This window comes from Eulemur rufifrons, chromosome 1 (genome assembly GCF_041146395.1).
Source record: "Eulemur rufifrons isolate Redbay chromosome 1, OSU_ERuf_1, whole genome shotgun sequence".
In the NCBI taxonomy this organism is placed as follows: Eukaryota; Metazoa; Chordata; class Mammalia; order Primates; family Lemuridae; genus Eulemur; species Eulemur rufifrons.
Genome location: NC_090983.1, coordinates 52,725,902 through 53,014,259, shown reverse-complemented (window position 1 = coordinate 53,014,259; position 288,358 = coordinate 52,725,902). Strand labels below are relative to the sequence as shown.

The 288,358-nt window shown below is 38.2% G+C and overlaps 5 protein-coding genes, 2 non-coding genes and 2 pseudogenes across 8 annotated transcripts in view; 4 read left to right on the top strand and 5 right to left on the bottom strand.

Moving 5' to 3' along the window:
• OLA1 (Obg like ATPase 1) overlaps positions 1–55,872 on the bottom strand; it is a 173,073-nt gene extending 117,201 nt beyond the window's left edge. Inside the window, exons 1-4 of the mRNA XM_069470764.1 lie at positions 55,746–55,872; positions 54,370–54,470; positions 40,615–40,758; positions 32,248–32,375 (exon numbers count right to left, since the gene is read on the bottom strand). Coding sequence (XP_069326865.1) covers positions 32,248–32,375; positions 40,615–40,758; positions 54,370–54,470 — 373 coding nt within the window. The 5' untranslated portion in view covers positions 55,746–55,872. The remainder of the gene's footprint in view (positions 1–32,247; positions 32,376–40,614; positions 40,759–54,369; positions 54,471–55,745) is intronic.
• LOC138387689 (U6 spliceosomal RNA) lies at positions 38,544–38,650 on the top strand. The gene has a single exon (XR_011233948.1). It is a non-coding gene; the product is annotated as a U6 spliceosomal RNA (small nuclear RNA).
• A 7,959-nt stretch (positions 55,873–63,831) lies between the features above and the next one.
• Positions 63,832–64,366, bottom strand: LOC138387333 (microtubule-associated proteins 1A/1B light chain 3B pseudogene; annotated as a pseudogene).
• Positions 64,367–113,788: 49,422 nt separating this feature from the next.
• SP9 (Sp9 transcription factor) lies at positions 113,789–117,348 on the top strand. The gene is made up of 2 exons (XM_069470751.1): positions 113,789–113,949; positions 114,954–117,348. Exons 1-2 carry the CDS (start codon positions 113,929–113,931, stop codon positions 116,394–116,396), a joined length of 1,464 nt encoding a protein of 487 aa, XP_069326852.1. The 5' UTR covers positions 113,789–113,928; the 3' UTR covers positions 116,397–117,348.
• Positions 117,349–126,484: 9,136 nt separating this feature from the next.
• Positions 126,485–165,207, bottom strand: CIR1 (corepressor interacting with RBPJ, CIR1). Its single transcript, XM_069470736.1, has 10 exons — positions 165,046–165,207; positions 159,589–159,683; positions 154,928–155,001; positions 154,260–154,270; positions 154,106–154,170; positions 152,963–153,011; positions 151,767–151,884; positions 129,908–130,014; positions 128,947–129,032; positions 126,485–127,640 (listed from the first exon to the last, which is right to left on the bottom strand). The coding sequence occupies exons 1-10, from the start codon at positions 165,115–165,117 to the stop codon at positions 126,923–126,925; spliced, it is 1,395 nt and encodes a 464-aa protein (XP_069326837.1). The 5' UTR covers positions 165,118–165,207; the 3' UTR covers positions 126,485–126,922.
• Positions 165,208–165,260: 53 nt separating this feature from the next.
• On the top strand, positions 165,261–186,386 carry SCRN3 (secernin 3). Of its 2 annotated transcripts, none has more exons than XM_069470720.1 (8): positions 165,261–165,293; positions 167,609–167,778; positions 169,265–169,446; positions 170,022–170,221; positions 172,679–172,891; positions 181,418–181,580; positions 182,542–182,710; positions 185,902–186,386. In XM_069470720.1, exons 2-8 carry the CDS (start codon positions 167,620–167,622, stop codon positions 186,070–186,072), a joined length of 1,257 nt encoding a protein of 418 aa, XP_069326821.1. In that variant the 5' UTR covers positions 165,261–165,293; positions 167,609–167,619; the 3' UTR covers positions 186,073–186,386. The 2 variants fall into 2 exon arrangements, with proteins under 2 accessions (XP_069326821.1, XP_069326812.1); XM_069470711.1 differs by having other exon boundaries at positions 165,266–165,309.
• Positions 186,387–192,262: 5,876 nt separating this feature from the next.
• Positions 192,263–232,491, bottom strand: GPR155 (G protein-coupled receptor 155). Its single transcript, XM_069470697.1, has 16 exons — positions 232,322–232,491; positions 227,934–228,430; positions 220,173–220,572; positions 218,227–218,392; positions 216,814–216,969; positions 215,111–215,194; positions 214,355–214,472; positions 210,787–210,871; positions 210,601–210,691; positions 209,370–209,580; positions 203,708–203,812; positions 201,145–201,281; positions 199,842–199,937; positions 197,480–197,544; positions 196,069–196,206; positions 192,263–193,280 (listed from the first exon to the last, which is right to left on the bottom strand). The coding sequence occupies exons 2-16, from the start codon at positions 228,397–228,399 to the stop codon at positions 192,980–192,982; spliced, it is 2,619 nt and encodes an 872-aa protein (XP_069326798.1). The 5' UTR covers positions 228,400–228,430; positions 232,322–232,491; the 3' UTR covers positions 192,263–192,979.
• A 1,354-nt stretch (positions 232,492–233,845) lies between these two features.
• On the top strand, positions 233,846–234,558 carry LOC138385057 (thyroid transcription factor 1-associated protein 26 pseudogene; annotated as a pseudogene).
• Positions 234,559–256,327: 21,769 nt separating this feature from the next.
• Positions 256,328–256,434, bottom strand: LOC138387719 (U6 spliceosomal RNA). The gene has a single exon (XR_011233956.1). It is a non-coding gene; the product is annotated as a U6 spliceosomal RNA (small nuclear RNA).
• Positions 256,435–288,358: the final 31,924 nt, after the last annotated feature.

The following is a 288,358-nucleotide window of genomic DNA, read 5'->3' as shown; positions in this document are numbered from 1 at the left end:
GACCAATGAGTAAAAAAAAAAAAAAAGAAAAAAAAAAGAGTCATTCAAAGTACAAGATAGACAAGAGATTCTAATGTAATAGAGTACATAATACTCCTTGCTATCGTTGCCGATTTCACATTCCAATTAATTTTTAAGCCACTTTTGTCAAATTTTGATGTAGTGTCAAGGAAAAATACCCACAATTATCTGAAAGGTTATTGAAATACTCCTCTCTCTCCAACCACATATCTGTGTAAGACCAGATTTTCTTCACATGCCTCAAATCAAAACAACATATTGCAATAGATTAAATGTATAGCAGATATGGGAATCCAGCTGGCTGTCTTCCATTATGCCAAATATTAATGAGATGTACAAAAATATTTTAAAAAATCTCACTTTCTCATTAAATATTTTTGTTTTAGAAAATATAATTATCTTTCAAAAAAATTTATTATGTAAACATATAATGGGTTTATCACTGTTATTTTAAAATAAATTAATAAGTCTTTTTTTGAGTCTTAGTTTTAATTTTTAATATGATAAATATTGGCTGATATTTATCTATATAAACACAAGGCTTCGGAAGCCCTTAATAATTTCAAGAGTAAAAGTCTTAAGACCAAAAAGTTCGAGAACTTTTGCTTTGAGGTTGTTAATCCCAATTCCTTTCAAGATATATTTCTACCTTGCCATAGAGGGGCAGGTGGCTGAAGAGTTGAATTCTTTTTTATAAAAATATATTTCTCTATGGGCTATAAAGAGGGATAGTTGAGTGAAAAAGATTGTAGCAGTTAGAAAAAGGAACCATGGGCCAGGCATGGTGGCTCACACCTGTAATCCTAGCACTCTGGGAGGCCCAGGTGGGAAGATCGCTTGAGCTCAGGAGTTTGAGACCAGCCTGAGCAAGAGCAAGACCCCCGTCTCTACTAAAAATAGAAAGAAATTATACGGACAGCTAAAAATATATAGAGAAAAATTAGCTGGGCATGGTGGCTCATGCCTGTAGTCCCAGCTACTCGGGAGGCTGAGGCAGTAGGATTGCTTGAGCCCAGGAGTTTGAGGTTGAGCCAACTAAAATAGAAAAATTAGCCAGGCATGGTGGTGCATGCCTGTAGTCCCAGCTACTCAGGAGGCTGAGGCAGGAGGGTCACTTGAGCCCAGGAGTTTGAGGTTGCTGTGAGCTAAGCTGACACCACAACACTCTAGCTCAGGCAACAGCAACACTCTGTCTCAAAAAAAAAAAAAAGAAAAGAAAAAGGAACCATGGCTCCTTTGACACTGGCTACTTCCAGATGGGGAGGATATGGAAAAGATAAACCTGAAACACCCTTCATGTCATACCAGAAAGCAAGAAAGCCTCCAAAGACCACCAGTGTGGCATCAAAGGTGCTCAGGAGTCAACTTAAATTATTTACCCAGGAATGACTTGAATATCAATAAGGATAATAACTGAAATGCACAGACACATAACAAACATTAAAATCCACAAGCCTATAAGGATTCAAAAAGTATCATTATCCAATTTTGGAGGATGCTAATGAATTAATAACTTTATTCTAGGAAAACGTCAATAAAGTCCCATTTTTATATCCTACCCACATCCCCGAGAGGGGAAAAGGCATAAAAACAGTAAAGCATCTCAATGGAATCTTCATTTGGAAAAAATAAACTCTTGTAACCCTTAAATACAACTTTTAAAATTCCAGATAAAATACTAATATATTGATGCTCATTAACAGTAAGTATCCATTTTCTAAAGTAAGCTGTATTTCTCTTACCATACATAAATTGCCTTCAAAGAAACCTATACTAAACATCTATTTTTAAGAATCAAACAAAATTACAACTTCTCGAACTAAAGATGACCTCTCTTGTTCTCTGAACTCTATCCCTAGAACTGTTTTTCAATATCAAAGTCTTATCATGAGCATTTTAGATTCAAAAAGAGAATGTAAAGATTTTCTTGAGGTTATAAGGCGAGACTAAAGGCTTAAAGCATATGATCATGAGTATTATAGTCAATTAACTAAAAATGCACACAACATATAATGAGAGGTAGAAGTTAAATGTATTGGTTTTAGATCAAAGAGCCTAGATTCAACTCCCAATTCTGCCATTTACTAACTTCAGCAAGTTGCTTAACTTCTCTCATTATCTCTTTCGTACATAAAATGGGAAGCATAGTACATAATCCTTGTGAATCTTGCAAAAGATTCAAGAGGTAACAGATGTAGTAATAAAGCCTTTATTATACTGTCTATAACATATTAGTCCTCAATAAATAGGCTTCTGGTTATAGTACACTGTTTCTATTAATGTCATGTAAAAGGAAAGTAAAGAGATGATAAGAAGATGTTGGGTTAAACAGTTGCTTTCTCCAACTATGTTAAGGGATATCATTATCAGTCTAGTCAAGGTTAGCTTCTATTTTGCATTTAGCCAGTATAAGGCAATTATGAAGAATGACATGGAAATATAGGGCCAGGTACAGTGGCTCAAGCCTGTAATCTCAGCACTTTGGGAGGCCAAGGTTCAGGAGTTCAAGGCTACAGACAGCTATAATCACACCACTGCACTCCAGCCTAGGCAACAGAGTGAGACCCTGTCTCAAAAAAAAAAAAAAGTTACACACAGATTTTTGACTGAGCAGGTCAGTGTTTCTAACCCTTGCATTGTTCCAGGGTCAACTGTACAGATATTGTACATATTTTCACAGAAACCAGGTGTAAGTATACTATCTGAAATGACATTAACTTTGTCACCTTTTCTATATTTCATAATAAAATATTACCCAACAAGTCATTTAGTGAAGAAAACATAGTGATGTTCACAACATAATGATCTTTCTATGTATACTCAGTATAAACCTTCTATTTGCAAGTAAAATAGGACAGTCTCCTAATGCTTCTCAAATCAAATGAAGTAAACTTTTAAATTCTCACCCATGAATTACAATGTTAGCAAAGAAAGGCTAATGAAAAGAACCAAAAGAGATTATAACAAAGAGAGATTAAAATTAAAACTATAGCCTGGTCTTAATTTGTATCAAATACAACTCATAAAGATTAACTGAAAATATCCTGCCAGTTACACCAAACCAGGTAAAACCATTACACTATTAAATCTCAGGGCATTTTCTCCCAACAACTTTCTAGCTACCAGTTTTAGGAACAGTTCTATTCTTAGGGCTTCGCCAGCTGTTTCCATATGATGGTTCCCCAGCTCCTCCACTGTACTCTTGGATACAATAAATAGTTACCATGTTATTTTATTTCATTTAGATATATACACTTTAAGTTGTTTGCTATGTACATTGTACAATTTTACATTTACAGTTGATTTAATAGAGTACAGCAATTTCTACAAAAAGCAAATTCAAAAAATCCTTTTGGAAATCAACATGGCATTGTGTAGCAAGAGCTACTAAGAGAGCAATGTATCCTTTGATTCATTAATTTCTTTCCAATAAATATTTTGTTAGGAAATAATTCAATAAAGGCAAAAAGATGCATGGATAAAGTCACTCACTGAAGAGTTATCTATAATGGCAAAATAACTGAAAACATGCAGCTGTCCAATATTTAGAGAATGACAAACTATAGACTACTAATACAATGAAATATTATTCCATCAAATGTGTTATTAATATTAAAGCTATTCTAAAACAAGAAAAATGTTTTATGATACGATATTAATAAAAATACCTTTACAAAATAAACATAGAGTAGCAGGAAAGAGATGGATTTTGTTAAAAATCTTGATTCTGCCACTTAGTAGCTCTGTAATTTTGGACAAGTTTTTTAAACTCCTTGAGACTTGGTTTCCTCATCTTTTAAACAGAGTAATAATATTTAATTCACAGGTGCCTAGGAGAACCAAATGATATCACTATAAAGGTACTGGCCCCCTAACTCAATGCATTCTCCTTCCCCTGCCCATTACTCAGTTGATTCCCTTCATATTACCGCTACCATGAGTATATAAACAGCAGTTGTACCTAAAATGGTATTAGAGTGAAAAGACTATGGCTCTACATTTAAAATTATAACCTACTACAAATTTTTTTATGGGTTATATTTTCCTCACTTCTTTAGAAGTAAGACATCAACCCCTGGTGTAACTATAACCCCTAAAATACTAATAACACTGTTTTAATTACTTAAAAAAATCATATTCAAAGTAATTTCAATTTAGAGTTCTTTCCCAAACAAAATTTTTGCCCACAATACACAAATGAGAATTCAGCCTATATATACAAAAATGGGGGGAAAAAACCAAGTTAGGAAAATGAATGGAGTACATGCAGTCCCTTGTACTTTGACACCTTACACTTTACTAATATTTGAACAGGAAATTTAGTTGGGGGATGAGTAAGAATACTATTACCAAAAAGCTACAAAATAATGTACGTATACCCCTTAATATTTTTAAATAAAATAATGTATGTATAATCCCTAACTTTAGATCTATTCATCTGGCAACCTGGAATGCAAGAGAAGAAATTCACAACTGAACTGAACAGAAGGTAGATACAGTTGTCCCTTTCATCTCAGGGACCCTGGAAGAGAAACAAGACCATTTCCCCCTGACCCAAGCCCTTACCTGTGAAAGGTGCAAAATATCTGAAGCTCTGGTAGTTCAATGGGCTCTTCCTGAGGTCCTATGGCAAGGGCTGAGTCAGTCAAGGCTAGGACAGCCAGGTAAGCCTCTTTCTTCCCTCTCACAGAGTGAGCAAGGACAGCAGAGACAAGAGTTGAGATGGAAGGAAAAGATGGGCCAGGCAAGGGGACATCATGGTCCTAAACAAGCAAATTCCAGGCTCATGGCCTGGTTAAGGGAACACCCTGACCTCACCAATATATAGAAAAGAAAACTTTTAATTCTAAAGGACCAGGGCTGCTACACAGCCTATAGCACTTAGAGCCTTAACAGCCCTGCCTTTCCTTCAACTGCCAGAGCCAGCAAGTGGCACTCTCAAGCCAGAAGCTCAAAACTGTAAGTCACTGATGTAGGAAAACGACATATGGCATGCAATGGGTGGTTTATGAGTATCAATGTAAAATTTGCAAAAGGACAGATTATAAAGAAATTGAAGGCCAGGAGCGGTGGCTCACACCTGTAATCCTAGCACTCTGGGAGGCCAAGGTGGGCAGATCGTTTGAGCTCGGGAGTTCGAGACCAGCCTGAGCAAGAGTGAGACCCCATCTCTACTAAAAATAGAAAGAAATTAGCTGGACAACTAAAAATATATGTTAAAAAAAAAAATTGGCCGGGCGCAGTGGCTCACGCCTATAATCCTAACACTCTGGGAGGCTGAGGTGGGAGGATTGCTCAAGGTCAGGAGTTTGAGACCAGCCTGAGCAAGAGCGAGACCCCGTCTCTACTAAAAAATAGAAAGAAATTATTTGGACAACTAAGAATATTTATAGAAAAAAAGTAGCTGGGCATAGTGGCACATGCCCGTAGTCCCAAATACTAGGGAGGCTGAGGCAGGAGGATTGCTTGAGCCCAGGAGTTTGAGGTTGCTGTGAGCTAGGCTGATGCCACGGCACTCTAGTCCGGGCAACAGAGTGACACTCTGTCTCAGAAAAAAAAATAAAGAAATTGAAGACTCCCTGTAATAAACCACAAGCATTCATCTGATTTCATTCATGCAAGTATAACAATGAATGCACTGGTTTTCAAAACCAACCCAGTCTCAATACTCAACATTTTTAACTTATAATGACAGTGTTCTGACAATTAAGCAAAATGAAGTTCAAAACCTGGTGCTAAGTTGGACACAGTGGCACACACTTGTAGTCCCAGCTACTTGTGAGACTGAGGTGGGAAGATCATTAGAGCCCAGGAGTTCAAGGCCAGCCTGGGCAACATAGCAGGACCCCATCTTTTAAAAAATAAAACATTTTTTAAAAAACCAAAACCTCATGCTTAAAGATCAAGAGACTCTCCAGGACCTTAGAATTTGCCCTCATATCCCTGAGTAATTTCAACTCAGTGATATAAGAGTTTTGAAAAGAACTCATACAGTTAGTTGGCTATTTTGGGCAGAGGACAGGAAACAAAACCTCTAAAACATGTCATATCAGAAAAGACATTCAAGAAAAAAAGAATGCTTCAATGCCTAGATATAAGATCACCATGCCAGCCTGAGCAAGAGCGAGACCCCACCTCTACTAAAAATAGAAAGAAATTATATGGACAGCTAAAAATATATATAGAAAAAATTAGCCGGGCATGGTGGCGCATGCCTGTAGTCCCAGCTACTCGGGAGGCTGAGACAGGAGGATCGCTTGAGCTCAGGAGTTTGAGGTTGCTGTGAGCTAGGCTGACGCCACGGCACTCACTCTAGCCTGGGCAACAGAGTGAGACTCTGTCTCAAAGAAAAAAAAAAAAAAAAGAAAAAAGATCACCATGAATATAAGGATATGCTCAAGCAATTAAATTGTAAATAGCTAGTAGATTAAATAGCTGCATACAATATTACGATGCAAAGTAGAAAAAACTGTTTCCAACTGTGGCAATATTTTCCACAGTAAATAGAAGTTGGTTATTAGAATGCATTGTATATGTAGATGAGAACCACTGCATAATTACGTAACCCATTGAAAGTGTACTAAAGAAACAAAGAAAACATATGTTTTGGGGCCCGATTGTTTACTGCAATCCAGTACTAGATTAATTTAATAAATACTGCTGAGAAAGAAAATTACAGGACCCAAGGAAAAAACTCCATTATTTTAGGATACAATCAAAGACAGCTTTATATTGGCAATTTGTGTCTAGGCAAAAATGTGTGACTCATTTAAAACTTTTAAATGATGTGCTTATGGGGAGGGGGGAAGGTGGGCTCCTGAAAACAGTAATTTATGTTCATGGTAATTAAAGGTGATTTACAAGACATATAAACAACACCTAACTTAACCTTGGGGGGGAGATATTAAATGAAGGCATTTTTACCTTCTCATTTAGCAGTTCAATAAAGTTGTAGTGCCTTGAGGGCTACAATTCCATATAAACTAAAAAGGCAACTTAAAAACTATTTTTTCCATCAGTGCCACCTTCATCTCTTTTTAGCCAAACACCGGCAACAAAACTAAAGGAGCTCTTTGGAATCTTATTGTTAAAGCTCTAACTAATAAGCAATTTAGACATATAAATTCAAACAGATACAGAGGGACAGTAATATAAAACAGAAAGAAGACACATCTGTCACTAATAACAAAAGATGAAAGGATAAGGGCTTTTTTTCCTAGCCAAAAATTCTAACCATTTGCACAGAAATCATCTATATAGATTGATCTTAGTTGTAGCTCCATAAGAACGTGTCTGACCAGCTTAAGATTGGGTAAAGGTCAAGAAAGAAGTGAAATCAGTTGAGCTTAAAATCATATTTGGGGAGAAGTGGGAAGAGAGAAGGAAGTACTTCCTAAGAATTGTAAACTGTAAAGATCTTTCAAAATAAAAAGAAGTGACATCAAAATTAGTACAGCTAGCAGTTATTCCAAAAACTGATATGCTCTACTTATTAGACTTTTCTTTTTAGGAAAATAAACATTGACAAGTAAAATCAAATAGAACTAAATTATGGGCTAAAAAGACTTAAGTTTAACATTACAAATACCATTATGAGAGACAACAAAGTTGACCCTTGAACACCATGGTTTGAACTGTGCAGGTCCACTTAGTGAGCTTTTTTTCAGGCAGACATGGCTCAAAAACACACTATTAGCCAGATACAAAACCCATGTACATGGAGGGCCAACTTTTCCTGTACACAAATTCCACAGGGCCAACTGCAGGCCTTGAGTATGCCTGGATTTGGGTATACACGGGCAGTCCTATAACCAATTCCCCACATACACCAGGGAACAAATATAATGTATTTCTATGTTCCCAAACTGGCATGCTTTATTTAGGTTTGCAAAGGACATTAAGAATCATAAATACAGTTAACCCCTGACCGATGCCATCCATGAATTTATAAAAACAGCAAAAAATGGGTGTTATTTCTGGGAGAAGGATGAGTAGAAAACAACAAAATGGTCAGCCATAATCACTTGGCATCATTGAAATTAATGAGCCAGCAAAATTACAAGTAAATATTATGTCATATATCTTCAAGATTGTGTGAAAATAATCCAAACCATTAGAAAAGGTCAAGGACCTACTATAAAGTCTGTATTTCTACTGTCCCTCAACTTCTTTGCCCCCAAAAGGGAAAGAAACATGAATTTTCCTCACTGGCTTTCAAACTGGCTGAAAAAAACATACCTGTCTAACCAGCTATACAACACACAATGTAGCAATTATCTTTGCTATTCATGACTCTCCTCCTTCCACCTCAAAAAGATATAGGGGCCAGGAGGGGTGGGTGGCTCACACCTATAATCCCAGCACTTTGAGAGGCTGAGGCAGGAGGATGGCTTGAGGCCAGGAGTTTGAGACAGGCTTGGACGACATAGTGAGACCCTATCTCTATAAAACAACTTAAAAATTAGCCAGGAGTGGTGGTGCACATCTGTAGTCCCAGCTACTTGAAAGGCTGAGGCAAGAAGATTGCTTGAGCTCAGGCATTGGAGGTTACAGTGAGCTGTGATCGGGCCACACTGCACTCCAGCCTGGGCAACAGAGAGAGAGAGAGATCTGTCTCTTTAAAAAAAAAAAAAAAAAAAAAAAAAAGAATATAGGGCTTGGTGTGTCCAAGTTTCAAAACTAAATCCAGTGTTAAAGCTCTATTATGGTCACCCATATCAATTTACCATATGATAGGAGCAAAGCAGTATATAATAGCCAAGTACTAAATTTAAAAAGCAGAAAGTAGATTATACATTCCTCTCCTCTTATTCAAAGCTTTTCCACCAAATCTGATGTTCACAAGTGTTAACTATCAGCATAAGGTTTGCTTTGTTCATGCTGTATCTGTACTCCCTTCTCTATACACATTCATCATAACCCCCCCACACACAACTTCTTATCTATTCCCTTAGCCAGGTTCTTTTCTCAGAGCTTTGGAAGATTAGGACAATAGCTTTAATGTCTCAGAATATCAAATAAATGAGCAATACATAAAAACTGCAGTGAAATTAGTAAAAACACTACCATCAACTCTATACTCAAGTCTAACTCATTCAAGCCTGTCCCTTCCTTTCCATTCTGAGGCCTCTAACCTGGACTGTTAATACAATGTTTTCACTGATCACCCATCCTACAGTATTCTTCCAGTCTAATACAATTATATTTCCTCAAATTCCTATGAGGCTATGTACTTTCCTGCATGAAAATCATTAATACATCCTATTACTTATAAAAATAAGTCTGTATTTTTCTCTTGGTATCTATATAACCTGACCCAGACTATCTCTAGAACTTCTATCCCTTTTTTGATATTCTGTATCACTAATCTTATATACCATTCATTTAGCACTTACTACATGCTGTTTTTCGTATGCTGGATCTAGATAATTTCCAATTTCCTTTCTAAGCATATGAAAGGGCACAAGAATCCTGGGCCAGGCTAGGTTTCCTGGGTACACACAGTGGGCAAGTTAGGCTAGCTGCCAAATCAAGGGGCAGCAAGAAACATCAACTCCAAAGGAACAGGGAGAGATTAAAAACTCATTCTGAAGTAGAGGCAGACAATCTAGGTTCGGGCGGATGGTGGGGAATGGATGAAAACCTACCTAATGGGTACAATGAACACTATTTGGGTGATGGGCACACTTATAACCCTGACTCAAGATTTACAAAAGCAATCCATGTAACCAAAAATATTTGTACCCATGCAATATCTTGAAATTAAAATTAATTAATTAAATAATTTTTAAAAAGAAGTTGAGGTAAACGAGACTCCCTATTGGTAGCTGGGTACAAGTGGATCTTGGAATCTAAGGGAAAAAAAAAACAATGCTGGTTTACTGTCCCATCCCAGCTGACCAGAGTAAGGTTTTAAAAAGGGAAGATTCTGGGATTTTTCTAAATGGAGAAATAAATTGATGTGATTAGAAATTGATACATTTTTAAACTAGTAATTCCACTTGGGGTCTCTCCTTCAGAACTATTCATACATATTTGAAAAGGTTTCTGTTCACTTCAGAATTGTTCATAAATTACTCAGATGACCATTTATAAGGAAATATTAACCAATGATATATCCATATAATAGAATCTACATAGCTGCTGAAAAACAGAAAAGGAAAGATGAACAAAATAAAGGTAAAACTAAATCATCAATGAAGTATGTATAGTAGGATCACTCCATTTGTGGAAGAAAATTATTTATAACAATAATTTACATTGAGATACATTTAGAGAATAAAAGTAAATTTGGAGGCATATGCTCCAAAACTACTGACATTGGGTGTCTTTGGAATGTAGGATTTCACTATCTGCATTGTCTCTATCACATTTTAATTACTGAAAATGAATGTAGTACAATATATATGTGCTACACATGTAATCAGAAGAAAACATATACGCTTTCTGATTTTATTTTTTTTATTTATTTTTTATTTTTCTCACTGATTGTCCCTGTGCATGCTTTCTGATTTTAAAAACAAGGAAAAGCAGTTACTTCTGGAGAATGGAAACAGAGGCAAACATGAAATTTTATTGTAAACCTTAATTATTTCCTATTTTGTTTAAAATAAGCATATGTGATTTCAAATTTTTATATAATAACATAAAATATAATTTTTTTATGTAATAGCATCTGTTTAGTCATTTATAATCAAAAGGAGTGTGAAACTGATAAAAGCAAAAAAACTCATAAGGTATGAGGGAAAGGGGTGTAAACACATAATTAAATTACAATTTTACAGTAATATGGAATGACCCTCATTTTTCCTAAAGCACAAGATTTTGTGCCTAAATTGCATATAATTCAATGTATTACAAGGGAATGCTTTTTATTATCAAGTAGATGACTACTGATTACATCTCAAACAACAGTGGGCTGGCATGACTAGCAAGGGTTTCCCTTTGCTTTGACAAATCAACAAAAGAACTTTGTTTAGGTGATTCTGCACTGTGCATATTAAAATAACTGGTATAGAGATAATGAAATTGCTAAGAATCTATTTAAAAATGTTGTGCTTTTTTCCCTATCATTCTTACACTTGAAAAAGAAAAGGCCAGATGAAATGAAATACTGAATTCTGAATGATGTTCCCTCCATCTTTGCATCTTTCAAAGCCCAGCTTAGGTTAAGTGGCCACTTCCTGGCTTCACCTGGCAGTGGATAGATAAGGGCCCCTCAGGCCGGGCGCGGTGGCTCACACCTGTAATCCTAGCACTCTGGGAGGCCGAGGTGGGCGGATCGTTTGAGCTCAGGAGTTCGAGACCAGCCTGAGCAAGAGTGAGACCCCATCTCTACTAAAAATAGAAAGAAATTATATGGACAGCTAAAAATATATATAGAAAAAATTAGCCGGGCATGGTGGTGCATGCCTGTAGTCCCAGCTACTCGGGAGGCTGAGACAGGAGGATCCCTTGAGCTCAGGAGTTTGAGGTTGCTGTGAGCTAGGCTGACGCCACGGCACTCACTCTAGCCTGGGCAACAGAGTGAGACTCTGTCTCAAAAAAAAAAAAAAAAAAAAAAAAAAAAGACAAGGGCCCCTCATGATCCTGGGGTGGAAGGAGGAAGCTAGATAATATCCCCTCACCAGTAATACACAGAATAGGGAAGAGATAGGTACACACAAAGAAATTAGTTTGTTATGAGGACAAAGAGGTATAAGGGCACCCCTCCCTTCCCCTCAGCCTTCCCCCCTTTTCCCAATACACACACACACACACACACACACACATACATGCACACACACACACGGTCACTACACTGAGATTTCTTGGAAGTATCACTTTATGGCAGAACAGAGCATACAAACATAATACTATGGGAACAATCAATGAAGCAACTTCTCTAACAGAACCCACTAATTTAGTTATCTGAAAGTAAACACCTTAACCAAATCATCATTGCTAGAACCATCATGATTAGCCTAGCTTAAAAAAAAAAAAAAAAAAATTTTTTTTTTTTTTTTTTTTTTTTGGTCACAGTCTTACTCTGTTGTCCAGGCTTGAGTACAGTGGCATCATCATAGCTCGCTGCAACCTCAAACTCCTGGGCTCAAGGGATCCTCCTGCCTCAACCTCCCAAGTAGCTCGGACTTCAGGCCCACACCACCACATCTGGCTATTTTTTTTTTCTTTTTTGTAGAGCTTTTTTCTGAGCTCTTCCTCAGGCTGGTCTCCAACTCCTGACCTCAAGCAATCCTCCCACCTCAGCTTCCCAAAATGCTAAGATTACAGGCATGAGCCACTGCACCTGGCCCTAAAAACAAACATTTTAGAAATAGATTATTGATTAACTCCTGATATCACAACATTCTAAGCCAAAGTCATACCCTCATTCTCTCATTGTTTTAATGCAGAACTCTTGAGAATTTTATTTGAATCATTCAGGCATATCTAAAACTGGTATTTAAAACGTAGAGAATTCCTAATGTTTCAAAAATGAATAATACATATTCACTTTTTTAAAAGCCAACAGTCTAAAATAAAAAATTAAAGTCAACCATCTCTCCCTATATCCCAATTCTATTCTCCAGAAAGCTATCAATGACTTCATGTATCTTTTTCTAATTTTTTTCTATACATATAGTACAGACCTGGACTATCCAGTTCTGTAGCCAGTACCATATGATGTTAAGTACTTGAAATGTGGTTAGTCCAAATGGAGATTTGCTCTAAATATTAAAATACATACCAGATTTCAAACACATACTCCCTAAAAAGTGAAATACCTCAATTCTTCATATTGACATGTTGAAATAATATTTTGACTACATCAAATATATTATTAAAATTAATTTTGCCTGTTTTCCCTTTTTAAATGTGTCTATCAGAAATTTTAAATTACATATGTAGCTCACATTTACAGATTATATTTCTATTGGTCAGCACTGGTACAAAGGCTAACAGTGCAGATTCTAGAGTCAGACTTGCCTTACTGAGTACTGCTCCCAACTAAAGTCATGCCTCACTTAACAATGGGGATACATTCTGAGAAATGAGTCCCTATCTGATTTAGTCATTGTACAAACACCATGGAGTGTACTTACACAAACCTAGATGACATACGGTATAGCCTATTGCTCTTAGCCTATAAACCTGGACAGCATGTGACTGTACTGAATACTGTAGGCAACTGTAACACAACGGTAGGTATTTGTATATCTAAACATAGAAAAGGTAACGTAAAAATACAATATAAAAGATAAAAAATGGTACACCTATATAGGGTACTTACCCTTAATGGAGCTTGCAGGACTGGAAGTTGCTCTGAGTTGAGTCATGTGTGAATGTGAAGGCTAAGGACATTACTGTACACAACTATGGACTGTATAAATCCTGTACACTTAGGCTACACTAAGTCTATATTGAAAATTTTTCTTTCTTCAATAATAAATTAAATACTATGCAATATATACATGTACCAGAATTCAACTTATACCCCCTAATTCTATTAAAAAAATTTTAAACGGAAAAATAGAGAGATATGTAAAATTTTTAACCTTAGCTTACTGTAACTTTATACATTTTTTATTTTTTTTAACTTTTCCAATCTTTTGTAGTAATACTTATCTTAAAACACAAGTACATTGTATAGCTGTACAAAAATATTGTCAGTCTTTATATCCTTAGTCTATAAGATTTTTTCCTTCTTTTTTTTTCTTTTGGAGACAGAGTCTCACTCTGTCACCCCAGCTACAGTACAGCACTGTCATCATAGCTTGGTGCAACCTCAAACTCCTGGGCTCAAGTAATCCTCCTGCCTAAGCCTCCCGAATAGCTGGGACTACAGGCATGTGCCAGGACGCCCAGCTAATTTTTCTATTTTTAGTGGAGATGGGGTCTCACTCTTACTTAGGCTGGTCTCAAACTCCTGAGCTCAAGCGATTCTCCTGCCTCAGCCTCCCAGAGTGCTAGGATTACAGGCATAAGCCTGTAAAACAAATTTTTTTAAACTTCTTTGTTAAAAACTAAGGCACAAACACATACATTAGCCTAAGCCTACATAGGGTCAGGATCATCAACATCATTGTCTTCCTCCTCCACATCCTGTCCCACTGGAAGGTCTTCAGGGGCAATAATACACATGGAGCTGTCATCTCTTATGATAGCAATGCCTTCTTCTGGAATGCCTCTTGATGGAACTGCCTGAGATTGTTTTACAGTTAACTTTTCTTAAGCAGAAAGAGTATACTCTAAAATAACAATAAAAAGTACAGAAATTGAAATTCACACAAAAAGTTCAAAATAAGTCCAGAAGCTGAAAATTTAACTATGACAAGCAAATAGAATTCAGGAAAAAAGATAGTATATCCCCTATTCCCACCACCATCACCACCACCATCACACACATGCACATACCAACTTAGCTGAAAATAATGAAATTACATTTGAAATTTTGTATCTACAACTATAATTTTATTATTAAATTATATGCTTTATAATTAATAGTTCTATATATCAGAACTTCCTATATGTGTTTCTAAATTGGGAAGAAAACTGTCCCATAGCTCAGAAAGCAGAACTCTTGTTTCTAGTCTACAAGGTGATATCTCTAAGTACCTGTTGAGAAACTTCAACAAGTTTTATCTATAAATAACTTGACAGGTACAGTGATACTGCCAAAGGTGCTTCCTTCAAATAACACAAAAAATGCCTTAGTTTCCTGTTGAAATGTAACTTCAAAACTTCTAATGTCAGCTTTAAAAAACTAAGGATTCAGTTAAATCAATAGCCTCTTCATGTTCAAAGCTTTAAAAAAAATCTAACAATAGGAAGTTATATCACTTCCAAAAACTGGAAGTCACACTGGGTCACCAAACCCTTAAAAAAAAATTAATCATTTTTATAAATAAGACACCTATTTGCAGAGAAGTTACTGCATGTATGAATTCAAAAAGAATTTGCTTCCTATAGTACAGTTGCTGTTTCCCTATCCTGTATTTAATCTTTGGCAAGCAGAATTCCGTATATTGGAGATGAAAGAAAAACCCATCTTTAAGTCCTTTCCCTTCTTCATGAAGTCTCTCAAATTTACTTTTTCCCTCACATACCATTCACAGTTTTCTGAAATCCAGCCCGTATTACTTTCTTCATGAACTACTACAAAAACCTCCTGGCTGTTTTTTCTGCCCCAGACTTCTTCCCATTCAAATTCATTCAGAGTATGTTAATATATAATTGCTTCTAGCCCCTACAACTTTGTTAACTAAGGTATAAAATCCTGAATATCAGCTTCAAAGTGGACAAAATCCAAATTTCTGACTTAACAAAATCATAAATTATCAATACCAATATATACAATAATAGAGATGAATCTCACAGACATTATGTTGAAAGAAAGGAGACACCAAAGAATACAGAATATAACATTACATTTATTTGAAATTTAAGAATAAACAAAATTAACTGACGATGATGATACAAATCAGAATTACCCTGGGAAGGGAGAAAGAAATGTTCTATATCTTGATCTACGTGGTGGTTACACAATGTATACTTGTGTACAAATGTATTCAGATGTACACTTCAGATTTGTGCATTTTATGCACCTCACTAATATATTTTATATCTCAATAAAAAAAGGAAAATAAATTAGAAGAAAACCATTGTGAATCTTTACCTGATCTTAGGGAGGATAAAAACTTTCTAAGTACAAAAGTAGTAGAAGAAATCAAAGAAAAAGACTGATAAAAATATTTTCAACAAAGACGACACATATCATTAATATGTACCCAAGCACCTGTATTGCATAAAGAAACTCTAGAACAAGGATCAGCAAACTAAGGCTTGTGGCCTATTTTTGTATGACCCTAGAACTAAGAATTTTTTTTACATTATTAAAGTATTACAAACACACACACACACACACACACACCCCCCCATGCAACAAAGTATTTACCATCTGACTCATTAAAAAAAGGATTTCCCAATGCTTGCTCTAGAAAAAAAACACAAAAAACTAAAACTAATAAATACCATCAAGGCAAAACAGAGGAATCAGAACGTGGGCAGGAACAAGATTTCTCAATGTATGCCCCAATGTTATATCACTTTTCTTTTTGAACCCATGTTATCTATTCCAAGGTATGACCTATCTAAAATTATTCAAAAATAAAAATTTTAAATTTAGTACCCCCATGGAGATAGAGGGGGAAGTTTGGATGTATCTGATAGAATTCTAAATGTATCTATACTCTTCCGCCTAGCAATTCCACTTCTAGGCATACCTGTTAGACAAATACCCAGACATGTACAAAAAGAGGCCTGCAGAAGAATATTATATTAACGACATTGCCTGTAATTTTTTTAAAAGTCCAAAATAAATGCACATAAATAGGAAGCAGTTCAATAAACTAGGGAACTTCCATATTATGGACAATGATGTAGTAGTTAAAAAACAATGAAGCATAAAACAAGCTAGTCACAAAAAGACAAACATTACATGATTCCACTTATATGAGGTACCTAGAATAGTCAAATTCATAAAGATGGATCATAGAATGGTGGCAGCCAGGAGCTGAGGGAAGGAGGGAACGGGGATTCAGAGTTTAATAGGTAGAGAGTATCAGTTTGGGATAATGAAAAAGTTCTGTAATGATGGTTGCACAACAATGTGAATGTACGTAATGCCAATGAATTCTACACTTAAAAATTATTAAAGCAGTAAATTTCATGTTACCACAATTTTTTTAAATTTAAAAAATGAAAAGAAAGCTGAAATGTAAAACCCACAGTCACCAAAAAATCCCAATAATGCAACATTAAAAACAATAAAGTAGTCTAAATGCACTGACATAGAAGGATTTCTTATTTAAACTTCAAAATAATTCTGTAAGGTAGTACAGCATTACTCTCTCCATTTTACATAAGAAAAACTGAGGTTCAGAGACACAGTATTACTTTTGCACAGTTACATAGCTAGCAAATGGGAACTGATATTCACACTCAGGTTTAATTCCAAAACTCATACTTATTCCACTCTACTCTAAACACCAAACTGAAAATGCAGAAAAATAAGATAGTTATGTTAACATGATTTTGACTTTTTCCTTTCATTATTATCTTTACTGTCATTTAAACAGTAACTAATTTACTAATTAAGGGACCATTTTAAAAAACACATCCTGAGTATCATCCACTTGCATTTCTGCTTCAAAGTGAATAAAGGTTTAGGTAATTTTTTTTAATCTTAAAAAGCTGCCTCAGCTCATATAAATAACTATCCTGATGAGGAAATATGGACAATTAGTTTCAAAAGATTTAAAAAAACAAATAGACATGGTATTTAGCTGTTTTAATCTGATGTTCCTAACAATAAAATCTTCCATAAAAGTAATACATATTAAGTGTAATGGATATTTTGTTTTCAAAAGCAGTTAATTCATTAAATAATTTTTAGAATATTAATTTCTAATGTTTTATTAAACTCCAGAACAGTTATTTTTCTTACTTAAGGGCACAGTTGAGGAAAAAAAAAAAAACCACCAACAAAATAAAAGAAAATTCAGAAAATTCAATAAAGAATTTCTATTCTATAGTTAATAATACACAACTAGCAACATACAGACATAACTATATCTATTATGAGTTTTTTATATAAAATTATAGGTACCATTTATGCCAAAAATAAGAGGAAATTTCCACTTTTTAAGGAGTTTCTCAGTTTTAAATCATACAAACCACTAAAAAATGCTCTGTGCGGTTCAAATATACCTGAAAGGCTGGTATCTAAAAAACAACACATCTAGTCCAAGAAATAATTTCTGTAGAATTTCAAACATTCAAGATACTGATAATTAAGTGGGAGAAACATTTATAACATCACCAACATGTAAAAAGTTTAACACTGATACCAAAGAATATATATATACATATATATGTTCTAATATATATATGAGATATAAGAGGGCTATCTAGAAAGTATCCAGCCATGAATACAATGGATACAATGGATACATGGACGCAATGGCTGGATACTTTCTGGACAGCCCTACACACACACACACACACACACACACACACATATATATCTCTCAGATAAATAACTAACCAACTGCTTTTAGATTTTTAAGCACCACAGTCCCAGAAACATCTAAAAAGGCAGACCTAAATTCAAATCATAGCTCTGATGCTTAACAGTTATGTAAATCACAGTCTAATTTTCTAGCCTCTTTTTTCTTTTTTTTTTTTAACCATAAAATCCTGGGTTCTATCTAGCCTCTTTAAGCCTCAGTTTTCTCATCTTTAAAACAGGTATATCCCCTCTCCTCGTATTATTATCAATTAAGTATGCATTACATCACATCATGCCATATCATGTCAAGTCACCAATCATTACATGGTAGCTCCCTACACCTCCAAAAGAAGTTACCATCTAAAGGATTAAGTGCTGCTATGGACACTGACAGGACCTCAGCTGCTGATCATTTCTTTGCCATTTATTCCCTTCATAAATCAACATAAAAATACTTAAGAGAGAACAATATGTACATATATTTGATGTAGTCTCTCTCTCTCCTTTCTGACATATCTGTTTTATATTCTTTGTTTGCAAAAAGCATCTAAGAGTTTCCGTGTATAACTGACATCCAAGTTAACACAAATGTGTTTCTCTCTAAATAAAGCCATCCCTTACCCTTTAGGGATCTGCAAAATAGGTAATTTTCCACTGCTCTTTTAGAATATAACCTGGATATCATACAAAAGTGATCTAGAACTGATAACCTTCAGTGTAATTTTATTTAGACAAGGGTTTTTCAAACTGGGACCACAAACAAAGTCTCAAGAGGTCTCAAGATTAATGAAAAATTGTGTGACTAAAAAAAGAGAAAAGATAAAGTCCTTTAAATGGCCTATCAAAAAAAAAAAAAAGAAAAAATTTCTCTATCGCACTAACTGTCAGCACAGATTAGTGGACTAATCCAGCTTAAAGCAAGGACTCTAACCAGAGCTGGAGTTTAAAACCTGGTTCTGCCTCTTAGTAAACCATGTAATCTTGGGCAACTACCTCTCTAGTCTTTGGAGTCTTCATTTACAAAGTGAGAATAGCAGAGGCCAGGCGTGGTGGCTCACACCTGTAACCCTCGCACTTTGGGAGGCCGAGGCGGGAGGATCGTTTGAGCTCAAGAGTTCGAGACCAGCCTGAGCAATAGCAAGACCTCATATCTACTAAAAATAGAAAGAAATTAGCTGGACAACTAAAAAACATATATATAAAAAATTAGCCGGGCATGTGGCACATGCCTGTAGTCCCAGCTACTCGGGAGGCTGAGGCAGGAGGATTGCTTGAGCCCAGGAGTTTGAGGTTGCTGTGAGCTCGGCTGATGCCACAGCACTCTAGCTCGGGCAACAGAGTGAGACTCTGTCTCAAAAAAAAAAAAAAAAAAAAAAAACAAAGTGAGAATAACAGTACCTACCCTCACAGGGTTATTAAGAAGAATGAGTTAATATTTAGAAAAGGCTTAGGATATCTTATTTTTGTTAAAATAAAAATAAATTATTTTTATAAAATAAGAATTTTAATTCTCAAATTGTGATCCACAAATTCTCAGAGATAATACTTGTTCTTTTCCCACAATTTCAATTATCACCTTTTATCCTTTCATGGAATGATATTATATATAAAATATATAAGAACATACAGGGTAAGGTTTCTGTGTTGAAGCTAGTTAGCCTCTGATATTTATTTCCCACCTAAAGTTTATCTTCTTTGATGTCATAAACAGCTACTCATAAAAATAACTGAATTACACACAAGTATTTTTGTGGGGAAGCTAGAAAAGGTTAAATTCAATTGAAATCTAGTTTTTGTGACATTCTTTCTGTCAGTATTGAATATTCATTCAAGCAACACAAGCATAAGAGCATAAGGAAAAGAAATCCTTCAAAGTCAACTATTAGTATGTTTTAATAGTTTGAAAAAGAGCAGATCATACAAAGAGGCATGAAACCTAAAAATATATGTAAATTTTTTTTAGGTTTTTTTTTTTTTTTTTATTCATGTATCTAACATGCTGCAAATTCACAGTACAATGAATACCACTTCATTTTTAGGCATAAAACAACTGTGAGGTATTCTGGAAACACACCTTTGCTGACTAAAACTATGAACTTCAAGCTTTTAACAAATCTACTTTCATGTAAACTCTACAATGGCACCAAGTACAGCATACCAACTATGCCCCCCTTTTCTGCCCCTCACTCACATTCCACAAGCTATCATGCTCATATTCACTCAGCTGCTGAAACAACTGATTCAGATTTTTTTCTACCCTCAATGACACATTCAAATCAGGTATTATGTCTTAGATATACAGTCGTCCCACCTTATCCGAAGTTTCAGTTACACATAGTCAACTTCCACCCAAAAATATTACATGGAAAATTCCAGAAATAAGCAATTCATAAGTTTTAAATTGTATACACCATTCTAGGTACCACCTTGTCCAGGATCTGAATCATCCCTTTGTCCAGCAGATCCACACCATAGATGCTATCTGCCCATTAGCCAGTTAGTAATAGTCTTGGTTATTTATTAACTGTCATGGTATCACAGTGCTTGTGTTCAGGTAACCACTATTTTGCTTAATAATGGCCCCAAAGCACAGGAGTAGGGATTCTGGCAATTTGGATATGCCAAAGAGAAGCTATAAAATGCTTTAAGTGAAAAGGCAAAAGTTCTCAACTTGATAAGCAATGAAAAAAACCTATATGCTGAGGTTGCTAAGAGCCACAATAAGAACAAATCTATCCGTAAAATTATGATGAAGTAAAAAGAAATTCCTATTAGTTTTGCTGTCACACCTCAGACTGCACAAGTTACAGCCACAATGTGTGATTAAGTGCTTAGTTAAGCTGGAAAAGGCATCAAGGTTGTGGGTGGAAGACATGAACAGAAACATGTTCTTACTGATGGCAATTGAGCTTGGTACTATTGTCTGGGGTTCCGGCATCCACTGGGGTTCTTGGAACATCCCCCACAGATAAGGGAAGACTATCATATTCAACTGTCTTGGCATGAAAATGCAACTGAAAAGACAATAACAGGGCTTTCATAAAGTAATGTGGCTAAAATTTGCCAAAATTTGTCAATAAATTTTGAAATAGTTATTCTTCCTTGAAGTTTACCTTAAAATTCTCTACATGAAGAGCCTTGCTTGTTTAAATGTCACTTATTTTTTTAAATTACCTACATTAATGTGTCATCTCTAATATATTATGTTTTGGTTCCCTCACCTGGTAATTTATGTATTAATTTATAAAAAACCTTATTCCTACCTCAAGTTTTCCCCACCCGCTCCATCTCACATTTTCTGGAAAATCTGAACTCTTCAAGTCAACCTTAAGCCATTAAAAAACTCTATTTAAAAAGGTTTTATTTTAGTCAGCATGAATTAATAAAAATTTTCAAGTTAAGAGCATTTTTACAAAATATAAAGGTACTTGATCGCAAAACTTAACCCAAGCAGAGTCTATATTACATTTACCAAAGGTATACAACATGTTTTCCCCACCAATAGACCTGACAGAAAATCTCATATTCTACTATTTTTAATTATTAATATGAGTTTTTAAAGACCCAGTAATTTCTTTGGTGAAAACAGATAAAACAAACTGGAAAAGGTACATTCTAAATGCAAGAGAGGGATAGGAAATCTAAAAAATAATAAAACCATCAAAATCCTTTACAGACTTTCTACTTGATGGACTTATGAAACCCTATGTATTTCATTGAGCAATACAAATAACTGGAAACAAAATATTCTACCTGGATAGGTACTTAGAGAAGCATGCAAACATTGTAATTTAACCAAAATCCCCCCAAATTCTGCTCCATGGGGCTGTGGCACAGGTATCAAGAATAAAAACTAATTTAATCCTTAGAATATCAGCCTCTCATTTCCATGCATTGTCACAGTTTTATCCAAAACACTTACTTCTTCCCAGACATTTGACAACAGAGTTGGAGTTAAGGCTATGGTTTGATAAAGAGTGTGGCAGAAAGGAGTGCTGTCACACAAAGTTGGCTTAATTATAAGCACTACCACCTCTTGGGCAAATCATTTTACCTCTCTAAGCTTTGGTTTTCTCATCTGAAAATGAAGATAGTAGTAAGGCCTATACACCTCACTGGGCTCTTAATGATGATCAAGACCTAACAATCTGAAAACTAAGCAAGATACACTAGTTGTTTGGTCAGATAGGCATCTTGAAGGTCTAGAGCATTTGTATCTTAACCTACGATCCTGCCTCTCAAATTGGAGACTGCATGCTGCTAGAAATACAGAAGAAAGTAAACCATGGGATTCCAAAAACTTTTCCTTGAAGTGAAATGTTAGGAAGTGTACTATGTACCAAAAGCCTTCACGTTCCTCATCCTTTACAGTTAGGGCTCTTGGGTAGAGAAGTTTGACAAACATAGGAATCTCATCATTTTTGTAACATTCTGTATTTTCCAGGTATTTTATATGTTTTAAAAGTAGGCAGCTCTGCCCATTAATTCAAGACTTAGTCCAGCTGAAGACAAAATTTTGCAAAGAATTTTTAAAAGGTGCTGGGCAGCTAACACCTGTAATCCCAGCACTTTGGGAGGCCAAGGCTGGAGGATCACTTGAGCCCAGGAGTTCGAAGCCAGGCAGAGCAACATTGCGAGACCCTGTTTCTACAAAAAAAATTTTAAAAACTAGCTGGGCATGGTGGCGCATGCCTGTAGTCCTAGCTGGTTGGGAGACTGAGGCAGGAGGATTGCTTGAGTTCAAGGTAACAGTGAGCTATGATTGCACCACTGCACTCCAGCCTGAGTGACAGGGGGAGACCCTGTGTCTTAAAAAAAAATTAAGAAGTTTAAAAAGGTAAACTCTCAAAGAAAACAAGGGCAGTATTTCCAAAAACACCCAGAGTGAAAATAACATTTTGGTGTTTGAAGACACCTAAAAGATGCTTAAAAAAATGGAATTAAAAAGTGTAATTGACAGGTATGGTGGCTCATGCTTATAATCCCAGCACTTAGGACTTTAGGGGCCAAGGCAGGAGAATTGCTTAAAGCCAGGAGTTAGAGACCAGCCAGGGCAACATAACAAGACCCTATCTCATAGAGAGACTCTGTCTCTACCAAAAAAAATTTTAAAATAAGCTGAAAATGGTGGCATGCACCTGTAGTCCCAGCTACTTGGAAGGCTGAGGCACGAAAATCACTTAACTCCAGGAGTTTGAGGTTGCAGTGAGCTATGATGATGCCACTGCACCCTAGCCAGGGCAACAGAGTAGCACTCTGCCTTCAAAAAAAAAAAATTTTGCCCAACAAATTTACTAACAAATTTGCCAATAAATAATATTATTTAATATTACAGTTGATCCTTAACATGAGTTTGAACTGCAGGTCCACTTATACACAGATTCTTTTCAATAAATATCTTGGAAAATTTTTTGGAGATTTGCAACAATTTGAAAAAACTCGTACATGAATCACATAGCCTAGAAATATCAAAAAATTAGGAAAAATGTATGTCATGAATGCATAAAATATATGTAGATACTAGTCTATTTTATCATTTGCTACCACAAAATATACATAAATCTGCTATAAAAAGTTAAAATTTATCAAAACTTACATACTTCAGACAATACATTCAAAGTTGAGAGAAATAAACATATGTAAAGATGCAGTATTAAATCACAACTGCATAAAATTAACTGTAGCACATACTATACTATATAGTAATTTCATAACTGCATAAAATTAGCTGTAGTACATGCTGTACTAATACACTATAATAATTTCAAAGCCACCTCCTATTGCTGTTATGGTGAGCTGAGGTGTTACAAGTATCCGCTTAAAACACCCTGAGAGGCCGGGCGCGGTGGCTCACGCCTGTAATCCTAGCACTCTGGGAGGCCGAGGTGGGCGGATCGTTTGAGCTCAGGAGTTTGAGACCAGCCTGAGCAAGAGCGAGACCCCCATCTCTACTAAAAAAATAGAAAGAAATTATATGGACAGCTAAAAATATATATAGAAAAAATTAGCCGGGCATGGTGGCGCATGCCTGTAGTCCCAGCTACTCGGGAGGCTGAGGCAGGAGGATCGCTTGAGCCCAGGAGTTTGAGGTTGCTGTGAGCTAGGCTGACACCACGGCACTCACTCTAGCCTGGGCAACAGAGTGAGACTCTGTCTCAAAAAAAAAAAAAAAAAAAAAAACACCCTGAGATGCTAATCATCTGCGCAAGAGCAGTTCATCCCTCTGGTAAATTGTGTATCACAGTAAAAACTGCTCTCTCTCTCTCTCAGTTCCTGTGTATTCTTCATAATGTTCAGTGCAATATCCTAAATTTTGAATAACACCATGGGACCCATACCAAGTGCCACTAATGATGCTGGAAGTGTTCCCAAGAATCGGAAAAAAGTCATGACATTATCAAGAAAAAGTTGAATTGCTTGATATATGCTGTAGATTGAGGTCTACAGCTGTGGTTGCCCACCATTCAGACAAACAACTGATTTTGTAAATAGATGAAATAAACTTATGGCATCAATAAATACCGTACCGTACTATAAATGCATTTTCTCTTCCTTACAATTTTCTTAATAACATTTTATTTTTTCTAGCTTACTTTATTGTAACAATACAGTATAGTATACAGAAAACATAAAAAATATGAGTTAATTGACTGTTTATGTTATCGGTAAGGCTCCCAGTCAACAGCAGACTGTTAGAAGCTAAGTTTGGGGACAGTCAAAAGTTATATGCAGATTTTCAACTGTGTGGGGGGTTGGCAACCCTAACCCCTGTGCAGTTCAAGGGTCAAATGTATTTTGGAATCAAGTTTAAAGAATCTTTAGCTGAGAAGATTCTGCACTTACCAGACTGACATATGACAGACAAATAATTTCATTGTAATTGCACCAAAACCAAAGTTCTTAACAAAATCTTAAGAATCAAAAATATCAGATTTAATTTTTATTTTTAAACCAACACAAATAGCTGCACCAACTTCTAATTATTATCTCGAAATACAACATCATCTCCAATGCTTACATCACTGAAACAATCAAGGTAAACAGAGAGTACAATCAAAACTCCCTTAGGAGGAAAAGTATAAGAAAAGTTGCTCTTTTTAAATTTTCCAGGTTTTTTTGCTTTATGGGGATGAAACTGACATATAATAAGATATACAAAAAAGTGCATAACTAGATGTATACATGTCTTGACATATGTATATACTTGTGAAACCATCACCACAATCAAGATCATGAACATATCTATCACCCAACAGTTTCCTCATGGGCCTTTATAAATCCCTCTCTCTGCCCCTCCCCCAGGCAACCATGATCTGCTAATTAATATGTATTTTCTAAAATCTTATATAAATAGAATCATAGTATATACTCTTCTTTTAGACTGTCTTCTGCCACTCAGCATAATTATGTTGACATTTATCCATGTTGTTGTATGTAGAAAAAAACTTCAATGCTGCATCTACCTGCTACATAAAATTAGTCCACAATTTGCTGCAAACTGGGTTTATATACAAGATGAGTATCTTCCATTACCTACACGTGAGTTTCACCTAGACAGCAGATTATTAGGTCATTATTGAATCAACTTTTTTTTAAAGACAGGATATTACTATCCCCATAGAGAGTACAGTGACTATTCACATGCATGATCATAGCACAGTATAGCCTCGAACTCAGCTCAAGCAATTCTCCTGCCTCAGCTTCCCAGGTAGCTGGGATTACAGACGCATGCCACCATCCTCAGTTAATCTTTCTATTTTATGTAGAAACAAGGTCTCACTCTTGCTCACGCTAGTCTCAAACTCCTGGCCTTAAGCAATCCTCCCACCATTACTTTCCAAAGTGCTGGGATTACAGGTGTGAGCCACCTCGCCCAGCCAAGAGTTTTCACATTTTTAAGTGTCAAAATAAGAACTTTTACCTCAGCAACACTTGTTTAGTGAAAGATAAATTCCTATTTATATACCTGAATCTACAGCTATGAGTTTGTATACAGTAACTAATTTTAAAAATACACTTTAAGAAACAAGTACAACTCCAGATCTGCACACATGTAAATAAGAAGATAATCCTTCATTATTTCTACCATCTTGAATGTCCTTATTAGTATACTTTGCAAACAAGAAAACTGTTGAAAATAAAACGTTAAAGAGTACTCTTAATGACTAATGGGGGGAGGGATCTGAAATTCCTATACATTAGGCAGCACATGGGGGTGTAGGGGCATGCTTTTTGGAGGGTAAGCAAACTAAGCAATGTATATAGATTCTTTTACAAAAAATGTATTCTGACAGTTCCTAAGGCAGTAGGCTCCTTTCTATCACAAGGCCTTGAAAAAGCCAATTACTCTTTTTTTTTTCCAGCATATTATAGGGGTACAAAAGTTTAGGCTACATATATTGCCCTTGCCCCCCTGCTCCCGAATCAGAGCTTCAAGTGTGTCCATCCCCTAGAAGGTGCGCATCGCGCTCATTATGTATGTATACACCCATCCCTTCCCCACTCCTACATCTGCCCAACACCCGATTAATGTTATTCCTAAATGTGCTCTTAGGTGATGATCAGTGAAACCAATTTGATGGTGAGTACATGTGGTACTTATTTTTCCATTCTTGGGATACTTCACTTAGGAGAATGGATTCCAGCTCTATCCAGGAAAATGCAAGAGGTGCTATATCACCATTATTTCTTATAGCTGAGTAATACTCCATGGTATACATATACCACATTTTATTAATCTACTCATGTATTAATGGGCACTTGGGTTGTTTCCACATCTTTGCAATTATGAATTGTGCTGCTATAAACATTCGAGTGCAGATGACTTTTTTATAGAATGTCTTTTGTTCTTTTGGGTAGATGCCCAATAATGAGATTGCTGGATCAAATGGTAGGTCTACTTGTATCTGTTTAAGGTATCTCCATATTGCTTTCCACAGGGGTTGCATTAATTTGCAGTCCCACCAGCAGTGTATGAGTGTTCCTATCTCTCCGCATCCACACCAACATTTATTGTTATGGGACTTGTTGATAAAGGCCATTCTCACTGGAGATAAGTGATATCTCATTGTGGTTTTGATTTGCATTTCCCTGATGACTAGAGATGTTGAGCATTTTTTCATATGTTTGTTGGCCATTCTTCTGTCTTCTTTTGAAAAATTTCTATTCATGTCCTTTGCCCACTTTTTGATAGGGTTGTTTGATTTTTTCTTGCTGATTTTCCTGAGTTCTAAATAGATTCTAGTTATCAGTCCTTTATCGGATGTGTAGCATGCAAAAATTTTTTCCCATTCTGTAGGTTGTCTGTTTGCTCTCATGACAGTTTCTTCGGTTGTGCAGAAGCTTTTTATTTCATCAGGTCCCCTTATTTTTGTTGTTGCTGTGATTGCCTGTGAGGTCTTCTTGATAAATTTTTTGCCTAGACCAATGTCTATAAGAGTTTTTCCTACATTTTCTTCTAGAATTCTAATAGTTTCACACCTTAGGTTTAAGTCTGTTATCCACTGTGATTTGATTTTTGTGACAGGTGAAAGGTGCAGATCTTGTTTCAGTCTTCTACATGTGGCTATCCAGTTTTCCCAGCACCATTTAGTGAATAAGGAATCTTTTCCCCAGAGTATGTTTTTGTCTGCTTTGTCAAAGATTAGATGGCTATATGAGGATGGTTTTATATCTGGATTCTCAGTTCTGTTCCACTGGTCTGTGTCCCTGTTCTTGTGCCAATACCAAGTTGTTTTAATAACCACAGCCTTGTAGTATAGTTTGAAGTCTGGTAAATTAATACTTCCCATTTTGTTCTTATTGCCTAAAATTGCTTTTGCTAAATGGGGTCTTCTCTGGTTCCATATAAAGCATAAAATTATTTTTTCTATATCTGTGAAAAATGATGTTGGTAATTTAATAGGGATTGCATTGAATCTGTAGATCACTTTGAGTAGTATAGACATTTTAACAATGTTGATTCTTTCGATCCACGAGCATGGTTTGGTTTTCCACCAGTTTATGTGCTCTGCTTTCTCTTTCCTTAATGTTTCATAGTTCTCCCTGTAGAGGTCTTTTACCTCCTTAGTTAAATATATTCCTAGGTACTTTATTTTCTTTGTTGCTATTGTGAAGAGTATTGAGTCTTTGATTTGGTTCTCAGTTTGACTGTTATTGGCATAGATGAATGCCTCTGACTTGTATGTATTGATTTTGTATCCTGAGACTTTACTGAATTATTTATCAATTCCAGGAGTCTCTTGGTTGAATTCTTGGGGTTTTCTAGATATAATATCATATCATCAGCAAAGAGTGAGAGTTTGATCTCTTCTGTCCCCATCTGGACACCCTTGATTCTCCTGTCTTGCCTGATTGCTCTTGCAAGCACTTCCAGCACTATGTTGAATAGCAGTGGGGACAGTGGGCAACCTTGTCTGGTTCCAGTTCCAAGTGGGAAGGCTTTCAATTTTTCCCCATTCAGTATGATGTTGGCTTAATAATCAATTACTCTTAATAATCAATCTTTCCTTTCCTCCTTTTACTAACTTAGCTCTCACTTAACTTTTACCTCTCAGGATAGCCATCACCTCCTCCAGGTAACATCACTCTCAGAAACATATTTTCTTTTTTGTACACAATTGGAAAAGGACATCTAATATCTATGTGACCATTTTATTCAATGTCTGTGTCCTCCACTGAATTATATATAAGCTTATGAGGGCAAGGGTCATATCTGCTTGTACTCACCATTACATCCCTCAAATCTAGCCAACTTACATGAGGTACTGCATAAATAAGTATCTAAAGATTTAAAGCCAAAGCAAATCCATCAAAATAAATATTTGCATTTTAAACAAGTATAAATTTTTGAAACAATGTATATATCTCTAATAACCAATGGAAACAAATAAAAAGTTCACTTTTAAAAATTAATCAAATGATATTTTACATATTTCTCATAACCAATGGAAGCAAATAAAGAAAAAAGTTCATTTTAAAAAATTAATCAAATTAATTGAGAGAAACACAGCATTAATAAATTAAAATTCAATAATAAACCAAAACTTCCCATTAACAATTTTTTCTGTCCCCTAACTTTTAGAAGTTCTAAGAGAAAGCTAAAAGTGCCCTAAATGCTAACATATGTCATCACCCTCTTTACTCTCCCTTTCCTTAACAGTTTTAAACCACCTGTCTAAAAGAAAAACAGAGAAATTAAAAGATATAAACATATAAAATAGATTATACCTTACTCAACAAAATAAGAAATGATGATGTTAAGAACTAAAACAAGTTTCAAAAATACGGTAATGGGCAAATGCATGAACAATTTACCAGAAAATTTCGAGGGGAAAAAAACCACTCAGATCTGACAATGTAATTACACATTTATTAATGTAATTACACAATGTCTATTTCCATCACAAGACCACAAGCTCCATTAAAGCAGAGAATGTATCAGATTCTTACATCCCCAGCACCCAAAACAGAAAGCATTTATTATTCATTTAATTAATGAACAGTAAATAACAAGTGAGCTGCATTTCTGGTCACTTTAAGATATTTAAAGAAAATAATCTTCAAATGAAAAGCAATATGAAAGATAACATTTTATTTTCCACTCATATTTAATAATCTAATTGTTGAAGACTGAAATGTCATAATTTGAAATTTTAAAATTCTTAATTTTCATAGCTTCAAAGTAATCACCTTATCTTTCTAATCCCTACAAGTCTTTCTCTGAATATAATTCTATGAACGCTTTTTAAAATTCTAGTTATAAACATATCATCCTGTGTTCTTTGGACTTATACAATAATATACACCATATTTCATTAATTCTAAGATGCATATTTTCACACTGACATCTCTGAAATCAATTGCTATAAGAAAGCATATAGTATCCAGCTTAACTGGATTTTTTTTCCTTTCTTAACGATGGTGTCATTAGTCTGAATAAAATACAGTAAAGTATGTATGCTCCTCACCAAATTCATTTTTCCCCCCAAGGGTTAGAAAAACATAGCAGATGAATATTACATAAGAAACAATAAAACCAAAGACACTTTTATTACTAAAGCATTTATTAATGGTTTTGGGCCATCACCAGGGCCTCACTGTCACCCTAAACTGCTCCAGCTCTGAAATTCCAAGTCAAATATCCCTCCCTAACCACACAGCCCCCTTATGCCCAGCATACCTGTTCTAAAACCTCATCAGGAAATCAGATCCGTGAGTCTTTCATTTTTCAATCCTCCCCTATTTTCTATCCTACTCTATTTTATGCTCTTTTCCACTCATCAGTTCACACATTCTCACACTCAAATCTTCAGTTCTACTGCTCCCCATCCTTCTTCCACATTTGCCCTATCAATCCCACTTTCTGACAAACATCTATCCAGATGTCCCAGGTAAAAAAAATTCAATATATTTTCTCAAACTGAATTAATCATCTCTCTCTCAATACTTGCTGCTCCTTCTGTATTTAACATCTCAGTGAATGGCATCATGATTCAATCAATTGACCCAGTCCAGAAACCTAGGAATCTACTCTCTACTTGCAATCCTCACATTAGTCACAAAAACCAGAGGAAAGACAAACCTTCAGGAAGAGAGGTTCTCGCCAATGTACAGGCTTTAGGTTAACACTTCTCTACATAATTGAACCCCAAAGTCCCTACACAACTTCGTTCTTTGTTTATACCACAACCCTCTCAGAAGGTCTCTCCATACCTTTACCCAAAGTGAAGTTACCCAGATCAATGATTCTTAAATTATCTGTGGTAGGTTTTTGTAAAATACAATAGAAATTAGTTACCAGGCAAATGAATTTTTTTTAAAAAGACATACAAAAAATACTAGCACAATATTTTTATTATTTAGTTCCCATTAGTCAGTCGGATTGCTATAAAATTTTCTAAATGCTCACTCTCAATTGTTCTAGTTATCTAGTTGAGAACCAGTAACAAAAGCACTGAACCAGACCAGCCACAGTGGTTCACACCTGTAATCCTAGCACTCTGGGAGGCCGAGGCAGGAGGATCTTTTGAGCCCAGGCCCTTGAACCTAGGAGTTGGAGGTTGCAGTGAGTTATGATGATTCCACTGCACTCTAGCCAGGGTGACACAGCAAGACTCTGTCCCCCCCCCCAAAAAAAAAAAAAAAAAAAAAGGCACTGAACCAGACCACAGGTGGCCCCCAAGTCTAACTTGTTTTCATTATTTGCATTAATTTGCTCATTATAATACTATAACCATTAAGTGCAATCTTGACCTGAGCCTTAAACTAAACCTTCCCATTTTGCAGAGAATTACTATGTTATTGGCTCATTTCTGTAGTCAAAAGAACCCAAACCACTGCACAGTTCTACCTATTTTCTCTCTTTGCTCTATATCCTTCTCTCCATAAGAACTAGCTGATCTAGAGAGAACACAGTGGCACACACCTATAATCCCAGCTATTCCGTAGGCCAAGGCAAGAGGATTGCTTAAGGACAGGATTTTGAGACCATCCTGGGCAACAAAGCAAGAGAGGCCCATCTCTTAAAAAAAAAAAAATGAAAAAAATTAGCTGGGCATGGTGGCAGGTGCCTATACTCCCGCTGAGCTATGATCATGCTACTGCATTCCAGCCTCAGCAACAGAGGGGCACCCCATCTCTAAAAAATAAATAAAAATTTTAAAAAACAAAATGAATAAAAATTTTTTTAAAAAAGAACCAACTGATCTATAATTTCTCCCTAATCTTTTCATCTCTAATAGATAACCTGGATGACTTTCTCTCCTATGACATCATTAGAATCCCCTTCTCTATCAATTCTGCCTTCTTAACACGTAGAAAAACAAGAATGCAGAAAAGTTCTACAAATTAAGAAAATTTCAAAATGCTTTACAATCAACAAAATTAGTTCCACACAGAAACACTTTTCCATTGCTCTACTCCAGAAAAGGAGATAAAATTTAATTAGAATATAATAACAGCACAGCATATACTTGCTAAGGAATAAGCCTTTACATATGGAGATAATACTAAGTAACATTAAAGTCACAAATTTACAGACAAACCCACCATTCATCTGGTAAAGCGAAAGCAATCTTCCATCTAATCAGTCATTTCTAATTTTACTTCCACAATAATGGAAAGAAAACACCGATATTAATAAAATCAATGATTAAATAAACAACTGCACTTACGTGTTAGATGAAAGATCCCATCACAGGCACTAATATGAGATAAAAAAGCATTTCCCAGGCCCTGCCCATTGTGAGCTCCTTTCACAAGGCCAGCAATATCCACTACATTTAGAAAGGCAGGAATTTTACTGAAAAACAAAAGATGGTTTTATTATAAAATACTACTAAGAATCTGTTTATTAACCAAATGAATTCTCCAAACATTTTATATAATTAATTACTTCCTTTTTAGAACAACATTTATAACAAGATTTGTTAAATGGATACCCCCCACAAAAAATTAAGAAAGAACCTTTTTTTAAAAAAACAAACAAACAGGGTCTTGTTCTGTCACCCAGACTGGATGGAGTGGAGTGGTACAATCATAGCTCACTGCAGCCTCCAACTCCTGGGCTCAAGCTATCCTCCCACCTCAGCATCCCGCTGGGACCACCAGGACATACCACCACGCCTAGCTTTTTTTTCCCCATAGAGACGGGGTCTCACTATGTTGACCTGACTGGCTTGAACTCCTGGCTTCAAGGCAATCCTCCTGTCCCAGCCTCCCAAAGTGCTAGGATTACAGGCAAAAACCACCAAACCCAGCCTAAGAAATAACCTGTTACTAATAATAAACTAGGACTTTCTTACCTGGGAAAATGGAGGAGAAAACTGAGGCAGAATAGAAATATTTATTGTCTCTGAGATTAAAACTCATATCATTAATGGTACTATAAAGTTCTACTGACACATGCACACACACAAAAGCAATAGAGAATGTTTAAAGAGTATACTGAGGTAATCACCACAAAATGAACCAACTTACTTTGTGCCAGGCACTAGACTAAATTCTTTATACATGTTATCTCATTTCAAAGTTCAAAACAAACTCTAAAAAGTAGAGGCTATTTATTAAACCCACTTTATAGGTAAGGAGATTGTGCCTTACAGGAGTTAAGAAACCTACTGCATACGGGATCACTCAGCTAGTAGTGACAAAGCTAGAATTCAAACACCGGCTGTCAGGGTTTGCATTTAATCACCATATAGGTTATATAGCAAAAAAAAAATGCATGTAATGATGAGAACCAATTATCAGCATAGTAATAACCTAGTTGTTAATAACCACAACCAAGTTAGACATATATATATAAAATAAACTTTGCTTGTTAAGTAAAGGCACAACTTAGAACTAACACAACTTAGAAACCAAGTTAGGAAAATCAGTCCACCATGTAAAAATGGAGATTTAAGAATACAAGCAAATAAAAGTTACTTTCAATGCCATGTGACAAAGATATATGATATAATCTTACATCCCCTGTCAATTTTCAAGAGCATTCATTTTTCAGAATGTCAATTTCACTACCCAATAAAATACAACATAAAAGTTCCACAAAAGATGTCTCTGTTATCTACATGGAAAATGAGTCCTTTCAAAATAATTGTTCTATGAACAAGTATTATAGGTATGATCAGAAATTAATTGATTATTGTTACTACCAAATCCACTGAAAACATATAAACGCAGTTTGTTGTTGTTGGATACTGTGACTGCCTCCCCAGCATCCACTGCCCCTTCTCTTAGTACCTATGCTGATTTTCATTTGGGTCACCATACCTCCCCAGCGTAGCCCAGAGCTTTGGAGAAGCTTGCTCTACCCCTAACTCTAGAAGCAGGGCATATGGATTGGGCCTGAACTAAGCAGTTTAATCTCATCCCTAGGCACAATCAATAATTCTAGCATCTTCACCTTCCCTTATTTGCCTCAAAAGACTTAGAGAGAGGTCAGACGTGGTGGTATGTGCTGATCGATAGTCCCTGTAATCCCAGCCATTCAGGAGGCTGAGGCAGGAGGATTGCTTGGGCCCACAAGTTCAAGTCCAGGCTGAGTAACACAGTGGGACCCCCATCTCTTAAAAGAAAAGACTTGAAGATAAGTTTGCTGAAGGGGGTGAAGGAGGGTCTTAAATAGAAGCTCAACAGTCTTTTGAGAGAACTTCTAAAAGCAATCCCTTCTTTCACTCTGAACATGGATGACAGAGTAAACATTTGCGAGAGATGAGAAAGGATACAATTCCATCCTATGACCACAAGGGGAAAACAAACAGATAAAGAAAGTAAAGGGAAGAAGGGGAAGAAGCCAGGTCCTTCGTGATACCACTGAGCTAAACATCATGCTACCTGTTACTAACTCAGTAAATCAATTTTTTAAGTCAATGTTAAGTGCAACCAAACTCATCTTAAATGATATAATTTCTAACAACTAAAACTCCTCATGATAAATATGAAGTACAGGAGCACATGTATACAGTAGAAAAGCACTTAATTTGAAGTGACAATCCTTGGGTTCTATTCCTGGTTGACATTAACTATACGTGTGACCATGAACAAATAAATCATTTCCTCTTTCTAGGTTTCAAGTTTTTGTTTTTGTTTTTTTGTTGTTGGTTTAATGAGGAAACTAGACAGGAAGTTCTCCAGCTCTGAAATTGTTTTCTAAGGAAAATGAGTTTCTTAATTCTTGATTTAAGGCCAGAATAAAGGTTTAAACTATTAATATAATATCTAAAAAATAAAAACTTGAGCCTTAATTCAAGGATTTCTGATGTATTATACCAATCATTTCATGATTATTTGAGCAAAATGTTTAGACCTTATGAAACTCTCTTGAGACTAAAATAATGTTAAAAATATTTTTAATCACTATACTGTAATAAATACAGAATACCAAAAACATTTATAAATTTTTCTTCAATAGAAACAGACTGAATTATTTTTCTAAGTTCTTTTATCAAAAAAAAAAAATGAGGACCTGCTATATAACAGAGAAATTTAGGGTAGCATGAAAAAAACATGATAAATTGTCAATTTTCCTTTTTTATTTGCTTGAGCACAAAGAAGCCAAACTTAAGTTATAAAAAAAATGAAAGGCTGGGCATGGTGGCTCACACCTGTAATCCTAGCACTTTGGAAGGCCAAGGCAGGAGTATTGCTTGAGGCCAGAAGTTCAAGACCGGCCTGAGCAAGAACAAGACCCCATCTCTACAAAAAATTTTTAAAAAGTTAGCCAGGTGTGGTGGCACATGCCTATGGTCCCAGCTACTTGGAAGGCTGAGGCAGGAGGATTGCTTGAGCCCAGGAACTTGAGGTAGCAGTGAGCTATGATGACAGCACTGCAGTCTAGCCTGGATGACACAGTGAGACCTATCTCAAAAAAAAAAAAAAAAGAAGACGATGATGATAGAGTTCCCATTCAATCTTGCTATTTCCATAAAGGCATTTAATCAATGCTTTTCCTAGCAAAGGAAAAGCAAGGAATATTTTCAGAAATTAATTCCATCACTGCCTAAAATTTCAACAAATTTGAAGTCCAAGAGCTTTACTGTTGTTCTCTTTATGCCTCTGAAAAATTTCAGTAATGTTCCATGACCACAGTCCAGCGGTGGCAAGGGCCCACACAAACAGGGAGTTGAGTGGGGAGAGAAGGCACCATGACAGCAGCGAGGGCTGCTGTATAAGGAAGGCATATGGGCAGGAGAGCAGCCCACGGGTAGCTGCAGCCCAAGCCAGGAGGGTGTCCAAATCAGGCAGCAACCTGGTGGGGTCAAGAGATTGACCAGATAGTCAATCTATGTGATTGAGCAAAAGAGTAAATATGTTGAGGAAAACAAGAGCTAGGCTTCTCCATGTTGGAGAATAGAGGGACAAACATGGAAAGAGAGAAAGCTACAATAAACTTTACAGCGTTAGACTGAAATTGGAGGTGAACTCATGGTCTTTAATATAGATACGCAAACAAATATAGATATATGTGTATAAATGTATATATAAATACATGTACATCCATATACATTTATTTCCCATTGAGAGGGCATACGAACAGTGACACTACAGTAGCAACAAGTACAACTATACCCAGACTTTCTGTTTCTGAATAACATTCTTTTGGCCAGGCACAATGGCTCACACCTCCAATCCCAACACTTTGGGAGATGGGGCAGGAGGATCACTCCAGGCCAGGAGTCCAAGAGCAGCCTAGGCAACACAGCAAGACCTCATCTCAACAAAAAATTTAAAAAAAAAAATTTGGCTGGCCATGGAGGCACATGCCTGTATTCCTAGCTACTCATGAGGCTGAGGCAGAAGGATCATTAGAGCCCAGGATTTTGAGGTTGCAGTAAGCTATGACCACCCCACTGCACTCCAGCCTGGGCAGCAGAGCAAGACCCTGTCTCTAAAAGTAAGTAAATAAATAAGTAAGGCCGGGCGCGGTGGCTCACGCCTGTAATCCTAGCACTCTGGGAGGCCGAGGTGGGCGGATCGTTTGAGCTCAGGAGTTCCAGACCAGCCTGAGCAAGAGCGAGACCCCATCTCTACTAAAAATAGAAAGAAATTATATGGACAGCTAAAAATATATATAGAAAAAATTAGCCGGGCATAGTGGTGCATGCCTGTAGTCCCAGCTACTCGGGAGGCTGAGGCAGGAGGATCGCTTGAGCCCAGGAGTTTGAGGTTGCTGTGAGCTAGGCTGACGCCACGGCACTCACTCTAGCCTGGGCAACAGAGTGAGACTTTGTCTCAAAAATAAATAAATAAATAAATAACATTCTCCTCTAAAAGGAACCTGGGCTCTTTGCAGAAATGGCTAACTCTAAGATTGAGGCAGGGAAAATATAAGATGAGCCTGGGAACATCTTGTTGCACAAGAAGCAAGGAAACAGTCAAAGAATTACTAGTACTGGTCAAAAAAAAGGAGCCAGCATGAAAATAAATAATGCTACTAACAACTTGTAATTCTGTGAGTAAAACCATGAGCCATAATGATATAAATATATAAATGAACAAATAAACAGGGGATAAGCAAAAGTGCTACCCTATAGTAGAATGCCAATCAATAAAACTACAAATAATGATGGAATTAGAAAATTACCATTTGATACCTTATGATCTCACTCCTATGTGGAATCTTAAAAAGTTGATCTCATAGAGGTAGAGAGAACAGTGGTTACCAGAGGCTGGGAAGAAAAGGGGGGAGGGGATGGAATGGGGAGAGACTAGTCAACAGGTATAAAGTTATTGTTTGATAGAAGGAGTAAGTTTTAGCGTATGTTTGCATGTAGTTAACAATATTGTATTGTATATTTCAAAATAACTATAGAGGGGATTTTGAGTGTTCTCACCACAACTAAATGGTAAATGTCTGTGGTGATGGATATACTAAATACCCTAATTTGATCATTACACAACATATACATGTATCAAAACATCACACTGTACCCCATAAATATGTACAATTAGTATGTATCAATTTAAAATAAAACTAAAAAAAAAAAAATCACCATTTGGAAATAATCATCTTAATAATTGATTCAGGAAAGCCGGGCGTGATGGCTCACGCCTGTAATCCTAGCACTCTGGGAGGCCGAGGCAGGAGGATCGCTTGAGGTCAGGAGTTAAGCCCAGCCTAAGCAAGACCAAGACCCCGTCTCTACAAAAAATAGATAAATTACCCAGGCATAGTGGCATGGGTCTGCAGTCCCAGCTACTCAGGAGGCTGAGGCAAGAGAATCACTTGAGCCCAGGAGTTTGAAGCTGCAGTAAGCCACGCCACTCCACTCTAGCCAGGGCAACAAGAGTGAGACTCTGTCTCAAAAAAAAAAATAATTTGATTCAAGAAAGAATAAAATGCTATATTAGTTGGGTAAAGGTCTGATGAGGAAAAAGATATTTATATAGATTTAAAATAGGCATTATTTATTAATTAATAAGCACAACATAATTATTAATTAACTTTACAGTAGAGAAACCCAGCACAAAGTGATCAAATTATTTTCACCAATAATGAGACAAATCAACATTGCGTTCCTTCAGATATAATGTACGGAACATAGCTTCACTTCTGTGTTACACCAAAAATGCTTGAATCATGAGGTATGAGAAGAACCCAAACAGAGAGACAGTCTACAAAACGATTAGCTTACACTCCTCAAAAATGACAAAGTCATGAAAAACAGGGAGACTAAGAAATTATTTCAGATTGAAGATGACTAAAGATATAAGATGGTAATATTGGATCAATGTTAACGTCCTGATTTTAATAGTTTACTATCATCACATAGGAGAGTGTTTTTGTATTTAGTAAATACAAACTGATAAATTGAAGTGCAATGTGGTATCATGGCTGTAACTTATTTTCACAGGTTCAGAGAATGTGGGTAAACATAGGTATGTAAGCACTCTGTATAATTTTGCTGCTTTTATATAAATTTGAAATAATTTAAAAATAAAAACTTTTTAAAAGGACGCTGAAGTCGTGCTCGCTTCGGCAGCACATATACTAAAATTGGAACGATACAGAGAAGATTAGCATGGCCCCTGCGCAAGGATGACACGCAAATTCGTGAAGCGTTCCATATTTTTTGGGGAAAAAAAATATGAAACTATTGTTTTTAACTTGCACTGTTCACTTAATAATTTATCATGAATATTTCCCATATTATTTCATATCATTGTACAAGAAATAATGTATACATTATGAGGACATACTGTATCTAACAAGATATACTGTTAGACTCTTTGATTCTGTAAAATTAAATAAAAAAAAAAAAAAGAAGAAAAAAAAAAAAGAAAATGAAAAGGACGCTGAAGTCACCTTGAGGAGCCAATTTAAGGGATATAATTTGAGCATCAAATTAATGGTTATGACAGATTAAAACCTTGAGTAACACTGACATAAACAAATATATGAATGAATAGATGAAGATGAGAAGGTTTTCTCTGCAGTACAATGCTAACAAATGAAGGAGGAATAATGGAATTACAAAACCACCATGTGAGAATCGCCATAGTAATAATTAATTCATCAAAAAAATCAGGCCGGGCGCGGTGGCTCACACCTGTAATCCTAGCACTCTGGGAGGCCGAGGTGGGCGGATCGTTTGAGCTCAGGAGTTCGAGACCAGCCTGAGCAAGAGTGAGATCCCCCGTCTCTACTAAAAATAGAAAGAAATTATACGGACAGCTAAAATATATATAGAAAAAATTAGCCGGGCATGGTGGTGCATGCCTGTAGTCCCAGCTACTCGGGAGGCTGAGACAGGAGGATCGCTCGAGCTCAGGAGTTTGAGGTTGCTGTGAGCTAGGCTGATGCCACGGCACTCACTCTAGCCTGGGCAACAGAGTGAGACTCTGTCTCAAAAAAAAAAAAAAATCAATGGATGCTACAACTACTAGATGAAAGTGGAAAAAGTGAATGAATTCAGTATATATTTTATAGTTAGAACTCACAGGAATTGCTGATAGACTAGATGTGGGGCAGAGTGGAGTAAAGGGAGAGAAGAATCAAGGAAAAATCTTTGACGCTGACCTAAGCAACTGAGGCAATGATAGTGCTATTTATTGAATTATGAAAGTCTGGAGAAAGAACAAATTTGGTACAAGGTGAACTCGAGAGGTCCATTTGGGGGAGATGTCAAGTCTAAGGCCCCTATTCAGACATCCAAGTGTCAATATCAAGTAGGCAGTTAGAGATTTAAGTCTGGAGTTCTGCAGAGCTCGGGGCTAAAGACAGAAACTTGGAATTTATCCGCACATTCAAAATGGTGAAAAACTAGTAACAAACTAAATTCTCAATAATAGGGAAATGGTAAATAAACTGTGGGAAATTTATATAATACCGTACCAAATATAAGCAATATATTAGAAATTATTTAAATTTATATTTTTTAATCTTGAAAGATATTAATAATACTCCAAGTAAAGCAAGTATCCTACTTATGTAAGAAAGTGTGTACACATTCAGGGGAAATAAAGTATTTACAACTATTATATCAAGGTAGAGGAAGAGAGGAAGTAGAGGTGATTTTTCACTCCTTTCATTATACATTTGTTGTCTGAACTTCCTACACTGAACCTCTATTACCTTATTTTTTCCCTAATAAAAGTTTTACTTATTTTTCCTAATTAAATATACAATACATACTTATTGTAAAAAAATTCAAACACCAAAGAGGAATGTAAGAATAATGTAAAAATCACTGTAAAATCCCACTACCCAGAGATAATCATCAATTAGTTTGTGATCTTCATTTCACATATTTTCCTATGCATATACACACATACAATTTTACATGAATGAGATCATATAATACAAATTATTGTTGTGCTTAATACTCTCTAGGAAAAAATAACTGCAAAATTAACAACTAGAAATATCCTTCCTCTCCCTTCTTCTTACTCTGTATTACTTTTATAATCACCCAAAACAATAATGCTACACGAATTTTGAAAGAAAAACCCTTCTACACAACTTTAAACACATCACTATATATTTACTCAGTCTATACAGGGTCACCAAATAAAAAATAGTATAAAGTATTTCTTACCTTGCTGGTTTGTGGTACTGGCAAAGAAAGTCAAATCTTTCATCTGGCACAGGTACTCTGCTCTCATTAGGATCAATAGTGCAGAAGGGGAAGTTTTCTGCTGAAGCCTGACTATTGGTTAACACATTAAAGAAGGTAGATTTCCTAAAATGAATAAAAGCAATTTCAATCAATTTCAACGAAGAAAAATTTATCTCACTCTAATTTCAATCCTCAAATAAGATCCATGAGGAATATAAAACCAATCTGGGAAGCAGGGAGGTGGGGGTGTGAGGGTAGACACAGAGGAAGAATACATTTTCACTAACAAAAAGGAATTAAATTTACAACAACATAGCTCATGATTTATATTAGGTTACGTTCCTATTCCAGTCTATTTGGAACTTTGGAAAAGCATGTTCCCAAAGATTCTTTGTTATAAATGATAACATGTTATAACAAAAAATCTATTTTTTCATAAACAGTCTGGCCCTCCCAGTATCAATTCACCTATATCTAACATAACCTTCTCCACCATGAAATGTAGAAGGTGTATATCTAGTTATGTCAATCACTTCCTAAATATTCTGAACTGAGGAACAGACGTTACATGTCTGATAGGAAATGAGAGTCGTTGGAGCTCAGACTCCCTTCTAGTTGTTAGGATATAAGGATTACTGGTACATCTAGAACTGTGAATTATGAAAGTCAAAATGTGAATTTTTTTGAAGGTATGACTTAAATGAAGGAAAAAATCTATTAATATGGAATAAATTGGTCACTAATTTTCTAATTATCTGGTTATCAGGTAATATGTGCTCAGATAATGTCAACGCATAACACCAGCCATATTTTTTAAAATATGATAATTACAGTGCCAAAAATCATAAACCAAAATCCAAAGCAAAATGGGATTTTTTAAAGGCTTGCTGATTTGTTTTGTGCTACTTTTCAATTCAATCACTAATAAAGACAGTAGAGAATGCACTATAGTGACTTTTCCTTGTTCCAAATATAGGATACATGAGGAATTTAAAATGGAAATTATCATCATCTTTTTTTTAACTAGAGAAACTGAGGAAGTAGCTATGGATTACCTGGTAACTGTGAGACTGGTGCTTGCTAACTCTGACTAGATAAGATTATGTAAAAATGTTTGCATGTGGACCAAATCTGATAACAAATGAAGCTCAAACAGTATAATGGTTGTGTTGGCATGGTAAGATTATGAATGATTATTTCTCTCTTTTCCAAACACTTTTTATGGTAAAAATATCTATTCAGATGAGATTTAAGTAGCCTATATTCATCAGGCTCATTTGATTAAACTTTTAAATTAAAGAACCAATCTCTCTCTTTTTTGAAAAAAATTCTGAGAACCCTATAAAAGAGTGATGAACAAAAGGCAACATCATTTAAGTACCACTGGTGAGAAGGATGTTTTAGCAATAAGATACCCACCTACAGGTCTTTAAAATATTGTTCTTTTTTTTTATTTAAGATTTTTTTTTATTTCAGCATATTACGGGGGTACAAAAGTTTAGGTTATGTATATTGCCCATGTCCCGCCCCCAAGTCAGAGCTTCAAGCATGTCCATTCCCCAGACAGTACGCATCGCACTCATTATGTAGGTATATACCCATTCCCTCCCCCCCACATCTGCCCAACACCCAATTGGTATAAAATATTGTTCTTATATCACATTCAGACTAAACATTTTAGGGTCAAATAGAAATGTTTGCTAAAACAGCCATGTAAATCATTACTGGTTACTTAGAGCATCACTAGTCAAATCAGTAGTTTTCAAATGCCCCTATTACAGAATCAGTTGAGGATAAAGGCATGTATTATCAGACCTCTTTCCAGATCTATTGATGTAGGTTCCTGTAGTTTAAAAATATCTCATGTGATGCAAATTTAAAGTCAGGTTTTGGAGACACTGGGCTAGATTCAGACTCAGCTAACCACCCATGGAATAATGATGGCTAGCGTAGAATGTATACTTGCAATCCCTAAGAGCCTAATAACAATCCCAAAATTCCAGGAATAATAATTAAGAGGAAATCACTGGTTTCCATAGGGCTGGCTTTTAATTTCAATCCTGTTAAGATAAATGTCACAACACTTAATTTAAAATAATCTGTATGTTTATTTTTATTTATTTATTTTTTTTTTGAGACAGAGTCTCACCCTGTTGCCCGGGCTAAAGTGCCATGGCGTCAGCCTAGCTCACAGCAACCTCAAACTGCTGGGCTTAAGCGATCCTACTGCCTCAGCCTCCCGCGTAGCTGGGACTACAGGCATGCGCCACCATGCCCGGCTAATTTTTCTATATATATTTTTAGCTGCCCATATAGTTTTCTTTCTATTTTTAGTAGAGACCGGGTCTCACTCTTGCTCAGGCTGGTCTCGAACTCCTGAGCTCAAACGATCCACCGGCCTCGGCCTCCCAGCGTGCTAGGATTACAGGCGTGAGCCACCGTGCCCGGTCTAATCTGTATGTTTATAAAGGTAAAGTCCATCTATTTCCAAAAAGAGTGTGAAGCTTAATACAATGTAAAACATTAACACATACTAGAGTTGATAATTTTTAAAAAGCGAATTCACATTCAGACTATGACTTTAAATAACATGTCCATTTAAAATGACCAGGACTTCTTGAAGAAATAGCTAGTTTTGGGTCTGGGACCAAAAAAAATACAAGACAAGTCTGAAACAACTTTTCCCAAGGGAAAACAAGGATGGTATTAAAGGCCATAGAGTCCTGTCAAAAGCACTCTGGAGCCTATTTGAATAGCCTCACTGGCCAATTTATAGGCAATACAGAGGACAGAACATATTCAATGACACCACGGGATACAATCAACAAAACCCACACTTTGGAAGATTCTATAAGACTAACAACCAGATTTCTTCAGCAAGTCAATTGGGTGGGGTGGGGGGTTACTTCTGCTTCTGGGTGAGATGCAAAAGCTAACCGCAGACCAGCAATCCCACCTGGACCTAGAAAACCCATATAAAATGCAAAATACAGAAATCACCTGTTTGTAGGAGCTGGGATTCTGGAAATGTAAAAAAACCTGGAAGAAGTATTAGTATTTTGATCTCTATGGCCCCCTGGGGACATGTGTACATTCTGGGCAAAGGGAGGAGGCAAGAATCCAGGCTTTACACCCATGGAAAGCTGATGCTGAAGGAGAGAGAAACCAGCAAAGCATTTGGAGGAGACCTGGAGAATCTCAAGCACACCACCAGTTTTCCTCACGGGATATTTCCCTTAGGAGGCAAAACTACAAAAGTGTGCTCAAGTAATTGTTAACACAGATTGATCCACTCTCCATACCTCTTCCCTTCTCCATAAAAAAATAAATAAAAAATAAAAAGTGATAGTTAAGTTGCCAAGAGAGTCCATGAGTTCTCATTTATCTAAAATGTAATGAAAATACTATATACCTGCAATGAAAATATTACAAAATAGTGTTGCAATAAAACTACTTAAACCAAAATTGAAATACGTTAATTTAAACATTTATAGAACACTTGGGCATAACATCATGAGGCCAAAATAAAGCGCTATTGCATTTTTGTATGCCATAATTAAAACACTGCTTATTGCTATTACCACAATCAATTGCAATTCTACTATAAAAAGGCCATGGGCAGTTTACAAAGTTTTTTCCAAATTTAGGGCTATTACCAAGTATAGTATTTTTGATTGTCTACCTGGACAAAAGTAAATATGTTTTATAATAAAAAAAAAAAGTTTCCCTTAAAACATATCACATGGTAAAAAACAGCAAAAGAAAGTTCCATTATTTCTTAAGCAGAAAAAAACTCCTTCATACATTCAAGCCAAACTTGGAAGACAAATCTCCATTTTCACAGACTGTCTCATTTTAGATGGATTTTAAATTTCATAAAGCCAAAATCATCTGTATCTTCCAATAGCTTTGTGAGTATAAAAAAGTAAAAAGAAATAAGGAAGAAGGAAAACAAAAAATTTCTAAGGATTATTATTATAGGCTTCACTATTATAGGCAACTTAAGACATTTTGATCTATTCAAATCTATGAAAGAATAGCCTTGCAAAAGCAAAGAATTTGAGAGTTTTGGCCTAAGCCTGAAGTGTTAAAGCCCATGGGCTTTTTATGAAATGAGAATTTTTTACACACACACACACACACACACACACCCCCCTTGAGGTTACTATTAAATCTTGAAAGTAAGAGAAAGATTCAAAGTTGTAGGAATTTCTCTCATGCAAGAACGGGTCTACATAAATTATTTCAGCAATGATAGCATTAAAAGAAAAAAAACAGTGGCTATACTTAACGTATGCCCCTTCTACTTACGACCTAAACACTATTTTGGAAATTACACATTTTACTATGTCAAGTAAATCTGACTGAATAAGAAGTTTTATGTAAAACCTTATGCAAAATATTAATAGCAATATGTATTGGGAAGTCAGGATACCAATGCAAACTCCCACAACATTCTGAATTAACCATTTAAACAATATACATCCAAAACATGAGGAAAAAGTAAAAAGCCCTTTCAAAATGTTTTGAATTTAGTTTATAACTAAATTGTTAAAAGGATCTACCTGATACAGAAATAAATAGCATTGCATGTGTATACATGGGTGAGTATAACTACATATATTCCCTAACTCTGTCAGATAAGAGGACCTAAAAACAGTAACATCCCAGCAGCAATGATCATACCTAGAGAAATGTCTATTCAAAGAAGATACACTAATGGCCAAAATGCACATGAAAAGATGATCAACATTACAAATCATTAGAGAATTGCAAACCAAAACCACAATGTGATATCACACATCTAATACACATATTAGGATGGTCACTATCAAAAAAAAAAAAACAGAAAATAAGCGTTGGTGAGGGTGCGAAGAAATTGGAACCCTGTGTATTGCTGATAGAAAGTAGAATGGTACAGACATTATGGAAAACAATATGAGGTTCCTCAAAAAAAAAAAAAAAAATTTTAAAGGTAGAACTACCATATGATCCAGCAATCTCACTTCTGGGTATACAGTCAAAAGAATTGAAAGGACGATTTCAAAGAGATATTTGTACACCTATGTTCATTGCTTCATTATTCACAATAGCCAAGAGATAGAAGCAAATGTTCACTAGCAGAAGAATGGATATTATTCAATGGAATGGATATTATACAATGGAATACTATTCAGCCCTTAAAAAGGAGATCTTGTCACATGCTACAACACAGATAAACTTTAAGGACACTACGCTGAGTGAAATAAGCTGGGAAGGAGAAATGGCAGTGAGTACAGAAGTTTAGATGTGCAAGATGAAAAAGTTCTAGAGATATGTTACACAACAATGTGAATACAGTTAACACGTACTGAACAGTACACTAAGAATGGTAAAGAGGGTAAATTTTATATTATGCATTTCTTACCACAATTCCCCCCTCCCAAAAAAAGCCCATAGCCTGAGAAAACATCAAACTCAGATTGAAAGATATAATACAAAACACCTCAGCAGTAATCTTCAAAAATAAACTTTTTTGAGGTCATGAAAGATAAAACACTCAAAAACTATTACCGATTGGAGACGAGACAAGAGGACTAAATGCAACATGGCATTCCATATTGGGAAAGAAAAAGGACATTAGTGGGAAAACTGGTGAAATCCAAATAAGATCTATAGTTTTGTTACTAATAAAAAAAGTAAATATAACTGACCCTCAAACAACGTGGGGTTGAACTGCAAGCGTCCACTTATACACAGACTTTCTTCCTTTTTTTTGAGACAGAGTCTCACTCTGTTGCCTGGGCTAGAGTGAGTGCCGTGGCGTCATCCTAGTTCACAGCAACCTCAAACTCCTGGACTCAAGCAATCCTTCTGCCTCAGCCTCCCGAGTGTATCTGGGACTACAGGCATGTGCCACCATGCCCAGCTAATTTTTTCTATATATATTTTTAGCTGTCCATATAATTTCTTTCTATTTTTAGTAGAGACGTGGGGTCTCACTCTTGCTCAGGCTGGTCTCGAACTCCTGAGCTCAAACAATCCGCCCGCCTCGGCCTCCCAGAGTGCTAGGATTACAGGCGTGAGCCACCGCGCCTGGCCTAAGACTTTTTCAATAACAGTTATACTGAATGTGCCTGCCTGTCCTACGTCCCCTTCCAGCTCTGCCACCCATGAGACAGTTAAGACTAACCCCTCCTCTTCCTCAGCCTACTCCACATGAAGATGACAAAAATGAAGACCTTTATCATGATCCACTTCCATTTAATGAATAGTAAATATATTTTCTTGTCATGATTTTCTTAATAACATTTTATTTTCTCTAGCTTACCTAAGAATATAGTACAAAATACATACAACATACAAAATACAGGTTAATCGACGACTGTTATGTTATTGATAAGGCTTCCAGTCAACAGTAGGCTATTAGCAGTTAAGTTTGGGGGGAGTCAAAAATTATACGTGGATTTTCGGCTGCATGAGGGGTCAGCATTCCTAACCCCCGCATTATTCAATGGTCAATTCGAAATTAATAAGCAAAAAAAATCTATCTGAAATTATGTGGTGATGCAGCAATAAAGGCTAGAATTCTCAAAAAGAAACTTAATAATAAAAATGAATAGACTTAAAAGAAAATGCATTTATCTATCAAGTACTTGCAAGGAACACAATGAGTACTAAATAACAGAAAAAAGTAAATAGGAAAGCAGATAAGAAAAACAAATAAACTAAGCTCTACAATTACTCCCAGCTTACTGCCTAATGATGGATTTAAAAGCCACTAGAAGAAGGAACCAACACAATCCAGTAGTCATGCCAAGTTGAGGACACTGAGATAAGAGTTAGGATCAAGGCAACCAGCCAGAATTTACAGGAGAGTGTACCAGAAAGTCAGGAGCTGCAGAGGGTCCCCTCAAGAATATGGATGAGTAATGATTTGTGCATGAGTAAGTTCAATCTCCACAAGGCCAAAGAAAGAACCACCCAAAAGTAGCAGGATGAACGATTCTCAGGGCTCACACAGAGATACTTTACATTCCAATCTATTAGCCAAGGTGCAGATCTTGTAATATAAGGGAATTTGGATAGTCCTCAAAAGGGTCACATCTTAGTACTAGGGCTAACACAACACCAGAACAAAAAAATTGTTTAAACCCATCATAAGAAAACATAATAGGAAGCCTCAAGACAATTAAGATGATACACAAGTAACTACATGCCATACCAAGGTCCAACACTCTTTAAAGGAATACAACAAAATTCAGCACTCAACATAAAATCTACAGTGTCTGGAATCCAATAAAAATTATAAGGCACTCAAAAAAGCAGGAAAATATAGGTCAAAATCAGGATAAAAGTCAATAAATACAAACAAACCCAAGTAATGACCAAGACGATGAAATTAGCATAAAAGAACCTTAAAATAAATGTTATAAATCTTTTTTAAATTTTCTGAAGGATATGAAAGGAAATATAAAGATAATAAAGAGGGAAATGAAAGACATGAAAAATATCCACAGACAAGTATTGTATGAAAAATACAATATCTGAAATAAAATGAAATGGAAATGAAAATACACTGCATATAATTAACAGCAGATTGTACACTGCAAAGAAAAAATATTGAAGACGGAGCAATAGAAACTATCCAAACGAAGCATAGAGAGGAAAAAAGATTGGAGAAGGAAATAATCAGAGCTTCAGCAGGATGCTATCTATTAATACATACATTTACATTCATGCATACCTTAACAATGGGGCTACAATGTGAGAAATGAGTCCTTAGACAATTTTGTCATTGTGTGAACATCACAGGGTATACCTCCACAAACCTAGATGGCATAGCCTACTACACACCTAGGCTACATGGTATAACTTATTGCTCCTAGGCTACAAACCTGTAGAGCAGGTTCCCATACTGAATCCTGTAGGCAATTGTAACACAATGGTAGGTACTTGCACATCTAAACATATCTAAACATAGAAAAGGTATAGTAAAAATAGAGTTTAAAAAATGGTACACCTGTATAGAACATTTACCATGAATGGAGGTTACAGGATTGGAAGATGCTCTGGATGAGTTAATGAGTGAATGCGAAGGCCTAGCACATTATTGTACACTACTATAGACTTTATAAACACTATACACTCAAGCTATACTAAATTTATTTTTTTTAATTTATACTTTCTTCAATAATACATTAATAGCATGCTGTAACTTTTTTACTTTATGAACTATTTCTTTTTTTTAATTTTTTGATTCTTTTGTAATAATACTTAGCTTAAAACACAAATACATTGTACAGCTATACAAAAATATTTTCTCTCTTTATAATTGTATTCTATAAACTTTGGTCCATTTTTTATTTATTTTTTTTTTTTACATTCTAAACTTTTTTGTTAAAAACTAAGACACAAGGCCAGGCACGGTGGCTCACACCTGTAATCCTAGCACTCTGGGAGGCTGAGGCGGGCAGATCGTTTGAGCTCAGGAGTTCAAGACCAGCCTTAGCAAGAGTGAGACCCCATCTCTACTAAAAATAGAAAGAAATTATATGGACAACTAAAAATATATATAGAAAAAATTAGCCAGGCATGGTGGCAAATGCCTATAGTCCCAACTACTCAGGAGGTTGAGGCAGGAGGATTGCCTGAGCCTAAGCATTTGAGGTTGCAGTGAGTTATGGTGATGTCACTGCACTCCAGCCTGGATGACAGAGCAAGACACTATCTCAAAATAAACAAACAAAAAAACAATGTTTAGAAAGATGAGATAGCCAAACAATGAAAAAAAAAGAAGATGCAATAAGCACATGAAAAGATGCTCAGTATCATTAGCCATCAAGAAAACACGAACCAAAAATGTCACACCTTGACTATAATCAAAAAGATCATAACAAGTGGGCGAGCATGTGGATTAGCTGGAACCCACATACACTGCTGGTGGGAATGTAAAATAGTACAATCACTCTGGAAAATAGTTTGGCAGTTTCTCAAATAAGTATAAAGAAATGAAAAAATACGTCTACCCAAAAATTTGTGTATTCTAAAGCTGAGGCAGAGAGAGTATAAATAAGCCTGAAACACACTGTGTTACCAGAAAGGAGAAAGTCTCGAAAAATAAAAGAGACATGTCAAACGAATATGAGTGAACATGAAGGCTCCTAATAACCAAATCTGGGCAATTTCAGCAACAAAATAAATAATAACAGTAATGGATTATAACCAACAAAAGAAAATGAGAATCTATACTGACAAAAATAATCAAATATTATACATGAATAAATGGGAGAGCACTTCTTTACAATTCTATACAATAGAATTTCCATTGCTCCTATAAATGTAGAAGAAACAAGGGAAATTTTTTAATCACCATTTGGTAAATACCACAATAATAACTCTTTCAAGCAAGATTCATTAGTACACGCCAAAATTAGGAGGCTCCCTCTCTCTCTCGTTCTCTCTGTCTTGCCCACTCTCTCATCATGTGGTATCTGCACCCACCCACTCCCCTTCTCCTTCTGCCATGAGTGGAAGCAGACTGAAACCCTCGCCAGAAGCAGATGCTGGCACCATGCTTCTTATACAGCCTGCAGAACCGTGAGCCAAATAAACCTCTTTATAAATTACCTGGCCTGAGGTATTCCTTAATAGCAACACAAACAAAGACACTAATGCACAGAATTGTAAAAAATAATAAATTGTTGTTTTAAACCATGAACCTTAGGAGTGGTTTACTATACAACAACAGATACCTAAAACAATGATGGCAATTATCTGGTGATTTTTTTTTTTTTTTTTTTGCATTTCCTACAACCTTTTCCCTCCGCAATAGTAAATATCTTTTACAGACTCTGTGACTTGGTTTCTGTCAAATTGGGAGAAGGCAAGCCATAGGAACACCGAAAACACATTCCCAGAATCATCAGCTAAGCAAGACAATTACTCCCCTGGGGCAGTTCCTGAGTGTTTGAACAGAGTATACTAGCTGTCCCCAACATCTAATCTCCCCTTCTTTCAGTGTAATAGAATTATCAACTGACATACAGCCATCAATAAGTACTGCCTTTCCTAGTCTTCCTTACAACTAAATTCTGGACAAAGGGATGTCAGCAGAAGCATAACATAGTAGTTTAGAGGGAAAAGAGACTACTGGCCAAGTTTGGCCTTTTGACCCTGTGGATACCAGCTGCCTGGAATTCACAACACTTTAGACTGTGCCTACGGACTGCATGCTCAGGTTCCTGACAACTTCACGAAGCAGATCCACCATATGAATCCATAGTGCAAAATGCACACTTTCACACTTCTACATAAAAAAGAAACTTCCATTTAAGCCAAGGTTATCTGGGGTTTTCTGACCTTGTTCTGTTGCCCAAACTAGAGTGCAGTGGTGCGATCATGGCTCACTGCAGCCTCCAACTCCTGAGTTCAGGCGATCCCAAGTAGCTGAGACTACACGTGCATGCCAATATGCCTGGCTAATTTTTAAATTTTTTGTAGGGACAGGGTCTCCCTATGTTGCCCAGGCTGGTCTCAAGCTCCTAACCTCAAGTGATCCTCCCACCTCAGCCTCCTAGAGTGCTGGGATTACAGGTTGAGCCACATCAGTCAGCCTGACACTCTTAACTGAACCTAACTCCCTCTAATGCAGTGGTAGCAAGAAGAAGAGCTGTCCTTGACAGAAGTAAAGAAGTCTAGAATGCTATATCAAAATTAGTTTCCTCCAACAGCCTCTAAGCCTCACACAGACAATACACTGGTCCAAGAGGAGCTAATCTATAAGGGATACTCAGGTAAGAAAAAGCAGTACAGAACTAGAAATCAAATCTCCATAATTTTTTTTTTTTTTAAGACAGAGTCTCACTCTACTGTCCAGGCTAGAATGCTATGTCGTCAGCCTAGCTCACAGCAACCTCAAACTCCCGGGCTCAAGGGATCCTCCTGCCTCAGCCTCCCAGAGTGCTAGGATTACAGTTGTGAGCCACTGCACCCAGCCACCATATTCTTTCCATATTCCTTCTACTTCACTAAAACATTTCTCCTTATCTTTAAATCTACAAACAGCCATCAAAGGGGAAATATTTATCCTATTCTCAAATAATACTGAATACCTACCTACACTATGTTCCTAACACCAGTCTAGGCACTAGAAATATACCAGTAATTAAGAACACCACAATCCCATTCTAATTAAGGGGAATGTCAAACAGCTTATTAAATTAGATAAAATATATATAAAGTATTCAGAATAGTGATTGACATACAGTAAGTAAGTAAATATCAGATTAGCTATAAATATTACCTATAAGTTTCTAGACAATCAGCCTAATATCTGATTATCTAAAAAGCAACTCTTTTCTTCACTCAGCTAAAAATCAAGAGATTCTTTAGATGGTTCCTGTAACTGAATATCCTTATTTCTGATCAGCAGGCCATCCTTTAGAGAACTGCTCCCTCCCCAATCTATTTCTTGTAGACCTACCCAGAGGGAAACACGTCCAGTCAGATTTCCTTACTCAGGAATGTGAATCACAGGAGAGGCAGCCAGAGATGAGAAACACCCAAAAGTTTAGGAGTGCACGTGGCTGAGCTCCACACAGAACCATTTCTGCCAGCATCACCCTGGCTCCCGTCCCTCCTGAGACCTGGCCGTTCAGCTCCTCTTCCAATTCTATCCTTCCAATAAACTGTTTTTGCTTGCTTAAAATAGCTAGAATTTGTGTTGCTTACAAAGAACCCTACTTAATATAGTTAGGTAAAATAAGATCATTCTACAAAAAGAAGCCTTCACAACCAAACACAATTGCCAAAATTCATCTAAAATGAGTGAAGTTTACTGTTTGTAAAGTATACCTCAATGAAACTGGAGGGGGTAGTATCTGATTTAAAAGCATAAACAGCACATTTATACTAGATAACAAAATATTTTTAAGTTATTTTCATGTACACTGATTTTATTATATTCTATGACTAAAAAGCTTCTATAGTCATCCCTGTACCTGTGGGGGATTGGTTCCAGGATCCCTGAGGATACCAAAATCCGTGGATGCTCAAGCCCCTTATATACAGTAGTGTAGTATAAAATTAATACTTAATGCAATGTAAATGATAGGCAAATATCTGTATATTTGCCTGTATTGCCTGTATTATACTGTATTGTTTTTCATTTGTACTATTTTTTATTGTTGTATTGCTGTGTTTTATTGGTTTTTTCTGAATATTTTTGATCAAAGATTGGCTGAATCTGAGAATGCAGAACCGCGGATATGGAGGGCTGCCTATACATACAGGAAACGCTTAATATGGCCCGTTTTAAAGTGGTCCCATTTAAAGTCAAGTTGCACTGACTGCAGCAATTCTAGAATAAAAATATATATCTAAAAACTATGTCTTCTTTACTAGTGCAATAAAGCTCACAACATATATGATGATATATAATGAAACCCTGCTTTCAAGTTTATTGATAGCACCCTACAGTACCTTTGATTATTTGTTTTGCTTATATTTCCACTCCCTATTTAGACTTACTGTGCAAGCAGACTATAACACAGCAGGAAACCCCTTCAAAATGCAAACCTCTCCAACTCTAGAAAAAGACTGAAATTAGGGTAGCCACACTTGTTCATGTTTTACACTACAAGAATTTAAGAAGTGCCTTACTTGGTCACACCATGCTGCATTCACTGAGGAATGTCTATGATAGGGGCTCCAAGAACACAGGGAAGACCACGGTTGTCCGACTTGCCACTAATCTAAAAGCCCAAAGCACATTCCAAAATACCCTCAGTCACCTTCACAAATCCATATTTGATTTGTTACCCATTAGTATACCCTAATCACTTTGGAGACACTTCATATTTTAAGGTTTGTGAAAGGTACTATAATAGAAGGATAAATAATGAAAAAAGCAAGCCAGGCAAAGTGTAATCCCAGCTACTTGGGAGGCTGAGGTGAGAGGATAGCTTCAGGCCAGGAGTAGGAGACCAGCCTGGGAAACATAGCAAGACCTTGTCTCTAAAAAAAAATAATAAGAAAAATTAGCCAAGTATAGTGGCACAAGCCTATAGTCCTAGCTACTAAGGAGGCTGAGGCAAAAGGATCATTTGAGCCCAGCAGTTCGAGGCTGCAGTGAGCTGTAATCACACCATTACACTCCACCCTGAGTAACAGAGCAAGAGCCCATCTCAAAAAAAAAAAAAAATTAAAATTAAAGTGAAAATGAAAAAAGCCGACTTAGTATATTTATGTATGTATAGATGTGTATGATAAAGCTCTCATATATTTCCTATCACTCTCTTATTTGTAAATACATGATTCACTTTAATTTTAAAAGCATTACAAAACTCAGATTTTTGTTCTCACAACTTTCAGATTTAGATACTTTATAACCGTAACCATTTTATCTACCAAGTTCCAATATTAAGTTCAAAACTGTCACCTCATTCTCCAAGTAAAATTCACCCTAGTCTCCCAAGAATCTAATCAAACTTATAATGGGGCTTTTAAAATTATTTCCTAAAGTATCCGATGCATGGCCTCTAGTAGCCAACCTAGGCAGGTACCACACATAGCCAGCCAGCACTGACATCAATAAAATATATCTAAACTAAAGCCTAATTTTGCAACATTAATATTCCAGCTGCTTGGCCTCTTTTCTTCAACTTAAATTTTAATTAACTCATGAGTTCCCATTTCTAGAATAAGACCCAAAATATTTACAAAATGAAAATAAAAGCCCCAATGTTCACCTACCCAACATTTGGCAATCCAACAATACCAATTTTCAGAGAGGTTCCAAATCTTCCAATGATTGGGGGTGGTTTAATTCCATCACCTCCTTTTTTGGGGGGCATCTGAAATATCAAAACAAACATATGAACAAAACTTTTTACTATCCCCATAGAGCAAAAGCACATTTCATCACATAAAATATAGAATAAAGGATTAAGAATAAAACATATTGCATAAATCAATCCAAAACTAACACAGAACTAAATCTACTTTATTTTTTAACAACAACAAAAAATAGTTCTGTAACCATAATTGATTCTGATGATTGTCAAAGCAGTCACTCCTTAAAAGTCTCATAAAGATTGATATAAAAGTATGTGGTACCAGGAATCAAAGACAAAATTTAGCTACCAATTTTCCATCCAGATTACTCACAAAACACTCTGTTTCTTAACTTGACATATGGTTATATGAATGAAAGGTTTTGGAAGCAGGTAGAAAGATGAGAGTCAAAGAAAATGCATTCTAGAGCCACCAGCAACCAAACCATTCCTCTATAACCTGAAACCCAATCCTCCCCATTCATCCGCAAGCGCTCTTTCACATGGATGAATATACATCAGGTATTGGGGTCCTTCCAACCAAGTCCCTTCCACCTTTGGCACTGCAGGCTCATCAGTCCTCATAAACATTAATCTCCAAAATCTACACCTTGGTTACTTCTAATCGTAAATGAACCCATTGAATCTTTTTATTTATAAGTTGAAACTTTCTCTGTGCCTTGCCAGTTCTGGCTCCAAATTTGTCCGTGCAGAATGAATCCCACTCTACTACTGCAAACTGAAATCATGAGGACTGTTAACCCCACGTCTTAGAAGCTGGGAACCAAACTGTCCCTGTCTTCTGGCTGTAAGTTGTACCTCCTGGAGCCACGCTGGGGCCCTGCTCCTGAAGTAATATTCCAACCTCTGATCTCTGACCCCAAGAGCCAAGGATTTCCCTTGTCTGGGTCTTGACACCTGTTCCCAGCCAAACCTCAGGCCTCCAAAGAACAGCTGCAAGAGCAGAGCCTGTCCAGTCCTCTGGCCTACCGAGGGGTGGCCGGCCGCCCAGACAACGCGGGCCCCCAGGCAACATCTTGCCCCTCTGGACTGGGCCACTGGCAGTCCCGGGCTCAGGAGAAGGCTTTCCCCAGAGCTTGCCGGAGTGAGGCTGGGCTGCTCTCGGGACTCGCGGCCTAGTCCTGAGCGCCTCATTCATCTACACACCCCACGCCACCCGCCGCCTTCGCCCCATCCTGGTCACCGGGCCAGGGCCTCGCGCTCGCCTCAGAGCAAGGGGCCCGAGCGCCGAAGATTCGGCGGAGAGTGCGCCCGCGGGCTCCCTGAGGGCCTCACCGTGCTCAGGGTGGGCGATGACACAGGGTCCCAGCGGCAACGAGAAACGGGTCTCCTGCCGGCAGTCGGAGACAGGGAGGAAGGAGGAGAGAGCGCAGGCCCGGCCCCTCTCCCAAGCTGCACGCACTACGGCGGCGGCGGCGGAACGGGCGGGCCGGGCGCTGGGCGGCACCTGCGCGCAGGCCGCGCGCCCCGCCCGCGCGCCCCGCCCCGCCCGCGCGCCCTGCCCATTGGCCCGGCAGGCCGGGGGAGGCGGGAGCAGGGTGGGAGGAGCCGCGCGGCCACCGGCCAGGGGGAGTCCGCAAGGCTCTAGCCGGGCCGTCCCGGCAGTGCGCGTCTTCCGCCTTCCCAGCACGTGGGGCTTCTGGGCCCCACATCTCCGCTTGGGTCTGGTTGCGCGCCCGCGTTGTCTACCCACGCTCGATCACGCGCCTGCAGGCTCACACTTCACCCACTGGACCTCGAAGCACCCTTGGCCCTGACCTCCCGCCCGGAGATCGGGGTCGCCTGAGATCGGGCGAACCGCCACACCAGCCCCTGCGGACCGCCTGGCCACCAGCCTGGCTCCGCGTGCACCACGGCCCCTGGCCGCCATCCTTTTTCCTATAACTTTCTACGGTCTGTCCAGACGATGTAAAGCTGGTACACCTTGTTGAAGGAAAAAAGGGTGAAGGGAAGCTTATGATCTAAGAATTCCTTCCTCATCTTATAGTTGAATCGTCTCACACTGGCACTGCGTTTAATAGAGCCAATCTGCCCCCTTTTTCCTCTTGGTGGTTAAGAGCAGGGGCCTTTGAAATTTGGGAAACAGTTTCCAATCTGGACTCCACCACTCATTAACTGTGTGACCCTGGACAAATTAACTTCTCTGGGCTTCCATTTCCTCTTGAGTAAAGTGAGGCTATTGAGACCCACCTTAGGAGGTTATTGTGAGGATAAAATGAGATAATGTGCGTAAAGCTTGCAACAACAGGACCTGGCACATATAGGAAAGGCTCATAAATAGTAGCTATTGTTAATATTAGGGTTTTATCCCATCTCACCCATAACACCATGAGCTCCACTGTAGAAGGAGTTCTTTCACTTAAGTCCTGGCCTTCAGTTGGCAAATAGTTGTTGCAATGAATGTAATAATAGCTGTCCAACGCTTGTGACACTTGAAGCTTCTTTCAAAGAGACTAGTTGCTAATAAAGAAAAGGGTGTAAATTGGTTACTGTCCCCATTTTACAGATGAGAGAACAATATCAGAAAGATAAATTAATTTGGATGAAGTCACACAATTAGTAAATGACAGAAGCCGGATTTCAAAGCCCAGTGTAACTGAAAAATCTGTTCCCTTTCAACCAGAATTCTTTCAAATAGGCACTCTCTATAAACAGCAACTGAGCCACTATTTATAATAAGATTGCATTAAGGATTTCCTTAGCCCTATGACAGTAACCTACTGAGGTAAATTAAAGACCTTTCTCTGTAATTTTGGAAATTCTCAAGAACACAGGCAACTTGATTTGGTTTCAGTTTTGTATTATTTTTCTTAATATCATTCATAAATATGCACTATTTATACTCTGTCAATTTTTTTTTTTTTTTTTTTGAAACAGAGTGTCACTGTTGCCCCTCGTAGAGTGCCGTGGCATCATCATAGCTCACTGCAACCTCAAACTCCTGGGCTCAAGTGACCCCCCTGCCTCAGCCTCCCAAGTAAGCTGAAAAAACAGGCATGCTCCACGCCGCCCAGCTAATTTTTCCATTTTTTGTAGAGACTGGGTCTTGAACTCCTTAGCTCAAGCAGTCCTTCTGCCTCGGCCTCCTGGAGTGCAAGCATTACAGGTGTGAGCCACTGCACCCAGCCAATACTCTCAATTTAGTACCCTTGTCACCAAAACCATGTATTTATAAAATAGTTATCTGGGTGCACTTTAGCTACAAAAAAAGAATGCTAACTAGCCCACATTGTGTGGCCACCATCAATATAATGCTCATGAATAGCTCAACAAAGTAATTTCTGAATCGTTTACTGCTGTTTTCGTAGTGAAGTTCTATACTTGGGTTCACATTGCTGCTTGTGGAAACTGAAAGGAACCATTACTTAAAAAGCTCAAGAATCTCAAAGAGCCCTTTCTGTCCAGCAACCAACCACTCCAATACTAATTGAAAACATTCCTCAATCATGGAGTAGTAGAATCATCTTCAACTTACCACTGTCCTTTGGCCAAATCTAGCTACTTCAATCTCAGTATCTTTCAGATCTACCCATTCCCTTACATTCACACCATCAAGTCATTGAGTCAATTACCTATTTCTGTTTGTAACTACATCTTTCTTACCAACATTGACCACTTTAAAGTACCTTGGCAAAGCAGGCCACACAAATCTCAGTGAGGCAGGCAGAGTTTCAAGGGTGGTCAATTGCTGCTACTAACACTTGCCTGATGACAGTGATAACATTTCCTGTTATCTATTTCCTGACTCACAGTCACTGGGGAGTCAATTTGTATTCACAAGAAAGATCTGATTGGCCCAGTTTAGGTAAAGTTCTATGAAGGGTCCAATCAGCCAATGGTTAGGTTGGTAGGGATCACATACTCAAAACATCCCTATGAAAGACCTCTCCCTACCAATGAAACAGGCAGTTCTCGGAGAAGACCCTAGTGGATATCTATTATTCTGCATGCTAAAGGAACACTCAGTGAAACAAACAGGATATTGAGAGTTAACACTAATGGCAAGCCTAATAAGGGGACTTTGAATAGAGGAAAACTTGTCCTTGAGCCTTATGCGCAAAGAGAAATCTGTTTACTACCTGTTGGGTGCAGTGATTAAGTGAAGCCTAGAGGAAAGAATCAGAAGCAGTCTAAAATGAAAATTGAGTAAAAGATTTCTGTCAGAGGGGGAATGAGAATAGACTATCAGTTCAGGTCAACATAAGGTTGCCACTGAGGAAAGATCAATGAAATGGAAAAAAATAGCCCCTATTTTCACTGTGCTATCATTAGCAGATTTTTCTTTCATTCTTAGGCTTCAGCCAATGACCAGGGATCAAATGAGGTGAACTAAGGTCACAAAGGATATAGAGAGTGGTTTGGGTCAATAATTCATCCCCCAATACAGAGCAGCTTAGTTGGAAATTCAGATTTACTGATCCTGTTCAGAAAGCTAAGGGACAGGAGACAGCAAGAGTATACAGAGAGGGCAGGGAGGAAAGGAGGAAAATAGGAGCAGCAACATGTTCACCATGCGCTTGCAGGGCTTAACTACACCTGTGGACCAGCTCTGTCCACATCTGTTAGAGGCATAACAGAAAACAAAATAATTGTAATAACTACACTGAAAGGGAAATTGAATCCTGATAATTAACATTACAGGGGAAGGGGACAGCTTGCAAAAAAATAACTACCCTGGAGTTATTAAGTAGCATTTTTCTATTATCTGTGTCAGATATTTTTCTCTTTCTACACTAAGCTTACTGTCATATACAGTGTCCAGAAAATAGTCCCATGTGTTTAGAATATCCTATTCATATTTTTGCTGGTGTCGTTCACATAAAATTATGTTCTTGAGCACTTACTTCATCCCAGGCAGTGCTCTAGGCTTTGGAGCAGTAAAGAATAAGATAAATATGGTCCTTGTCCCCAAGGAGCTTACAATCTACTGGGGTGGGCAAGTAATTACACAAATAACTATATAAGAACCTGGTAAAATATATAGAAGGATACCTAAGTACTTTAACTACAATTTGAAAGGTTAAAATAAACCACTTTGATTTTCACTTATTTCTAGGACTTCTGATATTATATATCAGGCAGTGCTTAAAAGTTACATACTATTTCCCCAGAGGCAACATAAAAAAGCATATGCTAACCCAGAAGATCAAATATATTGCCTGCATATTAGCTAACTGATGCTTTCAGCTATAAGTAACAGATTCTGAGTCTATGAAAATTTATTCTGTATAACAAAGTACACAGAGGGAGAACTTCAGGGCTGATAGATTCAATAGCTCAACACTGTTTGTAAGAATCCTGATTCTTTCTATGTCATGGCTCTGTCTTCACTGGGCTTCCTCTGGTTTCATCCTCAGGCTAACAGCAAGAAGACTGTTGTAGCAGTTCTAGCAACACAACCAGAAATGACAGTATGGGACAGGGTGTGGGGCGCAGAGAGAGGAACCATCTCTCCAGTAGCTCTCTCTTAGAAAAAAGAAACATGTTTCAGAGCCCTCTAGCTGACTTCTTCCATTTCTCTGGGCAAAACTGGATCTCATGCCTATACCTGGACCAAACACTGGCAGGGAAAATAGGGTTACACTTAGATCATTTAGTCCATCCTTGGGGCTAGAGGAGAAGTGAACTTCCTCTGAAGCACATGGCTGTGTGAGATATGGATAGATGACAGAGCAAAATGAGGGTATAAGAAAAGGACGCCAACAGTGTCCATCACACTTCCTGAACCATTTTTTCAAGATAGAACCTTGAGCAGAGTATGGTAATTCTGAAAGATGTAGTGGCATTGGTGGTCACCTAATGTAATGTATAAAAATTGGAATGTAATAAATGTTGGCACACCTAGTTTGGGGGGGGAACACTGAACACTTGATGGTGTTATAAAATGAGAGCATGTGAAAATAATATTTTTATTAATTTTTACAAGACACTGAAAATTCCCATAATGGAAAGGAAGGTTGCTTACCAAAATATGTCACAAGGGTCCCATCAGTTGAACTGGAAATTGGGGAATCTTATGCATGAGCCTAGGTCACCAAACTCATGGCCTCTCAATTTAACATCAGCTCAGCATAATATTTCATCTTCATTACAGTTTTGAACCTGTGTTGCTCATTTCAAAGAATATTTGTACTATCAGAATAGGCTAGATAATAGTATACTACTATCTAGACAACCAGAATTTGAGGAGCTTAAGTACTTTTCTTATATTAAGACCCCTGGAGATCTGCTAGCTCTCGACCAGTTGGCTCAGCACTTTTAGGCTGCTTCAGTCTCAAAACACTTCCATATCAAAGCTCTCTTACCCCAAAGTAGCATTTCATTGGCCAAGTTAAGTCACATGGCCACATCTAATTTCAAGAGCCTGGGAATCTTCCTTGTACCCAAAAGTAGAGGAGAATTAGGTATTGATAAATAGTGATAATGCCTAACACAGTATTCATGCACATATAGATTCTGTGAAGAACTTTCTTTGTAAATCAATTTGGTATTATAGTACAGAGTATCCGTTATCCAAAATGCTTGTGACCCAAAGTGTTTTGGGTCACAGATTTTGGGTTTGTTTTGGGTCACAGATTTTGGGTTTGGTCACAGTATTTTGGGCTTCAGATTTTGAATTTTTTTCAGATTTTGGAATATTTGCATATACATAATGATATACCTTGGGGATAGGGCCCAAGTCTAAACACAAAATTCATGTTTTATATACACCTTTTACACATAGCCTGAAGATAATTTTGTACTCTCTATCTTTCTCTCTCTCTCTCTCTCTCTCTCTATATATATATATATACATAGATAGATAGATTTTTTTTTTTTAAGAGAGACAAGGTCTCACTCTGTCACCCAGGCTGGAATGCAGTGGCATGATCATAGCTCACTATAGCCTCTAACTCCTGGGCTCAAGCCATCCCCCTGCCTCAGCCTCCTGAGTAGCTAGGACTACAGACAAGTGTCATCACACCCAGCTATTTTTTAAATTTTTTATAGAAATAGGGTCTTACTATATTGCCCAGGCTGGTCTTAAACTCCTGGGCTCACATGATCCTCCTGACTTAGCCTTCCAAAGTGCTGAGATTACAGTCATGAGCCACCACACCCAGCCTTTATACAATATTTTTAATAATTTTGTGCATGAAACAAAGTTTGTGTACATTGAACTCTCATAAAGCAAAGGTGTCACTATCTCAACCACCCATGTGAACAATCTATGGTTGTTTGCATCACCATCATTCCTGACTCTGAATTTATATGCTACTGATAAGCAATCATTTTCCTACACTTATTCACACATAAGTATTTAACAGTAAAAATATGACATACCATTAATACAGTGGGAAAAAAAATGTGTTCAGGGAAACTGGGCAGCACAGTAACATCACCAGAATGCCTGCATCTGCTGTTAACAGCAACAGCAAATGGTGGCTTGCAGTCTCCACTTACATTTTCACTGTGATGTATCACATGTAGTCAGGTGTGGAATTTTCCACTTGTGGCATCATATCAGCACTCAAAAAATTTCAAATGTTCTCAACACAAAGAAATTATAAATGTTTGAGGTGATGGATATCCCAGTTACCCTGATTTGATCGTTGTATGCATGTATCAAAATATCCAATGTACCCCGTAAGTATCTGCAAATATTATGCATCCATAAAAAAAGAAGAAGAAAATAGTTTCAGATTTTGGAGCATTTTGGATTTCAGGTTTTCTGATTAGGGATGCTTAAACTGTATATGAAATACTATAGTCAAGTCTGCCCTACGAGAATTCTTAGAAGTCATAACTGATGTTACTTTGGTGGTAACTATCATCCCATGGCCCCTTCACTCTAAGAAGGATTTATTTTCCTCACTGAGCTCAGGGGGTAGGCCTAGGCCTTCCTGTTTATAGCACATGAACCCTTCAGCCACAGTAGATTGGACTAGGGGCACATGAAAACCTCACCCAAGCTGGGCAAATCAAGATTCTTTTTCTCTCTAGAAGCTAGACTTAGAACATAGCAATAAAAAATATCAGCTACTTAAAGGAGAACATAGAATTGGGGCTATGTCAGACAATTTCTTGACAGGAACAAAGAGAACTATCCTAAAAAAGAGAGAAAAATGAAACACGAAGGCAGGAAGAGGGATAGGTAATCAACCCTATATATGGTCCTGCGGAAATTGAGAGAGGAGAGAATAATCACAAGTTCTGAGTTTCCAGTTTAAAAACCTAGGCATCTTATAACCCTGTATATTTCTGACCTTGGGACTCTGGGAGTAACCCCTGTATGCTACCAAGAACTTCCATTTTCTGTTTAAATGGATTTGCAGTGGGTTTCTATTTCCTGTAGCCAAACAATTGTTTCAATGGCCAAAGCAAACAAGAATTTATACTCTCCTGAAAACTGAATGTATGTTGGAGACACATTGGTCCAATGTCTTTCTTACCTGTAATTTTAAATTAATATAAGACATTGTTTCCCAGAATGTGTTCTGTGGAACAATGAATGGTACTCCCAAATTGCTCTGGGAAATAAGGAATCCAGGATCAGGTAAGTTTAGGAAGTGCTGCATGCCCCCTTTGGAAGATTAATATATATTAGTATATTTAAGGTTTTGAGAAATTTTGCATAAAAGGACTCTCTTTAACTGTCTTTAAACCAGCATTACCAAATGCGTATATAGTTTTTGACATAATATACATTTAAATTTCTTGGAACATGTGCTCTGTGGAGAACAACTCTGAAAGTTGCTATTATAGTGGTTTAGGGGGAGTACTTTTGTTGCAGTAAAAACACAAAACTATTGGAGAATGCTCTCTTCCCTTGCCTTTTCAACAACTGGCAAACAATAAAAGGATTACAAAAGAAAAAAAAGTGTCAACCCTAAGGAAAGCATTGCTCCCATCAGAAGTCTGACTATCGAGATGAAATTAAGAATTGGAATTAAAAGTCTTACGCTGTATTTTACTCTGGATGAGAAAATGCAATTTGAATTGGAGTAAAAGATCTCCAAAGAATGAGATGAAACTTGTAGCTTTTCTTGAGCGACCCTGACAAATTCAGAATCTCCCTCTAGAAGTTCTTTTTTTTTTTTTTGTAACTTAGAATGCAAAGTATTTTATTTTAAACTTCTAAGATTTGAAGACAAGATAGCCTAGCTTAAGTGAGATAGTTTTCCAAAGCTGAATGTCCTCACTTGGAGCTCAGTTTTTTCTGTCTGAAATACAAAAACAACTTCCCAAAACTCCAGGAGGTGGGAATGCTACTGTTTTGATGATCTGTGATTAGATGAACTGATCAATCTCAGTTGGTAACGTCCCTTTTTTTCCTTGGTAAGGGTTTAAAAGGTTCTAGAATCGATGCATTTTTCTGGTCTTACACTGCCAATTTCATTTCATACGTCTCCTGGGAGGCATATACCATGTACAGGACCCCATTTTCATCCTTCTCGCTCTCCTGCACCTCGGAGATGGGCGTGGAGACGCTCACCATGCTGTGTCGGTTCACCAGCAGGAAGAAGGCTTGATTACCTCTGAGCTGTAAGTGCGCCTTCTAATTATCTTGATGAGTTCACTCATGTTGCCATGATCAGGTACGAGAAACTTGGTTTTATCCAGGATAGGAAGCTGCTTCTCACCTTTGTATAGTTCTGTTATCACCGGGATTTGGGTAGGATGCTGCTCTCAGATAATCGAACATCTTCTACCCTTGGTTCGAAGTTGCAGCGCTGGTTGAAGGTCTCCTCCGACTGCTTGTGCTTGGCTGCCGGACAGGTTAGCGGAGCGGAGGTTTCCAGAGGTTCTGGGAGACCGCAGAGGCTCCGACTCCAGCGACAGCGACTTCCCTTCCTCCAGAAACTCTTTAGGATGCCCTGACAGCCAGTAGGAAAACCCCTGATTACAATAGCCATTTTTTATATTACCTCTGTACCCTGTATAATTTAGAAGGACTTAAAAGATTGCTTAGTACATTGACTACCTGACCAACTGAAGTAATAAATAAGAGCTCAGTTTGGTGCTCCTTTCACTGTGGAGTTGACTTACACAAAATGACCTAAGAATGAAGAGAAGCAGCAGAACTGTACTAGCAATCATCTTCAAGATAGAACAAATTTTTCTATTTATGTTTGTCTTAAAAGGTTTTTAGGTTGAGAGAAGGATGATGATTATTAAACCCCTGTTGTGGACCCGACACTGTGCTAGCCACTTTACATTTGGGACCTAATTTACTGCTCAGGATAACTCTCTGTAAGTAGGTACTATTGCAACCTTTTTACAGCTAAGGATACCAAGTCTGTAAATAGTTAGGCAATTTATTACAGTTTTTAGTAACTTTTAGGCTGCATAAAACCAGTTCCATCTGACTTCAGAGTTCTCATATTTTCTATTTAAACATGCTTTTCCCACAGTAGCGAAAGGATGTTTCATACATAGTAAACAATGCAGTCTGGCTAACAATAGAGATGAAGAAAGAAGTGACTATACACCTGTTAGAATGGCCAAAATCCAGAACACTGAAAACACCAAATCATGGCAAGGATGAGGAACATCAGGAGGTCTCGCTCATTGCTGCTGTGAATGCCACTTTGAAAGGCAGTTTGGCAGTTTCTTACAAAACTGAACATACTCTTGCCATGCAAGCCAGCAATTGTGCTCCTTAGTATTTACCCAAAAAAGGTGAAAATTTATATTCACACAAAAACCTGCACGTGGATATTTATAGCAGCTTTATTCATAATTGCCAAAACCTGGAAGCAACCAATATGTCCTTCAGTGGGTGACTGGATAAATTCTAGTATATCCAGACAATGGAATATTATTCAGGGCTAAAAAGAAATGAGCCATCAAGCCATGGAAAGACATGGAGGAACCTTAAATGCATATTACTAAGTGAAAGAAAACAATCTGAAAAGTCTATATACTGCATTATTTCAACTATATGACATTCTGGGAAAGGCAAAACTATGGAGTCGATGAACAGATCAGTGGTTTCCAGAGTTGGGGGGAGGAAGGAATGAACAAGCAGAGCACAGAGGATTTTTTAGGGCAGTGAAACTACTCTGTATGATGCTATAATGGTGAATACATGTTATTATACACCTGTCCCAACCCATAGAATGTACAACAAGAGTGAATCCTAACGTAAACTATGGACTTTGGTTGATAATGATGTGTCAATGTAAGTTCATCACTGGTAACAAATGTACCACTCCAGTGGAGGACGTTGATAATGGGGAGGCTATACATGTGTAGGGCAAGGGATATATGGGAAATCTCTGTACCTTCCTCTCAATTTTGCTATGAAATTAAAACCACTCTAAAAAATAAAGTCTAACCAGTAAGACTATTAACTTCTAAAAATAAAAAATAAAGTCTATTTTTTAAAAAGAAGTGAGTGTGTGTGTGTGTGTGTGTGTGCGCGCGCGCGCGCGCATGTGTGCTTTTTACCAAAGCAAAAGATTAATTCAATTTCATGTAAAGAAAAAATTTGACCTCAAAGGGAATTTCTGGCTAGGATTTCTTTTTCTAATCATGACTATTTCAGTTCAGTAAATATGACTATTAACAGTGTTGGAAGACATATTCAATATATCACTAGGCTTTGGTATTCAAGAACAAACAGAACCTTGAAACATTAAGGCTTCAATGTTCATGACATGACCAGGATTATCTAAATTGAGGCAATGATTAAAATGTTTTGTCAGGGAACAGTTTATTTGAGGATCCTGGATGAATTGCTGTGAAATCATTGGTGAACTATTAAATGATGCATATAAGTAGGAAGATGAGGTCCCAGGGCTGATTTTTCCCATTTCTTCTGTCTTTTAACCTCAATTCTCATTGCAGCTTAAAGAAAACTATTTTCTAATGATGCTTATAAAATAAAACAAAGAACATTGCCTGACAAAATACCAAAAAGATTGTTCTAAAACAAATGAACTTAACTGTATATCAAATTGACAACATAACCATACAAAGAACAGAACTATTTTTAGCTTTTTTAGAACATAAGATGTTGACTATGTATTCTTAGAAATATGTATTCTAAGGACAAAAGGCAAATTTTGAATTTTTTAATAGTCTAATTGTTAGTAAAAAAATATCACTTTGAAACTTTTATGGATAATATAAAGCAAATGATTATGCTAATGTGTTAAGATCCAAAACTTTCTGTGTAAGAGAGAAAAGATACAAATAGGAAAACAAGTCTGGGTGAGGTGGCTCACATCTGTAATCCTAATACTTTGGGAGGCCAAAGTGGGAGTTTGAGACTAGTCTGAGCAGGAATGAGATTCCCATGTTTAAAAAAAAAATAGAAAAATTAGCCAGGTGTGGTGATATGAGCCTGTAGTCCCAGCTACTCAGGAGGCTGAGGCAAGAGGATTGCCTAAGCCCAGAATTTTGAGGTTGTAGTGAGCTATGATGAGGCCACTGCACTCCAGCATGGGCAACAGAGCAAGACTCTGTCTCAGAAAAAAAAAAGAAGAAGTAAGAGCCTCATAATCTTTTATTTCCTGAAAAAGCTTAGATGCAGTGGCAACCTAGTAGCAATGAACAGCCAGACACCCAGATTACACAGTAGTCCCTCCTCATTCATGGTTTCGCTTTTCAAGGTTTCAGTTACCCATGGCCAACCACAGTCCCAAAATATTAAATGAAAAATTCCAGAAATAATTCGTAAATTTTAAATTGTGTACTGTCATAAACAGCATGATGAACTCTCAAGCCAGCCTGTCTCACTTGCGATGGGAATCATCCCTTTGACAAGTGTATCCATACCCTGTATGCTACCTGCCTGTTGTCATTGATATCGTCAGCTCCTAACATCCAACCATCGACATCGTCATGGCTGCATGATCCAGGATCACCCAAAGCAGACAATCCTCATTCTCATCTATCATCAGAAGGTCTATAGTAGTCTAACAGAATGTCACAATGCCTGTGCCATTCATGTCATCACATAAGCATTTTATAATCTCACATCATCAAAAGAGGTATTGTACAGTACAATAAGATTTTTGTTTTTAGAATTTTTTGGTTTTGTTTTTGTTTTGTTGTAGAGACGGGGCCTTACTATTGTCATTGCCAAGGCTGATCTTGAACTCCTGGCCTCAAGCAATCCTCCCGCCTTGGCCTCCCAAAGTGCTAGGATTATAGATAGGCATGAGCCACCTTGCCTGGCCCCAATAAGATATTTTGAAAGAGAGAGAGAGACCACATTCACATAACTTTTATTATATTACCTTGTTACATTTGTTCTATTAGTTATTGTTAATATGCACTATTTCTAATTTATAAACTAAACTTTACCATAAGTTATGTATGTATAGGAAAAAACATAGTATATATAGGTAGGGTTCAGTACTATCTTTAGCTTCAGGCATCCACTGGGAGTCTTGGAATGTATCCCCCACAGATAATGGGAGACTAGTGTACCATTTTTAAGATAGCCGATTCCAGGTCTAGGACAGAAAATGTACAGAATGAGCCTGAGATATCTTGTACTTAACAGCAAGGAAGTTATCAAAGACTGCTGGAGTCATATCAAAATGACACAAAAGTCAAATTTCTCTGGAACTTCCTCTGGCCAAATATAGAAAAATTTAAACATCCAAAAGAAAAATGACTGCAACTGATTGAAATATATTGGATGTATAACATAAAATCCATGAGTTAATAATGATATGAAAAAGAGAAAGAGGCCAGTGCAGTGTAATCCTAGCACTCTGGGGGGCCAAGGTGGGAGGATTGCTTGAGCCCAGGAGTTCCAGACTAGCCTGAGCAACAGCAAGATCCTCATCTCTACAAAAAAAAAATTAAAATAGAAAAATTAGCCAGATGTAGTGGTGTGCACCTGTAGGCCCAGCCTACTCAGGAGGCTGAGGCAGAAGGATCACTTGAGCCCAGGAGTTTGAGGTTACAGTGAGCTATGATGACGCCATTGCACTCAAGCCTCGGCAACAGAAGAAGACCATGTCTCAAAAAAAAAAAAAAAAAAAAAAAAGAAAAGAAAAGAAAAGGCAGAGAAAGGAAGCTAATTGATTAATTTTTTAAAAAGTCACAGGTTACCATTAGAAGTAGCTAGGGCATTGTATTCATGTTCTTGGGCTGCCCTAAGAAAGTAACACAGACTAGGTGGCTTAAACAATAGAAATTTATTTTCTCACAATTCTGGAGGCTAGAAGTCTGAGATCAAGTTCTCAACAGGGTTGGTTTCTTCTGATGCCTCCGTCCTTGGCTTATAGAAGGCCATCTTCTCCTGTGTCTTCATATGGTCTTCCCTGCGTACCTGGCTGTGTCCAAATTTCCTTTTCTTATAAGGACATGGTTTACATTGGATTAAGGTCCACCCTAATTACCTAACTTTAATTTAATTACCTCTTTCAAAACCCTCTCCAAATATAGGTACTGGGGGTTAGAACTTTGTCATGTGAATTTGGGGGACACAATTCATAAGGACAAGCACCAAGTACCTCCTTTGAAAATTAGAAATTAAAGGATAAGAAAAAAGAATTTATCCTACCTGTCTTGTACAAACAGTATTTTAGAATCACTAAATGGCCCTAATTGAAAAAGATAAATCTAGTCAATAAATACAAAAGGAATGATAGATTTAGAAAACCATGATTGTGTGGCTTAGGCAGTGCTCATCAGTGGATGATAAAACTGTTATCAGAAAGGTTGATAGTTCACTGAGCAATGTAAAGATTAAGCTGTTACCCCTTAAATCCACCAATTTTTTTAATAAGGTTGGTACCAATAAATCTACCAATTTAGCATCACTAAAAGTGGGGCAACCAGACATTATATGCCTCCTGATGTGATGAGATATGAAGTATTGCCAAAGTGTTTTTGAGATAATCAGAAAATTTTGATGATTATCAGTTAGATGATACCAAGGAAGTATGGTTAACTTCTAAGTGTGATAATAAGTGAAAAGAAAGTCCTGGCTGGGTACAGTGGCTCATGCCTATAATCCTAGCACTTTGGGAGGATGAGGCAGGAGGATTGCTTGAGCCCAAGAGTTCGAGACCAGCCTGCGCAACTTATTGAGACCTCATCTCTACAAAAAAATGGGTGGTGGCAGAGGCCCAGCTACTCAGGAAGTTGAGGCAGGAGAAGCTCTTGAGCTCAGGTGTTTGAAGTTACAGTGAGCTGTGATGGCACCACTGCACTCCAGCCTGGGCAACAGAGTGAGACGGTCTCTAAAAAGCAAAACAAAACAAAAAAAACAGAGAAAAATGTGACTTGTAATTTTAAAGAGTACTACTCAAGAAACTTTGTTTATGTTATTAAGAATGAGCAAATCTTTATTTTATATACAATGTTAATTACATACATAGCCAAATCCTTGCTTTCTCATAGTCTCAATAGACTTTTATTGAACTTAATTTCTTCTTTTAGCATGTATTATTCAAATAACAGAATGATGTTTGTTGCTTCCTGTTCCATAAGAAATGGCCCATGTTTGAAGTTGAATAGTTCTCTCGGCTTCCTTCTTGCCCAGAGGGCATTAAGACTCAGAGGCCTCTTTAGGTTTTGAACTATCTCTGTCCCTTCAGTCCATGTTTATATAATTCTTTTAAAAAATAAACTAGCCATAGGGGAATTAACTTGCAGGAAATGTTTTATTTCTATGCAGCATGCCCTATGTGTCAAATAGAGCTTATTTTAATTTCTAGAAAACAGAACCAATAAGATGGATGGTGATATAGATAGAGATGATATAGATATACATATAGATATAGATAGAAGAGATTTATTATAAGGAATTGGCCCACATGATCATAGAGGCTGAGAAGTCCCACAATCTGGCCTCTGCAACCTGGAGACCAGGGATGGTATAAGTCCCACTCCAGAGTAGGCGAAGACTGATGTCCTAGGTCAAGCATTCAGGTACAGAGAATGAATTCCCCCTTCCTCAATGGATTGCATAATGCTCACTCACTTGGGGAGGGCAACCTGCTGCTGTATCCAGGCCCCCAATACAATGCAAATGCTAATCTCATCCAGAAACACCCTCGCAGACACAACCAGAAATAGTGTGTAATCTGGGCACTGCCTGTGCCAGCCAAATTGACATATAAAATTAATCATCACACTTGGCATACTGTTTTCAAGAGTCACCCATGTTTAGCATGTATCAATACTTCATTTCTTTTTATTGACAAATGATATTGGATTATATGGATATATCACATTTTATTTATTCATTCATCATTTGATAGACAATTGGGTTGTTTTCACTTTTTGGCAATTATAAATAATGCTGTGAATATTTATTTACAGTTTTATTCTCTTCAAAGATTTCTACAGACTTTCCTAAATACGGTTAAAGTTTTTATATTTAGTTTGGTTCTGTTTTTTACTTTTTACTTCAAGATTGTAGACATTATTTTAGAAAAGAAAGCTGTCTAAAGGAAAACTGGTTTCTGGAGGGAGAAATTAGGGCTATAATGAATACTTAGATGAAATGTAGAGTGTGAAGTTAGAAATTACAGGTCCACTCTACTAATCAAACTCATAACCCCAGGAGGATGACAAGAACATAAAAGAGAATTCAAGCTGTTTTTCAGGGGCAGGGGGGATTTATATAACAAAACTTAAATAAAAGTTCTCTTGTTTCAAGATTTATAGGAAGTATAAACCAAATAAAATTGCCTTATTATGAAGATTTGGGCAAAGAATTCTTTTCTAGCTAGTTATTTAACATAGCAAGAGGAAGAGTGCTTACTTCCCCTGTCCTGTTTCTTGTTTTCAGGGTGTTTTTGTTTTTACATATAATTAATAATCCCCAGATGTACTCGCTTTTCAGAGCTCTATCTTCTCACTTTCATCTTCCTTAGGGAACAGAGGTTTCCAATATTTCCCTAAATTCAAAGTTGAAAAGGACTAAACAATAGAGCTACGTTGACAGAACATTTAGGAAGTGTTTCCTTTAGGTCTAATATAAATCTGTCCTGTGCAACCTCAGCACATATCTCCTCTCTTCTCGTACTGACTCTCAGACCTTGCCACTACCTGAAACTGCTCTTCTTCTGAAATCTTTCATCAGAAACCCCATTTTTTCACCACCACACTCTAAGCTTCTTCATCCCACAAGTCTTTCCTGTCATGAAATCTGCTCTTTAGCCTCATCCCTACCCCTAGTGTCTTAGCTTTTCAGACTTTTAGCCCTTTCCTGGCTCCTTTCCTTCCTGTCCACACCTGGATCTCAAATCGTCAGCTACCCTCTCACCAGCCGCCTCAATTCCCTCAGCCTGAGGCTTTGGCGTCCTCTATCCTGCCAGCCACCCTAACACAAAACAACGCAGTTCAATTTCTCTGCGCCAGGACTACTGTCGTCTGGCCTCTTGACGCGCTTAGGAGAGCCTTAACTCGCTGGAGCACCGGTGTGGCTCAGATAGCGTTTCACTCCCTTTCTATTCACAGTGACTGCTCGAAACATTTACCACTCTCCTCAGGTCTCAGACAGTACCCACCACACTCTCCGCAGAAGCAAAACAAAAGCAACAAAATAGAGGTCACCGGGCAGGGATTCCTTTAATTCTCTCTCATCTACAAACGTACCTGAATCTTTCTTCCTCCTCTCTTCACTGGTCTCTTTCTCCGGGGCTTTTGTGCCCCTTCTGCTTCCTTCAGGACCTTAGTCTGTCAGCTTCCTGATTTATGGCCTCAGGTTCCTCCACACCATCTAGTCCCTTACAATCTCTACATAACAGCCCAAAAACCTTCCCCTTCCAGCTTAGCTGGTCTCTCTGGATTCACCTGTAACTTCCTAATTAGTTTCCCTGCCTTCAAACACTTTCCCGTCCCTACGCTGCAGACAGAGCATTCAAAAATACAAATTTGGTTGTGCCATTTCCATAATTTAAAACTTCCCATGGCTCCTCCTAGTCTCCAGGATAAAATCCAAACTCCTTAGCTGGGTAGATAAGCCCCTTCATCTTATGAGTCCCATCTACCTGTCCGCCCCCATCTCCCTGCACTCTCCAAGGAGCACATTACGTTTTTCCTATAGCAAACACTCAGTGACCATCGTGTACTTTCATGTCTTCAGGCATCCGCCTAGAATGCTCTCTGTTATGAGCCAAATTGTGTCCCCTCAAAATTCTTATGTTGAAGTCCTAACTCCCCAGTACCTCAGAATGTAACTGTATTTGGAGATAGGGCCCTTTAAGAGATAGTTAAGGTAAAATGAGGTCCTATCAGTGGGCTCTAAGCCAATATGACTGGTCCTTATAAGAAGAGGTGATTAGGACACAGAGAGACACAGAAGGAAGAGCATGTGAAGACAGGGAGAAGAAGGTCATCTACAAGCTAAGGACAGAGGCCTCAGAAGAAACCAACCCTGCTGACACCTTGATCTTGGACTCCTAATTTCCAGAATTGTGAGGAAAAATTTCTGTTGTTTAAGCCACCCAGTCTGTGGCATGTGATTCCAGCAGCCCTAGCAAACTAATACATTCCCCATGCACTCCTCCAGAACCTCCTTCTAAACACTTACTATACAAGCCACTTGTCCTCCCTTCAAACTTAGTGAATCCCATCTCCTCTCTTAATACTCTCTTCCTACTAACACACGGCCCCTCCCTGTCTTGAGCTCCATTTCTCCAGAGGGCCCTGCACTACCTACAGGCATCATGACCTTATCACCACCACCTGTCATCAGTGTTCTGTAAGCCTCAGGTACTTTTTAACCCAGAAGCAGCAAAAGTAGCATCTATATTACTATTGTGATCAGACTCTTTCTCCCACACTAACTATCTAAGAGTGGGACGGAGGGGATGGGTAAATTCACACCTAACGGGTACAATGCACACTATCCGGGTGATGGGCACACTTATAACTGATTCAAACTGTACAAAAGCAATTCATGTAACCAAACATTTGTACCCTCGTAATATTCTGAAATTAAAAAAAAACTAGGAGCATATATTTCTTTTCCCGATAGAGACCCAAATAGCTTTAGAAACTATCAAAATTTAACATCCATATGAAATTTTCTCAGTATCTTTCAGTAGACCAACAACTTGATGTGGTCTGAAAATATACTGTGTCATACAAATGTTCATTCAAGAAGTTACTATGTTCAAAACTAGCAGCTTTTCATGAAAAAAAAAAAGAAGTTTTTGTCGATTTTAAAGACTCTTGCCATGTATAATTAATAACACTTTCATAATTCTTAACATGGAGCTTTTCAGATCCTATTTGCAGCATTGATGTCTCCTAACTATGTTTTTGAGCATAGTGTTTAAGAACTTGAGGGAATTCTACATAAGGAAACAAATAGTTAAAAGACACCCCAAAATATAGAGTTGCAACCTTTGCCAGACCAGCTGGAGTTCTTACAAGATTGCAAAAGGCATCTTTTTAAAAGATAGCACTTTCTGCAGTAACGATGGAGACAGAATCTGGCTGCATGCTATCTGAGGTCAGATGAGTAAAGAGAAAGGAGCGGTGACATGTGTCTGTAGCCTCACTCATTAGAGCCGGAAAGAGCATCTTAGGCAGACAAACAACAAAAGAGACTACAGGAAGATCATCTCTATCGTGATAAAGGCACCGGGAGAACTGTGTGCTTGCCATACAGTTTGAGGTTGAAATCATCTCACTAAAGCTTGCCTTCAAGCACTTCTCAGGATAACTGTATGGCTCTCCAGCTTTCTTGTGACTCGATTCTTACATTTTAAAGGAAACAAGAATTTGGTACACACTTCAGCTGTGGAATTTAAGGGCAGAAATTCCATTTTGTAGGTAGAAGATAACATCTCCAAAAATCTAGTCTGTAAAAACAAACAAACAATGAGCCAGCCCAGGGAATTATGGAGGAAGCGTTGCCACTGGTCATAATGCATGGGAGAGAGACTGTATAGCCTCATTTTCCTTGCTGCAAATGCTCTGGAGCAATAAACGAGGATGGTCCCATTAATCTTGGCCTGTGCATTCCTCCGTTGTTGCTTAAGTCACTGTCCTACTCAGTGTCTAGCAAAAAATCAAAAAAAGTCTAGATCCAATGTGGTCCTCTCTGTACTGGCTCTATTTCCTTGTTTGTTTCTGACTTCGCTTATCCATCTTCCACCCTATATAAATTGCAATATCTTGTAAATGTAGAGGAGAACAGTGGCTTAAGCAATATGAGAAGTCATGGAACAACCTCCCTTTATTGCTCCAGGGCTTTTTTTCAGCAATGGAAATGAGATTCCAGGACAATGCTCCTTCTTCCTTTGTGGTCATCAATGTCAGATTTCTCTCTTTCTCACTCTCTTTTGCTTTCACTCACTATGAAAAGAGACCTTATCTCAAGTGCTGTGAATTCCTACTTTAACTCCTAATTGCCAAAGGTGTAGTAGAAAATTTTTAGATGTGAGGAAAAAGGGGATATCTGGGGCAAAGCAACCAAACTGTGGTGCTACCCACCAGCCCTTTATATATATAATCTTATATTCTACACACGTCCCCATCCTGTTGGTAATTTTATAATGTATCTGTGGAAAAGACCCTAGACTCCAAACTGAATCTGAGTTTAAGTTTGGGTTTAAGTTTATACTCACGCCCTAATTGCTGCCCTGCTGTGCCTTGCTGGTGGTCAGTACCAGCACATAGCCTCAAGCCTGCCCTACTCATTTTGTTACTGTGACATTCAAACAAGGTGATGTAGGTGAACATCACCTACATCTCATCTACACCTCTGCAAATTCTCAATTGTTATACAAATATTAGTAGTCATTTTTATTGTTGCTCTTCTAAATAACATTTCAGATACACCAGAAAGTGTCCTATAATTCTTCACTCATTCATTTATTCATTAAACAAACTATTGACCTTGGAGATATTAATATAAAAGTAAATAAATATATGTTTATAATAATAGCTACCATTTCTGCACCATTACTTTGTGCAAAAAAATATAACTACTTTACATAATTTATTTCATTTAATTCTCACAAAAACTCTGTGAGATAGGTATTATTATTCCTATTTGTATATGAGGAACTTGTGGCTCCAATGTAGCCCAAGATCTTATAAATTTTTAAATGGCAGAACTGGTTCTCAACCAGGAATTTTGAAATTATTAATTGTGGTAATATATGTATAACATAAAATTTACCATTTTAACCACTTTTAAATATATACTTAAAAAGGTGGCATTAAGTACATTCACATTGTTGTACAACCATCACCACTCTCCATCTCTAGAACATTTTCATCATCCCAAACTGAAACTCTGTACCCATCAAACAATAACTCCCATTTTCCCCTTTCCTCAGCCCCTGGTAACCTCTATTCTACTTTCTGTCTCTATGAATTTGAGTCTTCTACGTACTTCAAATAAGTAGAATCATATAATTCATGTCCGTTTGTGACTATCTTATTTCACTTAGCATGTTTTCAAGGTTCATCCATGCTGTAGCATGTACCAAAATTTCGTTTTTTTAAGGCTGAATAATTTGTTATTGAATGTATATACCATATTTTGTGTATCCACTCATTGCTTGATGGACATTTAGTCCAGGTCTTTTGGACGACAAACTTTGTAATCACTAAGCCAAGATCAATTGTTATTCTAATCAATATTATTCTGTCAGAATAGATTAAAGCTAAACTATTGCCCTTAGAATTTTACTCTGGGTGATTCTAGGAATCATTTAATTCCCGAAGCATGGTTAGACTTTAAATTTAATAGGATTTCCAGCCTAATATAATAGTGCAGACTCAGATTATCAAGGATGGTAGAAAAAAATGTCTGGATAAATTGGATCATTCTAAAATCAAAATTTATTTTGGAGGATTATTTTTCTCATCTCAAAGTTAAAATCTATTCTTTTAGCAAAAGTGACAACTGGTTCTGATCACCAATTCCAACTGTATTCAGTAAGAAAAATTTTCATGTTCAAAGAAAGATAATCTAATGTTAACATCTGAATTTAGCCTGGTGGGAATTTACCAAGGGGAAGGGTAGCCTTGATCAAATTCTGACCTCTTGTGTTCATCCATCCACAGGAGATTCTAACTCAGATGACATACCAATTATGATTTGGAAGATTTCTGACAATATCACCTGACAATTACACGTTGGTTTTTCAGAATTGGATATTAATTTTTTAAGTAGCTATATTGAGGTATAAATGACATACAATGAACTGTGTATACTTAAAATGTACAGCTTGATAAGTTTTGACATATGTATACACACATTTATTGTTTTACATGTAGATATCCAAAAGTTCCAGCACCATTTGTTGGAAAGATTATCTTGAATTACCTTTATACCTTTGTCAAAAAATCAGTTGTCCACATATGTGATTGTCTATTTCTGGACTTTCTATTCTATTTCATTAATCTGTTTGTCTATCTTTGTGCCAGTATACCTCAAAGTATACCTCAAATTATACTCAAGTAACTGTCTTGGTTACCCAAGCTTTATAAAGTCTTGAAATCAGATAGTGTAAGTCTTTCAACTTTGTTGTTGAAACTTTCTTTTTTGGTTGTTTTGGCTATTCTAGATTTTTTGCATTTCCATGCAAATTTTAGAATCAGCTTACCAATTTCTACAAAACAGCCAGCTGAGTTTTTGAGTGTGATTACATTGAATCTATACATCAATCTGGGGAGAACTGACATCTTAGCAATATTGCATCTTCAACTCCATGAACAAAGTATACTTCTCCTTTCATTTAGATCTTCTTTAATTTCTCTCAGCAATGTTATGTCATTTTTAGCATACTTGTCTTGTGTGTCTTTTAGCCAGAGAAGTATTTCCAATGCTCTTATAAATGCTTTTTTGATTAAGAAATCAGATCTTTAAATTGTATTAATTCATCTTTAACTATAGGATATTCAAGTATACGAGAATATGGCTATATGTTTTGTTATAATAGCTAGGTTTTATTTTATTTTTTTGTTTGTCTTTTGAGACAGGGTCTTGCTCTGTAGCCCAGGTTGGAGTGCAGTGGCCTGATCATAGCTCACTGCAGCCTCCAATTCCTGGTCTCAAGCAATCCTCCTGCATCAGCCTTCCAAGTAGCTGGGACTACAAGTGCACGCCAACACATCTGGCTAATTTTTCTTTTCTTTTCTTTTCTTTTTTTTTTTTTTTTTTTGTAGAGAGGAGATCTCGCTATGTTGCTCAGACTGGTCTCAAACTCCTGGGCTCAAGCAATCCTCCCACCTCGGCCTCCCAAAGTGCTAGGATTACAGGTGTGAGCCACTACACTCGGCCTATATGTGTTTTAATGTCAGGAATATGTAAAAGTTTTCATACTTCTGATTGTGTTTCTTATTGACAAGGAGTAGAATAAATGTTTTTGGTGGAAATGCTTCATGCAAATGGCTAAGCATTTCAATCCTTATTTATGGGTTCACGTTCCCAACTACAAAGAAAACTTGCTTCTCTCTCTAAATTTCCAACTAAGAAACTCATAAGTAATATATATATTCCAGCTGGAATTTTGGAACTAAGTTCGATTTTTCCAGTGAATGAAAATATTTCCAGCTTTCACTCACAATCCCTGAAGTGCTTAACTAATATTTGTTTTGAAGGAATGAATCATTAGCATATGAGGCATGAAGGCTTTCTGGGAGGATGCTTACTACAGTTGGAGGAGTCAGATTCTTTCATCAAAGCTCTTCCTGGGTTTTATAATTTCACTCAATTTAGTTGTACTCACTACTTTGTATTTCAAAAAACCTTTAAAATGAGAGACACTTGAAGATGCTTAAATGTCAATGGGAAGAAGCCAGTAGAGATAGACTAAAGTTAAGGATAAGAAAAAGCAGTAGCAGTTTAAGTTCTTTGAGAAAACAGAAGAGAATGGAATCCAGGGTGTAGATCGAGGGCTCAGCCTTGCACAGCAGGAGAGTGGACGCCTCTTCCACTGATGCTGGAGGAACAGAGGTTATAGGTGCAGTGTAGGCTATAGGTGTGTTGCCAAGACATTGAGAGAATTCCGGGCTAGGGGCATCTATTTTCTCTGAGAATGAGGGCTGGGATAGTAAGGCAGGAGAACAGGAAAATTTAGCAGGGGGAGTCCAGTAGAGAAAGACAGAATCATATTTTAGACTGTCTGTCAATTACTGTATCTTTAGGCTACAAAATTATTCTGTTTTCTTCTCCCCATCACTATCCCACCCCAAACCTTTGCCAAGATGTTGGCCAGAGCTACAATCCTCTGAAGATTTACCAGGGCTACCAGATGGCTCATTCACACTATTCTTAGCAAAAGACCTCACTTATTCCTGTAGACTGTTGGTGAGAGGCTTCAGTTCCTTGCCAGGTGGGTCTCTCCATAGGATTGCGTGAGTATCCTCATGAGACAACTGCTTTCCTGAGAAAGAGTGATTCAAGAGAGCACAACGAAGAAGCCCCAATGCCTTTTATGACCTAGTCTCTAAAGTCAGGATCCAACATTTTCATCATCTTCTATTCGTCATTAAGTCCAGCCACCTATCAAGGAGAGGGGAATTCAGTGCCACCTCCTGAAGGAAAGAGTTACAAAGAATCTGTGAACATAATTTAAAGCCACCACAGTGCTAACATTACATTATTTCCTTGTTGTAGTGCAGAGAGCAGAGCTTTGTAAAAAGGCTCCCTAGTTTAAGTTCTCCAGAAACATCCCATAACTTCCCACCCATCTTTTTGGGAGAGATTGACAAAGAAACTGGCATTACAGGCACTGTTTTGTGCCAGACATGACTTGCTTTTCTAGTTGTGAATGGGAAGTCATCCTCACTGTGTTTTTCCTTCCCCTCCAAACAGGCTCTGGCTCAGCCAGTGGTTAAGATAGCTCAACAGCCTACAATCATAAATGTTGTAGAGCTATAGGAAGAGGAAAAAAGCTTGAAGTGGGTGTTATTTTCTCCTTCTGTGGTACACATAGCAATGGAAATGCCAAGTGGAATTGTCACAATTCACTGCCACACAGCCCCAGGACCTGTCCAGAGATCAGCACTTCATAGCCTCATAACCAATGAGAGTATGATTACTTGCCTTTTAATAACAGCACCTTCATTTTATAAAAATCTGGACTATACCATTCCTCTAAGTAGCCAATGCTATTAGCACACTTAAACTACTTATTTTAAAATTTGATTTATACGGATGCATGAGAAATATACCTGCAGAACTCTAGGAGCCCATCAAAGTTATATAGCTTCCAAAAGCACCCACTTTACCACCAGGAAGTAGTTTAAGAGTAGAAGCATGGGGCTGATTCCAGGGCTGCCTTAGCTGACAGTCTGAAGGGAAATTGAGTGCAATACAGGATGGAATCAAATTCTGATCCTTCTTTGAATGCCTATTGTCTGCTTTATCAAAGACATTCGATATTGACACAGTGCGGGCTATTGAGTCTCAATAAAATCTATTATTCACTTTCTTCTACCTCATCTGCAGACTGTTGACATTTTCTTTTATTTCAACACCGATGTTTTTCTTTTACATTGGAGATTTTAGCACTGATGTTGTAATTGCTTATCACACAGCTGGCCCTGTTATGATGTTCTTGTGAATGTCCCTTCATTTTCCTGATGGTCCTGTGATCCAATCTACAATCCATTTAAAAACAAAACATTTCTGTGCCATTTTATGCTGTGGCTCTTTTGGAGTTCCATTTCAGCTTCATTAATATTGATGCTGTCTGTCTCCTTGCTTATTTCAGAAGATTCTTTGAAATTAATCTTCAGAATTTGCTGTGATTTGTTGCTGTTTTGTGCGTCAGCCCCAGTACAGCTTGTCTCTCGTTAATTTTGTTTTTCTTTATTTTTATGCGTCTGCTATGACTGTTCTCCTACTTGTACTACTGATGTGTGTCAGGTCCTTTATGGAATCCCGGTTTCATCTCTGCCTTTCACTGTGATTTTCCATCATTAGGGACCTCTTGAATAAAAATGTAGCCCTTGTTTCTGACAGAGTCCATGTTCCTTTTCTTTTCTTTCTGTGTGATTTTCCATCATTATGGTTCTTAAATTTCTTGAATAATGATATATACTATGAACAAATGGACAGAGCAGTAATGGCTTCATCAGTGTTTTCTAAAATGTATCTGCAGCTTTGAGAGCACACAGTGCCACAGCAGAATCTACTTTGTATGTAAAAGAATTTTTAAAATAGATTTTGTGGTCCGTTGGTGACAATGCTATTGTGCATTAATAATTCACATTCTTACTTACAGCATCTGCTTGTTAGAATGCCAGTTCTACGGTGGCCAGGTTGGAGAATAGCCTTAGGTCTTAAAGTCTTTGAGGAATATAGGCACAATGCTATCTCTGCTTTTTTTTTTTCTATAGCATTTTCAAAGGTAGCCAATATTTTCTTGACCGGGAATACTAAGTTGGCAGTTGCACTAATTTTAAAAATGAGGTAGTATGAAACCAAACTTTCCCAGTTTGAGATATTTTGTCTGTTGGGATGATTGATTTCACTGACCACTCTGAATAAAATAACTCCACACTTCTAGTTACAAACAGGCAAGAAAGCATTATAGGTGATAGAAGAACAGGATTCAAGTATAACAACTACAATTGACTAAAGCCAAGTCAATAAATGCCATGAAATAAGAAGGTAAAGCAGAAAATATTGGCTGTCCAATCATTGCTATAAAAACAAGAAGAGAAAGTAATGCTAAAATAAGACATATAAAATGTACTCTCCACTATTGGTTAAAAACTATGTTTGCTTCATTTGAGAATACCAACTGTCAACTGAAGAATTCAGAGCAACTCGAGCAGTTTGATTTTTTAAAATGCCCTATTTAAACTATGAAAACCTATGGACAGTTGGTATTACAGAGAGTTGTACTAAGCTATGATGGTCAAGTGATTACAAAGTGAAGCAAAAAAGAGTTAGTGGTCTCCCTTAGATGAGAACCAGTGTAACTTGCACCAGAACCTAGAAACCTGTAAATTCTGAGTCCTCAGTTTATCATTAATACTGTATTTCATTAGAATTATATCAGTTACTTTTTAATACTTTCCATATTTTTAAATAGAAGCAAAAATTGCCTGGAAAATGAATAGATATTCGAATGCAAAAAAATGAAGTCAGACCCCTATTTTACAAGATATACAAAAATTAATTCAAAATAGATCAGAGAGGCTGGGGATCATTCATGCTTATAATCCTAGCACTTCGGGAGGCTGAGGCAGGAGGATCACTTGAGCCTAGGAGTTTGAAGCTGCAGTGAGCTATTATGACACCACTGAACTCTAGTCCAGGTGACAGAACTAAACCCTGTCTATAAATAAATAAATAAATAAATGACCTAAATGTAAGAGCTAACACTATAAAACTCTTAGAAAAAAACACAGAAGTAAATCTTTGTGCCCTTGGATTAGGCAATGGTTTCTCAGCTATGACACATAAAGCACAAGCAACCAAAAAAAAAAAAAAAAAACAGATAAATTAGACTTAAAACTATTGTGCTTCAAAGGAAATTATCAGAAAAGTGAAAAGACAATCCACAGGAAAGAAGAAAGTATTTACAAATCATGTATCTGGTAAAGGTCTAGTATCCATAATATATTAACATAGAGAACTCCCACAGCTAAATAGTAAAAAGACAAACCCAATTTTAAAATAGGCAAAAAATATTCAATAAACATTTCCTCAAAGAAGATATACAAATGGCCAATAAGCACATCAATGATGTTCAACATTAATCATTAGGGAAATTCAAATAAAAATCACAATGAGATACCACTTCGCAACTATAAGCATGGCTATAATAAAAAAGACAATAACAAGGGCTGGCAAGGATGCAGAGGAACTGGATTCCTCATACACTGACGGCTGAAATGTCAAATAATACAACCACTTTGGAAAATAGTCTGGCAGTTTCTCAAATAGTTGAAAACACAGCATTACCATATGATCCAGCAATTCTACTCCTAGGTATATATCTAAGAGTATTAAAATATATTTTAATCCAAACACTTGCACATGAATGCTCACATAGCAGCATTATTTATAGTAACCCAAAACTAGAAACAACCCAAATGTACATCAACTCATGAATGGATAAACAAAATGTGGTATATCCATACAATTCAATATTATTCAGTCATAAAAAGGAATGAAGTACTGACTCATGTTAAAACATTCATGAACCTTGAAAACATCATGTCAAGTGAAAGAAGCCAGACACAAAATGCCACACGTTGTATAATTCAATTTATATGAAATGTCCTGAATAGGCAAATCCATAGAGACAGAAAGTAGATTAGTGGTTGCCAAGGGCTGAGTGAATGGGGGAATGGGAAGTCGCTGCTAATGGGTACAGGGTTTCTTTGGAGGGGTGATAAAAATGTTCTGGAATTATACAGTGGTAATGATCATACAACACTGTGAATATTGTAAAAACCACGAATTGTAAACATTAGAAGGGCAAATTTTATAACATTTTCTTTGAATTGTTCACAAATTTTCTTTTGAAGCAGAAAAAGAACAAGGAGGAAGCGGAGACAGCAGCAACAGCTGGAAAGTGTCTTTGTCAAGCAAAGCATTATGAAGACAGAGATACCCTATTAACGTTAATAATGTGGATTTTCTCTCTTTTTTTTTTTTTTGAGACAGAGTGTTGCTCTGTTGCCCAGTCTAGAGTGTGGTGGCATCATCATAGCTCACTGCAACCTCAAACACATAGGCTCAAGCGATCCTCCTGCTTCAGCCTCCTGAATAGCTGGGACTACAGGTATGTGCCACCACATCCAGCTAATTTTTTCTATTTTTTGTAGAGATGGGGGTCTCTCTATGTTTGTTGGTCAAGCTGGTCTGGAACTCCTGGCCTCAAGATATCTTCCCACCTCAGCCTCTCAAAATGCTAGGATTACAGGCATAAGCTACCATATCCAGCCAATAATGTGGATTTTTAACTGAAGTGTTGAATAGAAGTGATTATTTAAACCTGGAAAAATATAATAGAATTGGGCACAGAGTGGAAATCAATATTTGTAAGCTACATTTACATTGTCCCACAATTATAACACTCTGGAAAATATTCTAGACATCTGGATGTTGGACATTACATTTTTGACATTTCACCTGGACATTTTGATACAAAGACCTTAATCTCTTTCCCAGCAGATCCATTATTTGGTTCACTTTTGAACCTGTTTTTCAAGTACTATGTATTCAATAAATATTTGTAGAGTTATAAGTGCAAACATGGTATTTGACTCATCTCCATAACATTAATCTCCAACTATCACTCAAAGGAAGAAATCCTGGGAAAAGAAATTGCCATTTCTGAACCAAGAGTATAATGATGCTATGATAGCATTGATCACTGAAAAAAAATTTCACTAAATTCTAATCAGATAGGAACAAAGATGTTTACCTGAAGTGATCATATTAATAGCTCATTTTTTTGAGAACTCTTGGATCTAAATTATGTCATAAATGAGACATAAGGTATCAGAAAGTGGCAAATGTTCCCAGTTCCCAGTCTTCCTTTGAAGTTCCCAGGAATGCTCTTAATGTTACATTGCTTTCTTCCTCCTCCCAACAGACAAGGCCACCAAATTAGGAGAAAAATTTCTGGTGAACAGCTGAATTCTGTCTGGGCTCATGGCTCTTGGCACAAGGTGCCAGAGTCCACTAGAGGTACAACCAGTGATCCCAGCAGTGAGCTCCCTGTCGTGACACCTGACATTATTGTGTTCCACTGTCAAGTCTGAAAGCTTGAAAGTGGGTTCCAGGCTGTAAGATTAACGTCACCACCCTTTTTTGTTGTCATTATGACTAGGGGTCACTTCCTACCCACACAGATTTACTCCTTAAGGGAGCACTGTATGGGGAAAGTCTGAGCACTAAAGTGATTCCCATGATGCGGGTCCTTCCATCTGCCACAACACAGACTGCAGAAGGCCAGCAGCAGACAAACTGCCTTCCCGTGCAGCCCTTCAAAGGCGCAAGGTAGTTGGGGGCAACTTCCAGACATTTTGTCAAATTAGTTTGTAGTATTCACCCATCATCAAATGGATCTTCTAGAATTACGTGCCTCCTGGATACAACCTTTGCGACAGCAGAAATAGAGAATGTGCAGGGAGCAATATATATTCATTATTCTTGAAAAGAAAAGCATGCTGGGATAGAAAGGCTGTGGAACAGCTATTTTCTCCCCAGTTTTACACATAAAAGAATCCTATATGTAAAACACCTGTAGAGCATGGATTATCTAATACATTTTCGCTATGCCCACTGCCCAGTATATTGCTTATCCCATCATGAGCCCAAGCAAACACTTACAGCATCCGAGAGCTTAAACCATCCATAGCCCTGGAATCGGGCCACCACTGAACACTGCTGGTAGCTCTGAAAGCCCTGCCTTTTTTTCTTTGATGTTGCCCATGGGAGGGTGAATGATGTCAGATTGAGAACAGGTTCAGGTTGTTGTATCCTGTTCTTGGTAGAAATTTCTAGTGCACATGAAAAAAAACTTTTTTTTTTTTTAAATTTCTTCTTCTTACAAGGACAAAGAAAAAATTTTTAAACTACTTAAGAACATAGGTAAGTTTATCTGGACCAAGAAAAATTACTCTTTTCCTGCAAGGTACTTAACCTAGGAACTAAAAGCATCTAATTAAAAAGGATAGAGAGAAAGATGACTCAGCCTTTCTCAAGAAGGCAGGCCTGAGTTCATTTTATCCCTTCTGCTGCATCAGTGAGAGAAAATACCCAAAAAGAGCAAAATATCTGACTGCTTGGAGCAGAAGATCCATGCTATGGTATAAAAACAAGGAGGAGAAGAAAATTCATGTCTTTAATCACAGACTCTCCCCATAGGAAATTGTGATCTAATTAGTTCTTGGAGTCTGACTAAAGTGTTAACTCCTCCTCCTTGGAGAAAGGAGCAGGAGCTTTCCCTTTTCCTTTTTAGAGTTTATAAAACATAAACTCCTTACTAAAAAACTAGCTTCGAGCCCCAGATTGGCTTTGGCTGACACAGCCCCTTCTTCCATTCCTTGCTCATGCCCAGTCTAAGTTCGATACTTGGAGAAACTGCTCAGGCTGCTAGCCAGAGGAAGATCTGGACAGGCACCAACACCAGAACTGACAGAATTCTCTGTCTCTTCCAGAAACCATCCACTGGTTCTTATCACAGGATGTGGCCCAAGGTCCTAGCCAGTGCCATCAGTCACTTTGTCTCTCTCTCTCTTGCTTTTTTTTTTCTGAAACAGTGTCTTGTTTTGTTCTCCTGTCTAGAGTACAGTAGTGTCATGATAGCTCACTGCAATCTCAAACTCCTGCACACAAGTGCTCCTCCTGCCTCAGCCTCCTGAGTAGGTGAGACTATAGGCACCTACTTTGCCACCTATACACCACCATGCCCAGCTAAGTTTTTCTGTTTTTTTGTAGAGATGGGGGTTTTACTCTTGCTCAGGCTGGTCTTGAACTCTACCTCAAACGATCCTTCCACCTCAGCCTCCCAAAGTGCTAGGACCACAGGCATGAGCCACCATGCCTGGCCACCTTGTCTCTTGAATTCTGCCTTTTACTAACCCCTAGAGAAAGAAGGGAGAGAAATATATCTCTAGTTTCAAAATTCCTTGGTGTTTCAGCCACTACATTCAGCCAGATTGTTCACTTTTTTGCTGTTGAGTTGTTTGAGTTCCTTGTATATTCTGGATATTAATCTCTTGTCAGGTTAATAGTTTGCAAAACTTTTCTCCCATTCTGCAAATTATCTCTTTATTCTGTTAATTATTTCCTTTCCCGTGCAGAAGTTTTTAGTTTACTATAATCTCATTTGTCTATTTTTGTTTTTGTTGCCTGTACTTTTGAGATCTTCTCCATAAATCTTTGCTCAGGCCAGTGTCCTGAAGTGTTTTTTTTTTTTTTTTTTTTTTCCTATAGTTTTGGGTCTCACATTTAAGCCTTTAATCCATTTTTTTTTTTTTTTTTTGTTGTTGAGACAGAGTCTCACTTTGTTGCCCAGGCTAGAGTGAGTGCCGTGGCGTCAGCTTAGCTCACAGCAACCTCAGACTCCTCGGCTTAAGCGATCCTACTGCCTCAGCCTCCCGAGTAGCTGGGACTACAGGCATGCGCCACTATGCCCGGCTAATTTTTTCTACATAGATTTTTAGTTGTCCATATAATGTCTTTCTATTTTTAGTAGAGACGGGGTCTCGCTCTTGCTCAGGCTGGTCTCGAACTCCTGACCTCGAGCAATCCACCCGCCTCGGCCTCCCAGAGTGCTAGGATTACAGGCGTGAGCCACTGCGCCCGGCCTTTAATCCATTTTTAATTGATTTTTTATGTGGTGAGAGATTGGGGTCTGGTTTCATTTTTCCACATATGAATATCCAGTTTTCCCAACACCATTTATTGAAGAGATTGTTCCTTCCCCAATTAATGTTCTTGATGCCTTTGTTGAAATTCAGTTGGCTGTAAGCACATGGACTTATTTCTGGGCTCTCTGTTTTGTTCCATCAGTCTATGTGTCTGTTTTTATGCCAGTACTATACTATGCTGTTTTGTAGCATATTTTTGTAGCATATTTTGAAGTCTGGTAATGTGATGCCTTCAGCTTTGTTCTTTTTGCTCAGCTTTGCTTTGACTATTAGAAGTTTTTTATGGTTCCATAGGAATTTTAGTATTGTTTTTTCTATTTCTGTAAAGAATGTCATTAATATTTTGATAGGTTTTGCATTGAATTTGTATATTACTTTTGGTATTATGGTCATTTTGACAATATTAATTCTTCTAATCCATAAACAGGTATGTCTTTTCATTTTTGTGTGTCCCCTTCAATTTCTTTCATCAGTGTTTTATAGTTTTCCTTGTAGAGATCTTTCACCTCCTTGTTAAACTTATTCCTACATTTTTTTGTGTGTGTGTGGTTATTGTAAATGGTATTGCTTTCTTGCCTCCTTTTCTCAGGAGGTCATTGTTGGTGCATAGAAATCCTACTGATTTTTGTATGTTGATTTATATCCTGCAACTTTACAAAATTCAAATTTATCAGTTCTAAGAGTTTTTTGGTGGAGCTTTTAGGGTTTCCTATATATAAAATCATGTTGTCTACAAACAGGGACAATTTGACTTCCTCCTTTCCAATTTGGATGCCCTTTATTTCTTTTTCTTACCTAATTACTCTAGCTAGGTAATTATCTTTTTAAAATATTGAAATAATAAGAAAAAAATTACACATTTTTCACAGTTACCACATCCAAATGCTCTATATTCCTTTTGGTAAGTTTATATTTCCAACTGTTATTATTTTGCTTCTGCCTAAAAGATTTCCTTTAACATGTTTTGTAATGTCAATATGCTAGTGATGAGATATTTCAGCTTTTTATGTCTAAAAAGGTTTTTATTTTGCCTAATTTTCAAAGGATATTTTAATATATAATATTAGGTTGACAGCTTTTTATAAGTACTTTAAAGATGTTATTCCACTTTTTATTTTTTTTTGCTTACATTGTCTCTCACAAGAGATGTTCCATTATCATTATCTTTTTCCCCCCTTTGGTTACTTTTAATATTTTGTCTTTATAACTTGTTTTAAGCAATTTAATTTTGTTGCTACCTTGGAGTAGTTTTCTTTATGTTTTTTATGCTTGGGGTTTGTTGAACTTCTTAGATCTGTTGGTTTGTAGCTTTTACCAAATTTGGGAACATTGGGGGCTTTTATTTCTTCAAAGTTTTTTTCTGCCACCACTATCCCTTTCTTTGAGGACTCCAATTGCATGATGATCTGTTTCTTTTTTCCTCCTTAGACTTATATTTTTGTCTCAGTTTCATTTTGCATGGTTTATATTGCCATGTTTCCAAGTCCACTCATGATTTTTCTACAATGTCTAAGCTGTCATTAATCCTACCAGTATATTTTGCATCTGAATCATTGTCATTTTTATTTCCAGAAGTTCAATTTGTGTCTTTTTCATATTTTCCATGTGTTTTCTTAACATGTTCAATCCTTTCTCTAGATCAGAGTTTCTCAACCTCAGCATTGCTGACAATTTGAGCTGGATAATATTTTGTTTCGGGGAAGCTGTACTGTGCACTGTGCAATGTTTAACAGCATCCCTGGATTCTACCTACCTCATGCCATTAGCACCACTACCCCCAAGTTGTGACAACCAAACTGTCTTCAGACGTTGCCAAATATCACCTGAGGGGAAAATCACCCCTCTATTGAAAACTAATACTCTAGATTTTGAGATATAAGGAAAACAGTTATAATAACTGTTATAATGTCCTTGTCTACTAATTATTTATTTTTTTAGGAGACAGGGTCTTGCTATGCTGCCCAGGCTGCCTTGGATCTCCTAGGCTCAAGTGATTCTCCCACCTCAGCCTCTCAAACAGCTGGGATTACAGGCGCCAGCCACTGCACCCAGCTCCCTTATCGGCTAATTCTATCATCTGTGTCCATTTTATTCAGTTTTGATTGATTGGTTTTTCTCCTTGTAATTTTTCTGCTTCTTTGCATGCATTATAGGGTTTTTTTTATTAGATGCCAGACATTGTAAATTTTACTTTGTTGGGTGCTGGATATTTTTATATACCTATAAATATTCTTGAGCTTTTTTCTGGGATGCAACTAAGTTACCTGGAAAAAATTTGATCCTTTCAGTTCTTGCTTTTAAGCTTCATTAGGTGGGACCAGAATAACATTTAATCTGGGGCTAATTTCCCCCCGCTACTGGGGCAAGACACTTTTGAGTACTCTACCCAATACCCCATGAATTATGAGACTTTCAAGTCTGGCTGGTGGGAATTGGCACTATTCCTGGCCCTGTGTGAGTTACTTATGAGTGGTTCTTTCCAAGATCTACTATAGTTTCTTCACATGCATGTGCTGATAAATACCCAGCAGAATACTTGAGAAAGAACTTCTGGGCATTTGGGGGGTTCATTCTCTCTGAGAAGATTTCTCCTTTCTGGTGCTTTATTCTGCAAACTCCAGCAGCTTTGGAGCTTCATTTCTTCAACCCCCAGATCCATCTCCTCAACTCAGGGAGATCACTGGCTTTTACTTGGGTTCCCCCCTGCCCTGCACTGCAGCCTGGAATCTCTCTCCAGGCACTAAACTGGGACAATTATTGGGCTCCCTTGACTAGTTCCCCCTCTCTCAGAGATCACTGTCCTTCCTTGTCTCATGTCCAATGTCTCGAAAACCATTGTTTCATATATTTTGTCTGATTTTTTTTAGTTGTTTCAGGCAGAAGGGTAAATCTGGTCTCTGTTACTCCATCTGGGCTGGAAATAAGTCTGAACCACACTTAAGTTTTTAATTTAGCTGGAATTTATATGGGTGTTAAATTTTCTGAGTTATTGAATTTCTGAGCATAACTGTGCTTTGCTCTCACTCGGTATTGAAAGTTTGCATGTAAATAAAATTCTATACTTATAATTTTCACTCCAAACTTTGAAGGCATATTTTCTTTGTTTTCAAGCATCCAATGTTTCTAATAGGAAGTCTAATATTCGTTTAATTCCTGTGCCTTTTTAAATAACTTTTTTTCTACAGGATTTTAGCATCTTCTTTTATCTATAGTGTTCTGAAATTTCACAGTGATCTATCTAGGTGTGGGTTTTTTTTAAATAGCATCTGTGAAATCATGAGTTTGACAGATTAATTTTAATTTTATAACCTGCTATTATACAATTATTAAGATTTAAAAAATTATCCAAGCCACCTAAAATCATCTCCAGTATCACCAATGTTATGTCTATCACCTATTGGGAAACTTTGGATTAAACATGGCAATAATAAAATTACAAAATAGCTTGTCATGGTGGCTCATGCCTGTAATCCTAACACTTCGGGAGGCCAAAGCAGGAGGATGGCTTGAGGCCAGGAATTCAAGACCAGCCTGAGCAACATAGTGAGACCCTGTCTCTACAAAAAATAAAAAAACTAGCTAAGCATGATGGCATGCACCTGTAGTCCCAGCTACTCTCAAGACCGAGGCAGGAGGATAGCTTGAGCTCAAGAATTCAAGGCTGCAGTGAGCTATGATGACTCCACCGCATTCTAGCCAGGGCAACAGAGTGAGACCCCATCTCAAAAAAAAGTTACAGTGGATTATTAGGAAAATTTCTTTCTTTCTTTCTTTCTTTCTTTCTTTCTTTTTTTGAGACAGAGTGTCGCTCTGTTGCCTGGGCTAGAGTGCCGTGGTGTCAGCCTAGCTCACAGCAACCTCAAACTCCTGGGCTCAAGGGATCCTCCTGCCTCAGCCTCCTGAGTAACTGGAACTACAGGTGCACACCACCACACCTGGCTAATTTTTTCTATTTTTAGTAGAGAGGGTGTCTCGTCTTACTTTTGCTCAGGCTGGTCTGACCAGCCTGACCTCAAGCAATCCACCCAGAGTGCTAGGATAATAGGCATGAGCCACCACACCTGGCCAGGAAAATTTCTGAATGAGTTAAAATTACTGGGTATCTTCTCAATAGATGTTGTCTAAGACTATGGTCCTCAATCCCTAGGTCCGAGGCCTGTTAGGAACTGAGCCAGGCAACACCGCCTGAGCTCTGCACCACTATCCACCACCTCAGTCCATGGAAAAATTGTCTTCCATTAAACTTAGGAACCTGGCCTCACAGCAGGAGGTGAGCAGTGGGCCAGGAGCAAGTGAACGAGGGAAGCTTCATCTGTATTTACAGCCACTCCCCATCGCTCGCATCACCAACTGAGCTCTGCCTCCCCCAGCCCATTCATGGAAAAATTGTCTTCCGTGAAACCGGTCCCTGGTGCCAAAAAGATTGGAGACTGCTGGTCTAAGAGATCCTTTGAGGTTATGACTATATAGAGGTCTGTGGTTTTCATCATAGGCTGATAGTTATATACAACTCTGTAAGTTGTAGAAAGCTGATGGTAACGCAAAGGAGTCTTGTCCATAGACATGACAATAAATTATGTCTGGTGAAGATGCAACTGACTACTCTGGGTAGAAGATGATTCCAAACATTTTATACACACACACACACACACACACATATATATATATATATATTTTTTTTTTTTTTTCTTTTAGAGACAGAGTCTTGCTCTGTTGCCCAGGCTGGAGTGCAGTGGTGTGATCACAGCTCACTGCAGCCTCCAACTCCAGGGCTCAAGCAATCCTCCCCTCTTAATCTCCCAAAGTGCTGGGATTACAGGTGTGAGCCTCTGTGCCTGGCCCCAAACATTATATTCTATTCTCTGTAGATACTGGTCAGTTTTTCATCTATTGGCAAATTAATTTCAGCATTCCTGATTGTCTCTATATGTATTTGTTCTTTGGATTTTCCTTTGAACTGGTTTTAATGTCTTAGCTGTTTTTTCATTAATTAATGATTTAAACAAAATCTTTGCCTTTTTTTACATTTGTATGATAGTCATGATTTTGCCTTATTTTAAAAAGCTATCTTTTATTAACAGCATACATGAGTTATAATACATACTATTATTATAACATTTGAGAGGATTTAAGGAGCACTTCAAACTGGAAGTGGAACAGAGTACATTTTTGCTAAGTCCTGGCTTCTTATCAAATCCTCCACCACAAATCTGGCTGCTCACCTGTTTTTTAAATAAAGTTTTGTTGGCACACAGCCATACTCATTTATTTACATATTGTCTCTGGATGCTTTTGTTTCATGAAAACAAAGGTGAGAGTTGCAACAGAAACCATATGAACCCATAAGCCTAAAATATTTACTATCTGGCTTTTAAAGAAAAAGTTTGTTGATGCTGCTTTAAGATATGATGAACTACAAACAAAAATTATATTACCTATTAAAATTGTTGGTTTTTCTTGTGCCTCCAAATGGATGCACAGTGTGATCTGCGGGGATAGAGGGATCTTCTACACTTTGGGAGACTCACTGCCTAGTGTGTAATATCTCCCACCAGCTTTGAGGTCAGAGTGGACTCGGTTTGAATCTACACTCTCCAAGCTATACTTGAGAAACCTTGATTAGACTGTTAACCTTCCTAAGCCTCAGTTACCTTATCCATAAAATAGGGATAATGATATTTCATATGGTAGTTGTGAGGATTAAATGAGCTGCTATATGTAAAGAGCTTAATACCCAAAACTAGAAATCCATGTTGTTATTGGGCATGGGCAAACTTTGGAAAGCACAGAAAAATATCATGTATGCCTGGTTTTATAAAATCTGCTATCTGTTGCTAGCCTGTCTGACTTCAAGCTGATCTCCACTATTCCATTAAAGTCTTTCTCTTCTCCCAACTCAAGAGGTAAATATTAATATACAATATGCTTGGTTGGTTGGGGACACTCCAAGGGAACTTCACTAAAGTGCTCCTAGAAAAATCTCATCCTTATTGTGGTAGACTGATAGCAAAAATGGCCCCAATTCATCTCCTCCTAGTATCCGTGCCCCTGATGATGTGACTTTGCAGTTTCTCTCACCTAAAGATAAAGTCTATTTTCCCTATCCTTGATGTCTCCTGGCCTTGTGACTTGCTTAACTGAATAATAAAGAAGTGAATGTGCCAGTTCTGACCAGAGACCTTAACAAAGAAGCCTTGTGTGGCTTCTGCTTGCTCTTTTGGGACCCTGACTCCTCCACAATAGCAAGCCAGAGACGGCCTGCGGAAGTATGAGAGCACAGAGGTGAGTCATCTTGGCCGTAGCCACCCTAGTCCAGTCAGCTCCCAGCTGACCTGCCAGCTGATCACAGACAAGGGTGAACCCAGCTGAGATCAACCAAGCTCAGCTCAGCTCAGCAGGACGGCCTGACCAATCCATAGGTTCATGAGCAAAAATAAATATTTTTAATATGCCAGAATGAATAAGTGAATAAATGTCTGGTGATTTCCATCACCAAATCTTGGCTACTGAATATCTGGTGCTATCTGTTTGGGGAATATAGAGGATACATATCCCACATGTCAAAGTAGATAGCTGGGTGCAGTGGCACTCGCCTGTAATCCCAGCTACTCAGGAGGAGGCTGATGCAGAAGGATCATCTGAGCCCAGGAGTTTGAGGAAAGCCTAGGCAATACAGCAAGACCATATAGCAAAAGAAGAAAGGAAGAAAGAAAGAGAGAAAGAGAGAGAGAGAGAAAGAAAGGAAGTGGGAGGGTGAGGGTGAGGGGTATAAACTTACCTACTGGGTACAAGGTGCAGTATTCTGGTGATGGGCGCACTAAATCCCTGACTTCAGCACTATACAATTCATACATATAACAAAAACTCTTGTACCCCCTAATATTTTGAGATTAAAAAATTATAATTATATAGGTTGGGCACAGTGGCTTATGCCTATAATCCTAGCACTTTAGGGGGGCCGAGGCAGGAAGATCGTTTAAGGCTGAGAGTTTGAGACCAGACTAAGCAACATGGGGAGACCCCATCTCTACAACAAAATAGAAAAAATCAGCTGGGTGTGGTGGTGTGCTCCTGTAGTCTTAGCTACTCAGGAGGCTGAGGAGGGAGGATTGCTTGAGCCAGAGTTTGCGGTTGCAGTGAGCTATTATGACACCACTGCTCTATAGCCTAGGCAGCAGAGCGAGACCCTATCTCAAGAAAAAAAATCCTATAAATAATGCCAATAAAAAACAAAAAAAGAAAAAACCAAAACAGTGTGCATCTGAAAATGTAATCCTAACTCGGCCCTGTTGTGTTGGGACATTGCTTACATAATTGATCTAGATGCATCCTCAAGCAGATTTCCCAGGAAATATTTGGACAGAATTCACAGCTCTTGGCCACAAAGGTTATGTAACAGTATTATAAGAACTTTTCAAGAAAAGACTGTAAGTAGTTGTTCCCTCTACAGAACCAGTTCTTTATAATCGGAACCATCAGAACCAAAATGTTAGCATGACAAAAGGATTTTTGAGTCCCTGCTGGTTGCCCTCCTGTTTGGAAACAGTAGTTAATAGAACAAAATCTGAGCACAGCTAGAGAATGCACTGTTCCTTGGGATTGTAACAAGAAATGACGTGATTATATTATGGCATGTTTTGCTTTTTTAAAAAAAAATTTATTTTTAACCATTATGGGTACATTATAGTTATATATCTTTATAGGGTACATGTGATGTTTGATACAGGCATACAATGTTAATTAATCAAATCAGGGTAATTGGGGTATCTACCACCTCAGGCATTTAACGTTCCTTTGTGTTAGGACCATTCCAATTCCCCACTTTTAGTTATTTTATACCCTAACTTACTGTTGATTACAGTCACTTTGTTGTGCTATCAAATGCTGTTCATTCTAACTATATTTTTGCACCCATTAACCATCCCCACTTTATCCCTCCCTCCTGGCTACCCTTCACAGCCAGTGGTAACTGTCATTCTACTTTCTGTCTCCATGAAATCAGTTGTTTTTAATGTTTAGCTCCCACATATGAGTGAGAACATGTGAGATTTGTCTTTCTGTGCTTGGCTTATTTCACATAACATAATGTTCTCCAGTTCCATCCATGTTGTTGCAAATGGCAGGATTTCATGTTTTTGGCATGTTTTTCTTGAAGTAGCTAAAAATAGAACATTCTCCCTGAGTCTCTGGTGTTCCCCTGGTGTTTTTGTGGATGACTATGCTTCTGTCTCTTCCACTGTACTGAAACTCTGCCACCTGTGTCATTTTATGTCTGTCATTTAATTGCCCTGGGCCTCAGTTTCCTCATATGTAACATGAGGTTATAGGATGACTTCACAGGTCTCTTCTAGCCTTATGAGTCCATGTCAATTTCATACATAATTTTTTATATTATTTTTTGTTTATGTTTGTTTTTCTGAGACAGGGTCTGTTGCCCAGGCTAGAGTGTAGTGGCGTCATCATAGCTCAAGTAACCTCAAACTCCTGGGCTCAAGCAATCTTCCTGGCTCAGCCTCCCGAGTAGCTGGGACTACAGGCATGTGCCACCACACCCAGCTAATTTTTCTATTTTTTGTAGAGAAGGGGTCTCGATCTTGCTTAGGCTGGTCTCCAACTCCTGGCCTCAAGTGATCCTCCCACCTTGGCCTCCCAAAGTGCTAGAATTTTTTTCTTAATTTTCGTTCTTGCTCATCAAACATTTATTTCATATCCATTATGTAACAAGCACTTTACCAGTCACCTGAGATGTAGCAGCGAATAATGAGACATGGCTTCTGCCCTCACATTAATAGTAGAAATGACAGGGAGCACATCATCAACAATATCTGGTATCACATTCCATTATAGGTTCTGAAACGCTTTCACAGACATTTTTATTTTTATTTTTTTTTTTTTTTGTTGAGACAGAGTCTCACTTTGTTGCCCAGGCTAGAGTGAGTGCCGTGGCGTCAGCTTAGCTCACAGCAACCTCAGACTCCTCGGCTTAAGCGATCCTACTGCCTCAGCCTCCCGAGTAGCTGGGACTACAGGCATGCGCCACTATGCCCGGCTAATTTTTTCTATATAGATTTTTAGGTGTCCATATAATGTCTTTCTATTTTTAGTAGAGACGGGGTCTCGCTCAGGCTGGTCTCGAACTCCTGACCTTGAGCAATCCACCCGCCTCGGCCTCCCAGAGTGCTAGGATTACAGGCGTGAGCCACCGTGCCCGGCCTCACAGACATTTTTATATTTGACCTTCATTGCAGTGCTCTTAACTGGTTAAGACAGGTATTATCACCTGCATTTTACATATGAAGAAACTGAGACACAGCAACATTAAGTAAATTGGCCAAGGCTACATGGAACTGATATTACCAATTAGGATTTAGAAATTTTAATCCTGATTATTTACAAAAAAAAATTATCAAATGTTCCAAACATACTAAAAAATTACAGTACAAAAAATCTCATATGCCCATAATCGCAAATTTAAAATTATCCTTCATCTTCCTCCTCTTTTCCTTTGCAGTAGCATTTTAAGCAAATCTCAAAGATCATGTCATTTGACCCCTTCAATACTCGTTATAAATCTTTCAAAAGGAAATGCATTTTCCTAACATCACCACAATGACACCTTCATACCTAGTAACATAAATAATAATTGCTTTTTCTCATTTAGATATAATTCTTGAATTACTGATGTTCATTTGGGTAAAATGAGTCAGTATGTGTAGTCACATGCTGACTACCAAACACAGGATAAATTTGTCTCACCACAACAGGCTGTTTCCAGGTCATTCCTCCTTCCCCAGAATACTTACTTTGTGTCAGGGACTATTATCTCCCCTTTTTCCTTAGCATCTTAGTCTGTATTTACTGCTATACCAGATACCTGAGACTGGGTAATTAATAAAAAACAAATTTATTCCTCACAGTTCTGGAGGCTGAGAAATCCAAGATCAAGGTTCCAGTAGGTTTGGTGTCTGATGAGGGCCCAGTCTCTGCTTCCAAGATGGCTCCTTGATCCTGGTTACAAAGTGGCAAAGAAAAAAAAGATGACGTCTTGCACGCTGCACCCTCCAGAGGGGAGGAACACTGTTCTTCACATTGCAGAAGAGCAGAAGAGAGACAGCCCACTCCCTCAAACTCTTTTTATAGCAGCATTCACAAGTGCAGAGCCCTCATGACCAAAATACCTCCTATTAGGTCTCACCTCCCAACACTGTTGCATTAGGGAGTAAGCTTCCAACACATAAATTTGGAGGGAACAAAAACATTCAAACTGTGGCACTCTGTTATAGAATTTTTAGTTAGAAATATGGCCATGAGGAATAAAGACTATATTTCCCAGCCTTCCTTGCAGCTAGATGTGGCTATGGGAGTAAATTCTAGTACATGAGATGTTGACCAAAGTGTTGAGTTGAACTTCTGGAAAGTGTTTGTAGCGGGAGAGAGTATGTTTTCTTTGCCCTTCCCCCTCGCCCCCCACAAGAACATAGAAGCAGTAGCTGGAACGTCAGCATCTTGACCTATGGGGCTGTGTACTCAGTTAAGCAGATGAAGCAGCCAGAGAGAGACACTCAGATTCCTCATGATTGCGGAGCCACCATATCGGTTTAGAAGTAAACTTTTATCTCTAAACATCAAGCCAATGTTATTTATCTTGGTTTCTGATTGTTTTGACACATGTAGCTAGATGAATTCTAACTTATACACATTTCTATAGACTTCTTTCCCTGTCCCTCAATCATGGTGAATCTAGACACACAGAAAATAGGTTAGCTCTGAGCCAATGCCTTCTCATCTAATATAACTATTAGCTGAGATGTATTCCATTAAAGTTAATGTCTTCTTAAAATGACAAATTTTTAACTTCCCAAACTCCTTTCCATTGAGTCTGTTCTTGCTATGTAATTGACATCTTTTCTGCCTTCTTAATTAATAGGCTATCCTAATACACCAATTTCTTGGTCCTTAAAAAAAGTGTTCAGTTCATAAAATTTGCAAAAAGGATTTGGAGAAGGCTGAAAAAGGCCTGAACTATCGAATGAGTAATAAGCATTGGATACTGAAACAAGCCCAGCCTTGTTACCTTCTCTGATCTCTGAAAATGCATCACTGATTTCAGAGCTAGTCTGGGTGAGCCACAGTGAGCTGTCACAGTTGATGTAGTCATTATCAGAAGATCACAGTACAAGCACAGAAGTTCAAATATTGTCAACAGTTCTACATTTAAAAGGTTTCTTATGTAATTTAACAGCCGGTAAATCAACCCCTGATGACACAGTGAAGTAGGACCAGGATATTAAAGCATTTAAACATGGGTTTTTAATTTGTTAACCAAACATTAAGACTTTTCCTCAGTCTTTTTTCATATTAAAAAAAAAATGAAAAGAAAAAAAACCCTGCAGTAACAAAGAAAAGTATTAAGATTTCTTTCAAAGATGTAAGCTGATTTCCAATATTCCCAATCTTTGGATAATGAAATCAAATGGGAACTATAATATTAATAATAAAAGGGAATGCACATCTGAGTTGAACATTGTGTTTTTTCTATTATCAATAATTCCCTATCGAAGCAGTCTATCAAATTTTATGTTAAAGAGATGTGAGTGATTGAGTTAGATGAACATCCTCAATTGCAATGTTTTCAGCCAAATGAAAAACTCCTGTAGATTTTGTAATTCTGGACTTGTTGCTGTTCATCTGCAAACGAGCAGTTTAAAAAACTCTAATGCATTTGCTAAATTATACATGTGAGAGAAAAATATTAGTCAAAACAGTGCAAAATTTATACTTTTAAGACATTTGGCTGGGTTTAGTGGCTCACACCTGTAATCCGAGCTACTTGGGAGGCTGAGGCAGGAGGATCACTTGAGCCTAGGAGTTTGAGGTTGCAGTGAGCTATGATGATGCCACTGCACTCTAGCCCAGGCAACACAGTGAGAACCTTTCTCAAAAAAAAAAAAAAAAAAAAGGGCCAGGCACAGTGGCTCACGCCTGTAATCCTAGCACTCTGGGAGGCCGAGGCGGGTGGATCGCTCCAGGTCAGGGGTTCAAGACCAGCCTGAGCAGGAGCGAGACCCACCTGAGCAAGAGCGAGACCCCGTCTCTACTAAAAATAGAAAGAAATTATCTGGCCAACTAAAATATATATAGAAAAAATTAGCCGGGCATGGTGGCACATGCCTGTAGTCCCAGCTACTTGAGAGGCTGAGGCAGTAGGATTGCTTAAGCCCAGGAGTTTCAGGTTGCTGTGAGCTAGGCTGACGCCACGGCACTCACTCTAGCCAGGGCAACAAAGCGACACTCTGTCTAAAAAAAAAAAGAAAGAAAGAAAGAAAAAAATTTTGGAAAATAATTTCTAATAAAGGTAGCACAGGGAATATGTAAAATCCTGCTTTATATCTCAGTATTTGAGGAAAGACTTCAATTTTCAACTACCACAGACAATAAAAAGTAACTCTGAGATGTTGATTTTTGTACTATTAGGAAGCTCCTTTTATTTGTACATACATATATTATTGTAGACTGTGTTTTCCAAAAGTGGCTGAAATAGTATCTCCTATCCCAAGTGCTCTTTTTACAACGTGACCTTAACACTCCTCCCATGGAGAAGTAGCGTTTATGACATTTCCCCTTAAACTTGGGAAAACAATCGTGACTGCCTCAACCAAAGAGTACTGGAGAGTGATGCTATGTAAATTTTGAGGTTAGATCACAAAAATGCCAAGTGTTTCATCTCACTCTCTTGGAACATTCATTTGTAGGAATGTGGATGCATTCTGTGAGGAAGCCCAAAGTAGCCCGTCCCAAGAGACCACATGGTAAGTGTTCCAACTGAGAGCCAGCACCATCTGGCAAATATGTGAGTGAAGAAACGTCCAGATGATTCCAGCTCCCAGTCGTTCAGTCACCCCCAGTCTTTGAGTCTTCCCAGTTGAAGCTTCACATATGGCGGAGCAAAGACAAGTCATCCATACTCACTGCACCCTATCTAAATTCCTGACCCACAGAATTTTTGAGCGTAATAAAATGGTTGTTTTTACTGGTAAGTTTTAGTGTGGTTTGTTACTCAGCAGTAGTAACTAAAACATATATGTTGGCAGGGCGTGGTGGCTCAGGTCTATAATCTTAGCACTTTGGAGCATCGCTTGAGCCCAGGAATTCAAGACCAGACTGGGCAACATAGAGAGATCCTGGCTCTACAAAAAATTAAAAATTAGCCAGGCATGCTGACATGGGCCTATGATCCCAGCTACTCAGGAAGCTGAGGTAGAAAGATTGCTTGAGCCCAGTTTGAAGCTGGAGTGAGCTATGATGATGCCAGGGCACCCTAGCCAGGGTGACAGAACAAGACTGTCTCAAAAAAAAAATACACACACACACACACACACACACACACACAGACACACGTTACCTATAAGCCATATTAATAACAATACTTTCAATTTCTGTAAATTTCCTCTGGATAAAACCATATAATAAGTTTCAGATATTTTCAAAATAGTCTTCAAACATGAAATAAGACTAATACCATATGATCCTGATCTTGCCCATCAGAGGAGACCAAGACATGGAAAAGGTGCAATTAACATAACATCACATGCCTTTTGGCTAGAACTAAGACCTTCTGTCTTTCAGAATTAGGCTTTTCCTCAGAAACCATGTCCTCAATCAAATTAGTCCCACTTAGTTTTTTCTTTAAATTTGTATCTTTATGAGTAGTCTTTCTTGAGTCTAGACTCTTGACTCCCAACATCTGCTGAGCTTTTCTACTTGTATATCCCAACCTTATCTCAAACTTAGTTGATCTCAAACCAAACCCATTGTTTTTTTTTTTGCAAATCTGAATCTTCTGAGAGAATAATAAAGAAAATAATGCAAAATGTTTAAAATCTGGCAAAGGATAAACAGGAGTATTTATTTGTATAATTCTTGCAACTTCTCTGTAAGATTGAAATTATTTCAAAATAAAAAGCATGTTTAAAAAGAAAAGAAAAGGGATAAGGACTGGAAACGAGAACTGAATCTACTGCATACTTATCTAATTTCTGCAGTGAATGTCTATTGTTACTGGTGCCTAAATACTTTAGAGTAATTCTTCATTCTGGATTTCCTTTGCTCTTCTATCTAATTAATCAAAATTATTTTGTCTTTCATTTTGCTGTCTGTAGTGGGTATTTCTTTTTTTGTCTTTCCAATATCCAATTCCCCTTCTTTTACTAACAGTGCCAAGATTTTCCTTTGGAGAACCACTCTTCCCCAGTTTTAGATCTTATGTAAGGGAGGGACTCAAGGATGGAAAGGTAACTCAGGTGTAGTGTCTTACAGATAGTCAATAAAGAAGTAGTAGGTTCGTTTAATAATCCAAGTAGTTAGGAAAAAGTCTTAACTGATATTCCTGGTTCTGCTCTTTTTTCTCCTTCGTCTTGGAGAGGAATGTGCATATGCTTGCAAATATATGTATTAATATATTGTTCAGGCTGAGTTTACTATAGAAAAATTACATTTTCTAAAAATAAAGTTGATATTCCCTCTTTTTCTCTCTTTTTTTAGTTCTCACCCTGGCTCAAAATGTAATTCCTCAAGTCAAAATATTATACTTAGGTAGGACAATCTAAAATAACCCCAAGGACTAGAACCTTCATTCTTTCAAACTTTTTTGAGTCATTATATTGCAAAGGACAACTTCCTGTTCCAGAATTTTTGGGCTTTTGTTGGTCTTCTGCAGAATGACTAAATAAATGGTGCCTGGGAGACCCATAAAAGGAAGCATTTTAGTGAAGGGAACAGAGCCACTGAGCACTTCCTTTGCCATCTTTTGATTTACCCACATCATAGCCCCATGTCTTGAAACCAATCTTCCTTCTATTCAAGAGAAAGGATATGGATATTTTTAATTTTATCATATCAGTTTGTGTGTGTGTTTTTATTTATTTTAAAGAAAAGAAACCTAGAGCTATCTGCATTAGGGGCTTGATGAGGGGGGGTGGATTTTGTTCAGAAGCATGTGAATATTTTCACCAATACTCCAAGAGTCTAGTTGCTTCCAAGAAGTCCTATGGTACACCTTTTTTCCTTGGTGATTCTCATCTACCTCACCTCCTCGAAATGTCAACACATGGCTTATCGAACCTACAAAACAGTGCAATGTGCATCACTCCCTTTCTTATTCCTTTTTCTAACTAACCAGCATTATTGCTCTCTTTGACAACTGCGCATCTATCAAGTGTTTCCAGAAAGATTCCATAGGAGACTATTGGCTCTTCTACTCACTTTTTTCCTCTTGCTAAGTTCCTAGAACCTGATCTAATGCCCTTTATCCATCCTCCCTCTTTTTTTTCTTTTTTTCCCCTTCTTTTAATAAATGAAGACTTTAGATTTGTTTTAGTTTTTCTTCTCACCTAGAAGCTCTCCTGGCAGGTTGAGGCTCTTGTATGGTATCCAGTGATCAACACTGAATCCCATCCTTACTGGTATTTGCTCCTTGGAGGTGAAAAAAATGTTTGATAAAGTTCCAATTGGCCTTATCAAACAAAACATCTGCTAGATCAGTGAATGACTGGTGACAGCAGGAGACAGCAGTGCTGGCCTCTCCAATAGAAGTCACTGCAGTTAATGGAAGCTATTATGGGAAAATTCTGGCAAGAAGTTTTCTTTTTCTTTTTTTTTTCTCCTCCAGACAGCTAAAATTTTTTAAAGAAAAATGTATTCAGTTGCTAGGGTAACTGTGGTTTCAAAACTACCGTAACAAAAGCCAGATATCACATATCAAACTACCAAATTGTTAATTTGACTGGTATTTTAAAATAACTATTGGAAAGAGATGTTTCCTCCTTATCTAGCTATAGAGAATATGAGGAAAGGAGAGAACAGGAGGAAATAAAGGAGAAGAGAAAAAAAATCTGGTAGATTTAAGAAAGGTTTTTGTTCTGCTAAATATTTGTTGGAAATAAAAATCCCTTCTCTGTTATGGATACATTTGCATGTAGCATTTATTTAGTCAGATTCAAAACATAAGGAAGATATCAGGTTATTCTGTTTTCAATTTCTCTTCCCACATTTCAAACCCTGCTTGGGTTTTAAGTGAACAGTATTCTGTGGGTACTTGGTAAAGTAACTGGTTATTTAGGGGAGTCATGCATGTTCTGAAATCTTTTATGGGTGATTGTGTTTTTCCTCTGTCTTGCTTTTCATCACTTGATTTAAAGGGAATATAATAAAGCCATTAAGTGTTTGGACTCTGGGTTTGGTAATAGCTAGAACTGAATTCCTTTTCCATGCCTTACTAAATTCCTTTAATCTCTCTGAGCCTCAGCATCTTCATTTATAACAAGGATATCATTCTTCCATTTGGTATTCAAGTAAAACCAGACAGTTTTTTAAAAAGAGAAAGAAAAAAAAGATATCAGCTGGACATGGTGGTGCACGCCTGTAGTTTCAGTTACTTGGGAAGCTGAGGCAAGAGGATCACTGAAGCCCAGGAATTCGAGGTAATAATGAGCTATGATGATGCCACTGCACTCTAGCCCAGGAGACAAGACTCTGTCTGAAAAGACAAGACTCTGTCTCAAAAAAAAAAATTTTTTTTTTAAATATATGAGACAACTGGGGAGACTTGAGCATTGATTGGATATCTGATGATATTAAGGAATTATTTCAAATGTGTTTATGTATGATTATGTTATTGTAGAGGTTTTTAAAGAGTTATCATCTTTTGATATTTTGATATATACCGTAATATGTACAAATAAAATGATATGATGTCTGAGATTTGCTTCAAAATAAGGGAGGGGGAAATGGATGGGGTAGAGATGAAATAAGTTTGGCCATGAGCTGACAATTGTTGATTCTGGGTCATGGAAATATAGAGGTTCAAGAAGTATTTTTTCTACTTTTAAATATGTATTTAACATTTTCTATAATAAAACTTTAAAAAAAGAGATATCGGTAATACCCCATAAGATTATTGGGTGGATAAAATGAGATGCTGTGTGTAAAGCACTTCACTGAGTGCCTGGCACATAATAATTGCTCAATAAATGTTAACTATTACTATTAGAAACAAGACCTCTTCTTTCCCTCGGGCGAAATATGAAAGCCAGAACATGAAATATATTGCTGACTGGAGCAGCTAACTTTACTGCTTCTGAAACAGGCAGCTGCAAGTTGTCAACTGCATCCATCCTCATCCAACCTGATTCTGTACTGGGCCCTGTGCTTCACACACACACACACACACACACACACGCATACACACATACACAAATTCTCTTTTATAGTGGCTGTTAGTTTTGCCTTTAATTTCACAGTAAGTGTTAGCTGGGAATGTTATTTCAGTGGAAAACGGAAGGCAAGAACTTTTCTTTAGCTAAACTGTTAGTAAGTATTGAGCACATTACCAGAAATTTCCCTATGTAGTTTTATTTAATGATTCATTTTAGAGAGAAGGAAACAAGTTTCAAGCCCTGCCCAAGGTCACAGCATTGTTAAGTGGTGGGCCTTAACTCACATCCAGCTCCTGGGATCTCCAAAGGACTTGTGCTCAGCCAGGAGCCCTGGCTGTCACTCCTCTTGCCTTTGTTTTCCTTGTCCTAGCTTAAAAACAAGCACAATCCAGAAAAGGTTAAGTTGACATTCCTATCAGAAGTGTATGAAACCACATTCATCTGTCCTGTGGACTGAGAGGCAGGACTGGTGGCAGCAGGTGGTAAAAGATCTGCCCGACTGATAGGAGAGTCACAGGCTTGGGAGTAGCCTGGGACTGGCAGAGGGGAGACTCCGGAAGGAGTAATAGAAAAAGGGTTTTGGAATTGCACTGACATTTGTGTTTAATTTCCCTGTTTTCCAGATGCGATTCAACTTTTAAGGAAAGAAGAAAGCAGGGAGCGATACCTTATAGGAGAACTGCTCAATCCCCAAAATTAAAAACAGCCAGCTGCCATCAAATACCATGAGCCCTAAATTCAAACTCCAGCTATAATTTAGTTTGGTGGTTGCAATGACACCCTAAACTTGCAAATGATGAGTTGACTTTAGAATGCTGCTTATATAAAGCGGGGCAATTCCATGCAAGGCAGGTATCTGGTTACAACTACAGTAATTTGTTGTTTACAACCAACTCTCCTGGGAATGGAGCGGTGAAAGGCATCAGGAGAAACAGAAACTCCCGGCCTCAGAGTTGCCTAAGAAGTGTTAAATGCCTCAAACTTGAGGGTCAGTTTCTAGCGCCCCTCTCCAGGGTGTCGGGAGGGATAGAGTTCTGTCCGTCCCCACCTGGAAAATTCTCGACTAACCTTTTCCCTGCCGAGGCCCAGAGCCCTCACTGTAAGGCCACTCTCGGAGCGAAGCTGCAGTAAGGAGCAGATACCACCCCCCGCGGGAGCGGACCGCCCCTCTCCCCAGACCCGCCCACCTCCTGCTGCGATCCCTAATCCTCTCCCTTGTGCCAGGCGAAGGTCCTCTTAAATTAGGAAACAATAGCTATTTAAGAAGTAAGCGCAAATAACCCGCGCCCTGCGCGCCCAGGCTTGGCATTCTTGGGAGATCCCCTCCAGCAAGGAACTCGGCTGCTCGGATCAGCCGGGGAGGAGAAGAGGGAGCCGGCGTGCGCCGGCCGGGGCGTCGGGAACTCGGGGCAACCCGCCTCCAGGGCCCCGCCCCCAGCCTTCCTGCCTGCAGGGGCCCGCCGAATGGGGAATCACCCTCCGCACTGCGGCAGATTAGGGAGGGGAGGGGTCCAGAAGCCGTAGAGAGGGGGCGCCCAGAGCCAGATCCTGCCTCTCGGAAGTCCGGGACTGTCCCCAGTCCTGCCTCAGGCCCTGGCGTCCGGAGCGCGCTCCACCTAAAACGCGGGCGGGCCAGGCGCACGGTGTCACAGCCATGAAGTCCTTTTCTTGTCCTGAAGGAGCCGGCCCTCCTTCAGGGGGGAGGGAATGGGAGGGTGGGGATTCCTCCCATTCCCTCCTCCCGCTCCCACGGGTCGGAGAAGAGATGTGGAATTAAGCTGGAGTGAATACTCCGCGTGCTCTGTAATTACGCACACACTGAAATCTTCACCGTTGACTTAAGTTACTTGGCGCTGCAAGGGATGGGGCCCTGCATATTGATTAAATGCAGCCTCTATTTACCTAAACAATAAGTGTAGAGATTAGCAACGTTCACTTGATCACAATAATGGGGTTGACAATTAAGAGGCAATGCATCCCAGATGTAACAGAGCCTATGGAAGGCGTGCGGGCGGGCGGCGGGCTCCTTGCAGAAGGGCGCTGGGGGCGGGGGCTGCGGCGGCGAGAAAGCGAGCGGGTGCCGAGCTGGAAGCGGCGAGGGAGCACAGCGGGAGGCAGAGGGGAGGCCCAGCCGCGGGCCACCCGGCCCGGGAGGGTCAAAGCTGGCTTTGGGGGACCTGAATACCCCGGATCCCAGGGAAGCATCTGGAGCTCGGAGCCAGCTTCCCTGCGGCGATGGCACCTGCCTCAAGGCCCTCTGGCTTGCCGATGCCTGGCTGGGAAAGATGATGGACGCCGCTGGTATGTGCCCGGGTGAGTGTGTCTATGTCATCAGTGTACGATTCTGCACGCGGCAACGGGGGAGAGAGGGGCGAGGGGGAGGCACACGTGTCTAAAGTGTGCGGAGTCTCCCTGTACCCGTATGTGCAATGGCCATTCAGTACTCCAAGAAGCGAGTCAGGGTGGAAGGTGTCCATGTAGACTCTGGAAGGGCGTAGGTGTGACAGGGAAGTTTAGCCTGCCAGGGTTGGGCTCTAGAGTGGCTGAAATCAAGAAAGCATGGACGTGTCAGCCCTGAGCAGGCTTGTTCCCGGATATGCCACAGGAGTGCCTCTGTCCTTAAGGGGAATCTTATAACTGACCTTTTTTCTCAGCCTTTTACTGAACTGTAGGGCCCTGAGAAGAAATCTTACGAAGGAGGGGATTGAAAGAAAGTAACTCAGAGAAGAACTCAGGAGAGTGGGACATGATGTAATAAAGGACAGATGAGAGCAGTTGAGTGTGTGTGTGTGCGCGTGTGCCTGTGTGTCTGTGTGAGTGAAATCATGATCCACCTGGAAGGGTTTTCAAATCCTGGGCTCCCATCGCAGCCTGGCTGCAAAAGACACGTGCATGTTGTTTCTCTGCTCTTTCCCTCTTCTCTCTGCTCCCCATTATCAACCTGGAATGCTTCCCATTCCACATTTAGACCTAAACAAAAGGATTTGTCCCAGACGCTCAAGAACAAGCCAGGACCAAGGCCTTTCCCGCCAAACCACTAAGGTCGGGAAATAAGCAGCGCCTGCCCAGGCTCTGGGGCAGGAGCTCGGGAGAAGACTTGGGTGGTAAGAGGATCTAGAAGAGCGGAAGGAGGGAGAGAGGGCGAGAGGAAGGGAGAAGGTTGGGAAAGAGAAGAGGGAGGAGGATGAGGAGGGACCAGCAGGGGCAAAGTTGGACTGGGGGTTCGGTTATAAGCACCTCCTCCCAGCCCAGGGTCTTTCCAACCCCTGTACTCCCGGCTTCCAGAGCTGGAGGCAGACGGGGGGAGAAGGAGGTTAGACAAAGGGAATCCTCCTCCTCTTGGACGAGTGAAGTGCGTCTGTCCTCTCCTTGCAGGCTCTAGAAAAACTGGCAGGAATTTCCTTGTCGTGAGAAGACCGACGAGTGTCTGCAGCAGAGGAGACAACTACAAACAGACTTTGGCCGGGAGGGAAGGCAGGCAGGCAGGCGGGCAGGAGGAGGGCGGGCGGGGGCCAGCTTTGATCGCTTCAGCTCTGTTGTAATTTTGTCTTCGCCAGATTAGCTGAAATAGTCAGCCCTGGCAAGGAGTTCCGTCCCGCGGAGTCCCCTCCCTCCCCAACCCCCACGTCATCTCACGCCCGGAGCCTGGTCGCAGTTCCTCCCGAGTCTCTCCAGAAACTTCAAGAGCTAATGGTTCTGTGTTCCTGCCGTAATTAGGAGGCCACACAGCTCTCCAGCACTCCTTTAAACAAATATGTAAGTCATTCCCCCCCTCTCCGGGGACAGACCCGAGGAAAAGAGGCAGCTGGGACCGCTGCAGGCGGTGTGCTCCTCTAGGGGAGTGGCGTCACAGTGACCCTCGACTGCTCCTCTCGGCCGTGGTTTCTCTAAGCTCTTCTTTAGGAAGAAGAGAGAGGAGCAAAGAATATACATCTCGCCACCCACCGGACAAGCCAGGCGAACCTGTGTCTTTGCCTGAAAAGTTTTCTAAATAAATTACTTTGGTGATGCTAAGCTGCAATGAACAGAGGCTGGGCCCAGCTCTTCTCCAGAACAGTGTGCGGATGTGAAGGATGTGGAATCTCCTCCCCCACCGCTTTCTTTTTCTTCCTCATATAAATCAGTCATATAAATCATTCGCATTGTTTAAGGTACATTGATCAATCTAATGGCTTGTAATAGGCTCCTAATTGCCGCTTGCAGAATCCTGCAGGCTCTCGTTTGAACAGGGAAGGCTCTCAATTCTAGCCAAGTCCACCTTAGGCTTAAGACTGCGCGGTTGCAGAACCCAGAAAGGGCGCCATGATGGCCCTGGCACTCCAGTCTCAGTGCCTCCGGGAGGGAGGGAAGGAGGTGTTACTGTGGATATTTGCTTTTCATTTTTTCCCCTCAAATCTCCCTTCCAAATCAGCAATTCATTAATGAGCAAAGCCCAGCTGCAATTTATAGATTATTGTAGGCTGAAGATCATTTCGTTAATATCAGACAAGAAACTTTCCTTGTTTACATCCCCTGTGTCTGTATTTACAGTAAAAACTTCATAAGTCCACCAACTGATATGCTTTTAGTCATATCTTTTTATTTACTAATTTTTAACAGGGCAACATCAGGAGTTGTGATAGGAAATAATATGAGGGGAGGGGTGGTATGTTAAAGGGAAGAAAGGAAAGCCAAAATTTGTCCAGTAGAGTCCTGGAAGTGTGCCTACACTCCTGTTTAACATCTAGTGGTTGTACTGCCTTCTCCAAGCCCTGGATGGAGGAGGAAGGAAAGAGTTGGAGGTCTCCTCAGAAGCTGCCTATGAAAGGGTAAAACTAAGGTACCATGGCAGGAGAAGCTGTCTAATGACCAGGATCCTCTGTGTTCCTGCTGTAATTAGGAGGCCACACAGCTCTCCAACACTCCTTTAAAAAAATACTAGTTTTCTTGATACTAGTTCAGGGTCTATGTGAAAGGTTGCTTTAATGTCTCCAAAGATGGTTCCATTAGAGTTGGCTGAGACAACAAATGTGCATTTCAGTAGAGATGCTCATAAATACAAGAAAGCCAACAGAGAACACATTTGCTTAGGTCTAAAGACCCTTCTGTAGTGGTTGGTGAGGGAGGGAGGAAGGTAAAACCCCAAGCCCAATAGGCCCCCTATAGTTTCCGAGTGATGCAGTAAACAAATCTATGATGCTTGTTGAATAATCTTCCAATAATTGCAGTCATTAAAATCATCACACAGTCTACAGTCACCTTCCTTCCTTTGACACACCAGAATCTTTCCTTTAATTGTTAATGCATTTTTGGCTCAGATAAACAGATGGAGGCAAGCTTAAAATATATGGCCCAGATACATCTATCAGCAGAAAATTAGTTGTGTAGCAAACGTTTTTACTGTACTTAATAGAGTAGGGGTTTTCAATTTCTCCAGCAGACCCTACAGAGGCAAGAAAGATTTGCATCTTCTACCACCTCTAAATAGCAGTGGCACCTCTGAGATAGGAAAAATGATGAAAGTCCTATTGGCCTATTGATTCTTTCTGGCCCTTTTATTTGCTAGGGTTGGGATGAAATGAGGGCATTATAGAACAAATATTAAATGAAAGCTCAACAGAAATTGTGGGAGAGTTCCTCAATTTTCAATTAATTTTCTCCATTTGATCTCAACGCTGGTACTTTTAAAAATATAAATATGTGTTAACTATAAAAGATTCGCCTCTAATCAAAGGCTGCGTTTCATTTTCACCCACAACTGACAAAACTCCAACTGGGGAAAGGATTCACTCGACTCAACAGGCGCTACGGACCGTACTGGGCTTCCTTTTCCCTTGCTCATGGCAGGCAACGCTGGGCAGCTTTTTCTTGTCTTTCTTCCTTTCTTTTTTTTAAACTCGAGTTATTAATGTATCGCCCCAACTCCCACACCGCGCTGACCTGATAATCACTGCTCTAGTGTAGATCATGCAAATGAAAAGCATAATTAATTGCGCAAATGATTCTAAAAGCGAGCGCTGTGGCTTAGCAAATAAATAAATAAAGGCAGTGGGAGGACAGGTCAGATAAATGCTTTTTACGGTCTGGGCTCCTGTACCTCCGCCCCCCCACCCCCCTCCCGCCTCCCGGTCCTGGTGGCCCAGGCTTTGACTGCAGCCAAGGCTAGAACCTTCGGTTTCTCCTCCCCCAACGCCTCTCCTCCCGCCCACATTCTCGTGTCTCCCCAACTCCACCTCACCCCACCCGGGTGGAATATATCCGCTGCTAAACTCTGCGCCTGGTCAAAGCTCCGGGAAGACTGTGCAGCCACCTAATATTTAACCAGCTACTATATTGAGTTATTCAGAAAATAACTGGTCCTCCCGGTCGCCACCCTGCTTCTACTGCATCCGGGAGAAGCATTTTATCTGTGGCGTAGGAGCTCCCATCCTTCCGATCAGCGCTAATGACTGAATTGTTTCTCTGGCTTTGCCTTCTAAACACAGCAACTTGAGCAGTTGCTCAGATCAAAGCTCTAGGGAGAGGCAAGATGGGAGAAACAATATTTGTTCAAAGGAAGTGAACTCTTCCCTTTAATTACCCTATTCTTCTTTATTGGGATTCGTATTGAATTTTTTGCAAAAAATTATGTTGATTTAACCATAGTGTATTTACGATGTAAATATATTCCAAGACGAAAACGTCACGGATCAATTGTAAAGGACCCGGATACATAATTTTAAAAAATCAGTTTCAGTGTATATGAGGTTCTCACCCCACTTTCGCTGCTCAGTCAGATTTGTTTATGCAGAATCGACATTTAATAGTGCTAATTGCACTCCAGTTAAATTGCCCTGATTGCAGAAAGGGAAGCAATTTTCGTGCTCTCTGTCTGGGTTTGGAAGAAATTGTTTTATATTCACCTCTTTATAAAGAAGTGGAGATAAGGCACCGGGGCCTTTGCACAAATTGCACTTAGGGGCTGACTGGCAGCATTCAGGCGCTATAATAGAGCATTATTTGGCCGTTTTGAATAATGTAAAGCGTTTGCTGAAAGCTATTCTCCTGAAAATTGCTTTAACTTTTAAAAGGGTGATGATTCACTCCAAACCAGGCCTTTGTTACATTGTCATTATTTCCCCAAATGTTTTAACAGTCAGCTCAACACTTTAGCATAACACATTGATCTTTGTTTAAAAACTAGATTTTTCATAAGATGAAAAAAAAATCTGTCAGGCAAATAAATAAATAGATAAATAAACTGGACTTCCTTCTAAAGATTTCCTTGGGGCCCCATGTTAGAGTTGAAGTGGCCCGGGTGTTTGCCTGCGTTGGTTCGGAAGATTTCCCTAACTTTTATTGTGATGCGGACGCGTGTATCTAAAGGAATATCCGAGAGCCCACGTCGAGAGTCTGACAGCTGGAACTGCGTGGAAAACTGAAGGGGGAGGGGAGGGGAGGAGAAGGAGAAGAGGAAGGCAAGCAGGGCGCCGGGCGCCCGAGGTGTCTGCGAGAACTGTTTTAAATGGTTGGCTTGAAAATGTCACCAGTGCTAAGTGGCTTTTCGGATTGTCTTATTTATTACCTTGTCAGGTTTCCTTAAGGAGGAGTTGGGGGTAGGGGAGGAGTTGGACGGGGGAAACCTCGGGCGCTTCTCCTCCCTAGGCTGCACAGGGTGAGTCGGAAACGCCTCGCTGCCACTTAACAATCCCTCTATTAGTAAATCGACGCGGAGACTCTATAGGAAGCAGAGGACCAGTCTCTCCTTCCAGGGCAGAAGTCACCTGTTGGGAGTGGCTCCCGGGTCCCCCTGCTGGGCTCTTGGGCTCTTCCAGGCGGCTTGATTTCCCCTTCAACTCCTCACCCTGCGTCCCCCAAGGGCTCTTCACCCCCTCATTTCCACTACAGTCCCCCAGGGCACAGCGCTTCATTTATAGCTGTGCAGGTCTTCTCGCTCTCTTTTCTTTTTCTTTCTCTGTCATAATTTCCTTGGTGCTTTCGCCACCTTAAACAAAACAAAACAAAACAAAAAAGCATATGAACAGAAGTATTCCAACAAAAAGCGAAGAAAGCGACCCACATAGCCCTCCCCACCCAAGGAGTGCGCAAAGATGCACACAGGCTCCATCTTAAGGTCGAAAGTAGTGCCATGGTTGTTGCACTGTTTATCTTTTGGGTCAAGAGATCTTGCAAAAGAGGAGAGAAAACCGTGGGGGCACAATTCCATGTCCTCCTCACTCCCCACCCCCTCCACGACAACTCTTCTTTTGCACCCTGAGCATTGGGGTATTTGGGGTTGGTAGTTTTAAAACAATTTTTTTTAAGGAAGCAGAATGTTGGTTTGGAAGGGAATGTGCTCCATTAAAACCAGTAGCCAAGTAGGCCCGAGGGCGCTGGTATTTCTGGTTCAAACTCCTCCGGTTAACCTGGAGAAGAAAGAGAAAGAAGGGCCCAGAAAGAAGAAAAACAGTTCAGCGTTTGCTGTGGGACTCCAGAACGCACTCTTGTCTGTCTGAGGACACCTCTTTTCACACTGACAAGGTCCAGGGAGGACTTCAGGATGCTTCCAGCCTGCAAGATGTAGAGGCGCCCACGTGTGGCCTGCTTTTCCGCACGGGCGGGTGAAGGTCCGGGAGAGGCTCCTCCGGCACGTCCATGAAAACAGGGCGCCAAGGGAGCCCACCTCTTAACACTGAGCCATTGTCCTGCAGAGGAGCCTCTCTAGGCCCTGGAGGTCTGGAGTGGGAGTGGGTTGGAGCTGGGGCAAGAAAACTCTACTCCAAGCTAAAACGCGACATGCAAATCTTCACCGGGTTAAACAAACAGCCTAGCAAGCTGCAGCTTCAGCGGAGGTGGACGTGGGGGCGGACGCCGCTCGCGCAGGTCTCTGTTTCCGAAGTTGTTACAATGTGAAAATAAGCGGCTTCGTGCAGCGTGTTGTATGGGCTGATGCCTCCCACCCCCACACCAGCCCCCAGCAAAACCCGGCAGATAATCAGTACATCCCACTGTTTAGTCATATTTGACAACTGGGTTAACCTGGTATCTAGGCGCTGGCGAAACCGTACAAAGGCTGCCCTCAATTACCACTAGAACCTTCTGGTGTGAGTGGCACTTGTATTACCCCCCGGGTCAGAGGCCAGAGCGACAATTAGGAAGTCACTTAGACCGCTGGGGGTAAATGGCGGGATGTAGCCAGGCCCTCCCAACAAGTCTATGGGTGTAGACCTGTACGGAGAGGCCGATTTCGCTCCTCTCTGAGAAGCTGTCCCTTCGCGCCCCCTCCTCAATGTGACTGTGAGAGTAAAACTGAATCAGTGGAATAAGGAACTGGGTAGAAGACAAACGACAATAATAAAATGGCAAGCGAGAATGATGGATAAAAGCTGAAGTTGTGCTCGGTAAGTAAGAGCATGGACACACAAAATGAGCGTTGACATTTTCCGTCTCCACTTGAGCCCTGCTGGTGTGGCCTCTACCTCGGCGACCCCTTCCCTCCTGCCTCCTTTCCCACAAACGGGGAGTGGAGTAGGACTGTCAGCCCCAACTTGCAACATCTCAGGATGTTTGGAGGGGGAGAGGCTGTGGCTCTGTCTCAACGGTACTTAAACCTGGCTTGGGGTGTGTGTGTAAATTTTTAATTGCACTGTAATTTCTTCAGTCCCCAGCCAGCGCCCCCTCCCCCTTCGGCACCCCCTCCCCCGCTCCCTCTCTAGCTGACTTGACTGGCACGCGCCGGGAGCCCGGGCTTGGGCCCCTCGGCGCGTCTGATTGGCTGTGGGGCAGCTCCCGTCTGCTCTGCCTGAGCCCTCATTGGGCGAGAGGCGCAGCCAGCGGCACTTCAAAGCGGGTGCTCCTCGCACTTAGGCTGAGTTTAGCCGGCGGGAGCCCGGAGTCCGCTCGGCGCGAGCGCGGGGACACGGGAGCCGCGCGGGACCCGAGCAGTTTTTCCGAGCAGCCGCCAGGCTCAGCCCCGTTCCCGGCCCCGCCGCGCAGCCCAGAGACCTGCTATGGCCACGTCTATACTCGGGGTAAGTCGCAAGTGTGGTAACGCATTTGCTTGTTTTAACCGGAGTAATTTTTCGTTATGGCTTCTTGGGGTCCGTGGCTCCCGAGAAACTGTTGCTGCTGGACTGCAGCTTTAGCTTCTTTTAGCACTTTCCACATTTCCGGGACTGACTCTTTCCAAGTTTTTGGAATCCAGGAGATGCCTTTGCAAGAAAAGGATTTCTTAAGCAACTCCCTTTTTATTTGGTTTCAAAGAAGAGCTAGAGGTTTCTTTTCTTCCCCTGGTGATTTATACCCCATCCCCCCTTGCTTTGGAGATTGTTGCAATTATGCGACGGTGGTGGTTCCAGAAAACAGTCTTAATCGTTTTGCAGTCCATGTAGTCACGCTAATAAACATTTACATTTCCGCGGCTTCCCAGTTTGTCCATGACTTTGAAATCCGTCGCTGGCCGCTTATCCTTGGGTTATTGTTTTCATAATCGGTGGTGTGTGTGTGTGTGTGTATGTAAACATTAAAACCAACATTTTCTATTAAAAAAGAAAAGTCGTAGCCACCCTTGGGAGAAGTGCTCCAAGTTTCCCCCTTTCCTGGGCGGCGGTTTCGGCCGCCTCCGCCCTCACCCGGTGTTTGTGGTCTATATGTTTACCTTGGTGCTTCACCCTGAAGGGCGACTTGGGGGCTCCTGGGAGAGGAGCGGGGTTACGGCGACAACCCAAGTCCGGTTCTAGGCTAGGGATGCAGCAACTGAGGCGTGGAACAGGGAGGCATCTTTAATTTATAGCCCCACCGAAGAACAACTTTCCAGTGCCTGGACCTTCGCCCTTGTGATCGCCTCAGCCCGGCGGCGCCGGGCGCGGCGCATCGTCTGCGAGCGCGTGGGGAGGAGGCGCGAGCACGGGAGTCACTGCCCCTCGGGACCAGTCGCGGGGGACGAGGCTGCTCACGGGTGCACTTTGTTTCTTCCCCTCACTTCCTCCTGCCCTCCTCCTCCTCCTCGCTCCCTCCCTCACCCCACCCACTCTAGGAAGAGCCTCGCTTCGGAACGACCCCGTTGGCCATGCTGGCGGCGACCTGCAACAAGATTGGCAACACCAGCCCGCTGACCACGCTGCCGGAGTCGAGCGCCTTCGCCAAAGGCGGCTTTCACCCCTGGAAGCGCTCCTCGTCCAGCTGCAACCTCGGCTCCAGCCTTTCGGGCTTCGCCGTGGCCACTGGTGGCCGTGGCTCGGGTGGCCTGGCGGGAGGCTCAGGCGCCGCCAATAGCGCCTTCTGCCTGGCCTCCACCTCGCCCACGTCGTCCGCCTTCAGCAGCGACTACGGCGGCCTCTTCTCCAACTCGGCGGCTGCCGCGGCGGCGGCGGCCGGGGTGTCCCCGCAGGAGGCGGGCGGCCAGTCGGCCTTCATCTCCAAGGTGCACACGACGGCGGCCGACGGCCTATACCCGCGCGTGGGCATGGCGCACCCGTACGAGTCGTGGTACAAGTCGGGCTTCCACTCGACGCTGGCGGCGGGAGAGGTGACCAACGGCGCGGCGTCGTCGTGGTGGGACGTGCACAGCAGCCCGGGCTCTTGGCTGGAAGTGCAGAACCCCGCTGGGGGGCTCCAGAGCTCGCTGCACTCGGGCGCCCCCCAGGCCTCGCTGCACTCGCAGCTGGGCACCTACAACCCCGACTTCAGCTCGCTCACGCACTCGGCCTTCAGCTCCACGGGCCTCGGCTCCTCGGCCGCCGCCGCCTCGCATCTGCTCTCCACCAGCCAGCACCTGCTGGCCCAGGACGGCTTCAAGCCGGTGCTGCCCTCCTATTCGGACTCAAGCGCCGCTGTGGCAGCCGCTGCCGCTAGCGCCATGATCTCGGGCGCCGCGGCCGCGGCCGCCGGGGGGAGCTCGGCGCGCTCTGCCCGCCGCTACTCCGGCCGCGCCACCTGCGACTGCCCCAACTGCCAGGAGGCGGAGCGGCTGGGCCCGGCCGGAGCGAGCCTGCGGCGCAAGGGCCTACACAGCTGCCACATCCCGGGCTGCGGCAAGGTGTACGGCAAGACGTCGCACCTGAAGGCGCACCTGCGCTGGCACACGGGCGAGCGGCCCTTCGTGTGCAACTGGCTCTTCTGCGGCAAGCGCTTCACGCGCTCGGACGAGCTGCAGCGGCACCTGCGGACTCACACCGGCGAGAAGCGCTTCGCCTGTCCTGTGTGCAACAAGCGCTTCATGCGCAGCGACCACCTGAGCAAACACATTAAGACGCACAACGGGGGCGGCGGGGGCAAAAAGGGCAGCGACAGTGACACGGACGCCAGCAACTTGGAGACACCCCGTTCCGAGTCCCCTGACCTCATCCTGCACGACTCCGGCGTCAGTGCCGCCCGGGCGGCGGCAGCTGCAGCGGCTGCAGCGGCAGCGGCGGCGGCAGCGGCAGCGGCGGCCTCGGCGGGAGGCAAGGAAGCAGCGTCTGGCCCCAACGATTCTTAGAGGCCGGGCAAGAGGCGCGAGCGAGCGAGCGAATAGAGACACCAAGAACGAACGAGAGAGGTTCGGAGGGCGAGTGAGCGGGGGACGGGAGGGCAGGGGCTCCAGTGACGATCCCGGGCCGGGACTGGGCGCGAGGCAAGTCGGGCTGCGGCTCGCCGGCAGCGCCAGGAGCTCCCCACCGCCGTCCGCGCCCAGACGAGAATGGAACGTGTGGTCCAGAAACAAAAGCAAACCATCCTCCGACACAAATACTTTTTAAAACTGTACACACACACATACATGCACACACGGAGACCTACAAGCACGCACACTCATGCGCACACACACATACATAGCACTTGCACAAACTTCTCGAGCAAAGAGCAATACACAGAAAGGCTCCCTCCTTCCCCACTGCCCACCTCCCTCCACTGCCCTTCTCTTTCCTTTTCTCAAAAAGCAAGCCACCACCCAGCAAAGGACTGTCAGAACATTTGAAAACAAACGGGACCTATAAAAACACCCTTTGTGTGGATTATATATAAAATGCTCCAAGTCCTGCTTGATATCTACTTACAGTGAGACTTTTTTCCTTACAAAAAAAAAAAAAAGGAAGCATCACAAGGCTTAAGGTGAGAATTAAACTGGAAGTCTATAGACAGTTTCTCTGTATTTCATAACATCTGTATAAATAGGGTTCAAAAGATTGTGTTCTCTTTTATTTTCGTGTAAATGTTCATTCAAATAGAGTTTTTTTGGTGAATTCCTGAAATTCAGGGAGTTTTTTTTAATTTTCTGATGCACTTTGTGAAAGTCAGTATATATGTAAAAGATATTTAAAATGTTGAGTTATCATTTCACTCACAACCACGTAAGTTAAAGTCATCTAAAGAAATTAAATGCGTCTATCTGTATGAAGAAAATCTTGACATCATATTTTCATTTTGGTATTATTAAAGGACTCTGAACAATACACTTCCTTTTTTTTTTTTTTTAAATCCTATTTTCCCCTCAATAACATTTGCGTGGGTTGACTTTTTTTGTTGGGAAAAAAAATTCCCTTAATGTTAGTTGTAGGTAATGTAAAGTTTATGTGGGTTATAAAAGCCATAATACATATACGTTTTTGAGAAGTCAAAATTATTTATTTGTATATCAACAGCATAAATTAAATTGGGTTATAAGAACGTGTAGTTGTATTACTTAATGGGAAGGCTCTCCAAATGTGAAATTTTAGAACTCTGGAGCACCTAAAATATGAGAAGGTGTTTGGCAGTTTTAACTGGGAAGGTGCTTACGCCTCCCGGAGGGGTCAGAAAAAAACTCTGGTGGGTTTGTTTGTTTTTAAAAAGCGATTTAAAAACAATCTGTGAAAGGAAGAAGCTTTTAAAAAAGAAGTCTTTTAGCTCCCAAGGCCCTCTACGTTGGAAAGCAACTCAGGGGAATAAATCGCTAGAGTCAATACCCCGGAAAAGACATTTCATGCCTAAATGAAAATCTTGTTAAATGTTATTAATTTTGACTTAGAGCACACAGCAGCCCCCTGTGCCTTGTATTCCCTTATTAGGGATTCATGTCTTATCAAATATCTAATTAATCTCCTAGACATCATTTGTTCTGGCCAACTTTATCTCAGCTGGTCCGCGGGGAAAACTCCAAATATTCTCTGTGACAAAGCTCCCTTGAAGATCTTTTTAATTGTCTAAATTAACTGCACCAAATTTGCATGTCAAACGGTAAAGGGCAACCTGAGATAAAATGTAAACGTTTTAAAAGCCCCCAAACTAAGCACTTGATTTGATAACTAGGCTTTTTAATGTTATGGAAGACAACTGCTCCTTTCCTTTTCAAAGACGGCTGATCTATGCAAATAGTGAATTGGAAATGCCTAGGTCCCCGCGCCAGCAAATGGCCCTCGCAGGTTATTTGAATATCAGTGGCGCTGCTTCTGAAAAGGTTCAAGGATGCTCTCTGACTTCTTTGTGATTACTCAGTGCGGCGTCTTATTCTGAAGAAAAAAACTCAGGAATAATTAAAGGCTGGGATCAGGCCTGGGAACACGTTTGGGACAGGAATCTCATTTAGACAGTCTCTTTCAAAATAAGGCACAGTTAAATTGACCAGAAGGCAATTATTGAAATGAAAATTATTTTCACTCTCTTTGTCTTCTGACCACCAACTTAACAGCCCCAGTTTAAAAGAGGGAGAAAAGAGAGACGAAAAGAAAATTGGTAAATGAGATAATTTCGCAATTCGCAAAAATGTTAATTTAGAAAATAAAGTACATATTTACAGAATAAAATATTTCTAAAGGGCCTCCCACACGAGAGGAAATACAAGCGAAGTCAGCAGCAATAGATTTTTTTCTTCTTTTTTGATTACTGTCCATCTTGGGAACTTGAATGAGGGTTTTGATTTTTAGGAAACAAAAAATAAATTATTGTTATTAACAATTAACAAAATGTTTTCTCGCAAACTGCTCTGAAAAGCCAAGCAGAAAAGTAGCGATAAAACAGAACGAAGGTCCCCAGCAGGGCGTTTGCAGCGTGAGGTTCAGCGGCTTCTTCCCTCTCCTTCTTGCGCTCCCCGCAGGCGCTTCCTCCTGAGTTTTTCTTTACTTTGGCCATTTTCTCTCCCCGCTCAAACTGTTCATAACCGGGACCCCCCACTCCCCAGGCGCCTTCTGGTTCGGGTCTGGTCTTCTGGAGAAGCTGGCAAGGAAGGGTGCGTTTACTCTGAGGGCTTTGGGCCGACGCGCTGGAGGCCCAGAGGGTGCCCGGCGCGTTTGGGGGCAGCCGGCTGGCGGCGCGGAGTTGAGGGTGTGGTGGGGTTTCCCGAGGAATGAGGGCGCCCGGGCGTCGAGCCCAGGCAGCTTTGTTTCTCGTTGATAATAAGGCAGATCAAAGGGCCTGGCCGTGCAGGTCCCGCTGGCCGCGCAGCTCCCTCCTCAGGCCAGTGATCAAGGCCTCTGCGCGCTGCCTCTGCCCCGCGGGTCAGGGGACGTCCATCACCGAGGTTCCCGGGAACGGCGGGCGGCGGCCCGGGCCCAAGCGTCCAGCCGCGAGACCCGAGTGCGCGGAACCTGAACCCGAGGGAGCGGGGCCCCCGCCCCCTGGCCGAAACCAACAGGCGAAAACACATCCCGGCCCCACTGCCCGCCCCTCCCCACAGTCCTAGGCGCCCCTGTGGACGCGGGGAACCTTGACCTGAGCGGGTGGCGAGCGACCGGCAGGGGATGAGCAAATTGGAGAGAGCGCGTGTGAGAGGAGAGAGCCCCTGAGCTTGGACACGAATTCGGTCCCCAATTGTGGTGGGGCCGCGCCTCCCCAGGGCCTCCTCCGGGCCCAGGCGGCCTGGGCCTCTCTGGCTCCGGCGCCCGGAGGAGCCGGAGGCCGCGGCACGGGGCCCCAGGCGCAGATGCGGACAGCGGGCTGGAGGTCGGCGAGGGGCGGGGTCCGCGACCAGGGGGCCCCGAGTCCCGCCCGGCCCGGGTGAGGGGCCAGGACATTTCGTTTCAGCCGGTTTCTCCCGGCGTTTCCTGTTCCGTAGCTTCCTGCGCTACACAGGACCAAGTTTCCTCGGCCCGGCGCCCACCCAGCCCCATTCCACACCCTCCCCCTGCGGTTTCCTTTTCTGACGCTCTTTTTCTCCCCTTGGAGTGAGCGGGATCCTACCTGATGAGGAAAAAGAAAAACAGAAAAAAAAAAAAGAGATTTTCTTTCCTCAAAGAGGGAAAACATTTTGACGAGATTAGATTGTGCACCTGAATGGTGTGTCTGGACATTCCGTTAAATCGTTACAAGTCGTGTAAAATTGAATTTCTTTTTATTCAGATGGAAACTTATTTATTTTAACTCTAATCTTATTTGCATCTATTATCTGTATTCACTAAGGCTCTCTTCCACTACAAAAATGCAGATGAAGTAAATCTCACATAAATCCCGCCCATTTGTGTAATTGGTATACTAAGTGTTTATTTTAAGTGAGAATAATTTAGCTACAAATTTTCTTAAGGAATAACATTCTTAACACATTAAAAAAACTGAAAACTCTGATTTGCTTTTATGTTTGACAGTAGCTCTTGATTCCCATAAGAGGAGCTTGGCGAGTGCGGCTCGCGGGCGCCATCTAGAGCCCCGAGACGGGAGGGCCGCGCCGTCTGCTCGGCTCGCGGCTATTAGCGCGGGGAGACCGGCTTTTGCCGCCAGCAGCCGCAACCCAGCGAATCGAGCAAAGAAAAGCCAGGGTTTGTGATCCAACGGGCGACGAGCCCCGCTATTGGGGGGCACTGGTTAGCAGTGGTTCCTAGGGAAGAGGGTCGTTTTTGGAACGTGCTAACGGAAAACCCAATCAAACAAAATAACGCCCAGTTGGCCCTGGTCTTAGAATTGTCGCATTTAATATCCTTTTCAAGGCAACTTCAGGGTCTTCCAACTTAGAATTGAGAACGCTGAGCGCTGTCGGCGGCGACGTGGGCCCCGCGATGGGGGCCCAGCCGTGGGCACAGCCCCCCTACGACCCATGATCCTGGGCTCCCGGCCGCAAGGCCCGGCAGGACTATCCAGGACTGGCTGGGAGCAAGCTGATTTTAAAGCAGGCCACCAGACCCCCTTGGAAGAAGAGGGAAGCAAGGGACCCGGAGCTTTCGCTAGCCCGGGCCCGAGGCCGGCTGAAGCGGCCTTCCGCCTCGCCGTCGTCCTCCGGGCGGCCACCCCAGCCCGAATTGGGCTCGGGGTACGACGGGGCAGGCCGGATGGAGCCAGGCAGGGCGCGCAGAGCCCCCCAGGTGGACGAGAAGCCCCCAAACTCCTAGCCCCAGGCCTTCCCGAAGGGTGCGCACACCCTCCCGGTGCAAACCGACCCCTTTTGTCCTCACCTTGTCCCTTGGAAACCCAAGTCTGAAATCGGGTAACAGTGGGGGTGTAGGCTAATTTCCCCTCCTCTGTGCATCGCCCTCCCCCCCAACTCTTTGCCTCCTCTTCCTAGTCCACTCCCCCACCCCCACCCCACCCCCGTCCTCAGACGTCTTGAAGTGACTTCCTCCCCCTGCTTTCTTGTCTCCCCCCTCCCCCTGCATTTATTGTATTTTAATTTTAAAAGCGACACCTTCAGACCCCGCGCCTGAGCCAGCGTAGGCGGCGTCGCCCGCCGCAGCGAAAGCCGGGCCAAGGCGCCAGGGCGCCGGGCTCCCCGAACTCGCGCCGGGGAAACGCATCGCGTTTCCGGGAACTAGCCGCCACCTTTGCAGCGGGTAGCTCGGCTGGGTTTGTATTTGCTGTTTTAATACAAACCCCGCCGCACTGCCTATTTCAAAGATGTGCTAATTACTACTTGGATAGCAGGGCGCAAAGTCCTTGTCCATTTTCCAGTACAAAGTAGGTTGCTAGAAAATTTGAAATTGCCTTTCAGCCTAAAGCTGCCTTACCTGAATGTCATAATTACAGTAATTATGTACATCCAAATTACATGCTAATTAAATTAGAATCAAATCGTTCTAAATCGAAATCAAATGAGGTAGTGAAGAATTAATCAATGACAACATAAATAGAGAGCTTACTTCAGAGATATTTATTGTAACGATACAAGGAGGAATTTGATCTGAAAAAGTCACCTGTTTATTTACTTTCAAATTAGTAATCAGTTATTATCCCTTCTCCATAATTTTAACCGTTCAGTGTTATTTACCCCCCACCCTTTCCAGACGCTGGAGTTTGTAGAAATATGTATGAGGTAAATACATACAGACATACCTTCCCCATATAGTATTGATATAAACATACAGTGTGTTTGCAACTCCAGTTAGGGAGGTTTCAGAATGTCCATGGGGACACATCCTTTCAGGGCCGGTTCTCAGGGACCCGGGAAAGCATAGTACCTAAGAGTTTTAGGTTTTCCAAAACCCTTGCACTCTCTTCCTTTGGAAATCCATGCTGGTGATTTTGCATTGTTTTGCAAACATCTAACTATTTCTTGGGTTATTCATTTATAAAATAAATGCAAAATGAAAGGGTGTCTCCCTCTGCATTTTCTGCGCAGATTGCTGGCGAGAGTTGACATTTTCATTTTTTGCCCCAGGAGCGAGAGATTGGCACCGGCTTCACAAAGCGCCCTCTTCACCTGTGGAGCCCAAGCGACCAGAGAAATTCTCTCGCTTTCCTAGCGCTGAAGGCGAGTCCGTCCTCCGACCCGCGCAGGGGAAACGCGCCGGAGGCCCGGCGAGCTTAGGCGGGAACTGGCGGGCGAGGGTCCTCAGCGGCCGGCCCGCAGCGCGAGGAAAGGCCTGGGAAAGTCTTCTAGGTGGGTTTGGGCCAGCGGGGTGCGGGGAGCGTCGCCGAGAGCTAACCCGGACCCTTGCGGGCTACCCCTTGTGGGCAGGGCGGCGCATCTTCTAGGGAGGGCATGCGCCCCCTAATTCTCAGCCACTCCCTGTGGGTTTGGGGTGTGTTCAAAAGGTTGCCAGACGCGCTTCCTGAAGGCAGGCACCAGAGTACGCAGGGCGGTGTCGCCTCTAGGGATGGGAAAGAGCGACCCCAGCCTTGGACTCACCCTATCACTCTACTCCAGCCCCCTTCCAGCTTCCTTTTAGGGCGATGTCCTTGGAAGCCCGGCTCTGGTCAGCACCGGAGCCCCCAGACCTCCACTTCAGCCCAGCCCCTCGAGCCGAAGGGACTAGGGTTTTCCATGTCCCTGAGTGGGCACAGGCGGCTCACGGGCAGTTGGGGCCGGAGTGTGCGTTTCTTTCCATTCCAGGCAGCGCTTGGCGTTTCATCCCGCACCTTAGCCTCATTATCACTGCTACATTCTAGGCATTCTCGGGGTGATGTTAAGTGTGGCGTGAAGGGAGAAGACAGGGGGAAGGTGGTGAGGAGTTATCTGCTTCCTTTTCTGTCAGCAGGAAGCGGGTTTTAGAAGCCTCAGTTGGGAAAGCTCTCAGTGTTTCCCAAACCTTGCGGTTCCCCCAGTCTTACTGGTTCCTCACAACTTTTTAAAAGCATTTCTCCTTTTTGATCTGAAAACTCTCCCCAGGCCAACAGCTGTTGCATGCCTTTCTTTATCTTTGTTCAAGAAGTGATAACTATAGCAAAGATTTTCTTTTTCAGAAAACCTAAATAAGATTTTTAAATACCCTTTAGCTACGAAGCTAAAAATGCAGCTTTCTTCCTGGTCTTAAGCACAGGCTGTGGAGGATGCGGCCTTACAGGCCTCCACCAGCGTCTTGGCATAGTGGTCATTAGGTAAGGAGGAGAGTGCAATGGCTCAGGTGGATTTTGAACTCTTTGAGCTTCAATGCTAAAGCATACTAAATGTTCGGCGATTAAAACTGGGAAACGCCAGCTCCCAGCAGCGTGGACTGATCTGATTCACTATCAGCAAGCAGTCTCACGGAACAGCAAGAAAGGTCTCTCCAAGCCTTTCAGATAAAAAGCTTCCTTAAGATGACACCCCCATGAGTCAAAACAAGATCTCCATTTCACATTGCAAGGTAAGCAGACCTGCCACCATGCTGCAGCAACCTCTGCCTATTTTGGCATTTATTAAAAGAAATTATGACTAATTTACCACATAGACATTCAGATAAACAAGTCCTAACCCAGCAACTTGATCTTTTCTGGCCATTTGTAAATCGACAGCACCTCCTACAGGAATTAATTCGCTAGTGTTATGTTAAATGTTGAGATAGAGGAAGTGTGTGCGGAGGGGAGGAGGGTGGAATGCCCCAAAAGTGTGTCCCATGCCTCTCCCTGCAGTTCCAGGGCCATAGACAAATAAGAAATGCCTAGGTGTACCAAGATTTCTTTAAAATAACTTCTCTATTAAGGGGAAGAAGAATGACAAATTTCAGCAGAATGGTTTTCTTTTAAAAAAAAAGTCACTGTTGAGGACTTTTGTTGCGGTTTTTTGTTTTGTTTTGTTTTTTCAGCCTAGCTCACAGCAATCTCAAACTCCTGGGCTCAAGCAATCCTTCTGCCTCAGCCTCCCGAAAAGCTGGGACTACAGGCATGCGCCACCGTGCCCGGCAAGTTTTTTCTATATAGATTTTTAGTTGTCCAGCTAATTTCTTTCCATACTGTTTTAGTAGAGACAGGGTCTCGCTCTTGCTCAGGCTGGTCTTGAACTGAGCTCAAACGATCCTCCCGCCTCGGCCTCCCAGAGTGCTAGCTGTTTGGGTTCTTAAATCATAGATTCATTAAACTTGGAGGATTCTTCTTTGGCCTTCTGTACATAGAGGAATCTCTATACATATTAGACATACTTTTTATTATGAGGTGTATCTCTGGTTTCTACCTTACATCATAAAAGCAAAAGTAGAATTAGATGCTAATATTTTTATTTAAAAAACCACTTTCAATTATTTTACCCCATATCATTTAAAATATTACCCCATAATATTTAAAGCTGTTTGTTATCATGTTATGGTTGTGTGTGAAAATGCTTCCCTTCTGTTTTTAAGTTCACAAGTTAGAATGCTCCTCATTAGGGCTGTCGAGCACCCTTGAATGACCACGGCTGAAAGCAAAACAGCAAATCAACATCATCTTCCACGACTACATGAAAATTTTTCTCAGAATTAGATGCATAAGAATATTAGGGCTTTTGATGTACTTTATAATTCCTCAATCTTAACAATGAAGGATCATTAAATCAGAGACTTAAAAAAATTCTATGGCCACTTTATAAAGTTAAAAGTTGATCACACTTTTGTGAAAGTCAAATGAAAAAAGTGGAGGAAATGAAAACATTGAATTCATTTTGAATTACAGGATGCATTTCAACATTTTTCTTCATGAACACTATATTGCTTCCCTCTTTAAGGCAGTAAGTATTGCATAGGTTTTGACATGATAAAAATTATAAAGTCTAAAAAGGTGTAAGGGAGAAAATAATCACTGCAACACTGATGAACTCAAGGTGTAAATTAGCAGTCTTTATCAATTTCAAATGCATGAAAGCTTTTTTTAACAGAAGGAAACGGATCTTTGAGGTACACTGTAAGTTATTAAAGAATACTGTAGAAGGAATTCAAGTTCCTCCCTCCTCCAACTCTCTTAAAAAGCTAAATAATCAAAGGGTTGCTTACACCTTTATTTAGCTTCTCTTAAATCAGAGGACATTTGTTGTGTGTGTACATAGACAAGGCAAAAACTATGTGGAGTGATTTTACTTAACTCTTTACTTTCTCACAGAATTTGTGAAATTGTGACTGCCAACTATCAAAATCATCTAATATTTCGTTTGTTATTAAATAACAGATGTTTTAAAAATGTTGAACTCTGATAACAAAAATAAAATTTGTGTCCATGATGTGAAGTATGTTTTTTGGAATTTCATGTTACCTGTAATTTGTACTAATTTTTTCTATAGTTTTTCTTTACCACATCTTTTGAAACACATGGGAATATTTGCAACTAAATTTAAATATGCCTTGTACTCATGAAACATATCAAAACGGTTTGCACTGTTTCACTTGTGACATTATACAAATGCTTAACCTTTTGAAGTAAAATCTTTAATAGCTGTATGCCAGTAGTAGTAGTAGAGAGGCCGTCTGTGGTAGGCAGAATGGTCCCTCAAAGATGTATTAATAAATGGCCTAACCTCTGGAACCTGTGAATATGTTACATTACATGGAAAAGGGGAATTAAGGTTGCAGATAGAATTAAGGTTGCTAATCAGTTGCTCTTAAAATAGGGAGATTATTGCAGGATTCTTCAGGTGGGCACAATGTAATCACAAGGGGCCTTAAAATTGGAAGAGAGATGCAGAATGTCAAAGCGTCAGAGTGATTAGACATGAGGAGGACTTGACTCCCCTTTGTTAGCTTTGAAATGGAGGAAGGGGGCCAGGAGACAAGGAACGCAGGTGGCATCTAGACGCTGGAATAGGTGAGCAAACATATTCTCCCCTAGAGCCTCCAGAAGGAACACAGTCCTCCTGTGACACCTTGATTCTAGCCCAGTGAGACTCATGTCAGATTCTGATCTCTAGAACTGTTAAAATGATACATCCAGGTTGTTTTAAGTTTCAGGTAATTTGTATGGCAGCACAGAAACTAATACCTCATCCAAATGTAAATAGCTTACTCTGTAGAATGAAACACCTAAAGGGCGTTTAAAGTCTTAAAGAGATATTAATCAATCTATTGTTTAATTCATACTAGTGAATTTCAACAATGATTATTAGACTTTGCTTCAAATTTGAATTGGAAAAAAAAGAAAATTAAATTATACCCATTCAATGTACTGTCATTCTTTTAATGATGTTTCAGAACAAAGAAAATGTCACAGAGTTATATGCAGTTTTTATCTGGTATAGGGCACAAGAAACAGTTACCAACAGAAAATATTTCTATAGCCCCAAAATAGATTACTTACAAATATTTGCAAAATTCATTCTTACGTTACTCATGTACTTTTCTACTTAAAATGACAGAGATGAAAAATTAAAATAGAGCTTTTTTATTAGAAAGACAATAGTACATAATTTAGCCCTTGCTAAAAAAAAAGTATTCAGTAAGAAGTGGAGACATTTTTATTCCCAGGTAACTGTCACATACAGTCTCTCTTTATTCTCTCTCTACTTCTGCTTCGTTCTCTTTGTGTCACTTTAGTATACTTATCTCCTGAGTGCTCTCTGTGCATTTTTTCCCCTCTGTATATATCTGTGCCACGGCTTCTGGTGTCATTTCTTCTGTTCCGCTCTTCACTGGGACTTCGCTGTGGCCGTTTTCCTATCTCCCTTTTCTTATAACTAGCAGGACTTCGGCTCCGGCTTCTCCTACTCTGCTCATCCCTGTTGCGGCTTCTACTGCTCCCCTCATTTCTTTCAGATCCTCTCTTCTCTGGGCTATGATTACGGGTTCTGGACTTTTTGTCAGAATCAGAATGGCTCCATTTGCTGTTCTCCCAAGAACTTTCTTGTTTTAAAAACCTAGGCTTTTCCTTGTTACTGTGACTGCTAGAAAGTTCTTCATCAAGTTTTCTCTTCTTAGACTTATCCTTCTCTTCAGAATCACTGTTATGCCCCGAACACTTGTTTTTCTTTCTTTTCTTCTTTTCCGTTTTTTTTGACTTGTTGTCACTCTCACTCTCACTACTGCTTTCTGAAGTCTCAGATGAGGAAGACGAGGATAAGGAGGATGAAGAGGAAGAGGAGGAGGATGATTTGCTTTTATGTTTCTTGTGTTTACTTCTACTCTTCTGAAACTTTTTCTTCTTTCTATCTTTTTTCTTTTTCTTTTTTTTCTTCTCAAGTCGATCCAATTTCCTGTAGTTGGGAAAAAAATAGTAACAGACTGTGAAAAATAGTCCATTTACTAACTATAACATTATGAACAGACAATGTATTTTCTTAGAAGCTATTAAAATAGTATCTACATATGAACACATTTACTTTATTAAATGACAAACCATTTTCTTCCTTTTAAATTATTCAAGGCATGTATACAGTAAGTTTAAATTAAAAAATTAAACACATTAACCCAATTCTCTGACTATATTTCATCAATAGTAATGACTATTTAAAAAAAAAAATTAGCCAGGTGCAATGGCTTATCACTTGAGCCCAGGAGTTCAAGTTCAGTCTGGGCAATGTAGTAAGACTCCATCTCTAAAATATATAAATTAATTAAAATTTTAAAAAATTCTTATTGGGTCAGAATTTGAAATTATATAGCACTCTAAATAAATGGTCATTCTGATCTAAAGAAAACCTGTGAGAAGTGTGTAACATCAGTTGGATCTACTATACACTCAAATATATAGCTGTAACAGATGAAAAATTAATTTTACATATGTACTATTTTAAATCATGGAAATATTAATCAACATTACATTATCAAAATTCAAGAGTATAGTCTCCAGAAATTCTGAATAAGAATACACTTTAAAATTCTGGCACTCTTTTTTGGCTTTTTAAAATAATGTAATTACATACTCGTTTTCAACAATTGTTTAGTTTTATAATAAATAATTAGGACAATTCTGTTAAGGTATTCTGAATTTCTAAAGAGTATTTCACATTCTCAGAGTAACCTGTTTATATGATATGTCTGAGTTACTCTGAAAATAGAACTCTGGGTTCTGTCCAGCCATTCTCCAAACTACATATACTAAAAACATCATGAGCTCCCTCTATTGGACTCAGCAGACATTTTTTGGGTTCTTTAATCCAGAGGCAGTATGTTTAACAAAATTCATATTTGCCTCAAATGTAAGCATTCTTTGTGCACTCCTCATAAAATTTTACAAAATGTAAAAAAAAAATACATGGCCAAAAATGTTTTCTAAGAACAAACTGTGTACAGAGACAAATCTATTATGAAAAGTAAAGCTACAAATAAGTCTATTTCCAAATTAAGTGTTCTGAAAAGTCCAATAGTTTTGTGGTATAATCTATACAATCTTAAACTCATTTTCATATTACTGAATAGAAATATAAAATTGTATTACTATAGCTGAAGAATAAATCAATAGATATGATACCTTCATGAGTTCTTAGGATCAGAATGCAATATAATGCTAAGATGAAACAAAGAAAAAATAAATCTATTAAGTATATACTTTCAAATTACCTGAGAAGTTTCTGTTTTTGTTTGGTTGTTAGTGACTTTAAAAATTCAACTTCTGGATCTTCTTCACCCTCACTTGCAACATACTCCTGAGTCAACACAAATATCATTAAATTGCTAGATTTTAAGACAAGTTAGTTAACAGATAGGAAAGAAAACATTTATAAATAAGATGTTTTGTATTGGGGCACACAGTAGATGAATATGATATTTTGGATTGGGAAGCGGGAAGGAATTAAAACAACTGTTTTGTAGTCAACCTGCCCAGGAGGATCATAATAGACTAAGAAGTTAACAGGACTGCTTTGCCAGCACTGGAAAACTTTATCAGGAAGAGGACAACAGAGAAACATTAAAACATTTATACGACGGTTTCCACTCTCCATCGCTTCAATTTAAACACTTGCCAGTTTAAATATTTTATTTTTAACTTAATAATATATAAAAAACAAGAAGATCATAAACCTTACAGGAAGTTCAAAATACCCACAATTTTAGCTTTTATTATTTCAATAATACATTATCAAACATATGATAGTATAGCCTTTCAAACAGATTTTCTGGATTTATGTATAGTTTAATAAGTTAAAGAACTTTAAAATGTTTTCTATAATTTTTAAGGGTTCATTTTTATATACTTCTTCTCATTCATTCTATTTAATGTCAACTCAGAGGCACGTTAACAGGAAGGAGAAAACAACAACTTTATCAGTTGTTCAGTTATATTTTGTATCCACATAAACCCAGAGGAGCAGTTTCATTTATTAAAATATAGGTTTACAAACAATTTCTCATTTAGGTTAAAATAATAAAGAAGCAAAATCAAAATACATTTTGGGCATTTTCTTTACTCTATCTTACTTTCTATGGATATATGCATATTGGAAAACATTAAGTAGCAATTCACAAGCAATCACATTTAGATTTATAGACATTTTCAGCTTACTGATAAAAAGATCATTACCTGTGATGGATCATTTGCGGTCAAGTTTCTCCCCAGTACATTTCGTTTCAGTGCAAACCCACTGTTTCTCATCTCCGCTATTAGCTCCGAGGGGTGCATCGATGGCCCTGTTCAAAAAAATCACAGTTTGAATGTATCATTTATATCTCTCTACCTTTTTCGGACTCCACAGTAGGAATGCAGTTGAAGCTTTGTTAAGTAAAATCACAGCTAAATCAACTCAATAATCTTCTGCTGAGCAAATAATCAGATATGATTTTCTAAAACAGCAGTCTGGAGATTCAGAATAGAAAATAATTGCATTTTTCTTTACGTGCAAGGGGAGTCTCTTCTTATGTAACTTTGTCATACTGAAAAAGATACATTTGTATCTTGTCTGGTTGGCAGTTTTTAGTATAAAATCAAAGCAAAATGATAAAAAAAACTACAATGAAATTTTTAATAATTACTCTCTAAGAGTTCATTTAAAAGAAATACTTTTAAAGGTATATAAGCAATTTATTATTCTAGTTTCCAATTCAAAATCCATCAAGCTTATTTATCAAATACCAATACTGAATACATTGCCATGTGACTGCTAATCATCAACACATACACACATACACCCCCCGCCCTGTGAGTAACCATCAAGCACTTTAACCTTGCTTATATACATAGCCAGATTTTGAAATGTCTAGTTAATTAGTTTGAGGTTGGTGACAGGCAATTTTAGGCTCACTATTGGTGTGTATGTTTTAAGTTTTTTACAAGCTGACTCCACTGTTGTAAAATCCCAAACTGAAAAGTGAGCTTCTTTTTGGTTCCCAAATATAAAATAACAATAGATAAATTTTTTAAAAATGTTTTTTAAGGTCTGTCCCCTTCCCTCAAACATAAGGTTTATGTTTTTTGTTTTTGTTTTTTTTAACCACTAGAATTAATAAAGAAGTTTATCAGGGTCACTAAATACAACGTTCACATAGCAAAATCAATGGTACTTTATTATTATTTTTTTTTATTTCTGCATATTATCGGGGTACAAATGTTTAGGTAACGTATGTTGCCCTTTCCCTCCCCCCCTTTGTTTATTTTCATTTCATTTTGTTTTCTCTGCAGGTAGCACACTAATGATAACATTTCATGGCAGCCATTTAAAGTTTCTAGCCTAAATCATCTACATCGGCTTAAATGAACTACCCTAGGTGATGTATCTGTACCATAAGGAAGAATGAGACAGTTACTGCTGACAAGGAGTAAGGGAGGGTGGGAATAGAGAAACAATCAGAAACGGATTTTCTAGTTTGCTGATTACTTTGTCTATTTCTTTTTACTGCTTTATTTTTCCACTTATTTGCACGTTCACCTGCCTGTTACCATGGTAAGCAAAAGACAATCAATTCAAATTTGTTTACTTATCAATAGCAGCTTTTGTAAAAAATTTGGTGGGAAAAGTTCAGGTGTAAGTTAGTATCTTTTATTGAGTTCTCTAGGCTTTACCATTCTATTCATATTATCAAGAACAACTGAAAGTTTGTTCTAAGTATTAGGGAGATGACAGGAAAAAACTGCCTATTAATGGAATATGGGGGAGTTATTAATGATGTGATGCTTTATTAGGGAAAGAAAGCCTTATTTAAAAATAAAACAAAATCACCATAAAGCAGCACCTTTATTTCGTTATTTTAAAACAATAGAAGATTGATTTGATTTTGCTTCTGTACAAGGCATTTAATTCCGATGGATTACTTTAATGACCCTTTAATTACTCAATTTCATTGCTAATATTGATAAAATCAAATAAAATTAGATTTTAAATATTAATGCTGGTTGCCTCTAAAAGGCATAAAAGTGCTCATATAATTAATGGCTTTAAATGAATAACAGAATGTTCACTTTGGTGGCTTCTCAAATTTCACATGTAAAAACATAATTTTATAAAGTAGAAAATGTTTCCTCTTAAGTGTCAAAACTACATTTCATCGTTAATAATTTTATTAGATGACAAAAGAATTCAAACAGCAAACATGCTAAGAATTAGGATAGAAACCACCCCAGTAAAAGATCAAAGAGCTTAGCCAATTGTTGGAGGTTATACTAATTTCATCAGTTTTCCATCACACGATGGGTAATTTATTTTTATTTATTTATTTATTTTGAGACAGAGTCATTCACTGTCACCCACGATAGGATGCAGTAGTGTCATCATAGCTCACTGCAACCTCAAAATCCTGGGCTCAAGTGATCCTCCTGCTTCAGCCTCCCAAGTAGCTAGGACTACAGGTACATGCCACTAAGCCCTGCTATTTTTAGTAGAGATGGGGTCTTGCTCTTGCTCAGGCTAGTCTCGAACTCCTGGCCTCAACAGAGTCTCACAAAGATGGGTAATTTTAATAAAATGTTTTAGAAAACATGCCTTCTTTAGAGTACTTCCAACAAACTCAAGAAATGATCTCTTTCCCCATTGTTACAGAGATTATAAAACAAACATTTTTCTTCTAAAGGCATTTATATTTCTCTAAAACCCCAAATGAACTAATTGTATAGTACAGAAACTTATAGTAACTTCACATTGTAAGACTTAAATACAGTACTAGTGAAGTACCTGACAAAGAGTACTCAATAAATAGTAATTATTTTTACCAGTAGCTATACAACTTTCATGAATATTTTATATCTTCATAATTAAAAAAATGCTTTTAAAAATGCTTTTAATAGTAATATTTTCCAAAATCCAGTCTTATTCACATATTTTTGTACTTAAGCCTTCTCCTATCATCAAGAGTTCTGGGTTTAGGAAATTTGACAAGTCAGGTTGAATGAAGATATATTTAGCAAATATCTTCATCCTTTCATGTCACTGTGACAGTGGCTATGTCGAATTAAATTGATAGAAATGATCCCAGCTCTCCGAGAACTCAAAATTTAGTTGACATGTTCAAATGCAAAATAACTACTTTTATGTATGGTGTCTTAAAATTTTAAATCAGCTGCGGCTGGGTCTTAGGAATGTTTGGCTTACTCTTAAATTTACTATTACAGAATACTTCCAGAGAATTCAGAAAAAGGGCATTTGTTCTAAAATGCAGGTTTGTGAGGGCTCCTCTCCAGATCATCTCGCCTAAGCTAGGCTGAGCCTCCACGGTATGAAAACCAATGTTCCAACTTAGAAAAGCGAGTCCGCTGAAGAAACTGCTATAAACATTTGTTTATTTTGCAATCTTTCCTTGCTCTGATAAGTATCAAAATACCAGTTGTGACAATGATATTCAATTCCATGTTCCGATTAGACCCAGACTATTTTCTACTAGAAAAATACCATGAAATCAGTGTCTCACAAAAGAAAAATTTCCTAGGTGAATTATGTTGTACAAAATTATGTATGTAAAAGGCTTAATCTCCTTATTAAGAGGATTTATTTTTATAGAACTAAACAAAAACAATAAAAGGTTAAAAAAATGTTTTCTAGTAAAACAGGTATTTCATTAGAGAATAATAAATGATATCAAAAGTCCAGAGGAAAGGCCATATAACTGACCCTACAATTATAGGATAGCAGTCCCAGGTGAATGCCACAGATGGCACAGGAAGGGGACTAATGCTGAAGGAAAAGACACTTGTTGCATTTCACTGCCAACACTAGGTCCACTTGTTCTTCCCAAGGGCAGATGAATATTCCATTCAAAGTTCATCATTCTTTACAAACAATGCATTATCACCTACAATTTTACAGTATTAAAAGGGAGAAGAGAGAACAGTGAGTTGTAGGTCAGGTAAGGCTAAATTAGAAATGTCTTTCCCTCCTTCCCCCAAATTTAACACATTAACCTACTGGATGCTGTTATTTGCTGAAACCAAATTGCTATTCGTAAGTGAATATAGTTTTGCTTGCTATTACAGTGGTGACCTATTTTTCTCCCTTCCCATTATATGTGTGTGTGTGTGTTTGTTTTAATTTAACTTTACACTATGGAAAATTTCAAGCCTATACCACACAGCTTAAACAATATTTTGCTATTCTTGTTTTATCCATTACCTCCAACTTTCTTTATTTTTGATAGAGTATTTTAAATAAAATCTCAGATTATCACTTTGGTATAAAGTCACTAGCGAATAAGGACTAGTTCTTAAAACCACAAGACCTTTATTATACCTATCAATGTTGGTAATTTAAAAATATCTAATATTCAGTCAACATTTAAGATTTCTCCAATTGTCTTGAAAGTATCCTGTTACAGTTGGTTTATTCAGATTAGGATCCAAACAAGGTCTACACATTGCGCTTGGTTTATAGATCTCTAAAGTCTCTTTTAATCTAAAAAATTTACCTACCTTTCCCCCTACAAATGCTATTGATTTGTGGAAGAAAACGGATAATTTGTTCTGTAGATTTCTCACATTCTGGATACATTTAACATATTCTTCTAGTTCTCGTATTTTCTGTAAATTGGTAGCTAAATTCTAAAGGCTTATTATTAAATTATTTTGGTACTTTATACCACATCCTTTGGAGAAATATACAGGAAGTCTTCTAAAGGTTGGATTCAGAAAAACGATAGCTGAAAACAATTTCTGGCTAATGAAAACACATTTCTACCTAAAGAAAAAGGTGGAGACTCCTACCTGATATGTTCGTATAACCACTTTCTTTCATCATGTATTTATTGCAGTCACAGTAACAGTAGTATAACTTTTAAACCCCAAACATTATCACAAATATATGATTTTTCAATGAAAGTACAACCTTCTGTCCTTTTTTCTTTCCTAAAGTTAAACTGACTATATCTAGTGAATAAAGCAGTCCCTGTCACTAAATGTAAAAAGGATAACTAGAGACACTAGTATAGCATGTGATCAAGAGGGAGATCTGTGCCTAGTGGGAATTATCAAGAATTACCTTATACTTATATTTTATTCCTAATATTACCATAACCTTCCTTTTAAAAAAGCTTATAGAAAGTTGTCTTTAAAAAAGACTAAAAAAAGGGGCACAGTAGGAACATGAAGCATAAGACCCAGGAAAAAAGTGAACAAAGCTATTAATAAAGTGTGTGGGTGATTTTTATTTATATAGATGAGAATGTTTTATGTATGATTTTCTAAAGGTTATGCAAGAACCATTTGTACTGAATTGTAATAAAACTGTTCCATACTGGGAATTTTCCTGACACACTGCCAGTTCGTCTGAGTGGAGGCTGGAAACAATAGGGTTTCTTATGCCCTTATCCCAAGTTCATATTGAAGACAGCTAACTGATCTCTATTAAAACACACACTGTAAAGAAATGAAATTAAACATTTCATTTTAGTCTATGGGTCTGGAAAATACGTAAAGGCAAGGAAATGTGAAACTGTCCTTATTGCATACTAATAAAAATTAGTTTATTAAAAACAACCTTGCCTTACAGAATCAATATAAAGACATGATATATATTTATGTCTTCATTACTTATATTTTCAACTTATATATATTTTAATGATGATATATCCAGCAATAATAAAGTTAATTCATAGCCTTAGAGGACTAAGGAAAGTAATTTGTGTTGTGATGAATATTAAGTATTAGAAGTTAGCATCATGTCTTCAATAAGTTGTGGGAACACGAATGCTCTTGAAAAGTTATGCATCCATGAACCTCAAAAACATGTTGAATCAAAGAAGTGAGGCCTGGTACAGTGGCTCATGCCTGCAATCCCAGCACTTTGGGAGGCAGAGGTGGCAGGATTGCTTGAGGCCAGGAGTTCAAGACCAGCCTGGGCAACATAGCGAGACCCCCATCTCTTAAAAAAAAAAAAAAATTAGCTGAGTGTGGTAGCATATGCCTGTAGTCCCAAACTACTCTCTGGAGGCTGAGGCAGGAGGATTGCTCCTTGCCACTGTACTCTAGCCTGAAAAACAGAGGAATACCCTGTCTTGGGGCGGGGGGTGGGGGGCGGGAGGGGGGAAATCAGAGACAAAAGAGTACATACTGTATGATTTCATTTATATGAAGTTCAAGAACAGGCAAAATTAATATATGGGATTAGAAATTAGAAAAGTGGTTGTGGGAGGAAGCAACAGACTGGAAAGAGACAGAAGGGCATTTTCTAGGGTGAAGGCAATGCTTTACATCCTATCAGGGATGTTGGTTATCCGGATGTATACATTTGTCAAACTCTATACCTAAGACCAGTGCATTTTACTTAAAAAAAAAAAAAAAAAAAAAAAAAAAAAAAGGTTACACATGATATTTTAAATCAGTCAACAGTAATTACTGAGCAACTGTGGTACTACAGACCAGCGGTTCTCAACCTTTTTGGCACCAGGAAAAACAATTTTCGTGGAAGAAAATTTTTGCATGGACCTGGGGTTGAGGGGGCTAGGGGTGGGGACTGGAGCTCAGGCAGTGATGCACAGCCTGGTTCCTAACATGCCACGGCCAGGGGTTGGGGACTGCAGCTATAGACTCTCATTATATCTACACATCATATATCTCTCTAACTATGAGGGGAGCCCTGCATAGGGAATTTGAACTTATACATCCCTAGTATATAACATAGAAAATGATTTTAAAAATCACTGTGTATTATTGAGAGAACTTGGTTTTTGCCTTCAGGTTTATAATATTTTTGGGAAAACTAGTTCAGAAGAAAAACAAATTGTAAATTTGTATTACAAGATATATTCAGAAGAGATGTTAAACAGTACTTCTTAGAATAGTTAGTAAAGCCTTTTCTTTCAGTCACTCACTGAACCAGTGAGAGGAACACGAAGGTTCATGTTAAGTTCATTAAGTATGATTTGGGTAGAAGAATTAATATTTACTAGGTGGACTAAATTTTATTCATTCTCCTTTCCCCAGGTAATGAGAAGCTAATTTCCTTTACTCGAAACTGGCAGACCTTGAGCAGATGAAATGATGGTAATAGGAAGAATCATGTAAAAGAGAGTTATGACTGTGATGGGAGAATCATAATACTCCTTTGAGATTATGGGAAGTGCAGCCTCCACTAGTCCCACACACGCCTTTAACACAGGGCTGAGCATTTACTGACAGGACAGGATTGTAATTAATTTGTTCAAGTCAATGGAATTCAAGGAGCAGCCACTCTAACAACAAATTTAATCACTAAATTATAATAGTGCATATAAATAGGTTGAAATAACCACTGGTAATCACTTAAAATAAAATAGCCAAAATTTAAAAGTACTACTGAAGAGCATCATTTTGATCCTTGAAGCACTTTGACTGAACAAGTTTTACTGAAAAATCTCTTTAATAGGTCAGTATTTCTTTTCAGCTAACTTGCCTCCTCTTGCATAAAATTTTTTTAAACATAAAATCATCTACATATTATAAACCAGAGAAATATAATCAACTACAATAGAGCACAATCAACTACATATTTATATAGGAGAGCAATGCTGCCCAACTTCACTTTTTTATTTTGAGGTCAATTCTTTTTTATTAGTTTCTGTATCTGCCTATTTTAGGAGTTTAGCTTTAATGAGATTCTGGTAATACAAATGCTTTTTCTGCAATAGAATTATGTTGGAGGATTTTTAAAAAGTCTGCCATCAACTGTAGGGCTATGTTGGTAGCTATGTTGGTAGGATTCAACCTCTTCAAGGAGTTGTGTAAGGGAACTCCATAGCAGATTCAGGAGTTTATCATCTTTCTTTCTATAGAAAATTCCTCCAGCATGCTCCTAGGTGTCCTTCTAGCAAAGCTTATGATCAGATAATTATTTTGGTAAATTTCCTAAAGGTGTTCCCAAGCAACAAAAAGGTCTTCAACAAGAAAGGTTGATGAAGAGACAGGGGAACAGCATGTGGGAGCGCCTGTCGTAGAAACCTTCTATCAGTACTATGGCTTGATGCAGCATTCTTCAAAAAACAATTAAACCAAGAGTTAGGGAAAATTAGGCAAGAAAAAGAGCACTGATGCAAAAGCAAATCTTTGCAGCAAGTGTAAAATAAGCCTTTCTTTAAACTATTCATTTTCATATTGTTTAAATGCACTGAAAGGTATAGTGTAAACAAGATTGGACAGAGGTACTTGAAATATTAATTACCTATGATCATTTTAGCCATTTGTGGTGTGTCTGGAACTCAGACTTAGGTAATATGAAAAAAAAAAAAAGCAATTCTGTATATGTCTAGTATATCTAGTGACACTATTTTATTTTTGAATTTACTTTTATTCAAATCATGAAGTTTGTCAAATTATATCTAGTCAGTTCCAAATATTTAAAAAATTATAGCTAAGTAAAAAAATTATGGCAAAGTAACTATAAATATATAACTTAAACCTAAAAACCCAGAACTCAAATAATTAGTGAATTAATTATCATATTAAAAAATATGAAGCAAAGGTTAACAAATTTGGAGTCCATGTTTATTTACTTTTTGTTGCTTTTATAACTTCTGGGTTTCAGTTCAATATATTAACAGAAAGAGCTTGAAAGTCCCCCTATCCTCACAACAAGAAAAAAGCTGAAAAAACCAGAAGTCAATAGTCTCAGATCCCTCAGAGAACTGAGGTCACAGGGCAAACCACTGCCCTGAAGACTGCAGAGACAAGAGGATACCGAGAATCACAGCTTACCAGAAGGAGAAACCACTGCTGGAAGCCAACAACTGGTAGGAATACTTAAAAGGTAACTGACTAATTGTTGGAGCCTGAGCATGGACTAGCTTGAGAGAAAAAAACTCCTGGGCCCAACCTCAGTAGGATCCCACACTTTTGTGAGTTTCACTTCCAGGAGCCCCACCAGGTTCTCACTGTGAAGACCAAAGAACAATATCCTCGTGCTTCCCTTCCATCAGTGGGAAGGGAAAAATAACCATTTTGAAATATGACTAGAGCATTTTGTTGTCCTTAACAAATGCTTATTCTCAAGAGTGACTATTTTATTGGAGCCTAACCTACATGGAAAAATAAAGCAGAAAAGGGTGGGGAAAAAAGCTGAGAAGCACTTGTGAAGGTTACAGCCCAGGGACACAGGCTCACTAAAAGACTAAGACCTAATCATAGGATTATAGAATGCTCCCTTTCCCCCTACACCTTATCACCACATCAAGAGGGCTCCTGTATCAGGGGATTACAAACGAAAGAACTGCAAGGCTCAGACTCTTAGTATTAAAGAAGGAATCTCTTGGGAAACCCAAAGATAACAGAAGAGACAAAAACAAGGATACTACAGGAAATTTTAGCCTCTGACATCTATAGCTACAGCAAACAGTAAACACAGCCTAACGCCTAGCCAGATAAACATAAAACCTCACACTAAAGGCCTATTTACCTTAGTTCCTCTTATCACAAATATACCATGTCTGGCTTTCAACAAAAATTATAAGGCACACTAAGAAAACCAAAAACTACTCTGAAGAGAAAAGCAAGCATCAGAACCAGACTCAGATATGGCAGAAATTCTGGAATTATCAGACTGGGAATTTAAAATAACTAAAATTAATATGCTAAGGGCTCAAATCGAAAAAGTAGACAACATGCAAGAATAGATGGGTAATGTAAGGAGAGAGATGGGAACTCTAAGAAAGAATCAAAAGGAAATGCTAGAAATCAAAAACACTAACAGAAATGAAGAATGCCTCTGAAAGGTTCATCAGCAGGAAAGATCAGTGAGCTTTAAGATATGTCAACAGGAACTCCCCAAACTGCAAAGAGAAAAAGAAAAGAAAAAGAATACCCAAGAACTCTGGGATAATCACAAAAGGTATAACACATGCATAATGGAAATACCAGAAGAATAGAGAGAGAAAGGAATGGAAGAAATATTTGAAATAGCAATGGCCAAGAATTTTCCAAAACCAATGATAATATACCAAGAGTTATAAACCACAAATCCAGAGCTTGGAGAACACCAAGTAGGATAAATACCAAAAAATCTATATCCTAAGATCATATTCGAACTGCAGAAAATCGAAGATGAAAGGCCAGGCACGGTGCCTCATGCCTGTCATCCTAGTACTTTGGGAGGCCGAGGATTGCTTGAGGCCAGGAGTTCAAAATTAACCTGAGCAAGAGTGAGACCCAGTCTCTACAAAAAAATAGAAAAATCAGCTGAGCGTGGTGGCATCACCTGTAGTCCCAGCTGCTTGGGAGGCTGAGGCAGGAGGATTGCTTGAGCCCAGGAGTTTGAGGTTGCAGTGAACTATGATGATGCCACTGCACTCCAGCCCAGGCTAGACCAAGACCCTCTCCCAAAAAACCAAACAAACAAAAAAAACACAGATGAAGACATTTAATATCTGGTGAAATTATCCTTCAAAAGTGAAGGCAAGATAAAGACCTTCTCAGACAAATAAAAATTGAGGAATGGGCCGGGCGTGGTGGCTCACGCCTGTAATCCTAGCACTCTGGGAGGCCGAGGCGGGTGGATCGCTCGAGGTCAGGAGTTCAAGACCAGCCTGAGCAAGAGTGAGACCCTGTCTCTACTAAAAATAGAAAGAAATTATATGGACAACTAAAATAAATAAATATATATATATATATATATATACACAAAAAATTAGCCGGGCATGGTGGCGCATGCCTGTAGTCCCAGCTACTCGGGAGGCTGAGGCAGTAGGATCGCTTAAGTCCAGGAGTTTGAGGTTGCTGTGAGCTAGACTGACACCACGGCACTCACTCTAGCCCGGACAACAAAGAGAGACTCTGTCTCAAAAAAAAAAAAAAAAAAAAATTGAGGAATGTGTTGCCACTAGACCTGCTTTGTAGGAAATATTTAAAATATTAAAAGAAGTTCTTCAGAGAGAAAGTAAAATGACATATGTCAGAAACTCAGATCTACATAAAGAGAGGAAGAGTATTTGAGAAATAAATGAAGGTAAAATAAAACCTTTTATTTTTCATATTCTTAACTGATCTAAAAGATAACTGCTTATTTAAAATAATAATACCAGAGATGGGACAGGGACAAGATGATCAGAATCGTCAACTATAGTTGAACAGCAATTGTCTGAAGCTGAAAACCTCCCTTTGAAAGCTCTGTATTTCTGCTTATTATTAGGACGATGGCATTTTAGACAAGAGTCTCCATCCTCCTGATTTGCCTGAAAATTAATAAACTCCTCTTTCCTTCTCCATAAAATAAAATAATACCAACAATATATCAGATGATTATAGTTTATGGATAAATGAAATGTATGACAGCTATATTATAAAGGATGGGAGGGAGGAATTCAGTTACATAACAGAAATTGAGTTACTCTATTATAAGTTACATGCACTAACCATGAAATTGTATAGTGTTGTCTGAAAGTAGCCTTAGATTATTTGTAAATGCATAATGGAAATTCTAGGGCAACTACTAAAAAAATTTTTAAACGAAGTATAATTGATATGCTAAGAGGAAAGAAAATGGAATCAATTAAATGCTCAATTAAAACCAAGAAAGCAGAAAAAGATCGACAAAAGTGAAACAAAAACCAAGGGCAATGAAAACAGTTACAAATATGGTAGACATTAATCCAACTATAACAATCATCACTTTTAATATGAATGGTCTTAAGGCACGAATTAAAAGACAGTGACTATTTGAGTATATTAAAAAACAAGACCCAAATATATGCTGTCCATAAGAAACCCACTTTAAATATAAAGACACAGACAGATTAAAAACAAAAGGATGGAGAAAGATATACCATCCTAGCACTGATCAAATAAAGCTGGAGTATCTATATGAATGTCAGACAAGCAGATTTCAGAGCGAGGAAAATTATCAAGGATAGACAGAGGGATTACATATATGATAAAGGGGTCAATTCTCCAAGACAATGTAACAATCCCAAATATGTATGTGTTTAACAACAGAGCATCAAAATATGTGAGGCAAAAACTGATAGAAATGTTTTTAGAAATACATAAATCCACTATTATAGTTGGAGACTTCAACAGCCCTCTCTATGAGTTATTGACAGATGCAGCAAGCAGAAAATCAGCAGGATATAGTTGAACTGAACAGCCCCATCCATCAACTGGATATAGTTGACATTACAGAATATTTACTTCAACTAACAGCAGCAGAATTTATATTCTTCTCATGCCTGAATAGAACATTCACCAAACAGATCACATTCTGGGCCATATGACACACTCTAACAAATGTAAAAGGATAGAAATCATACAAAGTATGCTCTCAGACCATAATGGAATTAAACTAGAAATCAGTAACAGAAAGATAGCTGGAAAATTCCCAAATACCTGGAGATTAAACAACATACTTTTAAATAATACATGGATCAAAGAAGCCTTGAGAGAAGGTAAAAAATATTTTGAATAAAAGAAAACAAAAATAAAACTGCTGTATAATAATTTGGCTGGCCTTAGTCCTAACCTAGAGCTCTTGGGTTACTAGGTGCATTGGCAGTGAGCAGTATTATTTTGAAAAGAATTTCTTCTGAGCAGCAAGTCTCCACAATGAACTTAAAATATTCAGTAAACCACATTGTCAACAGATGTATCATCCAGTCTTTGTCAATGATGCTAAATCTTCCAGATAACTTGCTGCAGCTTCTCATGAGCCCTTGCTGCTTCACCCTGCACTTTTATGTTATAGAGACAGCTTCTTCCCTTAAACCTCATGAACCAACCTCTGCTGGCTTCCAACTTCTCTTCTGCAGCTTCCTCACTTCTCTCAGCCTTCACAGTATTGAAGAGCATTAACGGCTTGCTCTGGATTAACCTTTGGCTTAAGGGAATGCCGTGGCTGGCTTGATCTTCTATCCAGACCACTAGAACTTTCTCCATCTCAGCAATAAGGCTGTTTTACTTTCTTATCATTTGTGTGTTCAGTGGGGGAGCACTTTTAATTTTCTTCAAGAACTTTTCCTTTGCATTCACAACTTGGCTAACTGGTGTAAGAGGCCTAGCTTTCAGCCTGTCTTGGCTTTTGATACGCCTTCCTCACTAAGCTTAATCATTTCTAGCTTTTGATTAAAATGAGAGACATATGACTCTTCCTTTCACTCGAACACTTAGAGGCCATTGTAGGATTATTACTTGGCCTAAGTTCAATAGGGAACAGGGAGGATTGAGGAGAGGGGGAGAGATAGGGAATGGCCAGTCAGTGGAGCAGCCAGAACACATACAACATTTATCAATTAAGTTCGTCATCTTCTATAGGTGTGGTCTGTGCATCCTAAAACATTTATAGTAGTAACATCAAAGATCATTGATCACAGATTACCATAACAGATATAATGGAAAAGTATGAAAGATTACAAGAATTACCAAAAAATGTGACCCAGAGACACAAGCACATTCTGTTGGAAAACTGGTGCCTTATGGACTTGTTCTACCCAGGGTTACCACAAACCTTCAACTTGTAAACAACGTAGTATCTGCAAAGTGCAATAAAGTAAAGCATGATAAAACAAGATATGACTATATTAGGGTTTTAGGGATGCTTCAACCACTTTCATTGCTGTTACGAGCTGAATTCAATAGCAGGCGCAATGAGTGACGGAGAAGCAGGCTGAAGGAGGGCTGGCACTATCCACTGGAAGTACATCAGCACCTGCAGATCTAGCTCTCCTACAGAGTAACTCTTTAGTGTTACCTGTTTGCTTCCTGAAGAGAGAAATCTGAAATTCAAACATGGGAAGATGTGCAAATCTCTATTTATCTAGGGAAAAGAGGAATTTAATAAATAGAATTCTGCTTTGTATTTTTTGCAGACAGGCTGATTAATATTAATGTTTTATAGGTACCTATGCATAAACTCTTATCCCCCTGTGGACAGGACTTTTTAATTATTATAAGACTACTCACTTTGCTGTGTGTTTAAGCATCATAGGAAAATACATCTCATGGAAAAAAAGAGCTTGGGTTTTCATTGTATTAAAATGTGAAATTTAAAGGCAAAGAAAATAGTATTAAAACCACTTCCTTTACCACAGATTGTATGATTCCATCTATATGAAATGTCCAGTATAGGCAAATCCATAGGAGATAGAAAGTAGATTAATGATTGCCTAGGGCTGGGGAGCGTAAGGGCTAAGGGGTATGGGGCTTCTTTTTTGGGTAATGAAATGTTCTAAAATTGACTGTGGTGATGGATGTATAACTCTGTGACTATATTAAAAGCCATTGAATTGTACACTTCAAATGGATAAACTGTATGTATGTAAATTACAGCTCAATACAACTGTTAAAAAACACTTGTTCTATAGAAATGTCCCACTGCAATTTAAAAAAAAGGTGTTTAATTTTAATATACATTAAAAACACAAGAAACTGACAAATGCTAAGAGTCAATGATAAGAATAAGGGCTATAGAGTATAGATAAAAGGCAGATGGGCTGGCCATTTAATTATATTATAGTATAGAAATATTTTATAAAAATTCAGCCACTACTGAAGCTTGCAAGTTTTATGTATAATTTTGATATATCTGGAGTGGATGAAAACTTATAAAGTTAAGATGATCTTATCAGAAAAAAAGAGATTCTAAACCAGCTTAGCCCAAAGAAGCATTTTGATTGCCTAATTTAACTTTGTAAAGGAGAAGTAAATCTTATAGCTGGTCTCTGTAAACCTCACAGCTGGAACATTCTAACAGCACCTTGCAGTTTCCAGTGATCAAAGTAAGTTACTTTATGTACTAAACTAAGAATTTCATAATAGAAATAATGCAACACCAGGGGGTGCGGTTATCATGAAATAATTACAATCCTGGGAGATTACAGGCACAAGGCTGTCCCCCGGGGGTGTGATTATCCCATGATAACCACATCCACTGAAATTGCCTTATTGCAAAAATAATCTCTATTCACTGGTGAGACATTATTCAATAGGTGATTTTTTTTAAATGAAAAGATTTTTTTTTAACTTGAATCAGCAAGTGGGTTAGGAAATTGGTCAGTTTATTTTTCATTGCATTCAAATTCAGAATACAACATCATTATTTGCTTTCCTATTTGACAGAGTTTTGATTTTGTTTTTGAGAAACCTTTAACAGTTTTATTAGTTTTAGTTAAGTACCACTGCTAAATTCAAGTCAAAATTTAAAGGCATTAACTGAGCAATACAATTTTAAATAATTTATTTCTATGTATATTTTTAATTCTTCTAAAACCGTGTTCATTTAAAAATTTATAAATGTAATTTACCTTCACTGATGGAAATACAGATAAGCAAAAAGATGAAACCAAAAATCTCAGGCAATCCTACCACCCAGACACAATCATTATTAATATTTTATTCTATCTCCTTCCAATCTTTTTCTAGAAGTATCTCTCTCGGTTTGTATGTCTACCTAAAGATATAAAGAGAAATATAAATGTAACTACTATGTTTTATAATTTGCTTTTTAAATTTGAGCAAATGTTGTAGACAACATTTATATTATTAAATCTTTGTATCATTTTAAATAGCTGCATTGTATAGTATTTCATTGTAACAATATTCTATACTTATTCACTTAATATTCTTTTATTAGTTAGGTGTTTCTCTCTCTATCATGCACAATCCTTTGTGACTAAATCTTTGGACATATATGTGATTATTTCTTTAGGGGATATTCATGACTCTGTGATAAGTAAAACAAAATTAAACACACAAACAGAAAAAGTACTATTCTCCCAAATCTTCAATTATTCTTACATATAGCTTAAGCTGATAATTCTCAACCTTGATGGTGCATCAGAAATAGATCAGTAACTTTCATCATCATACATGGTATCATAGATAGTGAAAGTCACTAATTTATCATAATTTTATCATAGAGTTCAGTGCCTTCAGATATTCTCAGATAATAAATGATTTAAGAAATTAAAATACTCTGTATATTTACCAGTATTTGTTTTCACACCAGGTCAGTTTGAAAGGAAAAACTAGACAGAAATTTTCCTAACACCTTACTCTATAAAGACTGAGGCAAAGAATTTAGTCTGCTAGTTATTTCTCATCACGAACACAGCCTTTACAACACACCAGTAACTCTTTGCTTTTTTTAGCTGTTCCAATTATTCTGAAAATAAATTTAATATGGGAGTATGAAGAAAAACATTAGCCTTCTGAAGAATATCATTGATATTCAATGTTTGAAAAGGCTGAATCTTAAGCTTCTTTTCCAATTTTAATTAATCACATATTTTAATATTAAAAAAAGAAAATTACCTGTAATTTCACCAAATTAACATAGTAACTATTTTCATTTTTCCATGTTTCCTTCCAGTCCCAATTTATATGCATGTAGTTTTATATTAGAATCATAGTGTAAATTCAATTGGTATTCTTTAGTTTACTTAACATATCAACTGTTTATTTTGCCACCCCCCAGTTCTAGATATTTAGTCTGTTTATAAAAGTGAAAAATCAGAAATGATGTTGAAAATGTCTCCCCACCTTTTTTTTTTTCTTTTTTTTTAAAAAAAAGCTCTTTTGTCTACCAGGGAATGTTTACTTTAAAAAAAAAAAAAGCTCCTTCAACACATTACCATCTTTCTTTTTCCTACCATCCTCCTTCCAAAAAGAAAGAAACAAAACATGTACACATACACACTCTCACCCACACAACACACACAATATTCTACAGCATCAATTTTGCTTACAACAGTTTTCTCAAACTTTAAGCTAATGAGCATCACTTGTGGGCTAAGATTCTCAGACTCTTCCTCTCAGAACTCTTATTCAATAGCCCCTCTGGGATAGAGGCTTGGGAACCAGTATTTAAGCAAAATCCTTAAGTGATCCTTTACATTAGGTAAGTTTGGGAAATGCTGTTTGCAGCATCAGTGGCCAAACTCTTTTTGCCCAACTTTTTTGAGAGCCATTCAAATCTGATTCTACTCATTTAAAGTCATCCAAGTTAAATCTGTGCATGTGTTTTTTTCCTAATCTTTCTTTTTTGGTCAACCTTTCTTTCTATCTGGCTAAATTTGAATTTTTCAAAGGTCATTTTAGTCCCCTCTCCTCTATTAACTACACAATTTAACAATCAGTTATTCTCTATTAAATAGATTCTTATATATACTCTACTTCTGCAGTCCCCAACCCCCGGACTGCAGACCCGTATTGGTCTGTGGCCTGTTAGGAACTGGGCGACATAGGTGGCAGGTGAGCTAGCGAAGTTTCATCTGTATTTATAGCTGCCGCTCCCCACTGCTCATGACACTGCATAAGCTCCACCTCCTGTCAGATCAGTGGTGGCTTTAGAGTCGCATAGGAGCAAGAACCCTACTGTAAACTGTGCATGTGAGGGATCTAGGTTGTGCACTCCTTATGAGAATCTAATGTCTGATGATCTGAGGTGGCAGTGATGCTAGTACTGGGAAATGGCTGCAAATACAGATTATCATTAGGAGAGAGGTTTGACTGCACAATAAATGTAATGCACTTGAATCATCCCGAAACCATCCCTCTCCAATCCCCCCTAACCCCCTACCCCCTGGTCCGTGGAAAAACTGTCTTCCATGAAACCAGCCCCTGGTATCAAAAAGGTTGGGGATCTACTGCTCTACTTTGTTTTCCTAGCTAGACTGTAACTGGGAGTTACTCTCTGTTTCTTATATGATATATTAATTTGATGTTTCTGATTAGATTGTAAACTAGGGGTAGAGCCTATTTTTCTATGAGCTTGGAACATAAAGTTCAAAAATAAAATTTATTGGCTCATGTGTAAGATGTCAAATATGTTGTTGCCAAAGACAATTATTTCAGGCCGGGCGCGGTGGCTCACGCCTGTAATCCTAGCTCTCTGGGAGGCCGAGGTGGGCGGATCGTTTGAGCTCAGGAGTTCGAGACCAGCCTGAGCAAGAGCGAGACCCCATCTCTACTAAAAATAGAAAGAAATTATATGGACAGCTAAAAATATATATAGAAAAAATTAGCCGGGCATGGTGGTGCATGCCTGTAGTCCCAGCTACTCGGGAGGCTGAGACAGGAGGATCACTTGAGCCCAGGAGTTTGAGGTTGCTGTGAGCTAGGCTGATGCCACGGCACTCACTCTAGCCCGGGCAACAAAGTGAGACTCTGTCTCAAAAAAAAAAAAAAAACAACAAAGACAATTATTTCAAAAAGTAAACGAACTTTAGTACTAAATTAATTTTCAAATAGGGCTGTTAATTCAGTGAGCCATCCTTTTACCACAAAAGGTAGAGCTTCTAAAATCTTACAGATTTAAAAAATAACTACATCCTAGAAGGCCCTTTTAACTTCAATCACTGGATGTCTGATATTTTGCTGTTTATCCTTACATACTTTTAAACAATGCTGTTTAACTTTTTTTAAACTTTTTTTAAACTAAGGATATATCCTGGTATATCCTTATATGCCAATATAGATCTATAGCTATATTCATATTTGTATATCTTATGGCTGCATAGTATTCCATTTAGGGATGTATTTTTTAAAAAATACTCATAAAGTGCCTACTATGTGTCAGACACTATTCCAAGCACTATATATACTAACTCATTCTATTTTCATAAAAACTTTACGAGGTAGGTACTGTTATATTAATACCTATTTTATAAGCATTAGCCAGGAGTGGGGAACCTGTGGCTTTAAGGCCCTAGGTCCTTAAGTGCAGCTTTTTGACTGAATCCAAATTTTACAGAATCCTTTTATTTTTATTAATACATTTTGTTCATCTTTTACATTTTTATTTTAAAGTGAATGTATTTAAAACACCAAAGAATAAAGTAAGTTTCAACAAAATAATCCTCCCAGATTGACTGGCACAATTACATTAGTAAGCCATAAGTGCTAAGTTGATGGCTGCTATGCTCATAATTTAGTTCTAACCTCCCCCCCCTACCTGACTGGCGCCACTACTACATGAGGCTGGTTGGCAAGAGTTTATGGGGGTCAAGTATGCCAGTCTGTTATTGGCCTTTGACAATGGTGCACTGTGTTTCTGTTTGAAGACAAAACAAAATGACTTGAAGTGGCATTTGTGAATAGTTGCACAGCTCGATGGTATTTTTTTTATTCTATCTGCTTAATAGCCCATGATGTCAAAGAAGACCAAGAGAATGCTGAAGGAAGAAAGCAGATTTTTTAATGAGGATTGGGAATTGTAATATTATCTTGTTTCTGCTAAAAATAAGATGATTTGCTTGCTTTGTGATACTGCAATATCAACATTAAAGAAATTCCATGCTCATCGGCATTTTAACACTCATAAGGACCACAAATATTTTAAATTAGAGGGAGAGGTGCAAAAGGTTGTATTGCAGAAATTAAAAGATGAAAAGCAAAAGCTAAGACAATTCTTGCAAGCAGCAATAAGACCTGGAAATAATAATGCCACTGAAGCAACTTATAAAGTAACTTATATGCTGGGGGTGGGGGGGGCGGTGTCGGGAAGGGAAGCCATTCAGTGATATAGAAATTGGGAAAGGATACACTGTACAAGTTGTAAGATGCATAGACCCCCAGCAATGGTTCAAAGTACAAACAACTACCTCTTTTAAGGAGAACTATAACTGATTGGCAGCATGAATTAGCCTTTAACTTAACAGAACAACTTCATGCAATACTTCAAAAGGAAAATATGTATTAATCGTCTTATATGAATCCACTGATACTACTGACTCGGCACAGGTTTTATACTTCATTTGAGTCATAACAGACGATTTTCTTTGCTATGGAGTTACTTGCTTTGGGCACTTTTGCGAACAGAACACGAGTAATAGGTATCTTCAACAACTTTCAAGGTAACTGTCATGATGTACAACTGAATTTGGTAAATTTAGTGAGTGTATGTACAGATGGTACACCTTTCATGACAGGAAAATATGAAGGGTTTATTGCACAGATAAAAAAAGTAGTAACAGATCCAGATGCTCTCATTTCTTTTCATCAGCAAAAGCTCTGCACTAAAGCTACTATTTTAAGTGACACTTTACAACAAGTTATAAGCATTGTTAACTATATTCGAGCAAATGCAACATGGCATCATCAGTTTTGCAACATGCTAAAGTTGAAATCCCAGTGTGGATTTGTTGTATCTTTCTAAAGTGCATTGGCTATTGCAGGGACAGGTGTTAGCCAAAGTTTTATCTCTGTAAGAAGAGATAAATTTTATGAAGAACAGAATCAGCAATGGGAACTTTTGAAAGACGATTTCTATAGGAATGCAGCATTTCTGTGTAATATCATGTCAAAACAAAATGACTTGAATATTTCTTTGCAGGGTAAAACTAAGTCTATATATGATATGTGGCAAAAAATCCAAGCATTTTGAAAAAAGCTATCTTTTTTTGAAAAAAGCTATCTTTTTTCAAAATACTGCTTCTTCAAAAGGAAATTTTGGATGAACATTTTCTCCAGTTAGCAAAGGTCATTGGTGAGCAGGATATATGCAAATCATTTGAAGAATTACACAGCTGTTACAGACCTATTAATTGGAGAATACAATGAAAGTTTCATTGAATTTGAGAATTATGACATCACAAATTATTAATAGCATTTCAGCCTCACCTAGTTGATATCACCAATGCACCTAAAGAACTACAGATGGAACTGATTGAGCCCTCAGTAGATGACAATTTAAAATTGTGGTTTGATGCTAAGAAAGATCCGATTGAAATACAGAAAAATGCAGTATCCATGCCTTTGGTAACATCCCTGAGAAATGCTTTCTTGCTTTTCAACCACTTATTCTTGCAAATCTGTGTTCTCCTACCTAACCCAAATCAAGATGCCCTTAAGGTCACAAATGACTGATACCATCTAGATCAACTAGAACTGCGGACCTCCATGCTGCAACCAAATATTCAAATGCTTTCCAACAAAAAGCAGACACAAACAAAGTCATTAAAAGATTAGCTAACTTTAAAATTAACAAATAGTTTTCATTTTTTGAAGTTATTAAGCACATAGTAGTTACATTTTTACAAAATAATGTACATTTTAAAGTATATCTAATTGAAATTTCTTGAATGCAGCCTTATTTGCCTAAACTGACATAGCTACTGAACAACAGGGCAGGGATTCCAAATCATGCATCTATGTATCTCCATAGCTCCCCAGTCTGTGCTCCTAACCACTAAGTACTTAAACTGCTAAGTATTAATACATGGCCCCTCAGAACTGATGGTTCCCTCTACATGAAAGGTGGTTCCTTTTGCCTGAGATGCTAAATGCTCTTTGCATGGCTGTATCCTTCTTCTCATTTAGGTTCAGCTTAACATTACACTTCCTCAGAGGAGTCCTTCCTGACCACTTAATCTGAAGTAATTCTTTAGATTCTTATCACAATATCCAATTTAATTTTCATCCCAGAACTTATAAATACTTGTTATTTCTGATTTATTAGTTTTCTCTGTGTCACTCCCAATATAACAAAAGTAAAGACCTTTTCTGTCTTGTGTTCCTAGAGCCTAGAACAATGCCTGGCACAGAATAAGGGCTCCATAAATAAGTTTATTTTACCCATCACTGATGAACATTTAGGGTTGTTTCCAATCTTTAACTACTATTAATCTTTGCAAACTTGCCTTATCACTTTCTTATAACTCACTGGAAGGTAAATTCTAGGTAAAAGGATATGCATGTTTTTCAGACTTTTGATACATATCATCAAATGGCTCTCCAAAAAGGTTGCTCTATTTATGAACAGAGGATTAAAAACCTGATAAACTATGTTTAATGTATCTCACTTTTAAAATTAAGTTAATAGGGCCTTTGGTTGGAAAAATGAAATTTTATCCTATTATACACCATTTCAAATTCAACATATATGATAAGAGTTCCCCATTAATCATCATATTTTAGGCATGTGTCTTAGTCTAGGGGGAAAAAAACCCAAAACACAAATAAAACAAAACAATATCCATAGAAAACAAAGAAAAATGTTATCTTTTACCTTTCCTTGTTTGTCCTTACTATAAATTCTAAAACAACTAAATCACTTCTTATGTCTAGTGCCTACCTGAGCCGTCAGTGGGAACCGAACTTGCATTGATTCCAGAAAGACCAAACAAAGGACATTCTCGATCTGTGTTGACATGACCCCATTTGTGACATTTAATACACCTCACATTTCGAACCTGAGAAATAGTGAACATTTTGGTTACTAAAATACTAAGAATCTAACCAATGTTCAACTTCCTATTCCTTCACAGAGTTTAAGTTAAATTACATTTTTAAAATATCTTCAGGGAAAGAAACTCCATAACTACGCTTGATAATTTAATTCAAACACTAAAATCTTTCACTATAAATTCTGCCTAAAAGCTAAGCTGAATTCCATTTCTTTTTGCTTCTTACTGGGTGGCAATATATACTCACCAAAAAGAAATGGTAAGAATTATGTCATGGATTAATCTTAAGTTTTCTTATTTTATTTTTTAGGAAACAGTGGTGTGATCATAGCTCTCTGCAGCCTCAAATTCCTAGGCTCAAGCTATCCTCCTGCTTCAGCCTCCCAAGTAGCTAGTACTACAGGTGTGCACCACCACACACCTGGCTAATTCTCAAATTTTTTTTATAGAGATGGGGTCTTGCTATATTGCCCAGGCTGGTCTCAAACTCCTGGCCTCAAGCAATCCACCCATCTCAGCCTCCCAAAGTGCTGAGATTATAGGCATGCGCCACTGCTCTCAGTCAAATCCTCTAATTTTAATAAGTTAACATTTAAAGCTTCAAATTTCTAAACCAGGGGTTGGCAAACTTTTTCTATAAAGGTACAGATAGTAAATACTTTAGGCTTTTCAGGCAGATGCTCTGTGTTATAACTACTCAACTTTCTTGCTATAGTGGGAAAGTACGAAAGATAGTATGTAAATGAACAAGCAAGGCAGTGTTCCAATAAAACTTTATTTATAGGACTTGGCCCTCCAATGATAGTTTGTCCTGGTTCTAAACGGTTTTAAATATTTTCTTGACCTTAAGTCTCCAAATTCTTTGAAAACTTCAGAGACCAGTATCATTATAACATTCACTACAAAGGTTTGATTTCTTTTTGTCAGTCTACTACATTTTATGTTTTCTCCCCTTTTCCTTATATTATCTGACAAACAGAAACCACAGTGACCCCTTTCAGCTTAAACACCTTTTGGACAACAATATAAAGATATATTTATTAACTAAAAATTATTCTTACAGAGTAAAATATATGTCACTTGCCTGAATACCAAACGGCTGATCTCTGATGTTCATGTCATCTTTTGCATATCTATCAAATAGAGAAAATGTATAAGCATAATATTAAGAATAACTTAATAAACTGAACAGCAGTTAATCTGAAAAATAGTTTTATAGTTCTAAAAACATTATGAAACATATTACTTCAATAAGTATACAGAACTATAAAATCTAATATTTCTAAACACTATTTAGTGAAGTGTCTAGTTTGATAATTTGTGATTTAAAAACAATAAAAAACTTTTTTTTTTTTTTTTTTTTTGTTGAGACAGAGTCTCACTTTGTTGCCCAGGCTAGAGTGAGTGCCGTGGCGTCAGCTTAGCTCACAGCAACCTCAGACTCCTCGGCTTAAGCGATCCTACTGCCTCAGCCTCCCGAGCAGCTGGGACTACAGGCATGTGCAACCATGCCCGGCTAATTTTTTCTATATAGATTTTTAGTTGTCCATATAATGTCTTTTTATTTTTAGTAGAGACGGGGTCTCGCTCAGGCTGGTATCGAACTCCTGACCTTGAGCGATCCACCCGCCTCGGCCTCCCAGAGTGCTAGGATTACAGGCGTGAGCCACCGCGCCCGGCCAATAAAAAACTTATATAAAACAAAAGACTATGTTCAACCAGATTAGTTGCATAAGATAACTAATTAAAATCATTAAATTAGGCCAGGTGTGGTGGCTCATGCCTGTAATCCCAGCACTTTGGGAGGCCGAGGTGGGTGGAGTTTTTGAGGCCAGGAGTTCGAGACCAACCCAGACAACATAGCGAGACCTTGTCTCCATACATACATATACACACACACACATACACACAAATTTAGCTGGGCATAGTGGCAGGTGCCTATACTCCTAGCAACATGGAAGGCTGAGGCAGAACGATCAATTGAGCTCAGGAGTTAGAGGCACAGTGAGCTATGATTACACCACTGCACTCCAGCCTGGGGAACAGAGCAAGAACCTGTCTCAAAAAAAAAAAAAAAGAAATCACTAAATTAAAATCAACTGAATCACTAAAATAAAAATCATACCTTTCCATATTAGTAACTTTCTCTAGTGAATGAAAAGGAAATGTAAGATGGGATATCAGATAAATTTAATGATATATATCTTAAAAGTAAACCAGTCCTTACTTTTCTCGCGGAGCTCCTTTCTGCCATTCAAATTTGTATTCAGTCTCTCCTTCTGTTTCTTCTTTCTAAAAACATTCATTGAAAATTCTTTTAATTTTCCATAAAATCACAATCAACTGCAAGTAAATTCAAACATAGAATAATAGTCCTTTACCTCTTTGTTTTCTTGATTGCATATCAAAAATATAGGGGGAAAAAGAGGACAAGTTAAAAACTTCAATATGAAAGTATACTGTATACTGTACTATGATATTATGACATTTAATTATAATTTGGAAGAATTTATTGGTTTGACTTTTCTTCTTTCACAAGATAAAAATTCAGAACACTGAAGGATACAACACAATAATGAATAAGACATAGTACTTAATAAGCATGTTTCGTTAATTCCTAATTTTAAGCTTTTACGCTGTTCACTGACAGTGAATGTTATGTTTTATACTTACAAGTTTATTTAGTATGAAGGACTAAAGATATATATACAAATTATAAAAGAATAAACGTACTTCTGCTGGTGCTGAGATTTTTTTCTTCCCAAAGGACACAACATGAAATATTACCAGATAAGAAAGATATTTTTAGTATTTATTTTATTGTATTGGTTACAGTATTTTAAAAATTGTCTTCACATTGAGAAGACTGTTCATCTGGCAAGAAACAAAAGAAAAAGAAAAAAGAAAAAAAGGAAAAATTTTGTCTTTACAGAATAATAGCAATTTAAAAAGATGAAGAGCAACTTTCAAAAAATATCTGTCATAGCAGTTTTTAATATTTAGTTGTAAACATACCAAAGGCTTTCAAAAAAGAGAATAAGACAAATACCTTTTTTAGCTCCGGGTGGAGCCTCATACATGAAATTAAGGCCATTCTTTACACGTTCATCTCCCATAAGCAATCTAAGAGAAACAACACATAAAGTTAACAATTTTATGTAGCCGGAAAAAAATTACAGACTATCTCCCCACAAAAGTCTAAGAGAAATAAAAGATTTTTGTTAGAAGTTAAGTTCCAAAACTTTACTGACTAGACATTTGAAATATCTCAATGGTGCTGCCTTTTTAGTAACTGGTTTTAAGTTCTGAGACTTTCTTACTACCTGAGAGATCCCAGCCATACCAACAGAAAAGGGGGAAAATGTTACAGAATTTTCCTAAACTTTGAAATGCTGTGGAAACAGCAACAGCTCTGAAAAATCTATATGCCATCACAAATCGGGAATTAAAAAGTGCCAACACTTTTTCTTAATTGTGAGGAATCAAATAGTTTGGAAACAATGACTCCTCTGGGATTTCTTTAGGAAGTCAAACCCAATTAAGGCTTGTAAGAGTCAAAGTCAATCAGAGAATAAAATTCTTTAGTGAGGCCAGTGAAGAGAAAACAGTTTAAAGAAATTCTACAACAGGCCAATTAATATGATGGAATTAGTATCTGTGGCACCTCAAAAATCATATTCTTTACAGTTCTAACACTGAAAGTTCCCTGTATGAGTTCTGTTACAAACAGAGATACACAAGCCTTTTTGGGAAAAAAGCTCTGCAACAAATGACTGGTTGAGTTAAAGTTTTAATTCATAAGGTTCTAATGAAGTACTGATTATGAAGCAGGAAGTTAAACAGTAAATAGAATTTCCCTTTATATTTGGAAAAGGCAATCACCAAGGAAATTATATACTACATGATTGTAATTCCTCTCTTCTTATTTCCACTGGATTCCACAAAGAACTATGTAAAAGAGCAGCCAAAAAAAGTAGCAATCTACATCCATACAATGGAATATTACTCAGCAATAAAAAGGCATGAAGTACTGATACATGCTACACCAGAGGTCTCCAACCTTTCTGTCACCAGGAACCGATTTCATGGAAGACAATTTTTCCACAGACCAGGGGGTAGGGGGTTAGGGGGGATTGGAGGGAGATGGTTTGGGGATGATTCAAGTGCATTATATTTATTGTGCAGTCAAACCTCTCTGCTAATGATAATATGTATTTGCAGCCACTCCCCAGTGCATCACCACCTCAGCTTCACCTCAAATCATCAGGCATTAGATTCTCAGAAGGAGCCTGCAACCTAGATCCCCCACATGCACAGTTTACAGTAGGGTTCGCACTCCTTATGAGAATCTAATGCTGCCACTGATCTGACAGAAGATGGAGCTTATGTAGTGATGCAAGCCATGTGGAGCAGCTGTAAATACAGAAGAAATCTCGCTAGCTCCCCTGCCCACCACTCACCTCCTGCTGTGCAGCCTGGTTTCCTAACCGGCCAGTGACCAATACTAGGGGTTGGGGACTGCAGTGCTATACAATGGGTGAATGTCAAAACATTATGTTAAGTGAAAGAGGTCAGTGACAAAAGACCAAATAATGTATCATTTAATTTATATGATATGTCCAGAACAGGCAAATTCATAGAGACAGAAAGTAGAATGGTGGTTGCCAAAGGCTGTGGGGAAGGACACTAGGGAGTTATTATTTAATGGTTAGAGTTTCTGTTTGAGATAACGCAAGTTTTGGAAATAGTAGTGACGGTGCAAGACACTGAATTGTACACTTAAAATGGTAAATTTTATGCTATGTACTTTTACCAAAAAACCCACAAACCAAGTCATTTATGTTGAAACAAAAATAGTGATAAAACCCAAACCAGATCATTTTCCACTTCATGCAAAATTCAACAAGTATACAAAACAAAAAGTAAAGGTGGTATGCTATTGGCATTTTTGTTTTAACTTTAACTAATACCCTGTACAAATTTTTTGATATCTCATTAAATCTTTTTGTCTCTCCAGCCAGAAAAATAAATGCAAATGCAATTGTCATCTTAGGAAAAAAGTATGTAGTGATCAATATTCATAAACATTAAGAAATATCCAGGACAGTAAACATTTAAAAGGAAAAAATAGATTACTAAAGAACAGAACTGGCTATCAAGGACAACAACACTTTTGAATGGGGAACAAAAAAATACTTTGTAAATGATCAATTACTCATAAATTTGCATTCAAATGACCAAACCTAGAAGCAGTTAATATCCCAGTAGCAATGAACACACATAGTGCCCAGATCCTGATTTCTAAACATAATTCTCAAGAAAACCACGTATATCCCTTAAATCTATTGAAATAAAATAATAACAATAATAAATATCATTCTCCAAGAAAAGGAACCAGGGTTCCTTGGAAAACTGGTTGACTCTAGTGCTGTAACAGGAAAAATTAAGAGACAAGTCTGGACTATCTCATGGTGCCAGAAGCAATTTTATAAAAAACAGGGCAGTCAGATTTATTCCCCCCACACCCCCCAACCCCTAGCAAAATAATTGAAAAAAACAGGAATGGGGCGCGTTAAATGGATTTAGAAGCCAACCTGGCAGAGCTGTCAATGGCCCAAATTGGAACAGTTAGAGCAAGAAGATAAATAACAATAGTATTAGATAATAATACAAAGAATGAAATAAATATCCATGAATCTGACTTGATAGAAATAAATGATTAAATAACTAAATAAGATAAATTCTTCCTTACAGAGGAATTCAAATTAATATAGAGGGAATGAGAGAAATAGAAAATCATTAAAACACCACAGTAATAAAAACTAACGCAGGCAGGATCTACTGATGAATGCTAAAATTAGTGGACAAAAGTTCAAGGAGAAACAGGGTATTTACACAGAGCTTCAAATATTAATCACACAAGGAAAAATAGTAACTCACTGTTTCTAAGATAAAGAATAAACATGAATAGTATGATCTGTTTCAAATATGCTTTTCCACTTCCCCTCTCACTCAACTATTGGCTGTTTTCCTGAAAACCTTCTCTATTTTCCCACTGTGCTGATCTTTAGTAAGTTTTTACTGTATGTATATCAGGGCTTTTCAATAGTAGTGTTATTGACATTTTTTTTTTTTTTTTTTTTTTTTTGAGACGGAGTCTCGCTTTGTTGCCCGGGCTAGAGTGAGTGCCGTGGCGTCAGTCTAGCTCACAGCAACCTCAAACTCCCGGGCTTAAGCGATCCTACTGCCTCAGCCTCCCGAGTAGCTGGGACTACAGGCATGCGCCACCATGCCCGGCTAATTTTTTGTATATATATATTTTAGTTGTCCATATAATTTCTTTCTATTTTTAGTAGAGATGGGGTCTCGCTCAGGCTGGTCTCGAACTCCTGACCTCGAGCGATCCACCCGCCTCGGCCTCCCAGAGTGCTAGGATTACAGGCGTGAGCCACCGCGCCCGGCCGACATTTTGAACTAGATAATTTTTTGCCATGTGGAGCTGTCCTCTGCATTTCTGGCTACTTTATAGCATCCCTAGCCTCCACCCACTAGATATTGGTAGCACCCCAGTCCCCCAGCTGTGACAATCAAAAATGTCTTCAAACACTGCCACATGTCCCATGGGAGGCAAAAATGGCCCTTAGTTGAGAATTACTGATCTAAATCCTTATCATTCTTCATTGTTCAGCTTCAATGTCACCTTTTTCATGAAGTCTGCCCTTGTTACCCCAAATGGAATTATTCTGTCCTATGTTAACATGCTGTTATTTTTTTTAAAGTGATGTGTGTTTTTAATACATCACTTATATTTGACCTTGAACTATATGTACATATCCTTTATTAGAATTTCTTAAAAGTTGAAAGAAACTACATTTCAGACACTTTTACAGGCCTCTACAACAACATTTATTGTCTTGCATGAAGTAGGTATTCAATAAAAGTTAACCAGACTGAATAAAATTAGTGAGAAAGCTACTTAGGTGAACTGAGCTTCATTTCTTTAATTATCCTCTCAATAAACATTTTTTAAAGAGCAAGAATGTTTACTACTACTTTGCTTAAATTCCATATTTTGATTAAAAAAACAAGACTTTGTGGAAAATTTACTTATCTGTTCTAGAGTTTCAAATGAAAGCAAGTGTTCTTTAACTCAGAGCACAGTCTATGTAATTAAAACACCACTACTCAGTTAACCAAAAGAAACCAGCTTCAGTGTTAGATTTGCAATATAAACATAAAATCACAATAGCTAAATGTCAGGTACCATGCTGAAAGAAACCAATCAAGAACTCCTGCCATGATCCTGCTACTAACAGAATAATGACACAGATGCAAATAAAGAGACTTTTCTTCTTGAAGGTATCCTATGTATCTTTTCATTTCAGTGTATGTTAAAGAAATACCTTTGTAAGAGTTCTCAGCAGTTCAGGTATAGACCTTTATTGTTCTTATAAGCTTTGGCTAATTTGAGCCTTGCTCACAGACTGTACATGAATGACATGAATCTATATTTTATGTAAATTATGGGTAAAGGTGGAAAAAGTGGCCATCTACAGGTATAAAAGTAAAGAAGACAGTTCACAGGGAAAGAACAGAATCTTATCATTGGGGTATTCAATCCCCCAAAACTAACTTAATATATGATTCAGTAAGGAATCATTCTCATAAAATTGATTATTCTAAAAACACCAGCATAGTAGAATTTCTTACCTATTATCATATGATTCTTGTTCTTTAAGATATTGTTGCATCAATTCTTCTTGTTTCTTCTTATCATATGATATTTTCTGTTCTGCCATCCATACCTAAATTAGTGAAGTTAAAAAATGTAAATTAGATAGTTGGATTTAAATTAAATAGAAGTCTGCTTTTCTTTTATAATAAAATATAAAATGCTATTGTTTACAGTTTATAACATAACCTAATTTGGTCATAATAACATCATCACAAAAATAACCCCTAAAGATCTGACTCGTACCTTGATACAAGTTCTTAAACCTAACCATTCAAAATAGCTAAACTTTCAGGCAAAAATGTCAAACTTTAGAACCATTCTGAGCATATGTGGTACAACAGCTTCTTATGCTCAGTCTCTGCATTATTTCAGAGAATAGAACAAACACCTCTTTACTACACGGAATATGTCTGGTCTAGATAACTCTCCAGCACATGGTACAATCAGTGGGGTTAAACAATGGCCCTGGATGCCAGTGGGTGTCACTGACACCCTGAGAGGAATGGAAGAGGAAGAAGAGAAAAAAGAGAAAGGAAATAAAGAGTAGTTATAGAAAAAAGCGAAAAGACAAGAGAAAAAACAGTTAAGACAGAGGTGTATCAGATGTTCTGGAGTAGCTCAAGGGCACAAACACCACAGGCTAAATGTGTCCCTATGTGAAATTCTCAAAATCGTAAGAGTGGTGAAGGCAGAAAGCCCACATAACCTATGCTATACATTTAATCATGTTACTTCCAGGTTTAAAAGGAATCAATACCTCCCTACCACCTTTAAAATAAAGCACAAACTGTTTGACAAACATTCAACATAAACAGCAAGTCAAACCTTTCTCTTCAAACATGCTAAGTTTTAAGACTGTAAATTTGGCCAGGCATGGTGGTTCCAGCCCGTAATCCTAGCACTCTGGGAGGCCGAGGCAGGAGGACCGCCTGAGCCCAGGAGTTTGAGTTTGCAGTGAGCTATGATAATGCCACTGCACTCTAGTTGGGGAGACAGAGTCTCTGTCTCCAAAAAAAAAAAAAAAAAGATGCTTTGCTAAGGAAAAAACAGGACAAGATATTACTGGTAGAGGGAACAACTTAGGAAAAGGCATAAAAATGAAAATAAGTAGTTTGATATTACCATAGTATAAAACTGAGAATAACAGTAGGGAATAGAGTAGAAATACAATGGAGCCAATTATTAACACCTGGACTTAATCCTGTAATATTTTAATAAGGAGCTGAAAGAGATCAGTTTTTTTTTTTTTTGAGACAGTCTCACTGTTGCCCGGGCTAGAGTGCCATGGCGTCAGCCTGGCACACAGCAACCTCAAACTCCTGGGCTCAAGCAATCCTCCTGCCTCAGCCTCCCAAGTAGCTGGGACTACAGGCATGCGCCACCATGCCTGGCTAATTTTTCTATGTATATATTTTTAGCTGTCCATATAATTTCTTTCTATTTTTAGTAGAGATGGGGTCTCGTTCTTGCTCAGGCTGGTCTCAAACTCCTGAGCTCAAACAATCCGCCCATCTTGGCCTCCTAGAGTACTGGGATTACAGGTGTGAGCCACTGCACCCAGCCCCGACTCTTTATTTATTATTTTTTCTATTTATTTTAAAATAGTTCCTTTATCCTTAGTTAATAAAAAAGGCCAAAGGTTACCCTCTCCCCCAATAAAGTGTTAATTACCTAGAAAGGTCTATTAAACAAAAACAATTCATTCTTCTCCTCTAACCTGAGAAAGGTGTGAAAGATCAAAGAGGCCAACATTTGGTTGTTTTGCGTGACACTTTACACAGATGAGAAGAATGTAGGTTCTAAGCCTGCAACTGCATTTACTGAATTTCTCATAGTGGATTTGCAAAAGTTATTCTCTGTACATTTCTTTTTTCTTGTATGAAAGCTGTTTCACTGAATTTTATAAAGCTAAATGTCAAAAGTTCCAGTAAAAAAATTATGCTTTCTCAGGTATATTTGTCTCTAAATGTAAAAAAACAGCAAATGAAACCAACCACCTGAATTCCATCTCTTCATTCCTGTAAAAACAGTAACAGCTAAACTTTTGAGTACATAGAGGAAGAAAATGTCTGTGTTTGGTATCAAAAGCTACTTGAGCCAACCAAATACAAGCAAACCTCTCCCTCCTGTAACTGTAACCATGCAAACACAGCCTGGTATAGTCATAGTGGAAAAAGCCCTGGGCTAATAAAGTGTCCTACATCCTAGTTCTTGTTCAACCTTTAACTAGCTGTATAACTCTTGGCAAATTTGTTTCCACATTTATAAAATGAGGAGATAGGGCTAGATGATTACTAAAGACCTTTCAAGGTATAAAATCCTGATTCTATGACTAAAATGATGCAGAAATAAGTGCGATTCTGATTAGTCGGTTCTGAGAGAACAAACTCACCAACTAAAAACTAAAGAACAATTTATTCTGACAAGAGTTTTCTTATATGTCATCAACATCCCCTCCTGTTCTTTTCATCCTCATGCAAACCCAAATTCCTATGACTTTCCCCAAGACTTATTTATCAGATGTGGCCAACTAGCCCTACTGCTTGTAGCAGGTTAAAATAAAGATGCAGCCTGATTCCCAAATAAATCAGTAAGCTCGTCTGTTTCATAACCTGGGGTGCCATTCTTATGCTACTGGTATGAATTATTTCTTAACAGAATCCTCTGATTAGAGCAGTGCTTCTCAACACAGGCAATTCTGACAATGTCTGGAAACATTTTTTTTTGGTCACAACTCAGGGTGCTACTGGCATCTAGTGGGAAGAGGCAAGGGATGTAGCAATACACAGGACAGTCTCCCACTACAATGAATTAGCTAGCTCAGAATGTCAGTAGCGCTGAGGTTAAGAAATCCTTGTCTAGAGCATAAATTCTTTTTCTTTTTTTCTTTTCTTTTATTTTTTTGAGACAGAGTCTCACTCTGTTGCCCGGGCTAAGTGCCATGGCATCAGCCTAGCTCACAGCAACCTCAAACTCCTGGGCTCAAGCAATCCTACTGCCTCAGCCTCCCGAGTAGCTGGGACTACAGGCATGTGCAACCATGCCTGGCTAATTTTTTCTATATATATTTAGATGTCCAGCTAATTTCTTTCTATTTTTTTAGTAGAGACGGGGGTCTCACTCTTGCTCAGGCTGGTCTTGAACTCCTAGCTCAAACAATCCGCCTGCTTCGGCCTCCCAGAGTGCTAGGATTACAGGCGTGAGCCACCGCGCCCGTCCTGCGTAAATTCTTTTTTTTTTATTTTTTATTTTAGCTCATTATGGGGTACAAAAGTTTAGGTTATGTATTGCCCATGCCCCGCCCCCCGCCCCCAACTCAGAGCTTCCAGCGTGTCCATTCCCCAGACGGTGCGCAACGCACTCATCATGTAGGTATACACCCATCCCCTCCCCCCACCTCCCACATCTGCCCGACACCCAATTGGTGTCATTCTCAAATGTGCACTTAGGTGATGATCAGGGAAACCAATTTGCTGGTGAGTACATGTGGTGCTTATTTTTCCATTCTTGGGATACTTCATTTAGTAGAATGGGTTCCAACTCTTTCCAGGAGAACAAAAGAGATTCTATATCACCGTTATTTCTTATAGCTGAGTAATACTCCATGGTATACATATACCACATTTTACTAATCCACTCATGTATTGATGGGCATTTGGGTTGTTTTCACATCTTTGCAATTGTGAATTGTGCTGCTATAAACATTCGGGTGCAGACATCTTTGTAATAGAATATCTTTTGTTCTTTTGGGTAGATGCCCAATAATGGGATTGCTGGATCAAATGGTAGGTCTACTTGTATCTGTTTAAGGTATCTCCATATTGCTTTCCACAGGGGTTGCACTAGTTTGCAGTCCCACCAGCAGTGTACGAGTGTTCCTGTCTCTCCGCATCCACACCAACATGTATTGTTTTGGGACTTTTTGATAAAGCCCATTCTCACTGGAGTTAAGTGATATCTCATTGTGGTTTTGATTTGCATTTCCCTGATGATTAGAGATGCTGAGGATTTTTTCATATGTTTGTTAGCCATTAGTCTATCTTCTTTTGAAAAGTTTCTGTTCATGTCCTTTGCCCACTTTTTGATAGGGTTGTTTGATTTTTTTCTTGCTGATTTTCCTGAGTTCTAAATAGATTCTTGTTATCAGTCCTTTATCGGATGTGTAGCATCCGAAAATTGTTTCCCATTCTGTAGGCTGTCTGTTTGGTCTCGTGACTGTTTCTTTGGCTGTGCAGAAGCTTTTTAATTTAATCAGGTCCCATTTATTTATTTTTGTTGTTGCTGTGATTGCCTTAGGGGTCTTCTTCACTGCATAAACTCTTAATAGGGGGAATATAGCTAATCCCCAAGGTGTAGACATTGGTACTTGGGGGAAGCAGGGAAAAAAACTCAACTCTAAGTTAATGAATTTATGTAAACTTTTATATAAACTGTATGTTTATGTACATACATACAGTTCATAAATAGACATACATCTGTGGTATCAAAATTTCATGGGAGGTTGAATAGGAAAAAAATATCTAAAAAGGTTCCTTAAAAAGACAATAATGAGAAAAAGTTGAGGAGCACTGGCCTGGAAGTGAGGGGAGTGTAGAAAAATCTCATCATCACTATAACTATAACTATAATCGTTTAAAAACGATTAAAAGCTTAGTTCATTTTCACAAGTTTGTATGCTAAGGAAAATTAACATCTTAGCACCACCTCTATGTGGTGGGCACAGTGATAGGTGCCTACTTTGTTTCAAATCCTTTATAACATTTCAATTAATCCTCACAATTTTATAAGTCAATCTCATTAGTTTATAGATTAAAAGACTGAAAATAAGAGATATTTTTGTGCAAGGTCTTAAGGCTGAAAGTGACTGTGCTGGAATAACTAGAATCTAGGTCTGACTCCAAAGCCCTGATTCTTTCTCCTTCACTATTCTGCTTTTCATTGCTATGATATTCAGCAAGGTACTGCACCTAGAACACCTGTAATTATTCAAAACGCTAAACTTCAGCGAGGTCATCAAATAGACACTACATAATCGAGCGAATTTCTTTTTTAAGATCTGTCTTAAATAAATAGAAAGTGTTCTTTGCACAGGAGAACAGAGCTCATAAGTCGTAATCCCTGGGATCTGAAAAGATAGAGTCAGCTGAGAGAAGAACTGAGGAATTCTTAGCAACAGTCTTAACATCTTAAGAATTTACACTCTGGCCGACCGAGCTCCCGTGAGCTGCCCGACTCTCGCTGATGCAGAACGAACGCTGAGGACCCGCTTCGTTAGTTGCTCAGAGGAGAAGAGGGCAAGAACATCAGGCCTTTAGGCATGGAGAAGAGGGGATTGTCTTGGGCGTCTCGGAGACACCACCACTCCCACCTCCCGCAGCCTCTGGGAAGCCAGTCGCCGTGGGCCAGATCCCTCCCCGGGTCTCTTTACTCACTTTTTTGATATTGGATTTGGAGGCGGGATGAAAGTCCTTCTTGCACATGAAGTTGGCGAAGGATTTCCCCATCTTGGAGCTTGAGCTGGGGAAAGCGGCAGCTAGATCTGGAAGCACCGTAAACAAACTCCGCCGCCTAACCGGAACTGCGCTTCTAGCGGCAGCGAGAACTTCCGGGGTCAAAGGTAACAGCTTCCGGCAGCTGGAGCCGGTAGCCGCCACTTCTCGCCCTCCGCCTGTCTCTTCAGGTATCTGGGAGGCCAGGTGAGGGGCGTGCACGGGGGAGGGGCGTGCACAGTTGAGGTAGGACAGAGGAAGACCGAACGGATGCGCAGCGCTGCCTAATTAAGGGGCTCTAGGCCCAGCTGCGCCCGCTGCCATTAGAGCGCCACCGGCTGGGGTGCGGGGTGGACGGCGGCGGCTCTTCTGCAAGAGGTGCTTGAAGTTTGAGCCCATTAGTTTCTGTGAACTTTGACTCGAGTTGCAAAAACTTTTCTGCATCGGTTTTCTTATCTGTGTTATGGAGATAGTCATAGTAATTCTTGCCCTAACTGTAGTACGTTTGTGAGGATCCAACGATGTGATGTTTCTGAACGCGCTCGGTGGACTAAAAGGAATAGAATAGAATGACAGCTACACAAGAGCGGAGGCCCTGTCTATTTTGTTCCCATCTATTTCCAGCTATATGGTGCCTGGCGCAGAAAGATGTTCGATAAAAATCTGCTGAATGATGAATGCGCGTTAAGAATTAGTAAAGGCTCTCAAGACTTCACCTCCTTAATGAGTTAGATGCTATTTATAACTAGGCGACAAGTTTCCTTAGCTTTCCCTACTACCCCAATTAGATAGCTCAGGTCACATCCAGTGCAGCTTGATGTGGCCCTTGGGACTCCAGAATTTTGAGTGGATGTGGCTGCTACTGCTGTAGGTGATCCACCAACCAAGTTCTCCAACGGGGTGATGTTAAGAATAAGACATTTGTGAGACACTCTTCTACCAAATAATAACAGCAACAGCTTTCATGTTAGTGTCTACTATGTTCCATGTACTTGCAAAACTCTTAATATGTTGCCCTATTAAGTTCTCATAACAACCCCATCAAGTAATATATTTTGTTTTACTCATGAGGCAAGAGGCAAAGAGCAGATCAAACAGCCTGCTGAAGTTATGTAGTGGTGGAACTAACTTTGAAACACAAATAGAAGGAGGTTCAGGACATAAAGGTTGAAATACACACAAAAAAGAACATTTGCATCCATTAAAGTAGAAGCAAAAAAAAAAAAAAAAATCCCAAAAACAAAAACCCCAAAACAAAACAGAAGCAATCATGACCCTCTGTCTTCCCATCACTGGGGAGAAGAGAAAAACCCTTAGGAGTTTCAAGCTGAAGTTTTTTGTTTCTTTAGTCATTTTGTTTTCTTTTCTTTTTTGAGACAGGGTCTCACTCTTGCCAAGGCTAGAGTGCAGTGTAGAGTGCACAGAGTAGTTGGGACTACAGGCATACACCACCACACCCAAAATAACTTTTCTATTTTCTGTAGAGACAGAGTCTCACTATGTTGCCAAGGCTGATCTTAAACTCCTGGCCTCAAGCTGTCTTCCCAGCTCAGCCTCCCAAAAGTGCTGGGATTACAGGTGTGAGCCACCGCTTTTTTTAAAATGAAACACTTACTACATTTAAATTTTGTTTTTAAATTACTAGTATCTGCCTATGTAAAGCCATGTTAAAGATTTGGGCATTATTAAATAAAGGAAAGAAGGAAACTATAAAACATTGTGTCCATTCTGAAAGCAAAATAAAAAGTATAAGACACTTAGGTGTTCTATAAAAACTGAGGATTTGAGATTTTCCAAATTACAATTGAAGAGATAATCTAGATATTAAAGTATACAATTTTAGGATTTGTAAATTATATATGTGAACTTCCTCCTGGAAATATCAATAATTTGGAATTATATGAACATCTTTTTGTATTTGTCAGAATACGAAGTGAGTCTGTTTCAAAATTCAATCTTAAGTATTATGATCTGTGTGCATTCTTCCCCAGCTCAAAGGAGACCCTTTCTTCTTTCCTTTGAGGAAATACTAGTGGGTACATAAGATAAGGTCCAGCAATGAGAATACAAAGATTAATAAGGCATATCCCCAGCCCTCAAGGATCTCACAGTCCAGTAAGGGAACTCATATACGTACACAAATATAGTAGAATATACCCTTATACAACAGTAGAGCTATGTACAGGGATCCCCAAATATGGAAATAGTGAAAGGAAAATCAGGGAAGGCTTCAGGAGAGAAAGATCTTAGAGAATAATTTGAACTATAGACTAGAAGAAGGTAGTTCTCATTGCCATTTTCTTATTGACTCTTGTAGTACAAGATTGAGTCCTAAGTCATATGCTTACTGATTTTTATACTATAGTATATGAAATTTAAAACTTTAATGAACATCCTTAATTAGATATGGAAATAATATTCCTTGGTCATTGAGTAAAACTCTTGGTTTTTAATATACTAAAAAATGCTTTCTCTTTTTATTTTAAAACTTCTGTACAATTTTTAGTTTTTTAAAAAATGGAAACTTTTTCCTGTGACACTTTCGTGGCATTACCTCCAACAACAGTTGATAACAGGATTATTTTTGGAAAAAATTCGGATAGACTCTGCGATGAAGTACAAGAGGTAGTTTATTTTCCTGCTGCAGTTCATGATAACTTGGAAGAACATCTTAAGGTAGGTGAAATACATGTTGTGTTAGCAATATGTTTTTTAAAGAAATATAATAAAGAGTTATTTCTATCATTAGCAATTTGGCAGAGACTATAGAAGTTACAATTCAAGAATTTAAATTTGAAAAATAATTTGAGTCAGAAATAAACTTTCGGTCTTTTATTTAAATGATTTGGAGGAAGTTGAAAGAATACTAATAAAACGTGTTCAATTATGGATCAAATATTTGAATACTTTCCATATGCAAGCATGATAGGGCAAGGGATTTAAAGTCAGCTGTCAAGACTTGGACTTGGTCTTCCAGGAGCTTAGAGTCTAGTATAGGAATAGGATATGTGTGCAACTATCCCCATTATAAAGGAGGATGGTTAAATGCCAGATTTAAGTAAGAGCAGCATGCTGTAGCAACAGAAAAGGAACATTTAATTCAAACTGGGGATCAAGGAAGGCTCCATAGGAATTGGGGTTAGCTAGAGTTCGATGGACAAAAAGGATTCTAATTCTGAATTGGTATAGGTTCTGGTGTAGAATAGAAAAGTCATTCCAGACTCTGGGAGTAAGAGTCTTATGACACATCGCAAAAGGTTTATTAGGCCCTGTGATAACTATCAACATTCATTTTATTCAGTCACTTGGTAGTATACACATTAATTAAAGGATCCTTTAAAAATTAATTTTAAAAATGTATTTAACATGGAGCTTAAAGTGAGAATTTCACATTATGCTTTTGTTGCTAATTTATACTCTTTGGATTTATTTTATTGATATTCTAATATTAAAATATATTAAATATTAGATTTTTTCTGTATACTCTGCCTTTTTTTTTTCTGAGACTATTCATCTGGGTTACCATTTTCACTTTATCTCTTCATATTTAAATCTGGCCTATCCTGTAAACCAGTGATTCTCATTCTTTTAATTGCTATGGATATACCTGATGGATGACTTTGACATGTGACATGGGATTCTATGGCAATACTCTTGAATTTAATGGCTACCATATAGGTACTTACATCACTAATCAAGAAACACTGGACATTGAGGTTGAGAACTGCTTCCTTAAGCTTCAACTCACATACATCTTCCTCTACAAAAAATGTTTTAGGATATCACAACTATAATAGAAATCATCTCTCTCCTGAGCGTCTTTAGCACCCCATCTTTATTTCACCTCATGGCTCTTATACTTTATATTTTGTTGTATCTTAGTTAATGTGCACAAGTCTTAGTTTCTTGAAAGCAAGATTTGTATCTGATTCATCTTTAATATATCTCTTGGCAGAGTGCTTTATAATAGAAGATGCTCAGCAAAGGGCCAATTCTGAATATGTTTTAAGGATAATGCTTTTATTAGTGAAAATTTCTATTAAGTTATATTTCACTTCTTTCATAATGGTCATGTATTCTGGTTGATTTTTTTAAATTCTGGATTTTGATAATTTTTTTGGTTTTGTGATTCTTGCTGTGACTTTTTTTTTTTTTTTTACAGTGTACTTATATAGAAATTGATCAAGTTCCTGAAACATATGCTGTTGTCCTTAGTCGCCCAGCATGGTTGTGGGGGGCAGAAATGGGAGCCAATGAGCATGGAGTTTGCATTGGAAATGAAGCTGTATGGGGAAGAGAAGAAGTTTGTAATGAAGAAGCACTACTGGGCATGGACCTCGTCAGGTTATTTTTCTGTTATATTTTGTACTATAGAACTTGTCTAAATTTTAAATTTTGATGTAACTCTTACCTGTTTTATTTTCCTATTTCTTTTTCTTCTTCTTCTTTTTTTTTTTTTTTTACTTTGATACTTTATAGTTTGTGACAAAAATGCTTTGGAATACCAGCATGCAATTCATGACTCTCAGATACTATTAATTGGGAGAAGGGATGGAGTTGGAAATTATGATTCATTGGAAGTACCTAATGTACTTGTGTATCATGCCTTAACTAATTCTCAGAATAACTTCATGCGTTATTAGGCTCATTTTACAAATGAGATACCTGATGTTCAGAGATAAAGTAATTTGCCAACAAATTACCAAGTTGGAATTTGAACATTTGACTCTAGAAACTTTGTTTTCATGATTCTAAACTGACTTCAGAAGGAAAAGTTTAAAAGTTAGATTTCATTTTATCTGTTAACTTGAAAGTATTTTTACTTTGAATATAAACACAAAGTCTCATGAGCATGAAATTATTTCAGAAAAATAATGGAAATTTATTTTAATCTGAGAACTTTAATATTTTTATTTTAGACTTGGCCTTGAAAGAGCTGATACAGCTGAAAAAGCCCTCAATGTGATTGTTGATTTATTAGAAAAATATGGCCAGGGTGGAAATTGTACAGAGGGTAGGATGCTCTTTAGCTATCACAACAGTTTCTTGATAGCTGATAGGAATGAAGCCTGGATTCTGGAAACTGCAGGGAAGTACTGGGCAGCAGAAAAAGTACAAGGTAAGGATAACTTTTTGTGGTTTGTTTTACAATTAATAAAATATGCCCTTAATTGCAGATATTGCATTTAATTGTCAAGATTTATAATCCAATGTAATAACTGCAAGAGAAATTAAAAATTTGAAAGAGCAGTGAAAGAGCACTATGAAGAGCTTTCTTGAAAAAGATAAAAAGAGAACATTAGATTTGGCAATATGAATTTCATAGTATATACTTTCTTTGCAGCAGTTCTTTGCTGTTTTATGGTACTTTTTCTCTTTTTAATAACCCCTTACCATTTCTTCCTCTTCTAACTTTGAGCTTCACTGTAAAATTTTATCATGTGTAAAAGTGGAGGTGAAGAAATGGGAGTAGGCTTAGGGGATGGGTATTTGTGGGTTGGTAGTTAGAAAGGATATGTTGATATAATAGTAAAACATAAAAATTTGATATCATTGAATAAAATAACAATTTCTTTTAGAATGCTTTGGTTTTTCTTTCCCATGGGTTCTTTGTGATCATATAGTCCTCTAATTTTTGAAGTGAGGAAAGCCAAAGATGTAAAGTGACTTCAAGTAGTGAGTGAAAGACTTAAAATTTAAATCTTTCCATTCTGATTCTCACCTCAGTGTTCTTTCACTAGAGCACAGCCTTGTGTTCAAGCATAATCACGTGCTTCTAACCTCCCAGTTGTTTTAATGGATATTTTATGTTTTGCATGTATGCTTATAAATGTATAAAATTGAACTTAGACTATTTTTCTTATTGTGATAATTGGCCTGATTGTACCATTAAGCCCTTTTTATTTTATTAAAAGTGCTACATGCGAGAGAGAAATGAATAAAATACATTCTGTTGAGAAAGCCCCACATGGATATTCAAAATTAACACTTTCATTATTGGGTCTGATTATCTAGTTGTAGATTAACTTTGCCAACTGGTTTCTCTTTCTATAATTAAATGAGCCCAAGAACTAAATTGTTAAACTGTAGGGAATTATCTGTTAGATAGAAAATTCTGTCTTTGATTGTATCATGACTCAAGTCTGGTTTTTGTAGTGAGAATATCCCAAGTATGACTTCATTAGAGTAATTTAATTGATTTGTACTTGGCAGACTGTCATTTTAATTTATTTTAAAACATCAATTTTTATTTATCATGATATGTTTAATTTATTATAATCTCTTTAGGACAGGCTTTTATTGCTTTTATATTTTGTATTTTAGTTGAAATTTTTGTTTATAACTTAGTGCCATAATATTTTTGGAAGGCTTATATTTCTGTTCTAGATGTATTTATGATGTCTTTAAAAAAAAGTAATTCATAGGAAAGACTAATATCTAGACTATATAAAGAACACTCAAAACTCAAAAGTAAAATAAAATCTAATTAGAAAATAGGCCAAAGGTACAAAGAGACATTTGACCCAAAGGAATACACAAATGTCAAATAAGCACAAGAAATGATGTTCGGTATCATTAGCCATTAGGAAAATGCAAACTAAAACCCCAATTAGATCTCACTATACCTCTGGTCAGAATAATTAAAATAGTTAAAATAAAAATGATATTTTTCAAGTATAAACTGTGAATAAAATTTTTAAAAAATAATGACATCACCAAATGCTGGCAAGAATGTGGAGACTGGTTCATCTATACATTGTTCATAAGAATGTACAGCCAGTCACTCTGGAAAATAGTTTGGCAGTCTTTTAAAAAACTGTAATTACCATATGACCTACCAATAGCACTCCTGCGAGAAATAAAAAATTTACATATATTTATCCAAAAACCTGTACACAAATATTTATAGCAGCTTTTTCCATGGTGGCCAAAAACAGAAAACAATTCAGATGTCCTATAACTTGTGAATGATTAAGCAAACTATAATATATTCATACCATGGAATACTACTCAGCAATAAAAAGGAATGAACTGTTGATGTACTATATACAGTAACCTACATGAATCTTCAGAGAGTTGTGCTGAGTAAAAATAGCCAAAAGTTTATATACTGTATTATTCCATTTATATAACATTCTTGAAATGATACAATAGAAATGAAGGACAGACCAGTGGTTGCCTGGGGTTAATGAAGGATTGGGGGTAGGGAAATAAGTGGCAATAAAAGGGCAACATGAGGGATTCTTGTAGCAATGGAAGTATTCTTTACCTTGACTGTATCAATATGAGTATTCTGGTTGTGACATTATACTATAGTTTTGTAAGATGTTACAATTGTGGGAACCGAGGTAAAGGGTACAATGTGTTATTTCTTATGATTGCATATGAATCTATAATTATCTCAAAATAAAAAGTTTAGTTTTAAAAAGTAATTCACTTTTTATTCTGAATATGTCATAGATACACGTAGAAGTCTATATTTACATTTAAATAGTGATTAAGAATCACAATTATAGATAGATGCTTTATGTTAAATATGACTTTTCCTCTTCCTCCTCTTCTTCTTTGAAAATAGAGGGAGTTCGTAATATTTCTAATCAGTTTTCTATAACAACCAAGATTGATCGGGAACACCCAGACATGAGGAACTATGCTAAGCAGAAAGGTTGGTGGGATGGTAAAAAGGAGTTTGATTTTGCTGCAACATACTCTTATCTTGACACAGCCAAGATGATGACTTCATCAGGCAGATACTGTGAGGGCTACAGACTTCTAAATAAACACAAAGGTAATTTTTATCATTTAAATAATATCAGAATGACAAATTACATTTTGTGTAGATATAATGTGGAAATGATAAAATCTGTTTTGAGGAATTATACTTAGTGAAAATATAGCTTTATTAAAACTGAAAATATTATGATATTTATTATAAGTTATTTTTGAGATAAGTGACATACAGTTGTGAGAGAGTAATGATTCTTTTAAAGGGCATGTTCAGATTCTCAATCCTTAGAGCCTATTTTCTTAATCTCCTGTTAATATTCTTAAAATAAATTTGGGATTACTTTTCTCCTCAGAATTAATTGGAACATGGAGATGGTCTTCTTTGACTCTTGCTGCTGCTTCTTTTATTATCTCTTGATAATACTCTTATTGGTTATTTTCTTATTACAAAAGTTATCTCTAGAACTTCTGGCCAAGAAGACAAACTGAACAGATACAAGAATGCCCCTTTTCTAATCCAGAACTTTAGAAATGTTGAATAAAATATCTAAACATTAAAGACATATATAGCTAAGTTCGATACAAGAAGAGGAATTCACCAGTTACCAAAAATGAAGAGAGGACTCATAATGTTAGCAAAACTTGAGGTGTCTTCTCCCCACACATTCCTCGTCATCTCTGTGTCAAGGGGGAATTATGGACCAGATGAAAGCCTTAGAGGCTAGAGTGTAAGCCTCCATGAGAATATAGGTGTCTAGGTGAAAGTTCCATTTAGGGAGTAGGAACTGGACTCCTTACTAAGGCTACTACTGAAAATGCGACTCTACTACCTGCCCAGTGTTTTAGTTTTAGTCTGGAATTGAGCTGCCTGCTGCCCTAGCCTATGGATCAGTAGTCTCTTGTGAGAGATTGAATTCTGAGCCACAAGTATTTTGCAGGCTCAGCTGAAGCTACCTTTGTGTGTCAAACACTGGTTTAGAATCAGTAAACCACACAAGATTCTAGCATACCTGTATTTCTGTACTCACTATGTGAATATTTGATATAACAAATAATTATATTTTACCCAAATTTCCCATCCGAATTAGAAATCTGCTTAATGAATCAACATGTAACTGCCATCAAAAACATTTAAGTCAAATGGGGGTTCGGATGAAAGGATGTAGTTTCTACGTCTACCACAATAGTTTCGAGTTATGTCCTCAAGTTCACTGATACTTTTTTCTACATTATTTAATCTGTTGTTAATATCATCTGGTAATATTTTCATTTCATATATTTTTTATCTCTGCCAATTCCATTTAGCTCTTTCTGTATAACTTCCATTTCTCTATTCATTACCTTCAAGTTTTGTTTAAATCCTTGAGCATATTCAGCATATTTATAATAATTGTTTTAGCATTCTTGCCTGTTAACTTCATCATCTCTTTAATATCTAGGTCTTTTTTGTTGATTTAATTTTCTTCTGGTTTAGGTTTGCATTTTCCTGCTTATTCATGTCTAGTAATCTTTGGATGGTGGGCATTGTGATTTTATTTATTGAATGCTGAACTTTGTTTTATACCTTTAAACAGTATTAGACTTTGTTTTAGCAGTTAGTTAAGTTATGTAACAGTTTCATCCCTTTTAAGCCTGTTTTTAAGCTTTTCTATGGTATCTTTAGAGTAACTTTAATCTGGGACTAGTTTGCTAAGGCATGTAATCCCTTTGTGATCTCCACTCAATGCCCTGTGTATTAAGAGCGAGGTTTTCCTACTCCAGCTGTTGGGAACTTGAAAAATTCCCAGCCTAGTATTAGCTTTATGAACTTTTTAAAACTTACAATTGCTAATTTCTCAAACAAAAAAATTATTCTTTGTTTGGCCATGTGGAGTTTCACCTTATGTGTGTATGCCAATTGGTATTCTGTCAAAAGCTCTAGGGAACCACTTTACAGATTTTGAGAACATTTTCTTTGAGTAGTTTCCTTCTCTCTGGTGTTCTGCTCTGCATTTTCTAGCCACCCTGGTCTCCCTGAACTTTGATCTCTACTTTCTCAATTTAGAGTATCTTTGAACTATGCCTAGGTTCCACCTCTCCCCACTATGGTCTAGAAATTGCTTCCAACAAGAAAGTCAATGTGATTGTAATAGTTACCTTGTTTGTTTCCTTTCTCTCAGGGATCATAATCCTATACACCTGTAGTCCAATGTCCAAAAACAGTTGCATTTATTTTGTCCAGTTTTCTGTTTATTTACAGGAGGGTAATTATGGGCCTTGTTTCTCCTTCATGGTTGGAAGCAGAAGTCCTATTTACATTCTAGTAAATGTTTTTTGCAATATAGAAAATAAATGCAATTCTTATTGAATAAGATACATTATTATTATGAGCTGCACATAGCACAATCACTATAAGTTCACTGAGTGTTAAAATAAATATATAATTGGTATTTTATATGCTTTCTACTATGTAGAGATTCTTGGTAGATTATTATATATGTCTTTAAAATATTTTAATAATATTTGGGGAAATTGATATTTTAAGTATGGGCTAGGAATATATTACCATTTCCCCACATAAAATGATGGACTGTAGACTCCTGCTATCCAATATTTTCCTGAACTGTTCAGATTCAGGTAAAGAATATTATGTATAACTCTCTCCTTTATAGGATTCTCCCCTCACTTCCTACTGCCAGAAGGAACAAGATTTTCTACTGCTGCTTGCACAGAATTGCACAGCATTTATTGTGGCCTTCTCCCAGGCTAAAGGGAAACATACTGTTATCTCCCTTCCAGAATTTTCCCGTGTTTGTTAAGCGTAAAGAGCCTTCAGGCAGTTGTTTTTCTGTATTTTGTACCAAGTCCATAGTTAATCTGAGGGAGGGTTGGCCTGATAGGAGCTTACTTAGCCAAGCTGAAAGTGGAACTCCTTCCTATGTCATTTAATGTTCTATGACATTATTTTACTTATAAAAATATACATATTCACATGATTCAATATTCAAAGGTACACAAGAATATATAATGAAGTCTCTCTTTCCTATTCTGTCCCTAGATATTCAGTTCTTTTTCCCATAGGTAATTCCTTATATATTCTTCCAGAGATATATGCTTAATGAAACAAATATGTATTTGTATTTTTTTCTTTTTTTACAGAAATGATAGCATGCTATTTATACTTTTATGCACATAACTTTTCTTTCGTTAGCAATATATAATGTAGAACATTCAATTTTATTATAATACATGATTCTCATTTTAAGAGATGTATAATATTCTATTATTTTATCTCCTTTATTTCTATATGGTAATATTTTAATCATTGTATAATAAAGATTGATTATATGAATCATACTTTAGCTATCAAATCTGTCTTAATATTTAAGTTATTTTTAATTTCTCCATGCCAATAGCTTATTTATATTCACATTCATGATTATTTTCTAAGAATGAGTTTTTAGAAGTAGAATGTGGGGTCAAAGTATATGCATATTTTAAGGCTTTGGAAATACATTGCCAATGGACCACCAGAAAAATTACGTCAATTTAAATTTCCATCAGCAATGAGTGCTCATTTTCTAATATACTTACCAATATAGGATATTGTTTCTTCAACCTTTATAAATTTGGTAGACAAAAATGGCATGCTATTATTTTAATATATGTATTTTTTATTAGTGAGATTAGACATATTCTCATTTATTGAAAAATTGTAATTTTTTAATAAGTTGCCTGTTAGTATATATTTTTTCCATTTTTATATTGGGTTACTAGTAACGCTTAAAAATAATTTCTAATGTACTTTCTCCCTTTGCTTCCAAATAATTCCAGCAAAGTAACTTTTATTTAGATTACTAAGTGGCAGATAAGTGCTAAAAGGGTCATTTCATTAATAAAAATATGTTACCATTATACCCTCCTTCACTGGAAGGATAAAATGGTTCTAGAGATCAATCAGAAAGCAAATACTCAGGGACAGATTAGTCAATGATTGATATTTGCTTCTCAGTTATTCATTAAACAAGTTAATGCTATCTTAGTTATTTGGTATGATTGAAAAAAGTTTGCCATAATATTTTTATATTGCCTTAATATGATTGTTTCAAAGTAGTTGATATGTTACTTATATTTTAATTTCCAGAAGAATACCTTAGTATTTGAAAAATTTTCTATAAAGTTTCTTAATGTTAGTTTGTCATTTTATAAATAGGTTATTTAAACAATCTTTTTTTTTCTATATATGTATAGGTTTGTAGAAAATGCTAAAGCATGTTATACTAAGGACTTTAATTTTAGATTTATTATAAAAGTAGATCAAAAGTGTTGGTTGCAACAACACCTACTCCCATTTATTAAATGCTTATCAAGGACGGGACACTGTGCTAAGTGATTTACTTACTTTATCTTCCTTAAGCAATCATGTGAAGTAGATATCATCTTCATTTTACAAATGAGGAAACTGTATGTGCTTGTGCTCTTCATTTATCTTTTCTATGAAACTGAAAAATCATGGACTTTCTTACTAGTCTTTATCTTTTTGTCAGCACCTGGTTCAGAGTCTTGCACTAGTATATTGTGTGTGCTTAATAAGTATTGAATAAATTAACAAAGGATTGTTAGTTGATTTGAATTACATTGTAATTTTCAGGTAGTTTAACAAAGATCACTGTTGTATACTTTTTTCTGACAATAAACTTAAAGGCTAAGGAAATGAAATGAGCAGATATTCTTAAAATATGAAGTATAATAATACATAATTAACATGGAGAGGGAAATGTCAAGAATCCTAAGGTTTAGGATAATTGGACAAAAGGAAGAAAAATAGATAGAAATAATTATAAATTAATTAGCTCATACATTATAATAATTCAGTTATATTTAAGAATATTGAATCATAGATTTGAAGTGTATACATGATTATAATACTATTACTATACTATTATTATAAAAATATTACTATTAATCTATTGCATCTGACATGAAACTTATTTTTCCCCAAGTGTGAAATACAGTTCATCCAGTTTTCTGTGTTTTGTGAAAAGAATAAATGTCTTCCTAATACTTTGAGAGAAAATTGTCTACTAGTACATTATGGTTAATTTTTACTATGATTTTTCTAGATAGAAGAAAGAGCCTACCTCTCTTCTTTCCAACCATCCCTACCTGATAGCTATTAACTGTGCTGCATGTGTATCCAAATTGTATCTATATTCACTCATTTATTTTAAATAACTAGTTTAAATTGCAATGAAATTATACCCTGTGTTTTGCATTCATTTTACTGAACCCTGCCACTGCAGTCTCAGTACTTATTCAATGCTTGCTAGTGGATTACTTACAGCTATCCTACTCAAGTGATCATGTAAATCCTCCTTTCATTTTGAGAATTGAAGGTTTTGAATACAGAAAATATCCTCATAATACCTGCATTATCACAATGTTATGTTTCTGACACTGTTTTTATAAAAACTTGCCATTTATAGGAATTTAGATTTGAATCATTTTTAAAGCTCACTAGATGTTAAAGCTCTGTGCCTGATAGATAGGTGTGGATTGTAGGCTTTTGCTTTACTGTTTAGTTTTAATATTAAGAGCTGTTTTTAGGTGCACTGTTTTCTTTCCTTCCTGTGTTTTTCAAAAGTAACAGAAAGATATTGCTCCTGTAACAAATTATCTATAAATTCAATAAATTACTTTTCTTGAATTTGGAGGTATGGCTATATTATGGAGGAACTGGATAAGAAAATGTAGACTTGTATAAATCTATTGTCATTAACATAGAATACTTGGTAGCTTGCATGATTAAGGGTAGAACATTAGATTATTTTATATGGAAGTCAGTTTTCTTTTAATTTGAAATGTCACAAAATCATAATTTGGGTATAGACTTGCTGTGAACTTTTTCTTTTAATCCCCATATTATCATGGGAATGGGGGGAGATTCTTGCTTTTCATATTCTCTTTGTTTTTGTGAGTTGCTTCATTTCTCATCCCTTTACTGTCGTTAAAGTAGGGTTTTGGAGGAGAGGAAAAAAATGCCTATGGTCAATCAACCATTTTAAATGAAAGTTATTTGTTTCTTTGGAACTAATTTTCATGTAAAAATTAAAGATTTCCATGTGAAAATATTTCCATTTTATATGGAAATATTTATCTATTTCTTGAGTGAATTTTTCATGTATGTCCTGGTTTACTTTTTTGGTTTCTTTGTGTTGGTTTTCAACTTTCTCATCAATCCCATTGATCTTACTTGCCATCCATATTCTGTATTCCACATCTGACATTTTGACAATTTCCTTTTGGTTGGAGTCTGTTGCTAGAGAACTACTGTGGTCCTCTAGAGATATTAAAACAGCTTAGTTTTTCATGTTGCCAAGTTCTTACGCTGGTTCCTTCTCATCTGAGACCTCTTCTCTCAGCTTAAGACATATAGATTTGTGGTGCACCTGTTCTTCTCTGCGGGGAGCTCTCTTACTTAATGAAGAGAGAGAAAGGTTTGTGGTTGGCTCACTTGAGCCCTACTCCAGCAGGAGAGGGGCAGATGCACTGTGACCTTTAACACTAGTGTTCTGCATCTCATGTCTCACTGTTTCCCTGTGGTTGTGCTGTGGTTGGTGTGCTGCAGAGTGAGTGATTACCTTGCCTCGTTCTGTCAGCAGTGGCCATTGTCAGCTCGTGTTGGCCTGAGTGCTCCCCAGGTCAGGTCCACAGGTGGTGGCCTGTGGTGGCTTAAGCACTGCCCCGCCCAGGACTGTCAGTGGTGGGGATCAATGCACAGTGACCCAAGCGTTTGCCCCACCCAGGTCCCCCATTGGCAGTGGGGGCCCATGGCACCTGCCCACAGGACGCTTGTGAGCACCCAGCCTCCTCACTCCCTCCCCAGCCTAGCAGGGGTGATGGAGAGGCAGTAGAAACAGATCTGACTCCCAGTTGACACAGTGCTCTGGGTCTGCAATGTCAAAATGGCACCAGCTCCAGCGCCTAGGGTTGCAAGCCAGTAGATCCCCATTGTACCTTCTCTCCAGAGCAATGCCACTGCGCACTCTCCAGTAGGCTCCCTATGTCAGTCTGACAACCTGCTGTTAGGGTCCTTCCGCAGCTCAGATTGCAATGTCCATGGGGGTGGGGAGAGTGTGGAGCCCTTGTCTTTTCCTTCCCCATATGTGGGTGCCTTCCCCATGTACCTTCCATCCCGTGGAGTGGGCTGCCCCTCTTAGATCTCCTTCATGTTGGGAGCTTCCTGTTGCCTCTCTGTTGATTCCCAATGCTCTTTCTTAGATGATCTATCTGAAGGTAAATATCCACTTGCTACTTTCAGTTCTCACCATGAAAGTAGCATGTGCTGCTTCTGGTCCACCATCTTGGCCCCTCCACATCCTTGTCATTAAAAGAATGTGTATTCTAATGACAGATCTAGGACCAATATAGACAAAAGATCAGGAATGTGTATAGATGGATAGGAAAAGGTTCTTTCAGTCAAGCTTAGTAGTGCATTTTAATTTGAAGAAGTTTTAATTTGATTCAGGAGGAATTGGGAGTCATAAATTTTGGAGAAGAGAATGACATGAGACATATGAGAAGAAATACAGGCTACTTTTTGGGGGACTACATGGGGTAGGGTAAGATTTTTTTTTTTGTCATGAGGTAGGTAGATCCTGAGGGACATCTTTGACTGTGGATATATAGAGCATGGAGCAGAGCTATCTGAAGGCATCGTGTCCTTTTTACATTTTTTGGTTATGCCTTCCAAATATTGAATTCTGATGCTCTTTACAACCAGGGACATGTTGTATTTTTAAAGAGATAAAATAAGTTTTATCTCTTTAGTTTGATACTCTCTATAATTGGGGACATGTGTTGACTAAAGAGATAAAATAGATTTTTTCTGTTTTCTGCTTTTTCTACTTTTCTTAGAAATGTCATTTAAATATTAAACTTTAAATATGAAAGCAGAAAACAATATAATCACACACAGTATTACATCATACACATTATTTCATCACACACAATGAATGTTTAAGCTTTTAAAGGAGTCCAGCAGAATTGTGCACAAATTCTATTAACCAATAATATATTTTGTCTTCTTCATTCTGCTCAGATTACAGTTCACACTTTTGTTTAAGATTATTGTCAGGCACAGAAACTATTATAGGAAAATAATTTATTTTGTAAAGAATATCTTGTATAATATTGGAAACTAAGCATAATATTCTCTTAATATTTGGTTCCAAAATGGGTAGACTCAGATAATAGTTATTGATATCATTAATTCATCGTTGACTAAATATGCCTTAAAAATTATTTAAGGGTACTAGGATTGAGTGTATTTTTGCATTATTGATTCCTTCTTCTTAGAAATTTTTATCTGTTACAGTGGTTTTGAGACTTTGCAATATTTTATATATTTTTAAAAAAATCTTCATTGTGACAGTGGAATGAGGGTCTAATCGCAGTTGATACAAAGTTTGTTTATAGTCGATCTCTTACTTAATTTATTCCAAGACCAATACCTCCGATTATATATTACCAGTAGAGAAAGCAGTTCATATTTGCAAGGCATCTGTATATGCATATGTATTTGATGGTTTTTCAAATTTTTCTCTAGGAAATATAACTTTTGAAACAATGATGGAAATTCTCCGTGATAAACCAAGTGGCATTAATATGGAGGGTGAATTCCTGACCACTGCAAGCATGGTTTCTATTTTACCTCAAGACTCCAACCTTCCTTGCATTCACTTCTTTACAGGAACTCCTGATCCTGAGAGGTAAAATCACAAAATACTATCAGCAAGCAGGGGATCAGGGGATGGGTAGAACCATTAGTGTGTTGATAATCTTGTCAGGCTAAATTTTTGTTACACAAATAGAATAAATTTTAGACGTACTTTCTGTTCAGGGTTTAGTGTGTAGGTTCCATGTATGTATAGCTGTTCTCATTTTTATGGGAAGGAAATGTTAAGAGTTTCTTGTATAGTTTCTCTTCCTTCCCACAGATGTATTTATTAATAATATTGTCAAAAAAATAAAGTAGGTAGGTTTTCTTATTCAGATTTCAGATATTACAAACATTAGATGACTAATAACAGTAAAAAGGTTAAATGATGTAGATGTGCCACATTTATTTATGCACTCATACATAGGATATAAATGCATGTAAAACATAAAATATAAGTAGTTCCAGTTATATTTTAAGTAAGACTTTTATAGACTATCTTGATTTAAGTCATTAGTATCTTTCACAAAACTTAATTCACATTACATTTAGAAATAATTTTATATTCACTTTTAGTGTTATAGTCGTTCATATTATTAAAGTTATTTTCAAGAAAATGGAATGAAACCTGTGTCCCTCTTATTAACATTGGTGCTGATTTTCACCCCAAGTCCTAATCCTCAGTCTATAACATTGAGGGTTGTTCTTAACCTCCAGGTGTGGAATTCGAAGTAGGAAAGGCAAACTATTACTTTGCTGACACTGTATATGTGCCAGGCTCTCTGTCAGATTCATGAGAATATAAGGCTAAATAAAGCATGGTCTCTTGCCCCAAAGGAGATCCCAGTGTACCAAGCAAGACAGGTGTAAGTATAACTAATATGATAGGAACAATTTAGTACATAGCCTCATTAATGGAAGCTTCTAATTATAGGGAATCTTGGAAGACTTAGAATAATGCTGAATACTTTTTATGTATTGACATACCAATTTAATAAATATCTTTCTTCTAGATCCATTTTTAAGCCTTTCATATTTGTGCCACATTTATCACAACTGTTGGATACCAGTTCACCAACATTTGAAGATCCAGTTACAAAGAAGCCACACTTTAAGCCTGACAGAAGACACCCACTCTACCAAAAACATCAACAGGCATTGGAAGTAATAGATAATAATAAGGTATGATTAGATTATATTCTCTGTTGTATCATTAAGAATAGTTTAACGTGTTATTCAATCTATATTTTGAATTTTGGAGTATTAGCTTTTCTTCCTTCATATAAAAAATAGGTTTAGAGATAATTTAGATGCTCAGACTACAGTAGAGCTATATATTTTTTTTACCTTTCCTTAAGAATACATATGTTGTGAATCTTTCAGAGAAATTTAATATATTAAACATAATAACAGTAGCTAACATTTATCAAGCACTTACTGTATATCACACACCATAGTAGTTTTACATGGATTATTTCATTTAATCTTCACAATCACTTTATGAGGTGGATACTATTATTATCCCTATTTACTGATAAGGAATCTGAGACTAGGAGAGTTTAAGTAACTTGCTGAGTGTATATCCCACACCAAAATCACAAAGCCTCTGAAGGGCAATTAACCTGGTCTTTTACATAATGTTCTTAATCATATAGTCCCAGATTAAAATTAATTAAAAATGAGTTAAAACCCCAGAGACTTAAAATAATGCATTGTAGTTTTACAAAAGTGATATATGCTTATTATTTTAAAATATAAGCATTTAGAAGAGCAATATATCATACAAAATCTCATCTACAGAAATAAGATATATAGGTCATTTAATATGAAATGTCCAATTTCAAATCAAAAGTGAAGTTTATTATATCTCAAACAAGAAGCAGTATAATTAATTGAAGTATGCGCCTAAACTATCAACACAGTTTTGCCATCTTAACAGTGGCTTGTTTATGAAGAAGCTTGGAGAGTGAGTAGTGATGAAATTGCAAAGGGCATTTTCCACAGCTTGTTGAGAACTGAATATATTTTTTTGCAAGAAGTGGTCCAAAGCCTGGAAGAAGTGGTAGTCAGTTGGTACACGGTCTGGTGAATACGGTGGATGACAGAGTTTCCAAGTCCAGCTTCTGTAGTTGAGCAGCGTTGTTTGTGTGACATGTGGTCAAGTGTTGTCTTTCAAGAGGATTGGCCTGTCTCTACTGACCAGTCTGAGCTGCTTAATCACAAGCATCTTCATCATTTTATCCAATTGGTTGCAGTAGACATCCACTGTAATTGATTGACCAGGTTTCATGAAGCTGTAGTGGACAATACCAGCACTGGCCCACCAAACAGACAGCATTAGCTTTTTTTGATGACTACTCGGTTTGGGGCTGTGTTTCAGTATTTCATCTTTATCCAGCCATTGTGCCAAGCACTTTGTGATTGTCAAAAATTATCCATTTTTCATCACATGTAACAGTACGGTGTAGAAATGGTTTGCCTTTATGTCCTGACAGCAAAAAAAAGCAAGTTTCGAGAGGATTTTTCTTCCGACACTTGTTTAATTCATGCAGAACCCATCTATCCAGCTTCTTTACCTTGCTGATTTGTTTCAAATGGTCCAATATTGTTGGAGTAGTAACGTCAGACCTTGCTGCCAATTTCACTCATCGGTTGAGATGGATTCACTTCCACTACAGCTTTCAGCTCATCATTATCCACCTTGGTCTCAGGTTGCCCATGTGGCTCATTTTCAAGATCAAAATCACCAGAATGGAACTTCTCAAACTATCTACATACTTTGCATTTGTTAGCTACATCCTTCCCACACACTTCTTTGATATTTGGAGCTGTCTGTGTTGAATTGGTTCTACAACGGAACTCATATTTGAAAATAACATGAATTTTTGACGTTCCATGGTTTCACAAAAATTTCTCTAAAAAAATGTGAAAGATAATCACAAGCCAAAACATACATTTGAGAGAGTGAGGATGTATCTTTACAATAAACATAAAACAAGAAGTGTCACAGTGAAATGTCAGTGATATCAACTCTCAAACTTAGTACTTAAGGAAATTGGACATTTCATACTTAATAACCTAAATATTTTTTTTTCTGGCATAGATATTTTATAATGCCCATGCCTCTTTAGCCTGCTCTTACTCTTTACCCTCTACCCCAGAGTAAAAGAAAAGGTAAGAATGAAATATAAAGGCTGCCTAAAGGCAGCTATCAGTTGACTCCTTGCAATGAAAGAAAAGATTGGCCATCTTACATCTTTTCTCCTGTTTCTACCATTCCTGATTTTTCTTCCCTACAATTCCTTTTACTTTGTCAAAGTATATACATTTACTTTCTCCCTACATTTAAATGAACTAAATGAGTTTTGCTCCAGGTAATTATCTATTTATTTTTGTCTATAGTATGTTTGCATAGTTGCCATGCCCTTTTTTCCTCCCCTATTTCATTTATGCTTAAAGCAAAGAGCTCTGCCAGATTTCCTATTTGCCATGAATTCTTGATGTCACTCCTGCTTTATCTGGGACTGGTTTGTTTTCACTTCTGACCTACAATCTAAACGCTATTTTGTATATTGGTGGCGTGGAGTGAGGGGCAAGCACTAGGAGCCAGTTTAGTGTGCTAACGAGGGCCCAATCCACTGGGCCAGGCGGTGTCATCCATTTCCATGGCCTTGGCTTGTCCTTCCAACCCAAAATGGTAAACAGTGATGAGCCCTCTGGTTCTTCATGCCTTTGCTCAAGTTCTTTAGTGATATGTTTTAAGAGCTTCTACTCTGGAGGGATTTTCCTTTCCACCTCCCTGAGCAGACTTCACACAGCCCTCGTTGCTTGTGAGAGTTCTCAAGAGTTGTCAGCTCTTTTTTTCCCCATAATACTGCTCCTGGAAGGTGGGTTTTGTAAACTTTGTAGAGATGGGGGTCTTTCTATGTTGCCCAGGCTGGTCTTGAACTCCTGGCCTCAAGTGATCCTCCTGCCTCACAAAGTGCTAGGATTACAGGCACAAGCCACTGTGCCTGGCCAGAAGATCTCATGCGATAAAAATCTCAGCCTCAATTTTCAGCAACCTTCTCCATATACAATTAATACCAGATTTTCAATTGTTCTGTTGTCTTTAGGTTTCTTGCTTATAGACAAGTCCTATATAATTATTCTTGCCTTTTCTACTAAAAGTAACTAATAATTTAGTATTAATGCATTAACTCAATCTAAAGCAATGATTTTTTTTACAACGAATTTCATTCCTTCTATCTCAGAAGAATAGGAGGGGAGCCAAACCAGAAGTAGAAATCAGATCGAACAATTCTTGTGTAGAGGTGGGTTGGAATTTGGTTAAAGTCATGTATGAGTTTATTTTTATATTTTTAATTGTTTAGGAAAAAGCCAAAACAATGTTGGACAACATGAAGAAACTGGAGAAAGAGCTATTCAAAGAAATGGAATTAATCCTTCAAAATAAGCATCTCAACGTAGATAAAATTGTTAATCTCTTTTCTCAATGTGCAAAAGATGAAATTAGAATTTATAAGTCAAATATTAGTTCTTAGTGATCATATAAATGGTCAGCAGTCTTCCTGAAAGTCAGAACCTATAACCTTGGTAAATGATATAAATCTAATTTGAACAGATGTGATTATTCTTTACTAGCAGTCAAGTGATATCTTGCCTATTAAAACTACATATAGTCTTGCTGAAATACTGAGAAAACAACATTGGAATTGGATACATATGTCATGGGATAGCCAGGTGTCACTTCAGGTAATGGCATTGTGTTATTTTCTTTAGCCACAATAACTGTTTTGCCCCAATAATTAAGTACTCAATTCTGCGTAAATAAGGAAACATTAAGATGATGCATGGATTTATATTTATTATAATTACGTATTACCCTCAAATCATTTTCTCAATTATATCAAGAAAGATTTTTCTTTAGTAATGGAAAACATCTCAAGTGGTCAGTTTTTTGTGCTTTAGGCAAATATTCACCAGCTCAAATAAGAAAATTTTCTAGATGTGTACATTGTCTTCATCATTATAGTATATTAATTCTGCAAATGCATTTTTATTAAACTCAAACATGTTCTTTGTCAAGCCTTGGCTGAACCGTGAATGAGCTTATAGCTCTAATTATCTAGCAAGTTTTGGGCCATTCCCCTTAGTAGCTTTTTATGTTAATAAGATGTTTTTTAGAAGAGTTTGTCTGAAAGATTAGAGAATGAGATAAAAGAACCACGACCTTAAGACATACTGTGTCTGGGTCTCAAATCTCTCTTATCTTTTACTTCTGTTCATTCGGTAAAAACAAAAACAGAAATGAGGTGTAGCGACAATGAAATAGAATTATTATATTATGAATATTATAATATTATATCATTAACATAAATGAGTAATATTTAAATTTTTAAAAAACCTTGTTAAAGTTAAAGATTACCTAGTAAGACTCAAAACTACAAATATAAACAAAAATCCACCTCAAAATAACACTAAGTATTTTTTGGTTTCTAGAAATGTCCATTTTTGGTATTTGATTATCATATAAATTGGTCACTATCATCACAATTAGGATTAAAATAAAGAAGTAGACTGTTATATTTAAAGAGTACCCAGGAAGTTATGTTTAAAAGTTCTCTCATAAAAACCATAATCTGCCTGATACTGCTCTTGTCTGATATAGTCTGACATTACAAAGGAAAAGATGTCAGACTCAGGTACTCAATTTGAGTCTTTTTGTCATATGTATGATTCAGAGATAGGTTGTCCCTAGATCATGAAGAACCCTGGCCAACTCCCATACTCCTGTCTTTCAACAGGGGAGGGAACTAAGGGTAAGCAGTTCAATGATTTATCCAGGGACACACAGTGAATCTTATTTCTCACCCTAGGGCCAGCATGTTTTCACCTTCCCCTTTGCTACCACCCTAGACCAAACTAGCAGCATCTCTCACCTGGACCACTGCAGTTAACTGTGCTCCTATGCCTGTTTTTTAAAATTTCCATCCATATTGGTCACTATAGTCCAGAGTGGTCTATTAAAAATTTAAATCTGATCATGAATGCCCCTCCTAAAACTTTATTAAAAATACTTTATTTTTGATAGCAGTTTTAGATTCATAGCAAAATTGAGCAGAAAGTACAGAGTTCCCAATATATCCTGTCTCCACACAGTCACAACCTTCCCCACCATCAACATCCCAGCACCAGAGTGGTACATTCGTTACAGTTGATGAACCTACATTGACATGTTATTACCCAAAGTACATAGTTGACGTTAGAGGTCACTCTAGGTATTATACATTCTATAGGCTCTGATAAATGGAAGGACATGTATCTACCATTATAGTATTATACAGAATAGTTTTACTGCCCTAAAAATTCTCTGTGCTCTGCCTATTCATCTCTCCCTCCTCCCAACCCTTGGCAACCACTGATCTTTTTACTGTCTCCATAGTTTTGCCTTTCCAGAATGTCATATAATTGGAATCATATAGTATGTAGCCTTTTCAGATTGTCTTCTTTAACTTACTAATATGCATTTAAGTTTCCTCTGTCTTTTTATGACTTGTATAGCCCATTTATTTTTAGTGCTAAATATTAATAATATTCTATTGTTTGGATGCACCACTACTGAAGACCATCTTAGTTGCTTTTAAGTTTTGCAAATTATGAATAAACCTGCTATAAATATCCATATGCAGGTTTCTGTGTAGACATATTTTCAACTCATTTTGGGTAAATACTGAGAAGCATGGCTGCTGGATCATATAGTAAATGTATGTTTAGTTTTGTAAGAAACTGCCAAACTCTCTTCCAGAGTGGGATTCTGCATCCCCACCAGCAATGAATGAGAGTTCCTGTTGCTTCACATCCTTGTCAGCATTTGTTGTTGGTGTTTTGGATTTTGGCCACTCTCATAGATGTGTAGTGGTATCTTGTTTTAATTTGCAATTCCCTAATGACTTATGATGTTGAACATATATATATATATATATATATATATATATTTTTTTTTTTTTTTTTTTTTTTTTTTGAGACAGAGTCTCACTGTGTTGCCGGGGCTAGAGTGCTGTGGCATCAGCCTAGCTCACAGCAACCTCAAACTCCTGGGCTCAAGCAATCCTTCTGCCTCAGCCTCCCAAGTAGCTGGGACTACAGGCATGTGCCACCATGCCTGGCTAACTTTTTGTATATATTTTTAGTTGTCTGGTTAATTTCTTTCTATTTTTCAGTAGAGACGGGATCTCACTCTTGCTCAGGCTGGTCTCGTACCGAACTCCTGACCTTGAGCGATACTCCCACCTCGGCCTCCCAGAGTACTAGGATTACAGGCATGAGTGAGCCACTGGGCCTGGCCTTGAACATCTTTTTATATGCTCATTTGCCATCTGTTTGTCTTCCTTGGTGAGGTGTCCAGATCTTTTGCCCATTTTTTACTGAGGTTGCTCCTTTTCTTATGATTGAGTCTAAACTCTTAAAGACTTACTGTTCTTAGGTTAAAGTCCCAATCCTTAACAAATAACCAAAAAGATCCTGCGTATCTGCTGTCTATATCTCATTACACTTCCACCATTGTTTTTTAGGTTTCAATTATGCTGCCCTTTCAAGTCCCTAAATATGAGGAAGCTCATGGCTATACCTTCTACTTGCACCATTCACTCCATGTGCTCCCTTTTATATATAATAAGTAGTACTTTACATCCGTTAGAATTTTGCTGAGACATGACTTCCTCAGGGAAGTTTTCCCCACACCGCAAGGTCAGGTTTCTCTTACCATACTCTTGGAGACACATGTGATTCTGATCACAGTTGATTATGTGTTTAACACAGTAGAATAGAAACTCTATGAAGACAGGTATCATGTTTGTTCTCATTGCTGTGTGCTCAGTGTTCAGTATGGTCTCTGGTACATGCTAGATGTTCAATAAATATTTGTTAAATGAACATTCAAGTACTGATGGAAAGAATTCACACAGCTTTCCCTCCTCTGCCTGTAAAAATTTAACTAGACTATCTGTACAACTTGGTAGCTTTTGATATGTCTCAAGTCAACCTGTCGCAGCTTTCTATATTAAAAATGGAAATAACAACTTCCCAAATAAAGGCAAGGATTATTATAAAGATACGTGAATTAATTTAAAAAATAGTTTGAGAGACTTTCACTCTATAAATACAAAATGGTATTTGGGCTGTGGGTACTTGGTACTTGTGTGGGTAATTAATGCCCTGGGGTATATGATTTATTGAAATTTCAACTGTGTCTTAAGTGTAAAAAAAAAATAGCTGAAGTTAAGCGTTTTTCTGGTCAATGCTTAAATGATATTGTTTGTTATTTACTATTACTTAATTACTTAATAAACCCAAATAAACTGAGTATTTTAGAGAAAGCTAGTTTGTTTAATCTTTGATGAAAACATCAGTTTATATATTAATCATCAACCAAAAATTTTCCCCTAGAAATAACTATGCAGCCCAGAATTTTGGAAAGTTAGTTCCTTCCTGTAAAATTTGCCAAAAACAGGTCTACAGAGTGAATGTTTTCTCTTTTTAAATAATTACTTCAGGCATTTATCATACCAGTTGCAGAAATTTATAATCCCAACTTTTCCTGAAGCATGGTGATAACATTTGTGATGCTGAACTGTGTTTCCAACCATTACTTGTCACATGACTTATCTATCCCAGTGGCCTAAAGTAATTTAATATTTTACATGATATGATATCAGAAGGGGCAGAAACTAAGAACTATATTGTGTTGTATAGCAAACATGTAAAACAATAATTTTACATTTTTCTTGTTTTAGAAATTTACTGATCATTAATCGTTATTCTATCTTACTCTAAAAATATTGAAATCTAAGCAAAAGCTAGGTATGGAATTATTCATTGAGAGTTAAGAAAACAATTGACTATGCTGAACATTAGTAACAAAAAGGGTAGGTTTTAATCAAAATTGTATCAGATCTTTTTCCCAGCTGTGACCCTGAATATTAAAGGTTATGAAATGTATGAAAAGGACTTTGTCATATTGACTCATTCATAAAAAATGTTTACTGAATGCATAATTGGGCAAGGCCCTGTACACAGAATCCAGAGGGTCATGAAGGGAAACAGTCTCAGAAAAACCCATTTAAGAAAACACTGAGAACTTATAGAAAAGACCTCTGTGATGGCTACTGCATTATTGTGATTACTCAAAGAAAAGATGTCAGCAATGCAAGTTAAAATAGGCATTTTATTGAGAAACTTGACTTGTCAGTGAGAAAGTAACAGTTACAAATATTTTCATTTAATAAAATTAGCATATCCTTAATTCTAAAAATGTCTCTTAAAAGCCTTTATTATCTGAAACTGTAGACCATTCTGATCCAGGGTTTTCTTCTAGTGTCTCCCATGGAAAATGATGCCATTAATGCAAATAACAGAAGATATTATTCATAAACAAAACAAATTCACCACTTGAGTTTGAGCTGCCTGCATGCATGTGAATTAATATCTATTACTATAACAATAAGTCTTCTGGTGCAGCATTGAGGCCTTCGGCTTACTCCTGAGCATTCAGAGAGTCATAATGTAGTCATATTAAAATCAGAAAGTTCTACAGCAAGACAGTTCTGCTAGAAACATCCCCTTTCCATAATCATAACTTAAAATTGGTATAGGTAAATACTACACTAAAGTATAGTTTACTTGTTAAATACACTGGCTTCCATGCAGGTTTTTTAAAAATTATATATTTGTTGCATTAAAAGGACAATGACACTAACCCTATAAATTATTTTCTAAAATGGCTTTAGTATATGAGACACTAAAAGTATGAAATAATTAATAAATATTTGAAACATGTTTTAAATAAGTTAAACCAGCACTAACACCTAGTAAGTAGATGTTCAAAGTTCATATGACTAGATCTCTTTTTAATTTACTGAAGATAAAGCTTATCTGAGATCCGAATGTTTGTGTCCCCCCAAAATTCATATATTGAAACCTAATCCCCAATGTGATGGTATTAGGAGGTGGGGCCTTTGGGGGGTGATTAGGTCATGAGGGTGGAGCCCTCATGAATGAGATTAATGTCCTCATAAGGGGTTGAAGAGACCAGAATTCTTCCTTTCTACCATGTGAGGACACAGCAAGAAGGTACCATCTATGAGCCAGAGAACTAAATCTGCTGTGCTCTGATCTTGGACTTCCCAGCCTCCAGAACTATGAGAAATAAGTTTTTGTTGTTTATAAGCTATCCAGTTTATGGTATTTTGTTATGGCAGCCTGAATGGACTAAGGAAGAGGGCAACATTTAGTAATTTTAAAATTTATAGTTTTCTCTCTTTTTTTAATTTTAGGGAATAAAGTAGAAAGATTATTCTGTACTATGATGCTTTGTGCAAAAACCTGAAATGATACATCATATGACAATAATTTTGTTGATAAAATTTAAATGAATTTTCTAAAATTATTTGTAATACAAAAGTTAAAGATCAGACTATACTTTTGTTGAAAGATTGTGGAGATGATATTTATGAAGGTTTTTATTCCCTTCCAAATGACACAGATTAGTACTTGGATAGAAAAGCAAGAAAAGACAAGCCTTAAAAAAATAGTACTTTTAGTTTTTAAATGAGTACTATTTGTCAAGGAAATGGAAAAAATAAAAAGAATAAGAACCTTTTATTAGAATCATTAAAATTCTTTTTTAGGAGGTAATATGAATAAATATAAAGTTGTCATAATTTAAGATCCATTTCCTGTGAGCAATACACCTACAAAATCTGTCAATTTAAAGGAATAGTTAATAGGATGTTGATTTTGAAATTATAGCCAACAGCTGCAGAAAGCAATGATTTTACAATGTTGGCACATTAGTATTGTTTATAGTACAGACAACCCTCCCTAAGTGCCGGTTCCACATCCATAGATTGAACCAACTGCAGATCAAAATGTTAGGCCTGCAAAGGCTGCATATGTAGTGAACATGTATAGACTTTTTCCCTTGTCTTTATTCCCTATACCATACAGTATAACAACTATTTGCATAGCATTTACATTGTATTAGACATTATAAGTAATCTAGAAATTATTTAAAGTATACGGGAGGATGTGAGTAGGTTATATGCAAATACTTCACCATTTTATAAAAGGGACTTGAGCATTCTCAGATTTTGGTAGCTGCAGGAGTACTGGAACCATTCCCCTGTGGATACTGAGGAACGACTGTAATTATTATATTCATTATCAGAACTTTAAATTTTGCTTTGGTTTTCTTTTCCCTAAGTCAGTTTCCTATGTGTTTTAGTTACACATAAACTCATAGACCTTTAGCATGGGTTAGGAAATCATCTTGTCAAACTTTACAGAAAAGGCAACTGAGGCTCAGGTATAACTTGCCCAATGTCACATAGCTAAAAAGTAACAGATCTGGGGCTAGAATATGATTCCATATGGGGTTCTGCCTGTCATAATTTAGGCCTTAGGGGAAAGTGAGGATAGGGATGAATGCTCAATTTCTTTATATCTTTCTTGTTGGGGGGTGCTTGTATTAGTAGCAGTAGGACTCTGTTCAGGACTCTTTTGAAGAAATCTGTAAAATAAGTACTCATCTCGAAATTCATATTCGTTGGTAATATGTTGGATGACTCCCCCTTGCACCAGTCTATCTCCGTATATCACAGCTTCACCACGGTCAGAGGCAAGGCCGACTTCAATTAGCCAGTTCACCAGGTCGCAGCCACAAAAGGTCCCGGCAGAAGTCTTTGCACCACACCTGTATGTCAAAGGAATGATTCACCCATATGTTCTGTAAATCTCGTATCAGCACTGCATGATAAAGGACAAGCAAGAAAAAATAGAAGGAAACAAGGAGACAGCATGATAGTTAAAAAAGCATGGCAAGAATGAAATACAAAGGGTTTGTTAACTCGCCTGACCTTTGAAAGATCTATTGGAGAAAAAGATGCCAATAATGCTTGTGAAAGCAGAAATTCTTAAATAATAACAAAAAAAGACATAGGTAAAGTAAATACATTTACAAAGAAATATTCTTTTTATAGTAGCATGGCCTTTTATGATCAGATCCATCCTGGAGACAGCTGAATATTATATAACTTATACTCTTAGTATACTAAGTAATTTAACTGTCTCGGGAACATTAAATATTTTTCACAAGCTCTAAAGAAATGATTATTTTCATGAAACTACTCAAATCAACATGATTTTCAGCTCTATATACATCATATATACATATGCACTATATGCATCATAGTGTCCACAAGTAGCCTTTCCTCTTGCCCTCAGTAGCCAAGACAATCATCCTGATATGTTCGTCAGGAATTTGCTTCATTAGGAAGCAAGGAAGGAATACGTGAGCTCTGTCTTGCTACAAATCTATTATAAGATTTTAAAAATGTACTTTGATTATGAATTTACTTCTTGATTATTTAAAATCTGTCTTCCTAATGCAAATGTGGGGTGCCTTAAGTATAAGCAAATGAACAAGGGAAGGAGAGATGAAAAAACCAATTACATGAATTTTGTACATTTTCATACAAAAATGCAATAGACAGCATGAATCTGTTCACAAGTATCAGTGAAGCTATAAAACCTAAAGTACTTGATGATAGGAAACAGTGGATGAAAATCAAGATGAAATGAGAAACAGATGACAAAAATTTAAAAACATTTAACCATAAATGAATATACATGAGTTTCATATAAAAATTACAAAAAAGGTTAATATACATGAAAAATTTTCTCAAGTACATAAAATCACAATATTTTAACATCAGTATTTCATTTAGTGATATCTGAATTTATGCCTTGCAACTACAAACATCACTTTCAACAAAAGCCTGAATTTTACAACCTGTGTCTGAGCCTCTTCCTGCTTGTTGATTTTTGATTTATAGCCTAACACCTTCTAGCCCAGACACCAACTGAATATTTGTTTCCTGATTACTGCAATCAGGCAGCTATAACAACAGCCCATGGAGCTGTACAGAATGGCAGATAATGTGACACTGTACAGGCTGCAGAACCTGCAAAGGGAGAGGGAACAGGCCAGCACACTCCCAGCATGCTCCCAGCAGGTGCCCATTCAGCCATCTGGGACCAAGGCAGTGTGGCAGCCCTGCAAACGGCAAGAGCTATGCTCTCTGACGGCAATCACGATGGGCCTGACAGAACTAACATGGAGTTTTCTTTTTAAATTATTTATTTATTTTTTTATTATTATTTTTGAGACAGGGTTTCACTCTGTTGCCCAGGCTAGAGTACAGTGGCATCATCATAAGCTCACTGCAATCTCTAACTCCTGGGCTCAAGTGATCCTCCTGCCTCAGCCTCCCAAGTAGCTAGGAATAACAGGTGTGTGCCACCACACCCAGCTAATTTTTCTATTTTTTTGTAGAGGCGGGGTCTTGCTTTGTTGCTCAGGTTGGTCTCAAACTCCTGGCCTCAAGCAATACTCCCATCTGGGCCTCCCAAAGTGCTAGAACTATAGGCATAAGCCTGTAATGTTTAATTTTAAAAAGCAGCTTCAAATTGTTGAAACTATCCATGGTACTTTGAAATAATTGTGTTTAGCCCTTTAAGGGTGAAAAAACTAACTTTTCTTCATAGTTTACTATTGCCAGACAGTGGGCTAGGCCAATCACAAACATTCTGTCATCTAATTCAAACAACCCTGAGAGTCAGATATTTTAAAGAAGAGGAAAACTAAAGTTTAGAGAATGAACTTGCCCAGTGTCGCAAAGCTAGTAAGTGTAGTTCAGGATTTAAGTTCTAGTATTAGTCCTCACCCAATGAGTCCCCCTCCACTGTCAATTCTAGGCTGCTTTCTGATTACAATGACATATTAATACATGTTGAATACACTAGCATAATATATGAAAATAAATCATCCTCAATAGTGATTTTCATAAAATTTCAAATTTTCAGTTATAGCCATAAAAATATTAGGTTATTTGTTTTGTTTTCTCTTTTATGACTACCAAAAGCATGTGCACTGTAACATTTGTTTATTCAAAGTTCATCATTTCCTCCTGCATACTTCCTACCTTGGGGATTAGAAGAATAAATATGTCACAGACCAAAGATTAGGGTTTGAAGTGAAATATAAGCATCAAAATTCAGAGGCAGAAATTTCATTTTCTTGACAACAGTATTAGTAATATGAAATAACATGCCACCAGGAGATGGGAATATAACATCTCTTCTAAATCCAATGTATCTCAAGTTTTATGAGAGACACTAATGGCCAACTGGAAATGAATGTTAATATTCTGTGACATTTTAGTTCATTCTAAACTAAAGTTTTCACATTTTATGTGGAAATCAGAAGCTTTAAGACATTAAAAAAATATTAAGGTCAAAGTGATATGGCTCTTTCATATATCATTTTTAAACTATAAACTGACCCATAAGTTTTAACTTTTACATGTATGTTATTGAAAATAATCATGTAGTCAGTCACAGCCACATATTTAGCCTTTTACAATCCAAAATTAATCATCTAAAACATAATTATCTGGAACCTGTACTGGCAATTTGCTTACCTTCTTTCCTTGACAATGTTTCGGATACAGAGGTCACGGTGATAATACACAAACTGTTGACAGGTCATTTTTATTTCCTCAGAAACAGGAGAATCCCTTTTTTCTGCTGTTTCTTTATTGTTCCATAGGAACTCAAGTCTGAAAACCAAGATTTAAGGAGGCCATTTTTAAGAAAAGAAAAGCACTGAGAGAGAGCCCTTCCTGCCTTAGCACCCCATCGATATGGCTGTTCCAACGCTGTCATTCACCAGAGCTCTCATCTTTGTTCCCAGACATCATTAGTCTCTGAAGCAAAAACACATTCTGCATTCAGTTTCCTATTGAAAGAAGGCTGGGGTGGGGAACCTAATCATTATTTATAAACCCTCTGGACATGTTTGACCCATTTCAGTTTCTACGAATAAATGTTCCTTGTTCTACATCCCACTGTTTGGAAATGCAAAGATAAATTAGAGATCAAGTATTTTATTTAATCATTTTTCTCTTTCAGTACCACAAAAACAGATACCAGGGTCTGGAGTACAGAATAATTTTGTTTCTGCCAGCCCAGGCAATGGAACTGTTGACTGTTTCACCTGATCAACATTATGAAGCTGATAACTGAGTTCAGTGACTTTCTTGTTATGTTTTTCTTCATTCATGAGATGATTATTATCCTAGCAACTGTATCTTGATGACGATGATGATGATGATGATGGAGAAGAAGAAGGAGAAGTAAGAACAGTTACCATTTACTGGGTGCTTTTCACAGAGCTGGCAGGATAAATTTCATTAGCACTTCTAGTTTCTACTAATTTTGGCTTTGAAAACAAATAAGGAGGTACAAGGATTTGCAGCCCTGCTTTTTCCTCCTACCCCCAAGTTGGAGTATGCCACTTGTTATTTTTCATAGAGAAATCCTTGATCTTCATTCAAAGAAACACTTCTTGTTATTTTTCATAGAGAAATCCTTGATCTTCATTCAAAGAAACGCTTCACTAAGCTAATAAAAACCCAAAAATTTAGAAAGAAAACCTGAGTTTTCTATAAGTTATTAGTTTGATAGAAAGAGGAATCGTGTTTCAAAGGAGAAAGACAATAAAATATAGACCTTTGGGGGCACACCACCTACTACTTCCATTTCTAAAGACATTTTCAGGTTTCATTTAACTTTATGTAGTTAATGGCATAGACAGAAGTCAGTATGTCCATCAATTCTTGTTTAAATGCAAATTACAATGCTGGATTTATAATAGTTCTTCTAATATTTCGCTGCAATTATTTACAACAAATATGTGAATCAACAGATAACCTCTGTGTGGCACTTAGTGGTCTCCTAGCAGTTACTAAAGGTTTAGAAATATTAGTATTTTAATAGAATGGCTTTTTCATCACCTTTACAGATACAGATTTATTTCAAAACTAAATTTACCTTCTTTTGAAAGGCAGGATGATTAAATGTTTATCTAATCCAAAGATTCCAAAGGAAATAAATCCCTAGGGAAGAAAACAAAGTTATTTTTTCTGAATTCAACAATAAAATTTTAAGGTAGAGAAATTAAGGAAGCCACCAAATGTAGCGTTTGAGGGAGCAAACCTATAGTGATGAAGAACACACAAAGCAGGCCTCTGAAGTGCAGTGCCTGAGGGCACATGTGACACTTTGCTGCCTTTTCCCAGTCATTCTGTCCTACTAATTATGATGGGTGATACCAACCAGTGCTGAGCAGCCACATTCACACGACAGCTTCCTGAAGAAAAATGAAAACATTTAAGGGCTATATGTCTTTATTTCTCCCCCTATTGTGCTTAAGTATTTATTATTTTGCTGTTAAAACTTCATAAATTATGTAACAAGTGCTTCAGTATCTAATTATAATGCAGTAACTGAACAGAATTTAAAGTGAAAGTGGCTAGTGGTTAGGGGGAGGATTTGAAGGATTTGCGAGTGATGAGGCAAACTGGTACCAGATATCAGCCACAGATCAGGACAGTTTACGACTGTTTGGGGAGGCAGGAGGTTGGCAGCGGCCATTTGTCAGGCACACTAGGATAAGGATCTGAGCGCAAGTTGGTGGAGGTAGGATGGAAAATGCAGTATGTTGTATGAAGGACCTAGCTTTGTTCACCCCAAGACAATAAATGACTAGAAGGGAATGATCTTACCACAATGCCTCCCCGAGAGGAAAATGGGGTGGGAGTGAGGTTTATGTCTCTTTTGCTCCTTTGAACCACTTCAGCCATAGGTTGTGTGGGCAGCATTTTAAATGGAACATTCCTGGCTAGTGTTTATGACATAGCCCTGTGGAATGAAGCTTTCTCAGTCCCAGTTCTGGGATGGCTCAGGTTGGAGTGGGCTTTCTGAGTACAAAATGCCAAGTGAGGTTATGCTTTTTCAACATAGTATTTTTTAGTTCTTAGATAAAAAGTCAGATCTTAAACAGTATCACAAAGTGAGATGAGTATCAAAGTAGCTGTTGGGATGCTCATGTCTGTAATAAACTAAGGTCACTTGTCTCTTTAGACATAGCTATTTTTGCTCCCACATTAATGGCCCCAAAAAACTGGAAATATTTCAAGAAATTAATGTTAGGAAAAAACTTGCAGGAGCATCTATTGATAAATGTTAACTCATATGGCAAATTACTTTAGATTTAATAGGCAAACTCAGTGATTTCAAACACGGTATTTTTTGGCCTGTTACTCAATCTGTGGACCAATATTCTCTAATTAAAAAGTAAGGAGTCAAAGAAAAGATCAAATTTTGAAATTTGCACATAAAAATATATTCCCAATAAGTAAAATGTCATTTATCCTTAAATTTCCATTTTAATAGTGACATAAACTTAGACAATAGCATCCATCATATTACTTCCTCAAGGAAATTTAGTGGCTTTTTTTTTTTTTGGTTTGGTTTGGTTTTTGAGACAGAGTCTCACTCTGTTGCCCCAGGTAGAGTACAGTAATTACAGCTCACAGCAACCTCGAACTCCTGGGCTCAAGCAATCCTCCTGCCTCAGCCTCCAGAGTAACTGGGACTACAGGTATACTACCACTGCCAGCTGATTTTTTCTATTTTTGGTAGAGACAGGTCTCACTCTTGCTCAGGCTCATCTTGAACTCCAGACCTCAAGCAATCAATCCTCCTGCCTCAGGCTTCCAGAGTGCTAGGATTACAGTCATGAGCCACTGCACCCAGCTGGAATTTTAGTTTTCTAATTTCACTTTGCAGGTATTGTTGTGATGTTTAAATGAAATAATGAACGTAATTTTTAACAATGGTTGGCACATAGTAGATGCTCAAGGAATGGTAGCTGCTGTACCTAGCCAAAATTTATTTTTACACCATATGATTTTTTTAAAAGATTTATATACCTATTGCTCAAGAAACATCAAAATGTAAATGAAATGATGTTTATCAAATTAAAGGCTGGAGAAGGTAAGTTATTTTCTCAAAGTAACTTATTAAGATCAAAACAAAGTGGAAAAAGGACTTAGGACATTTTGTCCCTGCTTAAATTATCATTCTTTAGCTCAGAACCAAAGCAAAGAACTATTTGGTATTTCTGATTGAAGCACTCAGTGCATATTCTGATGACTTTAACCAAAGTAATAATTCATCTCTACTAGGAGACAGGCAGCAGCTGTCAGCTGTCATGCACACCAGCAGCTGGCAAACAAACTAAGCCCTTTTGATTTAAAAGAAAATAACATCCGTACCAGCTCTACCCCCCACCACCAATCAACCCATCTAGTAAAACAAAAACCACTCAAAGTTCTCAGTAAATAAATACCTGGCCAAAGTTAAACACGGCACAGAAAAACTGTAACTCAACGTATAGTCTTCCAGGCTCTTGGTTGAATAGCCACCATAAACAACTGGAAAGATTCTGTAAAGGAAGGAGAGGAGAGTACTTTAAAATGAAGCAAGCCTGATCATTTCTCTCCATCCAGAGCACAGTACAATTACTTATCTACTTAATAATTAGGGGGGGAAAGACTAAAGGGAAAAACACCTAGAGAATATAGAGGCTTTGTCTTTCCAACAAGAGGTTTCAACCTCTCCTCCTGACAGATGTCATTCAAACAGCATCTATTCTGATCAGATTTGAAGAAAGAAGACATGAGCCGCAATACAGAGGCTTACATAGTATATCAGGACTGCCGACTAGCCTGAGACAGGGCTGATTTTAAAATTAGTTCTACACAATGAAAACAATTACATCACTAAGCAGCAATTTTTGGCAGCATTTCTTATTTTTTGATTTTTGTTCTTAAAACAGCATTTAAAGTGATGCTGGCTGAAATCATACTATGTAACGAGCATCCCAATGTGAAAGGGTTCCTTCATAGGTTATATGGTCCATCTCTTACCTCTGGGCAAGTTACACTTGAATCATCTCAAAGAATTATAAAATAATAGCTGATAATTCACAAAAGAGGACATTTAGTAATTAAAGAAATGCATGCATTTAAAAAAGAAGGTTCTGTATTTCACTTATAAAATTATCAAATTAAAGTAATGGTTATGAACACTATGTAGCAACTCGTTTGACAAGTGACAAATGCAGGATACAAATCTGTATGTATGAACAGATAGAACTATGAAAACTGTATTAAAAAATTAGAAGGCAGTAGTATGATGGATATTTTTCTTTTCTCTATTTTGTATCTACTATATGAAGTGGTTATGTTCTTTTCATAATTAAATATTATTTTAAAAATTTATTTAAGGAACATCTTCTGAGAGATACTGTATACATTTATCCACTTTGGTCAGTCAAGTACCTTAGGAATAAGTGGCCCTGTACGCATCATTGAGATATCTGTCTTTACCAAATTCTAGGTTCAGAGCTAGAATGAATAAGTGATTCTAAGCAGAATAAGCTATTGGAGCACTTAGGCAACAGGGTAATGTGAATAATTCATTCTTTTCTCCCACCCCCACCCACAAACATTTAGCTCAAGATTAGGATTGAGATGACCTAGCTGCCGCACTCCCGCAAAGCAGCAACTAAGTTTCTCCCTGATGACTGAATTGAAACCTTTGCCAAACATTTAAAGAAGTGGCCACAAAAGGAAACCAGAAATACTTACAGCAAACAGGCCAATAATGAGAAGTAAACACAGCAACACATGACGAGTTAGTTGCTGGTCTCCACTCTGTAGATACTGTTGTTCTTCCTGGGCTAATATGCAGCTCTGGGAGTTACAGCGACTCACACAATGATCATCTATAACACAGTAAGCACAACAATTTGTAATCAGAGCTTTTTATTTGAATGCATTTTCAATTTGTAATGACTTCCTAAGAGAAACAACAAAAAAGCACATTCAGCTAAGAATCAGTATATTATCTTAGATGAAATAAGAGAAAAGCTCTTTCATGTTGTTTTAGGAGCGTTCTAGTTGTAGAGTGTTTTATTTGAAAAAACACAAGTAGTATGCAATAGTTCCCTTTTATACTATTCAACGTTGTTTTATTTATGTGTGTGTACATACATAATCATATAATTTTTATTAATATAGTTAATGTATATAATTATATATTAATTTGGCCTTTATTATATATATTAAATAAAGGCCAAATTAATAACTCAAGTTTCACCACTGATGAATCTACTTATTAGTCACGTATACTCTACTTTGGCTGTTAAACAAATTAACTATTATCTATTGCCTTTCATTAAAGAGTTTAAAATTTGCCTTAGAAAAGACCTTTAAAGGAACCAAGTAAATATACACTATGTTTTGTTTGCATATGGACCCAAACTCAAATCACAAGCACAACTCTTCTCCAGCCCAGAATAGAGGTGAGAGATCTTTCACAAGAGACCTTTGCTTTTCTACCTCAGCTATACTTTATATATAGTAGCAAAAGTAAAGAAAAACATTCTTACAAAATAGATGCCTAGTCTAACATACAGTCTTATAAAAGTAAATGATTAAAAACCACAATTCTATAGCTCTTACCCTCAAGTTAAAAGTAAAAATTTGTCTTTTCTGAAAGCACTTTTTGAAAAGGACACATACACCCATTAAACATGGCCTAGCATAATAGTTGATGGCACAGGGGAAAGTTCATAATGTTGCTAAGTAAAAAGAAAGTAGGCTCCTAAACTGTCTCTATAGTATTATCCTATTTCAATAAAAATTATTTGTATATATCTATGTGTAGAAAAATTCTAGAAGTATACCTTTATATAATAAGCCTGGTTTTAAAATATTATGTACAGCTATTACAAAAATGGATAAAAATAAATTTTATTATCTTTCATTTACCTTTTTCACACATTGTTGCCATTCAGCAATCTAAATGCAATATTTATGTTGCTTTTAGGGGGAATAAATTATATTTTTTTTTTTTTTTTTTTTGAGACAGAGTCTCACTCTGTTGCCCAGGCTAGAGTGAGTGCCGTGGCGTCAGCCTAGCTCACAGCAACCTCAAACTCCTGAGCTCAAGGGATCCTCCTGTCTCAGCCTCCCGAGTAGCTGGGACTACAGGCATGCACCACCATGCCCGGCTAATTTTTTCTATATATATTTTTAGCTGTCCATATAATTTCTTTCTATTTTTAGTAGAGATGGGGTCTCGCTCTTGCTCAGGCTGGTCTCGAACTCCTGAGCTCAAACGATCCGCCCACCTCGGCCTCCCAGAGTGCTAGGATTACAGGCGTGAGCCACCACGCCCGGCCAAATTATATTGTTAACTCTAAAAATTCTCATTTGCCTATGGTTTAATTTCCTTTAGACATTAATTCATTTCAGGCTTAGGAATGATGCTAAATTATATGATTAGATGAAGTCCCTACATGATGGCTCTCATTCTATATAACTTTTGCAAAATATAATCAGAAAACCCAAGAAGCCCTTATAATTTAAAAGCATTTTCACTGCCCTTGCAAAAAAGAAAAAAAGAAAAAAAAAGCATTTTCAAGAATCAACATTATTAATGAAGAAAATGACAGGTAAGCAAAACCTAAGGAGATTTTGGGAGAAAAAAATAGTTGCTGAATCTGATTACATGTTGAATTTGTCAAGGGTCCTTGCTATTAGGTATATTGTATAGTGAGAAAAAAAATGAGGAAGAAAACCTTGGGAATTCTAAGGTAAAGAAAGAAACATTTACTTTAGCAAAGAGGCACACAGACAAAAACTGAAAGACAGTTTAACTGAATGCCAGAAAGGGTTTCCTATTAAAAAAGTCAGTGAATGCTGGACATCTGATATATTTTCACCCCTTTCTATGGAAACCTGAATTCTGCTATCATAAAAGATTCATTCCTAGCTATCAGCAGCTAAATATAAACTCCATATGGACAACAACTACTGCTACTACCATATTTAACGAGTATTTTTGCATTAGGACAAACTTTTTGGATTTATTATTTGGGTTAGACTTATTGGATAATTTGTGTGTGTGTGTGTGTGTGTGGTGTGTGTGTGTATAATACTACCTATTACTACTTTATAAGAAATTTTTTTTTAAATGAGTATTTATGTACAATTATCCTATTAGCACTTTTCCCCATCTTATTTGAGAATCCATATTCTCAGTGTTTGTAGCTTCTATAGAAATTCTATGTAGCGTTCTTTTGAGGCATAAGGGTAAGAAATCTTCTATTCCTTAAACCTATCCTCATAGCTGAGAGGCACTTACTTTTCTCAAACGAAGGAGTCACAGACCCACGGGTGCTTGTGTTTGCTACTGGCTCTGTCGATGGGCAGCGTAAGTCACCATTTCCCATGGAGCAGGAGCAGCAACCTTTACAGATAAAATAATATGTGAGGATAGAGCCCAATCACAACAGAAATGGGCAAGTCCAAAAGATGCCAAACAAAACAAAACCGACTCACACTTCCCAAGTAGCCTCAGTGAAAATGTTTTTACATGGTATCTATCAAAAGGTATTAAAATGTGCTTATGCAGAAGTTAACATGTAAAGAGTGCCAGACAAATGATCAGCTCCTTTATGTATTATCTCCTTATATGAGACAAGGAAAAATGTTTTCATCCATGCTGTTTTATTAGTTTCCACTGTACTTTGGGAACTAAGAATTCAAACACTTTCCTAAAATACAGCTTTTATTTCATCACTGTTCAAAAACATGCACTAATTCAAACTCCTTGGCCTGAATGTGAAAGCTCTTTATGACTTGGACTCGCTCTCCCTTATCCAACCACCCCTACTTTTTAACAAAAAATCTTCCTTTATTTCAGGACAATTCTTTAGGGTCCTCCACTAACCCCATGTTTACTTGGGTCTCTAGGTCTAGGCTGACAAACATGGAATTCCCACTTTTGTTAATTCATCTAAATCCTCTTTTCTTTTGAGTTCAGCTCAAAACTGACTTCTTCATATTCAATGCAATCCCTAACAAAATACCAATGATATCTTTCACAGAAACAGAAAAATCAATCCTAAAATTCACATGGACCCACAAAAGACCCAGAATAGCCAAAGCAATCTTGAGGGGGAATAAAAAGTTAAAGGCATCACACTATTTGACTTTCAAATATACTACAAAGCTACAGTCACCAAAACTGCATGGTATTGGCATAAAAACAGACATACAGAACAATGGTACAGAATTGAAAGCCCAGGAATAAATGTATGCATCTATAGCCAACTTATTTTTGACAAAGGTGCCAAAAACACACACTGGTGAAAGGACAATCTCTTCAATAAATGGGTGCTAGGAAAATTGGATATCTACATGTAGTTGAATGAAACTGGACTCTTATCTTTCACCATATACAAAATTCAATGCAAAATGGATTAAAGACTTAAATATAAGACCTGAAACTATGAAACCACTAAAAGAAAGCATAGGAGAAATATTTCATGATATTGGACTAGGCAAGGATTTTTTTGGATAATACCTCAAAAGCACAGGCAACAAAAACAAAAGTAGACAAATGGAATTACACCAAACTAAAAAGTTTCTACATTGCAAAGGAAATAATCAACTGAATGAAGAGACAACCTACAGAATGGGAGAAAATAAATGCAATCTATATATCTGACAAGGAGTTAATATCCAAAATATGTAAGGAACTTAAGCAACTCAACAGCAAAAAAACCAAATAACCCAATTAAAAAGGGGCAAACGACCTTAATAGACATTTCTCAAAAGACGACATACAGAAGGCCAACAGGGATATGAAAAAATGCCCAACATTACTAATTATCAGGGAAATACAAACCAAAACCACAATGAGATATCACCTCATACTTGTAAGAATGACTACTATCAAAAAGACAAAAGATAACAAGTGTTAGTGAGGATTTGGAAAAGAGGGAAACTTTACACACTGTTGGTGGGAATGTAAAATAGTATAGACATTATGAAATACAGTATGCTTCTCAAAAAATTAAAAATAGAACTATCATATGATCTAGCAGTCCCACTATGGGGTATATACCAAAAGGAAATGAAATCAATACATCAAAGAGATACCTGCACTCCCATGTTTATTGCAACACTATTCACAATAGCCAAGATATAAAATCAACCTAAGTGTTCAACAACAGATGAATGGATAAAGAAAAGTAGCATATATATACAGTGGAATACTATTCAGCCATAAAAAGAATGCAATCTATTTGTAATAACATAGATGAACCTGGAGGACATTATGTTAAGTAAACTAAGCCAGACATAAGACAAATACTGCATGTTCTCACTCATAGGCAGAATCTAAAAAAGTTGATTTCATAGAAGTAGTGGATGGACAGTGGTTACCAGAGACTGGAGACAGGGGGCCATGAGGGGAATGATCTATGGCTACAAAGTTACATTAGAATAAGTTCTGGTGTTTGCATGCACAGTAGGGAACTATAATCAACAATGAGATATTGTGTATCTCAAAATAGCTAGAAGAAAGGATTTTGAATTTCTTATCACAAAGGAATGATAAATTTCTGAGGTGATGGATATGCTGATTATCCTGATTTGATCATTATATAATGTATACCTATATCAAAATATCACATTGTACCCCATAAATATGTACATTATGTATCAATTAAAAATAAAATTCTTATACAAATAAATGTCCAATTTTTTGTTCTTTAAATCCTCACTTCTTTCAAGACCTGTCTCCTGCTAGTCTATAAGATGCAGTAAAACAATTATATACTTTTGTCTTTTCAACTATATACTGCTCTTGCTGGTTTATAGGTAGATTGGTAAGTCCCACTGACATATCTCTACAGAGCTATAATTTTTTCTCTATATAGTCAGAGAACTGCATGCAGTGTCCTTTAAAACATCTCACACATATATAGACATGGTGCTCCTTGACATAAATTATAATAGAATATTAACTTTTGTGATAAACTATTAAAATTTAATATGCTAGAAAAATGAATAATTCTTAGGCTGTGAGCCTTTCATTGATAATGTGCTTAAATTCTTCAGTGATGTTCTTAAAACCAAAAAGATTTCCAAGCATAAAAAGTATGATCTATAATAAAGCTATTATAAATGTCTTTCTAAATTTACTACAAAGATGCCATCTCAAGGTTAAAATAGAACCACAGAATAACAGAAAATAAAGAGATTATCTGGCCCAGCTCTCTTATGTTCAGAAACTTGAAAGGTTAAATCAGCTAAGATGAAATTGTTAAGAAAACATATAAGGGCCAGGCACAGTGGCTCATGCCTGTAATCCCAGCACTTTGGGAGACCAAGGCAGGAGGATCACTTGAGGCCAGGAGTTTGAGACCAGCCTGAGCAAGGGCCAAGACCCTGTCTCTACAAAAGAAATAGAAAAATTAGCCAGGTATGATGGCGAGTGCCTGTAGTCCCAGTTACCTGGGAGGCTGAGGGAGGAGGATTGCTTGAGCCCAGGAGTTTGAGGTTGCAGTGAGCGGTTATAATGCCACTGCATTCTACCCAGGGCGACAGAGTGAGACCCTGTCTCCAAACCACCCCCCCCCAAAAACCAAACTATATTATACTGTTAATGGAAAATGTACATATTGTGAAAGTATAGTAAAATCTTGGTCTGGAATGATACAGTCCAAATTCATAATAGTGCTTACCCCTAGGGTTAGCAGCAATGGAGGAGTACAAAGATTTCAACTTTACTGGTAATTTTTATTTCTTTTAAAAAGGAGAAATGTCTGACGTAAATATGACATGTTAACCTTTATTAATTGTAAATATCCTACCTTATTCCCTGTGCTTAATATTATTCTTCACTCAGTCAACAAACATTCAACAAATATTGAATGCTTACTGATAACTGGAATACTATATTCAGATCTGAGCATCCTAATTTAAGAGGTACACTGAGAAACTAGGATGTATCCTTGGTGTCGCATGCATCTCAAACTTAGAAGGCTGAAAGTAGAGCTTGTTGCCTTCACCTAAAAATCTGTTCTCTCTGAATTCCCCTTCTTAGGTAATAGCCCCACAACTAAACATTCATTTAGACCAGATTCCCGCATGTTATCCTCAGTTCCTCTCTTAGTCCTCACCCAGCTTCCTACCAATTACCAAACCCGGTCAATACAACTTCTCCTGAGTACAGCCCCGCCTGTTCATCCCACCTCTACTGCCCTAATACACCCTGGGTCAGGCCCAACCTATTGTAAAAACTCTTAATATAACCCTTTACTCCCAGGACAAAACCCTCACATTTTAGCATGGCATAGAATCCCCTTTGTATTTGCTTTCTTTTCCAGCTTCCTCTTGACCTCTTCCCCAGATATACCCTGAGCTCAAGCCTTGCTGAACCTCTTACTTCCCTGAACAGGAAAAATGACCTCTCATACTTCATTATCTCTGCGTAAGCTGTAGGACATTATGCATTGCCTGATTCTATGTGTGGGTAAATAAATAAAAGAAAAATGAATAAAATGTCTGAGTGATACATAAAACTATAAAAAGTGGTTACCTCTAGAGAAAAGGACTGAGAGAAGGGAAGGGAAGACTTTAGCTTTTCTTTTTATAGTCTTTTAGAATAGTATTTGAATTCCTTACTGTAAGGATGTCTTCTTTTTACAATAAAGTGTTATAAAGCTAACACATTATACTTACTATATGCTGGGTTTACATATGTTACATCATTTTATCTATTTGTATTTCTATGAGGTAGGTATTGTCATCAGATATGGAAACTGAGGCACAGGGAACTTGCCCCAAATCAAATAGTAGCAAATCATGGACTTAGGGGTTGAACCCAGGTAGTCTGGCTCCAGATCCATGTTTTGAACCACTGTGTTACATACTTCTAGTTTGGGATGGAGGAGGGAAGAGAGAGAGGAAGAAAGGCAATATGAGATAGCAAGATCTGTGGGGTTTGGTTCCTTCTAAGGTAAAGATATTAAAATGTTTTTTTAATCTATCTCGTTTCACTTTCTTATCCTTTATTTATTGATATTTACAACAAATCGTTCTGCGATTAGTCATCCCTCTACTCCACAGACTCACTAAACAAAATAGGTACCATCATTTATGCTTCCCAGATTTTCATATATCTATGAAATCTCCACATGCATATGAATCCAAAATACATATTCTATTGCCAAGTTCCCTTCAGGAATTGAAGCAAACCCCATAACAATTGTTAATACTCATTAACAAAGTTAGCAGGTGGGGTCATATTTTCACTTATGCCAAAGATTGGCAAACATTTTCTTCAAAGGGTCAGATAATATTTTAGGTTTTGCAGGCTGCTCAGTCCCTGTTGCAATGACTCTGCCATTACAGCATGAAAGCAGCCATAGATAATACATAAATAAGTGTGGCTATGTTCCAATAAAATTATGGGCATGAAATTTAAATTTCATATAGTTTTTAAGAATTACAAAATATTTATGTTCTTTTTTTTTTTTTTTCAACCTTTTAAAAATGTAAAAACCATTCTTAACTGGTAGGCCATACAAAACAGGTGGTGAGCCAGATTTGGCTTGTGGACTATAGCTTGCCAACACTTGATTTATATCATTAACCTGGCCTCAATTAGGCCCCCTTTAGTTCGTTTTATTGTTGACTCTTGCCTGATACAATGTTGTGGAGTTAACAATTGTATATGCTTATAGTTTCCTAGGAAGGGCCTTCTCTCAGTTGTTACTTTTTTCTAAACTCTCAGGTCTGAGGAAGTTTTAGGATTTAACCAAAGATCATCCTCACAAAAAGACTTATAAACAAAAATCTAATGAATGAATTTGCAAGCCATATAACTATGATTCAAGTTCTTCATTTGACAGATAGCTATGATATTCAAAATAGTTCAAGGAAGTGCCCTTAAACAAAACATTTAGGATACATGTTATAAAGGCATGTAACAGTTTCTTTAAGGATCATACTTGTTTCTGGGATAGAGCTTGTAAAAAGTTCTGGCTCATTTACTGGTGTTGGACTCTCTTCAAAAGCAGTGTTTCCAGGCTCCACTGCTTTGTGGCTCTGAGACTGGTCGAAACCTTCATAGCTTCCCGCTTGGGTGGTGCGGTTCATGCACATGAGTGATACCCCGGCTATCAGAATGCTGCAGAACAGGGTTACTGCTGTGGTGATCATCTGTTGTGAGAAAAAGACGTTAGGCCACTTTTCACAGCCCCATCTTGAAAATCTTAGTAGAGTAGGTTAAGGGCACTTTTTTAATGGAAAAGACATCTCCACAGCTTCAAATCCTCTAGAACAGTGGTTCTTTAAAAAGGGTAAGCATATGTAAAGAATGTAAGTTACTTGTAGAGAAATTAGGGTTTGCACGTAGTCATATAAGTTTTCTAGATGCTTCTTTCATTGTACGGCAATTGGTTACCAATACAGCCATTTGTTTCCTTTACAAGTAATCTCAATGATTTCTTACAGACCTTTACTTCTAAGTTTTTGCTCATTTTAATATGTAGTTCAAGAGTATTTCAGTCAACTAGAGACTTTTTTATGGCAATGATACTAAAATAATTATAGCTAATATTTATTGAGCACTAACTAGATGCCGGCACTAGCCTCAGTCTTTTAGGTGTACAATCATATTTATTCTCACAAAAACTCCATAAAATTCAAAATTGCAAAACAGAAAAATAAAAACAAAAAACGGTAAGGAATCAAAATTATTTGGAGAAGTTTTTTTAAACATACACATCTTTGGGCCCCAGCCCTAAAGAATTCAGCAGGTCCTGCAAGCTTTCCTGCTCCATAGCTCTTCAAGCACATTTTCCCCCAGACACTTTTTGTTCTGAAATTTATATTTATCATAGGATTAAGAGTCAATAATTTGACCTTTATTATTACTGCTAACTTATTAAATGGATTTAAATTAATCACTCTTTCCTCCAGTAGTGAAAACATAATTCATAAGTGCATTTAAGAACACTCTTAAGTTTCAAGCATTTAGAAATCTTCAGCTAAAAATGGATTTAGACATGCAAAATGTTCACCACATTTTGAGGCGTGACAAAGTGATCTAGGATCCCTAGCATGATATGCAATAAGTTGGAATAGGTTTTCAAAGTTAATCTTAATGTATAGAAAGGCACATTAACAAGCTAAAAACAAACATTCTCAAGAACAGAATTGCCAATAAACTCTTCTGACCTGCTCCTTTCCATAAAAGAAGGCTGAGTCAATGCTATCTCCATTGTGTTTTCCAGTTATCAAAAGAACACCAACAAGGAGAGCAGGGATTCTGCAATAACAAGGGTTATTGAGAGAGAAAAAGAGAGAATGAATAGTAACTGTGTATACAGAAACAGGTAAGCAAACAGACCACTACCAACTTACCCCCAGCCAGATATTATGATGATTCCAACAGGAATTTGTACCCTCTCCCGCTTTTTCAAAAGAAACAAAGAAATTGCTAGAAGGCCTAAGAACAAGAAATAAAGATTGAAAGAGAGATAATTACTCAACAGTGATCAGACCTCATGGAACTTTCCTTTTTTTTTTTAAACCAAATTTATTTCAGTAGTAGTCTTTTAACAACATGGCTTGCTATTCAGAAAAATTCTTTTCCACAGTGTCAGGTTTTTTATTTTTAATTTTTTAATTTTTAATTTTAGGTAGTCCTAGATATGGCCAGTGGCATAAGGGTTATATTATTGTTAGTATCCCATCTTCTAGGACACATCTGGTGTGTTTATTCATGCTTGTAGACTCCTCTTATAACCATTTTGCTTTCTGTGTTCCCTTGAGATATTAACAGCTAGCTAAGTCATTTTGACTCACGTGTTTAGGAATAGAAGGGAAAACAATGTCTGGAATTGGTTTCCTTTTTTTTGGAACTTTATTTCCTCTTTTTTTTAAACCAAATTTATTTCAGTAGTATCTATATTTTTTGCCCTAGAATTTACTCCTTTTAAATAAATGCTGTCCCCAATATTTTGAAGCAAGTTTTCTCAGTTCAAAATCATTCATGTTTTCCCTCCTGTATTATTTCTTTTACTCAAATCTTCTTGTTTTACCTGTGAGGACTTTTTTCCAAAAGCCCTAATCATTTTATTGTTTTGACTTATGTGTTTGGAATCTAAGTCTAATTGAAAAAATTCTTAACTGTATACAGAACAGTTGTAAAAATAAAAACAACCCCATTGTGCTGATGCTAAGAAGTATAGGCAATTGTTTACATGAGGAATGTTTTTAGAAAATACCCTAGTGTAATGATGGAGCTTAATACAAATACATTATGAACTGAACATAAACACAAATGTTTTAAAGTTCTTCAACTTTCCTTATACTTTATACATAATTATTTATATGTAAAAACATCTTATTTAATAAATTCTACATAGCTATAGAATCTTAGAACTTGAAGGTTGGAAGGTACCTCTGTTTTAGAACCCCTTCATTTTATACACAAGGGTTTGCCCAAGTCACACAGCCAGCAGAGGGCAGAGCAGGACTAGAAATCCAGCCTTCTGGCACAAGTTCTTTAACTCCATCAGTGTTTCTCAAACTCCGATCTGTGGACCCTTGGGATTCCTAAGACATATTCTTCAGGATCTGGAAGTTTCTATGAGAAATTTTAAGTCTTTTTTGTTTACTTTCAATGATAGTCATTGTGTCTACCTTTTAACCAAAGTCTCGAGATTTCAGACCTTACGTTGGTTTTATATTAACTTTGAGTCAAGTGAAGGCCAAATTCATAACATAGAGTCCAAATGAAAGTTCTGTAAAATAAAAGCAGTGAGATAACCAGGCCATAACCCCATATATTTCCATGTATGTGGGGTGAAGGCAAGCCAAACTCAAAAAAGCGGTAGCAGAGAAGTAAATTCCATTTTCCATTTTAAGCAGTGATTTGCATTAGCAAAACAAGATCCTTTGTCATGTTAAATAATGTTTCTAATTAGAATTATTGGGTTTGTAGTTTTGTTTGAATAGAATCTGAATTTGCTTTGGTTTTACAGTTCTATATTAGCTGTATATAAAGAATTCATACCTAGATTTAATATTGTACAGATTGAGTAACACTGTGCTAGAATTATTTAAAAAAAAAAACAAAAAAACATTGAGGCCCTTGAGAATTGCTCCTCCCTCCATAAATTTGTATACTCTACAGTTTCAGGTTTTCAAAGTACAAGGGAAATAAGTAACCAATCTCAAAACTGTGCCATCCGTGATACAGTAGCAAGGGCAGTCTTTAAAATTCTAGCTCACCATTCCTGCCTTGTGAAAAGAAGCATATACCAAAAGGCAGACTCCTATCCTTGGATGTCTCACTGACAAGGCTGTGGGAGCTCCTGCCTGAATCAGTTTAACCCTTTGGGCCCATTTCCCACTTTGCAAAACAAAGGATTAAAACTAGACCAGTGTTTCCTAAAGTATAGAGGCCATAGGTGACACAAAGGTGAAAATTTTTGGGCTAGTTGTACATTTATTTTAACGTGCATTTTAAAAAATTAATTAGCACATGAAACCTTGGATTTTATTGATAAAAGGCTCCATTGATTAAGGAGAAAAAATGAGTCAAATTTAAAGAAAAAAAAAACAAGTGGTATACAGATATGGCAAAAACTGTGAGGATGGTATGTAAATGAGTGAAATTAAAAATGGCTGAACAAGATGATTTAAAATGACACTTTTAGGTCTAAAATTCTGTTGTATCCTAATAATCTGAAGGTTGAAGAGCACCTTTACGAGGGTTAGGGAATTCAGAACAACCATTTTAGAGAGGCATGGGGCTTTTTTATATGTTGATCTATTTGCTACTATCTTACTCTTATTATAAAGTTAACCTGAATAAACCTAGTTATTAGAGCTCAAGTTGGTCCATTTATATTTGGACCAACTTGATCCAATCAATATAAAGTGTTTAGGCTTTTTCAACTTAACATTTCATGAAAACTCTCATGCTATGCAAGGTGTACTTGCCTTTAAGAAGCACAAACCATCTTCTGTTTGCACTGAATTTTTCATTCCATAATTCCTTACCACATTGTTGCTTCACTTCAAAGGGCTGTTGACTTAGATGGGACTTGCTTTTGATCCTGAAGGCATGAAATTAAAGGTCTGTCCTTTGTAGCCACTTCCTGACACTTGCCTCCTAACATTCTACAATTTCCTTTTATGTGCCATTTTACAGGTTTAAATTTATGGTATGAATACAAAACAGCCAGACAGAATTTTTTACAAACATACCAGAATGTCTGCATCCAAATAAATATTATACTTCAAAATAGCAATGTGCTAAAACATTTTAAATATCCTTATTGGAGCCAGTTGAAATGAGAAAGTCTTTCTTACTGGGTTCTCTTCTATTTCCATACCCTTTTATTCTCCTAGTTTTCTTGTTCTCACATTACCTCTTTTCCTCCTATTTAATAACTAATACAGTTCTATTTGTTGAGTGCCTGCCATGTACCAGATATAAATACTCATATTTCATTTCATCCTCAAAATAACCCTATAAGGTACCGTAACCCAGTTTTATAGATGAGGAAACTGAGGTTTTGAAAGTTATGTAATTTGCAGAACCAGAATTTTTCTGTTCAGTGGGACTCTAATAGTGAGCTCTGGGACATACCTCATGCATCTCTGCTCATTCCCTCATTTCTCCACCTGCCTCCAGTGCCTGCCCTCTTCTCGTCTCCAAAGGGGAGTGCTGACAGTGGCCTAGAGCCAAAGACTCTGAGGAAAAGAACCATGTGACTCCACAAGGCCCTGAGCCCAGGCAGAAATGGAATACATCAGGAAAAGAGCTCAGCTTTGCAGACTGCCTCTGTTGGTGGGCATAACTGCCTGAGTGAATGCCACGATCCTGTACTGCAGATTTCAAATAGATCACTAGAAGCTGAGGGTTTCTGGGGTTGGGGGAGAAGGGACCTCAGTTTCCATTCACAATTCAACTTACCTGTCCACAGGTAGGTGCTATAGAGGGAGCTGTATAATAGAACAAACACCAAAATTTGTCCAACAAAATTTTTTTCTTTAACAAAATTCCACATCATCATTCCAGCACAGACAATAGACTAAAAAGAAAATTATTAAAAGACTTTGTAAATAGCTAAGAAAAACATATAATTCAATATTATCACAGAAAGTAAATATTAATTAATAGCCAGTTATACTCATGTTTTATTCACAGCAAATATAATTACTCATTTTAAATTATTGCTAATTATCAACAATTACATCCTAGTTATACTAAAACTTCAAGCTTTATGATAAAAAACCCTTTTGTACAGTCTTTAACAATGTATATATTCAATCAAAACAGATGACTACATTCTAAATAGCAACATAATCCCTGTGTTTAGTAATAGTAAATTTAGCATAGAAAATGCTAAACTTCTTTCCATTATAATTTGAGACATGCAAAGTTAAACTAGAAAAAATAAGATTGTCAGAGAGTTCAATTTTTAATGATTCATTTATTTCTATTAAAAATGCAGTTATCATCAAATGCCATCATTAGCCTCAACTTTAGATAGTTCAAGACCTATTGCAATATTTAATATATTAGGCATAAATATACTCAAATTGTAATTGACTGCATTTGGTAATACTCCTGACTTTATAATAGGAAAAACCTAGCAAAGTAATTTTCTCCTATAGTATAATAATCCATGAGAAGAGCATAGTTCTAAATATCTGCGGTTTTACTAACCTGAGCAATGAGTAAATTAGTTGTAAGCATATGAGGAAGCTGTTTATATTTCTTACTCAGAAGAAGAATAGCCAGAGACCAGATCTTGAAGACAAAAGGTTCAAAAGTTATTCATGTTTCTTTATCAGTATTATTGCTTATTAAATAACACATTGATTAGCCTCTTTAAAGAATCCTCTTGGTCTTGATTCAGAAAACATTCCAACATTTTATTTACTTTAACCTGTCTAGTTCCAAAGAGGTAAATTACTATATCCGAAATAAAACAAAAATCATGGAGAGATCCCATAGCAAATTAACTGTCCAAAAATTACAGGATCTTTAAGAACTAATGCCTTGGCCAGGGCCATGTTCTAACTACGCCTGCATTCAGCAGCTGGGATGGGTCACAAGGGTCATAGGCAACTAGTCAGGAAAAGAGCTTTAGTGGGAGATACAGTTATAATGCACTAAGTTCTTCCTTTTTGATTTCCACCATATTGGCCCATGAGATATCTAAATTCCAGGCTGTCTTACTTCAAACAACACACACCACCCACCCTAAGACTAATTGTCTTACGTTCTGAGTATTTCTGGGTTTCTACTCCACCTACATAGTAGCCAGGTAAGTATCCTAGTTGATTTCCTTCTTTCTGTCCTCATTGCCAATTGAAATTTATATAGTCTCTTTCCCCAAATTGCTCTCTTATCTACCAATGGGCATACATTTTAAGAATATGTGACAGAGGTGGAATTTCTTAAAAATTACATTAGTTACCCATTTATTTGTTGCCAATATACATATTCATCCCTACCCCCTTTTCTTTACCTGTAAACGTTGCTTTTTTTTCCAGTCAGAATACTGTTTGAATTCAATAGGCAACTTGATCTATAAGATACTCTAGTTGTCAAATGCTTCACTATTTAATTTGAGCTAGATACATCCAATTTGAAAAGTAACCTAAAGTTTTGTTAACATTAAATAGGCGGTTGGCCTTGATTCCAGAGATCCCTTCTGACCCCATGATTCTACAACATTTGTATAGTGATTCATCATCATTTGCAAAATGCTTTTCACATATGTCATTTAATCCCTAAAACAACCCATGGAAATATGTGAAATTATCTTTATTTTATAGCTGAGAAAACGGAAGCTTAGAGACATATTGCTAGTTTGTGATAGGGCTAGGTTTTTTGTTTGTTTTGTTTCTGAGACAGTCTTGCTCCATCGCCCTGAGTATAGTGCAGTGGTGTCATCATAGCTCACTGCAACCTCAATCTCCTGGGCTCAGGTGATCCTCCTGAGTAGCTGGGACTACATATGTGCCACCACGCTCGGCTAATTTTTTCTATTTTTGGTAGAAAGGGGGGGTCTTACTCTTGTTCAGGCTGGTCTCGAACTCCTGAGCTGACGCAATCCTCTCGCCTTGGCTTCCCTGAGTGCTAGGATTACAGGCCTGAGCCACCTCGCCCAGCCTGGGCTAGTTTTGATAGGAGTCAAATCCACACCTGACTAAATCTTATGCTTTGTCCACTATACAACTGTAACTCCGAATTGGAAAGAAAAAATTCAGTTAATTGGAAGGTTAATAGTGTGTTTTGTGGGCAGGCTTTAGCTTTCTCTATTTCATAAGAAACCAGATTTTAAAACTCTTTCTATTACCAAGCTATTCTCAAAACTCATTCTGTGGTTTCCATTCATGTTTACAATGAAACGTACTTACCAAAGAGACCAGGCTGATAATACTTATATCAAAACTAACATTCTGGATGGCATATGCCAATGGCTTAGGGTCCATAGTGGGAAAGGTCAGTAACCAGGCAGAAACGTACATGATGGGAGCAGACACAAATGTGCTTATTACCATCCCTGAGGTTACCTGTAAAAATGAAATCAAATTGAGGAGTCACAATCTCACTTAATTACCTTAAACTTTAAATAACCACAGCATGCTAAAGCATTCCAAAATAAAACCAGGAGTTAGTAAAGACATCATAAAATCCAGCATGTTCTCCAATACCATATTTCCTGTTTCTGAGAGTCCTTAAAAGAAAACACAGTTAAGTTTCCTTGGTTCCCCTTCCAATCTATACTTAATTTATATTTATACATAACAAATAATAGAAATTCCACTTTTTTTTTTTTTTGAGAGTCTCACTCTGTTGCCCCAGGTAGAGCTCCTGGGCTCAAGCAATCCTCCTGTCTCAGCTTCCTGAGTAGCTGTGACTACAGGTGTGCACCACACCCAGCTAATGTTTTTACTTTTAGTATAGATAGGGTCTTGTTCTTGCTCAGGCTGGTCTCAAACTTCTGACCTTAGGTGATCCTCCCACCTCGGCCTCCCAGAGAGCTAGGATTACAAGAGTGAGCCACTGCTCCAGGCCTGAAAATTCCACTGTTGATAGTTATCTTCTAGGTTCGAGACAGTAAATCATATCAATGACCTAACTAAACCTGTGAACAGTTTCCTTCCATACTATTTCATAAAACATAGGGCAAAAAATACAATTCAAAAAGAGAAAAATTACCATGCAAACACTTTACAGATTAAATAGAAATGACCTTCATTAAACAACTGAATTCCTTTATATTTCACAATCATTTGCTCTAATGCTGTAGGTAGCATGCACAATACACTTAGACATTGTTAATAATTCGGTGTTAACTGATTTTAGCTATTTCTTACAGTTGGTTATGTGGTATTTTGCATCTGGTGGTTGAATTATCAATGAATGAAATAGATTTTTTTTCCTCAAAATTTTAAAAGTTACCCTTCTGTAAATAACTTTTAGCTTCACTATAAGTATAGAAATAAAATAATTGAAATTTCAAAAGACTAATGAGGGCTGGGCATGGTGGCTCACATGTAATCCTAGCACTTTGGGAGGCTGAGGCAGGAGGATCACGTAAGAATGAATGAATGAATGGACAGACTAATGAAATATGTCATGGCTAAATAAAGGTCCCAGATTACATAACTGTTGTTACATGATGTTACACAATGCCTCCTTACTTACAATGAGGTAGTTCATAGATATCAAATTCCCGTAAAAACAATGTTGCGTTGTATGTTTTAAACATTCACTTTCCTACTAAACACACAAATAATCAAACTTAGAAAGTAGTATATACATACAATTTCTACTTCCATGTTGAACTGTGTTGCAAAGATAGCCACTCCTGGTGCTACAGGAAAGACGCCATACAAAAATGCATAATTCGATAAACTTGTATGGTTCACGACACTGTCACCCTTGTCCAAGAGTTCCACCATTTCTCTGCACAGGAGTGGCAGCACCAAGCTGAAGAAAGAAGAAATACATTATTTACTTGATATTGAAGTATGCTCGTCCCCAAGTCGTAGATTGCTCTGGTGAACTTGGTATTAGGTTCTTCTTCTCCTGCCCAGAAGAAGTATCTGTTTGCATGCACATATTCTGTGCATACCTACTTCTGAACATTTTGTTGACAGAATCAAGAATTTAACTTGGAATCATTTAAAGTGTAAAAATATTCTGGAAATACTTCACACATCAGAGATAAAGAAGAAAAAACAGATTTTTGTTGTCCTACAAATAATTTTCTTGCAAAAATTTGGTAAAAATTGCAATTATAGCTGCTTTCTTGCTTCCTCTGTTGGTTCACTGAAACGTTAAAAGAAAAAAGTTGACAATCTGAGTAAAAACTTCTTTCAAGAAAATTACTAAACTCCTTCTATACAAAAAAAGCTGAACTTTAATTATGATTAGGAGTTTAAAAGGTTCAGTTAATGATAACAATGCTGCTCAAAAACACTCCAAAAACCTGTAGAAAAATAGGTATCTTACAATTAGTTCTTCATCTTTGTAAATATAAAAAGGGTTAGCAAAGGGAACTGAAACAATGGAACAGAAAATGAGTGAAATCCAAACCTGGGGAAGAGTCAATTATTAAATAAATTCTTCAGGATTCCATAGAAAGAGCATGTCAACAGTAGTTGAGCTAATGGGACTCTCCCTTAAAAATAGCAAGACTAAGGTTGGTAACATTATCACAGCAGCAACTCTAGAGATGCTCTGGGATGGAGTAAAGAACTACTCTCATATTTATTTTTTTAATTAAAAAGTTTATTTTCATAAATTTTAAACTAATTAGAACTTAATTTTAAATTAATCAACAATCATTTAATTAAATATTAGATATTTAATTTGATTCTTATTGGACATTTTATTTGAATTAAATTGATATCTAATAAGAATTAGAAAGTCCCCAAAATTAAATTAGAATATTTAAATTCTACTTATAAGTTGAAGTTGATAATACGATTATTGTTAGAACTATATTTATTACTGTGGCAATACTAATTAATACTTTGTTTCTAAGGAGCATAAAAGCACTATAAATAACTTTCAGTCTTATATTCATTTTTATTATTTTGAAAAATAAACACTATGTTAAACTGGTCTTATGAAGTTAACTGTCTATACAAGAGCTGAATTCCATAATTAAGCATGCCTCAAATATTTGAGATAATCTTGCAGTAAAATTATGTCACCTGTACCATGAAGTATAAGCAAGGTGAAGCACTATTAACTAAGGGCTGATAAAAACTTTTTATTTGACAGGCTGGGACCAGATGGTTGTTAATAATGCTTCATATTCACTCACCTATATTTAGAAAGCTCAATTAACCTCAGAATTACAAAATATTTCCCCCAAATTCATGGGAAAAAGTTTATATTAAAAATTATTGTTCTCATCATTACCAAGATGCTTTTGCTTTTAGGATTTTAATGGATTTAGAAAACTCAGAAATCCTGCAAAATTCCTTTAGAAAATATATTATCACACTGGTACCTTAGGAAATATTAAGTTAACTTTACTTAAAAACTGAAGTGAAACCAATCATCTCCGATAGTAAAATGGAAAGAATATCTACACAGTATCCAGAAATGACTTTCCACAATACACCAACATCACATTTTCCTTTAAATCACTACTACTTTATAAGGAGGGCGAAAATAGTCACAGACACATCCCAATGAATTGACTAAAGAAGGCTTTCACAAGGTTCAATTCCCAAGTTAAATAAGTGAAACTTACAGTTTAGCTGTGATGAGAAGAATTAGTACAACAAATGCTGACTTCTTCAGTCTCTTTATTTTCCCTACCATCGTAAGACCGAGATAAAATAGGGCTGATCCAGAAAAAGAATTTCCAAGTCCATCAAGAAAATTTTCTATATATACAGGCACCTTTCGATCAAGAATAAAATTGAAGGCAATACCAATGAAAACCATAAATACTATTGGGTTCTGTAATACACGCAGAAGTCCAAGTCCCACAATTTTTGCTTTGTTTTGAGAAGCATTTTGAGTATCTTTCCACTTCTGGATTTCACAAAAGATAAACCCTATAGGGTTTAACATCATAAGAGATATTGGTGCCACCAAATAAATGTACTGGAGATATTCTGGGTATGTAGTTTGATACAAAGCTTCAACTGCAAAACAAGAATATTGATTTTTAAATTATTATTACAAAAATACATAAATATGTACATAACATTTTCTTCCGTGTTTAATTATAGCAATTGTTAATTAATCTAAATAGCTCCAAATGACCTCATTAGCCTATTTTGGAACAGTAAATTTTAGTAATAAACCTGAAAAAAAACCATAATAAATATCATCTGGCTTACAAAATAATGGTCAACCTTAAAAATTATTTTTAGTAAAAACGCACTAATTTTTACTATCTAGGAGCTAAATTTATTCTCCAAAAAAGGGCAGAATTGTAGAATGTTTAAAAGAAACAATTCAAAGTAAAAATCTAGTAACGAACTAAACATCTAAGTAGTAATAGCAATAAGGTGGTTGTTGATACCCATGGAGAGAGCAGTTTTACTGGAATGGTGAGGCAGAAGTCAGATTACAGAGGATTGAGGAGACAGTAGGGGACAAGGAACTAAAAAATGAGCACTGATATGGAGTCCACACTGTACAGGAAAGAAGTGCAGATGGTAGATGGCTGACAGAACGTGGAGGCATCAGAGAATGCAGGACCCTATGAAGCCCAAGAATTAAATGCAGGTGGAGGTGTAGGTGGTCAGAGTAAGTCACACAGTGAGCTACTGAATTTAGTATTTTCCAGATGACTAAGTCCAGGATGTGGCCGTAGGAGTTGGTCGGTGAAATGGAGTAAGGCAAAAAATCACTGGAGATGAGGTCAAGAAACTGAGAGGGCGGAGCATTTGACAGATGGTTCACAAGGCTAGACAAGGTTAAACAAGATGGCAAAACAGGGATAAAGAAGATGACAGTGAGCCGGATATTAAAGTCTTCAATGAATGAGGGGGAATGACTTGAATGACATCAGCAGGTGACAGCAATGAGGTTGAGTGGTCTAGACAGCACAAACCTCAAAGTATTATAGTTTTTTAACAACAGAGCAGAGAGTAATGGCTTAGCAGTAGTCCATGGTGGTTATGGGGATGCCAGTCCTACCTACCATTGCTCACGTGATGTGCAGGCTATGCAAAAATGAACAGCCTCCATCTGAGAGGAATGAAAGGGAATGAATGAGGAAGGAAGCCCAGTGAAGATGCTAAAGAAGTAGAACTAGAAAGGTGGATCTAAGAAATGTTTGGGAGGGAAATACAGTGGAGTCACATCAACGCACATTTAACTAACACAAATTCAACTGCACCCTCTCAGGAAAACAAAACCTTCGTATTTTTCCCCTGTAGCATATTTTCAAGTGCAAACTAACTCTTTCACCTGCTGTTCATTGAGGAAGAACAATACTATAGAAAAAAACTGTGTTAGACTTATGAGAAATGATACAGTATAGACAAAGTGTGTGTGCTGTATTTTGTGGGTGATTTAAGGAATTTTTTCAAGGGTTTAGGTATAACTGATGACTTTAGATCCTGACCACTGCATAAGATGTGTTTCCTTATCCTGTGAGGGACGTGTGTGGACTGGGGGCAACTTCTAGCAGTTTCCTGATGGACTGGGGGCAACTTAAAGCCTTGGAGTAAACAACCGGGTCTCTAGGCACATTTTTGGCAACCCAAGTGTACATTATACAATCTAATGCATACAAAGGCCGATTGGTAAATGATTTGAATTAGAAAGATAAAAAAAGAACAGCAACAGTCACTCACAAGGAGAGAGGCAATCATGTGAAAAAATGTAAAAGATTAGGTTTCTCAATTTACATGAAGATAAAGTGACACAGGTAGGAAAATATATTTGTTTACTTAATCAGGATATGTAAGTTCAGTTAATGTCACGCACATGTACCGTTAAAGTTATGTAACTAGATTATATAACCTTTAGAAGTTCACCTTTTTCTCATAAGCTAAAACTATTTGTTATAAGATTCAATCCCCATTTTCTCAGTTAAGCACCTTCAGAGGTTATAATATCTCCAAAATGAAGCAGTGGTTAAAAACATTTGATTATATAAAATTTCATAAATTCTTTCCACTGATTTCCAAATTCAATATGCTAGTTCTATAACTCTTAGTGGTTTTCTTTCATGTTTAAGGTTTCATCTTTTAAGTAAAAAACAACACTTTTTCTAACTATTTCTAGATAACTACACTTCTGATTAGATATCCGTACTCAAGAGAAAAGTGTCCATACCTGCCCACCACTCAATTTTTAAAGTAGAGTATATATTTTGGAAAAATCTTGTGTTCTCAATCTGAGTATAAGAATTTTTCCTAAGCAGCTACAATAAAATGCATGTGTTTCCTTTGGCAACACAGTTACAATTCTGCAATCTACTCAAAGCCCCTTATGTAATTGCCTTTTTCCAGTAACTTACTTTGCTGGCATACCAGCAGTCAACGACCATCACATAATGAACTTTCCATTGTTTGCTCAATGCAAATTTGAACAACAGTTTTTTATGTCTGGCCAACCACCAAGTACTTTCCTCTTTAGCAGGATCTTTTGTATTTTCTCCTCTTGGTTCTCACCACTATGATTTCTTAAAAATCTCAAAATTAGATTACTTAATGTGTTTACCAACCAATATTCTTTTTGTTTATCTCAACCACCTCCTTTGTCCATTTTATTCACTGCTAACAGTACCATCTAAATCTTAGCTTTTAAAAGTTAAGATTTTCCCACGGCTCTCACAGCCCACAGAACAGCTATAAACCTTTCTTTTGACATTCATAGCCCTGTCTCCACAATTGGTCCCTTATTTATCCAACTCATCTCTCACTACTTCTCAATGCAATGACTCCATCAGTCTGGTTTTCCTGTTTGTTTCTTCTTTTTCCATCAGCTGGTTTACTAGACAAACACCATGTTCATAATTACTAGTTCTACATGCTGACCATACCATCATCCTCTAACTTCTTGAAATCTTTCTTTTTTTACTTAATGCTTAAGGCCTGTCTCTGGTACTACTTCTTCCACCAAGTCTTCAATCTACATTATTAATTTCCCCTTCTCTGGAATGCCATGATACTTTGCTTCATATTAGTGCCACCTCAAAAAATTCTAAGTTCGTTGAAGGCATCATTTTATAACCCACAGTCCATAGTACAATGCTGAGCAAATCTGAAAATACTTGCTGAATGGAATTATCTGACACGTCAATGAATGTCAAAGGTTTCAGATACAGTAAAATGTATTTTATAACACACAATAATTTATATCTAATTATCAGTTAATCCATTTCTTTTTATATCCATTTTTAACTTTATTTTTGCTTTTTACAAAATTATTTTTAATTGACAAAAATTACATATATATTTATCATGTACAACATGTTTTGAAATATGTACACACTGTGGAATGGCTAAATTGAGCTAATTAACATACGTATTATCTCATATGTTTATCATTTTTTGTGATGAGAACACTTAAAATCTACTTTTAGCAATTTGCAAGAATACAACACATTGTTATTCAACCATTGTCACTATGTTGTACAATAGATACCTTAAATGTATTCCTAACTGAAATTTTGTATGTATTTAAAAAAATTTTTTTAGACATTCTGAATATTTATAAAGCAGGTTACTATTGAGGTATTTCAAGTCAGCTAAACAGGCATACAAAAGCAAAAGAAGTATGGTCTAGTGGGACAGCAAAAAATTGTGATTCAATAAATATTTGTTAAATCACTAGAAGATCAGGGTTTAACACAGGAATTCTAGTCTACTTCTGCCATTCATTTGCATAATTACTTAACATTACATCTTTCCCTATAAATTGGCAGTGCTTCTCTTTTGTTATCAATCTAGTTTTTCAAATCTGAAAAAAATATATATGAAAGCAGTGACCTACAGTAACTAAAATTAGATTTATAATCATTGTATCAACTTTTAAAGTTCTAATTAATTAATGATAATAAAAAAGGCTCTTGGAGGGAGGGGAGAATCCCATCATAAGGAGTTATTATACTGCTTTGGAGTACTAAGAGACAAAATTAGCCACCTACTGTGCCTCCTATTTTGATTCCTGTAGGGTTTCCAGTCCTAGCACATAACACAAAGACCCAGACAAGATCATTCTATTATTTAATGACATATAGTTAAATGCTTCATTTCCTTTCTGTTTACAGCTCAAGCACTGGAGCATAATTATGATTAGTCAGGGCACTTATGCTATCAGCATTGTTTGAAGAATAAATTATAGGACTTAACTATGCCCTATTAGTATCTTTTAATGACAGTGGCAGGGAATCATTCTGATTTGCTAAAATCAACATTTCACCTTGGTAGATTCTTGGGTTCTTCTCACACTTGGATTTTTAAAGTACTTTTGAAAAGAATGGGTCTAAAAAACAGTAAGCTTCTTTTTTAGTCTGTAATAATGCTCTGTCACTTGAGTAAAGTCATTTTAATGTAATTTCACAGACCACTACAGTTGTCATAGTACACAGGAAAAGGAAACATCCTTTTTCTTTATTCATTAACTTATCTATCTTCTCCTTGCATTTCCTGAGTCACCTATAAATTAGACAGATGTGGAAAAAAATGTAGTCTTTTTTTTAAATGATGTCTTAAAAAGGACATTTCTTATAACCCATGATCAATGCCCATCTGTAAATAAGAGAGTGGGAATTTCTTGGAGAGATCATGAAACAAATAGAAAGAAAGGTCTTCTGTCTGGAGACAGTCTTCTCCATTCACCCTGTGCGAGGCCAGAAGGCAGAAGGGCACAGGCAGCAATACTAAATAACCTCATCTAGTAGCAGAAACACGGCCCTTGCAGTTCTGCACCACACCTTCCAACATGTAGGTATATGAGAAAGCACTTCTGTCTATACTACTGGTTTTCAGTAAAGTCATAGTCTACAACCTAATGTTACAAGAGCTCTTATTATTGTGATTAAAAAACAAACAAAAAAACCAACAAAAATTACACCTCAAAATCAACAAACATAATCACCATGGAAATTTGGGCTAGTACACCACTAGAAACATGATTATTACTAGATTCACATAAGAAAAGCAGTGATGAAATGGATGATTATATTTTTTATTTGGAAGTTCTGCCTTGATGTGAAAATGGAATAACTCATCTAATAGGTCCTTTTCCACTACTACTCATTTTATGCAATATTTTTAGGATAATATAGAGAAAAAAACCTTTGATTCTTTCTGAAACTAATATATTACAAGGCTGGTTGAGTCTTCTGAAGATTAAGTTGGCGTGTTATATAACTGTGGCATAAGAGAATGCTCAGGATTTGGAACCAGAAGACCTAGGTTTGGGTCTCAGTCACCTGTTAGCTGTGTGACCTGGGATAAAACATTTAAATCTCTCTAAGCCTGTCCCTTTGTTTGAAAATGAGGATAATAATATCTGCCCTACTCAAATGACATAAGTATATAAGAAAGTACTGGGCCGGGCACGGTGGCTCACTCACACCTGTAATCCTAGCACTCTGGGAGGCCGAGGCAGATCGCTCAAGGTCAGGAGTTCGAGACCAGCCTGAGCAAGAGCAAGACCCCGTCTCTACTAAAAAAATAGAAAGAAATTAACTGGACAACTAACAATATATAGAAAAAATTAGCTGGGCATGGAGACACATGCCTGTAGTCCCAGCTACTCGGGAGGCTGAGGCAGTAGGATTGTTTGAGCCTAGGAGTTTGAGGTTGCTGTGAGCCAGGTGATGCCACGGCACTGTAGCCTGGGCAACAGAATGAGACTCTGTCTCAAAAAAAATAATAAAATAAAATAAAATAAAAAATAATAAAAACAGAAAGTACTCCCTAAAGTTACAAATATTAGTTCTATTTAGTTATGGGCTTACTAATCTACGAGAACATGAAACTATATACTTCTAGTTCATGTCTAAGTAAGATATAGTAATATTTATTAGATATTTAACACTATGGTATGGAGACACGTCTAAGGTCCTTATACCATAATACCTTGACAAATTTACATTATTACTGCTTCCAAGGAAATAAACAAACACAATAACTCCTTGCTTTTTTATTTACAAGTCTTTATTTCATTTTAAAATTCAATAACCTTAAGGGAACACCTATCTAGTTTCTGACTATTTGCAGCTCAATTATCAAGATCCTAGTTTTTCCTTCCTCTTAAACCTCCTGCTTTACTCATAGATATTTCTCTCTTTCTGGTAAGCAAGATGGAGGAAGGTCAAAAGTAGAGAAAGGTGAAAGTATAGTTCACTAGAATCTTTTGGGTGCCACTGGTGAAATAAGTTGAGGGTAGGGGAAGAGGATAAAACTACTGGATAAGAAACTTGAAAGTTAACGGTAGATTTCAACTGTACACTTTAATAGGTTCCACTCAAGTCTCTGCTCAGAAGACATATCATCAGAGAGGCCTTCACTGTCCACCCTATCTCAAATACCACTTTCTCAGTTCTATTTATTTTTATGGCCCTTGTCACAACCAGAAATGATTTTAACTTTAATTTTATTTATTTTTCCATTAAAATATAAATTCAGTATGGCCAAGAACTTTGTTCACAGGCATATTCCCAGCAGCTAGCGCAGTCACTGGTACATAACAGTTCCCTATGAGTGAATAAATTAATATATCCACAATATTCAGGTTCTCACATTATGATACATGATCAAAGTACACATAACTTTAATTTAAAAATATAAAAAAGTAGTTACTAGGTATACATTTTCTTGGTGGCAAAGTATTCTAAAAAATAGAATGTTTTCTTTTAAGATATCCCAACATCCCAAATTGGTATGTTTACTGCCTCATCAGGACATGTACAGACATAGAAACATAAAATTAGGCTGCTTAAAGAGTCAGAAAGATAAAAAAGGAAGAGAAAGGTAAAAAAAAAAAAAAAAAAGAAAAGCCATCATTATTTTTGTTTTTAAACAAGAAATTAACTTCAACTAAAATATATTAAAATTTTGAATAATAAGCTCAAAAACAATTTTAATGTAAAAAATATATATTCCAGATGGTAAGAAAAACAAGAGGGAAAAATTACTCATAAATTCTCAATACTAACTTTAATAATGACTATTTTAATACAGACATAAGCCTACTCTTTTTACATAATTTAAATCAGAATCAAATCCCTTCTGAAAATTAAACTTTTCATATGATTATTGAGAAGAAAAAGAATACTATTAGAAAAACTACTTACAAAGATTACTAGGATATGATCATTTAAGTAGATGATAAAAGAATCCTCAAACTCTGAAGCTGAGGAAAAAATATAATTCATTCCAACTTAAGACATATTTAAGAAATAAAATTAACGATTTCTTAGATACAAGAGTAGGCATCTGCCACTAATAAATGCTTAAATTAAAAGTTTATATTTTGTTACCTCCTAAACCACTTGAATTTTTTTAAATCTTGAAAAATAAAAATAACTTACCTATAGGGTATCCCAATGCAAAGTCATTACTTTGTGTAGCAAAGATAGGGAATAGTCCAGCTTTGCTAAATCGACTATCAGGACTGGCAACCAATAAGGTTAATACACATACAATGAAAAATACAGAAGCTTTGGCAATTAAGATACTATATAAGAAAGACCAATCCACATTGGAAAAATTAAGTACAACCATGTTTTTGAATAATAAAGCGGGAAGTGCAAATCTGGAGACAAAATTTCCCAGTCCTTTGGCCTGTGTTGATGTTATGACATTGGCCCTTCCTGCTATGTAGCCACAAAGGACTATGCCAAAGCATTCTAGTAAGGCTGGAAAAAGCCTTGTTATTGACATTGAAGGTGGGTCATTAGTGGAATTAAATCCATGTGTTACTGTTGTTGGCAAAGTCTCGGTCATATTGACTGCAATGGTTAAGTTCTCCTCAGGTAAACTAGAAAAGGAATTCATTTTCTCTCAACCTCCAACTCCAACCAGATCTCTGGAAAGAAAGAAACAAAGATTCAGTGTGACAATAAGAATTCTAGTTGAAATGTTACACTGGGAAACCTAGATTTATTTATTTCTTAAATGGCCAAATAAATATACATACACTCAGCTACCACCAGGAAAAAATACAATGGAAAAAAAAGTGGGGGGTTGCTAACAATAACCTCTTTACTCTCAAAGGTAGTTCAGCTCAACATATTTATGTTGCTGTTCTATATTCAGTATCAGACACGAGTAAAATAAGAGCCACAGATAATGACAGCTGCAGTCATGCCCTATCGCTCTCTAGGGATCCACAGTTGAGCTCTGTCTGGTGGATAAGAGCTTGGGGCCCACAGAGTCTCTGCTGAATGTCCACCTGCATCCAAATTCTTCAGAAATTTCAGAAGTTCTCAGGGCTACATCAAGGAGTTACACCGGGGGTAGAAAGTTCTTTCTAGCCTGTGGTCATACTTGAGTATAGGTAGAAAGAACAATATAGTCAAGGATCACTTATGAACTTTGAACCAATAACTTTTCTGTGCCTCACTTTCTTCATTTGTGAAATGGCAATAATAGTACCTACCTCATAGGAACTTGAGATTATTCAAGTAAAATCGTCAGAATCACATCTGGTATAGAGTAATCACTTAGCCAAAGTTAAATATTTAAACTTTGGTAGAACATATGAGAAAGAAAGAAAAAATGATGGTATCGCACCAATCTACTTTTAGTTTCTTTTACACCAGCCTGACACACTGGCCCCATAGTCTCTTTGTGCCTCAGGGACTTTGCACATTCAGCTCACCCCAAAATGTTCTTTTTTCTACCCACTCACCTGCTGCATTCCACATAGTTAACAACTACTTATCCTCCACATCATATAGTTCAGGTGTCACTTTATCAGGTAAGGCTTCTCTAACCACACAGCCAGGCCACAATTTTTTCTCAAATAGATTCTCATTGCTTACCTTTAGGCTACTTTTCTCAGTCTGCAATTATACTAAGCATTAGAGTAACTATTTAATTTATGCCGTCTCTTTTGCTAGACTTTAAATGTCACAGAAGCAGGGACTGTATGTTTTTGCTCACCGTTGTGTCCCTGACATCTAGCACACACCTTGCACACAGGAGACACTGTCATTTTTTAATGAATGACTAAAATAATAACTTGTACTTAAATAAACTTTTACCCTTTAATGAATCAATGTTCTCTTTTAGGCACTATCAAGTTCACGGACAGAAGAAAAAATTTTTTTTTTCCAAATGATAAAGTACCCTGTTTTTCCCTATACTAACAAGTCCAAGAACACAAAATGTGTCCTAAAATGTTCTAAAAATGTCCATAAAATGTTAAAGAACACAAAACGTGTTGTAAAATTCTCCAAAGATGTTCAGAAAATGCTAAAGCAAGGAATAAATTCTTTATGGTAACATTACAATAATTATCGACTCCCCTCTTGCTGCCAGGAACACGATGCACAGGAAGTCTGGATAACTCTAAAATTAATCAGCTTTTATTGGTATCTTGAAATTAATATGATGTCAGTTGTCAATTTCTAAGTGATTACTCTGGGTTTACCATCTAAAATGGCCTTATATAAGGTAGAAAGTAAAAACTCAAGCTTCCTGAAATTTACAATGCCCAGGTTAAGTTCTCAAACATCTACATCACATTAAAAAGACTCAGGGGCAGGCCAGAGATCACCAACGACCGATACATGGGGGTGTGTAAGAAAATTTTCTCTGTGCTACCCTGTTATAGACCAAACCATTTAAAAACCTTACATTTCATCTGGATTAAGACAAGTATTTTTCTACCAGGATTAGACAGGAGTGGTTTTAATATAGTACACAAAACCTGTAATACTCACATACTTAAAGTTTACCACATAAGCATCAAATTATATCCTGGGAAAGCTACTGGTTGGTACAAATACCCACACTTGAAATAAGGAGCTAGCAAACAAACAAAGGTGTTACACATTTGGCAACCTTAAGAAATGTGTTCTTGGGAAGGCAGTGCTAAAGAAGTCCAGTCTTGTGATGTTTTTCAAAAGTTCCCTATATTTCTTCGCCCAGAGTATTACTAACTTATACTGCTCCCAACCCCTTATTTGTACCATATGAGCACATTTCAACAAATTTTTTTAACCCACAGTTTTAACTAAACTAGTGGTCATTCGGTAAAAAGAGTCAAACAGATTCCGGGCCTTATCACTTATCAACTCCTTGGGTAAGTTACTTAGCCTTCCTGAACCTTAGTTTCCTCAACTGTAAAATAAGAGTAAAAATCTCCTTAGAGGGATATTGTATGGCTATAATATTTTATACACAGCTTATCACAAAGTAGGCTTTCAAGAAACGGTAACAATTGCTATTAGGAGCCGCAGTCCTAATAATAATAATGGTAACAAAGTAAATCTTATGTTAGTTCTTCAAACATACTTGGTATTAAAGATCCTCCAACCAAAAAAAAGAGGGATGGGATGTGTCATCAGGTTTTGTTTTATACCAAACAGTTAAGAGGAATTGAATTTAATTTAGTTTGATCTTAAATGGTTGCTAACAGTGAAGGGAGAGTTGTTCATTTTTCTCAGGGTGATGGGCAGATAGTTATGGCGATGCCCAGGTTTAACTTTCAATTAGTTGAAAATGAAAAACAACAACAACAAAACATTGAAAAGAAATCTGCCCCTTCCAAGAGGTTTCTTTTAATGTTTTTTAATATTATAAAAGCAATACCTGCTGAGGAAGAAGTCAAAATAATCAAAAAGACTTATAAAGTTTTATCTCATCCTAGTACAGGAAGAAAATATGCTTTCTAAAGCATTATTTTAAAATGAACAGGAACTACAGAAAAGGAAGTTTTAAAAAAATTACCTCCAGTCTTTTCATCTATGAAAACAAATCTCATTACACAACAAACAAATTGATCTGTCACAGTAAAAGACCACTCACTGGAGCAGGAACTGAAGAAACACTACTGTATATATTAATACAAACCGCTCCTGGCCAGTTCATATTTGGCTTAAACATCAATGAACCACTGAAATTGTAAAAAAAAACTGCTAGTATTAAGTGAAAATGGGAGTGAATGGAGAGTTGATTAACTTCAAGGAGAAAGCTTTCAACTCTTAGGCTCTTTCTCAAACACCCAATATCCTTTATCCCCCGAGAAAAAGCAAAATACAGTGTGATACTACTAAAGCATTCTTTAACATCAAAAGTCACAACATTCACCCACTCCCACCTACTTGTAGGAGACCAGATGTCCTCCCTAGAGACCCAGTGTAGAGAGCTCTGAGCACTGCCTCCTTCCCTTGTCTGCAGGGAAAGACTTTGGCCCTGCAAGGTAAGAGGTGCAGAAAGTCCTTAACCAAATAGGCTGCCCAGAGAACAGCTGCCACCCAACGCCTAGGAAGGCAGCAGTGGAAGTGGAAAGGCAGCCTGGGGTCTGTGCCTGGGAAAAGGTGGTCGCTTATCTTCCCAGGGCATGGAGTCCCAACGTCATGGTAACTAACGGTGCAAAAAGGGGTAGAGAGAAAATCTGGCTCAACGTTCCAGGTGCCTGGGCCACCCTCCAAATAAAGGGAAGAGTCCGAGAATGACAGGGTGGACGCACGTGCAGTGGGGAGCTTCCCAAACTGGGGGTGGCAGTTCTGTCCCCGGAGGGGACAAGCCACCTCTTCCCCTGTGCAAGCCTTCCCGGTGGGCTCACACGTTCCAAACGCAGGCGCTGCTGGGCAGAGGCAGGCAGGTTCAGGCAGCGGGCTGCGGAGCCAGGGCGCAGAGGGTCGGTCACTGCCCCCCGGCCCAGATCCGAGGGTCGGGGGTGTGGTACCCGGTGCCCTCAAGGCCGAGCTAGGACGGGGCAGGTTCGCGCCCCGGGGGTCCATCTCACCTGCTTCGTCTGCAGCCCTGGAGCCGCGAGGAGAAGGGAGTCGGTGCTCGCAGAGGGCCAAGCAGGGAGGAAATCACCGTCATCTCCCGCCCCCAGCCCTGTTCGCTGAGCGCTGCCGGGTGCCAGCTGCAGCAGCTCAGGCACGTTCCGAGAAAGTGGGGTTGGGGATTAGCCGCTGCGGCCCTGTCAGCGCCTCCCGGCCCCAGCTGCGAGGCCCCGCCCTCTAGCCCCGCCCCCGGCATCAAGCATTTAGGCACGGGCCTCTGCCACGCCCTCAGGCCCCGCCTACAGCGTCGAGCCTTGGGTCATACGGCCCCGCCCCGCCCTCAGGCCCCGCCCATAGCCTAGAGCTGCTGAGGCACACGTTCCTCAGACCCGCCCTCAGGCCCCGCCCCACTCCTCGAGCCTCCGAGCAGCACGGCCCCCGGCCCCGCCCTGCCGGCCACAAGCCGCCCAACGCGGGCCTCCGGCGGCGGGACTTCCGGCCGCGCGGCTCCCGCAAGATGGCAGCTGCCGTGGGGGCTTCTCTGTCTTGTTTTCCTTCCTAAACTCAGTCGCTGAGTCCTGTCGTCTTTCTGCCTGACCCCAGCCTTGTGTGATCCGTTAGGTCCTCTTGGTTACCCTAGTCCTTTTTATAGCATCGAGTTTAAAAGCAAGAACACAGAATCAGACCTGGGTCAAAATCCCGCCTTCCACCTTTCCCATAGCAGTGTGACCTTGACCTTCCTAAACCGAGAGATTAAAATGACTCTAAAGCTTTAGCCCTGTACTTGATTTAGAATAAGCCCCCTGTCCGTGACTGCTTGTACAGTATTTCTATTGGAGGGGAAACTACATGCATATCTCTTAAGTATACCGAGAGGAAACTGGTTATATTGACAGAAAATTTCCAGAGCTTTTTGAACTGAAGGTATCCCTAATATAGTGCTCGACTTTGAAAGGTGAAGAAACCCTGTAGTTGAATTAGGCTTTAGGAATAAAAATTATTCCAAATTTTAAAATATTTATACTTTGATACCACTTAGTATCTCCACAAGCATTTGTCCTTTACAATCATCTTAAACTTTTGTGTCTGGCAACTTCAGTGTCTTCCAATCATCTTGGCAGTTTTAGTGCAAAGATACAAAACTATATGGCTTACTAAGAAAAATCACAGTAAACTAAGGGTAGCTTAAAGGATCTGAAACTTAGCAGGAGAAAATGAACAGAAATTGAAGCTACAGAAAAGGCATGCATTCTGCTCCTGTTCAACTCTCGTTTGTTCTCTGTCTTCTTCACTTTTAACTGCCTTGTTTCCATTGAACCTCCTTTTTTTTTTTAAAAAAAAAAAAAAAAAAAAAGAGAACATCTCAATTATCTTAAGGTGAAAAGCATTTCTATTTAGAAAGTATGAAGATTAATTCAATTAAATAAATACTTACTGAGCTTTGACTATGAGGGGAATATTAGAAAATAGGCCTGGAAAGATAGCTTGTCAGATGTTCTTAGCTTAGTCTTAGACATTTTAAACCTGGGTCTGTGGAAATGGCGCCGGTGAGGCTGGGACAGTGGCGGCAGAAGAGGGGTTTGGGGACACGTGGCAAAGGGGGTTCTTCGGTCGGATTCAGGAATAAGAATGTGAAACAGAGGATATGGCAGCCTAACTATTCACATGCCTTCATGGGGAGCATTTGCAAGGGACAAGCCTTTGCGTTTCAAAGAAAACTGAAGATTCAGCCAAATTACAAGAAATTATTATGGAAGAAAAAGAAGGCTCAAACATCACAGGAATCCCAATTCAAAGATCAATACCCAGATCATCTGAAACATGTCTATTTAGCTGAAGAGGAAAGACTCAGGAAGCAACTAAGAAAAGTTGACCAACCTTTGTCAGAAGAGCAAGTTGACCAGCCTTTGCCTGAAGAACAGTGTAGCATTGACCAAGCTTTGTCTGAAGATAAGTATAGCTTTGACCAACCTCAGCCAGAAAAACAATGTAAAGTCCTTCAATATGCCAAAGAAAAATAAAAAGAAAACATCAAATCAAAAAGCACAAGAAGAATATGAACAGGTACAAGCTAAGTGTGCTGCTAAGAAACAAGAATTTGAGAGGAGAAAATGAGAGAGAAACTCAAAGGCACTACAAAAAGAAGAAAATGGAAGTGTTCAAAATATTGAGTAAAAAGACCAAAAAGGGCTGACCAAGCTTGAATTTACAGATGGAGTATCTTCTTCAAAAAATACAAGAAAAAAATTAAATCAGATATTTTTTTCCTTACAGGTTAAAATATCTGCTGTCTGTTGAGTTCTTTTGTATGTGTAATGGGTACCTCCTAACAATGAACTTGATTTGTCAACATAAACTGGATTGCTAACCTGTACTAAATATAAAATGTCCCAATATTTTTGTTCTTGTAAAAGAAACTTTGCTATATATGTTCTACATAATAAGACATGTTTCTTATTTATTTGCCTCTGATGGAAGGTTGGCCTGAAGAACTGAAAGAGCCTTCGATTTGGGAGACAGGCTCAAGCATGTAATACTTTTGTACCGTATGAAATTTGTATGAAATAAAATGTTTGAAAATAAAAAAAACTTAAACCTTATCTTTTGACCACAGTAAAGCCATTTAGTATTTTTTTCACAGGAACAATGTCATAATGATCACACTATTTTTGGATGTATAATCTGGAAGGTTTCCCAGAATTAGCTGAAAGAGCATGAAGGCAAGAGAACCAAGACATAAGGAAATGAAGACCTACTCTGGAGTGATGACAGTAAAAAGAATGGAATAGGCCTGAGAGACATTACAAAAGGAGAAGTGGTGAGATTCAATTATTGATGGAGCTAGAGATGAGGAAGGACTTAATGGACCTATGTATGTATTTCCTCATCCATTACAATAAAGCAAAGGAATTGTGTTGGAAAGCTTCTAATATCCTTTCTAGACCTAAAATCTCATTGTTTTCTATCATTCTATTATCTGAAGATGAGGAAGAAATATTTCAAAGGGGGGAGCAGTTACAAGGAAAAGATAATGAATTTGGTTTTAGACCTAAAATCTAAAACCTTGAGAAATTATCTAGTTCAGTCTTCTCTTGAAGAAGAAGTTATCATCCTCTCCATTCGAGGCCCTAGGAGATTAGGCAATTGGTCTAAGTACTCCCAGCTAGTCAGTAAGAGAGAATGAGAAGAAAAGCTCTCACTGTCCCATGAACTAACTACTCATGACAGCATCAGCACATGTGTGCAGAGACTTCCGGTAAACCCCTGGAGAGAACACAGAAGCTCAAGAGACAGAGAAGAGCTAAAGATGTGGTTTGAAGAGACATCTACACAGAGTAAATGAGTCTTCTGAGAAGAGCAGGTAGTGGAAGGAAACACAAAGTATACACAGAGATGAAAGACTTCATTAAAAAGTCACCCTTAGATAAGCAATTACTGATAAATTCCGTAAGAAAATAATTTAATTCCACTATCATATCTGCTAATCATTCTGTGCGATGCTGACCTATACTATACTATTAACTGAAAAAAGGGAAGAAAAGCCAAAAGTTATGCAGAACAATGGAGAAACAACTGTAAATTAATCTTAACTTCCACTTACAAATAAATGGGACTTGTAGCCTTCAAACACATTGATACCCCCATTTCCCTCAACTCCAGCTGATCAAAATTGATGGGAGGAATAAACCAAGTGGTTTAATATAATGATGAGGGTCATATAAAATATATGTTAAGGCAATATGATGTACACGTAGATTCCTGGTAAATTTTACTTTTTCCAAAATGAAGTAATTCTAATGTTTTTTTTCCTGATTATGAAAGTAATAAATAACAATTATAAAATATTCAGATGATATAGATAAGGGAATGAAGAACATGAAAATGATACCTATGGATAACTTAGGTTAATATTTTACCATGTATCATTTTTTTCTAGGCAACTATAGATTATTTAAGAAAAATAGGATTATACAATATATATGACTTTTCATTCACATAATTTTTAGTAAGCCTTTTCATTTAATAATATATCATTAACATTTTTATCCATATAGATAGATCTATATCATAATTTTTAATGTCTGTTGGGTATTCCCTAGTGAAATTTTGAGGGTGATCTTCCTTGAAAAAGTAGAAACTCTGGGCCATTCGTAAAATCTAATCAAAGTTGAGTAAAGAAGAGAAAGACAAAAGAGTGGCTTAAAATGTGTTGTCTGACTATGTGTAATATGATGTCAAATTTCTTTAAAAACTTTTGTTTGTTTCTTTAGAATGCCCCACCCGCTTCCCAACAGCACCATTTTCTCTGCAGGGATCCATATGTTTCCAGAGAAGTTGATTTCACTCTGTCTTTGGGGGTGATGTAACTAACCTAGGCTATCCAATCAGTACATTCCATCTCTTTGGACTTAATGATTGAGTCAGAGTGGGCATTGACCATAAAATAGTTTAATAGAATGACTGTCGGGACTTTTGCAGAGAATGCTGATATTCTTTTTCTTGCTGGACTAGAGGAAGATGCTGACAGACATCTTGGGGCCTTGAGAGAAATCAGTCTTAGAAAGACAGAGAGACCAAGATAGGCACAGTAGAGAGAAGGAAATAAACAGGGACCTTGGACTTTTCATTCATGTGAACCAGTCAGTTTTCTTTATGGTTTAAACAAGTTTCAGTTGGGTTTCCTATTACTTAAAATCAAAAGCATAGGAAAAAAATGCTACGAGAAAATGCCAACAGTGATTATCCCTGAGTGGTAAGAATACACATGATTTTAATTCTTTTCTGTGTAGAAAAGTTCCCAAAATTTTTACCAAAAAAATGTATATTAATTTTATCAGGAAGAATTCTGAAATAAGTCATAAAGTATATACTTTGGTTATATGGAAACAGTGAACAATATCTAATAATAATCTTCTAAAACAAACTTTAAAACCACTATCGCAAGAGCGAGACTCCGTCTCTACTAAAAATAGAAAGAAATGATTTGGACGACTAAAAATATATAGAAAAAAAATTAGCCAGGCATGGTGGCACATGCCTGTAGTCCCAGCTACTTGGGAGGCTGAGGCAGGAGGATCGCTTGAGTCCAGGAGTTTGAGGTTGCTGTGAGCTAGGGTGATGCCACAGCACTCTAGCCTGGACAACAGAGTGAGACTCTGTCTCAAAAAAAAAAAAAAAAAAAAAAAACCACTATCATGTATTAAACCAGGTAGGTATACAAAATCCACCCATAAAATAGAATGATTTAAGAGCACTGATATGGTGCAGTATATGAACTTAGAGAAGGCAAAGGCCTTGTTTTTGTTAATCTTTGTATCCCCAGCATTTAAATTATACTTTTCCTGACATATGGCAGTCCATAAATGGTTTTTGAATGATTGAATAAAACATAATTACCTACCAGCTATCTAGAATGTTGAAGTGTACTTCTACTCAATGGGAGTATTAGACACAAGCAACTGTGATATAGCTCTTTTATAGTAACTGGATTTCTTATTTTTTCCAGCTTTTCACCTGGCCTAGTTTTATATCTTTATTTAAATATTCTCCCAAGTTGTTGACTTATTTTTATTATTGTAAATGCTATAATTAAATAATTTAATTTTTAATCTGTCAAGATAAAACCCTGACAATTACCTTTTTTTTTTTTTTTTTTTTGAGACAGAGTCTCATTCTGTTGCCCAGGCTAGAGTGCTGTGGCATCAGCCTAGCTCACAGCAACCTCAAACTCCCGGGCTCAAGCGATCCTCCTGCCTCAGCCTTCCGAGTAGCTGGGACTACAGGCATGCACCACCATGCCCGGCTAATTTTTTCTATATATATTTTTAGTTGTCCATATAATTTCTATTTTTTTAGTAGAGACGAGGTCTCGCTCTTGCTCAGGCTGGTCTCGAACTCCTGAGTTCAAATGATCCACCTACCTTGGCCTCCCAGAGTGCTAGGATAACAGGCGTGAGTCACCGCACCTGGCCAGAAAATTACCTTTTAATTTAATATCTACACGTGTGTGTGTGTTTGCGTAAATATGTAATAGCTTTTTTTCTCTCTTTCAATTTGCTACTGAAATAGTCTCACAAAAGCAATAAAAGAAAGTGGGACCTGAACATCTCACCTAATTATTGATCTTGTTTTTGACCTCAGGTAGGGCTCAAATATCTTTAAATGGGCAGAGGCTTTTGTCTGGGTCAGGACTTAAGAAGTTAGGCAGAAAAATAATCCAACACGACCAAGTGGGCTTCATCCCAGAGATGCAGGGATGGTTCAACATACACAAATCTGTAAATGTAATTCACCACATAAATAGAAGCAAAAACAAAGACCATATGATCCTCTAAATAGACACAGAAAAAGCATTCAACAAAATTCAACACCTTTTTATGATAAGAATGCTTAACAAACTAGGCATAGGCGGGACTTACCTAAAAATGATAAAAGCCATATATGCCAAATCCACAGCCAACATCATACTGAATGGGAAAAAACTGAAAGCATTCCCACTTAGAACTGGAACCAGACAAGGTTGCCCTTTTTCACTGCTTCTGTTCAACGTAGTGCTGGAAGTTCTAGCCAGAGCAGTCAGACAAGAGAAAGAAATCAAGGTCATCCAAATGGGGGCAGAAGAGGTCAAACTATCGCTCTTTGCTGACGATATGACCTTATATCTAGAAAATGCCAAAGATTCTATCATGAGACTACTGGAATTGATAAACAAATTCAGCAAAGTCTCAGGTTACAAAATCAATGTACAGAAATAAGTAGCATTCCTATATGCCAACAACAGTCAAACTGAGAACCAAATCAAAGACTCAATAACCTTCACAATAGCAACAAAGAAAGTAAAATACCTAGGAACATATTTAACTAAGAAGGTAAAAGACCTCTACAGGGAGAACTACAAAACACTGAGGAAGGAAATAGCACAGGAGATAAACAGGTGGAAAACCAGAGCATGCTTATGGGTCGGTAGAAGCAACATTGTTAAAATGTCTATACTATCCAAAGTGATCTACAGATTCAATGCAATCCCTATTAAAATACCAACATCATTTTTCACAGATCTAGAAAAAATAATTCTACGCTTTGTATGGAACCAGAGAAGACTCCATATAGCAAAAGCAATCTTAAGCAAAAAGAACAAATTGGGAGGCATCGATTTACCAGACGTCAAGCTATACTACAAAGCTATAGTAACTAAAACAGCATGGTACTGGCACAAGAACAGAGACATAGACCAATGGAACAGAACTGAGAACCCAGATATAAAACCATCGTCATATGGCCATCTAATCTTGGACAAAGCAGACAAAAACATACTCTGGGGAAAAGAATCCTTATTCAATAAATGGTGCTGGGATAACTGGATAGCCACACATAGAAGACTGAAACAGGATCCATACCTTTCACCTCTCACAAAAATCAACTCACCGTGGATAACAGACTTAAACCTAAGGAATGAAACTATAAGAATTCTAGAAGAAAATGTTGGAAAAACTCTTATAGACATTGGCCTAGGCAAAGAATTTGTGAAGAAGACCCCAAAGGCAATCACAGCAACAACAAAAATAAATAAATGGGACCCGATCAAATTAAAAAGCTTCTGCACAGCCAAAGAAATTATCATGAGAGCAAACAGACAACTTACAGAATGGGAGAAAATATTCACAAGTTACACATCTGATAAAGGGCTGATAACTAGAATCTATATAGAACTCAGGAAAATCAGCAAGAAAAAATCAAACAACTATATCAAAAAGTGGGCAAAGGACATGAACAGAAACTTTTCAAAAGAAGATAGACTAATGGCTAACAAACATATGAAAAAATGCTCAATATCTCTAATCATCAGGGAAATGCAAATCAAAACCACAATGAGATATCACTTGTCTCCAGTGAGAATGGCCTTTATCAAAAAGTCCAGAAAACAATAAATGCCGGTGTGGATGCAGAGAGATAGGAACACTCACACACTGCTGGTGGGACTGCAAACTAGTACAACCTCTGAGGAAAACAATATGGAGATACCTCAAAGAGATACAAGTAGAACTACCATTTGATCCAGCAATCCCATTACTGGGCATCTACCCAAAAGAACAAAAGAAATTCTATAAAAAAGACATCTGCACTCGAATGTTTATAGCAGCACAATTCACAGTTGCAAAGATGTGGAAACAACCCAAGTGCCCATCAATACATGAGTAGATTAATAAAATGTGGTATATGTATACCATAGAGTTCTATTCAGCCATAAAAAACAATGGTGATATAGCACCTCTTGTATTATCCTGGATAGAGCTGGTACCCATTCTACTAAGTGAAGTATCCCAAGAATGGAGAAACAAGCACCACATGTATTCATCATCAAATTGCTAGTAACTGATCAACACTTAAGTGTATATATAGTAATAACATGCATCGGGTATTGGGCAGATGGGAGGGGGGAGGAGGGGATGGGTATATACACACCTAATGGGTGTGGTGCGCACCATCTGGGGGATGAACACGCTTGAAGCTCTGACTCATGTGGGGCAAGGACAATATATGTAACCTAAACATTTGTACTCCTGTAATGTGCTGAAATAAAAATAAATAAAAAATAAAAATTAAAAAAAGAAGTTAGGCAGAAAAACAATGAAACCAGAATTAGGTTATGAAACTGAAAGTTAAATCAGTGACTTAGATAAGATAGGCTGCAGAAACCATACAATAAAAGCATGATGACTTTTGGGGCCCCTGCCAATCTTTTGAAGACTTAGTTTCTTAATACTTGTGGTTTTGTTTTGACCGCATTTTTTTTGAAAGGAGTTAGATATCAGGAACATGAAAATGAAAGACAAAAAAATATATTTGTTTCTACTTCTAGTTTGTTCATTTAAAAATGGGCTCACTGACAAATTTATTTAACAGGCAATCTTTAAAGAAAGATCTTATAACTGTGCAGAGCATTTTCTAATGTGAATAATGTCTAAGGTGAAAAAGCTATTTAATACCACTAACCAATTTTGTAAAATATAAAGAGGAAATGGAGAAAAACCTCGGATTTTAACCTTGACCCTGGGAGTAAAAAGGTTTTTAGCTGATTCTAGTTAAAACATGGGCAGAACTTTGGGGTAAATAGCTAGCTCAGAAAAAGACTTTCACATCCTCAGCACAACAATTAAGCACATACCTCAGTTGCATTCTTCTGGCTGGGTATATATTTCAAGGGTTCCAGTTCCCTTCCCTCTTTGAAGTGGGTAGGTCTTCTGTCTGTGTTGATTTATGTAGTATCCTCAGTGTCCAGAACAGTGCATAGCACATAGTAGGAACTTGATAAATATTTGTTGACCTACTAATTCTTAGAATACAAGCTAAACAAGTTGGTGAAGTTTCTGTCTTTAGAGAATCACTTAAAATGGAAACACCTGCTCTTTCTTAGTCTGCTTCCTTTAACTATCAACAAAAGTGACTGATGGAGAAGTATCAGAGCTCAAGTCTATGGGGCAGCAGAGGAAGCAGATCATTTTATAACTGACAGTGGTTGAAAAAGAATAAATCATAGGGAATCATCATTGGCTGTGACGAAGACTAAATATGATAAATAGTGTCCCAATAGTTAATTCTACAGATATTTAAATATCCTCGGAATTCCAAACATTATTTAGATTTTCCTTTACCCTAACACTTATGCAAGCTTTCTCTCGACCTTTCCAAAAAGTTGAGACAAGAAAGAACCAGGCCTAGCCACCAAAAGACCTGGGCACTGGATTTGGAGAATGTTCTTAGAGAATAATGTTGATGAAAGTAAGTTCCTCAGTGCAGTGTTAGTTGAGGTCTGGGTTTTTACAATCTGTAGCTAATAGCATGATTAACTATATCAAGTCTAGTTTATTAGTCCTAATGGCCTCAAACCCTACCACATAGATTAATTATACTCATGTATTTTTGAGGCAATCATATGTTTATAGTAATGTTAAAATTTGATAAAATGTCTAAGAAGATTCCTAAATATTTCATTTCATCTGTTGTCTTGGTGGCTGGTCAAGGATTTTTTTGTTTTAAGCCAGCAGTCTTTGTCAAACCAAGAACTAATATTAAAAGTTCAAGCCCAATATTTGCCATAGTAGATTGAATCATCTATCTTAGAGGCAAAAGGAGATCATCTCTGAGGGCAAGGGAAATAGTTTTTAGATATCTTCAAACCACAAGCAGAGATCGCAATGAAATTCAGAAGTCCCTCTCTGAATTTCTCTCTTCTCAACCACTTTAATCATACCCATCCAGCCAGGAGTATCAAAAACTGGAGTATGGAGGAAATGTCTGTCCAAAACAAGTTTGTCCAAAATCCCTCCATTAACTTCTGAAGGTGGGGAGCAGGGAAGGAGCATGACCTCTGTTACAGGGAGGTTAGCTGTGTGACAAGGATGCAAGGAGGAGCTTACTTAGCCTGTGTGAAAAAGCCTTCATGGGAATAGCTAGACATTTCAAACAATGTAGAACATCAGTAGAAGCAATTGCAAGGTAACTGATGAAGGGAAATTTGTCTCCTCAGCTCTTGGAAAGGGAAATAAGACACGTTTTTATCAGTCCCATTGAGGACAGGTGACCAATGGAAAGCTGTTGCCAAGGAGACAGCTGGTGCAGGGATGATGCTCTAAGTACTGTTCTACAAAGGATAAAGGGAGGAGGGTTAGGGTTTAGGCATTTCTTCCCATTTGACAATAGCTATTCCCTCTTCATTTCCTTTTTTAGGCCTCAGTCTTGATGTGCTTCCAGGCATCTATCATCCTTTCTCTTTCTCAGCATTTTCTCCCCTTCTCATTTCATTATTATTACTTGCCAGTGACTCGGTGCTAACAGGCTATGTTATTTGTTCAAGATGACTTGCATGTATGGGTTACTGGTCAAGAACCTAGGAAGGTCAAGTGCGCAGGTAGTTGAAGAACGTGGGGCAGTCAAGAATCCAAAGGTCGGTCACAGCAGTTCTCAACCAGGGCTTCACACCAGAATCAGCTGGGAAAATATGATTTAAAAAAATATAGATGCCAGGTAACCAGCTAGACTTACTAAATCATCATCACTAGAATCAAGTCCAAGGTCTGCATTTTCTTTCAGACTCTGCAGATGATTCTAATGCAAATTGCTGGGTAAAAGCTACTCATTTAGGGAATAAACTAGAAATTATAAATCTGTTTTAAGGGCAAGCAGTAATATTTGTCTTAGAGGAGGGCAAAAATTTTTCCTAGAGTCACAGTGCTCTTTGAGGAGAAATGTGTTCTCATTACAGGAAAAAGGGAACATTGAATCTGGCATCTTCCTTCAGACATCCATTTCAGTAGCTGTTTTCCTATCAGGACCTTGTTCCTCATATGAAATCCATTTCTTTTGGTTTGTCCTTTGTGGAGAAAAGCAAAACAAAACAAAAGCAATTGCTGTCTTCATTTCCTGTATACACACACTATGTCTTCACTCTGGTGCCATTTTTAAACCCCAGTCAGAAAGTTCATGTGATGGGTGAAACTGGCACATTTCATAACTAAGCCAATACATTTAATGTATTGTGGATTGTGTGGAAAACCCCAGTGCGGTCACTTCACCATCTCTTATTAAAGCTTCAGTTTTTGAGAAACAATCATAGTTCCTCTTATGTTTCTTCAGAGATGTTACCTTCTAAAATACGGCTTTTTACTATTTTTTCTTTTATAGTTTATGCATTTGATACCTTATTTAAGAAATCTTTCCCTGCATCAAGGTTATGATGATATTCACCTTCATTTTCTTCTAAAAGTTAAATGTCTTTTAAAATTGTTATTGTTTGTATCATTTCTCAAATTCTCATGTTATTAAAGCTCCACTCTAGATACAAAGTGTAGAAAGTTCCTGCCCAACACAGAGAATACTTCTGTAGCTCTTGCTGATCTAGATCAAAAAACTCTCAATGTAGAATAAAATAAAATAGGAGTGTACAAGGGGATTTAAAAATCTATAAAATGTAGTTAAAGAAGGTAGCAAAGCAGTATCAGCTAATGGAAATATAAATTATCTTAAAGTCAGCCCCCTGGAGATACTTAAGAGGTGGGCCCTTAAGCCTAGAGGAGTGAGCCAGTGCAGCACAAGGGGCCTAATAGCCGCAATCAATGTAGATACGCTTATCCCATGTTTGCCAAATGTCTAGCGGTGATATGCTTATTGTGTTTGTCAAATGTCTAGCAGGGCTTTGAAAATGCCCTTGAGCATAAGTCACTTCTCAGCTCCATGCCAGGTCTAATTACAAAAAAAAAAAACCCCACCTCAAAGAAAGAAATCTTTGGATAAAATTCCTAGAAAATGTTCCACATCTGAACCCTGCTCTGACCTCCCATATCCACCTGCTCCCTCAGGTCCTTGGCTCAACTTTGGAACTGGGTGTTGCATTTCAGCGTCCAGCTCTTGTACTGCTTTGTGGACACCTATCACTTACTGTCTTCTACCTGCCTCCAGGTTGTGCTCACCTGTTATTGACGTGGCTCACTTGTACACTCTGCTCTGTCCAGAACCAGAGGGCCTCTGTGACCCTCGAGACCACCTCAAGCTGAGGAGACCAAGCTTCCAGCCATAATTTCCCCTCTGTGACCTGGTGTAGGCTATGGCTTGTACTAGTGATGCAAAACCTTTATGATACTTTCCACATACTCAAATGGTCTAATCGACAATTTTCCTAGCAAAGGAGGTATTTCCATAGATATGAAATAATCTATTTTCAAAGGTGTGACTTGTGTTAGGCTACGCTGGGTGGATTAGGTCACCCTCAGTGGGAGGACCTATTGGCCTCTTACCAAGTGACTCTGATTGTTGGTTGGGTGGGCCCGAGGGACGATTCTCACCCTTACAGGAGCAGCTTTCCCTGCTGTCCACTCTAAGGATGTTACTGCTGTCACTGCAACCCTGCCCAGGGTCTCACTACTTTGTGTACTTTTTCCTAAGTCTGCCTCCTCGGTAAAAAGGCACTGCCTCACACACTTTCCTTTCTGCCACTTCCAAATTCTCTCTGCCCTGGAATAGTCCAGGAATCTGAGGCTCCGACATCTTGTATCCCTAAAATCATTGCCTGTGGGTTCTCCTCTGTGCCATGCTGTAATCCCCCCAGGGGTTAATATTCTACATGAAAGCAAAGTTTGTGTCTGGGGAGCTCTCAGGCCACATAGATCTGATCTGTCACCAGAGTTCCTAGCTACCACATAAGCCACCAAAGCTTAGCTTCAAGAATTGTAGGTCTGAAATTTTCTTCCGCTTTCTTCACAGTCCCAGGTGGGCTATTACCACTCCCAGTGGTCCTTCTCTGCAAATAAACCTCAACCCAGCCAACCCCTGAGTTACAGTTGCTAAGCAAGTCCCTGTGACATTCCTGTCTCTTAGAGTTCATAGCTCTGTTCTGGACATAAAGATAAGGCTTTAGGTTACAGGCACACAGTTCTGTCCTGGGAATACAGGTGAGGCTTACTTAGGTCATGGGCACACAGTTCTGTCCTGGGCATACAGGTGAGGCTTACTTAGGTCATGGGCACACAGTTCTGTCCTGGGCGTACAGGTGAGGCTTACTTAGGTCATGGGCACACAGTTCTGTCCTGGGCATACAGGTGAGGCTTAGGTCATGGGCACAGGCTGACTCCTGGCATAGGACAACAGGTCCTCCCACAAAGGGCACAAAGTGGCACCCACAGTATAATGGTGCCACTCCTAAGTGATCTGGTCTGTATGCCCACGACAGAGCTATAAACTATTGAGGTTTACCTGCAGAGAAGGAACACTGGCCACGGGCCACGGTTCAGTTAATTAATTCTCTATTGAAGGGAATTTAGGTAAATTCCATGTTCTTCCTCACAAGATCATCCTATATTTTATTTCATTTTTTTTAATGGTTACCCTTCAATTGTTAACTTATGTCTTTAACTAAACCTAAAAAACAACCAAAGCCTGAAGTCTAAAATTAATCTCTGGTCACTTTTTGGACTTACCACACTTGCTAGTGAACATAGCTCATCCCCACTGCTTACCCTATCTTCCTTGTCAGCAGTGCCAAGAATTTTAATTTTGCCTCTTCGAAAAACACAAAATATTTCAATTCATTCATGTTTTAAAAACATATTAACCACCTAGTATTACTTTTTTCTGTACTCACCATTCTTTCCTGGTCTGACTCCTCCCCCTGGCTCTGGAAGTGGCAGCTACATACCCAGGCTCCAAAGCCAGACTGCCTGGATTAGACCCCTGGCTCTGCCATTTTACAGCTGTGTGATCTTGGGCAATTAACTGAACCTTTCTGTGCTTCAGTTTTCCCATCTGTAAAATCAGGGTAATTATAGTAGCTATCTCATAAGATTGCTGTGAGAATTAAATGACTTAATGCCTTTGATCAGTACCTTTGTACATAGTAAGTAGTCAATAAATGTTTGCTATTCTTGTTATTTTCCCATCATAGGTCCTTTTCATTGAAGGTCTTTCACTTACATTTTTCAGTTGCTCTTAAGTGATAGTTGAGATAGTATATATTTTTAGATTGACAGTTGTTTTCCATCTGTACTTTGAAGACAATACTCTGTTGTCCTCTAGCGTTTATTTTTCCTGATGAAAAGTCTGTTGTCCATCTAATTGTCATTCCTTTGTAAGAAATCTGTAGTTTCTATCTGAGAGCTTTAAGATTTTTCCTCTTTAGCTATGATTTTCTATAGTTGTAATTTATAGATGTGAGTTTATTTTTACTTACCTTACCCTGTACTTCATGTTCACTTTCAATCTGAGGGATTATACCTTCTTCAAATCTGTCAAAGTATTGGCTACTGTCTCTTCAAACAGCACTTCTCTTTCATTCCCTCTGTTTTCTCCTGGGACTTAGGTTTGAAGTAGGGTGGAGCCTCTCCACATATTGTTCATGTCTCTTAATAGCTCTTTTCTGGCATTTGATTACATTACCATATTTATTGGTCACTATCATCCCAATTGGGATTATATTAAAGATGTGGGCCATTATATTTAAAGAGCACCCAGAAAGTTATTTTTTAAAAATTCTCTCATAAAAACCATCATCTGCCTGATACTGCTCTTGTCTGATATAAAAGGAGAAGATGTCAGAGTCAAGTACTCAACTGAGTCTGTGTTATGTATGGTTCAGACATAGGTTGTCCCTAGATCATGAAGACCACTGGCCAACTCTCATACTCCTCTCTTTAAAAGATGAGGGAACTAAGGGTAAGCAGTTCAATGATTTATCCAGGGACACACAGTGAATCTTATTTCTCACTCTAGGGCCAGCATGTTTTCACCTTCCCCTTTGCTACCACCCTAGATCAAACTAGCAGCATCTCTCACCTGGACCACTGCAGTTAACTGTGCTCCTACACCCATTTTTGTTCTTTATTTCCATCCACGTGGGTCACTTCAGCCAGAGTGATCTACTAAAAATTTAAATCTGGTCATGGATTGCTCTCCTAAAACTTTTTTAAAAAATAGACTTTATTCTCTAGAACAGTTTTAGGTTCACAGCAAAATTGAATAGAAAGTAGAGTTCCCATTTAGTGCCTGTCTCCACACACTCACAGCCTCCCCCACTATCAACATTCCAGCACCAGAGTGGTGCATTTGTTACAATCAGTGAACCTACATGGACATGTTATCCCAAAGTCCATAGTTTACATTAGGGTTCACTCATGGTGTAGTACATTCTATGAGTTTGGACAAACATGTAATAACATGTATCTGCCATTGTAGCATCATACAGAATAGTTTAACTAAAAGTCCTCTGTGTTCTGCTCTGCCTATTCATTCCTCCCTTCACTCTAACCCTTGGATATCACTGATATTTTTACTATCTCCACAGTTTTGACTTTTCCAGAATGTCATATAGTTCAAATTATACAGTATTTAGCCTTTCAGATTGGCTTCTTTTCCTTGGTAATATGTCTTTAAGTTTCCTTTATGTCTTTTAATAGCTTGATAGATCATTTTCTTTTAGCACTGTATAATATTCCATTGTCTGGATGTACCACAGTTTATCTATTCATTTACTGAAGGACATCTTGGTTGCTTACAAGTTTTGGCAACTTTGCATAAATCTATCATAAACACCTATGTACCTATGTACTGGTTTTTGTGAGGACATAAGTTTTCAACTTCTTTAGGTAAATACCAAGGAGTGCAACTGCTGTATCATATGGTAAGAGCAGTTTTAGTTTTGTAGGAAGCCTCCAAACTATCTTCCAAAGTGGCTGTATCATTTTGCATTCCCACCAGCAATGAACTCCTGTTGTTCCACATTCTCACCGGCACTTGGTGTTGTCAGTGTTCTGGCTTTTGGCCATTCTGATAAGTGTGCAGTGGTATCTCATTTTCAATTGCATGATTTTTCCCTGATGAATATGATGCAGAACATCTTTTCATATGTTTAGTGGTCATCTGTGTATCATCTTTGGTCCATTTTTTAATTGGATTGTTTGTTTTTTATTGTTGAGCTTTCAGGGTTCTTTGTATATTTTGAATAATAGGCCTTTATCAGATATGTCTTTTGCAAATATTTTCTCCTAGTCTCTGACTTATCTTTTCATTATCTTGACAGTGTCTTCACAGAGCAGAAATGTTTAATTTTAATGAAATCTAACTATCAATTTTTTCTTTTATGGATCATACCTTTAGTGTTATATCTAGAAAGTCATCACTGAACCCAAGGTCATCTAGATTTTTCCTGTATTATCTTCTACGAGTTTTATAGTTTTGCATTTCAAATTTAGGTCTGTATTTCATTTTGAGTTAATTTTTATGAAGAGTGTCAGGTTAGTGTCTGTCAAGGGTCATTGTTTTGCATGTGGATCCAATTGTTCCAGCACCATTTGTTGAAAAGGCTATCTTTTCTCCATTGTGTTTCCTTTGCTCCTTTGTCAGAGATCAGTTGAATATATTTATGTGGATCTGTTTCTGGGTTCTCTATTCTGTTCCATTGACCTAGTTGTCTACTTTTTTGGCAATACCACACTTTCTGGATTATTATAGCTTTATAGTAAACCTTGAAGTCAGGTAGTTGTCAGTCCTCCAACTTTGTTCTCCTTTAATATTGCATTGGCTATTTTGGGTCTTTTGCCTCTCCATGTAAGTTTTGGAATCAGTTTGTTGATATCTACAATAAATTGCTAGTATGTATTGAATCTATACATCAAGTTGAAAAGAAATCTTGATAATATTGAGTCTTTCTATCCATGAACATGGAATATCTCTTCATCTATTTAGTTCTTTCTTTCAATAGAGTTTTGTAGTTTTCCTCATATAGATTTTGTACATATTTTGTAAGTTTATACCTAAGTATTTCATTTTGGGGAGTGCTAATGTAAAATTTGGCATTGTGTTTTTAATTTCAAATTCCACTTGTTCATTGATTGTATATAGGAAAGCGATTACTTTTTTTATATGAAGCTTGCATCTTGCAACCTTACTATAATCACTTATTAGTTCCAGGAGTGTTTTTTGTCAATTCTTTCTGATTTGCTACATAGATAATCATGTCATCTGTGAACACAGACAGTTTTATTTCTTCCTTCCCAATCAGTATACCTTTTATTTCCTTTTCTCATCTTATGGTATTAGCTAGGACTTCAAGTGTGATGTTGAAAAGAAGTGATGAGAATGGACATCCTTCCTTTGCTCCTGATCTTTAGTAGGAAAGCTTCTACTATAGTTTCTTACAAGTATGATGTTAGTGGTAGGTTTTTTGTAGATATTTTTTCACAGATTGAGGAAGTTCCCCTCTATTCCTAGTTTACCAAGAGTTTTTTTTTTTTTAATCAAGAATGGATGTTGTGGCCGGGCGCAGTGGCTCACGCCTGTAATTCTAGCACTCTGGGAGGCCGAGGCGGGTGGATCGCTCAAGGTCAGGAGTTCGAGACCAGCCTGAGCAAGAGCGAGACCCCGTCTCTACTAAAAAATAGAAAGAAATTATATGGACAACTAAAAATATATATAGAAAAAATTAGCCGGGCATGGTGGCGCATGCCTGTAGTCCCAGCTACTCGGGAGGCTGAGGCAGTAGGATCACTTGAGCCCAGGAGTTTGAGGTTGCTGTGAGCTAGGCTGACGCCATGGCACTCACTCTAGCCCGGGCAACAAAGTGAGACTCTGTCTCAAAAAAAAAAAAAAAAAGAATGGATGTTGTATTTTGTCAAATGTTTTTTCTGCATCTATTGATATGATCATGTGATTTTCTCCTTTATTTTTTTCATAATTGAGACTTTATTGGTTGTGTTGAGGATCAGTACACAGACAATTCAATTTGTACACAATTCTTAACATATGTACCCCAAATCTAAAAAGCCATGTATTGTAATTCTTTTTTAAACAGTTATTTCAGTAATTTTCCAGTTGAAAATTTGCTACTCCCACTTTCTTTTGATTAGTGTAAACATGGTATATCTTTCTCCATCTGTTACTTTTGATCTATGTGCCTTTATATTCAAAGGGGATTTCTTACAGACGAGCATAGAGTCGAGTCTTGTTTTTTGATCCACATTGCCAATCTCTGTATTTCAGTTGGTGCATTTAGGCCATTAATGTTCAGAGTCATTATTGATATAGTTTTATTAACATCTATCATTTTTGTTACTGTTTTCTCCTATTTGTCGCCCTTTTTTGTTTCTATTTTTTGTCTTTCACTCTTTTTCTGCCTCTTATGGGTTTAATTGAGACTTTTATGTAATTCCATTTTCTACCTTCTCAGTATATTAGTTATAATTCTTTTTTTACTTTTTTAAGTGGTGGCCCTAGAGTTTCAATACACATCTACAATTAATTTAAGCCCACTTTAAAATAACACTATACCATTTCATGGGTAGTGTACCTTATAATAACAAAATAATGCTAATCTCTCCCTCTTGTCATTTATATCATTTATTTTACTTATATATGAGCATATATATGTGATATATACATAACATATACAATGTACATATATTATTTATAACATACATAATATATACATACATATATACATATGATACATGATATCTACATAAGCATACACAATTGAATTCATTATTTCTGTTATTATTTTGAACAAATGGTTATCTGTTAGGTCAATTAAGAATAAGAAAAATGAAAGTTTTTATTTTACTTTCACTTAGTCCTTCTTCGATGTCCTTCTTTTCTTTATGTAGATCTGAGCTTCTGACCCATATTATTTTCCTTCTCTCCAAACTTCTTTTAACATCACTTGCAAGGCAGGTCTACTGGCAACAAATTCCCTCTATTTTTGTTTGTATGAGATAGTCTTTATTTCTCCTTCATTTCTGAAGGGTAAATTTTTAGAGTGTAGATTTCTAGGTTGGTGGTGTTTTTCTCTCAGCACTTTAAATATTGCACTCCACTATCTTCTTGCTTGCATGGTTTCTGAGGAGAGTTGGATATAATTCTTATCTTTGCTCCTCTATGGGTAAGATTCCCCACCCCTCCAGCTTCTTTCAGGACTTTTTCTTTATCTTTGATTTTCTTTAATGTGAAAATATGGCTCGGTGTTTTGGGGGCATTTATCTTGCTTGGAATTGTCTAAGCTTCTTAGCTCTGATTTGATGGTTTGATATCTGAAATTAATTTGGATGAAATTCTGAGTTGTTTCAAATATTTCTCTGTTCCTTTCTTTCTTCTCATTTTGGTATTCCCATTATGAATTTGTTATAGCTTTATAATTGTCCTACAGTTACTGGATATTCTGTTCTGCTTTTTTCAGTCTTTGTTCTCATTGCTTTTTATTTATTTTTTATTGTCTTAGAGACAGGGCCTCATGCTGTCACCCAGGCTAGAGTGGAGTAGTATGAGTATAGCTTACTGCAGTCTTGAACTCCTGGCCTCAAGTGATCCTTCTACCTAAGCCTCCCAAAGTGCTGGGATCACAGGTGTAAGCTACCACACACAACCCTCTCTTTGCTTTTTAGTTTTGGAGGTTTCCACTGATAAAGTCTCATATTCAGAGATTCTTTCCTTAGCCATGTCCAGTCTTCTAATAAGCCCATCAAAGACATTCTTCATATCTGTAGCAGTGTTTTTTAAATCTCTAGCATTTCTTTTTAGTATTTATTTATTTATTTATTTTTGGATTTCTGTCTCTCTGCATACATGGCCCATCTGTTCTCCCATGCTGTCTACTTAATCCCTTAGAGCCCTTAGCATATTAAACATAGGTATTTTAAATTCTCTCTCTGATAATTCCAACATCCCTGCTGTGTCTGATTCTCTTTTTTTTTTTTTTTTTTTTTTTTTTTTGAGACAGAGTCTTGCTCTGTTGACTGGGCTAGAGTGCCATGGCATCAGCCTAGCTCACAGCAACCTCAGATTCCTGGGCTCAAGCGATCCTCCTGCCTCAGCCTCCCAAGTAGCTGGGACTACAGGTGCGTGCCACCCCGTCTGGCTAATTTTTGATATTCTTAGTAGAGACGGGGTCTCACTCTTGCTCAGGCTGGTCTTGAACTCCTGAGCTCAAGTGATCCTCCCACCTCGGCCTCCCAGAATGCTAGGATTACAGGCGTGAGCCACCAAGCCCAGCCCATGTCTGGTTCTGATGCTTGTTCTGTCTCTTCAAGTTGTGTTTGTTTTTTTTTTGCCTTGTAATTTTTTCATGATTGCAAACATGATGTATTGGGCAAAAGGAAGAGCTGTAGATAGGTCTTTAGTTATGTGGTGCCAAGCTGCAGTGGGGAGAGGAAGCTATATTCCTTAAATTTTTTCCATAAGGAAAAATTCCTCTCTTATTCAGTGAGGAAAGACTGGGGTCATATTAATATAGATTAGCCTCCCATCTTGAGTCTCCCTTTCCAGTGACTCAGGCTGTCCCCCCTCTCTTTCTCTCTGCCACCTTGTGTCTTGTCACTTTGTGCCTAGACTCCTATCTGTTCTACTTTCCTTCAGCATTTTCCCAATCCAGTGGAATATTTCAAGGGACAGAAAACTCAGACAGATTTTAGCAATGAAAGTAATTTTTTGGCTATGAGAACTAAAAATCCAAGGTGGGATAGGCTTCAGTGTTGGTTTGAGTTAGTAGTTCAGCCATATCATTCAAGACCCACCTTCTTCACCTTTCTCTGCTCTGCCTTCAGTCTTGTCAGCTACGTTCCAAACCTGGCTTCTCTCAGGGTTTGGCCAAATTAATCCAGAAATTCAGGTTTCATATCCCCATACCATCCTGCCCAGAAGGGGAGAGTGTCCCATTTGGTGGCTCTCTGAGAAAAGTGAGAAGGCTTCTTTCCCAGAAGCCCCAGTAAACATCCCTTGCATGTTACTGAACAAAATTGTACCAGATGCCCTTTCTGAACATCTGTGCCTGGAGATAGCAGGCACTAGTCAACTTAGGTCTGGGTTGCATGAACCAATCACAGGAAAGAGGGATGGGGTAACTTGATGGATTTAGACCAATCAGAGAACACTCTTAGAGCTGGGAGTGTGTGTGAGGGAAGTAGAATCTGGCTGAAAGCCAGGAAGGGTGAGGAAGGAGGATGGGGGAAATGGATGCTGACTAAGTAGCTAAAAATGCCCACTATGCTTGTACATGATTACTTCAAAAATTCTAATAAAACATCATTTTTATTTTATTGCTCTACTGCTCTATCCCAAGGGCCAAATTCAATCTGTCACCTGTTTTCATAAATAGTTTTATCGAAATATAGCCATGCTCATTTTTAAAGTATTGTCTGTGGCTGCTTTCTCACTTCAACAAAAGAGTTGAATAATTGAGATAGAGTTTGTGTGGTCTGTAAAACCTAAAATATTACCATCTGGCCCTTTTCAGAAAAGAAAAAATTTATGTACCCCTGGCCTAAGAGATTAAATGTAAACTCATCCTGGATTTCAATCCTCTATCATCTATCCTTACTGTACTGATTTTATTGGTTTTATTCACTGTTTATAAGCTCTCTAATCCAAATACATTAGTTTGTTTACCTACCCTAAATATTGCACATTGTCCACTTTTCTCTTCTCTTTTGTTCCTGCCTTATCCAACCTGAAATATTTTCCTTCAATTTTCTATATCTTCAAAGGCCCATCTCAACTCCATGAGTCTTATTTGTTACCTTTGCTTGCCCTGGGGCCTTCTTTCCTACATTTATCTCATCTATCACATTATGAGGCATCTTGAGTCTGTCAATGTTTTATAAATATGTCTCATATATATGTCTTATCTTTCCAATTAAATGCAAAGGTCTTGGATATTAGAGTCTTGGTAGTATTTTTTTGTATCGCTTATAGCAGCAGTCCTCAACCTTTTTGGCACCAGGGACTGGGTTCCTGGAAGACAATTTTTCCATGGACAGAGGAAGGAGGATAGTTTTGGAATGATTCAAGCGCATTACATTTATTGTGCAGTCAAACCTCTCTGCTAATGATAATCTGTATTTGCAGCTGCTCCCCAGTGCTAGCATCATGGCCTCAGCTCCACCTCAGATCATCAGGCATTAGGTTCTCATAAAGAACAGGAAACCTAGATCCCGCGCATGCGCAGTTTACAGTAGGGTTTGCGCTCCTATGAAAATCTAATGCCACGGCTGATCTGACAGGGGGCGGAGCTTGTGTGGTGATGGGAGTGATGAGGAGTGGCTGTAAACACAGATGAAGCCTCGCTCACCTGCCGCTTACCTCCTGTTGTACCGCCTGGCTCTGGTCTATGGCTGGGGCCTGGGGACCACAGCCTCATAGAATTTCAGGTAAAGGCGGCAAAAGTAGGCACTTAACTAATACTTCCATGTCCTGTCACACTCTGCCCCACACATATCCACTTCTCTACCACCCCACTAACTGCTCTCATCTGAGCTCCACTCTGTCTCATCAAACCTAATGCTACAGGCTCCCAAGTGCCCCGCAATCTTTCCCCACACAGCAGTTGGACTGACTTTAAATGTTTAAATCAGGAGATGTTACTCTCCTACTTAAGATACCTCCACTTCCGTGACATGTCTCAGAAAAGAAGTCAAGATCTGTCTCTGCCTAAATCTCCTAGTTTATCTCCTTCCACTCAGCGGCGGACACTCTGTTCAGGCTTCTCTCAGTTCCCTCTGCCTGGAATGCTCTTCTCCCAGGTCATGAATGTCTGGCTCCTTCTCATGTTTCAGGCCTCAGCTCTCTCCTCCTTGCTGATCCACCAGTCTAAACGGGCTCCCATTTCCTGTCCATCACTCTTCAGCTGTCCCCAACCTTTTTGGCACCAAGGCCCAGTTTTATGGAAGACAATTTTTCCACAGATGGGGAGAGAGGGAGAATGTGGAGTTCAGGCGGTGATGCGCAGCCTGGTTCCTAAGTTTCATGGAAGACAGTTTCTCCACGAATGAGGGTAAGAGGGAGGGCAGAGTTCAGGCGGTGATGCGCAGCCCACTTCCTAACAGATCCTGGATCGGTACCAGGCCTTGGTCCTGGGGTTAGGGATCACAGCTGTAGATGGCACCATCCAGCTCCATTTTCTTCACGGCCCTGATGTTAACCCCGATACGAGTTGTTAATTGTTACCCCTCTGGATGTGAGTCCTTGAGAGCAGTGATTCTGTCCCATTTGTCCATCCCTGTAGTCCAGGTCCTGGCGTATCCCAGTGCATGAAACATGAGATGCACGCAATAGCTCTTTGTGGAATAAAGGAACCAGACCATTCATAGATTTATTTTCTTTTGAAATAAAAAAAGAAAATTTTTATTCACTGTCATAAAAATGCATTTATTATGTGCTTACTTTCATGGTCTTACTACTTAGGGTTTTGCACAAAGAAACTGCTCTTAGGGGTTGCATTAGTTTCCAAGGGCTGCCATAACAAAGTACCACAAAGCAAATAGCTTAAAACAATGTATTCTGTCACCATTCAGAAGGCCAGAAGTCCAAAATCAAAGTATGGGCAAAGTTAGTTACTCCTGGAGGCTCTGAGGGAGAAACCATCCCATGCTCTCTCTTTTTAAAAAATTAATTATTTTTTATTTCAGAATATTATGGGGGTACAAATGATTTGGTTACATAAATTATTTTTGTACTGTGTCCATCCCCCAGATAATGTGCATTGTACATGTAAAAATATGGAACACTTTATGAATTTGCATGTCATCCTTGTGCAGGGGCCATGCTAATCTTCTCTGTATCGTTCCGATTTCAGTATATGTGCTGCCGAAGTGAGCACCATCCCATGCTGTCTTAGCTTCTGGTGGTTGTTAGCAATCCTTGCGTTTCCTTGGCTTGTAGATGCATTGCTCCAGTCTCTGCCTCCATCTTCACGTCACCTTCTTCTCTGTGTGTCTCTGTGCATCGTTTTCCGACTCTTATAAAGACACTCATTAGATTTAGGGTCCACCCCAACCCAGTAAGGTCTCATCTTGATCCCTAACTAATAACATCTGCAGTAACTATATTTTCAAACAAGATCACATTCTGAGGTTCTGCATGGACATGCATTTTAGAGGGACACTGCTTAACCCACTATAGAGCTTTACAATACAATGCAGAAATTTACAATCTACACTTGCTGTAGTGTGGTGCACATAAGGTGTTTTTTGGGTGGCCAGCAACCATTCTCTCTTCCCAAGAGCACCCCAGTTTCCTGTTGGGTAATTACCTCACCCCTTTGTGGCAGTCTTGGTGGGGCTATAAATCAACATTTCTCATCCCACTGCAACCAAAGAGCTACATGTGACCCAAGGAAAAACAACTGGACTCCTGTTGTCTCCTGATGCTTTGTTTTCCAAATTTATATTACTTTATATTTTGGCAACCATTCAAGACATAAATTTTATCACATACTAAAGTTCCCATATTTTTAGCACTATAAATCTGTGAATGCACAAAAAACATTAAGCAATCTGAGCTCTTGGAACTTTAATTTTGACTAGAGGTACAGAAGGATGAGAAAATATTGGAATGCATATATTGGAACAGAAGTACCCAGACAAGTTCCTTAAATTGTTCATGCCAGCTGGACCCTAGGAGCTGCCCTCATTCCTGTCTTGTGTCCGGACTTGGTTCTCCAGTCTCCCTTCTATCCCCTGAATTCCTCGTTAGCACTTTGTTAAAGTCCCTTTTTTGCTTAAGTTAGCCGGAATCCATTTCTATCATTGCATTCAAAGAATCCAACCGTTGCACCGAGATCCAAGATTTTTTTCAGCATTGTCGCTGTTTTGCATATTTCGCTCTGAGTTCTGACATGCTGCGTTTACTACTACATGAGATACTACCTTCAAAATGTCAATTTCATCCAAACCCACAAATTAGTGCAATTACAAGACAGTATATTAGCATTATTATTAACTTATTTATAACCCATCTTGTTCCAAAAGGATTTTATTGTATTAAGTTATCCTACAAAGGTACAGTAAGAAAAAGCACATTTAAAATAAGCAACAAAAATGAGACAAAGGGAGAACAAGGGCAGAAAAGTGAGATGCAGCCGTAAGAACGTAATCCATAAAATGGTTATTGTGAAGGTTAGACAATAGGTAGAGAAAAGATGCAAGATCGTAAGAGGGTCCACAGGCTACAGCTGTTGCCATAGTATTTGGCAACAATGTTTTCTACTTTAAATAGTACCTTCTCAACCTGAATTTCTGTTAAATTCTTGCAATCAGCCAGCCAGGAGGCTGAGGCTGGAGGGTTGCTTGAGTCCAGAGCTTCAAGACCAACCTGGGCAACATGGCAAGACCCCCTCCCCCCAACCCCACCACACCTCAGAAAAAAAAAAAAAACTTGCAATCTCTCTAGTTAAACTGGGACCATGGGCTGTGTATGGTGGCTCACACCTGTAATCCGAACACTTTGGGAGGCCGAGGTGGGAGGATCATTTGAAGCCAGGAGTTTGAGACCAGCCTGGGCAACATAGTGAGACCCCCATCTCTATGAAAATAAATAAATAAATAAGATAAAGTGGGAGCATAACCTGAATAATAGAAAAGACAATATATTTGCTTAAAGTCTTTAGGCTATTACTTTAAAGGTGGTTAAAAAAAAAAAACCCTGACACATCTGCTTTACTCTTTCTTTCTTTCTTTTTTGGTTAATATTACTCAAAACTTGCAGTGCCTTATTTTAAATTAATGATTACTTATTCTGCTTTACACAATGGATGGACCTTGGAAAACTTATTCTGTAATCTGTTTTTACAAACTGAAACAGTCTAAATGGAGTGGGGGAACTATTTAAAAGAACACCTATAGTCCATCTTTTTGCATATCAAATATTACTTTCATATGTATTATTTTAGTGATGTAGGGTTTCTGCATATTATAGAAATGTTGGTTCCCATCTTGCAGTTTTTATAATGAAAGTGAAGCCCAGATTTTAAATGCAAACACTGCATAAAGATACTGCTCATACATAGTAACATAGTAAACACAATCATAAGATACTGATCTTCATTATTGTAATGATGATTTTCCGATTTTAATATTTATTGCATTTTTTTCCCTACTAAACCTTTTGCAAAAAGGATCGGAAACAACTATTGAATACATCACAAGTGCCACCTAGTGCTTTCTTTGAAAATAACAATTTTTTTCTGTCTTCAGAAATAAGAACAAAACAAGATGCAGTGTCCATATTCCTAGGCCAGAACTTATTTAAGTAGCTCGGCTGCCTAAAATGAGTTTTCAGTTAAAAAGGATTTTGGAAGAATAATTTGGAAGTGAGTTCCCTCAACTGGATTTAGATCTCCCAATACTGCTTGGTTTTAATTCTACACAGGTATAAACAGTGCTAAGTAAAGGATGCTAAAGAAAGGAAAAATAAAATAAGGAATTTCATTAAAGAAGAAGTAACAGCAATTCTTTCAAAAAATATTTTCTTCCAGCTTCCAATAGGAGATGCCATCTCTCTTAGCTCTATGTCCATCATCGTTATTTTATGTCCCAAATCACTCCTCTTTCCAGTTTTCCCATCTTTAAAGTATTGAAACATTATCACCACCACCACCACCAACAACCACAAACATTCGCTGAATGCCTACTGTTATAGGACCCAGGGCTGGTGTCAAGACCACAAACACAGGCTTTAGTCTCTGCCTCAAGGAGCTTAAAATCACCTTGGGGGAGGAAGAGGAAAAGGAGCGAATATGGGTGTAATGATAAAAAAAAAAAAAAAAAGCAGCAATACTAGATAAAAGCCTTCACCATTTTTCCAGTTCACAAACCAGAAAACCTTGGAACCATCCCCTCCCCTTTATCCAGTCCTCATACCTGAGTCCTGTAGAGTCCTCCTTTGAAATGCGTCCATCAGGTGCTCTCTTCTCCCTATTAAGGTTTATTCCTCCACCTCAAGCCTGGAAAATTGCAACAGATGTATCCTTTGGCTTCCTGCCTGCCCTTCTGCCTCGCTACCAGTACTGAGATTCTGCCTTTATCTTTCCATTCTCTTCTCAAGAACCAGATATGACTGTCTGGTGCTTGTCAGATCGCACGTACAAATCTTTGAGCCTAGTTTAGAAGGCCTTCTGTAGTCTACACAGACTTCATCTGTTCAATTTCATGGGCCACCACACTCTAACACTAAATTTTTTCTTTTAGAGGACAGGTCTGTCTTTACATTGGGGCGTGCTCTGCTTTCATTTCTGTCTGCTTTCATTTCCTTTTTTAATTTGTGTAGGCTTTTTCTGATATTTCCATTTGCCTTTTTTTTTCTTTTTTTCCAGAGACAGGATCTCACTCCGTTGCCCAGGTTGGAGTAAAGAGGCATCATCATAGCTCACTGCAGCCTTGAACTCCTGGGCTCAAGTGATCCACCTGCCTCAGCCTCCCAAGTAGTTAGCACTAAAGGCACATGCCATTATGCCCAGCTAACTTTTTTATTTTTTGCAGAGACAGGCTCTTGCTATGTTGCCCAGGCTGGTCTTCAATTCCTGGCCTCTAGTGATCCTTCTGTGTTGGCCTCCCAAAGTGCTGGAATTATATAGTCATGAGCCACTACACCCAGGCCTTTTTGTTTTTTTTGGTCTCTTGTACCATTTGCCTTTATAATGTTTTCAGCTTTTTACCTGACACTTCATTTTATTACTTATTCTGTCACTTGTTACCATTCCCCTCCTCCACGAACCCTTTTATTCCTAGTGACCTCTCTCCCAGGGCATCAGATTCTCCTCCAATCTCTGCTGGCTACTCTTTCATCTCACTACACAGCAAGTCATATTGGAACTTCCCTTTCCTGCTTTTGGGGTGTGTTACACTGTTTCCTGGATCACTGATCTTCCTCTTTTTTAGTTTTCTCCTTATTTTTCTGCAGAATTTTTTCAAGCAACTTCTCCAGAATGGACATGTGGGAGTAATTGTTTGCAGTCCTTGCATGTGTGAAAATGTCTTTATTCCACTTTCTCACTTAATTGTGTTTGTCTGGATACAATATTCTAGTTTATAATCATGTAACCGACAAACTTGGTAGCTATTTCTTCATTATGTTTTAGTACCTGTGTGTCTTAGTCCGTTAAAGCTGCTATAACAAAATACCATAGACTAGGTAATTTATAAAGAACAGAAATTTATTTTCTCACAGTTCCGGAGGCTGAGAAGTCCAAGATCAAGGTGCCAGAAAGTTTGGTTGTCTGGTGAGGGTTGCTCTCTGCTTCCAAAATGGTACCATATTACTGTATCCTTTGAAGGGGAGGAATGCTGTGTCCTCACATGGCAGAAAGTACAGGGCAAAAGAGCTGAAATCTTCGTGAAGCCTCTTTTATAAGGACCTAATCCCATTCATGAGGGAGGAGTCCTCATGGCCTAATTACCTTTCAAAGGTCCCACCTCTTAACACTATCACATTGGCCATTAAGGTTCAACACCTGGATTTCAGAGGAGACACATTAAAACCGTAGCACAGTATTACTGATGAGAAGTCTGGTGTCAGTCTGACTCTGGTTCTCTGTAACATGGAAGAGAAATTGTTCCTAGTTCACTACTATCAAGTCAAATCCTAACAATCCATTTCCATTTCTAAAATTGAGTTTCACGGATCTGTATTCTGCTTTTAATGCTAATGACATATCTAATGACATATCAGAGGCTGGCTCTGAAAATACAGAACTTCATGATTCTTTTTTAAGCCAGATAAAAAGATGAAAAACATATGTCTTCTCCACTATAGGTACAAAGACAGAAACATCCTTTCATATCTTAAAACATGGTTAAAAGATCCAATGAGGTAAGGTATTAAATGTGAACTCTCACAAGGACATCAGTCTTATTTCTGGTGTGAGATGAAGTCTTGCACAGATATTCACAATTTCTACCAGCTTGTTCTGTTTTCTTTAATGTAAATCTAGCATTGGAATTATTATTTGAACAAAGAAGTGTTGTAGATGCTGGAGATTTTAGAAATTGTTGCCATGTTGTACAAATATAACCTTCGACAACACCAGTAATTCTGATTGGTAGCCTTACTTGTTGATTTGTTGCCCTGGTGATGATGTTGCAGTTGACACCCATGTTCCCAAGTGATACAAACATTAGCAGTGTTGCTCAGTTAAATCAGAAGAGGATCCTTGGTGCTCTCCTCTTCCCATTGGCATAATAGGAAAGTTTATTCTGCCAGAGTCCTTAGCATAACAAGGAATTTAAGAGTCATGTTCCATTTACATTTCCACATAGATATCTGTTGCTTCAGTGCCATGGACCACAATGACAACTCCTCAAACCAAGAGTTGATTTCACAAGGTATTTCATTTCTAATAGTGGGTGCTATTCACAACATGTACCTTTTCAGTATTATGCAATGTGTATCATTTCAGTGCCCTTCGGGAACTTTGGGGGGGTGGCAGGAGGAATATTTGATAACAATATAAAAAGTAAAGTGGTAGTTTCTGTAATTAAAAAAATTACTCCTTTCCTCCCCACCCACAGACCCACACCAAGGTCCAGGAGGACATTGTCCCTGAATATGCTTCTAAATATGGTGGAAACCTTCCTATCAAAATCAAAAGCTTTTTGTATATTATCATAGTATTAAGTCTTTACTAAATCTATTGTTGTATACAGTAACAAGTTCCAAGATATAGAATAGTAAAAAAAAATAATATTGTGGAAAGGAAACTTTCTTCAGGTCTGTATGAACCTCTGTATCATCATTAAAAGTGATCAAGTAGATGATAGATAAATAGAATGGAACAGAGTCCAGAAATAGACTTGTACACAGAGGATCACCTAATTTATCACAAAGGTGCCAATGAAATGCAATGTGGAAACAAAGACCTTTTCAATAAATGGCGCTGGTTCAAAGGATATTTGCAATTAAAATTGGATAAATATTATCAAATTATTCACCAGAAAATGTACACTAATTTATAGTCTCACTAACTTGATTAAAGAGTGAAATGAAAAGTAAATATTCAAGGACGTTTGAAAAGAATGGATATTCTGTTTATTAAGCACAGAGTCCTCTTTCTCTGCGTTATATAATACATTGTATTCAGTATTCAAGCAGCAGGTATTTATTGAATGCCTCATACACACTAGGTACTTCTCTGGGCCCTGGGGATTTGGCTGAAGGCAAAGTATGCTACTTCTTGGAGCTTACATTTTTGTGGGGGAAGACAGATAATAAAGAGATAGAATAATAATATAATTTCATATGGTTCTCAGTTGTGTGAGGGAAAACTCTATCAGGTTAAGAGGACAGAAAGAGACCAGCCTCTGTCTCAGATAGGAGAGTCAGGGCAGCCTCTCTGCACATGGAGGAGGCAGCCGTGCAGTCTGAGGGGAAGGTGTGTGCCCTGGACGAAGCTCGGGGAGTGTGACTGCAAAGTGTAGGAGAGATGCTCACAGAGGGAGGTAAGTAGGGGCCGATCATCCTGGCTTATTGACCACAGCAAGACATTTAGATTTTATTTCAGTGTCATGGGAAGCTCTTGCAGGGTCTTCAGTCCTGGTGTGGCATGATATGACTTATACCTTTAGAAGATAATTTTGATCTTTGTGAGGAAATGCATTGGAGGAGAAAGAAGGGGAGCAAAACAACCTTGAGTTGTGGCCAGAGTGATGGGGAGGGGAAGAGTCGGAGCAATGGGAAGAAAAAAGTTGGTGTGTATTCATGGCAACAACCCAACGTACATCAACCGATGAATGGATAAGCAAAATGTGGCACATCTATACAATGGAATATTATTCCTCGATGGAAAGGAATGACATACTGATACATGCGACAACACACATGAACCTTGAAAGCATTATATTAAGTGTAAGAAACCAGACACAAAACACCACATGTACAATTCCATTTACACGAAATATCCAGAACAGGCAAATCCATAGAGACAGGAAGCCAGGGGCTTGGGTGGGGAGAGGGCAATGAGAAATGACTGTTAGTGCGTATGGAGTTTCCACTGGGGGTGATGACACAGTTCCGGAGCTAGACACTGGAGACGGTTGCACGACATTGTCAGTGTACTAAATGCCATAGAACTGTACATTTTAAAATGATTACAAGAGTAAATGTTCTGTTATATGTATTTTACCAGAACAAAAAGGAATCTGAGACAACAAAAAACTGTAGGGTGTATATAGAGAAACTGGAGTTTAGCTTAAGATATGTTGAATTTGAGATGCTTATTCGATATTCAAGTGGGGTTAGATAAAGGAATCTGGAGCTCAGGGTGAGTTCGGACTGAAGAAATACATTTGGGAGTTATCTACATGGGATGGCACTAAAGACTGAGGACCAGTGAGGCCACCCAGGAAGGTGGCGTAGCGCTGAGAGAAGAAAGGGAAGACTGTTCCTGGGCTACTCGATACTCCTCCACCAACAGGAGGAGCCACAAAGCGGATTCGGCACACTGGTCCCACAGCGTAGTAGGGAAGTCAGGAGGGCATGGACCCTCCAGAGCCCACTGAAGAGAGTGTTTCAGGGAGAAGAGGGTGACCAGAGGTGTCCACTGCTGCTGAGTGATGGAGTAGGATGAAAATGGTTGGATTTTGCATGATGAAGACGCCTGCGATCTTTACAACATGGTTTATTACTTCAAGGTGGTTGAATGCATTACTCAAATATACTTGCTGACTTAAAAAATTTTTTTGGCTGTCAATTTCTGAAACAGACATAGTTTTCCACCCTCATTATATATTGACCAATTTTAATTTCTTCTGGCCTTTTCTAACATCTTTTGTTTTTTGAATTTTGAAAGTTCTATATTGAGTGAATAAAGGATCTTGACTGTCATGTTTTTTAGTAAATTATGACTTTTATCATTTGGAAATAGCCTTTTTTTCCCTTTAATGTTTTAGGTGTCTTTTGTAAACAACATATAGAGAAGTCCCCCCTTATTGGAGGGGGATAAGTTCCAAGATCCCCCAGTGGGTGCCTGAAACCGTGAATAGTACTGAACCTGCGTGCCCTCTTCCAGAACACATTTCTGTTCGTGTCTTCCACCCACACACGTATTGCCTTTTCCATACTAACTAAGCGCTTCTCACGCACTGTGGGGTACCATTTGCAGTCTGAAGTGCAACAACAAAACTAGTGTGAATTTCTTATTCCTTCTTCACAATTTCATGGGTAGAAGAGTCGTTTTTACTGTAGATCTTAGCAACCTCAGCATACTATTTTTTTCTTTCCTTATTAAATCGAGAACTTTCACCTTTTCACTCAAAGGAAGCATTTTATGACTTGTCTTTGGCATATCTGAATTTCCAGCATCACTAGTCTTGTAAAATAAAATAAAATAAAATAAGGGTTACTTGGACACACGCGGGGCAGTACGGCGATAGTTCACCTGATAACCGAGCCGGCTACTAGGAGACTGAGAGGCATGTGGTATCTGCAGAGTGAATACACTGGACAAAGAGGTTATTCACATTCTGGGCAGGAAAGAGGAGGGGGGTGGCATGAGATTTCTTCATGCTACTCAGAACAGCATGCAACTTATCAATTGTTTATTTCTGGAATTTTCCACTTAATATTTTCAGACCATAGTTGACTATGAGTAACTGAAACCTCTGAAAGCCAAACTGCAGCTGAGGGGGGACTACTGTAATTGGATTCTTTGTAACCCAAATCAGGACTAGGTTTTTAAATAAGGAAAACTAATTCATTCATATTTATTATTGTTAATATGTTTAAATATATTCCTGTTATCTTGATACGTTTTCCACTCAGGTTCCTTTTTTGCTATTTAGTTTTTATCTTTTCTTGTCTTTTGTTAGATTGATCAAGTTCTCTTGTTCTATTTGTTTTCCTTCAAGGGTTGGCAAACTTATGTACCCCATTTCAATTATTTACATGGTTAAGTTAAATTTTTAACTCCTATGGTTATATATGCCTTCTCTCAGCATCTAGAATTAATCTAGCTTTAAATTGTAGGGGAGGCAAAGTTTTACTTCTACTCTCTCAGGCTTTTCAGCTGGACCTGAAAATTAAAGTAATCTAAGACATTAATTAACAGGAGACAAGCTTACAAATATTTATTATAGATTTTACATGGCATGGGAGCCTTCATAAGGAAATGGAGGCCCAAAGAAGTGCTAAACCTACATGACAGGTTGAACAAAGAGAGGCAACTCTAGAAAGTAACTAAACTATGTGGGGAGGCTAAAGGAAAATAAGAATTATTTTAGCAAAGTCTGTTTGTACAGAATTCTCTTGGCTATGACTTGGCTATGACTCGACATTGAAGACAGTTTCTTTTTCTCCTGGTACAGGGAGGATATCTTTCACATGGGAATTTTATCTCCTGTTTCTGGGAAGAAAAAGGGAAATAGGAACCTTTCATCTGTTGTTTTTCCAGTGCCTTTAGCTCAAAATAATCCTTATACCAAAGTGGCATATTTTGGGGTGACATATTCTGCCACCTTTCAATATTTTTCCATTAAACAAGACACTTACACTCTCTGACTTCTTCCTTTTTCCACTGCAATCTCTATATTTTACCAGATTAGTTTTGTTCTTAGTTAAGTTTTACTCTGGTTTTTTTTTGGGGGGGGGGGCAAGATTTGTGTGTGTGTGTGTGTGTGTGTGTGTGTGTGTGTTTGTTTTTTTTGGCTACTGCTGCTTCTTCTTTAGAGACAGGGTCTTACTCTGTCTCTAGAGTGCAATGGCATGATCATAACTCACTGCAACCTCCAAATCCTGGGCTCTTGCCTCCCAGGTAGCTAGGACTACAGGCATGTGCCACCATACCTGGCTAATTTTTTTTTTTTTTTTTTTTTTGTAGAGATGTGGGTCTCTCTATGTCGCCCAGGCTGGTTTTGAACTCCTGGCCTCAAGTGATCCCCCTCCTTGGCCTCTAAAAGTGCTAGGCTTACAGGTGTGAGCCACATCACCCAGCTTTGGCTCCCGGCCCCTTATATCCCACATTATCTTTCTCTTTGGAGTTTTCTGTCATTATTGTTTTATTCTAGTACATTTTTTAGTACTGTAATCATTTTAGAGTTACCATATTTGTGGCAAAACTTCTGTGTCCTTGTAAGTTCAAAAATGTCTTCAATGCTTTCACACTTAATATAATTTTGCCTCCTCATAGACTTCTGGTTTCAAAATCGCTTTCCCTCAGAGTTTTGAAGATATTGCTCTTGGGTCTTCAGCATCCAGAACTGTTGATGAGAAGTCTGATGCCAATCTGCTTCATGTTCCTTTGTTCATATGTGGAATTTTTTTAGAATGGTTTTATCTGTGGATTCCTTAAATTTCACCAGGACTTGTCAGTGCACCCCTTCAATCTAAAATTTCTGCTTTCTTCAGCTCTGGAGAATTTTAATTTTTTTCCTTGATGATTTCACCCTTCACTGTTTCCATACTTTCTTTCTGGAGCTACTATTAGATGCATTTTCAACCACCTGGATTAATTCTTCATATTGCTTAAGTTCTTTTATATAGTTCCCGTTTACTTTGTCCTTTTTATTTCAAATTTTGAGAGTTTCTTACCTTTATTTTTCAGACCACTAATTTTATTTTCAATTATATAAGTTCCATTGATCATTCATTCATTCTACAAATATTGAGTGAGTTTCTACTGTATGCCAGGCATTATTCTAAGTGCTAGTATTCAGCGGTGAACAAAGTCCTCTTATTGGATTTTTATTTTCCAAGAATTCTTTCTTACTCTCAATGCTCTTGAGGTACGTAGGCAAAATATTCTCAAATATTCCTGAGTATACCAAACGAAATTGTTTTAAAGATAAACATTTTATTCTGATCTCTTTTTTTCCCAGGCCAGGTCTATTTGTTCCAAGACACTCATGCTGTTGGTTTTCCTCAATATTTGGTGATCCTGGGTTCTTCCTTACTTTTACAAATGAAGAACTAGGTTGATTATGACAGCTAAGTCACATGGGTTTCATCTGCTTTTGTGTGGGCATGTTATCTAACAGACCTCTTCTCAGAATGCAAGATCAGATGTAAATTCTATATAGGTAGGTGGGGAATGTCCCCAGGAGGCATTTACTTAAAGATAAATGGGTGTGGAGCAGGCAAATAGGACTTTTTATCAGTCAATATTCTTGATTATAAATAGCAGATATTGGCATTGGCGAATTTGTACAAAAAATAATTTACTGGCAGCCTTTTGGGTAGCTCACAGAATTAACAAGTCAGACTAAGAATCAGGCTTGGAAAACCAGCAGGAGCCCAGGGGGCCGCAGCCACAGATATTCTGCAGAAACGGTCTGGTTAGGTCATTGTTACCTTGGTGGGTATCACCTCAGATTCAGGTCCTGGGAGGAAGAGCCAGTGCTCCAGCTGCCAAACCAGGATGCAGGGCTATCTTCTAGGCAGCCAGCGACCACATGTGGTAGGCAGAATAATGGTCCATAATCCCCCAACCTGTGAACATGTTCCTTTACATACGGAGAGGGACTTTGCAGATGTATTTAAGGAATTTGAGATGAGGAGATTATCTTGGATTATCCAGATGGCCCCATTCACATGATTGCTTAAAAATAGAGAACATTTCTTAGCTGTGGTGGGGGAGACGTGACTAGGAAAGAAGGGTCTGAGAGATGCAGCACTGTAGGCTTTGAAGGTGGAGGAGGAGGGCTGTGGGCTAAGAAATGTGGTGGATGCCACCAGCTAGAAAAGGCTCACCAAAGTCTCCAGGAGGGAGGGTGCCCTGCTGACACCTTGACTGTAGCCCGTAAGGACCTGCGTCAGAATTCTGATCTACAGAACTCCAAGATAATAAATTTGTGTTGGTTTAAGCCCCTAAGTTTGTGGTAATTTGTTATGGCAGTGACAGAAAACCAATAGACCACACGTGTGCTGTATTTCCCTGCCATGATGCTAAAGGACGGAACGTTTCACTCTGGCGTGAATTTTCTTCCTTGCAGAGCTGCCTTGTCTTCTCCTAACACTTCCTCCTGTGCCTCCACCTCCTGTGCCCGCTCCCCACCCCTCTGCCTTTCCCGGTCCCACACTGCTGCTGCTTTCTTCCTGCCAGTTCAGGGGCAGGGGCAGGCCAGGGGCCCCATGTTCTGAATACAGCTTTTTAATAACTTATCCTGACACTTGTTTCAGAGCCCTCTTCTGTGTTATTGTCAGTGTCCCTCTGAGTTTGGAAATCTCTCTGGATTTGTTCTTATCTTTCCATTATTTTAATTATTTACTTGGTTCATTTTCTGCAGCCAATTTGGGGATGTGGTGTTTTTTTTTTTTTCCCCAAATCTTGTCAATGTTGATTTCATTTAACTTCTGTCAACCAGGTATTTAAAAAATGTTCCGATAATGGCACTGTTTCCTGTTTTCCAGCGCTGTGTGGATTTTGTCTTTAAAAACAACACTTTTCCACATGTTATTGTAAAAAAGTTTGGATGGAAAGGCACATATATTATGAGCTCAGTTCACCATCTGAAGCTGATTGTTGCTTATTATTTAGACTGGTTGTTCTGCACTTGGGGCTTAGACAGAATCCAAAGGACTAGCTTATTCTTGGAAGAGTGGGCCCTGTGGCCCAGGCTCCACAGCAGGCAGTGGGAGCGGATGCAGGGGGCTGAGGACAAGGGCCCGCCAGGAGGAAGCAGAGGTTGGGAGGATCCAGACTGGTGGGAAAAGAAAAAACAGACCTAGTTTCAAATCCTGATTTTGCCCCTTGCCAACTATGTAAACTTAGGTGAATTTAGCCTTTTGGGGCTTCAATTTCTTCATTTGTAAAATGTGAATAACAACATCTATCAGAGGGTGGCTGCAAGGATTATAGGAGATAATATTGATAAAGTTCTTACCATAGGCTTGGCATATGATACCACTGGATATTTCCTGAGTGCATTTCCATGGATTAATCTTGTTTAATCCTGATTATTAAGCCTATTACACAGATCAGGAAACTGAGGAATAGAGAATTTAAGTAAGCTGCTTAAGGTTATAACCATTAAGTGGCAGAGCAGGGATTTAAACCTACGCACCTGCTTCTGTCATCTCCTGTCATTTCCTGTGAAGTTTTGGGGTGGGGAGCCAGAGCCATTTTATGAATTGCGGCTGGGATTAAGTCAGCAAGACGGGATAAGTGGCCCCAGTAACAGGCAGGCTGGAGCTAGCAGGTCATGGCAGGTTCTAGTGTTTGTTTATTGGCTTGTTTGCTTTTATAATATATTCATTTTTGTGGAGGTAACATTTTCATAACACCAAAGTGAACAAATATGAGGTGTTCAGCTCAGTGAATTCTTACATGTGTACACACCTGTGCAATCGCCATCTGGATCAGAAGTTTCCAGCCCCGTAGAAGGCTCCCTTGTGCACCCTGCCCGTTGATATCTGGCCAAGGGTGACTGCTGTATCAACCTCTGTCACTACAGGCTGGTTTAGTCTGTTTTTGACCTTTGTAACCGGAACCTACCGTTTGTGCTCTTTCATGTTTGGTTTCTTTCTGTCATCCTGCTTGTTATTCTGATAAAGAACAAAATGCTGTACAGGCCACGAGTCATGAGCAGATGACTCCACGAGCAAGTAGCTAAGATCTCCCAGCCTGACCGCCCCCCCCCCCCCAGGGCTCTGGACACAAGTACAGCCCTTGCTCCCTCTCAGTAGCCAGCAGCGGGGGGTGGGGCTGAGGAGAAAAACCAGACTGGGCAGGGCTGCCTTCTGCCCTGACCCCGGGAAGGCTGTCAGGACAGCCTGGGCCCCAGGGGAACATTACAGGTGTGCAGTGAATGTTAGGTCCTTTTCTCTTGCTGTGTGGTTCTTCATGAGTCAGGTTTTAAGATGCGACAACTGCTGAGGTGTAGCTGAGGGTGGCACATTCCTAGCCCTTTTGCAGCTGAGGTGGAGTGGAAAACTCTGAATTGCTCTGCACACTTGGGTGTAAGATGTGCAAACTTCCCTCCAGCCTCTGAGATCCCATCTTATCGGGGGAGCAGCATATCTGTGAAGCAGTGGTTTCCATCTCCCTCCTTCCATTTCTTTTCTTGAAAAGCCAAGAACTCACAAAAGTCCTGGTTGTGCTTTTTCCAGGATAGTTTGTGAAACACAAAGCTCGTAAAGCTCATACACCTGAGGGTCCTAAACCTTAGCACAGAAGGCCTCTTTGTTTCCAGAGAGGAAAAGGGGAAAATCACCCTTTACTTCTATCAAATAAGTCTCCAACAGAAATAAGAACAGGCCTGGCACAGTGGCTCACGCCTGTAATCCCAGCACTCTGGAAGGTGGGAGGACTGCTTGAGCTCAGGAGTTTGAGACCAGCCTGAGCAAGAGTGACAGCCCCTGTCTCTGCAAAAAAATAGAAAAAAATAGCCGGGCATGGTGGCATGTGCCTGTAGTCCCAGCTACTCGGGAGGCTGAGGCAGGAGGATCGCTTGAGCCCAGGAGTTTGAGGTTGCTGTGGGCTATGATGATGCCACTGCACTCTAGCCTGGGTAACAGAGCAAGACCTTGTCTCAAAAAAAAAAAAAAAAAAAAACCAACAAAAAAAACCAACCAACAAAAACAAACAAAAAAATTCCTACGTCAAAATTCTATCCCACTCCACAGCACCTTATTCGAACACCCCTCTTAGACTAATTTGGGGGAAACCTGGCAAAATTACAATACAGTCCTCTCATTCCGAGTTTCTGCTACTACAAATGGTGCACAAAGACATTGTAAATAGTAAATGAAATTAGCTATCTGTGAAGCTTGGTATTTAGGGTCCTAATAAGGGTGTTTTCTTTTCTTTTTTTTTTATTAAAAGGAATTGCCTGCTTTTGTGGAAGTACGAATATCTGAATTGGGTGGCCCAGGTTACAGGAGTCTGAAAACAGAGTTGAATGTTGTAGGGGGAGCAGGCTGGGGCTCACAGGGGCTCTTGTCCCCTTCTCTGTATGGCTCTGAGCAGGTAAGTGGTATAATTCAGCTACCGAGAGGCACCTTTTTATTCTCAACAGTGGTGCCCAGACCTGACTGATCATTAGAATTACATGGAGAATTTTTTAAAAATTCCTACCTCCAGCCCCCTACAGCCTCTCTCCCACGCTGGCTAAGGATCTGATTCAGTAAGGTTGGGTGAGATGAAAATGCTTATTTTATCTTAGTGGGGGTGGGGGGAGGGCATAAAAAGAGTAGTGCAGGGGAACCCAAGCCACCCGGACTTCCCAGAAGGGAAAATACTTCTGTAGAGCTTTCAAAATCACACGAACCTTGTAACATCCATCATAAAGCTTATCTTGATTTATTTTTCTTTTCTGTGACAAAATTTTCATCAAGATAGAAGATCAAAACCTACCAGCACCTTGCTCGAGTAATCCGTACCACCCTCATTCCTAAACACCTTAGCCAGGCTACACCTTTAATTGGGGATTTTTTTTTTTTTTTTACATTAAAGTAAATTACTAAATCAGAAACATTTGAGACCTTTTTTCCTTCTCTACATTCCCTTCTAAGTTCCAGTTCCTGAAGGCCTGTGAATATCCAGCTCTCTAAGATGCAACCTCTGCGTACTCTGATGAGAGAATAAGAGGATAGCAGGCCCTGGGGGCTGCGAGCTGGTGGCTGGGAGTGTCTCCCAGAAATAGTTTAATCAGATTGCTTTCCTAACTGCTAGATCAGATCAGCACACGGAGAGAAAGGAATCGAAATTTTTATGGAAGAGGGCTTGGGGGGATCAAACAAGACTGTGGGAGCACTGAACATTTAGAGAGAGAGCAGAGAGGGCCTCAGGGAGTCAGGAGACATGAGAGCACCGCAGGCCTAGGGAGGAGATGCAAAGGTTGGAGCCAGAAAGTAAGACGATCATGGAAGTAGAAAGATTCCAAATATAAGCATTATTTCCTTCAGCCCCTGTGGTCCTTGCTGGCCTATTCACATTCCATCTTTTCCTCAACCTTGACCCTTCAGCTTGGGCAACATAGCAAGACCTCGTCTCAACAAAAAATAAAAAAACTTAGCCAGACATGGTGACTCAAGCCTCTAGTCCCAGCTGCTCGGGAGGCTGAGGTGGGAGGATCGCTTGAGCCCAGGAGTTTGAGGTTATAAGGAGCCACGATGATGCCACTGTACTCCAGCCTGGGTGACAGAGTGAGACCCTGTCTCAAAAATTAATTAATTAATTACCCTCCGCAAAAGAACCCTCCCCAAACCTTTGTTCCTGTCTCATCCTGGTAGAAGTGAGAACCAAACTAGTTTCTTGAGCTATAGTCTCAAAATGACTCAAAATAGAAGTCTAGGAGATGCTTAGTTATAGTCACAAAAATACCTAGATGTATCAGATTCTAGTTGTGTGCTGTATTGTTAGATCCTTAGTGAGGGCCATGCTCATGGATCTTTTGCGAATACTCTGGACCTGGAAGGGATCTTCATCACCCCTATTCTTGAAAAGGTTTGAATACTATCTATGCTGTTTGTGTGTGTGTGTGTGTGTGTTGCTTTTTTATTTTTATTTTTTGTAGAGTTGGGATGCTGAAGTCAGATTGAAACAAAATTGGCTTACTGCTGTTAAGAGATTTGATTTTTTTTTATTTTGCACTCATGTATGGCAAGCAAACAAAATCTAAAAATTAAGTTTCTTTTTTTTTTTTTTTTTGTTGAGACAGAGTCTCACTTTGTTGCCCAGGCTAGAGTGAGTGCCGTGGCGTCAGCTTAGCTCACAGCAACCTCAGACTCCTCGGCTTAAGCGATCCTACTGCCTCAGCCTCCCGAGTAGCTGGGACTACAGGCAAGCGCCACTATGCCCGGCTAATTTTTTCTATATAGATTTTTAGTTGTCCATATAATGTCTTTCTATTTTTAGTAGAGACGGGGTCTCGCTCAGGCTGGTCTCGAACTCCTGACCTTGAGCAATCCACCCGCCTCGGCCTCCCAGAGTGCTAGGATTACAGGCGTGAGCCACCGCGCCCGGCCAAGTTTCTTGATTCTAAGTGCATCAGATTTACACCTTCACAAATGACAATGAAGAGGCTGTACTGAAAGTGAATAAATGACTAAGGCTTCAGACACCAACTTGAACAGCCATATGCAGTAAAACATTGCTAGTATTTTATTTTTGTCTAAAAATGTTTGCTTAGGACCTCATAGGCTATAATTAACACTCTAGAACCTGAAAGCACATTTCAATGGGATTAAGTTACTTTATTTGGGGGTGCTTAGTTTAGGATGGTCCGGAAGCCTAACTTATCTGCATTTTCTTATAAAAATGTTGCAGATAGCAGGAGCTCTCACTCCCAGACTATTGTGAGTATTCCCTTGAGATGTCCTTGACTGGGCCACTCTAAAAAAGCAGATGACTCATTCCTGGGAGACCTACGTGCACATCACTGCCAGTTCCTGCCCTGCACTCTGACATCTCAGTAGAAGTCCCTTGGCCTAAAGAGATGACTGAGTCAGACAAAATTATTTACCTGACTTTCCTCTTTTCTAATTTTTACTCATTTCTTATCTCTTGCTAAAAAATAAAATACATAAAAATTGTTATTGCAAAATAAATTAAAAATAGAGAGAATTGTATAATAAACCCCCAGGGACATATTACCCAGCTTCCTCATAATTATTCACAGACAGGCATTCCCTACCTTCATTCTCCTACTTCTACCGGGTTATTTTGAGGCATTTGAGGTAAATCTCAGATGTCGTATCATTTCAGCTATAAATATTTATTTTAGCATGTGTCTTTAAAAGGTACATATTCTTTTAAAAAAATAATCCTTCTAAAATTCCCTTCTAAAATTTCAGGACAGAAAAATAAAAATCAATAAAAATGAAAAAACATAACCACAATACCTTTATCATTTTATCACCTTATTGTAAAAATATTGAGAATAATTCCTTAATAACATCAAATATACAGTCAGGTTTAAATTTCCTCAATCATTTCATAAGTGTTTTTTTACAATTGGTGTGTAGGGTCTCACTCTGTTGCCCAGTGCAGTGCTGTGATCATAGCTCACTGTAATCTTGAACTCTTGGGCTCAAACGATCTTCCTGCCTCAGCCTCCTGAGTAGCTGGGACTGTAGGCTTGTGCCACCATGCCTGGCTAATTTTTTTTTCTTAATTTTTTGTAAAGATGGGGTTTCAGGCCGGGCGTGGTGGCTCACGCCTGTAATCCTAGCACTCTGGGAGGCCGAGGTGGGCGGATCATTTGAGCTCAGGAGTTCGAGACCAGCCTGAGCAAGAGCGAGACCCCATCTCTACTAAAATAGAAAGAAATTATATGGACAGCTAAAACTATATATAGAAAAAATTAGCCAGGCATGGTGGCGCATGCCTGTAGTCCCAGCTACTCGGGAGGCTGAGACAGGAGGATCCCTTGAGCTCAGGAGTTTGAGGTTGCTGTGAGCTAGGCTGACGCCACGGCACTCACTCTAGCCTGGGCAACAGAGAGAGACTCTGTCTCAAAAAAAAAAAAAAAAAAAAAAAAAAGATGGGGTTTCACTATGTTGCCCAGGCTGATTCCTGGCCTCAAGCGATCCTCTCTGGCCTCAGCCTGCCAAAGTGCTGGGATTACAGGCAAGAGCCACTGCGCCTGGCCTGTATTTCTTAAGTATATGTTAATCTATAATGTTCCTTCTCTTTTTTATTCTATTTACTGAAACCAGGTCATTTGTCCTATAGAGTCTGGATTTTGCTGATTACATTCCCATGGTGGTATTTAATAAGAAGTTCCTCTGTTCCCTGTACTTCTTGTAATCTGGATGTTAGATTTAGAGGTTTAATCTGATTTGATGTAGTTTTTTGGCAAGGACACTTCATAGGTGGCATTGTATACTTCCATAGGAAGGCAGTAAGGTTCACTTTTTATAATGTTAGCATCAATTAATTAGCATTGTCTAGATTTTCTTTCTTCATTGTTGACTACCCCTCAACCAAAGCATCAAGCTACATACCACTTCAGACCCACCTTCTCACACCTACCCTCCTCTTTGAGTACAAAGTTTTAACTGGTTAGAAAATGGTTAATTGATTGTAAGCTCATTTCACAGACATAATCTCCTTGGACAATAATCAGAAGGCTCCTTCAGTATTTGTAAGAGTTTTTCTGAATTCTCACCTATGGGGGATATTGTTGGCTGTATCTACTCGCCATTCCTCCCCTTTTCATGTACTGGTGGAGCCCACCTCCCACTTTAAGGGCTGACAAGCTACTCACTGTTTGAACCTGGGTGGTCTCTGGGAAACTTTCTCCTCGACATAATGAGGATCCTCTCATCCTTGTGCCTTCAGATGATGTTACTGGAGCAGCAGTGGCCATCTTCTGACCACAGGAGCAAGCTTGAGGATTAAAACTAATGTGCCCAGGATGATGTGTAGGAAATGTGGAGAGTCCAGGTCCTCAGTAAGCATTGAGACACTGAATTATTAAGTAGGAGAATTAGAGTTTCTGAATTTCCTCCTTTGCAACAAAACTGTTCACAAATTTCAAATTGATTGTACAAGATTAGCAGGCAGAGCCAACATGCAAATGCCCTGCCTCGACTTCTTCTTATAGGAGATTGAGTCTAATCCACTTTTAGTTGATCCCTTGCAGCTGCAAACAACCTAACAGACACATTAGGTACATCCCAATAAATCTCTTTTATGTTTCTGTTTACTATTTAAAGCCCTGATGTGTAGAAAAGAAAAAAAGCCTATGGAACTTAACCTTGAGTTTCTCAGTAAATCAAACTCTTCCTTATCCACTCTAATGGAGCTAAAACAATGATTCAAATTGCAGAAAGCGTCAAACCATCAAAATTAACTTATGATGTCATATTTCAAAAAAAATCAGCTTTTGATAGGATGTAAGTTGAAAAAGCACACAGAAATTTAAAAGTGGAGATGGAGGCTTAGAAACTTCTATGTTGGTGATAAAAATTGGAATTGAAATATTTTCCAAGGATTATTTTCAAAACACATAACTGAGAGTTGACTTGGAGTGTTGGCAATACAGGGAAACTTTTCTCCTATTACATTATGCTGCACATAACATTCTGATTAAGTAGGAGAATTGGAATTTCTGAATCTCCTCCTTTGCAACAAAACAGCTTGCAAGTTTCAAATTGAATGTACAAGATTAGCAGGCAGAGTGATGAGCATTTAATTTAAAAAGAAAATATAATATTCGAAATATGTTTAAGAAGCAGCCATAAAAAAAAAAAAAAAAAGAAGCAGCAGCAGCAGCAGCCAAAGAACTGAAAAAGCAAAGGACAGCCAACGATCTGTCCTGTTCTTGTTTCTGCTTCTTGTATTTTGCATCCCCAGACTGTGTTGTTTGGAAGCAAAGTGTCATTGTTTTTTAGTCAGTAGATTGCCCCTTTGTCCTTGCAGATAACCAGGTGATGACAGCAGTGGCTTCCAGGAAACCCTTGGTAACAACCCTCCTTTGTGTTATGTGAGGAAGCTCTGGCTTGGCTCACCAGTGGGTGACATCAGCAGACTTCCCACCCACGCCACTGGATCCCTCAACTCACAGAGACGCCTTGTTAATGACTTTCACCCCGAACAGCTGCTGGCGCTTGCCGGCTTCATTCACTGTGAAGATGGTGCTTGTGCATCCCAGATTTCAAATAATCTATCCTATTATCAGATCACAAGTGAATCCACCTACCCTGGGGTCTGATTAGGAAAGTATGATCATAGCTATAGCACAACACCTCCCGACTTCTCCACCTACTTGGAGGGTTTCTCCACCCGTTCCATTGTTTTGGATATCTCTTTAGGTGGTATCCCTTCTCCTTTGCCCAGTAAACAAAATTTCCCATGTGTCTTAGGTTAAAAAAAACATATATATATATTCTCTCTCTAGGGGTCATGCCGAGATGGGATTTCATCTAGTCAATATGGTAATACTAAAATTGGACAAAGTAAGGCTGGAGCCTACTTCCCTATGAAAACCTAACTGATCAGAATTCCAAGTGAGCTAAATGTTCATTATCACAATGAAGTTCAAAGCCTTTAAAAATGCACAAAGTGATGGATTCAAGCAGTTGAACATAACTTGTCTTGGGAAAGTCACTGAATGGAAGAAAAAAGAGTTAGGGTTCAGTTTTGGAGATTAGCCAAGAGCAAAGAGCAACTTTAAAGCCCAGTGGAGGCAGGCTTTCTGGCCACAGGTGCTGGAGCAGGCCATGGATTCACTCTTTACTCTGACACTGTGGCTTGGATGACCAGGGCAGAGAACCTGCTAGAATCTCTGGTATCTTCTATGGTACTTAGCTCAGTGAGCCAGGTACATCAGAGGTGCTCAGGAGATACTTGTGGACCTGTTTGGACAGATAACTTTTACATGGCTCTAATGTGTTTGCCACACTAGAGCAACGCATTTGCAACCATCTTTCTGGTCCAGAGTGTTAAAGCATGCTTGAAATGCCATGAAGAATGTTTGTCCTTGAGAATAATTTTTCAAGGAGGTAGGGCTTTGATTTTCCTGATTTTTCTGTTTTCTTTTTTTTTTAAATTTCAGAATATTACAGGGGTACAAATGTTTAGGTTATATACATTGCCTTTGCCCCGCCCGAGTCAAAGCTACAAGCGTGTCCAATCCCCAGATGGTGCGCACCACACCCATTAGGTGTGAATATACCCATCCCCTGGTCCCTCCTCCCACCTGTCCGACACCCAGTGAATGTTACTACCCTGTGTGCACATGAAGTGTTGATCAATTAGCACCAATTGGATGGTGAGTACATGTGGTGCTTGTTTTTCCATTCTTGTGATACTTCACTTAGAAGAATGGGCTCCAGCTGTATCCAGGGTAATACAAGAGGTGCTAGATCACCATTGCTTTTTGTGGCTGTTTTCTTTTTAACCTATGTAGCAAGAATGTTAGAAATAAAATTTAGGAGAGGACAGACAATCCTGATTATAAAGAGACTGGTAATGGCTTGGGACAGCTGAATAAATAACATATATTTATCTGGCTCTCTAGGCCTTACCCAAGCCTTTTTACAACTACCAGGTGTTTTATAGAGACATTTTTCTGTGAAGTAGTCAAACCGTAAACAGAGTGAATCCTGACTGATAATTATGTCTTTAAAATATATACATATAGGAAAGAAAATAGAAGAGAAGCACCACCATCATTTTCCCAGTTGAAATGTCTTTTGTCTTTGTCTTTGGAAGCACAGGGCCCAGGGTGTGGGGGCAGAGTTGGGGCTGTGCGCTGCCACGTGGCAGGCGCTGTTCTTCCAACCCATCCTAATTATGGGCTCTGCTTATGTCTGTCCTGCACACGTAACTGCGGTGCTCTGAGAGGACACTGAACTCACTGCACCCCAAACACAATTCCAATGATACCACCGCAGTGTTTTCTGCAGAGTGGTAGGTGTTCAGTAAATGCTTGTTGGGCAAATAAAGCATCATGTCTTGTTTTAGCAATATTTGTGAACAGTCTAGCTCCTCCTTCATGTTTATAAGTCAAGGATTAGATCTTATGCACCCAAGTACCTCTTGGTAAACAAATGTACGCACTCAGTAGTGTTTGTGGCTGAGTGAGTGGGGGAATGCCACAGGGGGCATTGCTAACCTTCACGCCTACATCACGAGGCCTGCCTTCTTAACAACAGAAATATTCTCCCACTTTTTTTTTTGAGGTCTCACAGATGCATGGTAAGAGTTGGAAAAGGGACTGGGTGAGGTGGTGCAAGTCTGTAATCCCAGCTACTCGGGAGGCCAAGGCGGGAGGGAGGATCGTTTGAGCCCAGGAGTTTGAGACCAGCCTGGGCAACAAAATGAGACCCCCATCTATTAAAAAAAAGGTACGGGGAGGGTTTGGAAAAGGAACTGAGAGATTATTTACGCTAAATATTTTATTTTATACATGAAAAAATTAGGGTCGAGCAAGATGGAGTGACTTACTAAGTCTTCGGCAAAGCCAAGAAAAAATGTGAGTCTCCTTGAAAGTCATTTTTTCTTTCTGAAATATTTTAAAATTTTATCTAAAATATCTTCATTTCACTGCTATATATGTCTTCAAATAGTTGCTATAATCAGTTCCTTCTCAAGAAAACTCTAAAAGCTTTTAGTTATTTCCCATATGACACATTTCAGGATATTACATAAGAAGCTCTCACCAAGACACCAAGGTAAAATATATATGACAAGCCAAAGACAGGTGCCATAAAAAGATAAGAAATCTTCAAAGAGGTTATCCAAAGAGCGGTGACACGACTCAAATCTTCTCTGCCTACCTTCAAGGTGAACCCATGTTGGGGCTCTGAGGGGGTCAACAAATAGCACCTCCCTTCCCCTTCCAGGTTCTGAACAAACTGAAAAACAAAATGAAAGGGAGCAGATGGAGCAAAAATGTCACCCTCTTTACTGAGAGAGTCCAAGCTGGCGGGCAGAGCTAGTGTGGCAGCCAAGTGCAAGGCCAGGGCCAGAGGAAGATGGGAGGGCGGGGACTGTCAGAGCTAGTGCGACACTCCGACACTCCCGGGGACAGGGGAGAGCTGTTCTCCATAACAAAAAGTCAAGGGAGTGAAGATTTGGGAGGGATACTTGGGGAAGAGGCTTTCTCGGGAAGAGGAGAAGCCACAAGTCCCTCCCACCCCAAGTGGCTTCCCGGAAGAAAGGGCTTCCTTCGGGGCTTTGCCCCTACCCCGCCAGTGCTGGCACCGGTATTTGGCTCCCTCCTAGAAAAGAGTTTCCTACCTCCAAAATAGGGTTCTGCCAGCAAAGGAGAGGGGCTGGCCTGGGTGGGTCGGGGTTGGTTGAGACAGAGAGAGGAAGCTTAGCTCCTGTCCAACAGGGCCACCTAGAGGGTCTATTCGGCAACAGCAGGGGGAAACCAAGAGTTCTGAGGCCGAGCTGATCAAGGCAACTTCAGGTGAGCAGTCCCCAGGAATTGGGGGCTTGGGGGAAGGGTGTCTCTGAAGTCCCCATGAGAGCATCCCACACACGGAAGAGGCAGCTTTAAATATCACAGCCTAGCCCAGAAAGAGAGAAGAAGCCACCTTATGAGACACGAGTTAATTAAGAACTTATCTCCCTCTCCACCCCCTCCCTTCTCGTCTCTCTTCCTGCTCGGAGCCTGGAACGAACCCGGCGGTGAGCGCAGTGGGGGCAGAGAGCCGGAGACTGTAGCTGGAGGAAAAGCAATGGACCCCGCCCCGCTGGCTTGGCTTCCTGACTGCAGAAGGCGCCAGATGCACGAAGGGAGAAGTTTCAATCTGGTTTCAAGAATTGATTACGACACAAGACTGGGTATTCTAGCTTCTTAACTGAGATTGTTGGGGGCTTATGGTGGCTGTAGGACTTTTTTATTACCCTAGAGTGATAAACACAAGTCAAAGGATCATGGAAATTTTCATTCAGGGGCAAAGGAAGACCTTTCCCCTGTTGAATAATTTGAAAAGGGACAGTGGGAACCAAAAACGAAGTTGCTTTCTCATTTGAATAGATTGCTTCCTCCTTCAAATCTAAGTCTATTGACTTCATTTTGTTGGCTTGTATTTCTCGAACCCACCAATATGCGGTGGCTTCTGGCACCTCTAAATTTATTAAGCATGTTGCCCCAAGCCAGCATTTGGGACGTCAAGAACACTGGACAGTCTTGCTATGATCTCTTTCCTCTCAAAGCACTCTTTCAGCAAACAGCACTGCTGTTAAACCTGTTGGTGAGTAAGCTGAATGCAATATGCTAAAAGTCTCTGTCCAGTCCTACCCAAAGCCAGGCAGAGGAGACCAACTTGGGTTCTTATCGCCAACTCCCAGCACCCCTTGTTGTTTAATCAGAACAGTTTCCCTCTGTAAGACATTAATGATTCCCGGGGATGATTGAAAACTGCCAATCACGAATCTGGCAGTCCCTGCTCATGAGCTTAAAGACTGTTCTGATTACGATAATTACATTTTTATGAATATCCTACCTAGAGAGTAACAATTTTACTGTGTCAGACTACACCACACAAAGATGCATCAATTTCATCTGCAATGAAAAACAGAGCCTAATAGCACAGTTACATTTATATGATAGTCAAACATCAAGATGCAACATAAGTACCTCACCTAAAAAAATTCTGATCATTATTTAACCTTGAGATGATTAAGGGTGAAGGCTTGTCAGCTTTCATGAATACTTTTTCATGCTTTTTGCTGTTTTGGTTTGATTTTTAAAAATCCATAATTAACATTTATTAACATTTGGATTCCACCCCAACCCCCATAATGTGTGGGCAAGGCAAAAACAACAACAACAAAAGATCAATAAACATGATTAATGGTCAAAGAGAGAGTATTAGGTAATTATAAGGCATCATTACGTTTTAGGTACAACAATGCTATACTAAATGGTTTTCTCCTTTCCTCAGCTAAGTTTCTTCAACTATAATGCAAATTATGGACAACGTATTTAGGTTAGATGCTATACATATATATTAGTTTAACGCAAAGAAAACGATTTAGTTATCGTAGGTAGTGATCAGAGCTATTCCAAATATGGTGTGAGAACCAGTAGTATCAAGTATCACCGTAAAAGCCTGCTGGAAATGCCAATTCTTGGGCCTCACCCCGGACCTAGTGGATCACAATCTCTAGCAGTGGGCACAGGACCACGGGCCTCGGTCTTAACAAGCCTTAACAAGGTGATGCTCTGAAGTTTGAGAGTCAGTGCTCCAGCATATTGTAACTGTCCCTCCCACCCCCTTAACTGCAGGGGCCATGTGTTCCCGAAGAGGGAGCCCAAGTGAACAGGCTGTTTTAGCCAAATCACCAGTCCAGATTCCTCTTCAGTGGCTTTTCTCTTCTCTTTAAATCTCCTGAGGTCACAGAGTGCCCCAGGCCACTGTCTGGTTAGAAGGGATGTTTAGGATACCCTTCACAACGGCAAAAGACTTCCTGAATCCCCTGTCCATCCTTCCCCTCTGTTACCCAGACTTCATTTCTTTGGTCTTGAGCTGCTTAAAAATTCTTAACATCCAATATGTTTGGCAGAACCTGCAGTATCACCTGTTGACAAAATTATTTACCAGGACTCCCCAGAAAGTGGCGCGGCGAGGGGCCACACGCTGCGAGCACACTCAATTCAGGAAGGCACAGCAGAACGTGCACCCGGTGCACAGTGCTGACGCGCCGGCCGGGACTGTTCAGACGGTTCTTCTTTGGCACAGAGGGTAAGGTGGCACGTAGCATGAGGGACATATATCATCAAAATTTGGTAACAGACAAATAGGTAAACAATTTTAAATTTTTATTGTGGTAAAAACCATGTAACATAAAATTTACCATCTCAACTATTTTTGAGTGTCCAGTCAGTAGTGTTAAGTATAGTCACACGATTGTGAAACAGGTCTCCAAACTTTTCCATCTTGCAAAATTGACACTCTATATCCTTTAAATAAGCCCCCTTTCCCCCTACCCCCAGCCCCTGACAGCCACCGTTCTACTTTCTGCTTCTATTAATTTGATTCCTTTAGATACCTCATAAAAGTGAAATCATACAGTATTTGTCTTTTTTTTTTTTTTTGACTGGTTTATTTCACTTAGTAAGGTTCATCTGATAGATCATTTTTGTTATTATTATTATTTTTTGAGACAGAGTCTCGCTCTGTTGCCCGGGCTAGAGTGCTGTGGTATCAGCCTAGCTCACAGCAACCTCAAACTCCTGACCTCAAGCGATCCTCCCGCCTCGGCCTCCCAGAGTGCTAGGATTACAGGCATGAGCCACCACACCCTGCCATGATAGATCATTTTTGAACGAAAGCATTTTAGGGACAAGTAGCATTCTAATGAATCAGCACACATGGAGCAGTGCTAAATGGAGTGAGTAAGTATGACAAAAAGTGAATACCATCTTGGTGATTTAATCTTCATATTATTTTATACATTTTATTTTTATGAATAATTCTTTTAAAGGCCTCAATAAAAGGGCAAAACTTTTAGAACAGTGATTCTGAAACCTGAATGTGCATCTGAATGACCTAGAAACTTGTTAAAAAACACAAATTTGCTGGGTTCCAAGAGATTTTTATTTTGATAGGTCTGAGGTGGAGCCCAGGAATCTGCATTTAACAAGCCCTCTAGTTGATTCTTAACCTTCCTTCTGAGGAACACTGCAAGTCTAAATCAGAGGGAGGAGGACGAGGCATGTGAGTGTGAAGCAGTGGGCTCAGCCAACTGCGCAGGAATTGCACCTTCTTTGGATCCTCATGATGCATGACTTCAGGCTTTTGAATAACACTTAGCGTATTCTGCCTACTTCCAGAGTTATTTGTGTAGTTGCCTCAGCATCCCCTCGAGGACCATAAGCTCCCTGAACACAGGCATTATGTAGTACTGACCTTCATACCTTCAGTTAGGCTTACCTCATGCCTTCTCATTATTATTTTTCTTTATTTTTTTTTTTTTTTTTTTTTTGAGACAGGGTCTCGCTCTGTTGTCCAGATTGGAGTACAGTAATGTGATCATAACTCTCTGCAGCCTCAAACCCTTGCGTTCAAGAGATCCTCCCATCACAGCCTCCTGAGTATCTGCAACTACAGGTGTGCACCGCCATGCCCAGCCAATTTTTTTTTTTTTTTTTTTTTTTTTTTTTTGAGACAGAGTCTCACTCTGTTGCCCAGGCTAGAGTGAGTGCCGTGGCGTCAGCCTAGCTCACAGCAACCTCAAACTCCTGAGCTCAAGGGATCCTCCTGTCTCAGCCTCCCGAGTAGCTGGGACTACAGGCATGAGCCACCATGCCCGGCTAATTTTTTTTTTCTATATATATTTTTAGCTGTCTATATAATTTCTTTCTATTTTTAGTAGAGATGGGGTCTCGCTCTTGCTCAGGCTGGTCTCGAACTCCTGAGCTCAAACGATCCGCCCACCTCGGCCTCCCAGAGTGCTAGGATTACAGGCGTGAGCCACCACGCCCGGCCCCAGCCAATTTTTAAATTGTTAGTAGAGATGAGGTCTGGCTATGGTGCCCAGGCTGGTCTTGAACTCCTGGCCTCAAGTGATCCTCCCACCTCAGTTCCTAAAAGTATGGGATTACAGGTGGGAGCCACTGTTCCCAGACCCTTCTCATTATTAAGAAGGTGCTTAATAATATTTGTCAAATGATTGAAAACAATAAGGTAAAAAAATGCAATGAAAAGAGTGTGACTAACCGAGAGAGGGGTTTAACCTTGGCCCCCTTTCACCCAGAAGCTGTGAGATCTTGACTGAGTCACTTCCTTTCCCAGGGCCTTCACCCTACATCTGGAGCATGGGGGATCAGTTTCTTCCTCCTTCAGAGGGCTGCTGTGGGGAACAAATGAGGTACTTTATATAAAAACGCTCTAAAGCTGTGAAGCCACTTATTTCAGTTTTGTTGAATATGACTGTCTTTTTGCTCTAACCTCACTTCCCCTGTGAATGAGTGCTGGGTTGTATGACTGAGGCAAAGAACACAGGTTTACTTCTGGCTATTAGGGGAAAGCACATCCTGTTCTTTAGTATTTAAAAGAGCCACATTGCTTTTCCAACTCCAAGGAGAGTAAAAAATAAATTCAGTACTGCAAGTTTAGATATGAATGGTAGAAATACCCTGTAAATAGTGGACAGCACAAAGGCAAGGAGGTACACAGGATTGCAAGTTAACTAGATATGTTGCCGTTTAACTCTGACATGGGGACTTTCGGAAATCTGTAACTGCTTAATGAAATGGCATCTGAATTTTAGCAGCTCCTCTGAGATCCCTTAAAAGGAAGCAGCTATCTGCGATGTCCTGAAAAGTACAGGTCTATAATGTCCCTTTTAAAACTTCAAGGTAGGGATTATAACCGCCTCCCCAAACTGTAAAGAACCAAAGAACAGAAAGTTAGATCATATCCAAGAGGCCATGCACCCAGGTGGTAATTACAGAGCCAGTCCATAGCCCAATGAGGAAAATAAGGACAAAGTAGTGAGGTTTCCATGAAACTCTACTTATTCAATTGAGCCTGCTGTCTTTTATTCTAAGATTAGGTTTTCCCTTGTCTTGGCTTATTCAAATGTCCTTGCTTTTATGAAACGTCAGTATTTTTTTAAACTGGCAAATGAAAAGTTGACAATGATATTATGATTCCCCATTCAAATTCACTCAGACAGCTTTGAGTTTGAATTCTGGATCTACTCAAGACAAGTGGCTTGAGGCAAATTTCTAATCCACTCAGGCCTTGATTTCTCTGTGTGTAAAGACACAAAGATTAGTACTAACATGTGCGATAATATTTGCAAAGACTCTAGCTCAAATTGTAGTACATAGTAGGTGATCAATGATTAATGGTGGTTATATGAAAAATAAAGACAATATATAAGTGTTGTTATTTAGGTAAGTAAATTAGGTGTCTTGATGGTATAAAATGACTGTTTTCACTACTGCATTAGATGTTTTTCCATTTTCCTGTGGTGGCCTCATTTGGGATCTATGAATGCCTTTTCTCCAAGAGTAAGTCTCAAAGAAACAGCACTAAGGGGGAATTTTTCTTGCATGCACACAGCCAACCAAACAGCCTGCGTCAGTGGTGAGGCACATTCCACAACCAGTGGTAGAGTGGGTTGTGCTTACTGGCTGAAGTTTTTGTTAGATCTAGGATTTAAACTCACATCCTTTGTTCTAGGGTTAGTACTTACAACTTCCTATGGTATAATGCATATCTTTATATTCCCAGTGCTTAATAAAGGTAGTTCCTCAACCAGTGTTTGTTGATGATTTGAATGAGTAGAGGTACAAACGAATCTCAGGGAGTACAATAGCTCCATAAAGCCTTTGGGTTCTCCCAATTATCTGCTACTATTTGTTTCAGGGAGCAATCAGAAATAGGCAGCATTTTGATGGGTGACCTTCAACTTACTAAGACAGACAGAAAACAGGAAAAGGGTGGGAGTCCCTATGACTAAAACACATTTATGTTAAGTGCCTGATGGATATTCCAGGTGTTCTGGCAGGCATCTTCCTGGCCAAAATTTAAGCTAAATTTGAGCCCAATGTCTAATAACATCCAGACTTGTTTCCCAGACACCTCAAAGGTCAAACATATTTTCCTAGATGGGTCGCACTGTGGGGCCTTCGACTTCAGTACAATGTGGGCAATGCAATGACTGTTATTTTAGAACTATTTACAGGTCACTCTGGGAGTACAAAGGAGGCAGGTACTTCAACTTTCTTGTGTCTGTCTGGGATCCTCATGTCACTCATGGGGAGGTGGTGGCTTAAGAATGTTTTTAAGACCTTCACTGGGTTGAGGTCTGCATCAGAAGCCGAAGAGGGCTATGATGCAAGGACAGATCCAGGTTTTGTGAGGCCTGAAGCTTTAGACAATTTAAGGTGCCCTATTTAAGAGAAATAACATAAAATCACAAATGAAAAAGTAGATAAAAATGAGAATTTAATTAGAAGTCCTCTCACTCCCACAAGTAGGGGATCCCAAAGCTTGAGATAAATTAGCTTCCAGCAAACACACCTCCATAATAATGGAAGCAACATTTTGAGACAAAAGAACCTGTGCTATAATGTTGATGGTTAGGACATTTCTAAACATTTACCAGTAAGAGAAATATGTATATGCTACATGTTGCTCCAGAGATAGACATTAAATGCCAAGTGTTCAGGGTGGAGGGAAGTGACGCGTAGGGAAGACAGGGGAGTCTTCCTTACAGGGTCACTCTAAATTACTGACGACAATCATATACCCAGGAAGTCTTCTATTAATTGGAATGTTTAGAGAACTGAGAATCCTTGAATTTACTTTTCAAATATATCAAAACCAAAAAGACATCACTATTGGCATCAAAAATCTTTCCACATACTGTTTTTTTACCCAAATTTCCTGTGGGTTTGAAAATTTTTTTTTAAATCAACATTATTCACCCATTAAGATTAAAGGAAAAAAGAAAATGAATAAAATTTTATTGAATGGATGAATGAATCAATGATTCCAGTTTGGACACATTAAGCCAATTTAGAAAGCAATTTTTATGCCTAAGGATTCTGCAATTAAGTTTTATCAGACATCTTTGACTGCCTTTGAGTTCCTTCCTGAACATGGCCTAGGTCTGATGGCAAAAGGATTAGGAAATGAAATGGAATCAACTTTCACTGAGTGCCAAACATACGCCAGGTATTTTGCCTGATGTGTGTGTACATCTGTAAGCTTTGTAACCATTCTGCAGTAGAGAAAACTCGAGCTCAGAGAGCTCAAATATCTTGTTTATGGCCACACAGGTAGCAAGTGGTGGAGTCGGGATCCACAACCAGGTTTGTGAGGACAGGGCTTATTCTGACTCTGCAACCTCTCGTTTGGCCTTTACTTTGCAGCAAATGTGAGATACAGGAGAACAGTGACAGACAGAGGTAGGAAGGATTATGAAGAACAGAGTGTGGTATAGTGAGACCTGTCCGGCGGTATGTCATTTGGCGCCTTAAATTGTCCATCTGTGAGACCAGAGGGTTGGACTGGATGACCTCTGGGTGGGGTGACCACATGGCCCAGTTTGCCAGAGCAGCCCCAGTTTATGTCTGTTGTGTCACAGCAACTGTTATCAGCACCCTTTCCACTCTCAAAATGTTCTACTGGGAACCATAAATTCTGAGGTCACCCTATACATAAGGTTCGTTCTGGCCCTTAATTTCTGTGATTTCAAATTGAACCTAATAATACTTCTTTGATGACTGAAGCAACATGAATTTTCATTTTCCAGGCCTGTGAGGTATAGGGATTGCCAGCATGTGAGGTGACCCTTGTTTAGAGGTTGCTTTGCATTTCACATATGGATATTTTTTCTGTCTAGGAGCTAAGGCTCCTTTCCTTTAAAAGTACACTAGTAATTTCCCTTCTAG

Excerpts from the sequence above, each read along its gene's own strand:
- SP9 (XM_069470751.1), top strand. The coding sequence starts at position 113,929 with ATGGCCACGTCTATACTCGGG. Across the intron at positions 113,950-114,953 it reads TGGCCACGTCTATACTCGGG|GAAGAGCCTCGCTTCGGAAC; the intron begins GTAAGTCGCAAG and ends CACCCACTCTAG.
- CIR1 (XM_069470736.1), bottom strand. The coding sequence starts at position 165,117 with ATGGGGAAATCCTTCGCCAACTTCATGTGCAAGAAGGACTTTCATCCC. Across the intron at positions 153,012-154,105 it reads AAAGGAGCTCCGCGAGAAAA|ATATGCAAAAGATGACATGA; the intron begins GTAAGGACTGGT and ends TCTATTTGATAG. Across the intron at positions 127,641-128,946 it reads CAAAAACAGAAACTTCTCAG|GAAATTGGATCGACTTGAGA; the intron begins GTAATTTGAAAG and ends TCCCAACTACAG.
- SCRN3 (XM_069470720.1), top strand. The coding sequence starts at position 167,620 with ATGGAAACTTTTTCCTGTGACACTTTCGTGGCATTACCTCCAACAACA. Across the intron at positions 170,222-172,678 it reads GGCAGCAGAAAAAGTACAAG|AGGGAGTTCGTAATATTTCT; the intron begins GTAAGGATAACT and ends CTTTGAAAATAG. Across the intron at positions 172,892-181,417 it reads ACTTCTAAATAAACACAAAG|GAAATATAACTTTTGAAACA; the intron begins GTAATTTTTATC and ends ATTTTTCTCTAG.
- GPR155 (XM_069470697.1), bottom strand. The coding sequence starts at position 228,399 with ATGAATTCCTTTTCTAGTTTACCTGAGGAGAACTTAACCATTGCAGTC. Across the intron at positions 215,195-216,813 it reads TTATCAGCCTGGTCTCTTTG|ATCTGGTCTCTGGCTATTCT; the intron begins GTAAGTACGTTT and ends TTTGTCTTCAAG. Across the intron at positions 210,692-210,786 it reads ATCATAATATCTGGCTGGGG|AATCCCTGCTCTCCTTGTTG; the intron begins GTAAGTTGGTAG and ends TTGTTATTGCAG.